The 265,464-nt window shown below is 46.2% G+C and overlaps 1 protein-coding gene and 2 long non-coding RNA genes across 5 annotated transcripts; 2 read left to right on the plus strand and 1 right to left on the minus strand.

Annotated features, from left to right (window-relative positions):
* Positions 1–53,685: 53,685 nt before the first annotated feature.
* LOC142295183 (uncharacterized) lies at positions 53,686–54,586 on the minus strand. The gene is made up of 3 exons (XR_012751391.1): positions 53,982–54,586; positions 53,817–53,899; positions 53,686–53,742 (listed from the first exon to the last, which is right to left on the minus strand). It is a non-coding gene; the product is annotated as an uncharacterized LOC142295183 (long non-coding RNA).
* Positions 54,587–59,617: 5,031 nt separating this feature from the next.
* LOC142295184 (uncharacterized) lies at positions 59,618–60,518 on the plus strand. The gene is made up of 3 exons (XR_012751392.1): positions 59,618–60,222; positions 60,305–60,387; positions 60,462–60,518. It is a non-coding gene; the product is annotated as an uncharacterized LOC142295184 (long non-coding RNA).
* Positions 60,519–97,274: 36,756 nt separating this feature from the next.
* Positions 97,275–211,610, plus strand: SLC2A12 (solute carrier family 2 member 12). 3 transcript variants are annotated; one of them, XR_012751627.1, is made up of 7 exons: positions 97,275–97,546; positions 177,059–178,384; positions 181,757–181,879; positions 185,365–185,497; positions 199,346–199,450; positions 199,612–202,015; positions 207,803–211,610. XR_012751627.1 is itself a non-coding variant. In XM_075339863.1 (6 exons), exons 1-5 carry the CDS (start codon positions 97,459–97,461, stop codon positions 199,428–199,430), a joined length of 1,755 nt encoding a protein of 584 aa, XP_075195978.1. In that variant the 5' UTR covers positions 97,275–97,458; the 3' UTR covers positions 199,431–199,450; positions 207,803–211,610. The 3 variants fall into 3 exon arrangements, 1 of the variants encoding a protein (XP_075195978.1); XM_075339863.1 differs by lacking the exon at positions 199,612–202,015; XR_012751626.1 differs by having other exon boundaries at positions 97,277–97,546; positions 199,346–202,015.
* The last annotated feature ends 53,854 nt before the right edge of the window (positions 211,611–265,464 follow it).

Genomic DNA, 265,464 nt, shown 5'->3' on the forward strand with positions numbered 1-265,464 from the left:
AGCAGACAGCAGATCACAGAGAGTAAAGGAGAGAGGTGTTCACTTGCTGCGCCAAAGAGATCACTCCAGCAGATGTTCAGATTAATGCCACTTTATTAATCATATGATATCATATGATTAATAAAGTGGCATTAATCTGAACATCTGCTGGAGTGATCTCTTTGGCGCAGCAAGTGAACACCTCTCTCCTTTACTCTCTGTGATTTGCTGTTGGAGGCAACACCATTTAGTTAGGGACCCAGAACCAACAGGGAGGCGGAATACTGCATGGAAGGGCAGCTTGTGCAGTGCCCTGTGATGACCTGATAGTCCAGGGGCGTCACATTCCCCCTTGGTTAAACGTAGCTCGTCCTCGAGCTACAGGACATCCAGAGATTTATTTATATAACTGTAAGAAAAAGGGAAACATTTTATTTACAAGATTTTCATCCCACATTAGGGAGGTACATTTCTTAAACGTTACATAACAGTCAGAGTTAGAATGCTACCGGTTATGTCAGTAGCGGAGGCTCAACCTACTCTGTTGCAGCCTCTTCCTGCGACAGTCCAGTCCCAATGTCCCGGATCCCATCAACCCTCCACAACCTGACCTACTGCATTCCTATCCGTGGGTCCATGACCAGGTTAAGGTCCCGGGTGTTGCAAAGACGACTCTGGTAGGCACAGGAGGTGCAACTATATACAATAACACAAGTCTGCGTTGGCCACAACCAGTCCCATGACCATGGTCCATGTTTACTACTAAAATATATATAAGCACACAGAGAAAGACAGAAGTCTTTAGATTTGCCTAAATATCCATACATCCCACGGTCAAAAAATGGCAATAAAAAGCTCTATAGTAAATATAGAAATTTATTAGACAACAAGTACATGGGATGTAAAAATTATCAACACATTACAAACAGGAATTTGACAAGGAAAGGTGAAAGAATCCCCATGTGGGGCCACATGCAGAACAATGTAACAATATAGCTCCCCGGTCAGAAAGGTGCTGAGTGGAAAAAACCAAGCATACATATGGAACAAAATAGCAGAAAGGTACTTTAGTAAATAGACTGAACAACGTTAGGTCCATGTGTACTGCTCTGTCTTCCCTAAAATATATATATGTAACCTAAGTCCATGCACCTTGTGCAAACATTATATCAGCTTTTCTCAATCTGGTAAAATTCTCGGTTGATTAAAACCCAGTATGATTATTCAGCATTTTCTTTGTTTATAAACACTACTATTTACTATCATGCAAGAAAAACAACAAATTATGAAAAATAATAAAGAAAAACACAGATTTTCTTTCTAACGTTGCTAACTTTAAATGGCCGGGTCCCGTAGCCATGCTTCCTTGCGGCTACGAACCACAGATGCCGGCACAAACTCTTCCTCCATCATTACTTGCTTAATTACATCTAGGGCATACCAGCTCCGCTCCCCACAAAACCGGGTATACGTGATCATATCCTCTGGCTCCAGATTCCGCCCAGGATGTCCCCTGGGGAGGTGCTGTGCCACATCCCGCCGGGACACAAACACCCCAGCCGTGAAGCCCGCTTCCCGGATGAACCCCCATCCCTGGTTGGGGTCAAAATGATCCACGAGGCCGCAGCACCGCGGCTCTTGGACTCGGGAAGCGTCATTTCCCACCTGGTCTTTCTCTTGGTGAGTGCGGGTAGCAATCTCCCATCGTCGCCGGTCTCGTGCTGTCATTTCTTGGTAAATCTTTTGCTGGTGTTGTTCCCAGTAGGGGGCATCAGCGTCCGGCCTCGCCTCCCTTGCTAATTAAAGAATGTACGTCTGGAACACCTATGGTGTGAACAAGGTGCAAGTCTCAAAAATATACAACTAAACAATAGGATAAAGAGTTGCACACCAGTCACAATGTATAGGGGAATAATGAAAAGCAGAACTGCTATGGGAATACTAGACTGAAACATACAATGGACTTTCTGAAAAAAGTGAAAAACCTGAAAATTGTATGTGCATAACTGCTATGAATAATAGGAATGAGAGATGTTTAGCCATTGTATTGATCAATGCAAAGGAGCTCCAAAACAAAACGCCAAGGTAATCTCTATTTTTGGGGTCCCTAACCTATGTGTAACCTCACCTGCAGTTAAAAACTTGCTCTGTATGGGAAGCAAAGGACCAAGCTATATATGTGAAATAAGACACATGGCTATGGGTGGGGCAGGGTTCTCAGACAGAAAATGCATACTAATTAAAGAATGTACATCTGGAACACCAATGGTGTGAACAAGGTGCAAGACTCAAAAATATACAACTAAACAATAGGATAAAGAATTGCACACCTGTCACAATGTATAGGGGAATAATGAAAAGCAGAACTGCTATGGAAATACTAGACTGAAAAATGCAATACCCCTCCCTTGCTGGCATGGGTTTTAGCTGTACTCCTGCGGCCTCAACAGCCGCTGGGATGCCGCGCGGTGGCGGAACCAGTAGCTTCTCAGGGCTACTTCATGGAGAAGAACCGACTGCTCCACAGCTGGGGGTGCAGAGTCCGGGTGCTCCATTTCTAGGTACGGGCCCGGTGATGCGGCCGGGTCTGGTCGGGACGATGTCTGAGTGACTGCTGTCGTGACATGATCGGGTGATGGGGCCGGGAGCTCCGCAGCTGTTTTTTCATAGATTGGGGCTGAAGGTTCCGCTGCCGGGGTTGGAATGGGCAGCTCGGCATCCACCGAGCACGGGGGTGGTGGTGGTAAGGTGGTTGCGGTAGCCAGGGCAGACCGGATCCCACAGCCGCATCGACCGAATTAGTGGAATCAACTGGGACTGGGTATCCGCTTATCCGCTCCTCATGTGGGATTTCGATCTCACGGGCTCGCACCGCCACTGCCAGGCTCCTCATCTCTTCCCTTCAGTCGTCCAGTATGAAGAGGAACTGCATCCGCATCCTCCTGCAGAGCTGCTCCATTTCTTGTTCGATCCAGGGCACGGTCCCGGGAGCAGCACGCTCCGGTGACCAGTCTCGCGCAGCCGCCATCTTTCCTCTGCAGGGTCCAGGAACGTTATCACAGAGTCCTGGCATCCCTGCTTCTCTTCCGCTGCTACATGCCATCATGCCTCCTCAATCCGGTTCCGGGCTGACTCTCAGGACAAAGAGCAGGGCTTCGGCTTTGCGTGATTTTGGTCGAGAAGACGGCGTTTTGGTGCCAAAAGATGGCGGAAGATGGCAGAAATGGCGAGAAACAGGGCTCTGTACTTGCGGTTTGGATTTTTAAGGCAAACGCATCACCCAGGTAAGTTGGTCCTGCTCGTATCCTGTTCATGATGCCAGGAATTTGAGGTGTGCAGCCCCTGTGGAAGCAGCCGAGCTGCTCGGATCCGGGTTCGCTGTGGCTCGAGGGTCTCCGGACCTGGGGGTCGTGCGGCCACTCAAATATAAGGGGAATATTTACAGGGGAATTGGTATGTAGTTTGTGACGCCACCCATGGTGTACGGTAATTTGGGGAGTACTGCCGCTGTCGTTGGGAGTACGCGGGGTGATGAAGTGGGGCAGCAAGGTGTTGTAACCCTCCACGGGTAGAGGGGGTGCCCCGGGACTCGGTGAGCGGTGCCATGGGGTGCAGGGGTCACTCTCGTACTCACTCAGTTCATAAGCAGACACTGACAACCGGGTAAACCAAGTCCGCTGCCACTGAGGAGAGCTCGTCTGGGTCCCATCCCCAATGGTGCTGCCTGGTGATCCGTGACCTGCCTCCTGGCACTTAGTTTGACTTCAACTTGATGGCCCGGTAACATGGAACTAGCCAGCCCCGCTCCCTACTTTGGCTAAGTATGGGAGCAGGCTCTCAGGGCTCACTCTTGGGATTTTCTGGACCGTTTTGGATTTGGAAAGTCCTATCCCCCTTGTTGGACTAATGCCCCGATTCTGGAGCGGGTGGGAACAGATCATAAAGGCTCCGTTCTCCTCAGGTGGATTGTCGGGTTGCCTGAAGCTACTCCCCGACCTAGGGTCCGTGTACCCCATCGTGCCTTCGGTCCCGGACCGGTGATAGTGCTAGGCTGCCGGCTGTCCTCCTCGACAGTTCCAGGCCCCTTGCCACAATCCCCTCCGACCGGCGGTCTGACTCCTCCAGGCCTAGACCACCGTCTGCAACCTAGACAGTTCCTTCAGGAGTCACCACTCCCAACTTCCTCTCCTTCCACTCTCAGACTCAACTCCTCACTGACTGACTGCACTCCTCATCTCCCCTCCCTTACCCCCGAGGTGGGCGACTCTATTCCACTCAAGCTGTCCACCGGTGTGTCTGGTGGGTGTGGTGCAGGGTGTATCTAGGGTTTGATTTGCTGTTGAAGGCAACACTATTTAGTTAGGGACCCAGAACCAACAGGGAGGCGGAATACTGCACGGAAGGGCAGCCTGTGCAGTACCCTGTGATGACCTGATAGTCCAGGGGCGTCACATGAGCAGCTTTAAAAATGTGCGATCTGTGGATGTTTCTGATATAAAGCAAATTAGTAAGTATCTTGATTTTTTAATTTCTGGAACACTGAGCAAGAACTTTTTGCAAGTGATCAACCCTCTTAACAAACCCAATGACTGCTTTAGCAGCTGAAGAATTATTAACTCTGTGTTTTCAAAACGCATCTAGAACAAAGGGTCATCCCTTCTAAAATGTGTACAGCACTTTAACCCTATTTTCCTTTGCGTCACTATATCGGACTATGATCAGCAAGTAACTGTTAAAATAAAGCATTGTCATTATGTTTACTTCACACAGCTCAAATATTCGAAGACATAGCTTTTCTTTGGCTGTGTCGCTCACTGTTCTGTGTATGTTAATGAGTACTACCAGATGGATGGTTGTGTAACTTAGTGCTGTTCATTGCCAGCATACATTCACATCTTATTTGTGCTTCTAGGCCTGGAGTCATGTGCATGCTAATATTGCAGGAATAGACTTGTCTACTTTAAATGCTGTGTTCTCTTCTTTCTAAAGACTGCTATTAATCATATTTTTTAAAAGGTGAAGAATGGTCAAACAATTGCAGGACACCCCTTCGGAAATTACATTTTCTAGAGTTTTAATGTACAAACATATAGTCAACATTGTAAGAAAACTTCTACAAGTTTCAGGCTTTTCTAGTTTATACATTTATGTCATATTGATTTTTCATGAGTTGAACGTCTGTTTCTTTTATGCTTCAACTACTAAGACCAACAGTTAAAAGAATGGAAACCCCATTTCCCCTCACAGAATGGCCAAACGTGTTGTTACTATTAGATGAGCGAATGTTTCAAATTCGAGTTCACCAACTTTGCCATATTTTCCCCAAAAATGAGATTTGGGTCAAATAAATTAGAACAAATTTTAATAGTTAAAAGATTTTAATTACCTGTAAAATTCACGTGGGGGATAGGACACAGAGAGAACCTAGCTGACCATAAGAGGTAACACTTGCCGGTGAGAAAGAGAGGATCCCACTGACCATAAGAGCTTATTGTCACGATTTCTCTGTGCAGAGCATCTTGCACATTAGAAGATGCTCTGCTGTGATTTCCTGAGGATGGCAGGTTGATTGACAGCATAGAATTCCATGCTGGTTCTGAGAAGTGATGATTACTTAGGTGTTCCATCTTCCTGGTAATTGCTCTGCTTCTTTAGTGAGCATACTCCCCCAGAACCTTGTCAGTCATATATTCTGATTCTGTACTTGTGCTGTTGGCATGTGTCTCTGTATGTGTTCTGATCTTTGTTTCTTGACCTTGGACCATTGTTTGACTCATTCTGCCGGCTTCTCATTCTTGTCGTGACCTCCTGGCTTTGGACCTCAGACCATTACCTGACCACATCTCAGTTTTCTCCCTGAATCTATTGCGTGCCCTCCTGGAATTCTGACCCTCGGATTGTGACCTGACTACGCTTCTGTGTACTCCTTGTGTCCACACGTGTCCTCCGGTTGCCTGACCCTGGCTTACCTGACTACTCTTCCGTCTGTACTATCTGTAAGTAGTGACTTGCATTACACTTACATTTTACAGGAAAGAGAGAAATGACCCCACTGACAATAAGAGCTTACAATTACAGGAGAGAGAGCATCCCGCTGATTATAAGAGATTACACTTTACAAGTGAGAGAGCAAGCACCCCACTGGCTATAAGAGATTACACCATACAAGACAGAACAAAACCAATAGAAAAGGTAGCTAAGGACAATACAATATAAAATATCAAATTTTTATTAAAGATAATAGTAAAAACAGTACATGCAAGGGTAAGTAATGAACAAAGTGCCGAGGCAACACAAGACTCAGCAAATGGATTTGCAAGCAGAAAATCAATAGATCACATAGGGATACAGGTATATGTTACATTCTAAATAACTGTCCCCATCATGGGTATAGCAGTCATTTAGATGGATGTGATCTACAGGCAGATCATATAATATAATTAACTGTTCGCATATTACTAAAAAGCATAAACACAGGCAGAAAAAAACAAGGAGAAATACCAAGGAAATCCCATCATAGGGGTAGATTACCTGTCGCCATTAGCCACTGCTGAGCCACACCAACACGTGTTTCGGCCGTAGCCTTCGTCAGGGAGGTGTGGTAACAGGTAGCAGGATGGGGAGGGTATTTATGGTGATATACACCAATGAGAAGACATCCAGAATATAGATTCATGGCACACACTGCAGGGAGGACAAACAGCCAGCTGATAATCTGGATCGCGTCATCCGGGGGGCGGGGGCGGTGACGCAAGCGGCCGAGAACACATGAAAATCACATGATCTCAGCCGGTCACGTGACCGGGCCCGAACCCGGAAGTGGATAGTAATACAAAATTATGCATATAAAATGTAAAATACTGGCATGTACTTGAGAGAGTGAAAGAATACCTGTGATATAAAACTTACTGCAAAAGATTATAAGTGAATATATGAAAAAGTATATGTGTATGTATGAATATCTAAGAAGTATGTGTATGTGTACACATATATATTTGTATTTTACAGAAAAAATTGATACCAAGAGGTCTTCGCATTCAGATCTTTCCAGCGTTTCCTGTTAGAGATCAGAATTTTATTAAACAGTGGGAGGATGCCTGTACTGAGACATCTCTGAAATTTATAGAACTATTGATTGGTCTCAATAAGGAAAGTCTTAGTGCCATTGAGAAGACCAATGATGAACAGATTGGTGTTCTCACTGGCATGGCTACTGTCACACAAGTCAATAATATTAATCAACAAATGGAAACTAATATGGATATGTGGGTAAAACAAATCCAAGAGAATCAGTCTAAGAAACTACAGAGGGATCTATTGGATCTCCAGAACAACAGGGTATATCGTTGGCACAAAAAGCCCATGAATCCCGCATCTAGGGAGAGATCAATATCTGTGTCATCAATTTCATCTGGAGCCCAATCGGATGCCTCAATCCACACTATGACAACTCGGTCTAACAATGGCACCAAAAGGAAGTGGCACAATAAACAACAACCCTTCAAGGTGGCCAATCCTGAAAATACTACTGACAATCTTAAGGTAATTAACCTTTCTGACCATATGTTGTCCCCCTCAGATGTTTCTGTTCTATCTAAGGGACTTACGTTTGCCCCCTGTAATAAATTTGATTTGTTCACAGCGGTCAAGGACCTAAATATATTTGCCCGATCCCTGATTTGTAAAAAATGGTTTCACAATGCCGAGACGAGAGAATTATTTCCAACTTCCCAAGAGATGGCAGCTGTTAGAGTGTTGGAGGAATTGGCTGAGGAACACAATTCAGGTAGTCTAGGTAAGATCCCTGACTCTATCCGACCCAGATCCACTAAGTTTCCGCCCCTGTCTGTCTGTCCAGCTGTTGACATTTTTGTTAAATCTGTAACCAATGAATTGAGGAAAATCCCTAATACCATCTATAGGGATAACCTCACCTCTTTGGAGAGACAAAGCCTTGATAAACTTAAAAAACTTCCCGATGTAATTATTAAGCCGGCAGACAAGGGCGTAAACATAGTGATCTGGCCACGATCAATGTATGAAGCTGAAGTCTATAAAAAAAAACTGAGAGACTCAGCTTGTTATAAAAAACTTACATACAATCCATTATTATCTTTTAGAAAATCTTTGGATGTATTATTTAATGAAGCAATGGAAGATGGGATTATTGATAAAAAATTGATTCAGGCCCTGACTGTTACTGATCCGGTGGTCCCCACATTGTATTTACTGCCAAAAGTACATAAAAATGCTGAGACTCCACCTGGAAGACCAATAGTCTCGGGCATTGGTGGATTCACGGATAAAGTAAGTAAATATATTGACTGTCAACTCAAGCCCATGGTTGAGAGCCTCCCTTCATATCTTAAAGATACGTCTGATTTTTTGAGGAAAATTGATGGCCTGTACATCGAGGAGGGGATGTTGTTGGTAACCTGCGATGTGGAGGCATTGTATACGAGTATTCGTCATGAAGAGAGTATACATGCCTCCACAATGTTTCTTCAAATAAGTGATCTGGATTTTGGACAGTCACAATTCATTATTGGTCTGTTGAGATTTGTTTTATATCACAATTTTTTACGTTTAACGGTTCCCTTTTCCTACAGCTCCAGGGAACCGCGATGGGCGCGGCTTGTGCGCCCAGCTATGCCAACCTTTTCCTGGGGCTGTGGGAGAGAGACCTTTTTTCAGATGAGTCACGGGTGTCAATGGAGGGTGTCATTTTTTGGACACGCTTCATTGACGACATTTTTTTTATTTGGAAAGGCACTGAGCATGAGCTCAAACAATTTTTTGAATGCCTGAATAATAATAATTTGAATTTACGTTTGACTTATAAATTAGATTTTTACACAATTGATTTTTTGGATGTATGTATAACTCGTGACTCATCTAATCTTCTTCAGACCAATGTATATCGGAAAAAGACTGCGGTAAATTCATTTCTCCATGCTAATTCTTCGCACCCTCCTCAAATGTTCCGTGGAATACCGACTGGCCAATTCCTCCGTATCAAACGTATCTGTTAAACTGAACATTATTTTGAAATTCAAGCTGCAGAATAGAAGAGGAGGTTCTCTAATCGGGGATATAGTGGGAAGTCAGTCAATATGGCCTATGAAAGGGCAAGGACATCTAAAAGGCAGGAATTACTCTATGGGAACCATAGGCATCAAGAAACTGAACAGGTCAGATTTGTCACTAAATACCACTCCCACTGGGCAAAAATGAGGCAATGTTTTGAGAAAGTTTGGCCTCTATTACTTACAGACTCTGTAATAAAACAATACATTGAACCAACTGTAAGTATTACAGCAAGACGAGGACGGAATATTAACGATTGGTTAGTTTCTAGCCATTATCAATCAATTCCAAAGAATTATTTCTCAGTTACATCTCTTCCCAAATGGGGATGTAAGCCATGCGGCAAGTGTGTAGCCTGTCCGAATGTGGGTGTGGCCACTGATTTTGTTAACTCTGATGCCACTAAGACATTTGTGATCACTCACAGTATCACCTGTACAACACGTGCTGTCACTTACTATGCGACTTGCCCGTGTCCTTTAATTTATGTTGGTTTAACCAGCAGAGAAATGAAGGTGAGAGTTCGTGAACATGTCCGCGACATCAGACTTGCAAAAACTGAGACTAATCTGAGCCTATTGAAATCAATCCCGAGACACTTCAAGGAGCATCACAATTGTGATGAATCCCTTTTGAGGGTTATAGATATCGATCATATTATCTCTAATATTCGCGGTGGAAACGTGATGAGAAGACTGGCACAACAGGAGTGCAAGTGGATCTGGACCCTTGATACGGTTCACCCAAAGGGACTCAATGAGAACCTTTGTTTTGCCCCTTTCCTCAACACGTAATTCATTCCTGACATATGATTCCTCCTGTGCACATGCGCTAATGTTAGGTACTGAATCTAACCGTCTGCATTTTTATATATTTTATCTGTTCTCACCACATCAATTGAGTTGTGATTGTGATGGGATTTTTTACTTTGTTGTTTGTATTGTATTTTAATTTTTTCTTTTTTATTTAGTTCATATGCCTGGGTCATTGTGTACATCTTTGCAGAAGAGAAAATAAGAATTATTAACCTCATAACGACGGCCGTACGACTTAAAGCGGCGGCAAAACAGGGTACTTATTCTGTTCCGCCGCTTTAAAGCGGCGGCCCGAAAAAACCCTCTAGCGCCCCCCAGCGACCGAAAATCTCGGGGGTTTCAGCTACCGGGGGTAGCTGAGACCCCCCAGATTATGAATCGGGGTGTTTTTTATGCACCCCGTTAATGTGATCGCCGGTATACACCGTATACCGGCGACAACATGAAAAAAAAAAAATGGCTGGTAAAATTGATTTATTTCTCATCTGACGTGATCAAACATGTCAGATGAGAAATAAATGTTAGCCCTTAGTGCCCCCAAGGCCCCCGGTACCGGAGAAAGCCATCCAACCCCCCCCCCCCGGAAAATCCAAGATGGCGCCGACGCGCGCTGAAAACTCCCGCCGGCGCCGGCTCTGCAGTCATTTCCCTCCGATCTGAAATGATCAAACATTTCAGATCGGAGGGAAATGTCCTCCCCCTGATCACTCCTCCGGTCCACCGGAGCTGTCTGGTCACCGGAGCCCCCTCCGGTTCTCCAGACCTTGCAAGATGGCGCCGACGCGCGCTGAAAACTGCCGCCGCCGGTGCATTCATTTCCCTCCGATCTGAAATGATCAAACATTTCAGATCGGAGGGAAATGTCCTCCCCCTGACCTCTCCTCCGGTACACCGGAGCTCTTTGGACCCTGGAGCCCCCTCCGGTTCTTCAGAGCCCCCCTCCGGAGCGTGCAAGATGGCGCCGGCGCGCTGAAAACTGCTGCCGCCGGCTCTGCATTCATTTCCCTCCGATCTGAAATGATCAAACATTTCAGATCGGAGGGAAATGCCCCCCCCTGACCTCTCCTCCGGTACACCGGAGCTCTCTGGTCCCCCGGAGCCCCCTCCGGGGGACCAGAGAGAGGGATCTGGAGAACCGGAGTTCTCACCACCGTTCCCAGTCTCTCTCCCACCCGATCTGGGATCCCCCGTTCCCCCAATCCCCCAATCCCCTCCCCTGTACCTCAATAAAAAAAATCACCGGTCCCTCGGTCCCCCGCGGCCCCCCTTCTTCTCTTCTCCGGGAAAATGGCGGGCGCATGCGCAGTGTGCTTGCCATAATCTGCCTCCTGCACCCGGCAACAAAAAAAAAAATTCTGATTGGCTGTTTAGATTTGAATACTGTGATAGATCCTATCACAGTAGTCAAAATGCCAATATTTGATAAATATGGCAGCATTTAGGTCTGCCTTTCTCCTCTCTCCCTTGTAGTTTATCTGGGAGAGAAGAGAGAGAGACTACGTGCTGCCATATAGAGAGAAAAAGTTATCAATTCACAAAGATCATCATAAATCTATTCCCAATTTTTCTGATCACCCCCCTGTGATCATCCCCCCTCCATCATTCCGTCATCCCTCGCTGCGTCATTCCCCTAAATATTTTTTTTGATAATCTTTATAAAAAAATTTAGGGTTTATATAAAAAAAAAAAAAAAAAAATACTAGTGTTAGGTTTAGGTTTATTTTTTGTTAGCCAGGGATAAAAACAAAAACCATGGCCCGCAGGATGTTTACGGCAGAGCAAGCGTACTCGCTGCTTGCCTCCGGCAGTTCTGGGTCAGAGACCGAATCGGCCTCAGAAAGAGATTTTTCGGATAGCGGTGACGATTCGGCTTCCTCCACGGGGTCCCACACCCCGCCAGTCGCCACTGCTGAAGAGTCAGGGGCAGGACCTAGTTCTGCAGTCCCCCATGCTCTCTGGTACCCCAACCCGTCCTTTACCCCACAAATTCCCCCTTTCATAGGAGACCCTGGCATAAAAATAATTGTCACCAATTTTGCCCCACTGGATTTTTTCCAAATTTTTGTTAACCAACAAGTACTTGAGCTTATCACCCACCACACCAACTTGTACGCCCGCCAATATATTGCCCAAAAGCCAACATCTGTCCATTCCCGTTCCTGGATCCCCACAAGTGTCCCGGAAATCAAAAAATTTTTAGGCATTACCCTCAACATGGGTATAGTGAAAAAACCCAGTATCCGCTCCTACTGGGCAACCAAATCTGTCCACGCCACCCCTGTATTTGCAGCCATAATGCCCAGAACCCGATATGAGACCCTATTGCGATTCCTCCATTTTAGTGATAATTCCCAAGTCCCCCCAAGAACTGACCCCAATTATGACCGCCTTAATAAATTGAAACCCCTAATATCCCTCCTGAAAGAGTCCTTCCTAACTTCCTACAGCCCAGAGGAGAATGTTTCGGTTGACGAGTCCCTAATGAGCTATAAGGGCCGTCTCTCATTCCGTCAGTTTATTCCCTCCAAAAGAGCCAAGTATGGCATAAAATTATATAAAGTGTGCGAAAGCACCAGCGGGTACACATGTAACTTTATCATTTATGAGGGTAGGGACCGCCAAATAAGCCCACCCAACTGTCCCCAGACAATTGGCGTCCCAGGAAAAATTGTCTGGGAGCTAATGTCCCCATTTCTTGGTAAAGGTTACCATGTGTACACCGACAACTACTACACTAGTATCCCCCTATACCAATCCCTCCATGCTGCAAATACAGGGGCCTGTGGGACAATAAGGAAAAACCGTGTTGGTTTGCCGGCACAGTTAGTGTCCAGACGTGTAGAGAAGGGGGCGTCATTCGCACTGGCAAGTGACAAATTGCTTGCCGTAAAGTGGAATGACCGCAAGGACGTCTACATGCTCACCACCCTGCATGAGGACACCACTGTGTCGGTCAGAGAGAGGGGAGCCACCAGGGACAAACAGAAACCCTTCTGTGTGACCCAATACAACAGGTTTATGGGTGGCGTGGACCTGTCTGACCAGGTGCTCCAACCATACCTGGTAAAGCGGAAAACGAGGGCCTGGTACAAAAAGGTAGCAATCTACCTGATACAGATTGCTACCTACAACAGTTTTGTACTGTTTAAAAAATCACAAGGGGCCCTCACATTTCTGCAGTACCAGGAAAAAATTATTGAGTCCCTCATGTTTGACTCAGCGGCACCAGAGGCAGCCTTCGAGTCAGAGAATGCCCGGAGACTAACGGAACGGCATTTTATGCATCTCGTGCCTCCTACTCCCACCCAAAACCGTCCTAAAAAAAGGTGCCGGGTATGTCGCAAGCAGGGTAGGAGAAGCGACTCAAGATATTATTGTCCCATGTGCCCTTCCCAGCCAGGACTTTGTGTTACCCCCTGCTTCGAGATCTACCACACATCCCACAATTATTAGACGTCATACACTATTCCCAAATTGTGTGGTAGGGTTTTTCTTTCACGTTTATATTTTCTGTGTAGTGAGCCCCTGTGTTACTTGTCAAATAAAATTTACTATTTTCATCAGTAAAACACATTTTACCCCATTTCACAAATAATTCCAGGACTTGATCACTCACATACCGAAGTGTTATGCAGACAAATTCTCGTCATATGCCCACGTCTGCGTACTCCAGAATGTGGACCCCGCAAATGTTCTTGAAACATCTGATCATCTGACAAATAATTCCAAGATTTGATCACTCACAAAGTGTTAGCACCAGTCATCTTAGTCTGACTGCTATTACAACTATGTCTTGGTGATACGGGCATGATAATTTTATTGGAGGATCTGAAGCTGTTCTGTAATTTTACACCTTGGGCTTTACTGCATGGTTCTTGCCGAACCTCCTGCACTGGACAATACTTTTATAACCCTGTGGGGGATTGGTTGTTTTGTGCATATAGCGGTTCCGACCTTGGCAGGTAGGAGCCTGTTATGGTGTACCACGTCGGCTGGCACAATTGTCCCTCATATAGGGATTGATGGTGCTAAACAGACGTTGTACGACCAGTCTCTGAAAAATTAACGTGTCCTTCTAGCCCTCCTGGTGTTCCTTCATCTCTGGAACAAGCACAAGTCTGCCATATAATTGGCGGTATTTTCCTCCACATTTTGCCCTTCACTCCAAGATAAAATGTACAAAAAATCCATTTATGTGGGTTTTCAGTTGTTCTGATAACACATAGGCTCTGCAAATCAAATAATCCAAAATTTGAAAAGTGCACCTTCCCTTCCAAGTCCTGCCGTTTGCCCAAACAGACGTTTTTGACTACATGTTGGGTATCGCTGGACTCGTAAGAAAGTGGGTAACAAAATGAGGGGTCCACGTTTTGGTGTTACATCTTGTAAAAGTGGAAAATTTGGTGCTAAAGCATCACTTTTGTGAAAAAGAAGAACATTTTCAATATGACAACCTATTGTTATAAAATTCTGTGAAGTACCTGTGGGTTCAAAATTCACACTATACCCCTAGATAACATCCTTGAGGGGTATAGATTCCAGAATGGGGTCAGTTGTGGGGGAGCTCTACTGTTTAGCCACTTTAGGGGGTCTCCAAACACAACATGGCGTGCGCTAATGATTCCTGCCAATTTTGCAGTCAAATGGCGCTCCTTTCATTCCGCACCCTGCCGTGTACCCAGACAGTTGATTTCCGCCACATATGATGTATCGGCGAACTCAGGAGAAATTGCACAATACATTTTATGGTGTTTTTTTTCCTTTTACCCTTGTGAAAAAAAAGCTACATGGTTGAAGTAACAATTTTGTGTTAAAATTTAATTTTTTTATTTTCATGGCTCAACGCTATAAAATTCTGTGAAGCACCTGGGGGTTCAGGGTACTCACCAAACATCTAAATAAATTCCTTGAGGGGTCTAGTTTCCAAAATGGGGTCAGTTGTGGGGGGTTTCTGCTGTTTAGGTACCTTAGGGGCCCTACAAATGCAACATGGTGCCCACAATCTATTTCAGCCAAATTTGCTTTCCAAACTTCAAATATTGCTCCTTGTGTTCCCAGCCCTCCCATTTGCCCAAACAGAGGTTTCTGTCCACATATGGGGTATCACCGCGCTCATAAGAAAGTGGGTAATAAACGCTGGGGTCCAATTTTTGGAATTACCTCTTGAAAAAGTAAGAAAATTAATGCTAAAGCAACATTTTTGAGAAAAAAATGAAAATTTTCAATATGACAACGTAACGTTATCAAAATCTGTGAAGTACCTGTGGGTCCAAAATGCTCACTATACCCCTAGATAGAAGCCTTGAGGGGTCTAGTTTCCAGAATGGCATCACTTGTGAGGGGTTTCTGCTGTTTAGGTACCTTAGCGGACATGTAAATGCAACATGGTGCCCACAATCTATTTCAGCCAAATTTGCTTTCCAAACTTCAAATATTGCTCCTTGTGTTCCCAGCCCTTCCATTTGCCCAAACAGAGGTTTCTGACCACATATGGGGTATCACCGCGCTCATAAGAAAGTGGGTAATAAACGTTGGGGTCCAATTTTTGGAATTACCTCTTGAAAAAGTAAGAAAATTAATGCTAAAGCAACATTTTTGAGAAAAAAATGAAAATTTTCAATATGACAACGTGACGTTATCAAAATCTGTGAAGTACCTGTGGGTCAAAAATGCTCACTATACCCCTAGATAGAAGCCTTGAGGGGTCTAGTTTCCAGAATGGCGTCACTTGTGAGGGGTTTCTGCTGTTTAGGTACCTTAGCGGACATGTAAATGCAACATGGTGCCCACAATCTATTTCAGCCAAATTTGCTTTCCAAACTTCAAATATTGCTCCTTGTGTTCCCAGCCCTCCCATTTGTCCAAACAGAGGTTTCTGACCACTTATGGGATATCACCGCGCTCATAAAAAAGTGGGTAACAAGTTTTGGGGTCCATTTTGTTGTGTTATTTCTTCTAAAATTGATTACATTTGGGGTAAAGCAACATTTTTAGGTAAAATTTTATTTTTTGCTTTTTTCATTCCACATTGCTTTAGTTCCTGTGAAGCACCTAAAGGGTTAATAAACTCCTTGAATGTGGTTTTGAGTACTTTGAGGGGTGCAGTTTTTAGAATGGTGTCACTTTTGGGTATTTTCTGTCATCTAGGCCTCTCAAAATCACTTCAAATGTGATGTGGTCCCTAAAAAAATGGTTTTGTAAATTTTGATGTAAAAATGAGAAATTGCTCATAAACTTTGAACCCTTCTAACTTCCTAACAAAAAATTTTTTTTTTTCCAAACTTGTGCTGATGTAAAGTAGACAAGTGGGAAATGTTATTTATTAACTATTTTGTGTCACAGAACTCTCTGGTTTAACGGAAAAAAAATTCAAAAGTTGAAAATTTCAAAATTTTCAAAAATTTTGCCAAAATTCATATTTTTTCACAAATAAAATCAAAAAATTTTGTCCTAAATTTGGTACTAACATGAAGTCCAATATGTGACGAAAAAACAATCTCAGAATCACCGGGATCCGTTGAAGCGTTCTAGAGTTATAACCTCATGAAGTGACACTGGTCAGAATTGCAAAATTTGGTCTGGTCATTAAGGTGAAAATTAGCCCCGTCACTAAAGGGTTAAAGCTGTCCTTACTACCTGCTTCTTCAGACATTTCTTTTTGGAAGAATTCATTTTTACATATTTATATGCATGTACTTTTCACAGTGTACTTTGTTCATATTGTCACTGTAATTTTCACTATTTGTGTATTTTTGCACATGATTACATTGTCTTATCATATATTATCTATGGAAGTATGTTGTGCTTTCAAATATTTTTTAGATATTTTCTATTTGTATATTTTTTCATTTTTTATGGGCATGTTGCAATATATGTGCATGTCATCTGTATTTCTATTGTTATCACATATACACACATACACTATCATATACACTCATACACATGTGGTATGTGTGTGAACATGAGTATACACACGCGCACACTCCACTCTATATGAGTGATACATTATATGTGCACTCATGTGTTTTATAACTTCTTATTTTTCTTTCACATTTATATGATGTACATCACTATATATATATTCACATATGCCTTGTTGGCATAGATGTGTGTGTACACATACACATACTTCTTAGATATTCATACATACACATATACTTTTTCATATATTCACTTATAATCTTTTGCAGTAAGTTTTATATCACAGGTATTCTTTCACTCGCTCAAGTACATGCCAGTATTTTACATTTTATATGCATAATTTTGTATTACTATCCACTTCCGGGTTCGGGCCCGGTCATGTGACTGCCCATGGCCATGTGACTATCCAGTGGCATTCTGGGCATTTTCGTCATCAGCCCCGCCCCCTAGAACGTCCTTCTATTTCCTCTACTCTCTTTATTGTTTTCACATTTTACAATTTACAAACAACTGCTCTGGGATGTGCACGCACGGGGGTGGATGCGGCTACCTGTTTTTTCGGCTCGCTGTCTACTTCCGGGTTCGGGCCCGGTCACGTGACCGGCTGAGATCATGTGGTTTTCATGTGTTCTCGGCCGCTTGCGTCACCGGCCCCGCCCCCCGGATGACGCGATCCAGATTATCAGCTGGCTGTTTGTCCTCCCTGCTGTGTGTGCCATGTATCTATATCCTGGATGTCTTCTCATTGGTGTATATCACCATAAATACCCTCCCCATCCTGCTACCTGTTACCACACCTCCCTGACGAAGGCTACGGCCGAAACACGTGTTGGTGTGGCTCAGCAGTGGCTAATGGCGACAGGTAATCTACCCCTATGATGGGATTTCCTTGGTATTTCTCCTTGTTTTTTTCTGCCTGTGTTTATGCTTTTTAGTGATATGCGAACAGTTAATTATATTATATGATCTGCCTGTAGATCACATCCATCTAAATGACTGCTATACCCATGATGGGGACAGTTATTTAGAATGTAACATATACCTGTATCCCTATGTGATCTATTGATTTTCTGTTTGCAAATCCATTTGCTGAGTCTTGTGGTGTCTCGGCACTTTGTTCATTACTTACCCTTGCATGTACTGTTTTTACTATTATCTTTAATAAAAATTAGATATTTTATATTGTATTGTCCTTGGCTACCTATTCTATTGCTTTTGTTCTGGCGTAGTAGCCTGACTCCATTTTGGAGATTACTTATTCATTATTTATTAATTTTCTTTGTTTATTTGCATATATCTCCTTGTGGTGACACATTTTGGTATTCATTTTGCTTTCTGTGTTTACAGATTCTGTGGTCTGCCCTAAAATGGACTACAGATCCCGGGAATCAACCTGGAATGACCACCTTAGTATCAGTAATGATTGTGATATTACTCATGCAGACGGATCTAGCAATACTATTGAAATTCAGACAAACCTCAAGACGCTCATGCACAGGAGGACAAAATTATGGTGGAATGGGGGATTTTTGAAAAATTATTTACAGAAAAAATTGATACCAAGAGGTCTTCGCATTCAGATCTTTCCAGCGTTTCCTGTTACAGATCAGAATTTTATTAAACAGTGGGAGGATGCCTGTACTGAGACATCTCTGAAATTTATAGAACTATTGATTGGTCTCAATATGGAAAGTCTTAGTGACATTGAGAAGACCAATGATGAACAGATTGGTGTTCTCACTGGCACGGCTACTGTCACACAAGTCAATAATTTTAATCAACAAATGGAAACTAATATGGATATGTGGGTAAAACAAATCCAAGAGAATCAGTCTAAGAAACTGCAGAGGGATCTATTGGATCTCCAGAACAACAGGGTATATCGTTGGCACAAAAAGCCCATGAATCCCGAATCTAGGGAGAGATCAATATCTGTGTCATCAATTTCATCTGGAGCCCAATTGGATGCCTCAATCCACACTATGACAACTCGGTCTAACAATGGCACCAAAAGGAAGTGGCACAATAAACAACAACCCTTCAAGGTGGCCAATCCTGAAAATACTACTGACAGTCTTAAGTTAATTAACCTTTCTGACCATATGTTGTCCCCCTCAGATGTTTCTGTTCTATCTAAGGGACTTATGTTTGCCCCCTGTAATAAATTTGATTTGTTCACAGCGGTCAAGGACCTAAATATATTTGCCCGATCCCTGATTTGTAAAAAATGGTTTCACAATGCCGAGACGAGAGAATTATTTCCAACTTCCCAAGAGATGGCAGCTGTTAGAGTGTTGGAGGAATTGGCTGAGGAACACAATTCAGGTAGTCTAGGTAAGATCCCTGACTCTATCCGACCCAGATCCACTAAGTTTCCGCCTCTGTCTGTCCAGCTGTTGACATTTTTGTTAAATCTGTAACCAATGAATTGAGGAAAATCCCAAATACCATATATAGGGATAACCTCACCTCTTTGGAGAGACAAAGCCTTAATAAACTTAAAAAACTTCCCGATGTAATTATTAAGCCGGCAGACAAGGGCAGAAACATAGTGATCTGGCCACGATCAATGTATGAAGCTGAGGTCTATAAACAACTGAGAGACTCAGCTTGTTATAAAAAACTTACATACAATCCATTATTATCTTTTAGAAAATATTTGGATGTATTATTTAATGAAGCAATAGAAGATGGGATTATTGATAAAAAATTGATTCAGGCCCTGACTGTTACTGATCCGGTGGTCCCCACATTGTATTTACTGCCAAAAGTACATAAAAATGCTAAGACTCCACCTGGAAGACCAATAGTCTCGGGCATTGGTGGATTCACGGATAAAGTAAGTAAATATATTGACTGTCAACTCAAGCCCATGGTTGAGAGCCTCCCTTCATATCTTAAAGATACGTCTGATTTTTTGAGGAAAATTGATGGCCTGTACATTGAGGAGGGGATGTTGATGGTAACCTGCGATGTGGGGGCATTGTATACGAGTATTCGTCATGAAGAGGGTATACATGCCTCCACAATTTTTCTTCAAATGAGTGATCTGGATTTTGGACAGTCACAATTCATTATTGGTCTGTTGAGATTTGTTTTATATCACAATTTTTTTACGTTTAACGGTTCCTTTTTCCTACAGCTCCAGGGTTTGCGTGCCCAGCTATGCCAACCTTTTCCTGGGGCTGTGGGAGAGAGACCTTTTTTCAGATGAGTCACGGGTGTCAATGGAGCGTGTCATTTTTTGGACACGCTCATTAACGACATCTTTTTTATTTGGAAAGGCACTGAGCATGAGCTCAAACAATTTTTTGAATGCCTGAATAATAATAATTTGAATTTACGTTTGACTTATAAATTTGATTTTTACACAATTGATTTTTTGGATGTATGTATAACTCGTGACTCATCTAATCTTCTTCAGACCAATGTATATCGGAAAAAGACTGCGGTAAATTCATTTCTCCATGCTAAGTCTTCGCACCCTCCTCAAATGTTCCGTGGAATACCGACTGGCCAATTCCTCCGTATCAAATGTATCTGTTCAACTGAACATGATTTTGAAATTCAAGCTGCAGAATTGAAGAGGAGGTTCTCTAATCGGGGATATAGTGGGAAGTCAGTCAATATGGCCTATTAAAGGGCAAGGACATCTAAAAGGCAGGAATTACTCTATGGGAACCATAGGCGTCAAGAAACTGAACGGGTCAGATTTGTCACTAAATACCACTCCCACTGGGCAAAAATGAGGCAATGTTTTGAGAAATTTTGGCCTCTATTACTTACAGACTCTGTAATAAAACAATACATTGAACCAACTGTAAGTATTACAGCAAGACGAGGACGGAATATTAACGATTGGTTAGTTTCTAGCCATTATCAATCAATTCCAAAGAATTATTTCTCAGTTACATCTCTTCCCAAATGGGGATGTAAGCCATGCGGCAAGTGTGTAGCCTGTCCGAATGTGGGTGTGGCCACTGATTTTGTTAACTCTGATGCCACTAAGACATTTGTGATCACTCACAGTATCACCTGTACAACACGTGCTGTCACTTACTATGCGACTTGCCCGTGTCCTTTAATTTATGTTGGTTTAACCAGCAGAGAAATGAAGGTGAGAGTTCGTGAACATGTCCGCGACATCAGACTTGCAAAAACTGAGACTAATCTGAGCCTATTGAAATCAATCCCGAGACACTTCAAGGAGCATCACAATTGTGATGAATCCCTTTTGAGAGTTATAGATATCGATCATATTATCTCTAATATTCGCGGTGGAAACGTGATGAGAAGACTGGCACAACAGGAGTGCAAGTGGATCTGGACCCTTGATACGGTTCACCCAAAGGGACTCAATGAGAACCTTTGTTTTGCCCCTTTCCTCAACACGTAATTCATTCCTGACATATGATTCCTCCTGTGCACATGCGCTAATGTTAGGTACTGAATCTAACCGTCTGCATTTTTATATATTTTATCTGTTCTCACCACATCAATTGAGTTGTGATTGTGATGGGATTTTTTACTTTGTTGTTTGTATTGTATTTTAATTTTTTCTTTTTTATTTAGTTCATATGCCTGGGTCATTGTGTACATCTTTGCAGAAGAGAAAATAAGAATTATTAAAGCTGTCCTTACTACCTGCTTCTTCAGACATTTCTTTTTGGAAGAATTCATTTTTACATATTTATATGCATGTACTTTTCACAGTGTACTTTGTTCATATTGTCACTGTAATTTTCACTATTTGTGTATTTTTGCACATGATTACATTGTCTTATCATATATTATCTATGGAAGTATGTTGTGCTTTCAAATATTTTTTAGATATTTTCTATTTGTATATTTTTTCATTTTTTATGGGCATGTTGCAATATACGTGCATGTCATCTGTATTTCTATTGTTATCACATATACACAAATACACTATCATATACACTCATACACATGTGGTATGTGTGTGAACATGAGTATACACACGCGCACACTCCACTCTATATGAGTGATACATTATATGTGCACTCATGTGTTTTATAACTTCTTATTTTTCTTTCACATTTATATGATGTACATCACTATATATATATTCACATATGCCTTGTTGGCATAGATGTGTGTGTACACATACACATACTTCTTAGATATTCATACATACACATATACTTTTTCATATATTCACTTATAATCTTTTGCAGTAAGTTTTATATCACAGGTATTCTTTCACTCGCTCAAGTACATGCCAGTATTTTACATTTTATATGCATAATTTTGTATTACTATCCACTTCCGGGTTCGGGCCCGGTCATGTGACTGCCCATGGCCATGTGACTATCCAGTGGCATTCTGGGCATTTTCGTCATCAGCCCCGCCCCCTAGAACGTCCTTCTATTTCCTCTACTCTCTTTATTGTTTTCACATTTTACAATTTACAAACAACTGCTCTGGGATGTGCACGCACGGGGGTGGATGCGGCTACCTGTTTTTTCGGCTCGCTGTCTACTTCCGGGTTCGGGCCCGGTCACGTGACCGGCCGAGATTATGTGGTTTTCATGTGTTCTCGGCCGCTTGCGTCACCGGCCCCGCCCCCCGGATGACGGGATCCAGATTATCAGCTGGCTGTTTGTCCTCCCTGCAGTGTGTGCCATGTATCTTTTTCCTGGATGTCTTCTCATTGGTGTATATCACCATAAATACCCTCCCCATCCTGCTACCTGTTACCACTCCTCCCTGACGAAGGCTACGGCCGAAACACGTGTTGGTGTGGCTCAGCAGTGGCTAATGGCGACAGGTAATCTACCCCTATGATGGGATTTCCTTGGTATTTCTCCTTGTTTTTTTCTGCCTGTGTTTATGCTTTTTAGTGATATGCGAACAGTTAATTATATTATATGATCTGCCTGTAGATCACATCCATCTAAATGACTGCTATACCCATGATGGGGACAGTTATTTAGAATGTAACATATACCTGTATCCCTATGTGATCTATTGATTTTCTGTTTGCAAATCCATTTGCTGAGTCTTGTGGTGCCTCGGCACTTTGTTCATTACTTACCCTTGCATGTACTGTTTTTACTATTATCTTTAATAAAAATTTGATATTTTATATTGTATTGTCCTTGGCTACCTTTTCTATTGGTTTTGTTCTGGCGTAGTAGCCTGACTCCATTTTGGAGATTACTTATTCATTATTTATTAATTTTCTTTGTTTATTTGCATATATCTCCTTGTGGCGACACATTTTGGTATTCACCAGACAAGACAGAGAGAAACCTGCTAACAAGAGCTTACACTCCCCAGAAGAAAAAGGAACCTACTGATCATAAGAAATTATATTTTATAGAAGAGAGAAAGAAAACCCCGGCAACCATAAGAGCTTACACTCTACAGGAGAGAGAGGACACTGCTGATCATAATACACTCTACAGGAGAAAGAAGAACCCACTAAAAATAGAGCTTCCAATCTGCAGACGACAGAATTAACTCTAGACCAAAAATAGACCCTCTAAAACAATTACTTTATTAATCATGGTTAAAAATCAGTATTATAAAAAGAAAAACTATGTAGTATAGTAACAATCGTAGTTAACTATGATTGTTACTATACTACATAGATTTTCTTTTAATAATACAGATTTTTAAAATTGATTAATAAAGTAATTGTTTTAGAGGGTGTATTTTTGGGCTTAAGAGTTAAATTTTTCCTCTACATTCATATTCTTTTTGGTCTTGTAGAAGACAGACTTACACAGTGACATGGAGATGGAAAACGACTCTGCTGTACAAACCGTGCTCCACCGGGAACCACTGATTTCTGATCACCCAGGTGCTGACCACCACTGTATTAGGCATGATAGTATGTAAGATGGCATAGCTGCATTATGGGGAGCCCTTGCAGCAATGTAAAATGACATTAGGTCACTCTCTGATGCTCTAGTCTTGTGGGAAATTTTTTATTTTTGCAAATTTAATATTGAAATATTCGAATTCGTGTGAAACCATGAATTTGAGAAAATTTGACTCAAACTCTATCCTCAACAAATCAGTTTGCTCATCTCTAGTTACTATATATTAATATCTATAATTCTGTAACTACCATATACTAAAGAGAGAAGTGACCATGCACATGGAACCAGAAACCAAACTGTTGCCAATCTGTAAGGTTAAGCGGGCTTTACACGCTGCGACATCGCTAGCCGATGCTAGCGATGGCGAGAGTAATAGCACCCGCCCCTATCGTTATGCCGATATGTGAAGATCGCTGCCGTAGCGAACATTATTGCTACGGCAGTGTCACGCATACTTACCTGTATAGCGATGTCACTGTGACCGGCGAACCGCCTCCTTTCTAAGGAAGCGGTTCGCTTGTCGTCACAGCGACGTCACTAAGCGGCCGCCCAATCAAAGCAGAGGGGCGGAGATGAGCGGGACGAAAATCCCGCCAACCTTCTTCCTTGCTCATTGCTGGCGTGTGGCAGGTAAGGAGAGGTTCCTAGTTCCTGCAGCTTCACACGTAGCGATGTGTGCTGCCGCAGGGACGAGGATCAACTTCGCCCCAGCAACAGCAGCAATAATTGGGAATGGACCCCCATGTCAACGAGGAGCGATTTTGGACGTTTTTGCAACGATCCAAAATCGCTCCTAGGAGTCACACACAACGAGATCTCTACAGCGGCTGTATGTGCGTCACAAAATCCGTGACCCCAACGAGATCGCTGTAGCGATCTCGTAGCATGTAAAGCCACCCTTAGACCACTAACAACTGACAACTCAATATATTGTAAATGTGTCACAGGAAAAAATAACTGGTTTACCTTCTAATAGCTCTGCCAACTTCATTTTACTATAGCCTGAGTTTATGTCTTAAAGTTTAACTTTTTTTCTGTAAAACTATAGTGTACTCTCTGCTAAATTGTCACCACTGGGTGCAGCTCAGCAGAGTTAAATACTCAACAAGTCTTAATTTTAAAACAATTCAGAGAATGTTTGAAAGAGCAAAGAACTGTAATCGGATTTGACTTTGACTTTTAGCAAGACTGAAAAATGCCTAAACTGTGAAGTCTTTTTTACCTCTTGGAAGAGAGTCCTTCTAAGTTCAAATTGGCAAAGCTCATATATTTTTAATATGTTGTAGGGATTTACACTCTCAGGTAGGCATTAGGTAGTGTTCACACAGGCAGACATGTGAAATTTTATTGCTATCATAAAAACTCCAAGAGATTCAAAACAAAGCATCCTCTTCAGGGCACAAAGTAACACAGTCCTTCAGCGGACACAAATCAGTCAGTGCAAGCTAACCTGAAAAGATTACAGTCCTTTTTAGTCAATCAAGGCAAAGCAATAACAGTAATGTGCCCAATCGTGTCCTCATCCTGTAGTAATGTACCCCATCCTTGTCCTCTGTAGTAATATTGAAGGGGTGGCACGGGGCAGTTGAATTCGCGGGTGGGGACGAATCCCGGCTACTGAGCAGCCCTACAGAAGCAGCTCCGGCCACCTCCACAGTGAAAGAGTATATTTGCTGGTACTTGTGGTGTCTGGAACTCACTTGTGGGCAGAGACCTCTGCTGTTTAAATCTTCCAGACCATTCCTAGGCTGCCAGTAGCAGCTGGTTACCATTCTTCAGTTTCAGTAGACATCACACAGAATTCAGTGGAAACTAAACACATCTCTTCAACTAGAACTTTACTCAGCATTTCCATTTCAACGTCTTTCAGTAACATTGTTGATGGTACGGTGTACATTTATATTGTTCCTGCTTTACACATGGACTACTCCTACTTCTTCTGAGGATTTCCTTGTACAATCTCTCTCTCCTGCTTCAGACCCCTTGTCTCTCCCACCTGGTGACTCCTGGTCTCACTTTCCCTGTGGAAAAGGGGGCTTTCAGGTGCTCTCCTAACACAAACCCTGAGCTTAAAGGGGGCTTTACACGCTACGACATCGCTAGTGCGAACTCGTTGGGGTCACGGAATTGGTGACGCACATCCGGCCGCATTAGCGATGCCGTTGCGTGTGACACCGATGAGCGATTTTGCATCGTTGCAAAAACGTGCAAAATCGCTCATCGGTGACATGGGGGTCCATTCTCAAAAATCGTTACTGCAGCAGTAACGAGGTTGTTCCTCGTTCCTGCGGCAGCACACATCGCTCCGTGTGACACCGCAGGAACGAGAAAGCTCTCCTTACCTGCCTCCCGGCCGCTATCCGGAAGGAAGGAGGTGGGCGGGATGTTACATCTGCTGCTATTGGGAGGCCGCTCAGTGACATCGCTGTGACGCCGCACAGCGACGTCGCCGGGCAGGTAAGTATGTGTGACGGGTCTAGGCAATGTTGTGCGGCACGGACAGCGATTTGCCCGTGTCGCGCAACAGATGGGGGCGGGTACCCACACTAGCGATATCGGGACCGATATCGCAGTGTGTAAAGCCCGCTTTAGGCTCTGAAACTTCAGAATTCTGTGCACCTGGAATTTTCTGGGTCCAACCTGCCAGAAGCGGGCACGCCTGGCCTAGCAGGCCAAGTTCCTACATAAGCTCTTCACTCTGCCCTCACATTTACTGACTTTTTAAGATGGCTGCTGCTTGCACCCACATTAACTATTAATCATCCTATCAAATATCCATAATACAATAACCCACTACAAGGTGACGACATTACCTTATAAAACATCCTAGGACCTTCATAACACACTCCCATAGGGACTCTGTCACAATAAAATTTACATTATTTGCACATACACATATATAATGCAAACCATGGTGTTTGTTAGAAAGCACTGACCATAGGTCACCCTTTTACAATGTGCCCATCCTTGTCCTCTGTAGTAATGTGCCCATCTTGTCACCCTTGTGGTAATGTGTCCATTCTTGTGCCCATCCTTGTCCACTTCTTTTAGGAATGCCCCATCCTGTAGTAATGTCCCCTATTTATGCCAGATTATCCCTTTTTCACATACAAACATAAAAAAAAGATTCTTCTCACCTCTCCTCTGTCCCCTCGTTGTCCTCTTTCCTGCTTCTTGTAACCCGTAGGCCGCATGATGATCGCAGCCTTATGCCAGGGGCCGAAGCTATCTGCGTTTTAGTTCAGATGATAAATTTCCGCCATTGATCAGAGGCCAGCAGGTGACGTCGGTGCTGATGTCATGAACCACGTTCATAGCAACTTTGACCCTATTCTTTTTTTTTTTCCATTTTTGCAGCATAAGGACTTCCTTTCTGCCTTGAACAGCCTATTCAATGGTTTTTCAGTGAGTTGTGAATTGTGAGGATATGAAGGGCATGACCTGTGATTCTTCACAAATTTAAAGTTGCTAGAGACATGACCAGAGAGGAAAAACAGAGGGAGCACATTGCATGCTCCATACAAAACAAGTAATTGCACATAGTGTGTTTGTTCAATTGCACATTAATTTAATACTAATGTACAGGACCTATTTTTTTTTCTTTTTTTGTAGTAAATCTTGAGGTGTGTGGACTCATCCAGGGCTCTGCACTCTTATCCACCCATCTTTCCCAGACAAGGTTCTACTTGAGAGCTATGCATGGTTCAGCTGATCGCTATATGGCAAATGGAAAAGTAGGACTAAAGTGATTGGGACCATCCATATTTGGGTACATTGTGACGTGCTTGGATGGATTTAAAACTTTTTGATCAAAAAGTGTTAACCAAGTTACCTTTTACAGCAATAGTGGAGTGCATGCATGTGTATGCATATATCTGTATATTGGCCACATTTCCCCCCCCCCCGCTACATTAATTTAATGTTAAAAGTGCGAGGGCTCTATTTTTATTTTTTTGTAGCACAAAGAGTTGCGGACTGCTTTGTACAGCTAAGTCAATCGCTCTGCAATGAGCCCTGAATTGTGAGATCATGAAGGACTTGGCCTGTGATCCTTCACATGTTTAAAGTTGCTAGAGATATCCATAGAGAGGAAAAGCAGGGAGAGCAGGTTGCATGCTTCACACAGAACAAGTAATTATCAGCTTGTGTGACTTTAGCCACAGGGGATATAGCTGGACATTCTTGAGTGCTAGGTAAAATTATAATAAATGAGTACATTATATGGCAATGGCTTCCCTACAATTCTCTGATCCAGCCAGTGCCAGTGTAGCGCCCAGGGAAGGGGGTATATCCCGGGCAGAGTATACCGTTAGGGATGTCACCTTGGTGGCCATTGCCCGGTTCCGTGCCCTGGGCCCCTTTTACAAGGAGGGATATTTACAGAGGAAAATAGAGTTAATGTCATGTGACGCCACCTGCGGGTTGCGGTTAAGGATAGAGAACCGCTGCTGCTAAATGTGGGTACTCCCAGAGCTGGTGGTGATTGCAGCAATGGTGTTAGGCCTTCTGCAAGTAGGGCCGTGCCTGGGAGATAATAAAGGGGCAATAACGGAGACCACACCAGGATGTCTTTAACAGTCTCTACTGACTCAGGGCCTTGGATTACTGATTCAGGTCCCAGGAGTATCAGTGCCAATGTAGTGACCCAGGTTGCTCTGTCCCCGGCACTCTCTGTTGGTTGGGTCCCCATAGCGTGGAGCGTTTGGGGGCCCCGACTGTCCTTTCTGGGGTACAGCCTTCTTCTCCGGAACGGCAGGCAGTGCGAACCCTGTGGTGAGGTAAGTGTACGAACCCCGATCCTAGTTTACTGCTGATGCCCCCGGATTATTTGGTTCGGTGAAGTCCGTGAAGGTGTACTCAGGTATTTATCAAGCCGTGTAGAACTGGTGCCTGATCTAGGGCCATGTGCCCTGTGCGTGCTCCGGTCCCAGCGGTATCTCCAGTACCCGACCTGGCGACCTCTCTCCTGTGCCCCCGGGTCACCGCTGCACGGACCCATCTCAGGCACGTCCGCACACCTCTCCTGTGTGCTCACTCTCTCCACTTCTCACTGACTGCTGACCCCTCCCACCAGGCTGGCTAAACCCAGGGACTCGTTCCTTTCCATGGCGACCATCTCCTTACATGGTTAACCCTCTATGCCCGCTGTGGAGTGGAGAACTAGGATTTTGGTTGTGCTTTGGTGGTATCGGCATTGGTATTCCAGGTCCCAGGGGGTAGATCCTGCATCCCCTAGAGGATGCAGTTCCCTGTAGTGCCCTGAGTGCCTCAGGGGCGCTACACCAGCACATGTAACATTAGTGTCAGGATAACATATACTGGTTGAAGAAGGCAGAATGTTAGGAAGGAATGGACAATGATTTATGATTTATGTCTGTGGATTGGCCAGGCATCGAGAGTGAGAGTGTGTGTGAGCTGGGGGACAGATATAGCTTAGCCTCTTGGGAAATGTAGTCTACATGCATAGAGATAGAGTTGGAAAGAAGTTTAGGATGTAAGCAATACAATAACAAATCACAAGGAATATAGGGGGCTGAAAGATGGCAAAAAAAAATAAATGTAAGAGGGGGGTTTCCATACACATTACAGGAAAAATCAGATCATTTTTATGGCCCCCGAAAACCTAATTCAAGTTAGCAATACGCATGAAATAGCTGTTTGCCGAATGCCCGTTCAGCTGACAGCTATCTCTGCCTAGTCAAAGACAGACATGCTGCGTCAAGCCTTCTTGTTTTCTATTTCAAAGAACTGTTGTCAAAGTCCTCCACCGTAAACAAAAGGTGTAGCTTGTGAAATTCAACAGACCAGTTCCTTCTTCCCATGACTAGAAATGAGCGGACCCGTGCAAGTTCGGGTTCAGCTGGACTTTAGATAAAGTGCTGTTGTGGACCCTAACCTCATTGGACGTCACTTATAGGGCAGCTCGGCTCTCTCCGTCCACATACAGCCAGCCATAAACAGCGCACTACGAGGAAGGAGTATAGGGTTTTTTATTTAGTTAGTTTTTTGTATACCCTATATCCGATAACACTGATTTTACCCCCAGTGAGAGCCATTCACATGCTACAAGTGGCTCACACTGGGCCGAGCACCGAACATACCCGACCACAGCGATGTTCGCTTGAGTGGTTAGCACACGTAAAGCACCAGAACTCTGAATTCTGAACTCGAAGACTGAATTTTTTTGTAAAGTCTGTCTTTATAGTTCGGGTCCGCTCATCTCCACCTCTGACATCATCTTTTGTGGAGGATTGTGCCTGAACGTCCCTATACAGATCAGATAGTTGGTCAATCCCACCGAAAATTGGCAAATTTGACAAAAGAATAGAACTCTTGCAATTTTCAGTTTAGCACTGTAGCTATTTTACGCTCATTCTTCATGTACTTTCAAGAAGAGTTTCATTATCATCCCTTGCAGTATTACTATCATCGATAGTACTTCTATACACAGCTGATAACCGATAATCCACCAATCATAATAGGTTATTTTACACCTCCCCATTCTCCCTCTCACAATAACCTTTGCAAGCGCTCATTAAAGGAAATCTGTCAACAGATTTTTGCTATTTAATCTGAGAACAGAATGATGTACGGGCACAAATCCTGATTCCAGGGATGTCACTTTTTAGACTATGTGCCGTAGTTTAAATACAATCAGTGTTTTATCAAAAGGAGATTATCACTGCCGCTCCTTTTAAGTGCTTCAGTACAAAATATAGGATAGGAGTCAACATTTTTCTGCTATCGTATGATCGCTATTCCTGAAACAACATGAAGCCTCAGTCTAGAAAAGTTCTAGCGACCTGTGCGAAAATTGTGATAATTCAAATTTTTTTTACTATAGATTAGGAACAGAAAAAAAACATTACCAAAAATAAAAAAGCTGTACATTTAACTGATTTATGTTCTCTGATTAAACATTTTTTTACTGAGAAGTTACACCAGAAGGGGGCAGTGTCATAAAGAAAAGGTCTATAAATGCTCCATTGAAGAATATCTCAATGCTTATAGCCTACTGAGCTCTTATACTGTAGATAAACAGTTATTATAATATGTAGCACCTCACGCAGAGGCAATGTAATGTAAAGAATGATTTAAAAAATAGAATACACATAAGTAAGATAAAAAAAATGTTCGTACTTTGCACTGCAAAGTTATCAAATCAGAATGATGTCATATTCTCCTTTTGTTCTTGACATACAGTGCCTTGAAAAAGGATTCATACCCAGTAAACTTTTTCACCTTTTAACACGTTACACCCACAATCTTTAATGTACTTTATATGATATACCAACACAAAGTATCAAGTATTTGTGACAAGTAAAGGAAATGATTCATGGTTTTCTAAATATTTAAAAAATATAAATTTGAAAAATTGTGATGTGCATTTGTATTGAGGCACCAGTAGTTTGATACCCCTAAATTACCAATTACCTCTGGATTCACTCAATTTGTAAATGTAGCCCACCTGTATGTAATTTATTCTCAGTATAACCACAGCTGTTCTATGAAGGCCTCAAAGGTATATTTAAGCACATTTGGGATTAAACAGCATCATAAAAACAAAGGAACACATCAGACAGGTCAGGGATAAAGTTGTTGGGAAGTTTAAAGCAGGGTTAGCTTATAAAAAAAAATAGACCAAGTTCTAAAAATCTGACGGAGCACTGTTTAATCAATCATCCAAAAAAGGAAGGAATATGGTACAACTGAAAATCTATCAAGACCTGGTCCTCTACCTAAACTGAAATCCCAAACAAGGAAATTACAGAAACCGAGAAGAGCTAGGGTTACTCTGGACTTGCTGCAGAGATCCACAGCTGATGTAAAAGAATCTGCCCACATGACAACTATTAGTCATATACTCTACAAATCTGGTCTTTATGGAAGAGTGACAGGAAGAAAGCCATTTTTTAAAGGAAGCCTTTGGAAGTAATGTTTGCAGTTTCTAAAAAAAAAAAAAAAACAAACAGTTAGAGGGCACAGCTAGCATGTGGAATAAGCTGCTTTGCTCAGATGAGACCAAAGTAGAGTGTTTTGGGCTAAATGCAAAACTCCTGAAAACACCATCCCCACCATCAAACATAGAGGTGGCAGCATCATGCTTTAGAGATGCATTTCTTCAGCAGTGACAGGGAAGCTGGTTAACCTTGATGGGAAGATGGATGGAGCTAAATACAGGAGGATCCTGGAGGAAAACCTGTTAGAGGCTGAAAAAGACTTGCGACTGGGTCATAAGTTCACCTTTTAGCAGGACAACAAACAAAAAACATAAACATACTGCCAGAGCTACAATGGGATTATTTAGATCAAAGTATATTCATGTCTTTGGCCCTGTCACAGTCCAGACCTAAAACCCATTGAGAATCTGTGCCAAAACTTGAAAATTGCTGTTCACAGACTCCTCCATCCACTCTCACTGAGTGATACCTATTGTGCAAATAGAATAGGTAAACGTTACAGCCTCTAGATGTGCAAAGCTGGTAGAGATATACCCCCACAGACTTGCAGCAGTACCTGTAGTGAACATAGGTAATCATAATCCTACAATGTATTGACTCGGGGAGGGGGTGCTGAATACAAATGCACGTCACAATTTCCAGATTTATATTTTTAAAGTATTTAGAAAACCATGGATCATTTCCTTTACACTTCACAAACACTTGTTACTTAGTGTTGATATATCACATAAAATCCGAGTAAAATACATGTGTGTGGTTGTGTGAGGAAAGAGTTAACTAAACTTGAGTAGATAGTCAAGCACGCAATTTCCAAGAAGTACAAACCGACTCTTCTACGCTCTCGATGCTGGACAAGAGCCAAGGACAAATGAATTATTGAAACCATGAACTATGCTTCGCCAAGAAACGAAACTTATGCTTCGCTGAGAAACGAAACTTACACTTCGCCGAGAAACGAAACTTGCACTTATGCACACAACACAGCTACACCCCTATTAGCTTGATAAAAATCTGTATGTGTAATAAACTTCAGTTCAGAGCGCACACTCTTGCCTTATGTGCAGATACCAGTCTTAGGCGGGCTTTGCACACTACGACATCGCAGGTGCGATGTCGTTGGGGTCAAATTGAAAATGACGCACTTCCGGCATCGCATGCGACATCGTAGTGTGTAAAGGCTCGATGATACGATTAACGAGCGCAAAAGCGTCGTAATCGTATCATCGGTGCAGCGTCGGCGTAATCCATGATTACGCTGACGCGACAGTCCGATGTTGTTCCTCGCTCCTGCGGCAGGACACATCGCTGTGTGTGAAGCCGCAGGAGCGAGGAACTTCTCCTACCGGTGTCACTGCGGCTTCCGTAGGATATGCGGAAGGAAGGAGATGGGCGGGATGTTTACATCCCACTCATCTCCGCCCCTCCGCTCCGATTGGCCGCCTGGCGTGTGACGTCGCTATGACGCCGCACGACACGCCCCCTTAACAAGGAGGCGGGTCGCCGGCCAGAGCGACGGTCGCAGGACAGGTGAGTCCATGTGAAGCTGCCGTAGCGATAATGTTCGCTACGGCAGCTATCACAAGGAAATCGCTGCTGCGACGGGGGCGGGTGCTATCGCGCTCGGCATCGCAGCATCGGCCTGCGATGTCGCAGCGTGCAAAGTACCCCTTAGTCTGTATCTCATTAAGGTTGAGAGAAGCGGAGGGGGTGACCGGGACCCTCTACACATTCGGTCATCACTGGCAACAGTTGTGACCTATTCAGGGGTCAACCTAACATTTCTGGTCCCCAAACAGGGACCTGCATATACTCCAGGATTCAGTGGACCGTCTTGCCATCCTGAGGACGGGGGAACCAGACGTGGGGACCAGAAACACCTGGCCAGGTAAGAGTGGAAATCTTTTCTGCTCTTTTGCTCCCCATCTCTGTCCTCCTCTTTCCTCACCGCTGCAAGAGGGACACTGTGAGTAAAAACTGGGTAATTGGCGGGTCACTACTGAACTCTGAAAGAAAGAACTCTTGCCAGTAGATGCTTTTCAGTGCTTTTGTCCTTGTTGGCTGTCATAGATCAGAGAAGTCGGTAACAACTGGTTCCTCCAGGCTAAAACTGTATCCCAGGGCCAGGCCGGACACCTTTGGGTTCCAGAGCGAGCGCAGTGGGAGCAGTGCCAGTGCTAAAACCACCTCGGGACGAACCAGATAACCAACTTCATAGGCCCTCACGTGAGTGAGTGTTGCTAAGGGAATAGTGTGTCTGTTCTGTCTTTTGGAGTGATGTTCACCATCCTGGTGTTAAGTGGGATAGCCTTGTTTGCCGTTTTTATTGGATATAGAATATATCTCCACCATAAGAAGGGTACCCCAGGACCATTCTCCATACTCAGCCCCCTCTGAACAAAGTTAGGACCCCACCTTAAGTAGGAATACAGAAAAATGAGTCAGCCTCTGGGTACTTCCAAGATAGGTGATTTTAGTCCAAGGGATGTTTAAGGGTCTAAAAGCTGAAGAAAATAGACGGAGAATGAGTCAAGGAACATCAAAGGACAGAGTTGGATGCACCCTGCCGCATCTCATTACGTGCTACCATGGGAAAAGCATAGCTAGTCAGTCCAGGGAGGTTTTTAAAACATTTGGATTGAAGGAGGAAGGACCACCTGGACCTCAACAAATGGGACAAGATAAGAGCTACCAGACCAGGAGTAATAGCAGATAAATCATGGACCGAAGTGGTCAGAATTCTTTCTGACATGGCAAAAACAGCCCACAATCAAACAATCAAAGTTGGATATACCATGAAGAATCAAAAACATGGGAAGAAACTGAAAAAAAGCTAATAAGGATCTTGAGCCTCCCCCGTACCCGTCGACTACTCATATAATGACCCCACAAACAGCAGGACCCCAGGGATGGACCTGCATCAATTGTGGCCAACAAAACTCGGATTGGAGGGAAACATGCCTGGCCTGTGGAGCCCCACATTATAAGCAAGCCACAGCGCCAGCGCCTCTTTATCCCGTAATGGAAAGAAGAGCCCTTATAACACCACCTGTTGACCCAGGAAACCCAAATGCTCCCAGAGATCCAGTTATCCATGCGTATGATGTATATGTACCCTGGACTCCTGCCCAACAGATGGCTTTCCTGCAAAATACCCCTGACCCAACTCGAAACACCGTCAGTTTTTCACATTGCTTGGACCAAATACAGGTCTCTTACCGGAGCACTTGGTTGGACATGGAGGGTTTATGTAGAGTCAAATGTCTCCTGAAATGTATGCCAAACTAACTGCCCACCTGGCAGGGAATGTTCCGGCCAATACCCGGATTGTGGCATCCGGCCAAGATTTCATGACAAGACTCAATCTTTTCTGCGCCCAGGAGCAAAGGAATAAGGGCACAATGGGACCAGTGCACCAAGGTCCTGTAGAAAATGTCAGTTCATTTTACTATAGATTGATGCAGTCATTCGCAGATGAAGGACTGGACTTACAAGCGGGTGCGATACGTCGCCTCATGGTAAGATCTTTCATGGATGGAATACATGCACCTCTGGCAGATAGGTTGAAAGCGTGCTGTCATGAATGGAGAAACATGGAGGACATAGATCTTCTAGTCAATAAAGCATGTGGTTTAGAAACCGACGCAAAGGATAAGAGGACCAAGAAAGTTGTCATAGCGGCAGTAGATGGTCAGCCAGAAGTCACAAGAAGAAAGGGACCGACCTGCTACTATTGTGGGATAAAAGGACACGTGATTAGAGACTGTAGAAAGAAAAAGAGGGATATTCAAAACCAACCTGAGAGTCAGGAAAAAAAGACTGCCTGACTTGGGGCAGCACAGGATAGGGATGCCAGAGGTCCATTTATACATGTCCCCCTTCAAATTGGCAACAAGGAAATAAGGGCTCTGGTGGACTCGGGAGCCTCACGCTCCGTACTGCCCAGGGACCTGGTCCTGAAGACTCCATCTGGCCCGAGACTACTATAGTCTTCGGTTTTGATGGACAAGCCCAGTTAATCTCAATAACACATCCATTAAAGGTGAAACTGGGACCACACATATTCGTGTCCAAATTTTTAGTGTCCCCACGACAGTCTACAGCCCTAATGGGAGCAGATGTACTATCAAGATTACAAGCTAAGATTGTCTATAACGAAGATGGTTCCTCTGTCCTGCGAATTCCAGAAGATATTCCAGAAGACGTCCTGTGCACCATTCAGATGATCGAAGATTGACTAGAAATTAATGCCACACAGGAAGCAAACACGGACCCAATACTTCTCCAAGTTCCTGCGAAACTCTGGCCCACATCGAAAACTGTCCTCGGCACACTACCCGTGCCCCCCATAAAAGTATCAGTCAAACCTGGAATTACACGACCACAGTTAAGACCTCTTAACGCTCAACAGGAAGCCGCCCTGGATCATCAAATAAAAGAACTAGTGAAGTCGGGAGCTCTCAGAACTACTAAGTCTCCATACAATACTTTGCTATTTCCTGTCAAGAAGAAACAGGTGAAGAAAGGTGACTCAGTTACGTACCGCATGGTACACGATTTAAGGGCAGTAAACTCAATACTGGAGCCCCTCACTCCAGTTAATCCCAACCCACATACTCTACTCACACAGGTACCGGCTACTTCTACCCATTACATGGTCATAGATCTTGCCAACGCTTTTTTTTCGGTACCATTGGATACAGCATGTCAAGACCTCTTTGCATTCACACATAAACAAAACCAATACATGTGGACAAGGCTGCCACAAGGGATGCAGCATTCCCCTACTCTATATACTCAGGCTATGAGTAGTGTCCTTCAAGGCTGGCAGCCCCCTGACTACTGTGTTTTTCTCCAGTACGTGGATGACCTACTACTTTGCTGTCCAAGCGAAGAAGAATGTAAAAAGGCTTCAATAAGTCTTCTAATCTTCCTAGCAGAATCAGAATGCAAAACGAGTAAGGACAAGTAACAATTCTGCAAGACAAAGGTCACTTTTCTGGGTCATTGTCTCTCTGCAGGACAAAAACATCTCAGCCCGGACAGAGAAGAAGTAATCAGGAAAGCAAGCATCACTGGGAACCTCAAACAACTCAGAGGATTTGTCTGCAGACAATGGATTCCCAATGCGTCATTACTCATGCAACCATTATATGATTGCACCAAGAATGTTCCATTCGTCCTTACAGAAGAAGCTCAACAAAGCTTCCAAAAGCTCAAAAAACTAGTGATTGATGCTCCTGCTTTGGCACTACCAAATTACGATCTCAACTTTTACCTATTCGTAGTAGAACTTCAAGGATTTTCCGTAGGAGTACTCACCCAGAAGACAGAAAAACATCATATAATCAGGTACTACTCCTCTCAACTCAACACCGTCACCAGAGCAGCACCAACCTGTGTCCATGCAATCACAGCAGTTTCAAACATACTACAGAAAGCATCCGAAATCTCACTCGATTTCCCGATGACCATCCTTACCAGCCATGATATCTATGCTGTTCTCAACCAAGTGCAGCTGAAACACCTCTCCATGGCAAGACAAGTCAGACTTCAATGTGCTCTGTTACTACCCCCAAACATCTCATTCGCTCGAGTTACCAGTCTAAACCTTGCTTATCTTCTGATCTTCACCAGTTTCACCAGTTTAGAAGGGGGGACAGAGGAAGAGAGGGACAAACGTAACAACGCACCATTTGACCATGATTGTCAAGCACTCATTCTACATGAGGCGAAGCCCCTGCACAATATTCAAACAACACCACTTGCAAATCCAGACTTTGAACTTTTTGTGCATGGCAGTAGATATGCCGACGAAACAGGCAAATTTCACACCGGATTTGCGGTAGTAACCCTACATGAAGTCATAACCAGGCAACCACTACCTCTGCACATATCTGCCCAAGAAGCAGAACTTCTCGCCCTTATCTGGGCAATTGAGTTTCTGAAAGAACGAACAGTGAACATCTACACGGACTCAGCCTATGCACACGGCATTGTGCACGATTTTGGCACTATCTGGCAAACTAGAGGATTCCTAACAGTGGCAGGAAATCCCATCAGGCATGAAGCCTCAGTAAAAAAACTAATGGAAGTAGCCTTGAAATCAAAGCAGTTGGCAATCATAAAGGTTGCTGCCCCCACCAAGGCCAAAACACCCGAGGCTAGGGGAAATCACTTGGCCGACCAAACAGCAAAACAAGCAGCCTTACTCCCTTTGAAGGTGACGGAAACAGTGTCAATGATGGAGGAAAAAACACAGAACCTCTCTGAGACACAGGAAAATACCTCTGAGGAAGAAAAGGCCAGATGGCGGGCCAAGGGGGCACAAAAAGTGGAGGGGATTTGGCGCCTAAACGGACTTTCCGTCCTGCCACGCATTTGGTTCCCTGCCATTTTCCAAATACTCCACTACCCTACGCACGGTAGCACAAATTCAATCATGAACCAGATGCAATTTCATTGGGTAGCCCCGGGTTCAGGCAATACGCCTCCCAGAGAATAAAAGCTTGTCACATCTGTCAACAGCATAATCCAGGCCAACTAGCAAAAACCCCGCAAAGACACATGCTAAAGACGTTTGCCCCATTCCAAAGAGTACAAATAGACTATATCCAACTGCCAAGAAATGGAATCTACGAATTTGTACTTGTCTGTGTAGACCTCTTCTCAGGATGGCCAGAGGCCTACCCTGTCAGCTCAGCTACGGCCAAAATCACAGCAAAGAAATTGGTCTGTGAGCTGGTACCCCGGTTTGGACTCCCCAAAGTCATAGAGTCAGACAAAGGTACCCATTTTACTGGACAAAGTTTCAAAAATACCTGTTCCCTGTTAGGCATTCAGTCAGCCTTACACACACCTTACCACCCACAGTCATCAGGAAAAGTGGAAAGGTTAAATGGAACTCTAAAGCGCAAACTAGCCAAAGCAGTGGAGGAGACTGGTAGACCTTGGACAGAATGTCTCCCCATAGCTCTTTACTGTATAAGGACCACCCCGCATGGAAAGCACAGGCTCTCACCATTCGAAATACTTTTTGGAGGTGCACCCAGATTAGGATGCTACTTCCCGCAGGAATTACAACTGCAGTGTGATAGCCTAACATCTTATGTTATCTCCCTGCAGCAGAAACTAACTGAAACCCACCAAAGGGTCTATTCTTCTCTACCCGATCCTGATACCGTTCCAGGAACCCACTCCCTAAAACCTGGTGACCAGGTCTACCTGAAGAAGCACGTGAGAAAGACCCTCTAGCATCGATTCGAAGGACCTTTGACTGTCCAGCTGACCACACCGACCTCCATTAAATTAGAGGGAAGATCAACATGGGTCCACGCCAGTCACTGCAAGAAGGCATAATACTGCTGATAAGTATTTCTATGTGTACCTCCTTTCTTTCAATGTTCAACCCCGCAAACTGGTTTAAGGGAAGAGGAGGATGGTTAATGGGGATACTGCCATCAGTATTCCAAGTGCTACTCTGTTTATTAGTGGCCTATGTAGTGTATAAATTGTTAATGGCTCTGTTCTCCTGCTGCGGGATTAATAAACTATCATTTAATGTGTGCAGCAAAATGTTAGAAATGTTTTACCAGTCCGTAGTGGCAAGTGCCATCCTTTCAAAACCATATACTGGGGAAGTAGTGTCATGGTGTTTGATTCTAATAAACTCAATAAACTTATCAAGACGTAACTCTTGGTGGTGGGCCACCATCTTGACACTTTTGAGGAGGTAGTAGAGAAAAGAATTCAGAAGAAGTATATGGTATTATGAACAATAATGCACATTTATAATATGAACTGTTCATGAGACAGAGGAGTACCTTCAGCAACCGTCCAATCCTACTAAGCTATAAGAAGGAAAGATACAGAAAATCCCTTGTACTGACTTAAATAGGAATGTATAACAATTACTTAAAGGGAATCTGTCAGCAGGGTTTTGCTATGTAAACTGAGGACAGCATGCTGAAAGACTAAAAAAACAACAAAAAGCAACTGTGCTTCTCTTAGCAGTGTGTAATTGTTTGCATAAACTAAAGGGTTTATTACCATACTAGAAGGTGGCCCGATTCTACGCATCGGGTATTCTAGAATTTACGTATTGTGTAGTTAATGTATGATTTTTGTTATATATATATAGATGTTGTTGTCTGTAGTTACCAAGTGTTTGTGTAGGCGCTGTACATATTCTGGGTGTTGTCTGGGTGTGGCGGGGGGTGAGAGCGGTGTTGTTTGTGTGTTGCGTGTGTTGCGTTATTTGTGGAGCGCTGTGTGTCTGCAGCGTTGTGTGTGTGTGTTGCGCGGTTTGTGTGGGTGTGGAGTGCGTGTGTGTGTTTTGGGGGGAGGTATGTTTTGTGCAATGTGTGTGTTGTGCGGCATGTGCGTATATTTGTGCCGCGGTGTTTGTGTGTTGGGTGTTGTGTGTGTGCGGCGTTGTCTGTGTGTGTGGATGTCTGTGTAGGGCAGTGTTTGTGGTTCCCAGTGTGTGTGTGGTGTGTTATGCAGTGTGTGTGTGGCAGTGTGTGTGTGTGTGTTTTGGGGGGAGGTGTGCACCCCCATCGTGCTCCATCCCCCATGCTGCGCACCCCCCATCGTGCTCCATCCCCCATGCTGCGCACCCCCCATCGTGCTCCATCCCTACTCCCCATTGTGCTCCATCCCCCATGCTGTGTACTCCCCATCGTGCTCCATCCCCCATGCTGCTCACTCCCCATCGTGCTCCATCCCCCATGCTGCGCACTCCCAAACGTGCTCCATCCCCCATGCTGCGCACTCCCCATCGTGCTCCATCACCCATGCTGCGCACTCCCCATCATGCTCCATCCCCCATGCTGCACACTCCCCATCGTGCTCCATGCCCAATGCTGCGCACCCCCATCGTGCTCCATCCCCCATGCTGCGCACCCCCATCGTGCTCCATCTCCCATGCTGCACACTCCCCATCGTGCTCCATCCCCCATGCTGCGCACGATGCCCCCATCGTGCTCCATCCCCCATGCTGCGCACTCCCCATCGTGCTCCATCTCCCATGCTGCGCACTCCCCATCGTGCTCCATCCCCCATGCTGCGCACTCCCCATCGTGCTCCATCTCCCATGCTGCGCACTCCCCATCATGCTCCATCCCCCATGCTGCGCACCCCCCATTGTGCTCCATCCCCACTCCCCATTGTGCTCCATCCCCCATGCTGCGTACTCCCCATCGTGCTCCATCCCCCATTCTGCGCACTCCCCATCGTGCTCCATCCCCCATGCTGCGCACTCCCCATCGTGCTCCATCTCCCATGCTGCGCACTCCCCATCGTGCTCCATCCCCCATGCTGCGCACTCCCCATCGTGCTCCATCACCCATGCTGCGCACTCCCCATCGTGCTCCATCCCCCATGCTGCACACTCCCCATCGTGCTCCATGCCCCATGCTGCGCACCCCCCATCGTGCTCCATCCCCCATGCTGCGCACCCCCCATCGTGCTCCATCCCCCATGCTGTGCACTCCCCATCGTGCTCCATCTCCCATGCTGCGCACTCCCCATCGTCCTCCATCCCCCATGCTGCGCACTCCCCATCGTGCTCCACAGTCACACATCAGACAGTATACACGCACACATCTGATCACATACACTCACACACACATCCCACTTCTCCCTGTGCCCACCGGTGGGCGGTCCCAGCAGCTGTGCTGCACGTCGTGCTCCTCTGCCGACACTCACAGATCCGATCGCATACACACACACACACTGACACATCAGAACACACTCACACACATCCGATCGCATACACTCACACACATACACACACACACTCACACATCAGAACACACTCACACACATCCGATCGCATACACTCACACACACACACTGAAGATATCGCACATACGCGCTAACACAATCACAACATCTGGAGATACCACATGCTTCCGGCCATGTGATCCTCCGGCAGGTCACTGGAAGGTCACTGCACAGTATCACCGCCGAGAAGCAAGCAATATCACGGGATGTTGTGACTATGTGAATGCGATCTGATGTGTGTGTGAGGTGTGTGTGTGAGAGTGAATGTGATCTGATGTGTGTGTGTGTCTGTTCTCACCTGTGAGTCGGGTCTCTGTATCGGTTCGGGGAATGCGTGCGTGAGGGGGCGGGGCGTGGCTGAGTTGCCAATGCCTGCAGGGGGCCGGGGCGAGAGGCCAATCCGTGTGGGGGCGGAGCCTGGGCGAGTGGCCAATCCGTGCGGGGGGAGGAGCCGAGGCGAGGCGAACGGCCAATCTGTGAGGCGGGGCGGAGCCGAGGCGAGACGAGTGGCCAGCGGGGGGGGGCGGAGCCGAGGCGAGGCAAACGGCCAATCCGTGCGGGGGGGCGGAGCCGAGGCGAGGCGAGTGGCCAATCCGCTGTTTGTTACTGTAAGGACACAATTTTGGAGCAAGACAGACAGACAGACAGACAGAATAAAGGTGGTGTCACACACAGCGACAACGACGTCGCTGCTACGTCACCATTTTCTGTGACGTTGCAGCGACGTCCCGTCGCTGTCGCTGTGTGTGACATCCAGCAACGAGCTGGCCCCTGCTGTGAGGTCGCCGCTCGTTGCTGAATGTCCAGCTTCATTTTTTGGTCGTCGCTCTCCCGCTGTGACGCACACATCGCTGTGTGTGACAGCGAGAGAGCGATGAAATGAAGCGAGCAGGGAGCAGGAGCCGGCATCTGGCAGCTGCGGTAAGCTGTAACCAAGGTAAACATCGGGTAACCAAGGTGGTTACCCGATATTTACCTTAGTTACCAGCCTCCGCCGCTCTCGCTGCCAGCGCCGGCTCCTGCTCTGTGCACATTTAGCTGCAGTACACATCGTGTAATTAACCCGATGTGTACTGTAGCTAGGAGAGCAGGGAGCCAGCGCTAAGCAGTGTGCGCGGCTCCATGCTCTCTGCACTGTGACATGTAGCTGCAGTACACATCGGGTTAATTAACCCGATGTGTACTGTAGCTGGGAGAGCAAGGAGCCAGCGCTCAGTGTGCGCAGCTCCCTGCTCTCTGCACATGTTGCAGCACTGTCGTTATGATCGCTGCTTCGGCTGCTGTGTTTGACAGCTAAGCAGCTGTGGCGCCCCTGACCTGGTCAGGCACCACTGAGTACTGCACCCATGCTGGAGACAGTACAAAACAGGTAATCCAGAAGGCTGACCGAGGTGTGACTACACAGGCGCATAGTGATCAGGTCTCACACATTTACCTTTGAGAGGACCCCTGGGGATCCCAGGAGGGGGCGAAGCCTCCATCTCCACTCGAGGGGTGTGGTAGAGAGCCTGGTTGCTAGGTGACGTAGGCAAGAACAGGAGAGGAGGGAAGAGTGAGCCGAAGACAGTTGAGTGGTGAAGTTCAGGGAGGGCAGAAGCAGACCCTGTAGCTCTACACAATTCTGACAACGTACGCGCAGTGACTACCGACGGGGGAGAACGGTCACCTGGTAGTGCTGCCTGAAATCCACACACGGCAAAAGAGAGAGAGCAACGGAGTGGAAAGTAAGGAGACTGTCAGGGAGATACCAGGCCCAAACGGGTAACAGGTCCCAGTGCAGGGATAGATCCACCTGTCCTTTGCCAAACCTGCATGAGGGGGCACTTTACACCCCCAAGACAACACCACAGAGTCCGCAGCCACGTAGCAAAGTGAGGGCCCATAGCTCACAGGAGGCAAGCAGCCGGAGTGACCTGGTCCAGGCTACAAGCAAACGGGCCAAAAAGAAGGGGAGAGAGGCACCAGCAACTTCCCTGGGCGACCCCAGCAGGGCTTCAAGCAGGGGTTACCCCAAAACACAACGGGCTAAGGAAGGCGAGTTGGTAGCCACCCTCATAAGTCAGCCTGAAGGACACCTGGTTCCAGCCTGGTTCATCCCAGCTACGCCCGGGTTACTCACCCTGCCACCATCAGTGAGTAAAATCCCTGAAAGACATCCTGCTTGTGCGTGTGAGTCATTCTGCGACTTGTAGTTCCACACACCTACACGGGACCCTGGGGCATGCCTCACTCTCAGGAGGCTATTACAACTGACTGCACCTACTATCAGCCCCAGGCACCCCTAACCTGCAGTGGCGGTCCCCACTGACCGCAATTCTGAGAGTGGCGTCACGACAATCAAAATAGAGGATTTCCTACCTGTGACAAGATCCAGCCGCGTGGAGTCCCTGAAGGTAATGCACCTCTGCACCGACACCGAACCTCGGGGCCCCACACTTCTGGCGTCACGAACAGGATAAGGACTAGACCTGTTCAGACAGGTGACCATGTGCCTGGGCGGTCCGCTTGGAAAATTGGAAGCGCCGCCATATTGCCACCATGAAAAGCGCGCTGAAAAACAACAGCAGCCCGCGCTGGGAGAAGTTACCGCCCACGAAGAGGTGTGGCTACCCAGAGATCCCCTGAAGGGTCCTGGCCTCGCGAGTGATGAGAGCGGAGGCGTTCAGAGACGTCGGGAAAGAAAGGGAGCCAGAAGCCTGCTACTAGAAGAAGGAGACGCAGAGGAAATGGCGTCTGAACGCAGAGACCCAGAGCCAGGCTCCGCTGCCTGGTGGTCTCGGGAACTTGCCCAGTTTTGCGACCAACTGGAGGCCAGGGTCGTATGGCAGATCAGCGAGGGACGCACGGAGCTCCTGGAGATGGCTGCAGCGGTTCAGGCCTATGAGAGGGGAACCGCACGACGAGTGCCAGACCGAGCGGCGACGACTCAGACCCCGATGATGTTACCGATGGGTGAGTCCTGTGTTGCCCCTGTCAGCGCGAGTGCCCCGACCCCTGCTGCCATGCCCGCGGTCCCTGAAGAGGCGCCCGGCGCGGCGACGCTGAATCAGGCCGCAGCCACGCCAGGTGCGGCCCGCCGAGCCCAGGCCGCCGCAACGATGCCCAGCCCGGCCCGCAAAGATCCGGCTGCCACCGCGACCCTCCTCCACGCCGCAGGTGCGACCCGCCAAGACCAGGCCGCAGAAGCGCCCAGCCCGGCCCGCACAGATCCCATCGCAGCTGCGACGCCAATCCAGGCCGCAGAAGCGCCCAGCCCGGCCCGCACAGATCCCATCGCAGCTGCGACGCCAATCCAGGCCGCCGCAGCGATGCCCTGCTCGGCCCGCCAAGACCAGGCCGCTGCCACGCCAGGCTCGGCCCGCCAAGACCAGGCCGCTGCCACGCCAGGCTCGGCCCGCCAAGACCAGGCCGCTGCCACGCCAGGCTCAGCCCGCCAAGACCAGGCCGCTGCCACGCCAGGCTCGGCCCGCCAAGACCAGGCCGCTGCCACGCCAGGCTCGGCCCACCAAGACAAGACTGTACAATTATTTACCCCGGCCTGCCAGGTCAGAGCAGACACCGCTCCCCAGCCCAAGGAAGTCCCTGCTAGGAAGTCCCTGCTGGGGGAGGACCCCGAATACTGGAGGCTGAAGGCTGAGCTAGAGGCCCACTTCCCAAAGGAGATGGTGGACCGGTATCTGCTCCCTCCGCATACTCACAGGAAGACTCCTGCAACATTCATGCCAAAGGGTCCCCCGCCCTGGCCTGCTGATGAAAATCCATCCCTAGCGCTGCCACAAGAGGAGTGCCCAGAAGAACTAAGGGGGAGGGGAGGCCAGGAAGCTGAGAAGCTGACCCCAGAGCCATCAGCAGTGGATGCAGCACCAGTCCAAGAGCCAGAGATGCTGCCGTACTCCCGCTGGGATGAAGAGGGCCCGACATCCTCCGCTGAGGAAGATTTGTCCAGATACATCACCTGGGAGCCTGCAAGCGGGGAGATAGCAGCCAGGCCGGACCCAGCCCGCAGGACACGGCGCCGCAGCAGAACAAGGGATCCACCTGCACAGCAGTCTCCCGAGAAGAAGGACGAGGTCACGGCCAGAGTCTTGGAGGAAAAGCGGTCCCTGAGAAGGGCCAAATAGCAGGTCAGAGGCCCACTTTGTCGAGGAGTTGTAGAAGACTTCAATCTAAGGTCTGGATATGGCTTTATAGTAGCCCCTGGTGTAAAAGAGGGCATCTTTGTGAACAGAAGGGATGTTAGAGCACATTTACCTAGAGGACATCCAGGAAGAAACCTACAGATAGGAGACTCAGTAGAATTCACAAAGCACCAAGGAGAACGCGGATGGTACGCACTAGATGTCACACCCTGCCCCAGAAATCCCTACAGCAAACCTGCTATCTCAACAACAGGAGATGAAGATACAGAAAAAGAAATAGACGACAGAAACCTAGAAAATGTCAGGTGCCAAAGCCCAATAGGCAAAAGCCCTGGTGGAATGGAGTAGATAAAAGTAAAGAAAACTACAGCAGTTTGAAAAGTTTTGCAACGTTCAAGTTTAAGCACGTGCCCACATGAACTTGTGTGAGAAACCCTTTTGCACTCTAACCCATGAACCTTAAGGCTATGAACTGGCTATAGCCACAAACTCTCGCAGTGTTTATAGTTACCCCAGAGGTACAACCACTACCAGGGAGCACGCCTGTTTATGGGGCCTGGCTCTCCACCACAAAGAGGGTACCTGGTCAGCACCAACTGTGGAGGCCGCCTCTGCATCCTGCCAGAAGAGGCTGAAGGCGCGGCTCCACCAGGCCAGGTATACCCTGAAACCACCAGACCATGAAAGCCGCCTTTACATCCTGCCAGAAGTGGCTGAAGGCGCGGACAACGGGAGAGGCAGATGGGAAGAAAGGTCTGGGGAAGCTGATGGCCCAGACCTGGTTACCAAAAGAAACCGGTGACCTGCCGCCTGAGAGGGTTTAGGGTGGGTTAACGGACTTGTGGGTGGAGGGTGGTGATGTATGGTACCTGATGGTTTTAAAACGTTTTACCATGTTTTACTGTTTTACTCATTTTAAAATGTTGTCTTGCAGCCCGAGGACGTGCTGGTGATAACTAAGGGGGAATGTGGCGCCCCTGACCTGGTCAGGCACCACTGAGTACTGCACCCATGCTGGGGACAGTACAAAACAGGTAATCCAGAAGGCTGACCGAGGTGTGACTACACAGGCGCATAGTGATCAGGTCTCACACATTTACCTTTGAGAGGACCCCTGGGGATCCCAGGAGGGGGCGAAGCCTCCATCTACACTCGAGGGGTGTGGTAGAGAGCCTGGTTGCTAGGTGACGTAGGCAAGAACAGGAGAGGAGGGAAGAGTGAGCCGAAGACAGTTGAGTGGTGAAGTTCAGGGAGGGCAGAAGCAGACCCTGTAGCTCTACACAATTCTGACAACGTACGCGCAGTGACTACCGACGGGGGAGAACGGTCACCTGGTAGTGCTGCCTGAAATCCACACACGGCAAAAGAGAGAGAGCAACGGAGTGGAAAGTAAGGAGACTGTCAGGGAGATACCAGGCCCAAACGGGTAACAGGTCCCAGTGCAGGGATAGATCCACCTGTCCTTTGCCAAACCTGCATGAGGGGGCACTTTACACCCCCAAGACAACACCACAGAGTCCGCAGCCACGTAGCAAAGTGAGGGCCCATAGCTCACAGGAGGCAAGCAGCCGGAGTGACCTGGTCCAGGCTACAAGCAAACGGGCCAAAAAGAAGGGGAGAGAGGCACCAGCAACTTCCCTGGGCGACCCCAGCAGGGCTTCAAGCAGGGGTTACCCCAAAACACAACGGGCTAAGGAAGGCGAGTTGGTAGCCACCCTCATAAGTCAGCCTGAAGGACACCTGGTTCCAGCCTGGTTCATCCCAGCTACGCCCGGGTTACTCACCCTGCCACCATCAGTGAGTAAAATCCCTGAAAGACATCCTGCTTGTGCGTGTGAGTCATTCTGCGACTTGTAGTTCCACACACCTACACGGGACCCTGGGGCATGCCTCACTCTCAGGAGGCTATTACAACTGACTGCACCTACTATCAGCCCCAGGCACCCCTAACCTGCAGTGGCGGTCCCCACTGACCGCAATTCTGAGAGTGGCGTCACGACAATCAAAATAGAGGATTTCCTACCTGTGACAAGATCCAGCCGCGTGGAGTCCCTGAAGGTAATGCACCGCTGCACCGACACCGAACCTCGGGGCCCCACAAAGCGATCATAACAGCGACTTACAAGGTCGCTGCTACGTCACAGAAAATGGTGACGTAACAGCGACGTCGTTGTCGCTGTCGTTTAGTGTGACCCCAGCTTAAGGCAATTATATATATAGATGATTACCATTACAGGACTATAAACTCACTTGCACAGCAGTCCAACCCACCCCCTGTTGTGATTGACACCTCACTGTCAATGCACAATCTCCATTGAGAGCCTGGTGTGGGAGGTGACAGCTCTGATGTATTCCTGAATCTAAATTATTTGACTGATTCAGAACGGCTGCACCCAGTAATCAATGTGATACACCACTGGATTCAGATTCTCCTTGCCTACATTATGATGCTTAAAAATAAAATATGGCACTCTCGGGATTAGGTGCACAGACAGGGTCCCAGTCCTTAGTATAAATATATAAGAAATGAGGCCCTCAACAAGGCATATATGCAAGATGATAGGTGCTTTTATTATGAAAATCCAAACATACTTGTACAAAATAGGGATGTTTCGGTCAATGGTAGACCTTTATCAAACAAGCATTACAAAAAAAACTAATACAAATAATATATATATGAAAATATGTGACAACAAAAAAATAACAAAACCGAACATAGCAATAAGCAATAATAGCATACAATGTATAAAGACAATTACAAGCATTAGGGAAGACCACAGTCTGTAGTAACCATATATCCATATATATATCAATATAAGAGTAATCTAGCCTTCTGTACACACCTCCATACCAGCTATTCTGGTAAAAGCTTATAAATACTTTTATTTTTTCTTATGACAGGGCTTCCCTGTGCAGTCTTATCATATCTTTGCAACTATATTACTCATACCTGCTCAGATCAGCATCTTTTGAGATTATGAACATCCAGACTAGATTCCATCCGTGTTACTGCATGTCTACATACCTGCTTTATGTATTATTCTAGTTTTATGAGCTCTTATATTGATATGTATGGATATATAGTCACTACAGACTGTGGTGTTCCCTAATGCTTGTAAACTTCTATATACATTGTATGCTATTATTGTTTATTGTTAGGCCATGAGTGTACGTGCGTAGCATCATACCCAGAGGTCATCTTTTTAAAGTAGTCATATGAGTGCTGCCAACATTGCTACAGAGGTTACAGGGGTGGGTGATCCAGCTGTCTGTGCAAAGACCATCCATCACACACTGCAACACATTGGCCTGCATGACTGTTGTTTCAGAAGGAAGCCTCTTCTAAAGATGATGCACAAGAAAGTCAGCAAACAGTTTGCTGAAGATAAGCAGACTAAGGACATGTATTAAGGTCCAGTCACACTAAGCAACTTACCAGCGATCCCAACAACGATAGGGATCGCTGGTAAGTTGCTAGGAGGTTGCTGGTGAGATGTCACACTGCGACGCTCCAGCGATCCCACTAGCAACCTGACCTGGCAGGGATCGCTGGAGCGTCGCTACACGAGTTGCTGGTGAGCTCACCAGCAACCAGTGACCAGCCCCCAACGCCGCGTGGAAGATGTTGCGCTTGGTAACTAAGGTAAATATCGGGTAACCAACCCGATATTTACCTTGGTTACCAGCGCACGGAGCTACACGTGCAGAGAGCAGGGAGCAGCGCACACTGAGCGCTGGCTCCCTGCTCTCCTAGTTACAGCACACATTGAGTTAATTACCCGATGTGTGCTGCAGCTAAATGTGCACAGAGCAGGGAGCAGCGCACAATGCTTAGCGCTGGCTCCCTGCTCTCCTAGCTACAGCACACATCGGGTTAATTAACCCGATGTGTCCTGCAGCTACATGTGCACAGAGCAGGAGCTGGCACTGACAGTGAGAGCGACGGAGGCTGGTAACAAAGGTAAATATCGGGTAACCAAGGACAGGGCTTCTTGGTTACCCGATGTTTACTGTGGTTACCAGCCTCCGCAGAAGCCGGCTCCTGCTGCCTGCACATTTAGTTGTTGCTGTCTCGCTGTCACACACAGCGATGTGCGCTTCACAGCGGGACAGCAACAACTAAAAAATGGCCCAGGACATTCAGCAACAACCAGCGACCTCACAGCAGGGGCCAGGTTGTTGCTGGATGTCACACACAGCAACATCGCTAGCAACGTCACAAAAGTTGTTCGTTAGCAGCGATGTTGCTAGCGATGTTGCTTAGTGTGACGGGGCCTTTACTGTAACCATGGACTGTGGTCTAGTGAGACCAAGATAAAGTTATTTGGTTCAGATGTTGTCAAACATGTGTTGTGGCAAAACGTTGAGGAGTACAAAGACAAGGTTGTCCTGCCTACAGTCGAGCATGGTGGTGGGAGGGTCATGGTTTGAGGTTGCATAAATCCTGTCAGCTGTGGGGGGCTACAGTTGATTGAGGAACCAGGCATGCCAACATATACTGTGACATACTGAAGCAGAGCATGATGCCTCCCTTTGTATATCTACATGACGACGACGCCAAACACACCTCCAACTCCACCACTGCCTTACTAAAGAAACTGAGGGTAAAGGTGCTGGACTGGCCAAGCATGCCTCCAGACCTAAACCCTATTGAACATCTGCAGGGAATCCTCAATCGGAAGGTGGAGGAGCTCAAGGTGTTTAACATCCACCAGCTCCGTTATGCCATCATGGTGGAAGCAAGAGAATCCAGTAGCTCCTGTGAAGCTCTAGTGACCTTCATGCACAAGAGAGTTAAGGCACTGCTGGAAAATAATGTTGGACACAAAAAATATTCACAGTTTGGGCACTATGTGGCCATTTTTACTTTGGGGTGTACTCATTTTTGTTGCCAGCAGTTTAGACATTAATGGTTGTATGTTGAGTTATTTAGATGGTCACTAAATTTACACTGTTATACAAGCTGTACACTGACTACATTACATTGTATCAAAGTGTCATATCTTCAGTGTTGTCCAATGAAAAGATATAATAAAATCTTTACAAAAATGTGAGGGGTGTACTCACTTTTTGTGACATACGGTGGATGAAAATTGGCTGAAAATTTACTAATAAATTGTTCACGTTTTTTGGATGAATCTCAGATAATTTGTCATAAGCTTGTTTGTAGTCATCCTTATATATAGAAAAAAAGTTCTTCTCATGTCACAGTCATTGATTTTTTGTTTAAATCAGATCCATTAAGACTACTTTCACACATCCGGTTTGAGCACTGCGGCTCAATCCGGCTGTGAAAACTATGCAACGGATGCGGCGAAAACACCGCATCCTTTGCATACGTTTTTACATGCGGCCCGTCCGGGTTTTTCCGGTTGCGGCACGCTACTGAGCATGCGCAGTGGAAAAAAATGCATGCGGCGAGCGGATGCGGTTTTTTCCGCATCGCGCGGCTTTCGGCCTCCATAGGTATGTATTGAAAAATGCGCCGCAGTGGCCGGATGCGGCGCGATGCGGTGGTTTTTGCCGGAGCAAAAAACGTTGCAGGGAACGTTCGATCCGGCCGCGGCATCGGCTAAATCTGCCGCATGTGGCAAAAACCGGACCGAACGCAAGCCCCTGCGGCACAATACGGCACTAATGTAAGTGTATGCAAAAAAAAACCGCAGCCGGCGTTACAAAAGCTGGTTGCGGTTTTTCTGCAGAACGCCGTATTGTGCCGCAGAGCAAAAATCTGGATGTGTGAAAGTAGCCTAAATAGATCAAAATCCTATTATTTTGTCATCCATATAATTGATCTGATTTTTGTTACAATTGACACCTGTTGCCAATTGTCATCCAGAAATTGAACTCTGAATGTGCATGCTACAAAACTGTGCAGGAAAAAAAAAAACAAAAAGTCTGTGCGCTGAAGCCCTTAGTATTTTGTAGGAGAGGTTCTGATTAGCAAAGATAAAATACGCAAAAAGCTTGGGCAGGCTTGAATTTACAGAATGCAAATTAAAAATTCTGTGACATTCTGCTCACTATAGATATATTCACCCTGACCATAGTAATCTGATGGATCTGTCACGCTCAGTATGATTCATCATGACCTTTTCCTATCTCTACTGATAACAATTGGTCTGTAAAGTAGCCTCTCTTGTCCTGGATAGAATACCAAGGCACTCTATAATACTTTAGCCATCAAAAGCAATGGAGACATAATGGAAATTTACCAATGAATATGTGAATGAACAACTGTTCAGATAAAAAAAAAAACAAAACAAAACAGGAGCTTATTAGCCCAAAGTAGCAGGTTCAACATTTCGGTTCTGAAGTGTGAACCTTTCTCAAGCGATAAACTACTATATATATATATATATATATATATATATATATATATATATATATATATAGTTTATCTCAAAACTTGAGATCAAAATTAGAGAACAATACAGTTTCCTAAATGTTAAGGTCATTGTGCAGTCCTATGTGATTATATAATAATATGCAGTATTTTAAGCTTATTTCATAAATTGAGTTTATTCTAAAGCACATACTTAAAATGTAAATAAGATTAATGAAAAAGAACACAGAATACACTTTCAGATACCTGCAAGTTATTGATGTTAATCTGGCACTTGGTGCTAATTTCCTTATCTGTCAAATTCTCTGGAACTGGCAGCCTAAGGGTACCTTCACACTTAGCGATGCAGCAGCGATCCGACCAGCGATCTGACCTGGTCAGGATCGCTGCTGCATCGCTACATGGTCGCTGGTGAGCTGTCAAACAGGCAGATCTCACCAGCGACCAGTGAACAGCCCCCAGGCAGTAGCGACGTGCAAGCGACGCTGCGCTTGCACGGAGCCGCCGTCTGGAAGCTGCGGAGACTGGTAACTAAGGTAAACATCGGGTATGGTTACCCGATGTTTACATTAGTTACCAGCGCACACTGCTTAGCGCTGGCTCCTTGCTCTCCTAGCTGCTGTACACATCGGGTTAATTAACCCGATGTGTACAGCAGCTACATGTGCAGAGAGCCGGAGCCGGCAGCACAGGCAGCGTGAGAGCTGCAGAGGCTGGTAACTAAGGTAAATATCGGGTAACCACCTTGGTTACCCGATGTTTATCTTGGTTACAAGCTTACCTCAGCTGTCAGACGCCGGCTCCTGCTCCCTGCTCGCTTCATTTGTCGCTCTCTCGCTGTCACACACAGCGATCTGTGTGTCACAGTGGGAGAGCGCCTTTGAAGAAAACGAACCAGGGCTGTGTGTAACGAGCAGCGATCTCGCAGCAGGGGCCAGATCGCTGCTCAGTCAAGAAGGGTAATCCCGGCACACAGCATATGAAAAAATGGTAAGTCCAGGTATGGTATGCTTGAACAAAATTTCTTTATTTTTCAACAATTATTGTACTGCCCGCCCAACGTTTTGGCTCACGCAGGAGCCTTCATCAGGGGTCAAGAGCAATAAGAAAAAGAGATATGGTATACAAAGAAAAACAAACAGAAACAGTGTTTACAAAATGCATCATAACATTACATCAAACAAGTAACAAGGTAAGTAACCTATTGGGGACTATGCAAAAGAGGGGGAAACCATTGTCGTAGTGTGAGGGGTAACCTAAAGGGATCTAACCGCTAGAAAAGGAGAAATCCTATGAGTATGAAGGGTGAAAGGAGGAAGAGAACAATGCAAGGAAAAAAGAGATATAGTGAGAAGGAGAGGGAAACAGGGAAAAGAGCGAAGCTGAAAAGTATGCAATAGTCAAGAAGTAAAGGAAAAAAAGGGAAACATACCCGTGAAAATGGTTATAATGGTTATAATGAAGAATCATGTAGGTACAGCAGGACCTATGAGCAAGAGGAAAATATAAGGAAAAAAAGGGGGAGGAAAAAAAGGGAGATGCATAAGATGTCACCAAGTGTAACTAAGGTGGTAAAAGTAGTAGGACCATGTTTGACTTACTTAGTAAAGTCAGCAGATGGATTAGTCCAACAGGAGGAATTGGTTGCTACCGATAAGGTAGGCAAGGAAAACCCTGATATGAGGACATATAATTAGTATAGGTGGAGAAAGAGTTAAAGGGACAACAGGAAAAAAAGGGGGAAGGGGGGGGGGGAAAACAAGAGGGGGTTGTATATAACGATACATACCAAAAAGGGAGGGTGAGGTAGGCATATAATGAGAAGGGGCTCACACTGTAGTATAGGATATAAGGTGAATGCTGTCAAAGGAGAACAGTATCAGTAAAAAGTGTAAATAATGAGTAAAGTAGAATATAGGGAAGGGGATACATACCAAAGGGACATAGTCATATGTGTGCTGCGATTATCAATCATATGCAATATGACAAATGGATGGGCAATATGACATCCGTGATACTAGGGAAAGAAAAGGAGATCATGACTATCAAGGTATGTAAAAGGCAAAAAAGGAGGAGGCAAGGAAAGGATAAGAACATACCTAGGGGCCTCTGGATAAGGGTGAGAGCACCAAGAAAAGGCCTGTAAAGTATCAGGGAGTAAAGTAAGTCACATGAAAAAAGAAACCGAAGTAGAGCAAAGTAAAGCATCATAGCAAAAAGGTCTTACCTAGAGTGGCATGGTAGTGTAATAACTACGTGGTGGGAGCCCAGGGACTGTGTAGGAAGTGAGCCTCTATATACAGGCACTTGAATCTCCATTGGTGGAGTGTGAGTCACCGCTATCAGGTGTGGAGGGGAGTCCTGAGTGCGTGCAAGACACGCAGCCGACGCCCACCAGTGGGCGGGGTAAAGGCGGTCGGTGCGTGCTGATGCCCCCATACAGGAGTAGCAGTGTGGATGTGTAGGCGTGTGCGTGACGCGCGGCCCCCGCCACGCCCACCGTGGGCGGGACATCGGCGGGCGGCTCGCGCCAGGCACACACGGAGAGGAGGTGACAGGAGGGCGTACGCGTGACGCGCGGCGGCCGCCACGCCCCTGTGGGCGGGGTATAGGCGGGGGACGCGTGCCAGGCAAACGCCCACACTGTGTGATGAGTCAGGAGTGATGACGCGCTGATGACGTGCAAGCGCATGCGCGTTGCACAATACCCAATCCATGCTCCAGTATATGGAGCGTGGATGGGCGGCGTGGAACGGGCGCATGCGCCGTGCGATGGGATAAGTGATGACAGCGTTATCCGAAGTAACTCTTTGTGGTTGAGAGATCCTAGGTGAGACAGATAGACAGCTGTGGAGCATGCTGGAGCGAAGACGGCCAGAGTGCATGCTATAAGACTTGTGGAGGGTGTTCTAGGATATCTAAAAAAGAAGGGATAAAATATGCAATTAAAACCCAAAAGTAAAGTCACATACATGGGATTACATAAGTGATAAGATAAATAAGTGCTAACATCTTTATCTCAAATGACATTATGAACTAGTGAAATATAAACTAATGAGATATGAAGCACATGATAATAGTACCAAAACATGATACAGTATGTCATGGAGGAGACAATCGATACACATAACAGGAAAATGTGATAATATAAAATGTAAAATACAGAGCTGTAGAGGATATAAGGACAAGCGAATACCGTAACATCAAGGATAGGTATCATGGATACGTAAAGGACTCCTATAGAACCTCATAAAACAATGAAAAATAGAAATATTAGCAGACAATTTCATATTCCCTGTTGAAGCCCCATGGGCTCCAGGGTTTTGAGTGTGTGGATCCAGAAGGCTTCTCGTAGTTTAAGCCTCTGGATCCGGCTGCCACCTCTGCGAATGGGGGGGACATGTTCGATCACCTGATACCGCAACTGGGCTATGAATGGTTATGTGAAATAAAATGAAAGGGGATAGGTAGTAAGGTTTGTTTACAGCGAATTGTGGATTTATGCTTGCTTATTCGGTCTCGGATATGTTGGGTCGTCTCCCCAACATATCCGAGACCGCAGGGGCACTTGATGAGATAAACGACATACGAAGAGTCGCATGTAAAAAGACCCTTAATGGGAAATTGCTGACCGGTATGAGGATGGGTGAAAGTATGCCCCTTAGTCACATTAGAGCATTGTGTACAGCCTAGACAGGGAAAGGTTCCATTCCTCTGTGTGGTCAGAGTGGGCTGAAGGTGAAGGGGTTTAGAGGAACCGATGTCGGCTCTTACCAAATGGTCTCTTAGATTTTTAGATTTCTTATGACAGAAGAGTGGAGGATGACAGAATTCCGAAATAGATGGATATGACCGGGAGAGTAAAGGCCAGTGTTGGCGAATAATATTGCGAATGGGTATCTTGAAAGGATGATATGTTGACACAAAAGGAATCCTCGTGGGCATAGGGATTCTAGGAATGTTAGCGGTAGGTAACACCTTATGGTGGGATATATGCGGTGGATAACCCCGTTCCTGAAATTTCAGGCTCATGTCAACATGACGAGTATTTCTAGTCTCCGGGTCGGATACAATGCGAGCGATCCTATGGTGTTGAGAAAGGGGTAGGGAATTCTTCATGTGTTTGGGATGACTGCTAGTGTAGTGTAAGAGGCTATTGCGGTCAGTGGGCTTGGTGTATAAGTCAGTAAGTATGTGACCATCTCTGTCCAGTGTTACAGTGGTGTCCAGGAAATTGATGGATCTGGGGTCATGATGTAATGTAAAGGTGAGGGTAGGGATACATCCATTCAGAGAGTCAAAAAATGCAAGAAGTTCAGGGAGCTCACCGTGCCAGATGACAAATACGTCGTCTATATAGCGTTTCCAAGTCAGTACGTGAGACTGGAATAATGGAGAGTTATAAACATGGCGATCCTCGAACCAAGCCATAAAAATGTTGGCATAGGGGGGTGCCACATTCGACCCCATCGCAGTACCTTTCCGCTGGATGTAGTATTGGTCGCCAAATAGAAAAAAATTGTGTTCCAATACAATGCGTAGGAGGTCTTGGCAAAAAGTATGTTGCTGCTCAGAAAAAGGGCTGTATCGTTCGAGGAACCAGTTAACTGCCTCTATACCTAGGTGGTGATCAATACTGGTATAGAGGCTGTTAACGTCCATAGTCACTAGTAGGCAATCGGTGGGTAATGTCCCGAGGGTATGCACATGAGATAAAAATTCTGTGGTGTCCCTGAGATATGAGGTGATGGAAGGAACTAGAGGGGACAGAATTTTGTCAAGGGTGATGGCCAGAGGGGAAAGGATGGAATCGGTGGATGCAACAATGGGTCGTCCAGGGGGGCGGGTCAAATTCTTGTGGATCTTGGGTAAGATATAAAAGACTGGTGTAATGGGGTTAGTCTTATGGAGATACTCAGCTAGCTTTTTGTCTATAGTGCCGATCTGAAGATGATAGTCGACTATGTTAGTGATGATGCTACATATGTTAGAAGTGGGATCTCGTGAAATCGGAGCGTAAGTATTGGTATCACTAAGCTGGCGAGTAATCTCAGAGAGATAGTAGGTTTTATCCAAGACCACTATGGCCCCGCCCTTATCCGCAGGTTTGACAATAATATGTGGATTATTCTTGAGACTAGAAATTGCACGTGTCTCATCAGGTGTGCAGTTGTGTTTAAGGCGAAATGTGCCTCTATGTATACTGTCCACGAGATGATTGATATCGTTAGAAACCAAAGAAATATATGTCTCCACTGGATGATGATTTTTGGGTGGAGAAAAAGTACTGGGAATACGTAGACCCAAACCCTTCAAATGAAATGTGTCTGAGGACACAGGACTGCTAGTGTCCATGGAACTAGGTTGTAGATTATCAAAATGCACCTTGAGACGGAGGTTCCTGAAGAATCTCCTAGTCTCTTGGTCTAAGGTAAAGGAATCGAAGGGTGGAGTGGGACAGAACGATAAGCCCTTCTGGAGGACTGATGACTCGGTGGGGGACAGGGTGTATGAAGAAATGTTGAAGACCAAATTGGTCTTACCTGTGAGCGTGTCGTCACTGTTCTTGGGACGAATTCCCTTGCTCCGCCGCGTTTTCCTTTTTGCGGTCGTCGCTGACCTAAAAAAAGAGAAGAGTGAGCTTGATTTTGCTCGCTGTCCGAGCTGTTGGACGAGGTGTAATGTCCAGGGTAGGGTGAGCGTCTTGGATAGGTGGATGAACGCCATGTGTACACTTGGTTCTTAGCGTAATCTTGTTGGTCTCGCTGGAATTTCTCTCGTTTGCGTATTTGCAGGTTTTTACGAAATTCGAGAATCGTGGATTCGGTTTTAGTTTTGATGGACGAAAACTCTGTGGATGAAAGGGTGTTCTGTAATTGTTGCTCAATGGAGGTAATGTTGGCACCAATGTCCGTAATCTCCTTCTCCAAGAATTCTATGGTTAGTAATATAAGGTCCATGGAGCATTTGTTTAGAATGCTCTCATATTTATCGCAGTAAGAGGTATTGTCCGAAAAAAGGGTCGGTCGTAGGGGGATGCGAAGTCCACGCGGAATCCTCTTCGCCCTATGATACTCTGCTAGAGTGATATAATGCAGTTCCAAGGCGGTGTGTCGGCGTAACTCCTTCTCGTAATCCTTGTTTCGAATCTCCTCAGTTGGAGTCATAAGAAATTGATTGGATACATGCACTTTAGATAGTATAGCGGAAGTATCATCGTCATTATATGAGAACGTAGAAAACGACATATCCAGAAAAGTAATGGAAAAGCAGGAGCAACAACCAAAAATCGATAATAGCAATGAAGAATAAGTTGTGCTCACTGCAATGACCTGGTGCTCGGGAAAAAAATAAGTCAATCAAGAAGGGTAATCCCGGCACACAGCATATGAAAAAATGGTAAGTCCAGGTATGGTATGCTTGAACAAAATTTCTTTATTTTTCAACAATTATTGTACTGCCCGCCCAACGTTTTGGCTCACGCAGGAGCCTTCATCAGGGGTCAAGAGCAATAAGAAAAAGAGATATGGTATACAAAGAAAAACAAACAGAAACAGTGTTTACAAAATGCATCATAACATTACATCAAACAAGTAACAAGGTAAGTAACCTATTGGGGACTATGCAAAAGAGGGGGAAACCATTGTCGTAGTGTGAGGGGTAACCTAAAGGGATCTAACCGCTAGAAAAGGAGAAATCCTATGAGTATGAAGGGTGAAAGGAGGAAGAGAACAATGCAAGGAAAAAAGAGATATAGTGAGAAGGAGAGGGAAACAGGGAAAAGAGCGAAGCTGAAAAGTATGCAATAGTCAAGAAGTAAAGGAAAAAAAGGGAAACATACCCGTGAAAATGGTTATAATGGTTATAATGAAGAATCATGTAGGTACAGCAGGACCTATGAGCAAGAGGAAAATATAAGGAAAAAAAGGGGGAGGAAAAAAAGGGAGATGCATAAGATGTCACCAAGTGTAACTAAGGTGGTAAAAGTAGTAGGACCATGTTTGACTTACTTAGTAAAGTCAGCAGATGGATTAGTCCAACAGGAGGAATTGGTTGCTACCGATAAGGTAGGCAAGGAAAACCCTGATATGAGGACATATAATTAGTATAGGTGGAGAAAGAGTTAAAGGGACAACAGGAAAAAAAGGGTGAAGGGGGGGGGGGGAAATTTCTATTTTTCATTGTTTTATGAGGTTCTATAGGAGTCCTTTACGTATCCATGATACCTATCCTTGATGTTACGGTATTCGCTTGTCCTTATATCCTCTACAGCTCTGTATTTTACATTTTATATTATCACATTTTCCTGTTATGTGTATCGATTGTCTCCTCCATGACATACTGTATCATGTTTTGGTACTATTATCATGTGCTTCATATCTCATTAGTTTATATTTCACTAGTTCATAATGTCATTTGAGATAAAGATGTTAGCACTTATTTATCTTATCACTTATGTAATCCCATGTATGTGACTTTACTTTTGGGTTTTAATTGCATATTTTATCCCTTCTTTTTTAGATATCCTAGAACACCCTCCACAAGTCTTATAGCATGCACTCTGGCCGTCTTCGCTCCAGCATGCTCCACAGCTGTCTATCTGTCTCACCTAGGATCTCTCAACCACAAAGAGTTACTTCGGATAACGCTGTCATCACTTATCCCATCGCACGGCGCATGCGCCCGTTCCACGCCGCCCATCCACGCTCCATATACTGGAGCATGGATTGGGTATTGTGCAACGCGCATGCGCTTGCACGTCATCAGCGCGTCATCACTCCTGACTCATCACACAGTGTGGGCGTTTGCCTGGCACGCGTCCCCCGCCTATACCCCGCCCACAGGGGCGTGGCGGCCGCCGCGCGTCACGCGTACGCCCTCCTGTCACCTCCTCTCCGTGTGTGCCTGGCGCGAGCCGCCCGCCGATGTCCCGCCCACGGTGGGCGTGGCGGGGGCCGCGCGTCACGCACACGCCTACACATCCACACTGCTACTCCTGTATGGGGGCATCAGCACGCACCGACCGCCTTTACCCCGCCCACTGGTGGGCGTCGGCTGCGTGTCTTGCACGCACTCAGGACTCCCCTCCACACCTGATAGCGGTGACTCACACTCCACCAATGGAGATTCAAGTGCCTGTATATAGAGGCTCACTTCCTACACAGTCCCTGGGCTCCCACCACGTAGTTATTACACTACCATGCCACTCTAGGTAAGACCTTTTTGCTATGATGCTTTACTTTGCTCTACTTCGGTTTCTTTTTTCATGTGACTTACTTTACTCCCTGATACTTTACAGGCCTTTTCTTGGTGCTCTCACCCTTATCCAGAGGCCCCTAGGTATGTTCTTATCCTTTCCTTGCCTCCTCCTTTTTTGCCTTTTACATACCTTGATAGTCATGATCTCCTTTTCTTTCCCTAGTATCACGGATGTCATATTGCCCATCCATTTGTCATATTGCATATGATTGATAATCGCAGCACACATATGACTATGTCCCTTTGGTATGTATCCCCTTCCCTATATTCTACTTTACTCATTATTTACACTTTTTACTGATACTGTTCTCCTTTGACAGCATTCACCTTATATCCTATACTACAGTGTGAGCCCCTTCTCATTATATGCCTACCTCACCCTCCCTTTTTGGTATGTATCGTTATATACAACCCCCTCTTGTTTTCCCCCCCCCCCTTTCCCCTTTTTTTCCTGTTGTCCCTTTAACTCTTTCTCCACCTATACTAATTATATGTCCTCATATCAGGGTTTTCCTTGCCTACCTTATCGGTAGCAACCAATTCCTCCTGTTGGACTAATCCATCTGCTGACTTTACTAAGTAAGTCAAACATGGTCCTACTACTTTTACCACCTTAGTTACACTTGGTGACATCTTATGCATCTCCCTTTTTTTTTCCTCCCCCTTTTTTTCCTTATATTTTCCTCTTGCTCATAGGTCCTGCTGTACCTACATGATTCTTCATTATAACCATTATAACCATTTTCACGGGTATGTTTCCCTTTTTTTCCTTTACTTCTTGACTATTGCATACTTTTCAGCTTCGCTCTTTTCCCTGTTTCCCTCTCCTTCTCACTATATCTCTTTTTTCCTTGCATTGTTCTCTTCCTCCTTTCACCCTTCATACTCATAGGATTTCTCCTTTTCTAGCGGTTAGATCCCTTTAGGTTACCCCTCACACTACGACAATGGTTTCCCCCTCTTTTGCATAGTCCCCAATAGGTTACTTACCTTGTTACTTGTTTGATGTAATGTTATGATGCATTTTGTAAACACTGTTTCTGTTTGTTTTTCTTTGTATACCATATCTCTTTTTCTTATTGCTCTTGACCCCTGATGAAGGCTCCTGCGTGAGCCAAAACGTTGGGCGGGCAGTACAATAATTGTTGAAAAATAAAGAAATTTTGTTCAAGCATACCATACCTGGACTTACCATTTTTTCATATGCTGTGTGCCGGGATTACCCTTCTTGATTGACTTATTTTTTTCCCGAGCACCAGGTCATTGCAGTGAGCACAACTTATTCTTCATTGCTAGATCGCTGCTCAGTGTCACACACAGCGAGATCGCTAATGAGGTCACTGCTGCGTCACAAAAAGCGTGACTCAGCAGCGATCTCGGCAGTGAGCTCGCTGTGTGTGAAGCACCCCTAACTTTCCAGTTTGCTGTGACTGTAAAAATAGTGTGCCATTCCAAAGTGACTGAAACCCTCCGGCAGCAGGTTGTCCACAAGGCCAAAGGGGTGACCCCCATCAGCCATAGCAAGATAAGTTGGTTTTTCTAAGTCTGTAATTTTGAGAATATTCCATCTTTACTACATCACAAAATCTTTCAAGTCCCCCAAGTAGGCTGGTCGCCCTCGAAAGACAAATGCAAGGGAGGACAGTATAATGTGGAGAATCTCCACTGATAATCGTTGCAACACTGCAGCTGGAATTGCTTGGCAGTTCTGGCAGTTCAGCACTGAACAGGGTAAGGATCTGTCTTGTGATACAGTGTCACGCTGTTTAAGAGCATTTGGACTGAAAGCCCACTCTGCAAGGACCAAAGCTCTCATTAGCAGAAAGAATCAAAAGGCTAAATTCAACTTTGGTGAGGAGCATGTTGTGTGGGCAGAGAAGAAGTGTCCACAGTTCATTTTAGTGATGAAAGCAAGTTTAATTTATTTGGGTCTGATGAGAAACATTATGTTTATCAACAAACTGGGTAAAGACTGGACCCAAGTGTGTTAAAGGGAATCTGTCAGGTGCAATATGCACCCAAAACCATGAGTAGGTCTAGGCGCATATTGCTAATACCTGCCTAACCGTCCCTGTATACACTAGCATAGATGAAGGGATCTTTAGAAAAAGTATTTCTAAAGATCTTTTATCTTATGATACTGAGTGCAGGGACTAGTCCCAAGGGTGTTATATCCCCTGACTAGTTCACCCTCTTAGCATGTCAGCACACCCACAGTTGCGTACTAACATGTTATTCAATTCAGTATCACCAGCGGTGACGCGCGTACTTGTGTTCGCTGTGACGGCTCTTCTGAATGTTCGGCACTTCCAGTCATACACAGTAGACCTCTCTGAAGCCAGGACGCGTACACCTGACATCATACTGCACACGACCGGAAGTGCCGGGTATTCAGAAGAGCAGTAACAGCGAACCTAGGTACGCGCATCGCCGCTGGTGATGCTGAATTGAATAGCATGTTAGTATGCCCCTGTGGGTGTGCTGACATGCTAAGAGAGCGGACTAGTCAGGGAATGTAACGCCCTTGGGACTAGTCCATGCACTCATTAGCATAGATAAAAGATCTTCAGAAAAATGTTTTCTAACAATCCCTTTATCTATGCTAGTGTATACATGGACGGTTAGGCAGGTATTAGCAATATGCACTCAGAACTGCTCGTGGTTCAGGGTGTATAATACACTTGACAGGTTCCTTTTAAGAAGACAGTGACATGTGGTGGAGGAAGTGTCATGGTTTGGGGAATGTTTTATGAAGCAGGAGTTGGACCTCTCATACAGCTGCATGGCAGAGTGAATGCAAGTGTGTATCAGGACCTTCTTCGTCAACACATGGTTCCTTACTTGTGTTCATCACTCAAGCAGTCAGCAAGTTTCATGGCCCCTGTCACACAGCAAAATGGGTAAAGCAGTTCATTGAAACAGAAAACATTGAAATAATGAAATGGCAGCCAGAGTCCAATAGAAAACCTCCAGAAAATCCTTGGTGACAAAGTTATGGCCAAGAAACCCACAATAGCCAAAGGACATAAAAAAAATGGAATTTTTGTAAAACACTGTCCTAGTGGCATGGTGTACCCCTGACAAAAAATCTTCAAATGCTGATCAATGTAGATTACATTGTTTATAAAAAAAAAGAAAGTGATCATACATTGTTCTCTAATTTTGACCTGTAGTGTATATATTATAGACAGCCAGTGAAACAAGTATCAAACATGTCACCAATGTTCTAAGTGAATACTGTGTATTTCTAAAGGTGCAATTAAGATTAATTTCTCAGCAGATGTCGGTAACAACCCATCCAATATACACAAACAAGGAAATCAAACCATATATGTCCATAACTTTAACAATATGACATAATGAGAAATGAAACAGGGAAACAGTATTGAACATCCTTACTGAAATTTGTTTAGTACTTCATACAAGATGCCTCCTGTATGTCAAAACTAGTCACATGCATTGCTAAAGATTTTGGCCATTTTCCACACAAGCACTCTTCAAATCCTGAAGGTTCCGGGGCCTCCTTCTATGAACTCAGACCTTTAGTTCCTTCCATAAATTTGCTATTGGATTCAGATGAGGTGATTGGCTGGGCCATTCTAGTAGCTTTATTTTCTTACTTTGAAACCAATTGAGAGTTTCCTTGGCTGTGTGTTTGGGATCATTGTCTTGCTGAAATGTCAACCCTTGTTTCATCTTCACCATCCTGTACAGTAGAGGTCAGCAGATTTTTATCAAGAATGTCTCGGTACATTTGACCATTCATCCTTCCTTCAATTATATGAAGTTTGCCGGTGCTCTTTGCAATATTTCACAGGCTTGTCTAAATGTTGTTGAGCAAACTTTAAACACCATTAACCCTCAACTGGTGAGGTGGGGTTTGCCACACCCCAGGGAAATTTTGCTCAGCAGGCATTCATTGGAAAATGCTGGTATGAATTATCAATTTATTACATTTTCCGATGCTTGTGGGTGTCAAAAATAAATTATACTTATGTGTAATCAATCGCCAATAAGAAAACAATTAAAACAAACGTGATCTTTGCATTTCCGGTAAAAATTAGAGATTTCTAAACACTAGGGTATAGGAAGCCCCACATCACCAGTTGTGTGACAAAAATCCCACCTCACCAGTTGAGGGTTAAACGTGAATATTGTTTAGCAATGGAATCTTGCATGGTGATCATGCATACAGGCCATGGAGGCTGAATGCATTACTTATTGTTTTCTTTGAAATAATTGTACCTGCTTATTCCAGGTATTTCTGTCAGTCTCCATAGGTTGTCTTTGGCTCTTGGACAACTCTTCTTATAATTAATTTTACTTCTCTGTCTGAAATCTTGCGGGGATCACCAGTACATGGATGGTTTATGGCGAAATTATGTCCCTCCCACTTCTGGATTATGTCCTCACGAGTGCATACTCAAACCTTCAGTTGGTTAGAAATTCATCTATATCCAATGTCATTAGTATGTTTCCGACAATGTGCTGGCAATCGTCTTGAGAAAGCTCACTGGTTTTACCCATCATGTTATGTTTTTTGTGTGGCTCCATGGTAATGAAACACCTTTTTATAGGCCACCAGTAGAGTTGAGCGCGGTTCGTGGTTCGAGGTTCTCCAGTTCTAGGCTCGAGTGATTTTGGGGCCTGTTCTAGATCGAACTAGAACTCGAGCTTTTTGCAAAAGCTCGATAGTTCTAGAAACGTTCGAGAACGGTTCTAGCAGCAAAAAAACAGCTAATTCCTAGCTGGCTTTCCGCTGTAATAGTGTAAGTCACTCTGTGAATCACACTATTATGACATTTCAGTGTATAGTGTGCGGGAACAGCGCCTTCAGATCACTGCTGTTTCTATAATGGCGATCGCCATTTTTTTTTTTCCTTGTCTTCCTTCCCTAAGCGCGCGCGTGTAGTGGGGCAGGCCAGCATGTCAGCCAATCCCAGACACACACACAGCTAAGTGGACTTTTAGCCAGAGAAGCAACGGCATGTGTGATAGGATGTCCATGTCACATGTCCCTGAATTATAAAACCGGACATTTTCCTCCAGGACGCCATTATCTCTTCTGCGTCTTTGGTGTCAGACATCACTGTCGCAGCTCCGTCCTCCTGAGTCCTATCGCCGATACAGCTGTATGCGCTCCATACACAGCGTTAGACAGCATAGGGATAGCCCTTTCTATCAGTCCTTTTAAGGGCTGAAACCGGTAGGGTCAGAGCCATAGGTGACAGGTCCTGAAAACAGAGACAGCGTCTGTGTAGCCAAGGTCAGGGATTTCGTCGCTGCATTTCCCCATTAGGAGGGAATAGGAAGGCAGGCTTCCATTCCTCTACCCAGAGCCCCACAATCCTGGCACTGTACCCTCCTGTCCTCTGCACACTCCAACTCTTTTTAACTAAGCCATTATGCTAGCAAACAGTCAGTGTACCTAGTGGCATCCTAAACGTGGCTATTGGACTTTTGTGTAGTCACAGTAGTGCAAAGATATTTGCAGCACGTCTGCCTGCATTGCACACTCCACCTTTTTTTAACTAAGCCATTATACTAGCAAACAGTCAGTGTACCTAGTGGCATCCTAAACGTGGCTATTGTACTTTTGTCTAGTCACACTATTGCAAAGATATTTGCATCACGTCTGCCTGCATTGCACACTCCAACTCTTTTTAACTAAGCCATTATACTAGCAAACAGTCAGTGTACCTAGTGGCATCCTAAACGTGGCTATTGGACTTTTGTCTATTCACACTATTGTAAAGATATTTGCAGCACGTCTGTCTGCATTGCACACTCCAACTCATTATAACTAAGCCATTACACTAGCAAACAGTCAGTGTACCTAGTGGCATCCTAAACGTGGCTATTGGACTTTTGTCTAGTCACACTAGTGGAAAGATATTTGCAGCATGTCTGCCTGCATTGCACACTCCAACTCTTTTTAACTAAGCCATTATACTAGCAAACAGTCAGTGTACCTAGTGGCATCCTAAACGTGGCTATTGGACTTTTGTGTAGTCACAGTAGTGCAAAGATATTTGCAGCACGTCTGCCTGCATTGCACACTCCACCTTTTTTTAACTAAGCCATTATACTAGCAAACAGTCAGTGTACCTAGTGGCATCCTAAACGTGGCTATTGTACTTTTGTCTATTCACACTATTGTAAAGATATTTGCAGCACGTCTGCCTGCATTGCACACTCCAACTTTTTTTAACTAAGCCATTATACTAGCAAACAGTCAGTGTACCTAGTGGCATCCTAAACGTGGCTATTGTACTTTTGTCTATTCACACTATTGTAAAGATATTTGCAGCACGTCTGTCTGCATTGCACACTCCAACTCATTATAACTAAGCCATTACACTAGCAAACAGTCAGTGTACCTAGTGGCATCCTAAACGTGGCTATTGGACTTTTGTCTAGTCACACTAGTGGAAAGATATTTGCAGCATGTCTGCCTGCATTGCACACTCCAACTCTTTTTAACTAAGCCATTATACTAGCAAACAGTCAGTGTACCTAGTGGCATCCTAAACGTGGCTATTGGACTTTTGTGTAGTCACAGTAGTGCAAAGATATTTGCAGCACGTCTGCCTGCATTGCACACTCCACCTTTTTTTAACTAAGCCATTATACTAGCAAACAGTCAGTGTACCTAGTGGCATCCTAAACGTGGCTATTGTACTTTTGTCTAGTCACACTATTGCAAAGATATTTGCATCACGTCTGCCTGCATTGCACACTCCAACTCTTTTTAACTAAGCCATTATACTAGCAAACAGTCAGTGTACCTAGTGGCATCCTAAACGTGGCTATTGTACTTTTGTCTATTCACACTATTGTAAAGATATTTGCAGCACGTCTGCCTGCATTGCACACTCCAACTTTTTTTAACTAAGCCATTATACTAGCAAACAGTCAGTGTACCTAGTGGCATCCTAAACGTGGCTATTGTACTTTTGTCTATTCACACTATTGTAAAGATATTTGCAGCACGTCTGTCTGCATTGCACACTCCAACTCATTATAACTAAGCCATTACACTAGCAAACAGTCAGTGTACCTAGTGGCATCCTAAACGTGGCTATTGGACTTTTGTCTAGTCACACTAGTGGAAAGATATTTGCAGCACGTCTGCCTGCATTGCACACTCCACCTATTTTTAACTAAGCCATTATACTAGCAAACAGTCAGTGTACCTAGTGGCATCCTAAACATGGCTATTGGACTTTTGTGTAGTCACAGTAGTGCAAAGATATTTGCAGCACGTCTGCCTGCATTGCACACTCCACCTTTTTTTAACTAAGCCATTATACTAGCAAACAGTCAGTGTACCTAGTGGCATCCTAAACGTGGCTATTGTACTTTTGTCTATTCACACTATTGTAAAGATATTTGCAGCACGTCTGCCTGCATTGCACACTCCACCTTTTTTTAACTAAGCCATTATACTAGCAAACAGTCAGTGTACCTAGTGGCATCCTAAACGTGGCTATTGGACTTTTGTGTAGTCACAGTAGTGCAAAGATATTTGCAGCACGTCTGCCTGCATTGCACACTCCACCTTTTTTTAACTAAGCCATTATACTAGCAAACAGTCAGTGTACCTAGTGGCATCCTAAACGTGGCTATTGTACTTTTGTCTATTCACACTATTGTAAAGATATTTGCAGCACGTCTGCCTGCATTGCACACTCCAACTTTTTTTAACTAAGCCATTATACTAGCAAACAGTCAGTGTACCTAGTGGCATCCTAAACGTGGCTATTGTACTTTTGTCTATTCACACTATTGCAAAGATATTTGCATCACGTCTGCCTGCATTGCACACTCCAACTCTTTTTAACTAAGCCATTATACTAGCAAACAGTCAGTGTACCTAGTGGCATCCTAAACGTGGCTATTGTACTTTTGTCTATTCACACTATTGTAAAGATATTTGCAGCACGTCTGCCTGCATTGCACACTCCAACTTTTTTTAACTAAGCCATTATACTAGCAAACAGTCAGTGTACCTAGTGGCATCCTAAACGTGGCTATTGTACTTTTGTCTATTCACACTATTGTAAAGATATTTGCAGCACGTCTGCCTGCATTGCACACTCCAACTTTTTTTAACTAAGCCATTATACTAGCAAACAGTCAGTGTACCTAGTGGCATCCTAAACGTGGCTATTGGACTTTTGTGTAGTCACAGTAGTGCAAAGATATTTGCAGCACGTCTGCCTGCATTGCACACTCCACCTTTTTTTAACTAAGCCATTATACTAGCAAACAGTCAGTGTACCTGGTGGCATCCTAAACGTGGCTATTGGACTTTTGTGTAGTCACAGTAGTGCAAAGAAATTTGCAGCACGTCTGCCTGCATTGCACACTCCACCTTTTTTTAACTAAGCCATTATACTAGCAAACAGTCAGTGTACCTAGTGGCATCCTAAACGTGGCTATTGTACTTTTGTCTATTCACACTATTGTAAAGATATTTGCAGCACGTCTGCCTGCATTGCACACTCCACCTTTTTTTAACTAAGCCATTATACTAGCAAACAGTCAGTGTACCTAGTGGCATCCTAAACGTGGCTATTGGACTTTTGTGTAGTCACAGTAGTGCAAAGATATTTGCAGCACGTCTGCCTGCATTGCACACTCCACCTTTTTTTAACTAAGCCATTATACTAGCAAACAGTCAGTGTACCTAGTGGCATCCTAAACCTGGCTATTGTACTTTTGTCTATTCACACTATTGTAAAGATATTTGCAGCACGTCTCCCTGCATTGCACACTCCAACTTTTTTTAACTAAGACATTATACTAGCAAACAGTCAGTGTACCTAGTGGCATCCTAAACGTGGCTATTGTACTTTTGTCTATTCACACTATTGTAAAGATATTTGCAGCACGTCTGCCTGCATTGCACACTCCAACTTTTCTTAACTAAGCCATTATACTAGCAAACAGTCAGTGTACCTAGTGGCATCCTAAACGTGGCTATTGTACTTTTGTCTAGTCACACTAGTGCAAATCTATGTGCAGCACCTCTGCATGACACCCTCCTGCTCTGTTTTTAATAAGCTATAATGATAGCAAAAAATACTGCCATTTAGTGGCATCATAGAACTGGCTGTTGTATTCCATTATTGCCCCACTGGTGCCAAGCTATTTCTAGCACCTCTGCATGACACCCTCCTGCTCTGTTTTTAATAAGCTATAATGATAGCAAAAAATACTGCCATTTAGTGGCATCATAGAACTGGCTGTTGTATTCCATTAGTGCCCCACTGGTGCCAAGCTATTTCTAGCACCTCTGCATGACACCCTCCTGCTCTGTTTTTAATAAGCTATAATGATAGCAAAAAATACTGCCATTTAGTGGCATCATAGAACTGGCTGTTTTATTCCATTAGTGCCCCACTGGTGCCAAGCTCTTTCTAGCACCTCTGCATGACACCCTCCTGCTCTGTTTTTAATAAGCTATAATGATAGCACAAAATACTGCCATTTAGTGGCATCATAGAACTGGCTGTTGTATTCCATTAGTGCCCCACTGGTGACAAACTATTTCTAGCACCTCTACATGACACCCTCATGCACATTTTGCTACGCTAATGTTATAGCAAACTCATGGAATTCATTGCTGCATTTGATAATTCGGAGGGATAGAAAGTGATGCTTCCTTTAGCTTTTCCTTCTGTTCATAGACAGCATCTCCAAGAGCAATTTCCCCTCCACGTCTAAGTGTGGAGAGGCAGCTACTGCGCATGCGTGTGCCGATTTACCCCAGCTGCAGCCTAATTACAGTGTTTCGCCTAGTGAGTATGCTCAGCCTGACTGTGCTATTCCTGACGCTAAGTCTTCATTTCGGGATACAGCGCATGCTCCCACACTAAGTGTGAAAACCCTCTTTGCACAGGTGCTTGCATTACGTGCCGGGTCTAAGTCCTGTTTTGTGCCTAGACACCATGCTAAAGCTGATAGTCTTTTTTCAGAGACTGTATTTCATGCTACTGAGAATGCTCAGGCACTTACTGCATCAGAGACTAGGTCCGGTAATGAACTCTTTGGCCCTGCCCCTGATGTGGGGGGGCACATATAGAACACAGGGCATCAGGTGTCCTCCCAAATGGCTTGCAGAGGGCCACCCCTATGACTTGTCACCGCATTATTGATGGTCAGACGATGACTGGTGAGGTGTTTGGGTCATGGCAGCCATGAGGTCATCATTGAAGTTGCGTTTCCAAATAGGACGCTAGTTATGTCACTCATGACGTGTCACTCTACTTTTGTCTCCAGGAGGTGCATTGTGGTTCACTCTGGTTTGGGGCGGACCCAGGTTATAAAAGGGGCTGGAGCCAACAAGGAGGTGCGCAGTCTTCTATTATGCTCCGAAAGAGCACACCTCCATGTGTTGAACCCATTGCGGCTTTAGGCCAGAGGTAGGCAAGGATAGGGTGTCGATGCAGGCCACCACCACAGTTGGTAACGCAGAACGGTTAAGACCAGCTCCTGTCCTACCAGTCCTGCTTGTGCAGCCCAGTGGCATTAACAGGCCTGCTGCTGCTGATGCGCCTGCTGTCCACAGGTGTGCCCCTACGCACACGGTCAGCGTACTCAATGGCCCCTGTGTTGTTAACAGGGAGTTCCTGGGCTGGGTGGGCATGTGGACCCTGTGACGCTAACAGGGCTCACAGTCTCCAGATCCGAATGGCGTCTAACTCGGTTCAGGCTACTATTAGTTTCATAGCCACACAGATCTGTATCCTCCACCAAACCTTCTAGTTGCCAACCTCTCCTTTTCCAACTGGGAGCACGGTGGACACTGACTGCTGATGGGGATATATACCTTTCTCTTTCTTTTCTTATTAATTTTCGTTATATAGCGGTAACATAGTATATACCATTTTATCCAAATCTGCCAGTCCCACTGTAACAGATGGTGTTTCTTCAGCAAATGTTACTGTTGCTTAACCACCAAATCCACGGACCAAAACTTTTTTCCCCTTTCCAACACACCTGTTCCCCTTTCCACCAGCATCTGTCCTTTTTCAACTCATTTTGGTATATGACCAAAAGTGCAACTGTGCAGGGACACCGTACTCAACGCCATCTCAGCACAGCAGCCAGCCCTCGGTCCCTCAGATGTGGACAAGTAAAAGACCATTTCCTCCTATCCATGACAAAGCGTTGAGATTCACTCTGTGCAGCACTGGTGTTTAGTGGAAAAGTAGATCTAAGATTGCGTACCACATTCTGCAGATACTCCTGTATACGTGCGTCCATTTCTATGGCAGGAATTATTTTGCCAAATTTTGTCTTGTACCGGGGATCTAACAGTGTGGCAACCCAGTATTCTGGATTACTTTGAATTCGTGCAATCCGAGGGTCATGTTGTAGGTAGTGCAGCAAGAAGCCGCTCATGTGTCTTGTGCATCCAGGAGGACCAAGTCCTTGGTGTGTTGGTGGCAGAGAGGTGAGAATCGTGCCTCCTTCCTCTGCCCTCTCCCCACAACCTCGCACAACCGAAATGTGAGCAAGCTCTCACTCATCTGCTGAGTCTTCCATGCCCATCGCCAGTTCGTCCTCCATTTCTTCATGGGCTCCTGCACCTTCCTCAACACTTTTTGCTGATACTATGCGCCCTTGTTAATCCCTCTCCCTCACCATGACTGCCGCATAGGTGCCGCTGACCATCTGGACCTCGTAGATCTTGTTATCCCTTCCGCATATGACTCCTCCTGTACTTCCTCCCCTTCCTCTTGTCCCAACACCTGACTCCGAATAATAATTACAGTGTGCTCCATCATGTAGATGACCAGAATTGTCACGCTGAGAATGACATTGCCAGTGCTAAACATCTTCGTCGACATTTCAAAACTGTGTAGCAGGGTGCATAGGTCCTTGATCTGACACCACTCCAGCAGCGTGATCTGCACCACCTCTGGATCAAGTTATCCCAGGCTATATGTCATAACGTATTGCAGCAGGGTTCGGCGGTGCTGCCACAAACGCTGCAACATGTGCAGATTCAAATTCCTGCGTGTGGGCACATCGCATTTCAGGCGTTTAACCACCAGACCCTAAGACTTCCGGAGTGATGAAAGTTGTTGAGCTGCTGTGTGCGCACGATGGAAGTGAGCACATAGCGAGCGTGCACACTGCACAAGGCCATGTAGGCCGTGATGGTGTTTTAAAAATTGCTGGAGAATTAGGTTCAACACGTGAGCCATACAAGGCACGTGTGTCACATTGCCCTGACGATGGCCTGCAGCCAGGTTTGCATCATTGCCGCACACGGCTATTAAGTCACCAACGGAGTCCGCTCCGTCAATTTGTACTCCGGTCGCCAGGTGACAACGTGTTCCTTTCATGAATAGTGCTGATGATGGGAGAGGAGTCGATGCCAGCGGCGCAGGTGGACGCAGGTTATGCTCACCCACTGGGCTGCATTACCTTGACAGATCCAGAATCTCTGGCTGAATGTAGCTGGTAGGTATCTCACAGATGAAATACCATTATTCAGCTACAACCAATGGGAAGACACCACACCCTTTTTTATGCCCATCCTGTCTGCAGACCACTGCCAGACATAGCTCTGCTTTTACCCCCAGTTCAGTTTTATGATTTTGTGTGCTTGTTACCTGACTACTTTTCCTGCTTGCTGTTTATGTACCTTGTTGGCCGATCCGCATTTCACCTCTGCTTGTTTTCTGATTAAGTCCTGGCCGTCCCATTCTGTTCCTGTTCCTCAATTAATGTTTTGACCCTGCCTGACTACTATTCTCTGGAACTGCAGCCTTCCACAGGTATTAATCACCTTGGGCGCTGTGCAATTCCTAATCCCTGTATAGGGGTTAAAGGGTTTAAGGGTTCTAGGGGTCCTGCTTGGTGAGTGGCTTACCTCTAGCCTATCATTAACAGCCCATCTGAGTGTGTGGATCAAGGAAGGCGTTACACCGTGCTCTCTGCAGAAGGCCATGTGGGCCAGGATAGTGCTTTAAAAATTGCTGGACAACCAGGTTCAACACGTGAACCACACAAGGCATGTGTGTCACATTGTCACAGCGAAGGCCCGCACCCATGTTTGCATCATTGTCGCACCCGGCCTTCCCTGGCTGCTGGTTGAGTGGAGACAACCATTGATGAAACTCGGTATCCAGAGCTAACCGTCCACAACTTCTCAGCGGTGTGACTCACATTTCCCATACATTTCAAAGTAAAACTTTGACCGCCTGATGGCATTGAGCTCTGCTGCCAGCATAGTAAGGAGGTGTGTGGTAGTCCTTGTGCGCAGTTATAAGGAAGGGTGGCCTGACCACACAGGGTTTGCGCCAAGGTGGAGGACCCACACGAGGTTGAAGAGGCAGAAGCAGTGTATTAACTTCTACATACAGAAGAAGGATTGAAACAACTCGTGGGGACGGCAAGACTTGTACAGCAGACCCTTCTCCATCTCTCACCATAGTTTGCCAGTGCCCAGTCAGTGACATGTAATGACCCTGTCTATGCTTACTGGTCCAAGTATCTGTGTTGAAATGCACCCTGTCGCACACAGAGTTTCTCAAGGAAGTGGTGATGTTGTGTGCGACATGCTGGTGTAGCGCGGGCATGCTTTTCTTGGAGAAGCAGTGGTGATTGGGCATCTGGTACTGGGGCACAGCGACAGACATAAGGTCTCTAAAATCCTGTGTGTCCACTAGGCGGAAAGGCAGCATTTCGGTAGCCAACAGCTTACAAAGGGATAGAGTCAACCTCTTAGCTTTGTCATGGGTCGCAGGAAGTGGCCTTTTATTTGACCACATCTGAGGGACAGAGATCTGGCTGCTGTGTGTAGACGGTGTTGAGTAGGGTGTCCCTGGAAAAATGCAGGTTTGTGAGGAAAGTGCAGGCGGAGACATGATGTTGCCTTCATCCAACGTTGGTGCTATCGATGTCTGAGAGAGCTGTACACACTCACTTGTTTCCCCTTCCAAAACAACTGACGACCTACCAAGCAAACTGCCTGTTGCGGTTACAGTGGTGGAAGTTGTGGGTGGAAAAACAGGTGTGACAGCTGTCCCCACAGTCCTAGAAGATGACGAGCGCGCGGATGCACTGGAAGGGGCAGGCGGTGGATGGTTCCCTCCGCTAGGCCGCATTGCAGCACGGTGAGCTTCCCACCGGGCCATATGATATTTATTCATGTGACGATTCATGGAAGAAGTTGTCAAACTGCTGAGGTTTTGACCTCTACTAAGAGAACCATGACAAATTTTACAGATCACATAATTTGGGCGATCTTTTTCTATGTCAAAAAAGGACCAGGCTAGGCAAGGCTTAGAGGCCATGCGACCTGTTGATCCACCCCGAATAATGCTCAGAGGCAGAGTGGTGGCTGAGGATGCAGTTGTAGACGTGCTACCAGTGCTCCGACTGTGTCCAGGAAGGCGCAAGGTAACTTCGTCATCGGTTGCATCCTCCTCAACCGCCTCTGTTGACCTCTTCGAGTGTCTGACTGTGGGTTGACAGTAGGTGGGATCTAGAACTTCATCATCAATTGTTGTGTTTGCACTCCCCTCCCCCTCAGACCGAGCCTCTTCTTGCCCTGACCGAATATTTAAGTTGTCATCCCAATCGGGTATCTGCGTCTCATCTTCATCAGTATGTTCCTCATTTTCTATAACCACAGGTGTTGGAAAGGCAGCATTTTGGTAGCCAACAGTTTGCAGATGCTGAAAGTCAACCTCCAAGCCATGTCATGCCCTTCTAAAAGCATGTAAAACACAGCGAGGGGACTCCAACCACAGTCTCCCTCGTTTCCACTAACTGGGCCACACACCCCACTTGACTGGCATCGGTTGAGCCCCCTTTTGAAAAAGAAAAAGATGCTTTGCATGAAGCACTCTCAAAAATACGCGTGCCTTTCCCGTCCCCTGGCTGACCCAGGGGAAGAAAAGTCCTCTGAGAGCCATGACTTGTTCATCTTGGTTCTTTTAGAGACACAGCGAGGGGACTCCAACCACAGTCTCCCTCGTTGCCACTAACTGGGCCACACACCCCCCACTTGCCTGGCATCGGTTGAGCCCCCTTTTGAAAAAGAAAAAGATGCTTTGCATGAAGCACTCTCAAAACTACGCGTGCCTTTCCCGTCCCCTGGCTGACCCAGGGGAAGAAAAGTCCTCTGAGAGCCATGACTTGTTCATCTTGGTTCTTTTAGAGACACAGCGAGGGGACTCCAACCACAGTCTCCCTCGTTTCCACTAACTGGGCCACACACCCCACTTGACTGCCATCGGTTGAGCCCCCTTTTGAAAAAGAAAAAGATGCTTTGCATGAAGCACTCTCAAAAATACGCGTGCCTTTCCCGTCCCCTCGCTGACCCAGGGGAAGAAAAGTCCTCTGAGAGCCATGATTTGTTCATTTTGGTTCTTTTAGAAACACAGCGAGGGGACTCCAACCACAGTCTCCCTCGTTGCCACTAATTGGGCCACACACACCCCTCTTGACTGACATCAGTTGATGCCCCTTTTCAAAATGAAAAAGATGCTTTGCATGAAGCACTCTCAAAAATACGCGTGCCTTTCCTGTCCCCTGGCTGACCCAGGGGAAGAAAAGTCCTCTGAGAGCCATGACTTGTTCATCTTGGTTCTTTTAGAGACACAGCGAGGGGACTCCAACCACAGTCTCCCTCGTTTCCACTAACTGGGCCACACACCCCACTTGACTGGCATCGGTTGAGCCCCCTTTTGAAAAAGAAAAAGATGCTTTGCATGAAGCACTCTCAAAAATACGCGTGCCTTTCCCGTCCCCTGGCTGACCCAGGGGAAGAAAAGTCCTCTGAGAGCCATGACTTGTTCATCTTGGTTCTTTTAGAGACACAGCGAGGAGACTCCAACCACAGTCTCCCTCGTTTCCACTAACTGGGCCACACACCCCACTTGACTGCCATCGGTTGAGCCCCCTTTTGAAAAAGAAAAAGATGCTTTGCATGAAGCACTCTCAAAAATACGCGTGCCTTTCCCGTCCCCTGGCTGACCCAGGGGAAGAAAAGTCCTCTGAGAGCCATGATTTGTTCATTTTGGTTCTTTTAGAAACACAGCGAGGGGACTCCAACCACAGTCTCCCTCGTTGCCACTAATTGGGCCACACACCCCTCTTGACTGACATCAGTTGATGCCCCTTTTCAAAATGAAAAAGATGCTTTGCATGAAGCACTCTCAAAAATACGCGTGCCTTTCCTGTCCCCTGGCTGACCCAGGGGAAGAAAAGTCCTCTGAGAGCCATGACTTGTTCATCTTGGTTCTTTTAGAGACACAGCGAGGGGACTCCAACCACAGTCTCCCTCGTTTCCACTAACTGGGCCACACACCCCACTTGACTGGCATCGGTTGAGCCCCCTTTTGAAAAAGAAAAAGATGCTTTGCATGAAGCACTCTCAAAAATACGTGTGCCTTTCCCGTCCCCTGGCTGACCCAGGGGAAGAAAAGTCCTCTGAGAGCCATGACTTGTTCATCTTGGTTCTTTTAGAGACACAGCGAGGGGACTCCAACCACAGTCTCCCTCGTTGCCACTAACTGGGCCACACACACCCCACTTGCCTGGCATCGGTTGAGCCCCCTTTTGAAAAAGAAAAAGATGCTTTGCATGAAGCACTCTCAAAAATACGCGTGCCTTTCCCGTCCCCTGGCTGACCCAGGGGAAGAAAAGTCCTCTGAGAGCCATGTCCACATTGTCAGTGGACAGACACGTGTGCTTATCTGCCAACAGACCCCCAGCAGCACTGAAGACAGGTTCCGAGAGAACGCTGGCTGCAGGACATGACAAGATCCCCAAGGCGTACGTGGCGAGCTCAGGCAATTTATCCAGATTGGAAGCCTAAAATGAGCAGGGCTCAAGTTGCACAATAATGGAATCGATGTTTCCTTGCATATACTCATATCTGTGTGTCCTCCTCTTTTTCCTTGTCCAGCTGTTTTGTTTTCGCATGAGTATATGTCCTTGTCACTTTCCCATGTGTTGTGAGTTGTTTGTCACCTTTTGGACACCTTTGAGTGTGTTTTCTAGGTGTTTTTCTGTGTTTGTGATTGCCTGCCATTGTTTCCTATGCAGTTCGAGTTCGGTTCGTCGAACGTTCGACGAGCCGAACGTGAACGGGACCTCCGTTCGGCGAACCGATTTCGAGCCGAACCGGGACCGGTTCGCTCATCTCTAGCCACCAGTATAACCAGCTGATATTATTTTTCAGTAAGTGGCACTATTGCTTTGTAATTACTGATCAGTTCAGCTGTTGTCATGACATGACTTTCCATGTTTTTTGCACCTTTCTTTCTTCATGTGTTCAATACTTTGTCCCTGTGTCTTTTCTCACTATTATACACAACTGAATTCAAAGAAATGTATGGGTTAATCTCTAAGCCTGTACGGTTTAGATGGATTGTTACTAACATTTGGTGAGAAATTCATGTCTATAGCACCTTTAGAACTATATTTACTTTAAAAAATTGGTGACATATTCAATATAATATATATTGTAGTTTACTAATATATTTTTAATAAAAAGGGGTAAATATGTCACATGAGACCAAGGGCCAGCATTGGTGGGGGGGTAAGCTGGGCAATTACGCAGGACCCCATTCCTTGACAGGGCCCCCAGCAGTAGCAGAGCAGAGGGACCCATCCAGCTCGACTGGTACTTTCAACTATATTGGCATGCACAGCATTTCAATACAGTGATATTCTGCAGTAGAGCTAATAGTTATGCAATTCTATAAGCCCTAGGTTGCATCACGCGTATGAGATCAGTGTCTTGGCACAGGTGTTGTGATTATGTCACTGTGTCGTTCCACTTGCGCTCATATGCTGACTGTGCTAGCGGATTCAGGGATAGATGACTATACAGTGTTTTTTTAATTGTATAAAGGCCGCTTTACACGCAACGACATCGCTAACGAGATGTCGTTGGAGGTCACGGAATTCGTGACGCATATCCGTTCTCGTTAGCGACGTCGTTGCGTGTGACACGTACGAGCAACCGCTAACGTTCAAAAATACTCACCTTATTGATGATCATTGACACACTGTATATTTCCCAAATATCGTTGCTGTTGCAGGACGCTGGTTGTTTGTCGTTCCTGCGGCAGCACACATCGCTATGTGTGACACCGCAGGAACGAGGAACCTCACCTTACCTGCGGCCGCCCGCAATGAGGAAGGAAGGAGGTGGGCGGGATGTTCGTCCCGCTCATCTCCGCCCCTCCGCTTCTATTGGGCGGCCGCTTAGTGATGTCGCTGTGACGCCGAACGAACCGCCCCCTTAGAAAGGAGGTGGTTCACCGGTCACAGCAACGTCGCTAGGCAGGTAAGCAGTGTGACGGGTCCAAGCAATGTGGTGCGCCACGGGCAGCGATTTGCCCGTGACGCACAACCGACGGGGGCGGGTACGCTCACTAGCGATCTTGCTAGCGAGATCGCAGCGTGTAAAGTGCCCTTCAGTCAGTACTTGTGGAGCAATGTAGATACATATTGCTGCATCTAGTGCACTGAAAGAACACTCTACTGTATATAGGAACTGTAAACATATAATATGTGCATATACCCTACAGCAAGTAAATAAGTAAATAGTAATAATACATGTAATTAACATATAGTACTTAGTTAACCCCATTTTTATTTAAAAAAAAGCATGAAAGCCATCCCACCACAAGGTGTACCAATTGCGACATTCCTAATCTGTCTACTATTAAAAGATTAAAAGGTTTTACTAGATCTGGTCTAGATAAGCGGGCAATAGGCACATTGTAAGGATTAAAGGTACCGTCACACTAAGCAACATCGCTAGCAACATTGCTGCTGAGGCACAACTTGCTAGCGATGTTGCTTAGTGTGACATCCAGCAACAACCTGGCCCCTGCTGTGAGGTCGTTGGTTGTTGCTGAATGTCCTGGACCATTTTTTAGTTGTTGCTCTCCCGCTGTGAAGCACACATCGCTGTGTGTGACAGCGACAGAGCAACAACTAAATGTGCAGGCAGCAGGAGCCGGCTTCTGCGGACGCTGGTAACCATGGTAAACATCGTGTAACCAAGAAGCCCTTCCCTTGGTTACCCGATATTTACCTTCGTTACCAGCATCCGCCGCTCTCAGCTGTCAGTGCCGGCTCCCTGCTCTCTGCACACGTAGCCAGAGTACACATCGGGTAATTAACCCAATGTGTACTGTGGCTAGGAGTGCAGGGAACAGGGAGTCGGCACTGGCAGTGTGAGAGCGGCGGACGCTGGTAACGAAGGTAAATATCGGGTAACCAAGGTAAGGGCTTCTTGGTTACCCAATGTTTACCGTGGTTACCAGCGTCTGCAGAAGCCAGCTCCCTGCTGCCTGCAGACGTAGCAGAGTACACATCGGGTAATTAACACGATGTGTACTGTGGCTAGGTGTGCAGGGAGCCAGTGCTAAGCGGTGTGCGCTGGTAACCAAGGTAAAAATCGGGTCGCTCCAGCGATCCCTGCCAGGTCAGGTTGCTGGTGGGATCACTGGAGCGTCGCTTAGTGTGACATCTCACCAGCGACCTCCTAGCAACTTACCAGCGATCCCTATCAGGTTGTATCGTTGTTGGGATCGCTGGTAAGTTGTTTAGTGTGACTGGGCCTTAAGAAGGCTGCAGTCACATAGATTGATAGCAGTTTTTTACCATATCCATATCACCCCCTCTCATAGTGTAATCGCAAGCTGGCAGTGGTTTGCCATTGAAGCAAGGCTCCCACTGAAGGTCACCGTGATCACCGTCATGGTACTTAGATAAACCCCAGGCTATATATGCAATCATTAGGGTAAGTTCACACACTGTGTTTTTTTGACGCTGCATTTTTGTGCGTTTTTTGCGGCAAAAAAATGCACAAACGCACCAGCGGCAAAAAACGTGTGCGTTTTTACCGCGTTTTGGTGCATTTTTTGCTGCATTTTGCTGTGTTTTTGCTCGCTGCGTTTTTATGCGTTTTTTATCAGTGAACAATGTCATTAAAGATTGTTTAAAAAAAAAAAAAAAAAAAAGGTCTGATGTCATTTCCTTCTTCAATATGTTCTTCATTCTTTCATTCTCCACTAGTGTATGCAGGAGAGCAGACAGCAGCTGCAGAACTGCAAGGCTCAGCATCCTCCAACCAGGACTGTATGCAGGAGTTTTTTGCCCCCCAAAAAATGACGTGGGCTTCGCCACATTTTTGTATGCTAGCCAGATATAGCAGGCAGGTACGGGCTGCCCCCAACCCCCAGCTGCCTATTTGTACCCGCCTGGGAATCAAAAATATAGGGAAGCCCTTTTTTTTTAAATTATTTCATGAATTTCATAAAATAATAAAATTTAAAAAAATGACGTGGGCTTCGCCCAATTTTTTTGTCCACCAAGGTACAGCTAGGCAGCTGGAGATTGGAATCCGCAGCGCAGGGGCAGGGTACCCAATTTTTCTGGGAACCCCTGCTGTGAATTGCAGTCTGCAGCCACCCCAGAAAATGGCACTTTCATAGAAGCGCTATCTTATGGCACTGTATCCAACTCTTCTAGCTGCCCTGGTGACGGGTGGCTTGCTGGGTAATAATGGGGTTAGGGCTAGCTGTATATTATCAACTGGCCCTAAGCCCGAAATTCATGGTGTCACGCCAATATTAGACATGGCCACCATGAATTTCTAGTACAGATAAAAAAAAACACAACACACAGAAAAATATTTTTATTAGAAATAAAACACAACACAATTAATGACTCCATCTTTTTTGAAATAAAGAACTCCCCTCCGCCGCAGTAATCCTAGATCAAGGGTCCCGCGCCATCCAATCCAGATCCAATATCATCTGATCGGTGCAAGGCATACCAATCAGATGATGTGTCAGGTTCAAGGATGTGAATCACATCATACATCAGCTGATTGTATAAAAGCCGTTTATACAATCAGCTGATGCATCAGGTGCAAAAAGAAAAAAAAAATACACACGCCTGTGCTAACTCCCTTCTGATCACTGCAGGAGCTGCCGGTAGTCAGTGAAGCGGTCTCCTGATGGCTTCAGCTGATAGTTTAAGCCGGCGTCACCACAAGCCTTACGATCAGCTCATGCGTCAGGTGCCGCATCAGGTGACCGCATCATGTGATCACCACCAGGTCCTGCAGCTATCGGAAGCCTGCACACAGCCGGAGCGTTGGTATCGGGAAGAGGAGCTAGAAGCTGACATGGCACCGGGAGTCTGCAGACAGGTGAGTATGACATTTTTTTTTCTACTGTTCACTTTTGCTTTCGCAGCTGCTTCCAACTCCCGTCCAACATGACGCCGCACGGGAGCGGACATGGCGCCGGACGAAAGGTGGAAGCAGCAGTGGTGGTATCGGGAGGATTCACGCTTCTGTGTTTACCAAGAGAAGGAATCCTCTTCCTGTACATGTCACTTTACTACCCACCCCTTGTGTTTATAGCTGCATTTTTAGTCATAGAAACGCACTAAAACGCAGCTATATTTGCAATTTGCGTTTTTCATTGCGTTCTTGAACATCTCATTGAATTCAACGGGTGGAAAACGCAGTGAAAAACGCAAAAATATTTGACATGCTGCGTTTTTGTGGGCACCACATAAACGCAGCTAAACAAAAATGTTGTGTGCAGACAGCAAAAATAAAAACTCATAGACTTTGCTGGGGAAGCAAAGTCATGCAGTTTTCTGAGCAAAAACGCACCCGAAAAACGTGCAAAAACGCTGCGAAAAACGCACTGTGTGAACTTACTCTTATTTCTACTTTATGCCACAATGCTACAGTGCAAGTGTCATACCTTGTTCCTAGGATGTAGTAAAGAAAAAAAGCATATTTGTTGATGCTGTGTCAGGTAGTCTGGTGTATAAAAATATATCATTGTTTAACCCATAGAATAAATGCTGTATGGAAAAAAAAATCAAAACTCCCAAAATTGCTGTTTTTTGGTCACCACAATTATCCCAAATACATGTAATAAAAGGCAATCAGATTGTCATATGTGTTCCCAAAATGGCACAAATAGCAAATACAGCTTATCACACAAAAATATCAGCCCTCAGAAAGCTTCAGCCCACAGAATGCTTCAGCCCTCAGATAGCTTCAGCCCTCAGATAGCTTCAGCCCTCAGATAGCTTCAGCCCTCAGATAGCTTCAGCCCTCAGAAAGCTTCAGCCCTCAAGTAGCTTCAGCCCTCAGAAAGCTTCAGCCCTCAGAAAGCTTCAGCCCTCAAGTAGCTTCAGCCCTCAGATAGCTTCAGCCCTCAGAAAGCTTCAGCCCTCAAGTAGCTTCAGCCCTCAGAAAGCTTCAGCCCTCAGAAAGCTTCAGCCCTCAAGTAGCTTCAGCCCTCAGATAGCTTCAGCCCTCAGAAAGCTTCAGCCCTCAAGTAGCTTCAGCCCTCAGAAAGCTTCAGCCCTCAGAAAGCTTCAGCCCTCAGATAGCTTCAGCCCTCAGAAAGCTTCAGCCCTCAGAAAGCTTCAGCCCTCAAGTAGCTTCAGCCCTCAAGTAGCTTCAGCCCTCAAGTAGCTTCAGCCCTCAAGTAGCTTCAGCCTTCAGAAAGCTTCAGCCCTCAGAAAGCTTCAGCCCTCAGAAAGCTTCAGCCCTCAGAAAGCTTCAGCCCTCAGATAGCTTCATGGACAGAAAATTAAAAACTGTATGTCTCAGAAAATGGCAAAAACAATTTATTTTTTTATTTTCTTTGCAAAGTTCAGATTTTACAGCTAAAAGATAAAATGCAAACTGAATGCCATAAAAATGAACAGCTGCAAACCAATGAGAGAATTGCATTTGTTTCATCAATTCACCTCACTTGGGATTTTTTTTTCTGCTTTTCTCTAAATTATTAGAAACAAAAGAGGAACAATGGAGTTTTAAAGGTGCAAAATTTAAAATGCAATTTTATTATGACTCATTTTTAAAAGAATTACATGATTAAGTGCAAATTTGCATGACACGACATATTATTAATTTAGAGAAGTAAATATACAAAGATGGCAAAGAAGAAGCATGGTGGCTGGGCATGAAGTGGTAACTGGAAATACACCCTTTCCTGGCACAACTTAAATGACAGAATCCCCAAACCTGGAAGCACAATGGTGTTAAACACTAGGAAGGGGTTTTGGAAGCAGCAGGATTATTACCTAAGGTGCCAGTACACACAGCATGCCGGTGGAAGGAGAGCTCCGCGTGGAGGACCCGACGTACATTTTGCAAAGGATTATGGTCGCTTATTCATGTGTAAAGGCCGCTTTACACACTGCGATATCGGTCCCGACATCGCTAGAGTGAGTACCCGCCCCCATCTGTTGTGCGACACTGGCAAATCGCTGCCCGTGCCGCACAACATCGCCCAGACCCCTCACACATACCTGCCTGGCGACGTTGCTGTGACCGGCGAAACGCCTCCTTTCTAAGGGGCGGTCCATGCGGCGTCACAGCGATGTCACTAAGCGGACGCCTAATAGAAGCGGAGGGGCGGAGATGAGCGGTACGTAACATCCCGCCCACCTCCTTCCTTCCGCATAGCGGCCGGGAGGCAGGTAAGGAGAGCTTCATCGTTCCTGCGGTGTCACACGGAGTGATGTGTGCTGCCGCAGGAACGAGGAACAACCTCGTTACTGCTGCAGTAACGATTTTTGAGAATGGACCCCCATGTCACCGATGAGCAATTTTGCACGTTTTTGCAACGATGCAAAATCGCTCATTGGTGTCACACGCAACAGCATCGCTAATGCGGCCGGATGTGCGTCACCAATTCCGTGACCCCAACGAGTTCGCATTAGCGATATCGTAGCGTGTAAAGCCCCCTTAAGTCAAGCGGACAAAAGACCAGATTAACGGACAGCTTTATCCTCTCATTTCAGGCAGTCAGTGTGGGGGAGGAGCAGGGCTACAGAAGTTCAGTCTCAATACAAACGCTTCTTGTAGCGCTCTCAAATTCAAATGAGCTTTATAGGCAGAACCATATACACAATAACATTGCCAAAGTAACTGTAGTCATCTTACTCTGCTAAATTGCCCCTCCCCCCACACTGACTGCTGGAGATGAAAGCTGTTAGTTAGTGATGAGCAAACCTGCGGATATTCAGGTTTGCCAAACCAGCACGTACTAAAAAAAAAATTGGGTTCGGCAGACGAACATGCATTTTTTTTTTACTAAGAGATGCAGATTTGGTGCTGAAATTTACACACCAAATTCCTGCACCAAGACTGCATCTCCTGGCAAAAAAATGCGTTCAAACGCGTTTTTTTTGCCAGGAGATGAAGATTTGGTGCAATAATTTTTTTGTATAAATTCCAGGACCAAATTTTGATGTTTTGGTGCTGTTTCATAGGAGTTTTCTGCCAGGAGATGCAAAATTGGTGCAGAATTCTTGTGCAGACATTTCAGTACCAATTTTGCATCTCCTAGTAGAACATTTCACCTAAACTGCCTTTGTTTGCCAGATGTAGATTTGGTGCTGAAATTTATACACCAAATTCCTACATCAAATTTGCAACTTCTGGTAAAAAAAATGCAGAGAAATCTTGGGAGATGCAAACTTGGTGCTGCAGTAGACGAGATACAGTCTCAATTAGTTCACCTGAGGTGAGGTCACTGAGTTCAATGAGATCACGTGAGGTGCGTTTACCTGCAATCACAGGTATGGTACCGTGGGAACCTCCAGCAGGGACCGTAGATAAACTGATGTCATTTCTCACAGCTGCAGTGACACAGTGTCTACCTGAAGCGGGTGGTCACGTTTTCTAATATGCCCGTGAGTTGCGACTTCAATATGTAGCAGAGCCAGGAGCTTCGTGGAATGTCGTGGTGTGGATTACTTCGGACCTGGGTGTTTTGGGGTTAATTGGAGAAAAAGGGTGTTTTTTGTTTTTTTTAAGTAAATGATTTTTCCTTGTGTTTTGTGTTTAGTTCTCTTGATTTTCAGGGTTAGTAATAGGGGGATCCCAAACCCATTACTAATCCAGGATTAGTGGCAGCTGTGATTTTTGACAAATCACAGCTGTCATTAATTCCTTATGTTACACCGAATGCCACCACACCAGGGCAATTGAGATAATCTGGGTAAAGTGCCTGAATTGTCACAGATAATAGATGAGAATACCAGACCCAAGCGGTCACCTTTATCTTGGCTAGGTATAAAAATTGAGGGCATAGCACATTTTTTTAAATTGATACACAGCCAAGATAACGCACACAGCTGGGGGCTGTAGCCTGTAGCTATATGCTTTATCTGCACTAGGTATCACGATATGGGGGACCCTACACCATTTTTTAAATCTATTTATTTATTTTTACATCACTGTAGGGACGCAGACAGTGTGTGTGATTCCAACCAATCACAGACGCTGTCACATAGAGTGGGGGCACGGTGTGATTGCAGCCAATCATAGACGCCGTTAGGCGGGGGAAGCAGTGAATATATATGATAGCTAATAATTAGACCCAAAAGTAGCATTATAGCCATGGAGACTGTCGGTAACTATAACTGTCCTGCTTTATTACTTTTTTTTTTTTTGATAATCGATTATTATCAAGGTGGCCGAACCCGAACAGTAACATGGACTTCCCTATTAAGTCCGTGTTCAGGGTCTGTGCACGGTCCCCGATATTTACAGTTTGGGTTCATTCATCCCTACTGTGAATTACACTTAGGTCTGCTGTGCTTCTGCAGTGAGGAAAGCAGACTATATCATTACAGTAGAGGCCCTGAACAGTTTGCATGAAATGAAAAAATAAAAATGCAAAAATGTTTTATTCTGCTATACAGCCACTATTTCATTGTGTGTCCATTTCAGCATAAAGCCTGCTTTACACGGGACGACCAATCGTGCGATTTCACGATCGATCATACCCGCCCCCGTCATTTGTGCATCACGGGCAATTGATTGCCTGTGGCGCACAAAGTCGTAAACCCCCCGTCAAACGTACTTAACTCCCGTGCGACGTCGCTGAAGGCGGCGAACATCCACTTCCTGAAGTTGGAGGGACGTTCGGCATCACAGCGACGTCACACGGCGGCCGGCCAATAGAGGCGGAGGGGAGGAGATGAGCGGGATGTAAACATTCCGCCCACCTCCTTCCTTCCATATAGCCGGTGGGAGCCGCGGGACGCAGGTAAGCAATGTTCATCGTTCCCGTGGTGTCACACGGAGCAACGTGTGCTGCCACGGGAACAACCGGCGCCATGTTTCATAAACGATTTTATGACACCTAGCGATGAGTAGAGTTGAGCGCGGTTCGTGGTTCGAGGTTCTCCAGTTCTAGGCTCGAGTGATTTTGGGGGCTGTTCTAGATCGATTTAGAACTCGAGCTTTTTGCAAAAGCTCGATAGTTCTAGATACGTTCGAGAACGGTTCTAGCAGCAAAAAAACCAGCTAATTCATAGCTGGCTTTCCGCTGTAATAGTGTAAGTCACTCTGTGACTCACACTATTATGACATTTCAGTGTATAGTGTGCGGGAACAGCGCATTCAGATCACTGCTGTTTGGATAATGGCGATCGCCATTTTTTTTTTTTTCCTTGTCTTCCTTCCCTAAGCGCGCGCGTGTAGTGGGGAGGGCCAGCATGTCAGCCAATCCCAGACACACACACAGCTAAGTGGACTTTTAGCCAGAGAAGCAACGGCATGTGTGATAGGATGTCCATGTCACATGTCCCTGCATTATAAAAACGGACATTTTCCTCCAGCACGCCATTATCTGCCTTCTGCGTCCTTGGTGTCAGACATCACTGGCGCAGCTCCTATCGCCGATACAGCTGTATTACGCTCCATACACAGCGCTGTACAGCATAGGGATAGCACTTTCTATCAGTCCTTTTAAGGGCTCATACCGGAAGGGTCAGAGCCATAGGTGACAGGTCCTGAAAAGAGAGTTTAACAGCTACACAAGATGACAGCGTCTGTGTAGCCAAGGTCAGGGATTTCCTCGCTGCATTTCCCCATTAGGAGGGATAAAAAGGCAGGCTTCCTTTCCTCTACCCAGAGACCCACAACCCTGCCACTGTACCCTCCTGCCCTTTGCACACTCAAACTCATTGTTACTAAGCCATTTTACTAGCAAACACTGAGTGAACTTAGTGGCATCCTTAACGTGGCTGTTGGACTGCTGTATTGCCCCAGTAGTGCACAGATATTTGCAGCACGTCTGCCTGCATTGCACACTCAAACTCATTGTTACTAAGCCATTATACTAGCAAACACTGATTGAACCTAGTGGCATCCTAAAAGTGGCTGTTGGACTTCTGTATAGTCCCACTAGCGCAAAGATATTTGCAGCACCTCTGCCTGCATTGCACACTCAAACTCATTGTTACTAAGCCATTATACTAGCAAACACTGATTGAACCTAGTGGCATCCTAAACGTGGCTATTGGACTTCTGTATTGTCCCACTAGCGCAAAGATATTTGCAGCACGTCTGCCTGCATTGCACACTCAAACTCATTGTTACTAAGCCATTATACTAGCAAACACTGATTGAACCTAGTGGCATCCTAAAAGTGGCTGTTGGACTTCTGTATAGTCCCACTAGCGCAAAGATATTTGCAGCACCTCTGCCTGCATTGCACACTCAAACTCATTGTTACTAAGCCATTATACTAGCAAACACTGATTGAACCTAGTGGCATCCTAAACGTGGCTATTGGACTTCTGTATTGTCCCACTAGCGCAAAGATATTTGCAGCACGTCTGCCTGCATTGCACACTCAAACTCATTGTTACTAAGCCATTATACTAGCAAACACTGAGTGAACTTAGTGGCATACAAGAAGTGGCTGTTGTACGCCATTAGTGCCCCACTGGTGCAAATCTATGTGCAGCACCTGTGCAGGACACCCTCCTGCTCTGTTTTTAATAAGCTATATTGATAGCAAAAAATACTGCCATTTAGTGGCATCATAGAACTGGATGTTGTATTCCATTATTGTCCCACTGGTGCCAAGCTATTTCTAGCACCTGTGCAGGACACCCTCATGCACATTTTGCTACTCTAATTTTATAGCAAACTCATGGAATTCATTGCTGCATTTGATAATTCGGAGGGATAGAAAGTGAGGCTTCCTTTAGCTTTTCCTTCTGTTCATAGACAGCATCTCCAAGTCCACACCCGAAGAGCAATTTCTCCTCCACGTGTAAGTGTGGAGAGGCAGCTAGTGCACATGCGTGTGCCGATTTACCCCAGCTGCAGCCTAACTACAGTGTTTCGCCTAGTGAGTATGCTCAGCCTGACTGTGCCATTCCTGAGGCTAAGTCTTCATTTCGGGATACCTTGCATGCTCCCACACTTAGTGTGAAAAGCCTCTTTGCACAGGTACTTGCATTCCGTGCCGGGTCTAAGTCCTGTTTTGTGCCTAGACACCATGCTAAAGCTGATAGTCTTTTTTCAGAGACTCTATTTCATGCAACTGACCATGCTCAGGCACTTACTGCATCAGAAACTAGGTCCGGTAATGAACTCTTTGGCCCTGCCCCTGATGTGGGGGGGCCCATATAGACCACAGGGCATCAGGTGTCCTGACGATGTGGCCAGGCCACTCCCAAATGGCTTGCAGAGGCCCGCCCCTATGACTTGTCACCTCATTATTGATGGTCAGACGATGTCTGGTGAGGTGTTTGTGTCGTGGCAGCCATGAGGTCATTATTGAAGTTGCGGTTCCAAATAGGACGCTAGTTATGCCACTCATGACGTGACACTCTGCTTTTGTCTCCAGGAGGTGCATTGTGGTCCACCCTGGTTTGGGGCGGACCCAGGTTATAAAACGGGCTGGAGCCAACAAGGAGGTGCGCAGTCTTCTATTATGCTCCGAAAGAGCACAACTCTATGTGTTGAACCCATTGCGGCTTTAGGCCAGAGGTAGGCAGGGATAGGGCGTCGATGCAGGCCGCCACCACAGTTGGTAACGCAGAACGGTTAAGACCAGCTCCTGTCCTACCAGTCCTGCTTGTGCAGCCCAGTGGCATTAACAGACCTGCTGCTGCTGATGCGCCTGCTGTCCACAGGTGTGGCCCCAATGCACACGGTCAGCGTACTCAATGGCCCCTGTGATGTTAACAGGGAGTTCCTGGGCTGGGTGGGCGTGTGGACCCTGTGACGCTAACAGGGCTCCCAGTCTCCAGATCCGAGTGGCGTCTAACTCGGTTCAGGCAACTATTAGTTTCATAGCCACACAGATCTGTATCCTCCACCTAACCTTCCAGTTGCCAACCTCTCCTTTCCATCTGGGAGCACGGTGGACATTGACTGCTGATGGGGATATATACCTTTCTCTTTCTTTTCTTATTAATTTTCGTTATATAGCGGTAACATAGTATATACCACCTTATCCAAATCTGCCAGTCCCACCGTAACAGATGGTGTTTCTTCATCAAATGTTACTTTTGCTTAACCACCAAACCCACGGACAAAAACTTTTTTCCCCTTTCCAACACACCCGTTCCCCTTTCCACCAGCATTTGTCCTTTTTCAACTCATTTGGTATATGACCAAAAGTGCAACTCTGCAGGGACACCGTACTCAATGCCATCTCAGCACAGCAGCCAGCCCTCGGTCCCTCAGATGTGGACAAGTAAAAGACCATTTCCTCCTATCCATGACAAAGCGTTGAGATTCACTCTGTGCAGCACTGATGTTTAGTGGAAAAGCAGATCTAAGAATCCGTACCACCTTCTGCAGATACTCCTGTATACGTGCGTCCCTTTCTATGGCAGGAATTATTTCGCCAAATTTTGTCTTGTACTGGGGATCTAACAGTGTGGCAACCCAGTATTCAGGATTACTTCGAATTCGTACAATCCGAGGGTCATGTTGTAGGTAGTGCAGCAAGAAGGCACTCATGTGTCTTGTGCATCCAGGAGGACCAAGTCCTTGGTGTGTTGGTGGAAGAGAGGTGAGAATCGTGCCTCCTTCCTCTGCCCTCTCCCCCCAACCTCGCACAACCGAAATGTGAGCAAGCTCTCACTCATCTGCTGAGTCTTCCATGCCCATCGCCAGTTCGTCCTCCATTTCTTCATGGGCTCCTGCACCTTCCTCAACAATTTTTGCTGATACTATGCGCCCTTGTTAATCCCTATCCCCCACCATGACTGCCGCCTAGGTGCCGCTCAACGTATGGACCTTGTACATCTTATTATCCCTTCTGCATATGACTCCTCCTGTACTTCCTCCCCTTCCTCTTGGACCAACACCTGACTCCGAATAATGCTTACAGTGTGCTCCATCTTGTAGATGACCAGAATTGTCACACTGAGAATGGCATCGCTAGTGCTAAACATCTTCGTCGACATTTGTAAACTGTGTACAAGGGTGCATAGGTCCTTGATCTGACACCACTCCAGCAGTGTGATCTGCACCACCTCTGGATCAAGTTAGCCCAGGGTATACGTCATACCGTATTTCAGCAGGGCTCTGCGGTGCTGCCACAGACGCTGCAACATGTGCAGATTCCAATTCCTGCGTGTCGGAACATCGCATTTCCGGCGTTTAACCGCCAGACCCTAAGACTTCAGGAGCGATGAAAGTTGTTGAGCTGCTAGGTGCGAAGGATGAAAGTGAGCACATAGCAGCGTGCCCGCTGCACAAGGCCATGTAGGCCGGGATGGTATTTTAAAAATTGCTGGAGAATCAGATTCAACACGTGAGCCATACAAGGCACGTGTGTCACATGAAAACCAGAAAATACTCTCTAAAACATCACTTTTATTAATACTGTTAAAATACTAAAATAGTACTGAATTCTGGAATAATATCCAGAAGTAAGAATATCAACAAGTCGTGCTTAGTGATAACTAGAATAGGTCTTGAGGGGGGACAGGGGACAGGGGGTGTACACCGCCTACTATATTGAATTATAATGTTGATAATTATGAGGATAGGGTAGTGGGTCTAGTAGTCCCTGATGTTCTTCCCTACCTAACCACGGAGGTCAAAAACACCTTAATTTTCTGGGTGCCCCCCGTTCCTCGGCGGCTAGCCCTATCTGCCCCTGAACCTGCTCCTGACCTTAACCCACCACCAAGTGAATTGTGCAGCGGTGCATAACAGTCATGTGTCATAGATCATGTCCAATTACGAAATTGAACCCAAATCTCATATACAATGAAAGATTCCAAATCACAGTTTTACAAATTACCTATGTGGCTACAAACTGGGATGATACATGAAATTTAAGGGTCTAGGCAGGGATGATGGACGTATGGTCCTAGTATTTATCCTGCCAGGACTAACTTGATCCCAGCCCAATCTCATATGCAAATGAAAGATTTCAATCACAGTTTTACAAATTACCTATATGGCTACAAAACTGGGATGATACATGAAATTAAGGGTCTAGGAAAAAGATGATAGACCTGTGGTCCCAGCCCAATCTCATATGCAAATGAAAGATTTCAATCACAGTTTTACAAATTACCTATATGGCTACAAAACTGGGATGATACATGAAATTAAGGGTCTAGGGAAAAGATGATGGACCTGTGGTCCTAGTACTTATCCTCCCCGGACTAACTTGATCCCGACGCGTTTCCCCCCAAACGTCTTGGGGTTCATCAGGGGATATAGATATATCAAAATATCTCTAGTCTGTTAAGGCCATCAATCTATAATAAAGAGATTATCATTCCTCAAGATATATACATGCATGACACATTAATTATTACATGACCCATGTTGAATTGCACATACCTCCTCATTGTTTATATTCTCCATAAAACCAGGGTCCTGTATGGTCCTTAAGTAGGTCCAGTTAGAATGCCGTACCCCCCCAATAGGTGCTGGATTTTCAAATGAAAACGTCCCTTCCAACGGTACCAGGAAGGCTCTCTAAAGCAGTAGGTGTCTGTAATGCTCTCCCAGTAGGTGACGGTGATGTCCCTTTTCCTTGCACCTTTGTTTCTGTGTTGGTAGCGATGGATTCCCACCGGTAACCCACTCCCCGGCTTCAAGCTGGACCGGAGGAGCTCTACTCTTTGCCCGCAGGCGCTGGCCCTGAGAGACTGGTGCCTTGGTGGTGGCGGTGTCTCTCCTACTCTGGTTGGGCTGTTGCCTTCAATCGGGACTTGGTTGTTGGGGGATCTACGTCCCCTTCACTGACGGATTTGGCAAATTATGGCGACTCCTAGCTTTGCCAGGGTCCGAGAGGCCCCTGCCCTGGTGCTGACTGTCCTTCGGAACACTGCACCAGACCGCCGGGCCACTACCCGTCCGCGGTCCTTCCAGGAACTTCCAAACGGTCCCCCTCCAGACAGTCACCGCCGTTGCTGACCTTGCTGACCTGTCCTGCACACAGCTGGACTACTTCAGGCTTTCTTTCTGTCACCACTCTTGCTTTCCTCCTTTACCACTTTACTTCTTTCTACTTTCACTTCCTTAACTCCTCTTAGATGTTTACTCAAGCCCTGCCTGGGCTAATCTGCCTGGTTTCTCCCGCCTCCAGAGCTGTGAACTCCTCGGTGGGCGGAGCCAACCGCCTGGCCCACCCCCTGGTGTGAATCATCAGCCTCTGGAGGAAGGCAACAAGGATTTTTGGTTAGCTGTGGTGTTCCTAACTGGGATGTAGGGTGTGGTGGTGTGTGACCTGTGTCCCCTGGCTTGCCCAGGGCGACACACCAGCGGCGCAGGTGGACGCAGGTTATGGTCACCCACTGGGTTGCGTTACCTTGACAGATACAGAACTACAGGCTGAATGTAGGTGGTGGGTATCTCACAGATGATGTACCATCATTCAGCTACAACCAATGGGAAGACACCACACCCTTTTTTAGGCCCCTCCTGTCTGCAGACCACTGCCAGACAAAGCTATGAACCTTTTGTTACTGTTACCCCCAGTTCAGTTTTATGAGTTTGTGTGCTTGTTACCTGACTACTTTTCCTGCTTGCTGTTTATGTACCTCGTTGGCCGATCCGCATTTCACCTCTGCTTGTTTTCTGATTAAGTCCTGGCCATCCCATTCTGTTCCTCTTCCTCAATTAATGTTTTTGACCCTGCATGACTACTATTCTCTGGAACTGCAGCCTTCCACAGGTATTGATCAACTTGGGCCCTGTGTAATTCCAAATCACTGTATAGGGGTTAAAGGGTTTCAGGGTTCTGGGTGTCCAGCTTGGTGAGTGGCTTGCCTCTAGCCTATCCTTTACAGCCTATCTGAGTGTGTCGATCCAGGCAGGCATTACACCGTGCCCTGGTCAGAAGGCCATGTAGGCCGGGATAGTGTTTTAAAAATTGCTGGACAACCAGGTTCAACACGTGAGCCATACAAGGCACGTGTTCCACATTGCCCTGAAGAAGGGTCGCAGACTGGTTTGCATCATTGTCGCACCCGACCTTCCCTGGCTGCTGGTTGAGTGGAGACAACCATTGATGAAACTCGGTCTCACTCTCCAGAGCTAACCGTCCACAATTCCTCAACGGTGTCTCACATTTCCCCTACATTTCAAAGTAAACATTTGACCGCCTGATGGCCTTGAGCTGTGCTGCCAGCATAGTAAGGAGGTGTGTGGGATTCCTTGGGCGCAGTTACAAGGAAGGGTGGACTGACCACACAGGGTTTGGGCCGAGATGGAGGACCCACACGTGGTTGAGGAGGCAGAAGCAGTGGAGGAACTTGTACATACAGAGGAAGGATTGACACACAAGTCGTGGGGACGGCAAGACTTGTACAGCAAACCCTTCTCCATCTCTCACCATAGTTACCCAGTGCCCAGTCAGCAACATGTAACTCCCCTGTCCATGCTTACTGGTCCAAGTATCTGTGGTGAAATGCACCCTGTCACACACAGAGTTTCTCAAGGAATCGGTGAGGTTGTGTGCGACCTACTGTGGTAGCGCGGGCACGCCTTTCTTGGAGAAGGAGTGACGACTGGCCATCGGCTCTTGGGGCACTGCAATGGGCATAAGGTCTCGAAAATCCTCGGTCTCAAAAGGGTGTAAAGGCAGCCTTTCTGTTGCCAACAAGTTGCAGATGTTGAAACTCAACCTCTTAGGCATGTCATGCCCTTCGAAAATCATGTAAAACACAGCGAGGGGACTCCAACCACAGTCTCCCTCGTTGCCACTAATTGGGCCACACACACCCCACTTGACTGGCATCAGTTGACCCCCCTTTTGAAAAAGAAAAAGATGCTTTGCATGAAGCACTCTCAAAAATACGCGTGCCTTTCCCATCCCCTGGCTGACCCAGGGGAAGACAAGTCCTCTCAGAGCCATGACTTGTTCATCTTGGTTCTTTTAGAAACACAGCGAGGGGACTCCAACCACAGTCTCCCTCGTTGCCACTAATTGGGCCACACACACCCCACTTGACTGCCATCAGTTGATGCCCCTTTTGAAAAAGAAAAAGATGCTTTGCATGAAGCACTCTCAAAAATACGCGTGCCTTTCCCGTCCCCTGGATGACCCAGGGGAAGACAAGTCCACTGAGAGCCATGACTTGTTCATCTTGGTTCTTTTAGAAACACAGCGAGGGGACTCCAACCACAGTCTCCCTCGTTGCCACTAATTGGGCCACACACACGCCACTTGACTGGCATCACTTGATCCCCCTTTTCAAAATGAAACAGATGCTTTGCATGAAGCACTCTCAAAAATACGCGTGCCTTTCGCCTCCCCTGGCTGACCCAGGGGAAGAAAAGTCCTCTGAGAGCCATGTCCACATTGTCAGTGGACAGACGCGTGTGCTTATCTGCCAGCAGACCCCCAGCAGCACTGAAGACAGGTTCCGAGAGAACGCTGGCTGCAGGACACGACAAGATCCCCAAGGCGTACGTGGCAAGCTCAGGCAATTTATCCAGATTGGAAGCCTAAAATGAGCAGGGCTCAAGTTGCACAATAATGGCATCGACGTTTCCTTGCATATACTCATTTATCTGTGTGTCCTCCTCTTTTACCTTGTCCAGCTCTTTTGTTTTCGCATGAGTATATGTCCTTGTCACTTTCCCATGTGTTTGTGTTGTGTTGTTTGTCACCTTTTGGACACCTTTGAGGGTGTTTTCTAGGTGTTTTTCTGTGTTTGTGAATGCCTGCCATTGTTTCCTATGCGGTTCGAGTTTGATTCGTCGAACGTTCGACGAACCGAACTCGAACGGGAGCTCCGTTCGACGAACCGACCTCGAGCCGAACCGGGACCGGTTCGCTCATCTCTAACGATGAGTACACAACTCACGATTTGTGAGCAATACTGCGTCGCTAGGAGGTGTCACACAGGCCGACGTTGCAAGCGATGTCGGATGTGCGTCACAAAATCCGTGACCCCAACGATCTATCGCACGATAGATCGTCTCGTGTAAAGCAGGCATAAGTTTGATGAAAGGTCTTCTTTAAAGGGAATCTGTCACCGCTTCTGGGCATACAAGTTATAGATTTCTAACAATAGTCTTACCTTTATGTGTCATATCAGATGCCATGTTGTGGATAAATCATCTTTTATCATTTTATGTAAATGAGCTCTTCCAGGCTATGGGGGGATGCTGCCTGGAGAATACCTCTGCCACAACATGGCATCTGATATGAGACATATAGGTAAGGCTTTTTTTAGCATTATCACGCAGCATAACCTGTATACCCATATTAACAGTTTAAAAAGGTCAAAGTAGTAACAGATTTGCAGCACCCTGCACCCCAGTGGTCTGCAGGATCCTAAGGCTTTCTGGAACGCCCTCTGCCGACAACCCACACCTCACACACAGGTAGGGGCACATTCCCTGAGAACTGAGCATAGCATATAGAAGGTTAACAGTGGGCAGATGTGAGACTAAATCCCTTAGTTGTTAGCCTGAGGAAGGGGCGTGGTTAGTGGAAAGCAACAGGGGTTGCTAGGCAGTGGAGGCAGAGGAAAAATGACAGTTGAAGGGGTGACAGTTGAAAGGAGTCAGTGAGTGAGAAAGGTGTAAGGATTGTGAGGAGACCCCAAAGGGCAACTAGGAGGTAGTAGCCTGAGGGTAGACAGAAGATCCCAGGTACTACACATGACGGGGTACTGGACCCCAGAGTAGATGACAGCTCCAGGCGGTCTGCTGATCCAGCCGTGTGTGGTGACTTCCAGGGTACCACACCACCCATAGGCTCAGGGAGACAGCCTCATATATAGGACCCGGGAGAGGGCACAGAGAAGTAGCCTACCCCACAAGGGACCGCGAGGCCTGTCATACTGGGCCTGGAAAAACAAAGGAGCTGAGCGCCGCAGGTCACCAACAGCTTCAGGCAAGGGGACCATCAGCTCTCCATGTGCACGGAGGGCTCAACTGGGTCTCAAGTCAGCACTGGGACAAAGGAAAGTCGGTTGACCAGCTGTAACAAATTGCACTTGCAACATCCAGTAAATACCGGTTAATCTGGAAGAACTGTGTCGTGTCTATTACTGGCGCCCCACAAGGTGCAGCACACCAACATGGGACTTAAGCCCCTACTGGCGGAGGGCGCAAACACATTTGCTGCTATACCATCTGTCCCTAAAACCACAGCAGTGGTGGGACATCTTATTACCGCAACCCACCAGTGACGTCATGAGTTACATACAAAATAACCGTGTTACCGAGCGCCCCCAGGTCACGGAACCAGGCACGGCCACCTGTGACGGTGATCCCCATTATCCACCACCCGGAAACGAGTATCCCAAGGGCCTGGGGCGTGGCAGCTCTCTACAGATTCCCTTTAAACTTTAAATAAGCAAAATATAGAAAGAATTTTGGTAATCCCTAAACCTTAAGGTTGTTGTCTACCAGCCGTCCTGGGTACTGCACAAGAAGAGACGATGGTGGCAGACGGGAAGTCGGCCTGGACAGTGCATTTCTGAAGGTATTTCTCTTGATTGTATTAGTGATATATTAGTGATATTCTAGATAGACGGAGGAGAGGACCATTTAAAGAGACTTTTTTTTTTAAGGAAAATGTATCAAAGTCTTTTAAAACCCACGGAAACTTTTTTCATTATGCTGTAAATTCTTGAAGGAGTCAAGTTTCAGGTTTTGATATTAGGTAAGCTTTAAATCCTGTAATGAAGCACATACGGCGACATTAATCACAACAAGAATGCAAATGAAGGGAGCAGAAATGCTCCATGTTTCAGGCTGTTGTTGTGTCAGGCACAGAACAATATGCGGCCGCACAAGGCCCCTCCCTGAGCCTACCATAGGCTGCTAAGAATAGTTACAGTCTGTGTCACTGAAGGGCAAAGTATTTTGAAATAGAAACAAAGTTGTTCGCACCAGCACTTTAAAACCTGCAGCCCCTATGAAGCCATGCTGGGCAAGGTAAACTCAGTGTCTGCTGCAGCTGGGAAGAAAACAGCATCTTTCCCATATTGATACATGCACCCTGAGAGAAAGTCCCACACACCAGGAAAATGCTTCCCGAGAGCACCACCGAGGATCTCATACTCCAGCAGCCGAGCGGCGCAGTTGACAGGCACCAGCCAGTTCCGAGACAAACAGGTAATGACATCCTGCCTGACAATGGAGAGACACATTGTGCTTCTCTTTCATTTCTCCCAATTTTTCTTCTCACCGGGCCTGCCTTTTTATCTTCTATTCATTTTGCTAATATGGTTCATCAGTGACCAAATAACTCTAAAATACAGCTGATGCGAAGATTTGAATTTTGGTTTCACAATATGTATAAAGTGATCTATTTGCTTTCTGACCATTTTTCACCATCTTTGCTCTCTTCTCTTCACAACATGGTTTATTTGTTTTGGGGGGTTTTTGAGTGTTTTTATCCATTTATACTAGAATCTATACTTCAACCCATCCTCCCTAGCACATAAAAGTGTCATGATTAAGGGCGTTTTGCCAGAAACTAGTTGACCTCGCTGGTATCCCGGCATTTATGTCTATATTGCACTTCTAAAGAAAATTAAAATGTATCCATTGCTTGGAGCTGGAATATATATTTTTCATTTACACATAAAAGGTGTCCGCATGAGGTTGCTATCATCATTAGGTGCAGTTATTTTGGTATGCCGGCAATCTTCTTCTTCATATGAATCACATCTCAAATTTCTTAAAATTTTTGTCTAATTCCAATCACAATTCTAAGTTCTGAAAGGTAAATTTTTCATGTACCTGGTATATAAGAAAACTATGTGTGAAAGGCTATACAGTGGCACATCAAGTCCATGTTACTCAATGTGGTACAACATTATGAAGCTATTGCTGGCGGGATATAACATTCGATGAAGCTTATAGAGGTTCAGTTTGTTGGTATTTATATTTTATTTTTCTTGCTTACCATATATACCGCTATTAATTTCCACAGACACTATCATCACTGTCTCCATTGGGTACCCAACCTATTTTCCCTATCAGTATGTCTTCACAATGTGGGAGGAACGGTGAGCACCAGGGGAGACCCCCGCAGACGCGTGGAGAACATAACTCTATGAACCCACAGTAGGACCCTCACAGAAGTATGGGTGCTGTAATTCAGCTTATCAATACTGCCAAATACAACCATGCACATAAGTCCATGAGCTGAGAAATGGGAATAGTTTTTGGAACTATAACAGCTTTGGCTGCCACTATGGCACCCTAGTTATTTTTTTCCCTTTATGAATTTTTATGAATTTTTGGACCTACCTTGCCACTAATAGCAAATTAAAAGTATTGGTGATCACCGTGTTTCCTTCAAGTTATATTCTCATAGTTCTTCATCATAAGGAGCCCATACAATATCTAACCTAACGGTAAAATAGGGTTCTCTCACGAAACTGTTGAGCTGGTCACACGGTGTAAGGCAGTGTGCGCACGTTGCTTTTTGTCATGCGTTTCCACAGCGTTTTGAACTGCAGCATTTTAATGCAAAATTGCATGCGTTTTGATTTCCAGGCAATGTCTATGGAACATAGGGCTTTCTTGTGCGCACGATGCATTTACAAACGCAGCGTTTTAGTTGCAGAAAATTTGTCAAAATCCCTGAGTTTGAAGAAGCAACATGTCAATTGTTTTTGCCATTTTGGCAGCGTTTTAATAACATTGAAATCAATAAGAAATGTCTAAACACATATTTTTCAAGAAAGAATGCGTTTCTCTTGCTTTTTACTAGCGATCTGCATGTGTTTTTGACATAAAAAACGCAGGTCTTTCGGTCTCTCTCTGTCGGTCGGTCTGTCTCTCTCTTTGTCTCTGTCTCTATCTCTCTCTCTGTCCATGTCGGTCTCTCCCTCCCACCCCCTCTCTCATACTCACCGATCCACGATCAACGGCGCAGCGCTGCACGGCGTTCACACTGTGGCGGCTTCTCCTTTTTTGAAAATGCCCGCCGTTCATTAATCCATCACGTATTCCCTGCTTTCTCTGCCCACTGGCGCCTATGATTGGTTGCAGTCAGATACTCCCCCACGCTGAGTGACAGCTGTCTCACTGCAACCAATCACAGCCGCCGGTGGGCGTGTCTATATCGAGCAGTTAAAAAAATATATAATTAATTTAAAAAAATGACGTGCGGTCCCCCCAATTTGGATACCAGCCAGGGTAAAGCCACACGGCTGAAGGCTGGTATTCTCAGGATGGGGAGCTCCATGTTATGAGGAGACCCCCAGCCTAACAATATGTTAGGGCCAGGTGGACGGGCAGACCCAGGAGGTGGATCCACTGGGCCGAACACCTTCCTGAAGGCAAGGAGTCCGGTAGCCGGAGCACTACAGGTAGCAGGATAGTCCGTGCAAAATAGTGGAATGTAGAAGTCCCTGGGACCACGGAGTCACTGATGGTAGTCCGGGTGACGGAGCTCAGGTTCGGAGGCCAAGATGTTGTCAGGCAGAGTCCGGAACCGGTGGAGCGAGAGGACGGGTCACCACAGGGATCAGAGATGGTACGGACTGACGGGATGGCAGATAGTCAGTGTTCGGGGTTCGGGAATCGGCAGGACCGGATGGCGAAGCAGGAGCGGCTCTAGAAGAGAGAGAGGTGAGTATATCACAGAGACACAAGGAGACCTGACTCCTAGCTTAGGAAACACGAAGAACAGGCCCCGCCCACTTGGACATTAAACCCCTTTATACCCTGTACCTGTGTGTTCAATATCCTGTCAGTGGACACGGCTCACTGCAGTCACTCAGGGGATTTGCGATCACAGATAAGTCCTTCACGTGTGACCGCAAATCAGGCTGCCACACAGAGAGAGCCGCGCGATGTCAGTGAATTCGGGTGAGGCTCTGACGTCACTGCTGCGGACTCCTGTGTCCTGGCACTGACCTCGGAGGTTCATCTGAGTTCATGACAGCACACAGACAGAGCCGCGGGATGACAATGAAGTCGGGTGCAGTTCATCCAAGTTCATTCTCATCGCCCGACTCTGTCTGTGTCTGCTGTCAGCGGGCGTGTAGCAAAGCTGAATTGCCGAGGGAACGCACTGACAAACATGCATTCAAAACGCATGTAAAATGCTTCCAAAATACATGCGTTTTAGATGCATTCTTTTTGTCAACGTCACGTCTGCCAGACGTTGGTCAGGACGCAACGTGCGCACACAGCCTAAAAAATGCTATAGAATGGAATAAAATGGGGGTTTTTTTGTTTTTTTTGTAATTTTGTCTCTGCATTGTGGAGATATTAGCAATCAAAGTATTGGCACCTAATGAGTTAACTACACTTACTTACAAGTGGGTGTTATCAGGTAGCAACTCACACAGTGAGAAAAAGTACACGCCCTAAGTGAAAAGTATCTAATAACACCCACTTGGACTAAGGCCATGTGCGCACTGGAAAGTGACTTTTTCTCAAGGAAAATCCAGTCCCTCTTAGGCCTTTTTCACACATCCGTGAAAAACCACGCACGTTTTTCACGGACATGTCAGAGGTGCGTTTTGCCTTCCGTGACCCGTGTTTATGAGCTACGTGTGTTCTCCGTGTGTTATCCGTGATAACACACAGAGAACGGGAACTTTCTGCTCACCTGTCCCTGGCGTTGCTGTCCGTGGTGCTGATCTTCGGTCTCCGGTCCTGCCGACTCCCCGCTGCTGCTGCTTATGGCCGCAGTGAAGTAAATATTCAATTAGCATAATGAGCGGCGGTCAGCAGCAAGTGACAGCAGCGGCAGAGACAGAAGGGCTGGAGAAGGTGAGTAATGTTTTTTTTCCCTCACAGACACATGTCTTCTCTCCGGTGCGTGTCACACGGAACACATCCGTGTGGTCCGTGTGTGTTCCGTGTGACACGTTTGCGTTCCGTGTGATACCTGTGACACCGGAGAGAAAACAGACATGTCAGCGTGAGAAACACACGGACACACGTAAGTACGGAATGGACACACGTTCCGTTCGCAGATACTTACGTGTGTCTGACACCATAGGAATACCTAGGTTTACGTGTGCCCGTGTCTCCGGTACGTTAGAAAACTGCCAAACACGTACCTGAGGCACGTGCGTGTGAAGGGGGCTTTAAAGAATCTTGCACCTGCGGTAAAAAAACACACCAAAATCTCAATGAAATCCACATGCTGTTTTGCCGCGATTTGGTGCAGATTTGCAGCGGATTTGCCGCGGTTTTTCCGCAGGTTAGTCCCTGTGTATTTTTACCATTATCTATGGCAAAAAACGCAGGTACATGCGGAAAATAAGTGACATGCACATTAATTCCGCAGCAAAAAATCCGCGGGTAAATCTGCAGGTATAAAAAAATGCAGTGTGCGCACAGCATTTTTTATACCCATAGGTTTTGCTGTGGAATGACTGCAGAAACGTTAGACACATTTTCTGCAGCAAATCCGTGACAATTCCGCGGTAAAATCCGCGGTAAATCCGCAGTGTGCGCACATAGCCTTAAAGGGGTTTACTCATGAAAAAAAAGTTGATTTTAATCAGTAGATCTAATAATAATAATTTCCACAATTGGATGTGTTTAAAATAATGTCCCTATGCTGAGATAATCTTATATGTATGTCCCTGCTGTGTACTGTGTAATGGCTGTGTCTGACCTACAGGGACATGATCTGATCATACCACATCCCCTAGGCCGGGGAGAACGCAAAAGAGAGTGTACAAAAAGCGCAGCATGGGATCAGACCTGGTTCTTTTTGTGAGGTAAAACATTAACCGTCCTGTGTTTTTTTTTTTATAAAAAAATGTTTTACCTCACAGAAAGAAAATATGATCAAATGTTGTAATGTTTGTTTACTTTTTACTTCCATCCCAAGCCCAGGAGCTGTGGTATCCTCAGACCATGTTCCTGTACAATCAGACACGGCAATTTCACAGTACAAAGCAGAGACACAAATATTAGATTATCTCAGCACAGGAGCATTTTTTTTAAACATCTCATTGTGGAAATGTTTATTATTCCAAGATCTGTGGATTACAATGAACTTTGTTAGTGGCACAACCCCTTTAAATAAACTAATTTCATTAGATGCTAAATACTTTGCTAATGTGAGGGAGGATAAACTGAAAACAAGCAAAAATGTTTTATTCAGCTCTACATCGTTTGTCCAGCTCAACAAGAAAAATGTGGTCAAAGGTCCTAAATATGCACCTGTAAGCTCTTTCATCAATGTGCATAGGAAAGAATATCTGCCTAATACAGGGTGCATGTCACAAGGTTCACAACGGTACAGTATAGAGAAGTAATGGAATCAAAAGCACAGTGCTATGTCACACAATGCTGATGATTACATCAGCCAGAGAGTGGGCTTATATAACGCCAGGATTTTCCACGCGGGATTCCACATAATGACTTTCAGCTATCCCAACACATGGCCTAGCACAGGCATCCAAAGGGATAGCATAAGGACAATAAGGCTATATTCGCACGCTGCAGTTTTTTATGCACAAAAACTGCAATCAAAACTGCACCTTGTAACAGAGCCTGGAAATGTAAAAAATACCCACTTGTAATGATGGTGAGTTTTTGCTGGGATTTTGCCACAATTTTGCCGCAGTTTTGTTAATTTTTTTTAAAGGAGAAACAAAATAGGATAGGATAGAATAATGGCTAGATAGCTAGAATAGATAGAAAAAAAATTGAACATATAGAATAGATACAAAGAAAGAACATAGTATAGATATATACTATACTTATATAGATAAGAAAGAAAAGATAGTATAGATAGAAATTACAGAATAGCTCGATAGAGGGATAGCTAGCTAGGACAGCTATTTTTTTTTAAATTTGGTAAAAAAATGACTTGTGGTCCCCCCGTTTTTCATATCCAGTACAGGAACAGCAGTAGCTGCAGGCTGCAACCCTCAGCTGTCTGCTCTAACTTGTCTGGTTATAAAAAATAGAATGGATCCCACGCTTTTTTTTTTAATTATTTGATTTTTTAATTTTTTTTTTTAAAATGACATTTTCTAAAACCATCCAAGGTCCAGCAGACAACTGGGGGCTGATATTATTGGGTTGGGTGGGCCATTGTTATTTGGCCCTTTCCAGGCTAACAATGGCAGCCCACAGCTGCCACAGAAGTGGCACATCCATAAGATCCGCCAATTCTGGTGCTGAACCCGGCTGTTTCCATTACCCCAGATATGAGGCTTTATCTTGGCTGGGTATCAAAATTGGGGGATCCACACGCCATTTTTTTAAAATTATTTATTTTACTGTACGATATAGACCCGCCCATCGGCATCTGTGATTGGTTGCAGTCAGCTGTCACTCAGTGTGGGGGTGCGACTGACTGCAACCAATCACAGACGCCGGTGGGCGGGGGAAGCAGTGAATATGTATGAGCCTAATGAGCTGCCCGGGAAGAAGAATGAGAGGCCACCGTGGCCAGGGGAACATTGTGACAGCCGCGCCTGTGATCAGTGAGTTTGAAGCGCTTGGAGAGAGAGAGAGAATGAATTTATCCTGGAACAATGTGGGTGCCCTGCATTTTTTTGTGACAAAAACGCAAGTAAAACACATGCAAAATGCACAAATTTGGTAGCATGCGTTTTTAGTTGTGTTTTTCATCCCCTTATTGATTTCAATGGGTGACAAAACGTGACAAAAAGGCAAGAAGAATGAACATGCTGCTTCTTTTTTGTCAAACAGTTTTGACAAATAAACGGCAAACGAAGAAACTGCAATGTGTGCACAGCAAATCTGACTTCTCATACACTTTGCTGAGAAGTTAGAACTTGGTGACAACAAAACTGCAACAAAAATGCGACTAAACCGTGACTAAAAATGCAGCATGCGCATGTAGCCTAATGCTGAGTTAACACATTCAGTATTTGGTGAGGTTTTTACCTCAGTATTTGTAAGACAAAACCATGAGTGGAACAATCTGAGAAAATATATAATAGAAACACAAGCACCACTTCCGTATTATTACCCAATCCTGGCGGTGGCTACAAATACTGAGGTAAAACTCAACGTGCTTATCTGGCCAGGTCTGTGCACGTGTTGCATCTTTAGATCCCTGAAATCTCATGCACACATTACTTACTTTTTTCTTGCAGATTTGCAACAGTTTAGCATGTCAACTCTTTCAGCAATTTTGTTGTAGATTTAAAGGGGTTTTCCCATCTCCAAGATTTTATCCCAATATTTAGTATACGGATATTTGTCACCCAGGGAATAGGGTACTCGGTTCCAAGCAGTGTATAACTGGGGAATGTCACTTTGGTGGCCGTTGCCCAGTCCCGTGCCCTGGGTACTTTTTAATGGGGAGTATTTACAGGGGAAATTAAAGTAATTGGTGTGATGCCACCTGCAGGTTGCGGTTAAGATGGTGGAACCGCCGCTGCTGAGTTGATTATCAGCCAGAACTGGTGTCAATGGCAGCTGTGATGGTAGGCCCTCCACAGGTAGAGCTGAGCCTGGGAGATGTATGATGGAGTAATAAGGAAGGCCACACCATGGGTTGTAGTTAAAAGTCTCCACTCCCTCTGGGCCCTTGGACAGCTGGTTCAGGTTCCTGTATTTCCAGTGCCAGTTGATGACTCGGTTGCTCTGTCCCTGGCACTCTCAGTGTGGCTGGGTCCCCATCGCGTGGAGCATTTGGTGCCCGACTGTCCCTTTGTGGTTCCAGCCTGCTTGTCCGTAAGGCAGTCAGTGTGGACCCTGTAGGGCTAGTCTGTGTCCCAAACTCTGATCCTTGCTTTACTGCTGGTGCCCCCGGATTTGTGGGTCAGTGAGGTCCGTGAAGGTCCCCTCACTGTGCAGGTATTTGCCAGGCATCTGAAACTGTCGCCAGACCTAGGGCCCTGTGCCCCGTGCGTGCTCTGGTCCTAGCGGTACTCTGGTGTACCCACCCTGGCGACCATTCTCCTGTGCCCCCGGACCACCATTACATGACCCAGCTCTAGGCATGTCTTTCCACTTTCACTTCCTACTCAGACTGTCTGCTGTCCCCTCCCACCAGGTTGTCTAGTCCCTCTGGTCTGGCTCCGCCCTCTAGGTGGTCATCCCCTTGCGTCCGACTAGCCAATTTCCCCTGGTGTGGAGTGGTAACTGGGATTTTGGTGTGTCTAAGTGTTGCTGGCAATGGTGTTCCAGGTCCCAGGGGGTAGGCCCTGCATCCCCGTGAGGATGCAGTTCCTAGTAGTGCCTGAGTAGCTCAGGGGCACTACAGATACCTAAGCTGCAATGCCCCGCACATGAGGTAAGAGACATGACTATATCAGGAGAACTATACTATATTTCTAATTGGAGGTATTTGCTAATTTTATTATTATTATTATTATTATTATTATTATTACACCTACTACATATTGGGATAGGACACTACCTTACTGCTATTCTATTTTTTTTCTAGTTCAGGTCTGATAACGATTAGTTTGAGAATCCCAGTGCATGCAGGGATACTCAAACAAAGTGTCATCAGGGGACAGAGGCTGTAGCAGTGGCTGCAGCCTCTGTCCCCTCCTTCAAGCAAAGTGTCATTTTGACCCTCATTTCAGGGGCCGGTCTGTTCCTCTGTGTCCCTCCCTGCTCTGTATTATCTGTCCCACCATGCACTCACTGTGCACTGTGCAATCAGCACAATGCACAGCGTTCGCTCTGTTATCAGCTCATATCTGTAATGATCCGCTGGTAACAGAGTGGTGTCTATAACCGGCATGCAGGAGAATAGCACCACACTGCTGGTGATGTCACTGTTCTCCTGAATGTCAGGTATAGACAGTGCTCTGTTACTGGCTGATCATTATAGATCTGAGCTGATAACAGAGCAGGAGCTTTGCACTGTGCAAGGGGGTACAGCCATAGCAGGGATAGCATGGAGGGACACATAAGGGACACACCAGCCCCTGAACTGAGCATCATGATGACGCTTAATTTCAGGGAGGGGAGAGAGGCTACAGACTCTGCACTCTGTAGACAGTTTGTTTGAGAATCTAGTGCCTGTTGGGATCCTCAAACGATTCGTCATCAGAAAAGATATAAAAAAATAGAATAGTAATTAGATAGAGTAGTTAGGGAACTGTAGGGCATTTTTAATACCAGTATATTAGAAAGTAGCTTAGATTATAGCATCAAATAGATAGGGATTTATATCACATTTCCTTTTGCCTTTGCACTACCACTTTAATTAGCGGCGGCAATGTGCAGCAAAAACACATGTAAAAAACACAACAACAACACAGAAAAACTATGATTATTACACATAACATTTTTCCTGCCAACATATCAGGATTTGCAACAGAATATTCCACTTCAAATCCTGAACATGTGCCGATACAATTGATAGGGCAGTGCTGGACCTTTAAGGCCCTGTCACACACAGAGATAAATCTGTGGCTGATCTGTGGCTGATCTGTGGCTGATCTGTGGCTGATCTGTGGCTGATCTGTGGCTGATCTGTGGCTGATCTGTGGCTGATCTGTGGCTGATCTGTGGCTGATCTGTGGCTGATCTGTGGCTGATCTGTGGCTGCAGTGAAATTGTGGACAATCAGTGCCAGGTTTGTGGCTGTGTACAAATGGAACAATATGTCCATGATTTCACTGCAACCACAGATCTGCCAAAGATTTATCTCTGTGTGTGACAGGGCCTTTAGAGTCTATGAGACTGAGAATTAATTGATCCATGATACAATGCAGTACAGCACCTTAATAACATAATTTTTTTTTCATTCTTGAAACACTACAAAAAAGTGGGCAGTTTAAGGCTATGTGCCCACAGGACAACATACCCGCAGATTTTCTAGATTTTCTAGATTTGCCAGATAAATCTGCAGGTTACCGCAAGTACAGACACTACCCATGTTATCCTATGGGATTTGGGGAGTGCTGTATCAATGCTGCGTTGTGTGTGGCTGCGGAAAATGCTGTGGCTTTTCAGCAGCCGCACGTAACTGCATGTAAATTATTCATGCGGAAATATCTGCGGATGTCCCGCCTTTCACTATGGGTGGGATAGATAGAGGGTGGGAATTCCGCAGGTATTTCCGCACTTGTCCCGCAAGGTTACAGCAACAAAAATGCTCGAATCCCACAGCAATGGATAGCTGCGAATTCCGGGGAGCAGCTGCGGGAAACCTGTGGACAAACCTGCGGCAAAATCCGCGAGTACATTGTCCTGTGGGCACATAGCCTAAAGCGGGCTTTACACACTGCGATATCGGTCCCGATATTGCTAGTATGGGTACCCGCCCCCATCTGTTGCGCGACACGGGCAAATCGCTGCCCGTGCTGCACAACATCGCCCAGACCCGTCACACGTACTTACCTGCCCGGCGACGTCGCTGTGACCGGCGAACTGCCTCCTTTCTAAGGGGGCTGTCCGTGCGGTGTCACAGCGACGTCACTGAGCGGCCGCCCAATAGCAGCGGAGGGGCAGAGCTGAGTGGGACGTAACATCCCGCCCACCTCCTTCCTTCCGCATAGCGGCCGGGAGGCAGGTAAGGAGAGCTTCCTCGTTCCTGCGGTGTCACACGGAGCGATGTGTGCTGCCGCAGGAACGAGGAACAACCTCGTTACTGCTGCAGTAATGATTTTTGAGAATGGACCCCCATGTCACCGATGAGCGATTTTGCAAGTTTTTGCAACGATGCAAAATCGCTCATCGGTGTCACACGCAACGGCATCGCTAACGCGGCCGGATGTGCGTCACCAATTCCGTGACCCCAACGAGTTTGCATTAGCGATGTCGTAGCGTGTAAAGCCCCCTTAAGTCCTTTAAGACCTGATTTTCTTAGAGCACAATATTGACACCAAGGCTTGCAACGTCAGAGATGGACAACCATAAGCATTAGCAGTACATACTTATATTTCTTTTGAAAACTTTTTTGCTAAAAGTTTTTTTTAATAAAAAAAAAGAACAATCTTAGTGCATTGCAATACATTAAACCAACGATCAAACTAATAAACGGTAATGACCCATATAGGGTCTAAGTAAACAGTAAAAAAAAGTTACAAAACATTGTAAAAATATTTTTTAAAAATCGGGAAATAAAGAACAAAAAAATGAAGAAAATATTATACCAATAAATATGTATATTTATGTGAAAACAAAAATGAACAACAAAAGTACAAATATTATCACCACATTCGGAACAACCCGAACTATAAAATGTAATTATTTTTTCTTCACTTCCCAATAGAGATGAGTGAACCCAAGGTTCGGTGTTTGTACCAAACACAGACTTTAATAAAAAACGGAGTTCGGGGCTTTACATATGCAAACCACTCACGCTAGCATCACTGCGCTTGACCCAGTGTGAGCCGCTTGCAGTGTTTGAATGGTTCTCTCTGGGCGTAACAAAAGTGTCATTGAATGTAGTGTGTACAAATAAAAATTGGAAAAACCTCGCCCTCCCTCCCTCAGAAGTGATCTGTTTATGGCTGGCTGCATTTGGGCAGAGACCCGAACTGCTCAATTAGTGACTTCCATTGGGGTTTAGGTCAAGTCCAAGTCCCAAACCGAACTTTATCTAAAGTCTGGATGAACACTGCAAAACAAACTTCTACAGGTCCGCTCATCTCTACTGCCCAATAGTATGAAATTTTGCTTCACACCTGAGGTGTCAATATGCTCACTGCAGCCCTAGATGAATTTATTGAGAAGTGTAGTTTGTAAAATGGAGTCACTTGTAGGGATTTTTCCTATTCTGGCACCTTAGGTGCTAGGCCGATATGACATGGCACCCCCAAACCATTCCAGCAAATTCTGAAGTACAATGTGGTGCTCCTTCCTTTCTGAGCTTTTCACTGTAACTCAAAAGTAGGTTTTGACCACATATTGAGAATTGGCGCACTCAGGTAAAATTGTTTATCAAATTGTATTGTTTATTTTCTCCTATTACTCTTTTTGAAAATTGAAACTTTTGGGCCAAAGCAACATTTTAATTGAAAAAATGGTAATTTTTATTGTCACAGCCCAATATTATATAATTTCATAAATCATTTGAAAATTAATATTGCTCACTACACCACAAGATGAATTCCTTGTGAGGTCTAGTTTCCAGAATTGGTTCACTTTGGCTCAATTCTGTTTTGGCATTTCAGGGGATCGTCAAATGTGACATGACATCCACAATCTATTCCAGACAAAACAGCACTCCTCCCCTTCCTTCTGTTATTGTTGTGAAAATAAAAACAATTTAAGGCTAAAACAACAAGTTTGTGGGAAAATTTTGATTTTTAATTTTCACGGCTCAACATTATAAAATTCTGTGTAGCACCTGGAGGTTCAAGCTGCTCACCAAACATCTAGACAAATTCCTTGAGGAGTTTAGTCTCCAAAATGAGGTCACTTGTGCGGGAGCTCCATTGTTTAGGCACATCAGGACTCTCCAAATGCAACATGGCATCCACTAACATTTCCAAATAATTACTAGCTCCAAAATTGAAATAGCACTCCTTCCCTTCTGAGCCGTGTCGTTCACCCACAGAATAGATTTCCATCACATAAGGTTTATTTCTGTAATCAGGAGAAATTTCACAACAAACTGGTTGATTTCCTTATGTTGAAATGAAAAAAAAAATGGGGTTAAGCAACATTTTTGTGGTAAAAATGTATTTTTTTATTTTCACAGCTCAACATTATAAAAGTCTGTGAAGCACCTGTGGGTTCAAGGTGCTTAGCACACATCTAGATAAATTTGTCGTTAAAAAGGTGGCGACCTATCGGGGATTTCCACAGGTTAGGCACATTAGGGGCTCTCCAATCATGACATGGCGTCTGCTATTGATTCCAGACAATTTTGCGTTTCAAAAGTCAGTTAATGCTGCCTCCCTTCCGAGCCATTTCGTACACCCAAACAGTAGTTTTCTACCACATATGGGGTATCAGCATACTCAGGATAAATTGCACAATGAAACGTATGGTGAATTTTCTTCTCTTATCCATGTCAAAATGAAATATTTGGTGCTAAAACAAGTTTGTGGGAAAAATTAAAATTTTTTAATTTTTGCTGCTCAACATTATAAAACTCTGTGAAGCATCTGGGGGTGCAAGGTGCTCACATAATATCTAGTTAAATTCATTGAGGGTCGAGTTTCCAAAATGGGGTCAGTTGTGGGAGTTTTCCTCTGTTAGGCACATCAGAGGCTCCACAAACACGACATGGCATCCACTATCAATTCTAACCAATTTTGCTCTTCAAAAGTCAAATGATGTTCCTTCCCTTCCGAGCTGTGCCATGCAGCCAACAGTAGTTTTCCATTACATATAGGGTATCGGAGTATAAAAGCAAAAAACAGCAAAGCTTACCAACTCCTGCTATGAGACAAAATCGGAGGATGCTGGTTCCTGCTAGCGAGCACAGCAATAAGCAGAAAAAATATAGAAAAAGAACATCCAGCACTGCCATCCGATAATATAAAATAACGATTCTTTATTCAGTGTACAATAAAAAAAATAAGATTAAAAGGATTGATGAAAAAGCACACTGAATCTGATGAGTCTCTAGTTCAACCAATCTTAATCATAGCATAGAGAACATGAAATGACAAATCATACTTAATAAAAAGAGACCAATCATCATAAAGACTACAATAGACCAATGCAAAACTAACACACAAACGAAATTACAGTACTGTAATGTAGAATCCAAACATCTATATATAACGCGATCAAATTTAAAAAATAAATCAATACTTTTAATAAATGTAAAATTAATCATTTTTTAATTTCATGCCATGCAGAAATTTCATGCTTAAGGTAAGTATTCAGTAAGCTTCCCCCGTGTGTAAATACTTTTGCCAGTTTCCCCCTCTAGGTGGAGATTTTACTTTTTCAATGCCATAAAATGGAAAATTAGCTGTATTACCATTATGACATGTTACAAAATGCTTGGCTGCTCCTGAGTACGGGCTGTTTCTATTGTTCATATTACTGAGGTGCTCAACTATCCGTGTCTTTAGTTTTCTAATAGTGCAGCCAATGTAGCGTACGTAGCACTCACTACATTCTATGCGGCATACCACATGGTGCGTGTCACAATTGATAGACACGGCAGTGTTGCAAGTCGCACCACAGGGCAATGCAAAAGAATCTTTTTTGTTAACTGTGAAGACACACATATTGAAGGCACTGCCCGCATACTTAAGAAAAACCTTCTGTGTCAGCCAGTTTGACTTGTGCTTATGCTCAATGAATAAGCTAGTAGAAAGCATGTTGCCTAAGGAGCAACCTCGTCTGGTAACATAGCGACAACCATCACACAAAATGTGCCTGAGGATCTCGTCATGATTAATATCAGGTATGTACTTAGAAATTGTGCATTTAATTTGATAACACTGGAGGCTATATGGAGTAGAGAATGTGACTGGATGTACTTTAGTATTCTCCAATTCCTATTCTACAGATGTTCCTCTTTAGATCTCATATTAATCCTTGTGATGGCTAAAGTAATTGGTGCTTTACTGTACCCTCTGTTTAGAAGTTTAGTACCAATGACAGCTCTCTCTCATTTTTGAATTAGTGATTGTTAAGGCAGATACGTTTAGCGCGGACAAGTTCTCATAGCGGACAGATCTAATTGTATGTCGGAGATGACAACTAGACGCTAACAAAGTGGTGTTGCCAGAGGGTTTTTTTCTATTTAAAGTAATGTGAATTTTTAACAAAAATAGATAAATACTACCACGCTACTGTCCCGTCCCGCCCCGCGCTCGGCCGCAGCCGAGCCACTCGGGTCCGAGCTCGTTTGGTGGATGGCTCGAGTGCCTCCGGACCCAGGGGTCACGTCGCTCTGCAAGGGGGTTGCTGGTGATCTCGATAGGGGTGGTTAAGTAGGTGTACGGCAGGAGCCGTGTTTGAGTTTGTGACGCCACTCACGGTACGTGGTGAAGGTGTAGACACCACCACTGCAGTTACGGGGGCACCCGAGGGAGATGGTCGTGCAGCAAGATGTTAAGCCCTCCGTGGGCAGGGATGGTGGCCCCGGGACCCGCTTGGGGAGAGTAGTGGCTGGGCGGTGCAGGGCGGCGCGTGGCCGGATGGCACTGTTGTACTCACGATTACTGACACACACAAGTCTCTGATGAACAAAGTTGGTGGTGGTCGGTGCCCGCAGCCGGCTGCGTCTTGTCCCCCACCTGGGTTGCTGGTCTTGGCCTTTTTCCTGCACTTTGTTATGTTTGTGTAGACTGCCTGTGCCTCAGCAGCTGGAGTCCACTCCCCTGCTCTGTATGTGTCGGTGGAGTCCGTTTGCCTGCAGGCACTGGCCCGTGGGATCTCTTTGCCTGTGCGGTGGCTTTCCATCCCCCTCAGTGGGCTTTTGCCTTCTGTCGGAACTTGGGATGGGAAAGGACCTAAGGTCCAGAACTCAATCAGTGAATTCGATGTGGTCCAGTGGTTTCTGGGCCTCGTTCTGGGTCTGAGTACCCCCCTGGTGCTCTGGTTTCCAGTCGGTTCCCCGATTTGGTACCGGTGGGCCACTACCCTGTCCCGGTCCCTTATGGTTCCACCTGGCCGTCTTCCCGACTCCTGCAGGCCAGGCCACCGCCTGCCTCCTAGCCAAGGTGTGCGGGCTACGACCCTCACACTTGTCAGTTTCCGCTGCAGACCTGTCACCACAGGCCTGCTGCGCTTCTCTCCCTTTCACTTCCAAAACTCAACTTCAACTTCACTAATCTGACTTGTACTTCCTGCCTCAGGCCCTCTGGACCCCTCGGTGGGTGTGGCCAACGACCTGGCTCCGCCCCCTGGTGTGTCCATCAAGCCTTGACGGAGGTGACTAGGTTTTAAAAGGTTGGCTGCTGTTACCTTTTTAGGGGGACAGGTGTTAGGGGGCCTATCTGTGACTACCTGGCTAGTCTAGGGCATCACACTACCTTATTGGGAGAGGGTTTAGGTGGATCTAGATATGTTGTGAGTGCACAGGGAAAGAAGGGTCAGAAATATATTTAAAAAAATTTTAATGTATTTTATTTAGGATAAAATATAAATAAATTTAAAAAACAGAAGGCATTGTCAAGATTCAGGTATCCGGGCACAGATGGCAATGAAGGGTGGTAGGTATATGGCTGGATCTGTATCGAGCCTAAAAATAACTGTGTTAATTGACACTGAAGAAATGGTTTTAACTAGCTCACCTGTATAGGAACACCTCCTAATTGACACTAGTTGTGGTGGAATGGGGTAACTAACAGACTAAAAAACTGAAAATACCTAACTCCTGCAGATAGAAAGGGTGTCAGCTCGAGGGGGATGGTGGAGAGGGAGATGGCTCTCCGCACCAGTGTAAGATAATAGACACCTAAAATATAAAGTGTAAACTAGTTGGTCTCCCCATAAGGTAGCGCGGTAGTATTTATCTATTTTTGTTAGTGTTTTTTTTTACTAAGGACAGGGGATATGCGGACCCTGTCCACTCCCAGCGACTTCCTATCAACAACCCTTCCCTCCAGCTGTTGTTCAAGAGTACTTCCTATTACACAACCAGAGGGGTGCTATTTTAAATTCCCTTTCAACGGTACATTCATACTTCTTTGTCGTAGTACACCTGCCTGGCCTGTCTGTTTCTCGAGCGCTAGTGTCCAAGTCATTTATTAATGTGAATTGTTCTCAAACCAACATCACCATGCAAAGACAAATCCAAAAAGCAGATGTATGTGGAGGGAGTGCAAGACTGAAATCAAAAATTATAATTATCAGAATTCCAATAAAATATAAACTGAGGCATGACCGACATGGCACCAGACCAAACAATAAGCAGACATACATCGACATACCGGCCATACCAGATCAGATTTTCAGAAAAGGATTATTACAATAAATATGTCATTTTCCTCCCAACACGCCATATAAAGAATAGGCAAAGAGGGTGAGACTTTGGAGGGCACCCTCAACATGTAAAAAAAAGTTGAATTAAACTAGACAAAATTATCACTAAAATGATATTGCATAGTAGTCTCAATAAACTTCTTCAAATTAGAGGAGTATGAGCTTTTTTTTAACATTTTTCATAATTTGTACTGTATATTATACAAATGTTTTTGTATTCTGTGATTTTCATAATTCCCCAACATTTCCTTCTTAGTGTTGTAATTTCAGTGTTGAGGAATGTTTAGTTTCATGCATGAACCTACCTAGCAATGTAGCATTTTCACAAGCTGTTTGCCTAGCTCCTGGCATTTAATGCTTAGTTGTCCTTTTTTGGCAGGTGAAAATAAATAAATTAACCAAAAATCAGAAAATAAATAATTATACTAAATTAAAATGTGCTGGTCTGTAGTGACACACCTGTATAAGTTGTCAAATTAGAGACAAGTACATGCCACACTGATGAGAGAGACAAGTAACATACCATAACAAAAAATGTGGGACCAGATGTCAGCACCGCCACTGGCACTGCTGGCAACAACTGTCTCATCAGTAGTAGTACCACATGCAAGTCACCGTTGTCCTACTTTGCCTCTGTCAAGCATAATAATGGGGAATAAGGGGAGGCTGTAAGGGTATACATATCATATCACTCGTCTCAGTCACAGGAAGATGATGTTACCTCTGACAGTGACATAATCAGCTTAGTGTTCAGTCCACATTTTCTGCCACCATAATACTTAATATTGTATAAACCAGAATTTCTGTTCCATCAATGATATCTGTACCTGTTCTGCCTCCTGGTCCCCTAGCCCACAGCACCCCAAGGTCTATTGAAGATACTTTACCAGAACAATTTTTTCAGTTGATTTATTGGAAGAAATGAACAGTTAGCTTTTGTACTTGAATGACCTAAAGCCAGAAAAAACAAAAAAGGTTCAAATTCCTAGGTGTGTTGCTGGCTCTTTGAGCCATGGTGGTTAAGGCACTGGCATTGGTAGTAGCAAACTGAGCCAGAGCAAATATCTTTATGGGAATCAGGTGGGGGGATATGGAATGAGCTCAAGTCATTTTCCACACAAAAGGTAACTGTCAGCAGAGTAGAGGATAATGATGCTGGTGATGATAATGATGATTTTTTTGGAGGACCAGACCTGGGATCCAAGCAGGAGTGCTGAGGAGGGAATGTGTGGCGCCCCTGACCTGGTCAGGCACCACTGAGTACTGCACCCATGCTGGGGACAGTACAATACAGGTAATCCAGAAGGCTGACAGGGGTGTGGAACACAGGCGCATAGTGATCAGGTCTCACACATGTACCCATGAGAGGACCCCTGGGGATCCCAGGAGGGGGCAAAGCCTTGACCTTCACTGGAATAGTGGAGGGGGCCAAAAGCCTCCATCTCCTCTCAAGGGGTGTGGTAAGAGAGTCTGGTTGCTAGGTGGCGTAGGCAAGAACAGGAGAGGAGGAGCAGTGAGTCAGTTAGAGCAGAACTCCATAGGGCTCAGTGAGGAGCAGACCTGTGGGGCTGTTGCTGTCTAACAGCGCCCGCGCAGTGGCTACAGACGGGGGAGAACGGTCAACTAGGAGTGCTGCCTGAAAGCCAGCTTCAGCTAGAGAGTGCACGGAGTGGGAAGTAAGGAGACTGCTAGAGAGCACCAGGCCCAACCGGGCGGCAGATCCCGAAGCAAAGATAGATCCAGCTTTCTTCTGCTAAACCTGCCGGTGTGGGGCTCTCAAAGCCCACACCACATCACCACAAAAGCCGCAGCCACGTAACCGCAGTTAGGGCCCATAGGTCATAGGAGGCAAGAGGCTGGAGTGGCCTGGTCCGGGGAACAAGCACACGGCAAACAACAAGGGGAGAGAGGCTGCAGCATCTTCCCTGGGTGACCCCCATAGGGACTCAAAGTCGGGGTCACCCCAAACCACCAAGGGCTAAGGAAGGCGAGTCAGTAGTCACCCTCATAAAGTCAGCCTGAAGGATACCTGGTTCCCACCTGGTTCATCTCAGCTACGCTCGGGTTACTCACCCTGCCACCTAAAGTGAGTAAAAACCCTGAAAGACATCCTGCCTGTGTGGTCATTCTGCGACTTGTGGTACTACAAACCTACACAGGGCCCTGGGGCTTGCCTCACTCTCAGGAGGCTACTACATCTAACTGCACACACCATCAGCCCCAGGCGACCCTCAACCTGCAGTGGCGGTCCCTACTGGCCGCAATACTGAGAGTGGCGTCACGATCAAAACAGAAGATTTCCTACCAGTGACGGAGATCCAGCTACGTGGAGTCCCTGAAGGTATGCACCGACACAACACCTGTGGGGCTTCACATCTGGCGTCACGAACAGGATAAGGACTAGACCTGTTCAGACAGGTGACCATGTGCCTAGGCGGTCCGCTTGAAAAATTGGAAGCGCCGCCATATTGCCACCATGAAAAGCGCGCTGAAAAACAACGGCAGCCCGCGCTGGAAGAAGTTACCGCCCACGAAGAGGTGTGGCTACCCAGAGATCCCCTGCAGAGTTCTGACCTTGCCGGCTGTGAGAGCGGAAGCGTCGAGAGACGGCGGAGCAGAAGAGAAGCCAGCAGCTTGCTAGAGAAAATGGAGTCCAGACACGGATACCCAGAACCAGGCACTGCTGCCTGGTGGTGCCGGGAGCTTGCTATTTTCTGCGACCAGCTGGAGGCCAGGATTGTGCGACAGCTCAGGGAAGAACGCACGGAGCTCCTGGAGATGGCTGCGGCGGTGCGGACCTATGAGGAGAGAGCCGCGCGGAGCCTGCCGGATCGAACGGCGACGACGATTCAGACCCCGATGGGTGAGTCCGGTGTTGCCCCGGCTAGAACAAGAGCCCCGACCCTAGCTGCTACGACCGCGGTCCCAGAGGAGGCGCCCGGTGCGGCGATGCTGAGTGAGGCCGCAGCCACGCTAGGTGCGGCCCGCCAAGCCCAGGCCGCTGCAGCGATGCCCCGCCTGTCCCGCCGGGCTCCGACCACCACGGCAGTGCTCATCCGTGCTGCAGGTGTGACGCTGACCCAGGCTGCCACCCTGCTGAACCCGGTCCGCCAAGACCCCAACGCAGCAGCGACGCTCGTCCGCGCCGCAAGTGATATGCTGAACCAGGCCGCAGCCCCGCCGGGTGCGGCCCGCCAAGCTCCGATCACTGCCGCGACGCCCGACTCAGCCTGCACGGACCCCATCGAGGCTGCGACACCAAGTGAGACCGCGGCTGCAGTGTCCAGTCCGGCCCGCCAGGAACCGGCCGCGACAGAAACGCCAATCCAGGCCGCCGCCATACAGGGCGCGGCCCGCCAAGACCAGGCCGCCGCCAGGCCAGGCGCGGCCCGCCAAGAAGAGAAGACTACCTCATCATTTTCCCCGGCCTGCAAGGCCAGAGCAGACACCGCTCCCCAGTCCACAGAGGTCCCTGCTAGGAAGACCCTGATAGGAGAGGACCCCGAATACTGGAAGCTGAAGGCTGATCTGGAGGCCCAGTTCCCGCAAGAGATGGTGGATCGGTACCTGCTCCCTCCGTATACCCCCAAGGAGATTCAGACAACTCCTGCAGCTGCGCCAGAGAGTCTACCGCCCAGACCAGCTGAAGAAAGCCCATCCCCAGCACTGCCACCAAAGGAGTGCAGCGAAGAACTAAGGGGGAGAGGAGACCATGAAGCAGAAGGGCTGACTCCGACGCCAACCGCAGCAGACCCCTACCCAGAGCCGGAGATGCTGCCTTATTCCCGCTGGGAGGAGGAAGACTTGACACCGTCAGCAGATGAAGATCAACCTAAAGACCTCACCTGGAAGCCTGCAAGCATGAACCCAGCCCGCAAGACACGGCGCAGCAGAACACAGGTTGCTCCAACACCGCAGTCTCCAGAGCAGAGGGAAGTCACGGTCAGAGACCTGGAGGAGAAAAGGTGCCTAAGAAGGTCCAAAGCCCAGGCTAGAGGACCCCTTTACAGAGGAATAGTAGAAGACTTCAACCTGAAAAGCGGATACGGCTTCATTGTAGTAAAAGGAATAAAAGAGGGCATATTTGTAAATCGGAGAGATGTTCAAGCCCACCTGCCCAGAGGACATTCAGGCAGAAATTTGAAGATTGGGGACTTAGTACAGTTCACCTTGCATCAAGGCGAAAGAGGCTGGTATGCGCTAGATGTAGCACCATGTCCTAAAGAAGAAGAAAGGAAAGACAGCGATAAAGAAAGAAAAGACAAAGAACCTACTGACGAGACTTCCACAGATGAAGAAAGAGGTCAAGGAAGCAACAGGTGCCGCAGCCCTACAGGCCCAAGCCCTGGTGAAGAGGAGTCTGCATAAGTTTAAGTAAAGTACAGCAAGTTTTGACCAGTTTGGAAAGTTTGTTTTGCAACGTTTTAAAGTTCAAGAATGTGCCCACAAAAACTATTGTGAGAAATAAACCTTAAGGCTATGAACTGGCTATAGCCACAAACTCTCGCAGTGTAAATAGTTACACCAGAGGGCACCACCGCCACCAGAGTCAGCCTGTTTAGGGGCTTGGCTCGTCTGCAACCAGGAGGAGCCCGTCCGTATATAGGGCCTTGGCTCACCTGCGACCAGAGAGCATGCCTGTTTATGGGGCCTGGCTCTCCACCACAAAGAGGGTACCTGGTCAGCACCAACTGTGGAGGCCGCCTCTGCATCCTGCCAGAAGAGGCTGAAGGCGCGGATCCACCAGGCCAGGTATACCTTGAAACCACCAGCCCATGTAGGCCGCCTCTACATCCTGCCAGAAGTGGCTGAAGCCGCGGCCAACGTGAAAGGGTTTTGGGTGGGTTAACGGACTTGTGGGTGGAGGGTGGTGATGTATGGTACCTGGTGCTTTTAAAAATGTTTTACATGTTTTAATGTTTTATGCATTTTAAAATGTTGTCTTGCAGCCCGAGGACGTGCTGGTGATAACTAAGGGGGAATGTGGCGCCCCTGACCTGGTCAGGCACCACTGAGTACTGCACCCATGCTGGGGACAGTACAATACAGGTAATCCAGAAGGCTGACAGGGGTGTGGAACACAGGCGCATAGTGATCAGGTCTCACACATGTACCCATGAGAGGACCCCTGGGGATCCCAGGAGGGGGCAAAGCCTTGACCTTCACTGGAATAGTGGAGGGGGCCAAAAGCCTCCATCTCCTCTCAAGGGGTGTGGTAAGAGAGTCTGGTTGCTAGGTGGCGTAGGCAAGAACAGGAGAGGAGGAGCAGTGAGTCAGTTAGAGCAGAACTCCATAGGGCTCAGTGAGGAGCAGACCTGTGGGGCTGTTGCTGTCTAACAGCGCCCGCGCAGTGGCTACAGACGGGGGAGAACGGTCAACTAGGAGTGCTGCCTGAAAGCCAGCTTCAGCTAGAGAGTGCACGGAGTGGGAAGTAAGGAGACTGCTAGAGAGCACCAGGCCCAACCGGGCGGCAGATCCCGAAGCAAAGATAGATCCAGCTTTCTTCTGCTAAACCTGCCGGTGTGGGGCTCTCAAAGCCCACACCACATCACCACAAAAGCCGCAGCCACGTAACCGCAGTTAGGGCCCATAGGTCATAGGAGGCAAGAGGCTGGAGTGGCCTGGTCCGGGGAACAAGCACACGGCAAACAACAAGGGGAGAGAGGCTGCAGCATCTTCCCTGGGTGACCCCCATAGGGACTCAAAGTCGGGGTCACCCCAAACCACCAAGGGCTAAGGAAGGCGAGTCAGTAGTCACCCTCATAAAGTCAGCCTGAAGGATACCTGGTTCCCACCTGGTTCATCTCAGCTACGCTCGGGTTACTCACCCTGCCACCTGAAGTGAGTAAAAACCCTGAAAGACATCCTGCCTGTGTGGTCATTCTGCGACTTGTGGTACTACAAACCTACACAGGGCCCTGGGGCTTGCCTCACTCTCAGGAGGCTACTACATCTAACTGCACACACCATCAGCCCCAGGCGACCCTCAACCTGCAGTGGCGGTCCCTACTGGCCGCAATACTGAGAGTGGCGTCACGATCAAAACAGAAGATTTCCTACCAGTGACGGAGATCCAGCTACGTGGAGTCCCTGAAGGTATGCACCGACACAACACCTGTGGGGCTTCACAAATGATTCTAGAGGAAGAGGATGTTCACCCTGGTGATACAGAATGGAGGTGACTAGCAGCAGAATTATAGTCTTGGTTGGCTCTGGAGCATGTGATACTGCACGTGCTGATGGTGGAGGAAGTTGAACAGCCTGAAAGTCCTGAAAGTTGTATGTGCAGCCATGTCATGTGTGAAAGTTATTTTGAACATTGCTGCTACACGATTCTTTGCCACTCAGCAGGATCTCCATCAACACTCAATCAACATCATCAGTTCATTTGATAAAAGGAAGCAGACCACCAATCGGAGCAAGCCTCAAATTATCCTGCTACCCATTCTCCTCACAGTCGTCTATCTGTCAGCCCGACTGCATCTTTAAGTACTACGTTGATGTCATCATTACCAATACTGGTTTTTCATCAATGTTGCTTGTCTTACTCTGAAAAAGCCTCATCCTCTTTTTCCGTCACACCATCAAATATCTGTCCTTGAATGCATGTCAGGGAAATAGGTGAACATTCATCTGCTTGTGTGCCAATTAAAACCATCCCACCAAGTTTTAGCTAGCTCTTGCGAAATTGTGGTATGAATTCAGCAACATGAGTTTCAAATCTCACGGGGTAAATGTTTGAGATGCCGTAATGCACCACAGCAATTGGGACAAGTGGTAAAGCCTCCATGACTGTGAGCTACATTTGTTTCCACCACCAGGTGGCAGTTATCTGTCTACTGCTATACTGCCTCAACATGCTACTAAACATGACCCCATCTTCACAGCATTGATTCTACACACCGACTTCATTATTTTTGTTCATGAAACCTACAGTATACAGTCATGGCCAAAAGTTTTGAGAATGACACCAAAATTATATTTTCACATGATCTGTTGCCCTCTGGTTTTTAATTGTGTTTGTCTGATGTTTACATCACATACAGAAATATAATTGCAATCATATTATGAGTACCAAAAGGTTATATTGACAGTTAGAATGAGTTAATGCAGCAAGTCAATATTTGCAGTGTTGACCCTTCTTTTTCAGGACCTCTGCAATTCTCCCTGGCATGCTCTCAATCAACTTCTGGATCAAATCCTGACTGATAGCTGTCCATTCTTGCATAAGCAATGCTTGCATTTTGCCAGAATTTGTTGTTTTTTGTTTGTCCACCCGTCTCTTGATGATTGCCCACAAGTTCTCAATGGGATTAAGATCTGGGGAGTTTCCAGGCCATGGACACAAAATCTCTATGTTTTGTTCCATGAGCCATTTAGTGATCACCTTTGCTTTATGGCAAGGTGCTCCATCATGCTGGAAAATGCATTGTTGGGCGCCAAACTGCTCTTGGACAGTTGGGAGAAGTTGCTCTTGGAGGACATTCTGGTACCATTCTTTATTCATGGCTGTGTTTTTAGGCAAGACTGTGAGTGAGCCGATTCCCTTGGCTGAGAAGCAACCCCACACATGAATCGTTTCAGGATGCTTAACAGTTGGCATGAGACAAGACTGGTGGTAGCGCTCACCTCTTCTTCTCCTAATAAGCTGTTTTCCAGATGTCCCAAACAATCGAAAAGGGGATTCATCTGAGAAAATGACTTTATCCCAGTCCTCAGCAGTCCACTCCCTGTACCTTTTGCAGAATATCAGTTGGTCCCTGATGTTTTTTCTGGAGAGAAGTGGCTCCTTTGCTGCCCTCCTTGAAACCAGGCCTTGCTCAAGCAGTCTCCACCTCAGAGTGTGTGCAGAAGCACTCACACCAGCCTGCTGCCATTGCTGAGCTAGCTCGGCACTGCTGGTAGTCCGATCCCGCAGCTGAAACAGTTTTAAGATACGGTCCTGGCGTTTACTGGTCCTTCTTGGGCGCCCTGGAGCCTTTTTGGCAACAATGGAAGCTTTCTCCTTGAAGTTCTTGATGATGCGATAGATTGTTGACTGAGGTGCAATCTTTGTAGCTGCGATACTCTTCCCTTTTAGGTTATTTTTGTGCAGAGCAATGATGGCTGCACGTGTTTATTTAGAGATAACCATGGTTAACTGAAGAGAAACAATGATACCAAGCACCAGCCTCCTTTTAAAGTGTCCAGTGGTGTCATTCTTACTTAATCATGACTGATTGATCGCCAGCCCTGTCCTCATCAACACCCACACCTGTGTTAATGGAACAATCACTAAAACAATGTTAGCTGCTCCTTTTAAGGCAGGAATGCAATGATGTTGAAATGTGTTTTGGGGGTTAAAGTTCATTTTCTTAGCCAATATTGACTTTGCAAGTAATTGCTGTTAAGCTGATCACTCTTTATGACATTCTGGAGTATTGGGAACTGTTATAATAATACATTTTATTTACATAGGGCCAACGCAGCACTTTACAATTAAGTGGGGACATGTACAGAGCAATAAAAACAAAACAAAGTAACAAATAGTTCAACAGTTACAGATGGAATGAGGGCCTTGCTCACAAGTTTACAATCTATAAGGAAACGGGGGACACGATAGGTAGAAGGGGCTTGTCATGTATGGTTCAGCCATCATTATAATAAATAAGGGTTGTGCATGGAAGATGAGGAGAGAGATGAAATGTAGGGAGCAGATTGAGATTACCATTCAGCAGGACGAAACAGTGGAGAGTTAGGTTAGTGACTTGAGGTGATAGGTCTGTTTAAAGATATGTGATTTTAGAGCATGTTTGTAGACATTGGGCTAGATATTAGTTGGATCATTTGAGGTAGTGCATTCCAGAACACTGGTGCAGCAAGAAAGAAGTTTTCAAGATAGAGTTGCAAGGTTTAGAATATGAAGGATGTGAGTCTGAGATCAATTACAGAATGGAGAGTATGGGTATGCTGATAGATAGAGATGAGGGAGAATATATAGGGTGGTGCAGAACTGTAAAGAGTTTTGTGGGTGAGATAAGTTTGTATTGTATCCTGTAGTGGATGGGTATCCAGTGTCACTGGCACAAGGTAGAGGCATTGGTGAAGTGGTTTGACAAAAATATTACCCTGGCTGCCGCATTGAGGATAGATTGCTGAGGAGAAAGTTTGGTTAGAGGGAGACCAATCAGTACACAGTTGAAGTAGTCCAGATGAGAATGAATAAGAGTGACAGTAAGTGTCTTTGCAGTTTCAAAGGTGAGAAAAGGTCGGATTCTGGAGATATTTATAGTGAACGACAATGACTGGAATATTCTGACTGCCTTATAGCTGGCGAAAGTAACCTATGCAGAATGCATGGCACATCGTGAATTTAATTATGCAACATTTAAACATTTTAACTAAACTGGATTGTGACTTACTTTGAGATCTGTCATTGGCAACTGATAAGAGAAACGTGTTGCCTACCGATGCCCTTCGAAGAGGCAACAGAATTTGTAAGGAGGGATCACTGTGGCATCAACCATGTCATGCCCCTAATATTAATTATAATATTTAGAGGAAGCAAGCAACTTGTATACGTTCATTGTTGCCTTGTGACTGTTGGGAAAAGTCAAGGTCCATGTTACATGTAGCAGGATTTGGAGGAGTAAGAGAAAGAATAATAACAGCAGGTGAATGTGGAGGGGAACATTGAGTTAGCACAACTAATGTGGGCGTCACACGGTACGATCTATCGTGCAATCACACGAGCGATCGTACCCGCCCCCGTCGTTTGTGCGTCACGGGCAAATTGATGCCCTTCTCGCAAAAAGTCGTTAAACTATCGTCACGCGCACTTACCTGCTGAGCGACCTCGCTGTGGGCGGCGAACATCCTCTTCCTGAAGGGGGAGGGACGTTCGGCGTCACAGCGACGTCATACAGCGGCCGCCCAATAGAAGCGGAGGGGCGGAGATGAACGGGACGTAAACATCCCGCCCACCTCCTTCCTTCCGCATAGCCGGCAGGACGCTGTGTTCATCGTTCCCGGGGTGTCACATGGAGCGATGTGTGCTGCCCCGGGTACGATGAACAACCGGCACCATTAAAATTAAAAGATTTTTTTAAATTAAACGACGAGTACACGACTCATGATTTGTGAACGAGTCAGCGTCGCTCGGAGGTGTCACACGAGACGACGTCGCAAGCGATGCCAGATGTGCATCACGAAAACCATGACCCCGAAGATGCATCGCGCGATAGCTCATCTCGTGTGATGCCCGCATTAGGGACAAGGCTGACAGTCAAAGTGAAAATGATGACAACAGCTATTCTGATCACGACGACCAAACATCACATGGGTGGGCAGAAATTGAACTACTGTGGCCCTCAGTCATGCTGGGGAGCAAGGCAAATTGTATGTTGGAATACTTGTGGAATGTGTTTCATTACCATCAAGTAAATTAATGACTATTGGATAGCCACACTTTTATCTCCTTGCTATAAAAACAGAATGGGGAAATTTTTATCTGGCTTCCAAAAGTGAGTCCAAGTAAGCATATTAGTAGGATAAGATGTGTTCCCTGCTCATTAAAACTGTTGCAGAAAGGACTTGTCATGATCTCATTGCAGGATAGCAAGGGACAGGGGGCTCCTATGCTGTCCCTCACACTAGGGGACCTTAGGCTATTCCTAACCTCAGGATTATCCCTAATGGTGGGGATGCCTGAGTCCTGTGCCTGGCTATTCTTCTGACCAGATCTAATCTGTTACCCCCCCCCCAGGGAAAAAAGGGGCAGGAGTGTGATAGCTACACGGATTAAGACAGGGGAAAACCAAAACTCAGATAAACTGCAACCTCTGAGGAACAAACAGTAAGAGACTAAGGAGAAAAGCAAGAGCAGGAAGGTAGCAACAAAAAAACAACAAGCGTTAACACTACAACCGCTCACAGCAATAATGCACATCAATGACCAGTAGGTCTGGATCATAACATCTCACCAAACCAGTAAAGGTAAACTATAGCTGGCATTAATGAAATAGTCCAACCAGCATATATAGGAGGAGAGCGAACCTGATTGGCTCCTCCACAGCATGTGATCAAAGAGACCAACAAGCAGCCCGGCAGAGGCTAAACGGTGCTTTACACGCTGCAACATTGCTAGCGATTGCTAGCAATGTCGCGAGCGATAGCACCCGCCCCCATCGTTGGTCCGATATGTGGTGATCGCTGCCATAGCGAACATTATCGCTACGGCAGCGTCACATGCACATACCTGTTCTGCGACATCGCTGGAGACACTGATCAATCCCTCCTTCAAGGGGGAGGTGCGTTCGGCGTCACAGCGACGTCACAAAACGGCCGTCCAATAGAAGAGGAGGGGAGGAGATGAGCGGCCGGAACATGCCGCCCACCTCCTTCCTTTTTCCATTGCCGGCGGACGCAGGTAAGGAGATGTTCGTCGTTCCTGTGGTGTCACACATAGCGATGTGTGATGCCACAGGAACGATAAACAACCAGCGGCACGCACCACCAACGATATGAAAAGGAGCGACGTGCCAACGATCAACGTTTTTTGCGTTTTTTGCGATCGTTGATCGTCGCTCTTAGATGTCCCACGCTGCGATGTCGCTAACAACGCCGGATGTGTGTCACTAACGACGTGACCCCGACGATATATTGTTAGCGATGTCGCAGCGTGTAAAGCACCCTTATCTCTTGCTAACCTTCCTAAGCCTGTGGGCAGACTCCCGTTTCTCCTTGCACTGATCACAGACTTCAGAGAAGTTAGCAGTCAGAATGCCAGAATATGTAGTTTCCACAGATCCTGACACCACCATAACAGTTGGTGATACCTGCAAACATCTCCTTGTAACAAGACCTTTTCTGACTCTCCAGAGAACCCTTTCTGCTCTCTCCAGAGCAAATGCTCCTTGTGCTAGCATTAGGTCCACAACTAGCAGCTGAGGCAGCAGCAACTACACTATATATATTTGGCATGATGGACCAGATGATTTATCTGCTGGTGCACCGACTTTATACACTTCAACAAACAGGCACACCAATTGAAGCGTCAGTTTCATTTTTACCTAGAACGTGTCCTTTCTCTGTCAGGTACCCTGAGCTCCAATCCCATGGATTTTTGGTTCAGCAGATTGGACCAGTGGCAAGAACTGGCCCAATTTGCTAAGAGCGTACTATCATATCTGGCCTCCTACAGGATACTGTCAGGGAGGGTATTCAGCATATTTGGTGACTTTCTTACACCAAAGCAGACATTGCAAGCATGGAAAACCTTATATTTTTCAAAATGAATATGGCATAGGTCAGTATCAATTTTTACTCCCCTATATCTGATGCCAATGAGTAGATTGGCTGTATCATGTGCCTGCCTGCCTGTTTGTTGTCCTCTACAGTGTTCTGCTACCACTGCCAGTGTGGCGCCCCTGACCTGGTCAGGCACCACTGAGTACTGCACCCATGCTGGGGACAGTACAATACAGGTAATCCAGAAGGCTGACCGAGGTGTGACTACACAGGCACATAGTGATCAGGTCTCACACATGTACCTTTGAGAGGACCCCTGGGGATCCCAGGAGGGGGAAAAGCCTTCACCTCCACTGGAATAGTGGAGGGGGCCAAAAGCCTCCATCTCCTCTCAAGGGGTGTGGTAGAGAGCCTGGTTGCTAGGTGGCGTAGGCAGGCACAAGGGGAAAAGAGAAGGAGGAGTAAACAGTCTGAAGCAGAGGGTGGAGGAGTGAGGAGCATGGAAGTGGAGCTCAGACAGGAGCAGCGGTGAAGGTCCCAGGAGTGAGCCGGCTCAGTGCAGAGTCCAGGGAGCTCGAGTGAGGAGCAGATCCCGTGGGCTGCTGTAGTCTGACAGCGTCCGCGCAGTGGCTACCGACGGGGGAGAACGGTCACCTAGGAGGGCTACCCGAAACCCATCTCCAGCTAGAGAGAGAGCACAGAGTGGGAAGTAAGGAGACTGCTAGGGAGAACCAGGCCCAAACGGGCGGCAGATCCCGGAGCGGGGATAGATCCACCTTTCCCTGCTAAACCTGCCGGTGTAGGGCCCTCAAAGCCCACACCACAACAACTAAAAGCCGCAGCCACGTAGCCACAGTTAGGGCCCACAGTTCACAGGAGGCCAGCAGCTGGAGTGATCTGGCCCAGGCAACAAGCAAACGGCAAACGAAGGGGAGAGAGGCTTCAGCAACTTCCCTGGGTGACCCCCATAGGGACTAAAAGTCGGGGTTACCCCAAACCACCAAGGGCTAAGGAAGGCGAGTTGGTAGTCACCATCAGAAGTCAGCCTGAAGGATACCTGGTTCCAGCCTGGTTCATCCCAGCTACGCCCGGGTTACTCACCCTGCCATCTGAAGTGAGTAAAACCCCTGAAAGACATTCTGCGTGTGTGGAGTTATTCTGCGCCTTGTGGTACTACGCACCTACACAGGGCCCTGGGGCTTGCCTCACTCTCAGGAGGCTATTCCAACTAACTGCACTCACCATCAGCCCCAGGCGTCCCAAAACCTGCAGTGGCGGTCCCCACTGACCGCAATTCTGAGAGTGGCGTCACGACAAGAAGAAGATCTCCTACCTGTGACAAGATCCAGCCGAGTGGAGTCCCTGAAGGTAATGCACCGACACAACACCTGTGGGGCTTCACATCTGGCGTCACGAACAGGATAAGGACTAGACCTGTTCAGACAGGTGACCATGTGCCTGGGCGGTCCGCTTGAAAAATTGGAAGCGCCGCCATATTGCCACCATGAAAAGCGCGCTGAAAAAACAACAGCAGCCCGCGCTGGGAGAAGTTACCGCCCACAAAGAGGTGTGGCTACCCAGAGATCCCCTGCAGAGTTCTGACCTCGCTTGTGAAGAGAGCGGAAGCGTCCAGAGACGGCGGAACGGAAAAGAAGCCAGCAGCTTGCTGTTAGAGAGAATGGCGTCTGAATGCAGAGACCCAGAGCCAGGCTCCGCTGCCTGGTGGTGTCGGGAGCTCGCCGAGTTCTGCGATCAACTGGAGGCCAGGGTCGGAAGGCTGATTAGAGAGGGACGGACGGAGTTTCTGTGGATGACCGCGGCGGTTCAGGCCTATGAAGGGAGAGCCGCGCGCCGAGTGCCAGATCGGGCGATGACGACTCAGACCCCGATGCTGCTACCGATGGGTGAGTCCAGTGTTACCCCTGCCAGCCCGGATGCCCCGACCCCTGCTGCCACGCCCGCGGTCCCTGAAGAGGCGCCCGGCGCGGCGACGCTGAGCCAGGCCGCAACCACGCCAGGTGCGGCCCGCCAAGCCCCGGCCGCCGCAGCGATGCCCTGCTCGGCCCACCAAGACCCGGTCCCTGCAGCAATGCTCTGCCCGGCCCGTAAAGAACCGACTGCCACCGCGACCCTCATCCGCGCTGCAGGTGTGACGCTGACCCAGGCCGCCGCCATGCTAGGCCCGGCCCGCCGAGACCCCACCGCAGCAGCAATGCTCGTCCGCGCCGCAAGTGAGGTGCTGAACCAGGCCGCAGCCACGTCCGGTGCGGCCCGCCAAGCTCCGATCGCTGCAGCGACGCCCAGCCCAGCCTGCACAGATCCCATCGCAGCTGCGACGCCGATCCAGGCCGCCGCCATACAGGGCGCGGCCCGCCAAGACCAGGTCGCCGCCATACAGGGCGCGGCCCGCCAAGACCAGGCCGCCGCCATGCCAGGCGCGGCCCGCCAAGATAAGATTGCATCACCATTTACCCCGGCCTGCAAGGCCAGAGCAGACACCGCTCCCCAGTCCAAGGAGGTCCCTGCTAGGAAGCCCACGCTGGGGGAGGACCCTGCATACTGGCAGCTGAAGGCTGACATGGAGGCCAAGTTCCCACAGGAGATGGTGGATCAGTACATGCTCCCTCCGCACACCCCCAAGAGGATTCCGGCAACCCCTGCAGCAACCACGCCAAAGAGTTCCCCGTCTGGGTCTGCTGAAGAAAGCCCATCCCCAGCACTGCCACCGAAGGAGTGCTCAGAAGAACTAAGGGGGAGAGGAGGCCAGGAGGCTGAGGAGCTGACCTCGGAGATACCAGCAGTGGATCCATGCCCAGAGCCAGAGATGTTGCCATATTCCCGCTGGGATGAAGAAGACCTGACACCGTCTGCTGAAGAAGATTTGCCTAAAAGCCTTACCTGGGAGCTTGTAAGCTGTACCTCGCAGAATCCAGCCCGCAAGACACGGCGCCGTAGCAGAACCCAGTTTTCCCCTGCACCGCCATCCCCAGAGCAGAGAGAAGTCACGGCCAGAGACCTAGAAGAAAAACGGTTCCTGAGAAGAGCCAAAGCACAGGTCAGAGGACCCCTTTGTCGAGGAGTAGTAGAAGATTTCAGCCTAAAATCAGGATACGGCTTCATAGTAGCACCTGGTATGAAAGAAGGCATTTTTGTCAACAGAAGAGACGTAAGAGCCCATTTGCCCAGAGGACATCCTGGAAGAAACCTAAGGATGGGAGACATAGTGCAATTTACAATGCATCAAGGAGAAAGAGGCTGGTATGCACTCGATGTAACACCATGTCCTAAAGAAAAAGAAACAGACACGGAAGAAGAAAGGAAAGACAGAGATAGAGAAAGAACAGACAAAGAACCCACTGATGAGACTACCACAGACGAAGAAAGAGAACGAGAAACCAACAGGTGCCGCAGCCCTACAGGCCCAAGCCCTGGTGAGGAGGAATCTGCATAAAGTAAAGTACACCAAGTTACTGTTTGACCAGTTTGAAGTTTTGCAACGTTTTCAAGTTTAAGCAATGTGCCCACATAAACTAATGTGAGAAATGAACCTTAAGGCTATGAACTGGCTATAGCCACAAACTCTCGCAGTGTAAATAGTTACACCAGAGGCACCACCACCAGAGCCAGCCTGTTTAGGGGCTTGGCTCGTCTGCAACCAGGGAGCACGTCCGTATATAGGGCCTTGGCTCACCTGCAACCAGAGAGCATGCCTGTTTATGGGGCCTGGCTCTCCACCACAAAGAGGGTACCTGGTCAGCACCAACTGTGGAGGCCGCCTCTGCATCCTGCCAGAAGAGGCTGAAGGCGCGGATCCACCAGGCCAGGTATACCCTGAAGACCACCAGACCATGAAAGCCGCCTCTACATCCTGCCAGAAGTGGCTGAAGGCGCGGCCAACGGGAGAGGCAGATTGGAGGAAAGGTCTGGGGAAGTGGATGGCCCAGACCTGGTTACCAAAAGAAACCGGTGACCTGCCTCCTGAAAGGGTTTAGGGTGGGTTAACGGACTTGTGGGTGGAGGGTGGTGATGTATGGTACCTGGTGGTTTTAAAAATGTTTTACCATGTTTTACTGTTTTATGCATTTTAAAATGTTGTCTTGCAGCCCGAGGACGTGCTGGTGATAACTAAGGGGGAATGTGGCGCCCCTGACCTGGTCAGGCACCACTGAGTACTGCACCCATGCTGGGGACAGTACAATACAGGTAATCCAGAAGGCTGACCGAGGTGTGACTACACAGGCGCATAGTGATCAGGTCTCACACATGTACCTTTGAGAGGACCCCTGGGGATCCCAGGAGGGGGAAAAGCCTTCACCTCCACTGGAATAGTGGAGGGGGCCAAAAGCCTCCATCTCCTCTCAAGGGGTGTGGTAGAGAGCCTGGTTGCTAGGTGGCGTAGGCAGGCACAAGGGGAAAAGAGAAGGAGGAGTAAACAGTCTGAAGCAGAGGGTGGAGGAGTGAGGAGCATGGAAGTGGAGCTCAGACAGGAGCAGCGGTGAAGGTCCCAGGAGTGAGCCGGCTCAGTGCAGAGTCCAGGGAGCTCGAGTGAGGAGCAGATCCCGTGGGCTGCTGTAGTCTGACAGCGTCCGCGCAGTGGCTACCGACGGGGGAGAACGGTCACCTAGGAGGGCTACCCGAAACCCATCTCCAGCTAGAGAGAGAGCACAGAGTGGGAAGTAAGGAGACTGCTAGGGAGAACCAGGCCCAAACGGGCGGCAGATCCCGGAGCGGGGATAGATCCACCTTTCCCTGCTAAACCTGCCGGTGTGGGGCCCTCAAAGCCCACACCACAACAACTAAAAGCCGCAGCCACGTAGCCACAGTTAGGGCCCACAGTTCACAGGAGGCCAGCAGCTGGAGTGATCTGGCCCAGGCAACAAGCAAACGGCAAACGAAGGGGAGAGAGGCTTCAGCAACTTCCCTGGGTGACCCCCATAGGGACTAAAAGTCGGGGTTACCCCAAACCACCAAGGGCTAAGGAAGGCGAGTTGGTAGTCACCATCAGAAGTCAGCCTGAAGGATACCTGGTTCCAGCCTGGTTCATCCCAGCTACGCCCGGGTTACTCACCCTGCCATCTGAAGTGAGTAAAACCCCTGAAAGACATTCTGCGTGTGTGGAGTTATTCTGCGCCTTGTGGTACTACGCACCTACACAGGGCCCTGGGGCTTGCCTCACTCTCAGGAGGCTATTCCAACTAACTGCACTCACCATCAGCCCCAGGCGTCCCTCAACCTGCAGTGGCGGTCCCCACTGACCGCAATTCTGAGAGTGGCGTCACGACAAGAAGAAGATCTCCTACCTGTGACAAGATCCAGCCGAGTGGAGTCCCTGAAGGTAATGCACCGACACAACACCTGTGGGGCTTCACACCAGCATTGTTGATCCTACATTGCCTAACATTTTCTTGCCTGTCCCACTGTATTTTTTTACTGTGCGACTGCAACTGCACAAGCATGCCAGATATGCATCGCCTGGCTGCCTAATATGTTTTAAACTGCTATAGTGTACTGCTACCACTGGATTTTGTTGCTAGTCGTACAATGCCATACATCTCCTTGCATGATGTGTGATATGCTACCAATTCCCTTGTCATCGCTGCTAAATGCCCACATATATTTCCAGGGATGTGCTAGTCCAGTGTGTTGTATAGCTATGCTATAGTGCTGCTGAGAAGCATATCCCCTTCAAGGTGCACAAATACTTTCAAAACAGTACACCTGTTTCTGCTCCCTAAATAAAGCAACATTTTTGGAAGGCTTGTGAAAAATCGATCTCTCTTTCATTTAGGAAATAGCAAAGCTCTTGATACTCCCCAAATGGAGATATATTTCACCACCCCTTTTGGAAAAGCCACGGCCTCTTATATTTGCCCCACCTGTGTATAAACACCAGCAAGGCAGGCATCTGTTCCCAAAAAGGGATCATTTTTGGATCATCTTTACAATGTAAGAAACCTAAAAAGTCTGTCAGTGTAGTATGTTGTTATATATACCACAGGTTACTATCTGTTTTCCCCTCGCTAGATATGTTGAGATCATATGTACATTTCTAAGGCAGCGTTTGCATTGAAGAACTTGAAATGGTTTCAAAACAGTCCGATGGAAACCTCAGAGTGTTACATACCTCTTTTCCAGGCAATTAGAGGCTTTGCAGTAGTGAGATTTGTGGTGAATCAGCTTCAGAACTCATTTTTTGGCAAACTTTGTTAAATTTCATTTGAAATGATTTGATCATCTCCAGTATATACCGATAACTATGAGCTTTTTCTCACATAGGAATCCAGTGCAGACGAGTACTAAAGCTATCTTTATATTGCCTAAGGCATATTTCACACTTCAAATGTCTTTTCTTCTGTGTATTTATGCGTGTGTTTGTAGCAAAGGGACTCTTTTAAGGATCATAATGGTGATGACCACAATGCATACAGCTGCTGAAAAACGGACAGAGATGCTAGCCCCAGTGACGTCTTCTTCCAACCATTGGTGCCCATGCTGCAGGCTCTGCACCACAAAAAGGTTAAGCAAGTAGAGATGAATTTATCTACAAAGTAATTTGACAGCACTATGGTGGACGGTACGCTAGGTTAGAGATGTTGCCCACAAGGAAGTAGAGGACTAGTAAGCACATCTAGCATCATTCTGGGACTGAACATCAAAGCAGAGACGATATGTATCCAGAACTAATAGTTTACACTAGTTACATGCAGTGTAGGGAAAGGTATGTGTGCCACAAATCAACACATTTCATGATCGAAATAGGGATTGGTACTTGTAGTGCCTGTTAAAGAGTTGCCAGTGAAGCATGTAAATAGGTATTGCTACATATTCCTGCCTGATTAACTCTTCTTTTGCAAACTGCTTAAGGTCTCTCAAATGGGAAGGCTACCTTCTCCGAACTGTAATTTTAAGATCTCTCCACAAGTGTTCGGTGGGATTTAAATCCAGACTCATTGCTGGCCACTTCAAAACTCTCCAGTGCTTTGTTTCCATCCATTTCTGGGAGTTTCCTGGGATCATTGTCCTGCCGGAAGACCCACGATCTAGGACACAAACCCAGCTTTCTGACACTGAAACTACAGTACATTGCAACCCAAAATAATTTTGTATTCTTCGGAGTTCATGATGTCTTGTACACAGTCAAAGCACCCAGTGCCAAAGGCAGCAAAACAATCTCAAAACAACTTTGAACCTCTACCATATTTGACTGTAGGTAATGTGTTCTTTTCTTTGTAGGCCTCATTCCATTTTTGGTAAACAGTAGAATGATGTGCTTTACCAAAACGCTCTATCTTGGTCTCATCTGGCCACAGAATGCTTTCCCTAAAGGAGTTTGGCTTACTCATGTATGTTTTGGCAAACTGTAGTTTAGCTTTTTTATGTCTCTGTGTCAACAGTGGGAACCTCCTGAGTCATGCCATAGCATTTCATTTCATTCAAATGTCGATAGTTCACTCTGACACTGATGCACCCTGAGCCTGCAGGACATCTTGAATTTCTTTGGAACTTGTTTGGGGCTGCTTTCCTACCATCCAAACTATTGTGCAAACCTTTCATTAATTTTTCTCTGTCATCCACGTCCAGAGAGGTTAGCTACAGTGCCATGGATTGTAAATATCTTGATTATGTTGAGCACCATGGACACATGAGAAACAAGATCTCTGGAGATGGACTTATAACTTTGAGATTGGTGATATGTTTCAACAATTTTGGTTCTCAGGTCCTCAGACAGTTCTCTGCTCCTCTTTCTGTTCTCCATGCTTAGTGTGGCATACACAGACAGACAATACAAAGATTGAGTAAACTTTTCCCTTTTAATCTGTTTTCAGGTGTGATTTCTATATTTCCCACACCTGTTACTTGCCACAGAGAAGTTTGAATAGCATCAGATGCTTAAAACAAAGTTGTTCACCCATAATTTTGGAAAGGTGTAAATATTTTTGTCCAGCCCAATTTTGGGGTTTTGTGTGAACATATGCCCAATTTGCCATTTTTTCCTTTTTATTTTTGTGTTGTTCTAATACATTATGAGGCATCAACCAGCTGTATTACAAAGGGCCAGTATGTTTTGCAGAAACGTGGGTGCTCTGCAATGTGAAGTTGGCTGGGACCTGTGGTTCCACAGGATTGCATTACATGCAGAGCCATGGAAGGGTGTGTGATGCTGATGACTCGCCCACCCCAGGGCTATGGGACACCCGGTGCAGGGCCGGACTAGTCCGGGGATCGTCAGTGGTGGCTGGGCCCGACTCCGTACCCTGGTGGGGTCAATTAATATGGCTGGTAACTTGGGGGTGATTAAAGCTTATATTTGTCGTGACGCCACCTGTGGTTTGTGGCTATTAAGCCGCCGCTGCTGTATGAGGCCTCCGGGGTGATGGAACGGCAGCAATGGTGGTACTGCTCCCCTCAGGTGGAGCGGTGCCCCGGGGCAACAGTTGGTGCTTTTAAGTGCCTATGCAGTTGCGGTGTAAGTGCAGGCGGAATAACGGAGACAACACCAGGGGGTGCAATTTCAAGATGTTTACTCACTGGTCCTGGGCTGCAGCACACTGGTGCCTTCAGACTACTGGAACCCACTGTCAGGGACCTCCGCCGATCCTGGGTAAATCCTGGAGTGAAAGCCGGTGCACCCCTCTATGTGTTCCTTTTCTGAGCCGTCTCCTTAAGCCTTGCCCTTGTTGGCTGAACCTGGCTCGGCCTCCACTACAGCCTCCGGGCCAAGGGCTCGCCTGTCGGTTATTTACCCCCTTTCCAAAGGTTCTGCTGTGGGCTGTGGCCCGGGGAGCTTGCAGCTTTCCCTGGGCCTGGGTTTTTACTGTTGGAGATGATTTTTCCTCCTCCGGTTTCTAGGGAACGTCCCCTGTATGCAGCTTGATCCCTCCACCGATGTTCCTGTGGAACAGGCCACGAGCCTAAAAGCTATCTGTGGCCCTGGAATCCCTTCTTTTCTCTGCTTGGTGTCACCTGGACCCTCTGAGTCCCAGGGTCTTCACCAGGAAGCGTCACTTTTTTCTCTTGCTCCTGGCTGACTAGCGCACTACTCTTCTTTCTCTTCTGCCTCCTGCAGACTGTCTGTCTCCTCTGCCTCCCGCAGACTTCTTACTTCTCCTTCCTCTCTCTCAAAACTCTGACTAAACTTGACCTTCCTTGTCTACTCTACACTCGGCTGGCTCCTCCCACCCACCCAGTTGCTAAGCTACCACCCTACGGGAGCAGGGATGGGTCTTACGGCCCCTCCCAGCATGCAGCATGGGAGGGTTGCTGCCACTGTCCCTGGTCCCTGTGTGTACCTAACAATGGGTGTAGTGTGAATTTGCCTGAGGACCGGCGTTCACTCCTTTCCTTACCCAGGATGGGACATCACATCTCTGGCTGGGGTGCAATGTCTCTGTGGTGACAGAAGCCTCAGGGGCGCCACACTGATTATACACTCCTTATCACCTGTGGGTGTGGCTCCAGGGGTTAAAGCAATCCTGTCTCTGAACCTGGATGGAGTGTGTCTGGGGCAGTCTAGAGAGACTGGTGCTAGACTTCCAGTATATGTGCTGGAGACGGGGAGAGCAGAAGCAGGGTGTTTTGCTCTGCTCAGGAGACCTTCTCCTGAAGGAAGGGGCTTTTAGGTCTATGTGCAAAGCCTGGCTGGAGCCAGGGGAACTTGGTAAGGACACTAGCCGCCTTCAGAAGAAGGTAACCCGGATTGGACTTTGAGGATAAAGCCAAGTACTGACAAGGGTCAGTGACACATGTGAGGAAGTCCAAGAGTGTGTGGACTGTATACTATATGTTGGACTTTTAGGATAAAGCCAAGTACTGACAAGGGTCAGTGACACATGTGAGGAAGTCCAAGGGTGTGTGGACTTTATGTTATGGGTTGGACTTTGAGGATAATGCCAAGGCATAGCATCTTTCTGTTATGTGACCTAGTATGGCTTATTTGAGCTGTTAATAAACCAAATGGTCTGTTAAAGAGACAAATTGTTCCAGTGTGCGTTAATCCCGATACCTGACGTGTGGCCCCCATACACTCGGGGCCCACATCGTTACAACATACAAAGGAAATAAACATACTGAATGTATAAGAAAACATGAGTAATTGCAATCATTTTCCTGGAGAAATACCGGTACTTCATTTTCTGGAATTATTTCAAGGGTGCCAATAATGTTAGCCATGAGAGTATACATATCCAACACTTTCCCTCTACACCAACATAAGCTGCTGGCCTATAATACACCAGTCAAATGTATAGGTATTGCAGTGCAGGGAGTCACTGGAAGACTGTGTGGCACCCCTGACCTGGTCAGGCACCACTGAGTACTGCACCCATGCTGGGGGCAGTACAACACAGGTAATCCAGAAGGCTGACTGGGGTGTGGTTATACAGGTGCATAGTAACCAGGTCTCCCACATTGACCTTTGAAGGGACCCCTGGGGAATCCAGGAGGGGATGTGGCCTCCATCTCCACTCAAGGGGTGTGGTAGAGAGGCTGGTTGCTAAGTTGCGTATCCAGGCACAGAGGGGAGGAAGTGTGATCCAGTCAGTCAGTGAAGCTCAGGGAGAGCAGTCGCAAGGAGGAAACCTGGAGGCTGTCACTAGTCAGACACCGCAGGTGCAGTGGTTGCTGGCAGGGGAGAACGGTCACCTGGTAGTGCCGCCCGAAATCCACCTAAGGCCGGAGTGCAGAGAGGTGGCTGCGTAAGGGGACTGCCAGGCGAGGACCAGGCCCGCACGGGGTTACAGGTCCCCAGAGCAGGGGCCCATTCAGTTGGCCTGTTCAATCTGCAGGTAAGGGTACTTCATACCCTCCACGAAAACACCACAGAGTCCGCAGCCACGTAGCAATGAGAGGGCCCATAGATCACAAGAGGCAAGCAGCCGGAGTGACCTGGTCCAGACTACAAGAAAATGGGCCGAAAAAGGAGAGAACAGGCAGAAGCAATTTCCCTGGGTGACCCCATAGGACTACAAGTCTGGGTCACCACAAAAACAAGAGGGCTAGGAAGGCGAGTCAGCAGCCACCCCCCTAAGTCAGCCTGAAGGAGCCTGGTTCCCCTCTTGGAACATCACAGCATCGTCCAGGTTACTCACCCCTGCCACCTGAAGTGAGTAAAAACCCTGAAAGACATTCCTGCTGTGCGTGTGAGTTCTTCTGCGACCTGTGGTGCCACACCCCTACACCGGGCCCTGGGGCCAGCCTCACTCTCGGGAGGCCACCACATCTAATTGCACCCACCATCAGCCCCAGGTGTCCCTTAAACTGCAGTGGTGGTTGCCCTGACTGCAATACCGAGAGTGGCGTCATGAATCCCATAGAAGTCAACTTACCTGTGACCAGAAGGACACAGGACACGCCGTCCCCGAAGACCCTGAGACGACCTACAGGTAACGGGGCCACGGGGTGGCACAACTCTGGCGTCACGAACAGGATAAGGACTAGACCTGTTAAGACAGGTGACCATGTGCCTTGGCGTTGCGTTTAAAAAGTTTGAAGCGCCGCCATATTGCCACCATGAATAATGTGTTTTAAAAAACAACAGCAGCCCGCGCTGGAAGAAGTGACCACCCACGAAGAGGTGTGGCTACCCAGAGAACCCCTGCAGCGTTCTGACCTCGTGAGCGATGGTGGTGGATGTGACCTTACCCGTCGAAGATGTTCAAGGCTGGTGGAAGAGGAAGGACAAGTCACGAGTCTGCTGCAGGAAGTGAAGGTGGAAGGTTGTGCAGAGAAAGAAGAGTGGATGGCGTCTGCACACAGCGATCCAGAGCCAGGCTCCGCTGCCTGGTGGGACTGGTAGCTTGCCCAGTCCTGCGACCGGCTGGAGGCCAGGATCGTGCGGCAGATCAGGGAAGGACGCACTGAGCTCCGGGAGATGGCTACAGCGGTTCAGGCCTATAGAGGTGGACCGCGCGACAAGTGCCACACCGGGCGGCGACCACTCAGACCCCGATGATGCTACCGATGGGTGAGTCCTGTGTTGCCCCTGCCCGCACGAAGGCACCGATCCCTGCTGTGATGCCAGTGGTGCGCCACGCCCTTGAAGATCCCTGCCGCGACCCCGGAGGCTACGCCCGCCACGGCCCACACGGTGAAGCCCACGGTCCCTGCAGAGACGCCTGGTGCAGCGACGCCCAGCCCATCAAGACCAGGCCGCAGCAGCAACGCCCAGCCCAGCCCACCAAGACCCGGCCACAGCAGCGATGCCCAGCCCATCAAGACCAAACCGCAGCAGCGATTCCCAGCCTGGCCCGCCAAGACCAAGCCACAGCAGCGACGCCCAGCCCGGTCCACCAAGACCAGGCCGCCGCCACGCCAGGCACGGCCCGCCAAGACCAGGCTGCAGCCACGCCAGGCTCGGGCCGCCAAGACCAGGCCGCAAGGCCATCTACCCCAGCCTGCAAGGCAGAAATAGTCATCACACCTCAGCCACCGCTCAGGAAATCAGGTTGTACGTCCCCGCCGGGAGAAGACCCAGTTTTCCTGAAGCTGAAAGAGGAGCTGAGTGCCCCCTACCCCAAGGAACTGGTGGACTGGTACATCGTCCCCAGGCAGTTACCCGGACATGGAGTGATCCCAGCAGCTACCTTGGCTAAGATGAGCCCACCACCCTGGCCCTCCGATGAATGTCCATCCACAGCTCTGCTGCCGGAGGAGTGCTCAAGAGCACTAAGAGGGGGCAGAGGCCTGGAGGCTGAGGAGTCGACCCCCGAACCGACAGAGGAGGATGCAGCACCTTGTGTGGTTGAGGGGGGCCCGGAGCCAGAAATGCTACCTTACTCCCGCTGGGATGAGGAGAGCCCGACGTCCCCCGCTGAGGATGAAGCGTTAGCCGTCACAATACCCAGAATGTATGTAGCTTGGGAACCTGCAGTCAAGAAGAACCCAATGAGCAGAGCACGATGCCGCAGCAGTGCAAAGTTATTTCCTGCACAGCAGTCCCCAGATAAGAAGGAAGATGTTACAACCCGGGACTTAGAAGAAAAGCAGACACTAAGAAAAGCCCGCCACCAGGAAAGAGGTCCCCTTTTCCGCGGAGTGGTTGAAGAGTTTAGCCTAAAATCTGGATACGGGTTTATTGTTGCGCCTGGAGTCAAAGAAGGAATATTTGTTAGTAGGAGGGATCTAAGAGCCCACTTGCCAAGAGAACATCCTGGAAGAGATCTGCACATGGGAGACCTGGTGGAATTCACCAAGCATCAAGGAGAGCGTGGGTGGTATGCGGTAGATGTCACACCATGCCCCAGGAATTCCTACATCAGTTCAACAGTCCATACCCAACCCCCAAAGCAAGTAAACCAAGATAAAGAAACAGAAAAGAACAGAAACAGATAAAGAAGACAAAGACAAAGAACAAGATGAAGACACGACTACAGATGATGACGAGCACAGAGAGATTGTCCAGTGCCAAAGCCCTACAGGCCAAAGCCCTGGTAAAGAGTCCATGTAAAGAGAAGTAAAGAAAGTTCTAAGTTTTGAAGTTTTCGCAACGTTGAAGAAAAAGTTCAAGAGATGTGCCCACATAAACTGATGTGAGAACCCTTTAAGTATACTTGCACCTGGTTTGTGCACTTTTACGGACCATTAGGCTATGAACTGGCTATAGCCACAAACTCTCGCAGTGTATGATAAGTTTAGGGGCCTGGCTCGTCTGCGACCAGAGAGAACGCCTGTTTATGGGGCTTAGCTCTCCACCACAAAGCGGTTACCCTGTCTGTGTCGACTGTGGATGCCACCTCTACATTCCTGCCAGAAGAGGCCAAAGACGCGGCACCACAAGAGAGGGTTACCCGGTAACAATACCGACCAAGAAAGCCGCCTCTACATCCTGCCAGAAGAGGCCGAAGATGCAGCTCGATGGGAAGTGGCTTGCCTTCAACCACCAGCCCCAGGAGAGGAATATTGGAGGAAAGGTCTGGGGAAACAGATGGCCCAGACCTGGTTGCTAAAAAGACCGGTGACCTGCCTCCTGAGAGGGTTTTGGGTGGGTAATGGATTTATGAGTGGAGGGTGGTGAACAATGGTACCTGGTGTGGTTTTACAGTGTTTTTATGATGCTTTTACATGTTTTACTGTTTTATGCATTTAAAATGTTTGTCCTACAGCCCGAGGACGTGCTGTTGATAACTAAGGGGGAATGTGGCGCCCCTGACCTGGTCAAGCACCACTGAGTACTGCACCCATGCTGGGGGCAGTACAACACAGGTAATCCAGAAGGCTGTCTGGGGTGTGGTTACACAGGCGCATAGTAACCAGGTCTCCCCCATTGACCTTTGAAGGGACCCCTGGGGAATCCAGGAGGGGGCGTGGCCTCCATCTCCACTCAAGGGGTGTGGTAGAGAGGCTGGTTGCTAAGTTGCATAGGCAGGCACAGAGGGGAGGAAGTAGTGAGCCAGTCACTCAGTGAAGCTCAGGGAGAGCAGTCGCAAGGAGGAAACCTGGAGGCTGTCACTAGTCAGACACCGCAGGTGCAGTGGTTGCTGGCAGGGGAGAACGGTCACCTGGTAGTGCTGCCCGAAATCCACCTAAGGCCGGAGTGCAGAGAGGTGGCTGACTACGGGGACTGCCAGGCGAGGACCAGGCCCGCACGGGGTTACATGTCCCCAGAGCAGGGGCCCATTCAGTTGGCCTGCTCAACCTGCAGGTGGGGGTACTTCATACCCTCCACGAAAACACCACAGAGTCCGCAACCACGTAGCAATGAGAGGGCCCATATTTCACAAGAGGCAAGCAGCTGGAGTGACCTGGTCCAGGCTACAAGCAAACGGGCCGAAAAAGGAGAGAACAGGCAGAAGCAATTTCCCTGGGTGACCACAAAAACAAGAGGGCTAGGAAGGAAAGTCAGCAGCCACCCCCTAAGTCAGCCTGAAGGAGCCTGGTTCCCCTCTTGGAACATCACAGCATCGTCCGGGTTACTCACCCCTGCCACCTGAAGTGAGTAAAAACCCTGAAAGACATTCTTGCTGTGCGTGTGAGTTCTTCTGCGACCTGTGGTGCCACACACCTACACCAGGCCCTGGGACTAGCCTCACTTTCGGGAGGCCACCACATCTAACTGCACCCACCATCAGCCACAAGTGTCCCTTAAACTGCAGTGGCGGTCGCCCTGACCGCAATACCGAGAGTGGTGTCACGAATCCCATAGAAGTCAACTTACCTGTGACCAGAAGGACCCAGGACGCACCATCCCCAAAGACCCTGAGACGACCTGCAGGTAACAGGGAAGAAAGACAGAAGAACTTGTTCTAGTTCTAGTTCTTGTTCTAGTGTCACTGCGTTGAGAAAGACGTGATGGTGTCTCCACGGTGTTGGATGTTGATCTCCCTTAGGTCAACCATCCTTACCTATGTAGTCTGCTACTAGGCATTGCTCCCACTAGCCAGTTTCCTACTCTACACTGATGAGGGGCAAATACCCCGAAACAGCTGTCTGTGTATGGATACCATGTTTGGCATAGGCGGTCTCCTTGACTGGAGGCTGCCCTTCCCGTGGTTGTTCCTTCCCGGTGAAAGACCTGGCTAGTTTCCTGCCAGCGTTGAGAAACATGTGATGGTGTCTCCGCGGCATTCTTGTTTTGCATATTTTCCCAGGGGGCCTTGTTCTAGTGTCACTGCGTTGAGAAACACGTGATGGTGTCTCTGCGGTGTTGGATGTTGATCTCCCCGAGGTCAACCATCCTTACCTAGGAAGGTAAGACGAGACTGGGAAGATGGAGATCAGGGAAAAGAGGACGGGATAGCGGGCAGGATCAGAACAGACTTACAAGAACCGGAAGCGCACACTGCAGAGCAGGAACTATAACTGGCAGCGTACCGAGGTAAACAGTTCCAAGATAAGGCAGCATGACCCCAGGAATGAGGCACAACAGAATAGGCTGCTCCCACCAAAACCAACTCTGGAAAATGCAGACAGCAGGAAAATAAACACACACAATGGCTCAGCGCAAGCAGCATCATACGTGAATCATGACACTGCCATTGTGCTGTCAGTGTGAGCCCTGCTTACTCTGTACGATGTACCACAAGAACAATGATGTTCAGATCTGCTCAAAAGTTCCTTTTTCCTGTCGAACGAGCATTTCGTTTATTCATCTGGTGAGCTGCAGCCTGTTAAAATTGAAAGATTATTATTAAATGAGCATTCTTAAGAAAGCTAATTCAAAATATCATAAATGCAGCTTTGGTAGGTAATGATTGTGAAACTAATCTTAGTTGTTATCATACAGGTGAAAGTTTTCTTACATCTGTAAATCAAGTCTGTTCCTACTTTTGAAAGAAAGATTGCTTTTTTTATCCACCTTATACAGTAAAATAAGCAATAGCAATCTGATCTTTCTCTGTTATTGCTGCTTTTACTGTATGCATGTACTGTATGTATGCATGTACTGTATTTTTCATGCAGATTTGGCACAGCGTTTTTATGTGTTAATTAGTGTCGGGAAAACTGGGATTCTGCACTGAAAAAGAATTATGTATTTACGTTCATTTGTTTATGGTTCCCCAAAACAGTCTACAAAGAAAATATATTTTCTTCCTTTAGTAAACAAAGTGAGAGCTAAGCATAAAGATAGCCTCACTGCCTGGGCCTCCGCTATGCAATAGCTCCAACCACTGTAAGGGGTACTTTGCACACTGCGACATCGCAAGCCGATGCTGCGATGATGAGCGCGATAGTCCCCGCTCTCGTCGCAGCAGCGATATCTTGTGATTGCTGGCGTAGCGAACATTATCGCTACGCCAGCTTCACATGCACTCACCTGCCCTGCGCTGTCGCTCTGGCCGGCGATCCGCCTCCTTCCTAAGGGGCGGGTCGTGCGGCCTCACAGCGACGTCACACGGCAGACGGCCAATAGTAGCGGAGGGGCGGAGATGAGCAGGATGTAAACATCCCGCCCACCTCCTTCCTTCCGCATTGCAGCCGGGACGCAGGTAGGAGATGTTCCTCGCTCCTGCGGCTTCACACACTCTCACACATCACTGTGTGTTGCCGCAGGAACGAGGAACTACATCGTACCTGTTGCTGCACCGGCATTATGGAAATGTCAAACCCTACACCGATGATACGATAACGACGCTTTTGCGCTCGTTAATCGTATCAAAAAGGATTTGCACATTATGATATCGACTGCGATGCCGGATGTGCATCACTTTCAATTTGACTCCACCGACATCGCACCTGTGATGTCGTAGTGTACAAAGCCCCCCTAAGGGTATATTCTGATAATAATATTGTAAAGTAACACTATTCAGGCAAATGTAGAAGGTGAGGATCATAATACACTGTGTGCAGACTTATTAGGCAAATGAGTATTTTGTTCACATGATACTTTTTATACATGTTGTCCTACTCCAAGCTGTATAGGCTTGAGAGCCAACTACCAATTAATTAAATCAGGTGATGTGTGTCTCTGTAATGAGGAGGGGTGTGGTATAATGACATCAACACCCTATATCAGGTGTTGTTAATTATTAGGCAACTTCCTTTCCTTTGGCAAAATGGGTCAGAAGAGAGATTTGACGGGCTCTGAAATGTCCAAAATTGTGAGCTGTCTTGCAGGGGGATGCAGCAGTCTTGAAATTGCCAAACTTTTGAAGCGTGATCACCGAACAAATAGTCAACAGGGTCGCAAGAAGCGTGTTGGGCAAAAAAGGCACAAAATAACTGCCCATGAATTGAGGAAATTCAAGCGTGAAGCTGCCATTTGCCACCAGTTTGGCCATATTGCAGAGATGCAACATTACTGGAGTATCAAAAAGCACAAGGTGTGCCATACTCAGGGACATGGCCAAGGTAAGGAAGGCTGAAAAACGACTTCCTTTGAACAAGAAACATAAGATAAAACATCAAGACTGGGCCATGAAATATCTTAAGACTGATTTTTCAAAGGTTTTATGGACTGATGAAATGAGAGTGACTCTTGATAGGCCAGATGGATGGGCCAGAGGCTGTATCAGTAAAGGGCAGAGAGCTTCACTCCGACTCAGACGCCAGCAAGGTGGAGGTGGGGTACTGGTATGGGCTGGTATCATCAAGGATGAACTTGTGGGACCTTTTCGGGTTGAGGATGGAGTGAAGCTCAACTCCCAGACCTACTGCTAGTTTCTGGAAGACAACTTCTTCAATCAGTGGTACAAGAAAAAGTCGGTATCGTTCAAGAAAAACATGATTTTCATTCAGGACAATGCTCCATCACATGCATCCAGCTACTCTACAACGTGGCTGGCCAGTAAAGGTCTAAAAGATGAAAAAAATAATGACATGGCCCCCTTGTTCACCTGATCTGAACCCCATAGACAACCTGTGGTCTCATAAAATGTAAAATCTACAGGGAGGGAAAATAGTACACCTCTTGGAACAGTGTCTGGGAGGCTGTGGTGGCTGCTGCATGCACTGTTGATCATAAACAGATCAAGCAACTGACAGAATCTATGGATGGTAGGCTGCTGAGTGTCATCAAAAAGAAAGGTGGCTATATTGGTCACTAATTTTTTGGGGATTTGTTTTTGCATGTCAGAAATGTTTATTTCTAAATTTTGTGCAGTTATATTGGTTTACCTTGTGAAAATAAACAAGTGAGATGAGAATATATTTGGTTTCTATTAAGTTGACTAATAATTATGCACAGTAATAGTTACCTGCACAAACAGATATCCTCCTAAGATAGCCAAATCTAAAAAAAAAACCACTCCAACTTCCAAAAATATTAAGCTTTGATATTTGAGTTTTTGGGTTGATTGAGAACATAGTTGTTGATGAATAATAAAAAACCCCTCCAAAATACAACTTCCCTAATAATTCTGCACACGGTGTATAACTGTAGTGCATTCATTATTTTCTAAATGTAAACTAATAAGAAATCAGTCTAACAAATAAAGTAAATACCTTTTGCCTAATGCCAACATGCTAGGTTCTCTTGAGCAACAGTTTTCGGAATTGGGATTAAGTTATGTTACGAGAATTAGTAGTCATTACTGGTGTAAACATACAAACAGTGTTCTGTATTGAAACAAGTAAAATCAATTATTTAATTATTTATGTGCTCAACGGATTCAGGTCTGGGGAACGTGCGGGACAGTCCATACCTTCAATGCCTTCATCTTGCAGGAACTGCTGACACACTACAGCCACATGAGGTCTGGCATTGTCCTGCATTAGGAGAAACCCAGGGCCAACCGCACCAGCATATGGTCTCACAAGGGGTTTGAGGATCTCATCTTGGTACCTAATGGCAGTCAGGCTACCTCGGGCTGTGCGGCTCTCCAAAGAAATGCCACCCCACACCATTACTGACTCACTGCCAAACCGGTCATGCTGAAGGATGTTGCAGGCAGCAGGTCGCTCTCCACGGCATCTCCAGACTCTGTCACATCTGTCACATGTGCTCAGTATGAACCTGCTTTCATCTGTGAAGAGTACAGGGCGCCAGTGGCGAATTTGCCAATCCTGGTGTTCTGCGGCAAATGCCAAGCATCCTTCACAGTTTTGGGCAGTGAGCACAACCCCCATCTGTGGACGTCGGGCCCTCATGCCATCCTCATGGCGTCAGTTTCTAATCATTTGGGTCATTTTGCAGGGCTCTGGCAGTGCTCCTCCTGTTCCTCCTTGCACAAAGGCAGAGGTAGCGGTCCTGCTGCTGGTTTGTTGCCCTCCTACGGCCCCCTTCATGTCTCCTGGTGTACTGGCCTGTCTCCTGGTAGCGTCACCATCCTCTGGACACTACGATGACAGACACAGCAAACCTTTTTGCCACAGTTCGCATTGATGTGCCATCTTGGATGAGCTGCACTAACTGTGCCACTTGTGTGGGTTGTAGAGTCCGTCTCATGCTACCACGAGTGTGAGAGTACAACCAACATTCAAAAGTGACCAAAACATTAGCCAAAAAGCATTGGTACTGAGATATGGTCTGTGGTCTCGACCTGCAGAAACACTCCTTTATTGAGTGTGTTTTGATAATTGCTAATAATTTCCATCTGATGTCTATTTCATTTACACAATAGCATGTGAAATTGATTGTCAATCAGTGTTACTTCCTAAAAGGACAGTTTGATTTCACTGAAGTTTGATTAACTTGGAGTTATATTCCGTTGGTTAAGTGTTCCCTTTAATTTTCTGAGCAGTGTAGATAATGGACATTCACAACTGACTACAGCATGTCGTCCATGAAGCAAATTGAGGTGCCAGATTTCAAAATGGATGCTTAGTTATAGGGTTACTCATGATCTATCTAAATCATAAAGTCTAATATACATAGACAAATTAACAAATACATATATATATATATATATATATTTATATATATGCATATATGCATGTAACAAATACATATATACACAAATAACTGACATATACATACATGCACGCATACATTCCATGCTGTTTGCTTTAACAATTCTAAAGGCTATATATATAGCATATATATACATATATATACATATATGTATGTAACAAATACATACATACACAAATAACTGACATATACTGTACATACATGCACATATACATTCCATGTTGTTTGCTTTAACAATTCTAAAGGCTTTTTATCAAACCATCCAAAAATTATCATTTTTTATTGAGTAGGAACAGGCTAGCTGTTTTTAAAGTGAAGAAGCAGTGACTTGTCAACAAGCCGGTTGTTCTCTAATTATCTCTATTTTCCTAGCTTTTCCATGTTTATGCAACCTCAAGATAGTATGCTTCTCAGCTGCAGTATATTATAGGTATACAACACACTTGACAAGCTCAGGAGATGTGTCTAGGAGTCTGTCAACTGTGGCAAGTGGCAGAAGCTGCATGATAGAAAAATAAGATGAGACAGGCAAGGCGCAAGGCAATGTTTGGCCAGCAAAGGCAACCCTGGCATCAGAACAGTATAGCATTGTAAAACACAGTGGGTAGACAAAAGAACAAAAGATCTGTGGCTCGCATGGGTGTGCAGTGGCAGTGGGAGCAGCAGAAGTTGCATATTAGAAAAATAATGGGACAGGCATGAAAGATGTCTGTCATTGTAGAGCTACTAAGGCCAGCGCTGGTCAGCAGCAGTACTACTGTAAAGATGACATGGTGGAAAGGAAGCAGAATAATTACTCTAGCTAATAATGTTGCCAGGGCCGGACTAACAATCTGGCATTTCTGGCAAATCCCAAAAGGACCAGTATCTGTGGTAAGCTGTTTGAAATGTCATTCCCACCACACTGTCGGTGTCACAGTTGTCCCACTGTTGTTTTCAGCAGCCGGCACGCAAAACAGCATCAGCTTGCCTTGTGCACACAATTGTGCTGCACTGCTGAAGTCACTGCTTCTGTGATAGACAGACGGAAGTGGGTGGTCTTTCATCCAGATCATGATCTGCCGTGGTGTAATAAAGAGGCGAAGCTGGAGCAACACAGAACTGCACACCATGCAGTCCCCTGACCCTGCATCTTCATTACGCCATTGCAGCTCATGATCTTCAAAGAAAACCGCCCACTTCCTCCTGTCTAGTGGCATGGTAGGGCCAAGCTGAAAGCATTACCTAAGTGCACAGAGAACTAAAGTTTTACTTTTTAGAGGCAAGCATTTTTTTTAACGACCTTCAGCTCGATCTTGAGCCATGGCGACTTGATAGATGAAACCTGTGCAAGCAGATCTATCTTATTCCAGCTGAGATAGGTCCACCCGGGTCTTCACCGTTTTCTTAATTGTACAAGCCATCAGGTAGCTGGTCTTTCTCTTCAATTTGTTCCTTCTATTCTTCTGACCATGATGTCCTTTAGTGATTTCTCTCTTTGTATGATGTGTCCAAAGTAGGCAAATTGCAGCTTTGTGACACGTCTGGCTTGATTGGTTCCAAAATTGATTTGTTTGTTCTTTTTGCCATCCATGGTATTGATAACATCCTTCTCCAGCACCACATTTTGAGGGCATTGATTCTTCTTCTGTCTTTTCTTTTTATCGTCCAGGTTTCACAATAGAGGTGGGTCCCCAGCAGCTTCTTCCCATTCGCTCCCATTGAATGACAGTTATCCTCCTGTGTGAATGTACAGGAAGAAACCTGTCAGTCATTGGCACTGCAGAGGTACACCAGAATCAAATCATCGCAATCTTTTTTCTATACATATGTGTAATTTGATTTTCAAAGCTATAAAATCCTAAAATAGCTTTTGCTCGCCCTTTTACCTTTTATAGTCTCTATGATAGACCCCCTGATTGGCTGTGCTAAAACCATGTGTGATAGCTGTAAGGCATTCTGGAGAAGCCAATGTGTCGCCCTGGGCAAGCCAGGGGACACAGGTAACAACACACACGCACCCCACATTCCCTGCAGGTACACCAGCTAACCCACAAATCCTTGTTGCCTTCCTCCAGAGGCTGATGATTCACACCAGGGGGTGGAGCCAGGCGGTTGGTGTCCGCCCACCAAGTAGTTCACAGCTCTGGAGGCAGGAAGTTCCAGGTTGTTGAGTTTGGGAGGAGAAAGGAGTAGGAGGTGAACAGAGGGTAGCTCAGGAGGGAGCTAGAGTGAAATGAAACAGCAGTGAGAGTGACAGAAAGCCTGAAGTTGGTCTGTGGCTGTGTGCCCAGACGGAGTCAGCAAGGTCAGCAAACAGTGGTGAAGGTCTGCAGTGGGACTGTATGGAGGTTGCTGGAAGGACCACGGAGGCTGTGTGTATCCGGGGGACTGGAGCAGTATACAAAGGGCAGTCAGCACCAAGACAGGGGCTTTTCGGATCCCGGCAAGGCTTGGAGTCGCTGTAAATTGCTAAATCCGTTAGTGAAGGGGACGCAGATCTCCCAACAAGCAAGTCCTGATTGACGGCAAAGGTCCAACCACAACGGGGAAACACCGCCACCGCCAAGGCACCAGTTTCCCAGGGCCGGCGCCTGCGGGCAAAGTGCGGAGCTCCTCTGGCACAGATTGTAGTCGGGGAGCGGGTAACCGGTGGGAATCCACCGCTACCAAACAGACATTTCAAAGGTGCAGGGAAGAGACCGTCACCGCTAACTGCAGGGAACCGCAGCACCGTGAACCGTCCGAGGGACCCGTCCAACCAGCCGTTTGTTTACCGAGAACTGTGTCGTGTTTACTGGCTGAGTGAGTACCTCAGTGCCGCAAGGCACAGCGCTGCCCCTGCGCCCCTGCACCCCACTGGGCCCCGGGATCAGCAACCCCTACCCACGGAGGGACAACACAACAACTGGCTGCTCCGCTTTACCATCCCCGGGATCCCCATATAGAGCAGCGGTGGTGTACACTCAATCACCACAACCGTGGGTGGCGTCACGGACAATAAACAATCTCCCCAACCAAATTCCCCTTTTCACTCACGGGCGAGGAGTGCCGCTCGAGAAACCCCCGGGATCCAGCCTACAGCTCGAGCCACCACTGAGCAGCGGCCGCCGGACCCGAGCAGAAGGGGTGAGCGTAGTGCGCTGACACCCTCCTCCCCGCCCGCGACAACTTGGCGTCATGAGCAGGATCTTACCGCTCTGCCGTCTGGTAGAGGTGCGCCTTGTTACCGCCGGAGGTGTCCAGCAGAAAAATTTCAGAAGCCGCCATCTTTGGCGCGAAAAGTTCCCACTCGAGCGTCTTCTCGAGCAGTAGAGGCGCAAAGGCCAAAACACCGCCCCGAGAGAGGAGGGGCCGGAAAGAGCTAAGGGGGACGCGATGGCGGCTGGACGCATGTAGCTGCAGCTATAAAAGCAGGGACGCCAGAACTCTGCAAACATACCGTTCCTGGAAGAGAAAGCCATCATGTGGATGCCGTCCCGCGACACCGTAGCCCCCGCGCCTGGAACCGCAGCGTGGGTGGAAATCCGAACCGCGCAGCTCTACCAAAGGCTGCAGGTCAAGATGCAGCTCCTTATGGAGGAGTGGGAGGCCGACATGGCGGATGTTATAGCCACCGTGCGGAGACGCGAGGAGGAGGCGGAGAAAGGGAGGGTGAGTGACCCACGTCCCGATGCCCTTGAAGGGCCGGTCATCGCGGCTGTGGGGCCCGGTCCAAGCCCTCTCCCCCCGCTGCCTCCCTCGCCACCCGTCCCGGAGGCCGTGACCCCGCCACTAGGCCTGCTACCACCGCAACCGGTAGCAGTACCCAGCGTCCCCGCCCAGGCGGGCCGACCTGTAGCCGGAGCCCGCGGCACACCGGAGGTGTTACCGTGGAAGATCCCGAAGGTTGAACCGGAGGCATCCCCTGAGAAGTTCCCCGAGCCGGAGCCGATGACCCGCTCCGCGCCGAAGGCCCAGCAGCGGAAAACCCCTATGCCCATCCCCCACACCTCGGCTGAGGTAGCGCCGGGTTGTTGCTGCAAGGCAGCGCCCAAGGCCAAGACACCGCGGGACATGCCGCCCAGATTCCTGACAGTGGGCAACGTCCAGGATGTCCCGCGGGGCCCGACCCATGCGCCGGCGCTGGCGGCAGTGCCGTATTGGGATAGGGAGCCGGTACCGCTGGGCTTGGAGATCGCCGAGAGGGAGCGGAAGAAGGCTGAGCTGGTGGCCCGAGCTATCCGAGAAAAAGAAAATCTCCGCCAGGCCACGTTCCGTGTCCGGGGCCCGTTGTACGAGGGGCAGGTGAGGCGGTTTGATGTCCGCCGGGGCTACGGGTTCATCTACGAGCCGGGCCTGGAGGCCGAAGTGTTTGTAGCCCGGCGGGATGTGAATGCCCACCTGCCTGAGGAGCATCCCGGCCGCAACCTAATGCCGGGAGACCTTGTTCGGTACACCCGACACTGCGGAGAGAGGGGGTGGTTTGCCCTGGATGTGAAGCTGCGGGGCAGCCAGGAGAGCAGAGTGAGTCCTGCACCCCCTCCCTCGGATGAAGCTGAAGGCCTGGAGTAGGGCAGCGGAGCACCGTTGTCCAGTCCCCGTTGGGACCACCACTTTGTTTGTTGTTTAAAGTTTTGAAGAATGATAAGGAAATGATTACCGAACAGTAACCAGATTTGCTTTGTGATTTGCAACCGGCTGGAGCCGGCACCGTTGTCCCCGTGGGGACCGTTAAAAGTTGTTTTGCATGGAGGACTATCCATGGACAAGCCCGTGAATTTGCAGGGCAACCACAAACGTTAAGTGGCTTGTAAATATGTTGTTTACCGTTACCGTTTTCCGCCATGCCGCCTCCGGAGAGGCAGGTTGGAGGGAGGGCCCTGAGCAGAGCAGGCTAGGGCCCAGCCACCAAAGGAACCGGTGACTACCCTCTGGAGGGGAAGGACAGATCCCGCTCGGGTAACTTGTGCTGGACTGTGGGTCAAGGGGTGCTGCCTGGGCTTTAGGGGCAGCATCAGGGCCAGGTTGCTTGGGTGGGAGAGAGCGGAAACCGTAACCGTAAACCGTTTGCAACGTTAAAAAGAAATGTGCCTCCCGTCTTGGGAAGAGTTATTATTAAAAATGTACATAATTTACCGTTTATGATGTTATACCTTTTTACATTTACAGAAAACAAAAGGAAAATAAAACCGGTGTTGGACGGGCAGCCCGAGGACGGTCTGCGTTTTGCTAAGGGGGAATGTGTCGCCCTGGGCAAGCCAGGGGACACAGGTAACAACACACACGCACCCCACATTCCCTGCAGGTACACCAGCTAACCCACAAATCCTTGTTGCCTTCCTCCAGAGGCTGATGATTCACACCAGGGGGTGGAGCCAGGCGGTTGGTGTCCGCCCACCAAGGAGTTCACAGCTCTGGAGGCAGGAAGTTCCAGGTTGTTGAGTTTGGGAGGAGAAAGGAGTAGGAGGTGAACAGAGTGTAGCTCAGGAGGGAGCTAGAGTGAAGTGAAACAGCAGTGAAAGTGACAGAAAGCCTGAAGTTGGTCTGTGGCTGTGTGCCCAGACGGAGTCAGCAAGGTCAGCAGACAGTGGTGAAGGTCTGCAGTGGGACTGTATGGAGGTTGCTGGAAGGACCACGGAGGCTGTGTGTCTCCGGGGGTCTGGAGCAGTATACAAAGGGCAGTCAGCACCAAGGCAGGGGGTTTTCGGATCCCGGCAAGGCTTGGAGTCGCTGTAAATTGCTAAATCCGTTAGTGAAGGGGACGCAGATCTCCCAACAAGCAAGTCCTGATTGACGGCAAAGGTCCAACCACAACGGGGAAACACCGCCACCGCCAAGGCACCAGTTTCCCAGGGCCGGCGCCTGCGGGCAAAGTGCGGAGCTCCTCCGGCACAGATTGTAGTCGGGGAGCGGGTAACCGGTGGGAATCCACCGCTACCAAACAGACATTTCAAAGGTGCAGGGAAGAGACCGTCACCGCTAACTGCAGGAAACCGCAGCACCGTGAACCGTCCGAGGGACCCGTCCAACCAGCCGTTTGTTTACCGAGAACTGTGTCGTGTTTACTGGCTGAGTGAGTACCTCAGTGCCGCAAGGCACAGCGCTGCCCCTGCGCCCCTGCACCCCACTGGGCCCCGGGATCAGCAACCCCTACCCACGGAGGGACAACACAACAACTGGCTGCTCCGCCTCACCATCCCCGGGATCCCCATATAGAGCAGCGGTGGTGTACACTCAATCACCACAACCGTGGGTGGCGTCACGGACAATAAACAATCTCCCCAACCAAATTCCCCTTTTCACTCACGGGCGAGGAGTGCCGCTCGAGAAACCCCCGGGATCCGGCCTACAGCTCGAGCCACCACTGAGCAGCGGCCGCCGGACCCGAGCAGAAGGGGTGAGCGTAGTGCGCTGACACCCTCCTCCCCGCCCGCGACACCATCATTGTGGTGCACGATGTTATGAGCCTGATCTCAGACTGATGCAATCTTCAGCTCTATGTGAAGCAGCGCCAGGATTTTTTTTTGCGACTCCCGTGAATCAAATCGCAAATTGTTAGAATTTACCAGGATTAAAGAATTTCTGGAAATTCAACTCAAAGTCAATTTACAGAAGTTCAATCCGCTCATCGCTAGCCTTATTTTAGATTTTTGTCTGTTCATCATAATTTTGTGCATACAATTAGCCATTCTACTCAAACCTGACCAAGAGAATGAGTGAGGGGTTCAAGATGAGACCTTTGTAAAGGTGGTGTAACACACAGCGACAACGACGTCGCTGCTATGTCACCATTTTCTGTGACGTGGCAGCGACGTCCCGTCACTGTCGCTGTGTGTAACATCCAGCAACGAGCTGGCCCCTGCTGTGAGGTCGCCGCTCATATCTGAATGTCCTGCTTCATTTTTTGCTCGTCGCTCTCCCGCTGTGAAGCACACATCGCTGTGTGTGACAGCGAGAGAGCGATGAACTGAAGCAAGCAGGGAGCAGGAGCCGGCGTCTGGCAGCTGCGGTAAGCTTTAACCACGGTAAACATCGGGTAACCAAGAAGCCCTTTTCTTGGTTACCTGATATTTACATTAGTTACTAGCACCGCCGCTCTCATGCTGCCAGTGCTGGCTCCCTGCTCCATGCACTCCTAGCCAGGGTACACATTGGGTTAATTACCTGATGTGTACTCCAGCTACGTGAGCAGGGAGCCGGCACTGGCAGCGTGAGAGCACACCGCTTAGCGCTGGCTCCCTGCTCTCCTAGCCAGGGTATACATCGGGTTAATTACCCGATGTGTACTCTGGCTCCGGCTACGTGTGCAGGGAGCCAGCACTAAGCGGTGTGCTCTCACGCTGCCAGTGCCGGCTCCCTGCTCACGTAGCTGGAGTACACATCGGGTAATTAACCCGATGTGCACCCTGGCTAGGGGAGCAGGGAGCCAGCGCTAAGCGTGTGCGCTGGTAACCAAGGTAAATATCGGGTAATGGTTACCCGATATTTACCTTAGTTACCAAGTGCAGCATGGCTTCCACAGTGACGCGTGTCGTTATGATCGCTGCTGCGTCTGCTGTGTTTGACAGCTAAGCAGCGATCATAACAGCAACTTACTAGGTCGCTGTTGCGTTACAGAAAATGGTGACGTAACAACGACATCGTTGTCGCTGTCGCTATGTGTGAACCCAGCTTAACATCTCAACTAGATAATGTCATGGTCAGATCCCAGGAGAGACAATGCTGCACTGAATATGTTTGGTCAGATTTAAATGGGAAATTCATATATTCGGACAGCAAATTACTTTGCTTTCTAAGAGGAGCTTGATTATCATGTTTTTACTTACTATCAATAAAAGCCACATCCTGGAAAATGTTAAGATGTTCCTGGAAAATATTAAGACGTTCCATTCCTGACGTAATCTCTGCAGGGACGTTATATCAGCTTCACACTAGAATGCTAAACAGAGCTAAAATATGGAATGCAAGAAATAAATGGGAAATATTCACGTACATGTATCGATTACTAAGTTTCAAGTGTTGAAACCAAAAAGCTTAGTTAAACAAATGACGGGCCATTATAAAGCCTGCCTGGTAAATTCAAACAAATTTCTGCCAGTCAAATTCCATCAGAAATGTATGCCAGTTCTTCACCGGATTAACATTTCTGGCAGAGGTGGCCAGAAGTTGTAAGATACTAATTTATTAACTGGTGTGAGCCTCGTTCTGAATTAGGAGCATCTTACTCCACTAGTGCCTTCATTAAGGCTGGCATTCTGCATGCAAAACCATCATTTCTTGAATAAGTCCAAAATTGAATGTATCATCAAAAAAACATTTTTTGAAGAGGTGACAAATTGTAAAGTATTATTCTTATAATTTGTTAAAAAATATGTGAAAGATTTGACATATTAATTTTATAATTTGTTAAAAAAATATACAATATATTACAAAAGTGAATATTGTATTATGTATATTTTCATGGGACAACACTGAAGGTATGACACTTTGATACAATGTAAAGTAGTCAGTGCACAGCTTGTATAACAGTGTATATTTGGTGCCCTCTACACCCAACACAGCCATTAATGTCTAAACTGCTGGCAACAAAAGTGAGTACACCCCTAAGTGAAAATGGCCAAATTGTGCTCAAAGTGTTAATGTTTTGTGTTACCACCATTATTTTCAAGCACTGCCTTAACTTTTTTGGGCAAAAACACCTTTCCCATTATTAGATTTATGCTTTCTGATAATCATGTACGTATATAAGTATGGATGTACCCTGGGTGTGCCATAAGTATGGATACACCCCGATAAAAAAAGAGTAAAGTTGAATTCAAAATGGCGGCTTTGCAGATGGCCGCCATGGGCGTCACCCGGCCTCAAATGTTTTGGCCCTCCCATGTACTAATATGCCACAAATGATAAGGTGATATCAGCAACCACTTCTGTTTTATCAGGGTGTATCCATACTTATGGCCCACCCTGTAGATCGCAGCTGTAGTCAAATAAAGATACTATATACTGTGATCTGCAATCAATACAGGTTTTGATGCCTATAATTTCCCTTGACGTATTACAAACTACAAATACAGTACCACTTTTGTGGCTGATACACTTGCAACCCTTACATTTCTTGAAGCAACATTTCAAAGACCCCTTTTCATTCTGTGCTCTGAGTAATTTTTTAAGCTTTTTAAGTCGACTAGAAACAAGTAGTCACTTTTAATTAGCAGCTATTCTATAGGTTACTCTGGGATTTAGATACTTGGCTTAGTGGACTGCATCATATACAGTTGAAACCAGAAGTTTACATACACTATCTAAAAAGACACATCTGCATGTTTTTCACACTATCTGACTTGAAATCAGAATAAACCTTTCCCATTTTAAGTCAATTAGGAACCAAAATTATTTATATTTGTCAAATGCCAGAATAATGAGAGAGAGAGAGAGAGAGAGAATGTGTTAAGGCATTTTTATTACTTTCTGTAAAGTCAAATGTTTACCTACAGTAATGCTGGCGTCACACAATACGATATATCGGGCGATATGTCGTCGGGGTCACGTCGCTAGTGACGCACATTCGGCATCTTCAGAGATATTGTAGTGTGTGACACCTCCAAACGACTGTGAACGAGCAAAAATACTCACCTTATCGTTGCTTGTTGACAAGTCGTTCATTTTCAAAATGTCGGTCATCCTTGTGTGCTCCGGTTGTTCATCGTTCCCGTGGCAGCACACGTCGCTCCATGTAACACCTCAAGAACAACGAACACAGCTTACCTGTGTCCCGCCGGCAATGCGGAAGGAAGGAGGTGGGCGGGATGTTACGTCTCGCTCATCTCCGCCCTTCCGCTTCTATTGGCCGGCTGCCGTGTGACGACGCTGTGACGCCGAACTTCCCTTCCCCTTCAGGAAGTGGATGTTCGCCACCCACAGTGACGTCGCCCGGGAGGTAAATATGTGTGACGGGGGTTTAACAACTTTGTGCGCCACGGGCAACTAATTGCTCGTGACGCACAAACAACAAGGGCGGGTACGATCGCTCGTGTGATCGCACATTAGATCGTCCCGTGTGACGCCGGCATTAGAGTACTATGCCTTTAAACAATATAAGACAGCCCATATGATCATGTTATGTCTTTGGAAGCTTCTGAGCTTGTCTTATTGACAACATCTGAGTTAGTTAGAGACAAACCTGTGGATGTATTGTAATGCACACCTGAAACACATTGCTTCTTTGTGTAGTATCATGGGAAAGTCAAAAGAAATCAGCCAAGATCTCAGGAGAATTGTGAACTTGCACAGTCTGGTTCATCCTTGGGTGCAATTTTCAAATACCTGAAGGTGCCTCATTCATCTGTACAAACAACTATATGAAAGTACAAACAAGATGGGAATGTCCAGCTATCATACCGGTCAGGAAGGAGATGGGTTCTGCGTACAAGAGATGAACATGCTTTTCTCTCTCTTTCCCTCTCTCCCACTCTCCCTTCCTCTCTCTCTCCCACTTACCCTCTCTTTCTCTGTCTCTCACCCACTCCCCCTATCACCACCAAAATCATATTAACTGACACATAAGCTTTCTCATTCTAACAATGTCCTTTGTTGCTTATAGCAACCAATCAGAGCACCTATTAATGACCCGTAGCAAAATAGAAGCAGAGCTGTGATTGGTTGCTATAGTCCACCTGATAAATATCCAGGCTGTCAAAACAGCCAATATATTACCTCCCACATCCAAACAGTAAGTAGCGGGTTTTTTTTGGTGAATAACTGTAAAGCGCGGGGGCACAATTGCCCCTCAACGCACAGTTTATGATGTTTCCTGAGTCAAATGAGTCCAAGAGGAGCAGTAACATATAGGAAAAAACAAGACCTAAAATATAACGTTTAATAAATATGCATAAAATAAGCGAGAGCTTACACAGGTGAGTAAAAAAGTAACAATAGCACTCAGCAGGTGATGGTGCTACACACAGGGCATATATCAAAACCCAAGTCAGAACACCCTTGGTGAAGAGTCACACTAGGTAACAACCTTCAAAACGGCTGAACAGCCTCCTAAAATTTACCCAAAGGATGATAGACAAAAATAAAGACACATACCTCCTTAATGCCCAAATGTGAGGGCCATAATGGAGAGCAATAGTGTCCAAAATATGCTTCTTATCGTGGATCAAGAAATCGTGGTATCACTAAATCCCCAAAGGGGAACGATCTTACCCGATCCTGAAGAGATGGTAGGGCAACTGTAGAAGATTATTCAAGGCTTCCAGGGGAGCTGTCAACCAGCTCATCAAATCCCACAGAAATGCCACGAAATGAGGAAAAACTCCATATATATATCAAAAACACTCACTCCCAACGCGTTCCATGGGAATCAATCATCAGGGGAGTATGGGTGAAGAACCCTAGGTACCGCTCAATTGTATCAGATAGTGCAGTAATATCATGCCCAAGATACTAAAAACAAAACAAATATACAATATTAGCCCAAATCAGCATACTAGAAAGGCCTATCTAGATGCCCCATAGAAAAGTAACTCACCGCACAAAGCGTGTGTTATAGTGAACAAATTCAAAAGTGCCGCACTGGCGTCCCGGAAATGTGCTCCATTTATATCCCGGCGCATGCGCAATGGCACAGTAACCCTCAGTGACGTGCATTCCAGAATGCATTGGAACCGGAAGTGCACGTCACCCGGCGCCGCGTCTCACAAAGACAACGCAGCCCTATCCAGTGACATCACATCCTGGAAACCCGCTCACTCTGAAAGAAAAGAGCGCATTGCCAACGCAACAGATAGACGCTCTCACCGATTCAGAGCAGCGGATCAAAAGAAAAAAATATATACATATGCTGGCGAACAATCGCCGCATAGTGGGCACAAAAATGGAGCACATTTCCCGATGATTGATTCCCATGAAACGCGTTGGGAGTGAGTGTTTTTGATATATATATGGAGTTTTTCTCATTTCGTAGCATTTCTGTGGGATTTGATGAGCTGGTTGACAGCTCCCCTGGAAGCCTTGAATAATCTTCTACAGTCGCCCTACCATCTCTTCAGGATCGGGTAAATCATTCCCCTTTGGGGATTTAGTGATACCACGATTTCTTGATCCACGATAAGAAGCATATTTTGGACACTATTGCTCTCCATTATGGCCCTCACATTTGGGCATTAAGGAGGTATGTGTCTTTATTTTTGTCTATCATCCTTGGGGTAAATTTTAGGAGGCTGTTCAGCCGTTTTGAAGGTTGTTACCTAGTGTGACTCTTCACCAAGGGTGTTCTGACTTGGGTTTTGATATATGCCCTGTGTGTAGCACCATCACCCGCTGAGTGCTATTGTTACTTTTTTACTCACCTGTGTAAGCTCTCGCTTATTTTATGCATATTTATTAAACGTTATATTTTAGGTCTTGTTTTTTCCTATATGTTACTGCTCCTCTTGGATTCAGCTATCAATCATTATTGTTACTGTGGATCCCCAGGGCATTTTGCTAATTCCTGAGTCAAATGAGGTGTCTGTGCAAACGTTTATGATTGTAAATGCGACGGTGCGGATTCCTTTAGTGGACACACACGTACACATACATACACACACACACACATACACACAGCTTTATATATTAGGTTGATTTGATTTTACATTTTAATAAAAGGATTAAGAGCTAAATTTTAAATATTACTCCAATTGGATTTGACAGTGGATCATGGAAGACCTGAATATTACTAAAACTGGCCATGAAAATGTGATACAATGGGTATGTATAAAAATTAGCAGAAATTACTTTTACTTTACTTTAAGTTGCTTCAACTACTTGTTTTACAATTATATTACTTTGGCCATATCACTTTAGCAGTCAGTAATGAATTCAAGGATTCAGGATGTATAGTGTTAGGTTATCTAGACCTTTTTTTGCCCTTTCTACTTTACATCTCTTCAAACATAAGAAACATTGCACAAACATATTGTCAGATTTACCTTTACAAACATGGTTGAATTTCCAAGGACTTTAATTATCTGGGGACACTAGTGCTGATAAGTTAAGAATCTCAGTTTTCTCACCGTTTGTAAGGCTAGGTTCGCACACTGCGTCTTTTTGACGCTGCGTTTTTGGCCGCTAAAAACGCACAAAAACGCACCTGCGTCGAAAAAACGCATCAAAAAACGCATGCGTTTTTGCCGCGATTTGGTGCGTTTTTGGCTGCGTTTTGCTGCGTTTTTGATCTCTGCGTTTTGCTGTGTTTTTCCAATGCATTGCATGGGGGGAAAACGCAGAAAAACGCAGGAAAGAACTGACATGTCCATTTTTTTTTTTAACTCAAAAACGCAGGTAAAAAAAACAGATGTGTGCGGACAGCAAAAATGAAAACTCATAGACTTTGCTGGGGAAGCAAAGTCCTGCAGTTTTGAGGCCAAAAACGCACCCGAAAAACGCGCAAAACGCCGCGAAAATGCACTGTGCGCACATAGCCTTAAACAGAGAAGTGAAAAACCAGCAGCTTCAAGATCAAGGGAACTAACAACTTATAATCAGTCTAAGGATATCTGTCTTCATAGTGGTAATTCAGTAGTTATAGTATTATTATTATTATTAGGCCGGGGCCACACGGGGACTACTGCGATCCTCGGATGACACTCGGCTCACGCTGGCAGTACAGCAGGAGCCGAGTGTCATGCAAGTGTCCCTGCGACTGAGGTCCCATCATGCAATTGGACCAGAGCTGCAGGGGGCGGGCCGGCTCTGAGGAGGGGCAGGCCGACTCTGAGGAGGGTCGGGCCAGCGCTGAAGAGGCGAGGGCTGGCGCTGAGGAGGGGAGGGAGGGATTTATTTCCCGTTCTCCTCCGTTGCCGGATATTGCCATTCTTTCTCTGCACTCACATTACACTGGTGTAATAAGAGTGCAGTGCGATTTCTCTCTCGCCCCATAGACTTGAATGGATGCAAGAGAAACAAGGATAGCATTGCACCCACAGCATGCTGCAACTGTTTTCTCGGTCCAATTAGGGCTAAGAAAAGAATCGCTCATGGGTGCTGGCATATAGGTTAATATTGGTCCGAGTGGAATGCGATGTTTTATCGCATTCCACTCGCTCCGATTTTCATGCCGTGTGGCTTAGGCCTAATTATTACTATTTATTATTTTAGCGCCATTTATTCCATTGCACTTTACATGTGAAAAGGGGTATACATAGCATGGACAAGTACAATAATCATGAACAATACAAGACACAGACTAGTACAGAAGGAGTAGAGGACCCTACCCGCAAGGGTTTACAAGGAATGCGTGCAGATACACTAGGTGAGGGTAGAGATGGTCGTGCGGTGCCAGTAAAATGTAAGTAAAATTACAAAACAAAAGGGCTTTACAGATTACTGATGAACAGTGGAGGTGCAACTATCGTAGCCATTGAATGAACAAAACACTTCACTAATTACATAATTTAAGAGGTTCAAAAGAAAAGTATTCATGGCCTCAGATTTCCTAAAAGGGAAGGCAGAAATTCAGCAAACAATATGGAAACTGAGAAAATGGACTATATTCCTCGTGGCAGCCTCTGGCTTTCAGTCATTGTCAAATTAAAAAAGCACACAAAAACTCATAGTTCCACAGCATCTATAGAAGTACAATGGGCATAGGTTTTCATTAAGTTACATCCAGGTTGCTTGTACAGTTAATATCATGAGGGGTTTTTGTGCAAAAAAAATAACAGGAAGAATAGCAGAATTTACATGAGAACATCATCTAAGAGAAATGGGGACATAACCAAAATAACACATATATGGTACAAATTCAGAACACACAACTTTTATAGTCTATTGGTGATGACTGCGTGTTATATGTGAGCTGGTCATCCATTATCCAAGTATCTATACATAGTGAGGAAAATAAGTATTTGATATAGTGCCAATTTTAATGTTTTCCTACCTACAAAAAATGGAGACATCTGTAATTTTTATCGTAGGCACACTTCAACTGTGACAGACAGAATAAAAAATCCAGAAATCACATTGTATGTTTTTTAAAGAATTATTTTACATTTTATTGCATGAAATAAGTGTGTGATACAATAGAAAAACAGAACTTAATATTTGGTACAGAAACCTTTGTTTGCAGTTACAGAGGTCAGACAGTTCCTGCAGTTCTTGACCAAGTTTGCACACACTGCAGCTGGGATTTCAGCACATTCCTTCATACAGATCTTTTCCAGATCTTTCAGATTTCGGGGCTATTACTTGGCAACATCAAGTTTTAGCTCCCTCCAAAGATTTTCTATTGGGTTCAGATCTGGAGACTGGCTTGACCACTCCAGGATTTGAAATGATTCTTATAGAGCCACGCCTTAGTTGCCTTGGCAGTTTGTTTCAGGTCATTGTCATTCTGGAAGACCCAGCCACGACCCATCTTCAATGCTCTCACTGAGGGAAGGAGATTGTGGGCCAAAATCTCGCAATACATGACCCCATCCATCCTTTCTTCAATATGGTGCAGTCTTCCTGTCCCCTTTGCAGAAAAGCACCCCAAATTATGATGTTTCCCCCCCATGCTTCACGGTTCGGACAGTGTTCTTGGGGTTGTACTCATCCTTCTTCCTCCAAACATGACTAGTGGAGATGATCATTGCTGAACTTCAAATGGGCCTAGACATGTGTGAGCAGGGGGACATTGCATGCCCTGCAGGATTTTGATCCATTACTGCGTAGTGTGTTGCTAACTGTAATCTTTGAAACTGGCCTCAGCTCTCTTCAGGTCATTAACCAGGTCCTCCCATGTACTTCTGGGCTGATTCCTGACCTTTCTCAAAATTATCCTTAACCCATGAGGCGAGATCTTGCATGGAGCTCCAGATCGAGTAAGATTAAGGGGTACTTTGCACACTACGACATCGCAAGCTGATGCTTGCGATGCCGAGCACGATAGTCCCCGCCCCCATCGCAGCTGCGATCTCTTGTGATAGCTTCCGTAGCGAACATTATCGCTACGGCAGCTTCACATGGACTTACCTGCCCTGCGACATCGCTCTGGCCGGCGACCCGCCTCCTTCCTAAGGGGGCAGGTCGTGCGGCGTCACAGCGACGTCACATGGCAGGCGGCCAATAGAAGCAAAGGGGCGGAGCTGAGCGGGACGTAAACATCCCACCCACCTCCTTCCTTCCGCATAGCCGGCGTGAGCCGCAGGACGCAGGTAGGAGATGTTCCTCGCTCCTGCGGCTTCACACACAGCGATGTGTGCTGCCGCAGGAACGAGGAACAACATCGTAACATCGGTCCTTCCGAAATTATGGAAATTACCGACGCTACACCGATGATACGATTTTGACGCTTTTGCGCTCATTAATCGTATCAAAAACGATTTACACACTCCGATATCGACAGCGACGCCGGATGTGCGTCACTTTCTATTTGACCCCACCGACATCGCACCTGCGATGTCGTAGTGTGCAAAGTACCCCTAACAGTCATCCATTTTCTAATAATTGCTCCAGTTGTTGCCTTCTCACCAAGCTGCTTGCTTATTGTCCTGTAGGCCATCCAAGTCTTGTGCAGGACTACAATTTTGTCCTTGGGTCCTTAAGCTGGGTTTACACACTGCAACATCGCAAAGGACATCGCTGTAACGTCACCGGTTTGGTGACGCAATAGCGACCTCCCTAAGTCTCTGCTAAGTCTCTGGTGAGCGTTCAAACAGGCAAACCTGGCCAACAACTCAACAGCGATCCGGACCTGCAGAGCGACCTAGCTGGTTGTTGGGGACGTTGATAAGCAGCCTTTTGAAAGGGAAGTTGCTAACAAAGTCGCTGCAAAGTCTTTCACACACTGAAACTTTCCAGCGGTGCATGCTGCACAGCGGGAAACAAAGGACCTAGGAATGGTCCTGAACGATTTGTAAGGATTACAACTTCACAGCAGGGGCCGGGTCGCTGATAGGTTTCACACACTGCAACATCGCAAACAACATCGCTATTGCGTCACAAAACCGGTGACGTTACAGCGATGTCGTTTGAGATGTTGCAGTGTGTAAACCCAGCTTTAGACAGCTCTTTGGCATTTGTCACAGTGGAGAGGTTGGAGTGTGATTGATTGTGTGGACAGGTGTCTTTACATAGGTAATGGGTTCAAACAGGTGCAATTAATACAGGTAATGAGTGCAGAGTAGGAGAGTTTCGTACAGAACAAATAACAGGTCTGTGGGAGCCAGAATTCTTGCTGGTTGGTAGGTGATCAAATACTTATTTCATGCAATAAAATGCAAATAAATTAAAATCATACAATGTAATTTTCGAGATTTTTTCTTATTCTGTCTGTCACAGTTGAAGTGTACCTACAGTATAATAAAAATTACAGACTTCTCTAATCTTTGTAGATAGAAAAACTTGCAAAATCAGTAGTGTATCAAATACTTATTTTCCCCAGATTGAACAGCACCCCAGAATGTTACAGGCTTGCCTCAGCCATGGATTTACTTAAAAATTCCCAACACAACAAAAACACCACTTTTGTATCTTCTACTCATTACCTGCAACATTTTAGGTTGAAGGGACCCTTCATTTAGCCTGATGAAGTATGTTTTTGTTGGATCTCAAAATTTTCCAATAAATCTATGGTTGAGGCAAGCTGGTAAGACTCTGGTATGGTGGTCTACTTTACTCTACATTACAGAATAATAGACACCTGCAAAGTAGATAGGTTGGAAACAAATCTATGATAAAATAAAGCACATTCAGCAATGCCTGTTATCACTAATCTCTTGAAGCTAAATGCCCAGTAGGAAGTTAGACAATACAACATCCCATAGACATTATGTATGAAAGGAGCTATATACCCATAACATTAAGCTGGCTATATAAGTTAAGATTTTTAGCAAACAAAAGATAAAGATAATTGTCTTAAGAGATTTCCTTAAATTCTGAATCAAAGCAATCTAATCAGTCTCTTTTATGGCCTTGTAAAAGGTTTTACAAACATTTTCCAGTTACAAGCAACAACTCAACAGCTCAAGAGCACTTTTCTACCCTTTTCTTATGGTCCATTTAAGGTCCAGTCACACTAAACAACTTACCAGCGATCCCAACAACGATAGGGATCGCTGGTAAGTTGCTAGGAGGTTGCTGGTGAGATGTCACACTGCGACGCTCCAGCGATCCCACCAGCAACCTGACCTGGCAGGGATCGCTGGAGCGTCGCTACACGAGTTGCTGGTGAGCTCACCAGCAACAAGTGACCAGCCCCCAGCACCGCGTGGAAGATGCTGCGCTTGGTAACTAAGGTAAATATCGGGTAACCAACCCGCTATTTACCTTGGTTACCAGCGCACGCAGCTACACGTGCAGAGAGCAGGGAGCAGCGCACACTGAGCGCTGGCTCCCTGCTCTCCTAGTTACAGCACACATCGGGTTAATTACCCGATGTGTGCTGCAGCTAAATGTGCACAGAGCAGGGAGCTTAGCGCTGGCTCCCTGCTCTCCTAGCTACAGCACACATCGGGTTAATTAACCCGATGTGTCCTGCAGCTACATGTGCACAGAGCAGGAGCCGGCACTGACAGTGAGAGCGCTCCAGGGACAGGGCTTCTTGGTTACCCGATGTTTACTGTGGTTACCAGCCTCCGCAGAAGCCGGCTCCTGCTGCCTGCACATTCAGTTGTTGCTCTGTCGCTGTCACACACAGCGATCTGTGCTTCACAGCGGGACAGCAACAACTAAAAAATGGCCCAGGACATTCAGCAACAACCAACGATCTCACAGCAGGGGCCAGGTTGTTGCTGGACTTCACACACAGCGACATCACTAGCAACATCGCTGCTACGTCACAAAAGTTGTTCGTTAGCAGCGATGTTGCTAGCGATGTTGCTTAGTGTGACGGGGCCTTAGGCTGCATTCATACAATGCAGCCACAATTTTTTTTTTCCACAATTGTGTAAAAATATGTTGTTTTTCCATGAATTTCCAAACTTGTGCCAAAAACATTGTGATTATACCACGACTGTAACAGATTAACACAATGCCAACAAAACAGTCTTAGATGATGCATTTGTGAGAAGTACATGTGTGTTCAACCTGGAAAACCCCATCAATATTGTGTAATGTTTTGGCCTATGTATCTTGAGGAAGAAGAATAGAGGATAACCGTTAGCTAGATAGGGCTGATTGTGATGTGATTTTTCCTGAAGGAGACGCGTTGAAATAAATCAGTTTGATGGCCTATTGACTGTCTCCTCCTCATGATAGCATGGCAATCATCCCTATCTAGTTAACGGTTATCCTCTATTCTACATGGGGCTGCAGCAGCCATTATTTACAAGCGTCTATAGTTAGTTGTGACTTGCACAACTTTACAAGGTGAGCTTCCACAATTGATCACCCACCCCCAGTAATATCTGATAAGACCCGAATTTTGCACGGGCGGGCGGGACCAGGTGGAAGGAAACCTCCCACCTAGGGGTCTGGAGAGCCCAGGGTGGGAAAAACAGCAGATGAGTCTGGGAGTCAGAGAGTGGAGTTTGGAGTTAAGTGGAGAGAGGAGTGAAGGAGTCGAGCTCAGGCAGTCAAGGCCTGAAGTTCAAGATGACAGGTGTCAGGGTCGGAGCCCTGACACATTGGCTAGGTGGCAGACAGTGGTCAGTGCCAGCAGGAACCGGGAAGACGGCTCGGCAGATCCGAGGTGGACCGGGGCAGGGTTGTAGCCCGCCGGTACTGACACCGGAGAAACGACCTAGAAACCGTGCACAAAGGGGGTACTCGGACCTTGAAGTCAGGACCGGCACCGACGGCCTAGCTAATTAACCAATTGAGGGCAGAATTCCAGGTCCTGTCCCAACCTAAGTCCTGAAAAGTAGACAACCACCCACAGAGAGGAATAGGGCATCCTCCAGAGCCCGGTAGATCCCACGGGTCAGCGTCTGGGCAACGGGCACGGATCCCAACCAAAGGACTGGGAGCGGACTCCTGCGTTACACACCAGGAAGTCTACACAAGAAAACACAAAGTGTAGAGGAAAGGGGCATTGACCACCGGCCCGGGTGTGGGACCAGATACACCCGTCTGCGGCAGCCGGCCACCATCACCTTGGTTTACCAAAGGACTTGTGAGATTTATTCAACTGTGAGTAACATCCCCGGCTTGACCGGGTACGCCGGCCCCTGCCGTTATCATCCCCTGCACAGAGACATTGGGCCCGGGGCATCCATCCCTGCCCACAAAGGGGTTAACATCCAGCTGCCAGTTCATCACCCCTGGGAGCCCCACAGCAGCAGCGGTGGTGCTACATCTCACCACACACCGTGGGTGGCGTCACAGACAATTTTCAACAACCACCGTACAACTACGTTCCCCCTTTTTTATTTGAAGTGTCCACGTGACCCCCGGGTCCGGTAGAGTCCCTCGAGCCATACCGCAGATCCGGATCCGAGCAGCACGGCTGCTGGCCTGGGGGCGGCACATGCTGAAAAGACCACCTCCCCTACAGTGACTAATGGTGTTGGATTGGTGATGATCTAGGGCTGCTTTGCTTCCTCTAGCAATGAAAACCTGCTCTGTGTGGAGAACAGATGGATTTAATAAAGTATCAGTAAATCCTAGGAGAAAACATACTGTTTTTCCACAGGAACTTCCAATTAGACGAAGAACCCAAACATACCTCAAAATCCACCAAAGACTTGATTTTAGAAGAAGTCCTGGAAGATGCTGGGAATGGCCATCACAATCAAGTGAACTGAAACCCATAACTAACTTTGGTGGGATTTGAGAAGGAGGTTGCAGTTTGTAAACTGAAAAATATGAATGAATTGGACCTGGAGCTTATTGCCCATGAGAAAAAGGCTAAGAAAGCTGCCAGTAATTGGTCTCTGGCTATGCTTCATGTTTGCAGCAGGTTATAACAGTCAGAGGAGCTCAAGTAAGTACTAATTATGCTTGTCATGAAGAGGTTGATCAATTCTAAGATTGCTGCACTCATTAAAATCGGCATTGTGTTGAATTTGGAGAAACCACTTGTGTTATTAGTTGTGTTGAACTATTTCATTGTTCCTGTTTGATAAGTTTATTGCAAAAAGGAGAACATTTGAACAGTAGCACCAGGACACCGAATCCAAAGATTCAACCAGCTTCAGACTGGCCTTTGCAAGCTGTATTAGAAACAACTAACAAGCAAGTTCTCTTAGCCTAGAAGACCACACACTCAGGTGGATGGTAACTTAGGTAACAAGCCTTAAAATCCCTTTGTTCTTAAGAACGGAGAGGATTTTTAACAAATAAATTGCAAAGTCCCTTGTTTTTACAAATACTTTGCAATTTTGACCATTAATGGATATGACACAACTCCTTTAAACACAAGATCTTGGCTATGTAGAACAGACACTTTATACTTTATTGTGCTCAATTCTCCCTTTATTGTTCTGAACAATTATTATCCATATACTGTATGCAGTAGTGACTACACTTTAGTAACAGGGAAAGCAGGAATACACGTTTTGCTGACTGTTGATGGATTTTATATATCTAGCACAAACAAAGGCTCTCGACTGGACGCTACGTGAATGACATATTTACATTGTCAAAAAATAGAGAACTTTTAGGAGTCCGATGTGTAAGTCTGAGTTTTGACACCTATGAGTTGAAACCTAGGCAAATATATAAAATCATTTAATATTTTATTAATTAAAATCACAATGTTTAAATATAAACCGTAAGGTTATTTGTCAAATGATGAAGTGTTCTAAATCACTCATCAGCAGAATAGACATGATTGTCACAGTGCCACATACTGCAGCAAGAGTGGAACCTATAAGATCCGTATTCCCTATGTACTGTAAGTAGTGGGCGAGCACATTAGCCAATTAACAATAGTACATTACATATCCCTATAAAACATTTACTAATTCAATTAAAATTGTCCGGGTAGACAGATAAGTACCAAAAATAAGGGGGACACAATGTGAGGTGAGGTAGCCGTAAACCTTCTGAGGCTGGGGCAGTAGGGTAAGTGCCTATTAATATTGGATTATCATTTCCCTATTAATTCCCTGTTATAGCCCCTGCCTACCAACGGAGGGTATGACACCCTAGCTTATCTGGGCGCCTCCCTTCCACGTCGGCTATCCCTCACTCACCCCTGGATCACCCTACCAGCATAAAAAAAAACACCAAATACACACAATGGTGACAAATATTAATTATTCTGGAGTGGGGTTATTGTGTTTCTTATACAGAGACTACTTGCTAATGTTCATGCATAACAGTAAAAACCTGTCACCTTAAAAGATATAGCTCAGGTCCCAGTCCTCTGTTAATGTGACCAAATAATAATGCCTTTTCACAGCCCTTGATTGCTGTATACTTTAAACAGGGACAAAAAAAAAACCAAAAAAAAAACAAATGTGTCGCCCTGGATAAGCCAGGGGCCACAGAGAACAACATCACAACACACACCATACTCCCTGCAGGCACATCAAGGTCAGACACAAAACCCTTGTTGCCCTCCTCCAGGGGCTGATGTTCACACCAGGGGGTGGGTCAGGCAGTTGGTCCCGCCCACCGAGGAGTTCACAGTCCTGGAGGCGGGAAAAGAGCGGAGTTTAGTTGGAGAGGAGTTGAGGAGTGGACGGAGTCTAGCTTGGACAGTGAAAGTGGAAGGAGGGAAATGTAGAAAGAGAGCAAGCAAACTGACTGAGAGCATCCGGGTGTGTGCCCCGGGCGAGACAGCAAGGTTGGCAGACGGCGGTGACCGTCTGCAGGAGTGGCCTATTGGAGTCTACCGTAAGGACCGTGGACGGGTGGTGGCCCGGCGGTACCGGACCGGTACACAAAGAGAAGCCAGCACCAGTGGCAGGGGCCTTTCAGACCCCGGCAAGGCTAGGAGTCGCCGTGAAGTTGCCAAATCCATCAGTGAAGGGGACCTCCTGGGTTTCCAAACAACTAAGTCCCGATTGAAGGCAACAGTTCGACCGAGTGAGAGGGACACCGCCATCGCCAAGGCATCAGTTCCTCAGGGCCAGCGCCTGCGGGCAAAAAGGGGCTCCTCCGGCCCATATCCAAGTCGGGGAGCGGGTTACCGGTGGGAACCCATCGAAACCAACAACTATACTTAGGTGCAGGGAAAAGACAGTCACCGCTAACCTGCAGGGAACAACAACACCGCAGCCGTCCGAGGGACCCGTCCATCCAGCCGCTTGTTTTACCGTGAACTGTGTCATCATAATTGGGCTGAGTGAGTACCTCTGTGCCGTGCGGCACAGCGCTGCCCCTGCGACCCTGCACCTCATCAGGCCTTGCAACCCGCCTGCCATCCATCCCTACCCCATCACCGGGCCCCGGGACAACCAACTCCCCTACCCACAGAGGGGAGAATAACAACCAAAGCTGCTCCCTGTCACCGTCCCCGGGATCCCCATCCAGAGCAGCGGTGGTGTCACCAAAAATCACCACAACCGTGGGTGGCGTCACAAACAATATCCCCAAAACCAAACCACCCCCTTTTCACTCACGGGCGAGGAGCGCCGCTCGAGACCCCGGGATCCGGCCCACCACTCGAGCCACCACTGAGCAGCAGCAGCAGCGGCCGGACCCGAGCAGGGGGGTGAGTGCAGCGTTGCCATCCTCCTCCCCGCCCGCGACACAAACAAAGGTAAACATATATATACAATGCCCTGGCGTTGACTGGGTCCGTACTGTTAGTGACAGATAGCACATTAGCTCAAAATACTCCCCCTTAACTCCAGAAAAATATAATATACATCATAAAGCCAGATAAGCATATTAGTCATAATAGACCATAAAGAAGAATCACTTCCCTCGAGATGAGTGCTATAAGCACGGCCTTGACGCGTGTTCCCGCCCCTTTTCGGATCATCAGGATGCCCGGGGGACAATAAAGGCTACTTTACACACTGCGATATCGGTCCCGATATCGCTAGTGTGGGTACCCGCCCCCATCTGTTGCGCGACACGGGCAAATCGCTGCCCGTGTCGCACAACAGCCGTCACACATACTTACCTGTCCGGCGACGTCGCTGTGACGGGCGAACCGCCTCCTTTCTAAGGGGGCGGTCCGTGCGGCGTCACAGCGACGTCACTGAAGCGTCACTGAACCGCCGCCCAATAGCAGCGGAGGGGCGGAGATGAGCGGGACGTAACATCCCGCCCACCTCCTTCCTTCCGCATAGTGGCCGGGAGGCAGGTAAGGGAAGCTTCCTCGTTCCTGCGGCGTCACACGCAGCGATGTGTGCTGCCGCAGGAACGAGGAACAACTTCGTTACTGCTGTAGTAACGATTTTTGAGAATGGACCCCCGTGTCGCCGATTAGCGATTTTGCACGTTTTTGCAACGATGCAAAATCGCTTATCGGTGTCACACGCAACGGCATCGCTAATGCGGCCGGATGTGCGTCACAAATTCCGTGACCCCAACGACTCCGCATTAGCGATGTCGCAGCGTGTAAAGCCCGCTTAAGACAAGAGGAAGATTCAGGTGTCATTCTGTCTATTCCAAGATTATTGGCTTTGTGAACTTAGGCGAGCACATTAGCAATAAGATAATTGGGTTGTGCCCTGGTCTTTTCCACTTACCCACCTAATTAATAATTAATTTCCTTAGGGTTCACTCACATCTGCGTATAACAAATTGGTCCCATTCTCATCCAGAAAAGTGGGTGAGTGATATATGTTTGTTAATCCATACGTCATGCGAGTGTGGAATGTGTTCTCTCCTAGCATCCGTATGACATTGGTGTCCAATGCGATTTTTTTTCAGCAGCTGTTAATCCACAATCCTTTACAGACCATTTACAGTGTTTAATGCTAAAGAATGGTAATGTATCCATAAAAATTAGATGGCATATGGATAGTCCGTGTGATGCTTGATTTTTTTCATTGATTTGAATTTTAGCCAATATACAACGCCATACACAACATGCTGTGATTTTTTTTTCCTCAAGCCGATTACTACTGAGGAAAAGCTCGTAGATCAGCACTGACACATTGAATAACATCGGTGTGAGTGCAATCCGATTTTTTAGCACATTGCGCTCATAATATTTATAGATGTGAGCAAACCTTTAAAGGAATTACCTTGGGCTGCAAAATTGATGATGATCCATCCTTTTGATTCTGCGGAAACCAACTGTTTTCAACCTGAATCAAAAGATCAGTGGGGCTGCTGCACTGAAATAAGCAGCGTATTTCCTTCATTATTCATCAGGCTTAGCTCTGTACTTTTAGTAGTGACTGTGCCTGGTATTATAACCTAAAACAGTTTTCATTAAAGTTAATAATACTAGTTATCACCAGGCACAAACACTGTTATTAAAGTAAATGTGTAGTCTGAAAATTACTCTGTATGGGGCAGCCTTGCAGCTCTATATAATGCTTCCACAGACAGGCTTTGTGCTAACTACTCCATCTATCATGTCCCAGGGGAACCCTAAACTTCACCATTTGACCACTAAACAGAGAATTTGACTTAAGGCCGCTTTACACGCTATGACATCGCTCAAGCGATCTCGTTGGGGTCACGGAATTTGTGACGCACATCCAGCCGCTTTAGCGATGTCGTTGCGTGTGACACCTATGAGCGGTTTTGCATCGTTGCAAAAACGTGCAAAATCGCTAATCGGTGACATGCCCCCCTATTCCCAATTATCGTTGCTGCTGCGTGTACGATGTAGTTCATCGTTCCTGCGGCAGCACACATTGCTACGTGTGACACTGCAGGAACGAGGAACATCACCTTACCTGCGGCCGCCGGCAATGCGGAAGGAAGGAGGTGGGCGGGATGTTACGTCCCGCTCATCTCTGCCCCTCCGCTTCTATTGGGAGCCCGCTTAGTGACGTCGCTGTGACGCTGAACGAACCGCCCCTTAGAAAGGAGGTGGTTCGCCAGTCACAGCGACGTCGCTAGGCAGGTAAGTAGTGTGACGGGTCTGAGCGATGTTGTGCGCCACAGGCATCGATTTGCCCATGTCGCACAACCGATGGGGGCAGGTACGCACGCTAGCAATATCAGTAACGATATCGCAGCGTGTAAAACGGCCTTTATGCAGATGCCCTTGGTTGAGTTCAAGGAGTAGCTGCTTGCAAATGAAGCCATGTGAAGGCTATGTGCACACAATGTTTTTATGCATTTTGTGATGCGTTTTTGTGTGTAGTTTTGTCACAAAACTGGATGCCTATCTTTATGCCAGCAAAGTTAATGAGAATTCTGAAGAGTTGTGCGCATGTCAAATCTTTCTGCGTTTTTGCTAGCATTTTTCCAGCCCAAACGCATGAAAAACGTATGAAAAAGACCACATCAAAAACGCACCAAAAATGTGGCAACAATGCCACGCAAAAAACATTTTATTCTGCTAGGAGATGCAGATTTGATGCTGAATTTTCTGCAACCAAATCTGCAACGTGTGCTCATAGCTTAAGAAGCAAAAGCTTCAAACAGAAAAATAGTCAGAAAATGAGACTGCTTCTTAAACAGGAATCAACATTAGTACCACAGGGTCAGAGAACAGTGTGAACCAGGCAAAGCAGTGGAAGATATTAATTCAAGAGTTTATATATTTAGGAGCTCCATCTAGTGTGCATAACAGAAGTTAATACTAAACCAAAAACAGGAATAATGTCACACGGAGTTTTGCACAAACTTTGCCAATGTCATGTTCATGGCGACATTGGACACTGTTCAGATTGCGGATTCTGACACTCTGCTGATAATTTCTCTGGTGCCTGAGATCAACACAGGCAGACTCGGGCGTCAGCCTTCTGTGTGCTGATTCAGAGGCAGTTCATCTCTGCTCGTCACCTTGCTCCTTTAATCCCATGTTGTAGGGAGACCAATCACATTTGCTCCCCTCCTATTAATACTGTTGGAATCCTTCTGCCCATGCCAGCTATAGCTTAGTGTTGGTCTGTGAGGTGTGGTGTCCCAGACTCCCTTTGGTGAAAGTTGTGCTTAGTTATGTTTTTGCTTGGTGCTGTTGTGGAGTGTACCCCTGTTGTTTTGTACATTCTTTCTGTTCCTATTTTCCTCCTGAATCTCTTATTGTCTTATACTGTGTGTGCATTCTGTGTGACAAATGTTTTGTTTTTTCATTTTTGTTTCTTTATCTGTGGTTTCAACACACTCCTGTCCCATTCCTCCCTGGGGGGAGTGGGGATTAGATCAGGACTGGTCAGGAGCAGGCCAGGAAGGAGTCTCAGGCATCTCCACCAATAGGAGTATCCCTGAAAGTAGGGATAGCACAGAGTCCCCTAGATTAACGCACAGCTGAGGAGCCCCAGTTCCCCGCTATCTCAATCATCTTGGCAAATAAACTTCCAAGCTCCCTGCTTGCATGTCAACACAAGTCCAAGATAATTAAATAGGTCTATCACACTGTCGCCCTGTGTCACCCACAAGAAAGGAGCAGTGTTGCCTAGCAACCAAAGTGGAAACAGTTGGCAGCAGGTACTGATATGGATGTTACAATAATCTATTGTTTAAATCAGGTTATTGTATTAAATATACAGTATTTAAAAGAAACTTTTAACAATTTTTTTTCTCCCATATCACAATGATTAAAAATTTGAAATTTACAATTTTTACATGGGGCATTAGGGAATTTTAGACTCTAACTTTATGTTATTTCAAGAAAAGCACATGTACATTACCTGCCATGTACAGACTCTGACCCTATATTTCGTATTGAAGAATTCAATGAGCACATGAAAGGTTATTGTGCAAGAGCGGGAGCAGGGTCAGGTGTGATATCAACTATTGTTATTGGTGGATTCTGTGGCATCACCTGTGTGTAGAGGTGTTACCAGTTGTGATGAGCGTACCCAAACAGTAAAATTCGGGCTCTGTACTGGAAACTTAGTGTCTGTGCACGCACCCCGAACATGGACTTCTAAGGGAAATCCGTGTTACTGTTCGGGTTCAGCCACCTGGATAAAAATTAAAGTTACAAGGAAACAAAATAAAGGTTAAAACAGGAAAATATACTTACTGAGTCTTCCGCGCTGCTGTCACACTATTTCCGTGTCTGATCATTAGCTCTCATGCATATTCATTGCTTCTTCTGCCTACCCTCTGTGACAGCATTTGTGATTGGTTGCAGTCAGACTGCTGACGTCCCAGTGTCTGTGATTGGTTGTGGAGTGGAAAACTAAATAAATAAGTGAAAAAAATGATGTAGGGTCCCTCATATATATATATATTGATTCCCTAGCACAGATGGCTACAGTCGGCAGACCCCAGCTGTGTGCGTTATTTTGGCTGTGTATCAAAATACAATGGAATGCATCTTTTTTTAATTATTTTTCATAATAATTCTTTTTTTTACACTCCTGATCCAATCACTGATGCTGGCACACCAGCAATGTGACTGCAATCAATCACAGACGCTTTCACAGATGGTGGGTAGAGAAAGCAGTGAATATACATGAGAGCTTTCGGACCCGATGTAGTGTGATAGTCATGCCGGAGACTTGATATGCATAAGTCTCCTGCTTAATGGTACTGTCACACTAAGCGACGCTCCAGCGATCCCACCAGCAACCTGACCTGGCAGGGATCGCTGGAGCATCGCTACACGGGTTGTTAGTGAGCTGTCAGACACGCAGATCTCACCAGCAACCAGTGACCAGCCCCCAGCCAGCAGCGACGCGTGGAAGCGATGCTGCGCTTGGTAACTAAGGTAAATATCGGGTAACCAACCCGATATTTACCTTGGCTACCAGCGCACACCGCTTAGCGCTGGCTCCCTGCACTCCTAGCCAGAGTACACATCGGGTTAATTACCCAATGTGTAGTCTGGCTATGTGTGCAGGGAGCAGGGAGCCGGCACTGACAACGTGAGAGCGGCGGACGCTGGTAACAAAGGTAAATATCGGGTAACCAAGGAATGGGCTTCTTGGTTACCCGATATTTACATTGGTTACCAGCGTCCGCAGAAGCCGTCTCCCTGCTCACTGCACATTCAGTTGTTGCTCTCTCACTGTCACACACAGCGATGTGTGCTTCACAGTGGGAGAGCAACAACTAAAAAATGGTCCAGGACATTCAGCAACAACCGGCGACCTCACAGCAGGGGCCAGGTTGTTGCTGGATGTCACACACAGCAACATCGCTAGCAACATCGCTAGCGACATCGCTGTTGTGTCACAAAAGTCGTGCCTCAGCAGCGATGTTGCTAGCGATGTTGCTTAGTGAGACGTGGCCTTTACAGGCTACTAGCCCTTACTAACACCATTTTCTAACAGTTATGTTCGAGTTTCCATAGACTTATATGGGGTTTGGCGTACGGGTTCAAGTCTGGTCTAGAACTGGACTTTTTTTTTTAAGTCCAGCCTGGCCCACCGGACACGAACATCTGCGGGTTTGTCCATTCCAAGTTACAAGTGATTGTGTTCCTGATAATAAGTAAACTGCTGTAAACTCTTCCTGAAAGGACAGAAAATATAAGTGTATGATATGATGTTTTGATTGCTTTTTACACATTTATTGTGATATTGCAGTGACTCCCCAAAATTTTTTTTGGCTTTCTTGAATTTTTTTGTTTACAGTGTTTATTAATCAGGTTAATTTTTTTATATTTTGATAGATCAGACTTTTCTGAAACCGGCGATACCACATATGTGCATTTTTTTATTTTTATTATCTTTATTTTTAGGGGGTCAAAAGGTGGTGATATGAACTTTTATGTTTTTGGGGGTTTTTTTAAATTCACATTTTTAAAAACCTTTTTTATTTTTAACTCTTTTTAATATTTTTAATAAGCTGTGATTGTCTGATCACTTATGCTATATACAGCAATATTGTAGCATTGTTGTATATAGTTAAAATCACAGTCTCCTTTGAAGCTCGGCCACAGGTAGAGTTTCAAAGGAGCACTGCTATGACAGACACAGAGGTCTTCAGCAGACCCCCTGTTGTCATAGCAACCCATTTGTGGCCTGTGATCAAGTCATAGGCTTGCCAATGGGCGCTTAAAATTACATACCCCCATGTTGGCGTATTTGAAATCTCACTGTCAGAGGGATTGAATACGATAACAATCACCTGTAGAGATTGTTAGAGGCAGGTCCTGGCTGTAATACACAGTCATTACCTGCTTCTTAAGCCCACTGCATACACTTGCTTCCGACTTCGACTGTACTCGTACGGCGGATGTCATGAAAGAGTTAATGAATTAGGCCCTTCTTTATCCAATGCACTCTTCATCAAGACAGGTGTACAAAATGCTAATCTTGATGAATCGGGTCCAGAGTATATCAAAAGTTACAATAAGAATTCTGTAGTGAGAATTTTCAGTATCTCAATATTGTATATATGCCCTGTATATAATTACAGATTTTGTCATACCATGTAGTTAAAGTGCCATTACTGCATATAACTAAATTGTTTTTTGTTTTTTTTAGGATGTGGTTTTTTTATCATTCTGTCATCGGTAATAGCAGCTGTAAGTGGACTTCTTGTGGGCTACGAACTTGGAATTATTTCAGGAGCTCTTCTTCAGCTACACACCTTATTGGACCTCACATGTCAACAGCAGGAAATAGTAGTGAGTGCACTACTCATTGGAGCACTTTTTGCCTCCCTTGTTGGAGGATTTCTCATAGACTACTATGGCAGGAGAATCGCAATCATGGTGACGTCTTGTTTACTTGTTTTCGCTAATCTGCTATTGATTGCCGTTGCATCCTATGAAAGCCTCATTGCAGGTCGTATTGTCATTGGTATTTCCATATCCTTATCTGCCATTGCAACCTGTGTCTATATTGCAGAGATTGCTCCTCAGCATAAAAGAGGAATGCTGGTGTCTCTAAACGAGCTAATGATTGTTGTTGGCATTCTCCTGGCCTACATTTCTAACTATGTGTTTGCAACAGTTGCCAATGGTTGGCAATATATGTTTGGACTCATCATTCCTTTAGCTGCTTTACAAGCCATTTCTATGTATTTTCTCCCACCAAGCCCTCGTTTTCTGATCATGAAAGGAAATGATGGGGCTGCAGGAAAAGTTCTTCAAAAACTAAGAGCAACTTCACAAACCAATGAGGAACTTACGAGCATCAGGTCTTCTATTAAAGCTGAATACCAATATAATTTTTGGGACTTATTTTGTTCGAGGGACAACATGAGAGCTCGTTTGTTAATAGGATTAGCATTAAGTTTCTTTGTGCAAATTACTGGACAACCAAATATCTTGTTTTATGCCTCTACGGTGTTAAAGTCAGTGGGCTATGAAAGTAATGAAGCTGCTAGTCTTGCTTCTACAGGTATAGGAGTTGTTAAAGTAGTCAGTACAATTCCCGCAACATTCTTTGTGGATCGTGTAGGAAGTAAGACTTTTCTTTGTATTGGGTCAGCTGTCATGGCTGTATCACTTGTTACAATGGGAATCATAACTCTTAATATTGATGTTAATTTTAATACTATTTGTAAAATCAATTCTGAACTAAACCAGTCAGTGGAAGACTCCTATTTTTATAAACAAATAACTATATCCAAAAGTAATGATACTCTTTGGAACGAGTTCGATCAGTCACTATCATCTAAAACATCCTTGCTGAACGTTTCAAGAAGTGAGATCAAACTAGGATATTCGACTACTCTGATACCTCCAAGTTCCTCCGAAGAACCTCAAGTGACCCAAAAGAAGGAAGTTCCAGTATTTATGAAATGGTTGTATTTGGCCAGTCTTCTGTCTTATGTAGCAGCATTTTCCATAGGTTTAGGACCAAGTAAGTGTTTTGCTCCTTTTTTGGTAAGCACTATAGTTATAAATTAGAATACACCTAAGTTAGCTATAATCCATCTATACTTTCTGTTGCTCAAGAATGTCATTTCAGTATCCATAGACTGAGGTACACATGTAACCCACATTAATTTTGGTAAACTTTGGCGATGGTAAAGGTGTCATTAGAATTGAAGAAGAATGCATTTATCAAAATTTTGATTCAAGTTAAAAAAACTGGCTTTAAAGAAGCACTCTCGGTAAACATTTTATCCCCTAAATCTTTCTACAGGTGACTGTAATGTAGTATAGTTGTTTTAAAATACATACAGGCTGCCATCTTTCCCGATTTTCCTCTTCTGAATCATTTGACTGCAACTCTGGCTTGCCAGATAACACAGCAGTTTATATAACGCTGGGAACTAGGGAAAACGGTGACTAGTCAGAATTTTAAAACAACTACATTATATTGAAGAAACATATTCCTTATCATTGTAATGTCTAACTGGTTGTGTACCTGGAATGAAGACTATAAAAGTCCAGCTAATGTACATTATGCCCCCCACATTATGCCACCCCACCAGTGAACATGACCAGCGTGACAGTCCCCCTTGAAGACCTTGTCATGCCATTGCTCATCTGGTCTCCTGACCAATCTTCTGCTATCACTGCATCCAAGACAAAAGCAGGACTCATCGTTGAAGAAGATAGACATTCAGTCCAACTTCCATTGATACCTTGCACCAGCCTTGTAGCTAAATGTTATGCAAATGTCTTCTGATGGTGTGAGGTTGCATAATGTACAGAGGCTGGATCCCCCTAGTCTACTTGTTATGTTCAGTAGGTCATAGAACTAATGGTATAGCCATTTCATCAAAATGTCCCAGTAGCCATTTTTTAATGCAACAATCTCTGGCCCCATGTTGCTCATGCTACTGTGAGTATTCTGCGTGGACTACTATGCTACCATGGACTGCATCATCACCTGACTTGTCCACCATTAAGTACATATAGGATGTCATTAGTTAGAAATTGTAAAGGAAGCTGATTGCAGTGGATCTTGATGATGTGCTTTCAGCATAGCAGAACTTTCCTCAGACAACCCTTCAAAACCTCATTAATAGCATGTGGAGGCATGTTATGTCTGTGATTTGCAGCATGTGCTGCTTATACTCGATACTGAAGAAATTGAGATGTTTTTAAGTTTTTTATATTAATTCATCACTTTCACATAATTAACAATTGCATCAATCCTGTGAGATACATACTGTAACTTTTCGACTTTTCCACCTTGGTTTTGTGACTTCATTGTTGAGGAGTGTATTTGGGGATAAAAATGTTGGCAAGAGTGCTTCTTTAAGCACAATGTAAAGCATCAAAACTGTATACAAAAAGTGGTAAGACCTATTACCTATACTGTTGAGCGAGTAGTTAACTATACGTACACACTATGCTGTTAGCGAGTACTGTCCGCTACTGAAATATTCGTTACAAGTTGCGGGCACAGTGTAAGTCAATGGGAAATACTCTCTAAGTAGCAAATAACCTGAAAGCTGTACTATTCGCTAGTCACATGAAAAGTACAGCTTTTGGGTTATTCACTACTTAGCGAGTATTTCCCATTGACTTATATTATGCCCACTAGTCATGAGAAATATTCATGTAGCAGACAGTACGCGCTAACAGCATAGCGAGTACGAATAGTTAACTACTCACTCAACACTAATTACATACCTTTTCTCACACCCACAGTGTGCTGGGGTTTTTTGCATTTATCTATTAAGGATTACATTGAGCCACCCTTTACATGCTTCCATCCGTTTTGCTTCACAAACCATTACTTTGATATGATGATGAGATGCTCATAATGCAAAGTAACTCAAACGTAAATGTATTTTTAAAAATGGCCAACTCACACTTGTTTTTTAAACATTTCATATAACATGGTTTATGGTGTATAAAAAACAAATCAATATGAGTCACTAAAAAATGCGATTATCTGTATATTATCATACATTATAATTAGGGATGATCAAATACCGCAAATATTCGGCAACACCCATATTCGCCGAATAGGTCGCACTATTTGACGATTTGCGAATATTTGATATGCAATGTAAGTCTATGGGAAACCCAAATAGTTGCCGAATAGCAACTATTCGGGCTTCCCATAGACTTACATTGCGCATCGAATATTCGCCTAGCGGCGAACTATTCGTCAGATATTCGTGAAGCCGCATATTGCCGAATATTTGTGATATCAATAATCAATAAATCAATCAATAAATCAATATATTATAGTATATATACACACACACATATATATATATATATATATATATATATATATATATATATATATATATAGTAATATAATAGATCAATAAAGTGTATCGTATTGTATATTCGATCATCCCTAATTATAATCTTTACGAGAGCGAATGCACAGCAGTATACTATTTGGAAGATTGAGACAACTGACCAAAAAAGCATAACTGCTGCCAAAATCCTCCCCTTAAAAATAAAGTATATATAACATGGTTTTAAATAACAAAGAAGGAAAGTGCACAGCACCGCTTACCAGCAACGGAGGTGTAGCAGCAATCCCGACCACTTCAGTTCAGTATAGATTAAACTACATGGCTTCTTCGGGTGTGCTGAGTATATTCACACTGCTCTGTACTCACATTACAGCTTCACTGCATGTGTGGCTAGAGGAAATGAAGTTGCCATCCGTGGTGCTATTGCCAAGTAAAGCATTCGGGTTGAAGAAAAACAGAGATTGGCAGCACTCTGCGGTGACCAAAAACTTCTTTATTTTCTTATGCTGACAAGTGAGACAGACATGAGGGAGTGGAGGGAGTGGAGCACGAGCACGACGGTACCGTTTCGCACCTCTAGGGGTGCTTTCACGGGTCCATACATATGACGGGTCCATATATATGGACCCATATGGACCCATGAAAGCACCCCTAGAGGTGCGAAACGGTACCGTCGTCCTCGTGCTCCGCTCCCTCATGTCCGTCTCACTTGTCAGCATAAGAAAATAAACAAGTTTTTGGTCACCGCAGAGTGCTGCCAATCTCTGTTTTTCTTCAAAAAGTATATATAACACTTTTGTAAGTTAGTGGAAATAAGGTAACATTAAATTACTTACTAAAACTTTATCATAAATTAAAATATAACCTGTTTTTCATTGTGTAAATTAAAAAAGAACATATAAAAATATTGTAATCTAAACATTGGTAATGTCTAATGCTGACCTCCGGTAGTGTCTTTAGTTTTATTGGTGACTATTTCATGTTTTGGCTTTTGTCTACCCAACAATTTTTACGAATATCAGTCATTGAGTGAACATTTAAGCATTTCTGTGTTCCAGTGGCTTGGCTAGTACAGAGTGAAATCTTTCCTGCTGGGATAAAAGGTCGAGCGTTTGCAATAACAAGTAGCATGAACTGGGGCATGAATCTTCTCATCTCATTGACGTTTCTTACCCTAACTGGTGAGGATGATCTTTACAATTCTTTTGTACTTGATTTAACTACCACACACAAAAAAGCACCTAATCACATAGTTTTTGACATTTTCATAATTGTTGTTGTTTTTAATGCCTAATATTACCATAAGTAAAGCGAGCACTCCTTTGTAAGAGAGAACTTCCATATGAACGATTGGTTAAGCCTTCTTTTGAACAACAACTATCTATTTATCGGACCCTTCAGACAGTAAATTTGAGTTTATGTTTTGGAAGTGCACAAAATGAAAAAGTGTAAAAGTCGCCATACACATTAAAGTTGGCCAAGTTTGATGATTTCAGGGGGGATTGTCCTAACGACTAATGTGACAGCTGATGTTGAGGGTGTGAAAAAAACAGTTAATTTAGAAATAATCACCAATTTTAGAGCTGGCTAAGAGTAGCTTTCTCATTTTGCCCCATTAAAAATATGGTGAAATCAAGAGAGATCATTGTTGGCCATTACCTATCTCTTGTGTATGAGCACCTAAAGGATCTAAATTAATTTACCAATAAACAAATGTTGATAGCTAGAAACTTGGTCAAAGTATCTTTAAAATGACAGGTCTTCATTTGGAATGAAGGGAAACCTGAGTAGGCAGTGTGATGAATTTAGCAATGTTCTCCTGGAAAACCTTGGGTTCTGGCATTCATATGGATGTTACTTTGAAACATAGGAGTTAGTCAAACATTATTTCAGTATCTGGTAGACTTCTTCATGGCATTAGTTTTTTAAATGACAGTGGTCCTAACCCAGCAGGATAATACATCCTGCCACATTACAAAAAATGTTCAAGAATAGCTTGATGAACATAATAAAGAGTTCCACTTGGATGACATGTGAAAGCTATGGCCCATGTGACACTGTTCATGAGAGAGGACCGACAGGGGACAAATGTCATTGGGCACTAGGCCAAGAGGTCAGTGCAGGTCTTGTATTTTGTAATTCTCTAGCCTTGGTTCAAACACAATGGGTAAATGAGTCAAGGCTTTCAACCATTTTTTGTATTTAAAATTTTGTCTCACACCATTTTCGTGCAAGAATCTGCAAATTTTTGCAATTTTAGTCTGTCCTAGACATGTATTAAAGGTGGGCGTTGTTAGCTATGCAAATAAGGATTAAGGCATATCTATGACTTTCGAGTTTTTTAATTTGCAGTTTGTAGGGGGGGTTGTCATTCTCTGTCCAGTCCATCATTTTTATTTAGAGCTCATGAAAAGACCCCCTCTCAGCTCAAACTAAAAACGATGGATTCAACACAAAATTACATGTTTTAGTCAACGATATGTAACTGTCTTAAAATGTCACAAAATCCCTCCAGTAGAGTGGTGGTGTAAAAAATTGGAAATTCAGTTCCAGACATAAGTCTTACATGTAAAAGTGCAAAAAAAAAGTATCAAATATTATGTGACACTGAAAAATTTGGTGGAATTTAAACAAGACGGCCAGAAGCAAACTGACTTACTAATTTTCTAGAAGTCTATGGTTATGGTTATGGTTTCCCAACTAAGCCAGGAGATTTTAGGATATACAGTGGTCAGCATAGTACACTCACATTGAAAAATAAGATTTGAATCAATATCTCACTGAACACTGAAACATTTTCAACATTTTTCATTTTAACCTATACCTTGAATGTAAAGTTAATAATATCACTTTCCTTATAAAATCTTCAGTTTTACTCAAATTAGTTGATGCAAAAATGAATACACCCCACATAATTGGTGCTTACAGTGACACATGGTAGTGGCAGTGCCCATATGTCAGGCTGTATGAGGTGCAGGTCTCGGGGAGCTATATTTCTTTGATGGCATCATGAATTCACAGATACTTTGATTACTGCACTATATTATAAGTGAAGATGCCATCGCTCCGTGCCCTTGGTAGACATTATCTTTTCCAACATGACAATGATACAAAGTATACATCTGATGAAGTTCTGAAGTAGAACACAGTGAAAGTGATTCAGTGGCCAAATATAATGTCAAAAGAGGTTACTTACAACATCTTCTTTAGTGGAAAGGTTACTAATAGTAACCGGAGAGGCATGTCCAACCAAGGGATATTCTTGGAATAGTGGCACAACAAATATAGTAAAGGACAGCTCCTCTTGGGTGATTCAGTGAAGAAATATCTTTATATGCTATATATGGAATAAAGATATTTATTAACTGAATCACCAGGAGGAGCTGTCCTTTTCTATATTTATTTCAGTGGCCAAATATATCTCCAAATCGGAACACAACCAAAACAGCTAAGGGAAATTCTGAAGAGACAAGTTGAGCAACACTCTCCATCCAATATTTAAGCTTGAAAGAGGTCATCCTTGAAGAGTTGAAAAGATAGATTTTTACAATGTCGCAAACTTGTTCTCTCCACACCTAGAAGTGGTGCTGTCCTTAAAAATACTGGCGGCCATTAAAAACATCAGATGGTAGATTTTGTGTATTCATTTGAGCATTAACTAACTGGAGTAAAACTAAACATTTTGTAATGGAAGTTATAGTATTAAACTTGCTTTCATGTTATGGGATAAAAAAAATTTCTCTGAAACTCAGTCATGTCCAAATTTTGGAAATTGTTCTTGCGTTCAGTTATTGATTAAAATCTTAATTTTCAAGGGGGTGTACTCATTTATACTGAGCACTGTGCATACCACATCACCACATTCATTGCTCACACCCTTTGTAAAATATTCTTAATTCACTTTTCATTGTTTAATTCTGATGGTCATTGTGTCTAGTCATCGGCATGCATTTTACAGCTGATGAAATTAAAGGTGGGTCCTACTGTAAACACCCAAATGCACACAGTGTTATCTGTGCATGTTCACAAGAGCATGAGCCAATATCTGCCGGCAAAATGCAATTAGCTGATAAAGCTCTACGTTTACATGTAGCATTTATTGGCAGGATTCATGCAAACGTGACACAGCGGAATTAGCTGTCAGCCTGTAGTTTTGGATCAGCAACACCTGTCCATGGGAGTCTAGCTCAACTCTATTAAAAGGAGTTGATCACCTGTCAGGTGATTCAGTCTCAACAAACCATGGGCAGAATGAATCATAGACAGGCCTTTACGAAATATTTTCTATCTATTTGGATATAAATTAAAACAATAAGCACTCAGGTGGTTTTCATCCTCTTTTTTATTAGTTTTTAACTTTTGGATGACAAATGACTTTGGTTAATTAATAAAAAAGGTTCTAACAAATAATGCAGCTGGCCACATGACCAAATCACCACCCAGTCACCCAGGTAGACCAATTCCCACACGATTATGAAGCAAAATTGTTCGGCCATTGGGACACCGTCAATGGCCAGTGTTTCAGCTCCGCAGCCAGCTGTATCATGCCGTCTCACCCTAATCAATTGGTTTTTTTTTCTAAACAAGCATTATTAAAGATTAATCTACTCTAAACAGGATTGGCTGTACACTAATTTCTCATTTTTTTACTTTTTAATATCAACAGAGACCCTTGGCCTTCCATGGATGATTTTTAGTTATGCTGTAATGAGCATCGCGTCTTTACTCTTTGTTCTTATGTTTGTTCCAAATACAAAGGGAAGGGCGTTGGAAGAGATTTCACTGGAATTAGCAAACAGGTAAACATGTTTGTTACAAGATAATTATGATAATTTTGAAATGTAAAGGAATTCATGTTAAGTGAGTGTATACACAGAAAAGCTTTCATTTTTATCATCTGATCAGGGCCACAATTACATGCATTGCATTATTCTTTTTTGACATAATGATTTTGTGATATAAGGTACCTTACTTTTAAAAAAAACTGTATAAGGGAATATTTATATTTATTGGTGTGGCTAGTGATGAGCGAAACCTGGATATTCTGGTTTGCCAACCCCACAGGTACTAAAAAGAAATCGGGTTCGGCAGCCGAACTTGACCCTAAACTTAATCTCGGACAACCCCCATACAAGTCAATGGGGACGAGAAGTTCTGGGTTATAAAATGGCTGTAGTAGGCACTAGGGGGCTAGAAATGGAAGTTAAATGGTAGTAAGAGCAGAATAGTTATACATACTGTGTTTCCTGGAGGATCACTCGGTAGTCAAACTTTTTTTCGGGCCCACTAATTCAGGTTCCCCCGCCCAACCTCTGTGCCAGTGTCTGTGAATTGTTGCAGACTGCTATTCACACCCACCTGTGTCTGCATCTGTGATTGGTTGCAGTCAGTTTGCTCTATGGGAGTGTAAAAATAAATAATTAATTTAATAATGACATAGACTCCCTCCATATTTTAATAGCCAGTGCAGGTGAAACAACAGTTACAGGCTAAAGCCTCCACCTGTGAGTTTTACCATGACTGGATATCAAAATAGAGGGGGGAAAAGGCATAGGGTCTCCCCCATTTTTGATAACCATCTACGGTAAAGCAGACAGGTGGGGGCTGGTATTATCAAGATGGAAGGAGCCATGGATATTGGCCCCTTTAACTTAAAAATACCAGCCCATAGGTGCCCAGAATGGACACATCACATTGGATGTGCCAATCCTGGTGATTTACCTGGCTCATCCTGATTACCCTGGTGTGGGGTAAAGTGGTCCTGCTCATGTGTCTCCTAACCCGTTGTCTGAGTAAGTGTCCAACCCCGCCGTTTGCCCCGACCTCGTCTAGTCCGGCGTCTGGATCACTGCTTGCCGAGGATAAAAAAATCGCTAAAACTGTTGTCCCCTGTAAAGGTGTTATTGTTAGCGGTGTCCCGATGATGATTTTTATGTTGTTGGTATCTCTAGTTACCATGGTGTTTCCATTTGTACACTATATTATTCTTAAAGTCCAATCGGTCCATATAAAATTTCTTCTTTTTCCTAGTAATAATGTCAGAGTCATACTTATCTAAGGTGTCCTTAAGGGGTGCTTCACACATAGCGAGATCGCTACCGAAATCGCTGCTACGGCACGGTTTTGGTGACGCAACAGTGACCTCATTACTAGCGATCTCGCTGTGTGTGACACTTAGCAGCGATCTGGCCCCTGCTGCGAGATCGCTGCTCGTTACACACAGCCCTGGTTCGTTTTCTTCAAAGGCGCTCTCCCGCTGTGACACACAGATCGCTGTGTGTGACAGCGAGAGAGCGACGAAATGAAGCGAGCAGGGAGCAGGAGCCGGCATCTGGCAGCCTGCGGTAAGCTGTAACCAGGGTAAACATCGGGTAACCAAGGTGGTTACCCGATATTTACCTTAGTTACCAGCCTCCGCAGCTCTCACGCTGCCTGTGCTGCCGGCTCCGGCTCTCTGCACATGTAGCTGCAGTACACATCGGGTTAATTAACCCGATGTGTACTGTAGCTAGGAGAGCAAGGAGCCAGCGCTAAGCAGTGTGCGTGGCTCCCTGCTCTCTGCACATGTAGCTGCAGTACACATCGGGTTAATTAACCCGATGTGTACTGTAGCTAGGAGAGCAAGGAGCCAGCGCTAAGCAGTATGCGTGGCTCCCTGCTCTCTGCACATGTAGCTGCAGTACACATCGGGTTAATTAACCCGATGTGTACTGTAGCTAGGAGAGCAAGGAGCCAGCGCTAAGCAGTGTGCGCGGCTCCCTGCTCTCGCGGTTATGATCGCTGCTTCGGCTGCTGTGTTTGACAGCTAAGCAGCGATCATAACAGCGACTTACAAGGTCGCTGTTACGTCACAGAAAATGGTGACGTAACAGCGACCTCGTTGTCGCTGTCGCTTAGTGTGAACCAGCCCTAAGGGTCACTTGTAATGCATTGACCTGTTGTGCATTGTTATTTAGAGATAATTTGGTATCCATTTCTCTTATCTCTACTTTGGTGTTAGCCAGGAGATCTTGATCGTGTTGTAGTAGCATTTTAATTATAGTGCTAGAGCAACAAGAGAGACCACATTCCCATACATCACGGAATGCAGGGGAAGGCTCCCAGGCTCGAAATATAGACACTCGAAGACCATGAGGAATTATATTAGTCCACCACAACCAAAAACCCATTTTATGGCAAGCAATAAGACCGGATGTAAGTTTAGAAAAACCTGAATTTGTGGTGGTAGCTTCTGTACTCATAAACGCATTACTGTGCTGTGCCTGCAAAGTGGCCTCCCTGCTTTCCCAGTACATACTGTACCTGCTCCAGGCGATCGAACACCAGCATATTAAAAACAACAATCAATCAATAGCAACCCACTTAAGTAAGCGGTGTGCTAACCCAAGGGAAAGGGACCTCACACGGGAAAAGACAACCCACGGAGGGATCCAGCACAGCTATAGGCCAATTAAGAGATGGGGGGCACAAACATTGCTAAATAAACAAACTAAGGGGTGCTACACCATGCAGAGAAAAGTAATGTCGAAAGAAAAAGACTCTGCATATGGAAGATTTGCACACCATATAATTATAAATATTATTATTTATTATTATTATTTATTATAGCGCCATTTGTTCCATGGTAACAATACAAATATTCATAAACAATACAAGACACAGACAGGTACAGGAGAAGAGAGGTCCCTGCCCATGAGGGCTCACAGTCTACAAGGGATGGGTGAGGATACAGTAGGTGAGGGTAGAGATAGTCATGCGGAGCTATATCAGACTGAGGGTTACTGCAGGTTGTATGCATGTCTGAAGAAGTGGGTCTTCAGGTTCCTTTTGAAGCTTGTCAAGGTAGGCAACTTTATTGAATTTCTACAACAGAAATTTTTAAAACATTTGTAAAAATATCACAAAAAGATGAAACCCTGTGTAACTAATCAATCCTATACAGGAGAAGCTCAAGCAAAATGATATGCCAATAGTAGAGAAAAGCCCACAATAATGCAGTATAATTAGTAGCATGCAATGTTAAAATCAATAGAGCATAATGGAGTTAACATTATCCGCAAAATACTTTTATATATATTGCCATGTAAGCCATGCCACCATAACCAGAAAGGAAAAGGTGATCATAGCCAAATATGATGTAACATTATGATGTAAGTGTAAGATAATGCCAGTAAGCCAATACCAACCAGAGCAACAGTAAAATCAATCCAAAAATAGAGGGTAAACCTAAGCCATCTTAAAATACAGGCTCCTCCAGACGAATGTCTTACCAATACAGGGAATATACAGCATGGTATGGCGGATCAGATATAGTAGTCTACAGCAAGACCCCACTGCAAGGAGAAATTAGCTAGAACAGGAGTTTTGAGGTCAAACAAATGTAACTATAAAGGGCAAAAGACAACTATGATCTAGAGATAATGTATAGCCCAAATAAGGATCAGGGTAATCAGCAGGGAAGGACCTAACACGTGTGGCCATGCTCGGTGGCTTCGTCAGGGGTAAAATGATGGAGGACAAGGACATTTTTTAACTCCCCTTAATCAAAAGAGGAGTGCGTGCCGGTGCTCAATCAAATGTGGGGCAGACGAAAGAGACAGAAGTAGAGCAGCTCGACGGTAAGCCGACGGATAATGAGAACAATCCGTTCTGGGACTGTGCTTGTTAACCAAGTTACTCGTTCAGCAAAGCAAGATTTCCCATAGGAAAACATTGCAATGCAGACAATTCGTTCCACAACTTGTTAAATGTCCCATCCTGGTGCCCTATTGTGCCATTCCACACACGTACAAACACGTACAAACACACACAGATTATGCTCACCTTACCATCCGTTCCCTTGCCGGTCTCCTGGAACTTGCAGTTCGCCCATACAAGACGTGTATCGGGTAACCAAGGCGACCGATGCCGGATCTTCCGCATTCAGCGTGCTGACATCAAAGGCCGGAGCTGCTTGCCTCTGATTGGCCTGCGTGCTGCCTTTAGGTAGCGCCTGACAGGGGGAAGTTCCTCCCTCTTCGCGATGGTTACCGGATACACATCCTGTGGAGGGAGGACCTTCCCCTGTCAGCTGCTACTCAAAGGCAGCGCGCTGGCCAATCAGAGGCAAGCGGCTCCTGCCTTTGACGTCAGCGCACTGGGAGCTGAAGGTCCGGCATCGGTCGCCTTGGTTACCCGATACATACAAGTTCCAGGAAGCCGGCAAGGGAATGGAAGATAAGGTGAGCATAATATGTGTGTGTGCACGTGCGTGCGTGTTTGTTTGTGTGTGTTTGTGCGTTCTTCTGTGTGTTTGTGTGGACTGCAAGCGCGGGTTAGAGCGCGGTGGATGTATGGAACCGGAAGTGTGTGCGGTGAGTATTTTGCTCGTACAGCAAGGTTTTCTCGTAAACCGAATTACAAATTTACAGAAAGCCTTGTTCGTTAGGCGAAATACTCACTAACTGGGTTACTCGTTAAGCGAGGTTCCACTGTACGTGTCAGCACACCTGTTGCCATGGTTACTACACCACAAGTGATACAAAGGAGGCAGAGATGACATAGTGCTCGTAAGTCGGCAGGGGTGCAAGAATGTATAGAGGTTGCCATAGTGACAGTACAAAAAAATGCTTAAATAAATAAGCGATAGATCACCTTTTATTGCATTTTAATGCAATGTTGCGGCGACCCAAGAAAATGGAATTCTGGAGTTTTGATTTATTTATCATCATGCCCCTTACCAATCAAATTTATTTATTTTATATTTTGATAGATCGGACATTTCTGAAATCAGCAATACCAAATATGTGTATTTTTCTTTTCTTTTTAAATTGTTTTATTTCCAATAGAACAAAAGAAGAACAATTTGAACTTTTATTTAGTGGACTTGTCTTTGAAAGAGGTATATGCACATATAAATAGCTTGAGGGGTGAAATCCTGATGGCAAGTTTCCTTTAGGCCCCCTTCACACGCACGTGTCTCCGGTACGTGCTAGGTCCATTTCCGCATGTACCAGAGACACGGGCACACGTATACCCATTAAAATCAATGGGTTTATGTGCACGCACGTGTTCAGCCATTGGCCCGTGCCTCCGTGTGGAGCAGATGTGAGCCTGTTTGCTCCATACAGAGGCATGTCCGTTTTTCTTCGGCAGCACGGTTGTCACGTGGCCCGCACACGTACCACACGGATATAGTGTGGATGTGGTCCCACGTGACACGCGCCAGAGAAACACATGTGTCATTGTAAAAATAAAAAAAACACATACTCACCTCCACCAGCCCTGCAGTCTCTGCCGCGGCTGTCACCTGCATCCGACACCCATTGAATTTGAACAACATATCTTCTTCACTGGGGGCCGGAATTAGCATCAGCGGGGTGTGGCCTGTGCCGAACACTGTCATTCAGCACCACAGACAGCTCCGGAAGATTCAGGTAAGGCGGAACTATCCGTTCTCCGTGTGTTATTACGTATAACACACGGAGAACACGCATGTGCCACAAACACGGCACACGGGGAGCAAACCACTCCTTTAATACGTCCGTGAAAAAACGGTACTTTTTTTCACGTGCGTGTGAAGGGTGCCTTAAACACACACCTATTGAATGTAGATTGAAAAACATACATAAGTTTAGTTCTTTTTATCACTGCCTGTTTCTACAGTTCAATTCTATCTAATTGTTTTGTAACTTGTAGCTAACCATGTGGATAAATTGGCAATGATCTACAAACTTCCCACAGTTATAAATCACTTTGATATAATTACTGACAGTCAGGTAGATTTACAACACCCAGTGAGATTACTGCCTTATGTAAGTAAGTATATCAAAAGCAGATAATGCATGGCCTGCTCTTCATAAAAAAGTCTTCTGCATGGTAATAAACAGTCAACCACAGCTTCTATGTAAAAAATAATGATAATGATAATGTAATGATTATTATTATTATTATTATTATTACTATTATCACTATTATTACTATTTTTATTAAAATTGGCCAGGACATGTGAACTACATAAGTGTCATAGCTCATGCATGGCTCTGCTGCTGAGCCGATACATGCATCCTGTCTCTGCGATTTTAGGTCTCATGGGAGGGGCTTGTTCCATCCTTAGGTTGTGCCGCCATATCTTGATGCTGCTACCTCTGGGACGCCGCCAGTAATAGTTCCTGCTCTGTAGCGTGCGCAAATGGTTCCCGTGACTCTGACTCTGATCCGACTTGTCTCCCAGCTACCTCTTCCAGACCTATGTTCTCCCTGTACTGCTTGTCCTTCCTGTCCTTCTGACCCCGGTTCCGTCTTGTGTCTCCTTAGTCCTGTCTGTCTGACCACCAGTCCTGTCCCGTGTTTCCACCTCCTCTGTATGTACTTTGATCTCCCGGCTACTGACCTTGGTTACTATTTCCGACTTCAGCTTTGTTTTGCCCTTCTGCCTCTAATGTTACTTCCTGGCTTCCGACCCCTTGCGTCCACCTGGTAACGGCTTGCTTACTCACCAATACTGACGAGACATCCTGGTATTAGACTTTGGCTAGCTGACTATTCTTTTGTGTGCTCTATCACCGACTTGTGCATTTTATGCTTACTGCACCTTGGAGCTACCTCTCCAAGTTGCTTCAGTGTTCCCAACAATAAGTTATTTAAAGTGACTGGTTTATTTTTTGAAAAGAGATTATATGCGTTTCAATTACCAGGCAGTCTTCTGTCCAGAGTTCAAGATCAAAACTATTATTATTTTAGTGAGAAAACAGTAAATTTTATATTTTATTCAGTGGAATCCTTGGTATGCATATAAGTCCAATGGACGCTCTTATTCACTCACTGAGAGTCTTGCTTGCATGATTGTGCATGCGGAGATAGCTGTCAATCATTAATAAGACCGCCCACTGGACACATGCATACAAACACTTGGGAATTCAATGAATAAAATCCAAAATATTCCGAATATTTTTCAACAAACTTATAAATTCTGCTTGGCTTTTCATTCAATATATCATGCTGTCCACAGAATGGACTGCATACACCATGACAGGTTTCCTTTAACTCATTAAGGGCTGGGAAATGTTTTTGTTTTTTCACTTTTGTCTTCCTTACCTTTATCCAAGAGCTATAACTTTTTTATTTTCATGCTCACATAGCCATATGAGGGCTTGTTTGCAGGACAAATTGTACTTTTGAAAGACAACATTCATTCTACCATGTGATGCACTAAAGACAAGAAAATAATCCAAGTATTGTGAAATTGCAAAAACGAATGCAACTCTGCAACTGTTTTTTGTTTTGCTTTTATTGTGCAGAAAAAATAACCCCTACTAAAATTCCCCAGGTTGGTACAATTATGGCAATACAAAACTTACATATTTTTTTGTTGAAATAGTGAAAAACAATTAGCAATCAGTGCCAAAAAAAAAATCACCATTTTCCAAGACTCGCAACTTTTTCATTTTTTGGGTGATGGCTCGTTTTTGTGTTGTGAGTGCAGCGTTTTATTGAAACCTTGGAGTAGACGATATGTTTTGATTACTTCTTTTGGATAATAGCATAGCTGCAGCGACCCAAAAAACGAAATTCTGGCATTTTGATTTTGAGTTAATTAATTTGACATTTTGATAGACTGGAATTTTATAGATGTGGCAATGCCAAATATGTGTATTTTTGTTTTTATTATTTCTATTTGTATTGGGCAAAAGAGGGATGATTCAAATTTTTATGTCTTTTTTTAAGTTTGTTAATATTTTTTACATTTTTTTTCATTTTCTATTATAATTTTTTTGTATTCTTAATGCACTTGAGCCTGCAATCATATGATTGCTTATACTATATATTGCAATACACTATAATGCAGAACACAGTAAAAATCACAGTCTGCTATTAACGTCAGCCCCAGGCTGGGCTTCATAGTAGAATCGTCATGACAGGTATAGGGGTCTTCATGGCGCCTGTCCAATCTATTCATGGGCCTTAGGCCTGTGTAAAAACTGTAAATACGACTGTCAGAAATTGGAGCTGAATAGTTTATCATGATACTATTAATTTTATTTTATATATATATATATATATATATATATATATATATATATTTGAAAAAATAGAAAGAAATTAAAGGTCCTGTGAACCTGTGAAATAGTAATAACAAACACAATTCTGCCTTAGTTTTTGCAGTTTTATTTTTTATAAAATTCATTCTGCTAATGAATCCAATAGGATTTTCCAGGTCCGTATGATTATGGGGATATGCAACCTTTAAAGGTTTTTTTATCTCAGTGGTGTAAAAAAATGTGAACTTTTTGCTTTGTCGATAAAGCTGTGTGAGGTCTTGACTTTTGTACATTGAGTAGAAATTATTATTGATTCCACTATGTGGTATATATGACAATTTGATTGTTTTTTTAATGCATTTTAATTCTCATTTGCATTGAGAATTGCAGAAACTGAAAGACAGCAATTATGGTGTTACATTTTTTTAAATCCATTTCAGTGGTCACTATATGGGATAAATATGTTTACAATTTATTAGTTCAGGCAATTAGGCAGGCAGTAATGCCACATTTATTTTTTTTTCATTTTGCTATTTACGTATGGGGGGAAAGTGATTTAAAAATTTTTATACAGTGGTGTGAAAAATTGTTTCCCCTTCCTGATTACTTATTTTTTTGCATGTTTGTTACACCTAAATGTTTCAGATCACCAAACAAATTTAAATATTAGACAAAGACAACATAAAATGCAGTTTATAAGTGTAGGTCTTTATTTTTAAGGGAAAAAGAAATCCAAACCCACAGGGCACTGTGTGAAAGTGTGATTACACCCCCCCCCCCTCTTTTAAAACATAAATTAACTCTGGTTTATCACACCTTTGGGAACTGAGTTAAATTTCCTTAGCCACAGCCAGGCCTGATTACTGAATTACCTATTCAGATACCAAAGTATACTCAAGGTACCAGAGGTATGCTCATAAGGAGGTGTACCGCCCCTGCAGCAGTTGGACTGCTCGGATCCGGGATTGCTGTGGCTCGAGGGTCTCCGGACCCGGGGGCTCGCGGCCACTAGAAAATAAAAGGGGGTTATTTACAGGGGATTAGTTTTTGTGATGCCACCCGAGGTTCGCGGTAAGGGGAGTACCGCCGCTGCCGATGGTAGTACCCGGGGGAGATGGAGTGGGGCAGCTAGATGACGTTCCCTCCATGGGTAAGGGAGGCCCCGGGACTCTCTGGATGGTGGAGGTGTAGGGAAGCGTGGTGCAGGCCAGGTGGGCAGACTCAGGGTAGAGCAGCATACTCACTCAGGCCGTGTAGATGTTCGTGCGACCATTAAGCAGACTCTGACACAGGAGTAAACCAAGTCTCTGGGTGCCACTGCCACTCTGGGGAGCTCGTCCGGAAATCTGTCCCCGTTGGTATTGCTGGCGGTCTGGAACCTGCCTCCATGCACTTGTGTTTAAACATTTCTGAGTGACCTCTCGGCCTGAAGCTGTCTGGGTCCTGCTCCCTATGGTTAAATAGAGGAGCAGTGCTCTCGATGGCTGACACTTGGGATTTCAGTGGGCTGCATAAGCTGGAAAGCCCTATCCCCCTCCTTGTGTTGGTGCCTTCGATCTCTGAGCTCTTGGGGAAAGTTCATAAAGAGACTATCCTCCACAGGTTAATTATCCGGTTGCATGAAGCTACTCCCTGATCTAGGGTCCAGTACCCTGCCATGCTTGGTACCGGTCCAGTTATTAGAATTTCCAGTGCCAACCGTTCTCCAAAACTAAGTCTGGGCACCCTTCTACAATACCCTGCGACCGGGTCTCCGACTCCTCCGGTCCCAGACCACCGTCTGCGACCTAACCAAAGTTTCCCAGGGAGCTACAACTCCCTCAGCTTCTCACTCTCTGAGGGCTACTACTCAACTCACTATGTCCCTCCCACCAGTCTGCCTGAGGCCTAGGGTGGCCCTTTTCCAGCTAGACCACCCACTGATGTGCCTGACAGGGTGTGGTGTGAGTTGTGGCTAGGATTTGAATGCTGATGGAAGCAATACCAATAGTTAGGATCCCAGAAACATGGAGGATGAGTTCTGTACCGTAAGAAAAAGGAGTGCAGTTCCCGTGACACCCTGATTAGATCAGGGGCGTCACAGACAGACCAAAAACAAACAACCTCTAAAAACATTGATATTTTATTTGTATGTACTAAAATCCCCAGCAAACATACCACAAACAGAAAATAGTGGTGTGTAAATGCTACACAAGGGTAATTTGTGACAGATAGGCAGTGGGGGCCACAGGAAGTGACTTTATAGAACGGGAATTACTTGATATATTCAAGAGTGGCGAGGGCCTCACCCTAGCCTCAACCTGCCTGACAATGGAGGTTAAATCACCCTAGATTTTATGGTGACCCCATTCCTTGTCGGGCATCCCTGTTGCACCCTGAGCTATCACTGATAAATCACCCTCCATCAAACCTCAAAAAGTGCAGGTAAAAGACATAATACATGTACACCCATACAGGTACACTTTGTAAATTGCCATGAGATTAGTATGTATATGTTATGTAAACAATCAACATATTTACAAGTCAGGAAGATCATATAGAAATGAATACTGGTGAAAAAGAATAATGACCTTAGTGGGGACCTAGGTCACAGGTCAGCACTCAGGCCAGCTATCACAACCAGGTGTATTGACAGGTCAAGTTACAAAAATAAGTCCACCCAAGACCGTTTGCAAAAATCTTATAAGCATGGCCCCAAGAGAGATACTTATTGTGTAAGTGTGATCCCCACATGAATAGTCCAGGCCTTAGGTCCCCAATATATTCCTCAGTAACCTGACACGTTTTCATCCAGGCATTAGGGTTCATCAGGGGTCAAGGGACTGAAAAACGTCCCCCAATAAGGGGCACCTGTCCAGCAGTCTCCAATTAAAATAGAATGCCCGAGGATAATGATATGTCTAGTCCTTGTGAGGCATATCAGAGGATCCTGTCATCCTGCAGAAATATATAGGAAATCACTTAAATAGGACCTGCCTGACAAGGTGAAGTAGACCAAAAGATCCTCAAAAGCTAGCCATCTTGCCCCAATCCAAAGAAATTCAAGTGAGAAACAAAGTAATTGAGATCTATCAGTCTGAATTAGGTTATAAAGCCATTTCTAAAGCTTTGGGACTCCAGCAAACTACTGATACAGTCATTATCCACAAATGGCAAAAACATGGAACAGTGGTGAACCTTCCCAAGAGTGGCCAGCCGATCAAAATTACCCCAAGAACGCGGTCTCAAAAGACCCTACAACAACTTCCAAAGAACTGCAGGTCTCACTTGCCTCAGTTAAGCGCAGTGTTCATGACTCCAATATAAGACAGAGACTGGGCAAAAATGGCCTGCATGGCAGAGTTATGAGACGAGAACCACTGTTGAGCAAAAAGAACATAAAGTCTTGTCTCAGTTTTACTAGAAAACATCTTGATGATGCCCAAGACTTTTGGGAGCATACTCTGTGGACTGACAAACCAAAAGTTGAACTTTTTGGAAGCTGTATGTTCCTTTACATCTGGCGTAAAAGTAACATAGCATTTCAGAAAAGGAACATCATACCAAAAGTATAATATGGCGGTGTTAATGGGATGGTCTTGGGCTGTTTTCCTGCATCAGGACCTGGAAGACTTGCTGTGGTAAATGGAACATGTTATTGCTGCTAAGGCTGGCCCAACCAGTTATTACGTTTCAGTGACCCTGAAGGTTTGAATTTCTTTTTCCCTTAATAATAAAGACCTTTAATTATAAACTGCATTTTGTGTTTACTTGTGTTATCCTTGTCTATTATTTGTTCTACATAGATTTTGCTGTTAATGGTTGTAATGATGCACATGCAATGACAATTTAAGTGGCTGTACACTTCATCTTTGTTGTGTAGGGGACATGATTTATGGCACCTACTATAACCAACTGTATGTACTGAAGGTTCTCCTCTTGCACTTGTTAGTGTAGATTTCCTCACACACTTCAGAGCTAAGACTATGTGTTGAAACGCGTAGTTCAATGAGGTATATCCCCTTCTATTTTCTGCCAAACCGCTGTATTTTAACCCCTTCAGCCCCCGGGCACTTTCCGTTTTTGCGTTTTTGTTTTTTGCTCCCCTTCTTCTGAGAGGCGTAACATTTTTATTTTTCCATCAATCTTGCCATATGAGGGCTTGTTTTTTGCGGGACGAGTTGTACTTTTAAATGAAACCATAAGTTTTACCATATAGTGTACTGGAAAACGGCAAAAAAATTCCAAGTGCGGAAAAATTGCAAAAAAAGTGTGATCGTACAATAGTTTTTGGGATATTTTATTCACCATGTTCACTATATGGTAAAACTGAGGTATCTATGTGATGCCTCAGGTCAGTGCGAGTTTGTAGACACCAAACATGTATAGGTTTACTTGTATCTAAGGGGTTAAAAAAAATTCACAAGTTTGTCCAATAAAAGTGGCGCACGTTTTGCGCCATTTTCCAAAACACGTAGCGTTCTTATTTTTAAGGATCTATGCCTCAGTGATGGCTTATTTTTTGCGTCTCGAGCTGACGTTTATAATGGTACCATTTTTGCGCAGATGCTACGTTTTGATCGCCTGTTATTGCATTTTGCGTAAAACTTGCGGCGACCAAAAAACGTAATTTTGGCGTTTGGAATTTTTTTGCGACTACGCCGTTTACCAATCAGATTAATTGATTTTATATTTTGATAGATCGGGCATTTCTGAACGCGGCGATACCAAATATGTGTATATTTATTTATTTTTTAACCCTTTAATTTTCAATGGGGGGAATGGGGGGTGATTTGAACTTTTAGGTTTTTTTTTTTTTTTATTTTTTAAAACTTTTTTTTTTACTTTTTTTTTTATTTTACTAGTCCCCCTAGGGGGCTATAGCGATCAGCAATCCGATTGCTGATCGCTATCTGCTGATCACAGCAATACCGCTGTAATCAGCAGATTCAGTCACTTTGGTTTTCCCTCTGCTCTCGGCCGAGGGAAAATGAAAGTGAAACATCGTAGCAGCAGGCGTCATCACATGACCCTGTGCTACGATGGCAACCACCGATAGTCACGTGATAACACACGTGACTTCCGGTGGGGGCGGCGGTGAGTAACAAACATGGCCGCGCGCATTTAAATCTTGCTGCCAGACTTTGGCAGCAAGATTTAAGGGGTTAATGGCCGCGGGTGGAAGCGATTCCACCCGCGGCTAGCAGGCACACATGTCAGCTGTTGAAAACAGCTGATATGTGTGCCGATCCACGCCGCCTGCCCGCGGCAGGGGGCGGGGCTTAACGGGACACGATCCTGGACGGATAGATCCGTCCAAGGTCGTGAAGGGGTTAATGGAAATCTTCCAAAAAATCTTGGACTTTTTAACATACCCCGAGGATTGCGCTGGATTTTCTTTGATATACATTCCTTTAATTGAATCCAATAATTTCCTATATGGGTAATGCAAGTATTTTTTTTAGCTTAAACGTGATGTCAAAGAAAAAGCAAGTATAGAGTGAAAAATAATATAGTGCAATAACATTCCCACTGCTCTACATTATGTAAGTGGTAACCCGCTACGTCAAGCCATTTGCAGACTTCGACCTACAGCAATGAATGTATCACTGTCTTCATCACATGATTAACTATATAATTATTTTTCAGGAGTTACGTGTGCCATTCGTTTTGCTACAGAAGTAGAAGCAGACAGAAGTTGGTGCCAATGGAACTTTCTCAGAATACTACTTAGCGATCACATCTGAGCAATAAGTAAGAAGACGCCCCTGGTTTAGATTCTCGAAGAAGTTGCAATATTTGCTTTAATTTAACTATAAATATTGTTTCATTATTTACTTTTAGAAATTAAAATACCGCAACGAGTTCAAGAGTTATAAATTATATTGTTTATCATTTCTGTAAATACTTTGTAGGTCATTCTGGAAGACAAAATGAAATATTTCTGAGACTTTGCACTATGGCAAGTAATGACTAGCTTTGCCGAGATTGTTTCCCTTTTTCTGCTGTATAATCATTTGATATTGCTGATACGATTGCATAATGATCCACACGATTATTCCTAGTACTGTTCTCTACACAACATGCTGCTAGCACAATGAACGGTATTTAAATCAGAGTATATTACCTAATGATCCATTATTGTATGAACTACATATTGTAGTGTGATTGTCATCAAGAAGTATAAAACAACCTTTGATTTTTACAATAAAAAGACATCTTCAAAACGCTTTACATTTTATTACATTGGTCCACATGCTGATGGTTTAATTATATATCAATAAGGAAACCCCGAACAGATCATTATGGATCAGTTATATCATGATAACTGCTGGAGAAAAAAGTTTCATGCCGCTGTGCATAATACAACACCTTAAGAGCTTAGACCTTGTTATAATAACTGCCAAATATCTAAAAGAAATACTAATGAGCATGATATGTATAAAAAAATATAAACTAGTGGTTAAAAACAGATCCGAAAGGGGACACAATTCTATAACCGCATCATACATAGCAGGAAAGAGACTTGAGTAGATAAATTAGTGTGCCTTTGCACAAACATACAGTATGTACGAGTATGAGTAATGTAACTTAATAACAACAGAACCCAAAGTTGGTGTAATAATGAAATATATGCGAAATATGCATATACCCACAATACTTTCCTACTCGAATGCCACCAGCCCTGACGTGCGTTTTTGGTGAAACTTCATCTGGAGGTCACTACTTTAAATCTCATCTTTGAGGTAATCTCATTACCTAGGAAGTGACTCAAAGCCCAAATGGTATGTCTGTGTGCTTCCTCATTATTAGTGATGGGTGGTCAAGGGCTGTAAAAGTCCGGATCCGCGTGGTTTCAAAAGTATCCGGGTGTTAGGCCTGGGCCCAGAGTTCTCAGGGACCTCCGGCTAATGGTTTTGATCTGGCAACTCAAGAAACAAAATCATTAAAGGAAAAATAAAAATAAAGCAAGAGCGCTATACTTTCCGAGTCTCCAGCATGGCTGTAATTGCTTACAGGCTGCTTACTCTTCTTCTGGGGCCACTCGTTAGCCTCATACATATTCATTGCTTCCCCTGCCTACTAGCAGTCCTGGCGGCTATGATTGATTGGAGTCAGACAGCAATCCCAGACTGTGTGACAGCGTGTCTGATTGCTTGCAATCACAGACCCTGTCTGTGGGTCACTGTAAATTGGAGTTAGAATACATAAATGAAAAAAATGGCATAAAGTCCCTCCATATTATGATACCAACACAGATAAAGCATACGAATACAGGCTGCAGCCTCCAGCTATAGGCTTATCTCATGCTGTGTATCAAAATAAGAGGGACCGCATGCGACTTTTAAAAAAAAATAAAATTTAAATAAATAATTTTAAAAACTGGTGTGCAGTTCCCCCAATTTTGATACCCAGCCATGATAAAGCTCAACAGCTGGGGGCTGGTATTCTGCTTATTGGGCCCCCAGCCTAAAAATAGCAGTCTGCAGCCGCCCAGGATTGTCGCATCCATTAGATGCAACTATCACAGCACTTTACCTGGCTCTTCCCAATTGCCCTGGTGCGGTGGCAATTGGGGTAATAAGGGGTTTATAACAGCCCACTATTGCCACTAAGCCCTAGATTAGTAATGGGAATCATCTATGAGACCCCCCAATACTAATCTGTAAGTGAAAAGAAATAAACACAAACACCAAAAAAATCCTTTATTTCAAATGTGAGGAAAGAGTTAACCTTTTTCACTGGCTTAGAAAAATAATATAAATTCATTCTCCCTTGCAAGACCAAACCAGACTTATTTACGTAATAAACTATGAGACCAACCTCAAGGATGCAAAATGTTTTGACTTAGAGACGACTGAAAAACATCTTGTTATGGAAGAAGAAACGTCATAGACTGTTATGGGAGTATAAGTCATTATGTTAATTTCTTTTGCTGGGAATATGTAATCCACGCCTTAATGAATGTAGATTAATGAACATGTATGTTGCATAGTTACGCCCTAATCAACTTTGTATAACCTTGTAATGTAAACAAAATAATACACTTTCTATTCGGAGCCACACATCTCCAGTCTTATGTGTATAACAGCGTCTGCCTGTTTTCATTTGAGGCAAAGGGAGTAGCCGAGGTGGGGGTCACCGGTACCCTCTCTGCATTCGGATTTCGCTGGCAACAGCTGTGACCGTTAGGTCAATCTAACATTATCTGGTGCCCGAAAAGCAGGGACCCGTGTTTGTAATCCCAGGACGTAGTGAACTGTCTTGCCAAGCCGAGGGGGAGGTGACCAGACGTGGGGACCAGAAACACCTGGCCAGGTAAGAGTTGAACCTTATTTTTCTCTTTATGCTCCCCATCTCTGTTCAGTTCCCTCCTCAACGTGCAAGAGGTACACTGTGAGTAGATACTGGGTTATTGGCGGGTTTCTACTGAACTCTGAGAGAGCCTTGCCAGCAGATGTTTTCTGTGCCTTGTCTGTTTCTTTGCCCCTCTGTGCTTTATCTCTGTGTGTCTGCTCTCTTGCGGTTTGCTTCTGTGCTGTTGTCCTTGTTGGTTGTCATAGATCCCATACATCAGTGAGTGTTGAAAGGGAATAGTGTACCTGCTCTGTCCATGTGATGTTCACTGCCCTAGTGTTAGTGGGAATAGCCCTGTTTGCCATTGCTATCGGATATAGAGTGTACCTTTGGTACAAGAACGGTAACCCAGCGCCATTCAACATATTCAGCCCCCTCTGAACAGTTAGGACACCCCCTTTCAGTAGGAATACAGATCAAGAGTCAGTCTCTGGGTACTTCCAGGAAAGGTGGTTCTAGACATCACGTTAGGTAGGAATACAAATAAGGAGTTAGTCTCTGAGTACTTCCAGGATAGGTAGGTTTAGTCCAAAGGACGTTCAAGGGTCTAAAAGCTGAAGAAGATAGACGAAGAATGGGGCAAGGAATAGCAAAAGACAGAAGAGCTGGATGCACCCTGCAACATCTCATTACGTGTTATCATGGCAAAAGAACAGCCAGTCAGTCCAAGGAAGTCTTTAAGACATTTGGATTGAAGGGGAAAGATCAATTGGATCCCAACAAATGGGACACAATAAGAGCTACTAGAGCAGGAGTCATAGCAGATAAATCATGGACTAAACTGGTCAGAACTCTTTCTGACATTGCAAAAACAGCCCACAATCAAGGTTGGATATACCATGAAGAATCAGACACTTGGGAAGAAGCTGGGAAGAAGGATAATAAGGATCAGCAGCCTCCTCCGTACCTGTCCGCTACTCCTGGAACAACTCCAAAAATAGCAGGATCCCCGGAATGGACCTGCACAAACTGTGGCCAACAAAATCCGGACTGGAGTGAAAAGTACCTGGCCTGTGGAGCCCCACAGCACAAGCTACAAGCCACAGCACCAGTGCCTCTTTATCCCGTAGTGGAAAGAAGAGTCCTGATAAGACCACCTGTTAATCCACAAAACCCAGATGCTCCCAGAGATGCAGTTCCTCGTACGTATGATGACTACGTACCCTGGACTCCAGGCGAGCAGATGGCTTTCCTGCAAAATGCTCCAGACCCGACTAGAAACCCAGTCAGTTTTTCACGTTACCTGAACCAAATACAGGTCTCCTACAGAAGCACTTGGTTGGACATGGAAGTTTTGTGTAGAGTTAAAATGTCTCCCGAACTGTATGCCAAACTCACTGCCCCCCTGACAGGACATGTTCCGGACGATACCCGTAATGTGGAATCGGGCCAAGACTTCATGATAAGACTCAAGGCTGCTTTACACCAGACAATCTATCGTGCGATAGATCGTCGGGGTCACGGTTTTTGTGACGCACATCCGGCATCGCTGGCGATGCCGGCCTGTGTGACACCTCCTAGCGACGCAGTATCGCTCACAAATCGTGAGTCATGTACTGGTCGTTAGGTTCCATAATATTGTTTAATTTTGTTGTTCATCGTTTCCGTGGTAGCACATGCCGCTCCGTGTGACACCCCGAGAACGATGAACAGCAGCTCACCTGTCACGCGGCCGGTTATGTGAAGGAAGGAGGTGGGCGGGATGTTTACGTCCCGCTCATCTCCGTCCCTCTGCTTCCATTGGCCGGCGGCCGTGTGACGTCGCTGTGACGCCAAACGTCCCTCCCACTCCAGGAAGTGGACGTTCGCCGCCCACAGTGTGGTCGCATGAGAGGTAAGTACGTGTGACGGGGGTTACCGACTTTGTGCGACACGGGCAGCGATTTGCCCGTGCCGCAAAAAGGACGGGGGCGGGTACGATCGATTGTGAAATTGCACAATCGGTCATACCGTGTAAAGCAGCCTTCAATCTCTTCTGCGCCCAGGAGCAAAGAACTAAGGGCACAATGGGACCAGTGCACCAAGGTCCTGTGGAGAATGTCAGCTCATTTTACTACAGATTGATGCAGTCATTCGCAGATGAAGGGCTGGACATACAAGCAGCCGCAATATGTAGCCTGATGGTAAGATTCTTCATGGATGGAATACATGCACCTCTGGCAGAAAGATTGAAAGCGTGTTGCCCAGAATGGAGAAACATGGAAGACATAGATCTTCTAGTCAACAAAGCAAGTGGCTTAGAAACTGATGCAAAGGATAAAAGGAGCAACAAGAAAGTTGTCATAGCAGCAGTGGACGGTCAGCCAGAAGGTACAAGAAGGAAAGCACCGACCTGCTACTATTGTGGAATCAGAGGACATGTGATCAGAGACTGTAGAAAGAAGAAGAGGGACGCTCAAAACCAACCCAAGAATCAGGAGGAGAAGACTGCCTGACTTGCGGCAGCACGGGATAGGGATGCCAGAGGTCCATTTATACACGTCCCCCTTCACATTGGCAACAAGGAAATAAGAGCTTTGGTGGACTCAGGAGCCTCACGCTCCGTACTCCCCAGGAACCTGGTGCCTGAAGGATCCATCTCATCTGAAGCTACTGTAGTATCCGGATTTGATGGACAAGCCCAGATAATCCCAATAACACATCCACTGAAGGTGAAACTGGGACCACACATGTTCGTGTCTAAATTCTTAGTGTCCCCCCTGGGTGGAGATGCCCTAGTGGGAGCAGATCTACTATTAAGACTGCAAGCTCAGATTGTCTACAATGAAGATGGATCTGCTATCCTGCAAATTCCAGAAGATATCCCAGAAGAAGTCCTGTGCACCCTCCAGATGATCGAAGATCAACCAGAATCTGATGTTACACGTGAAGTAAACACGGATCAAATACTTTTACAAGTTCCTGCAAAACTCTGGTCCACATCAAAAACTGACCTCGCCACATTTCCCATGCCCCCTGTAAAAGTTTCAGTCAAACCTGAAATTGCACCACCGCAGCTGAGACAATATCCTCTCAATGCTCAACAGGAAGCTGCCCTGGATTACCAAATAAAAGAACTGCTGAAGTCGGGAGCCCTCAGAATTACCAAGTCTTCTTACAACACTCCGCTGTTTCCTGTTAAGAAGAGACAAGTAAAAAAAGGTGACCCAGTTACGTACCGGATGGTACACGATCTGAGGGCAGTGAACTCAATACTGGAGCCCTTCACCCCTGTTGCACCAAATCCACATACGCTGCTCACACAGGTGCCGGCTACACCCACCCATTACACAGTCATAGACCTTGCTAATGCTTTTTTCTCAGTACCACTGGACCCAGCATGCCAAGATTTCTTTGCATTCACGCACAAGCAAAATCAATATACATGGACACACCTGCCCCAAGGTATGCAACATTCTCCTACGCAATATACTCAGGCAATGAACAATGTGCTTCAGGGCTGGGAGCCCCCTGAACACTGTGTCCTTCTTCAGTACGTGGATGATTTACTACTGTGCTGCCCCAGTGAAGAAAAATGTAAAACGGCTTCAATAAGCCTTCTTACCTTTCTGGCAGAAGTAGGATGCAAAGCAAGCAGAGATAAATTGCAATTCTGCAAAACGAAGATCACTTTCCTGGGTCATTGCCTTTCTGCGGGACAAAAACACCTCAGCCCGGACAGACAAGAAGTTATCAGGAAAGCAAGCATTCCTAGGAATCTCAAACAGCTGAGAGGATTTTTAGGACTAATATCATTCTGCAGACAGTGGATTCCTAATGCATCGCTACTCATGCAACCGCTGTATGATTGCACAAAGAATGTTCCTTTCTCCCTTACAGAGGAAGCTCGACAAAACTTTCAAAAGCTCAAGGAACTAGTGATTGATGCACCTGCTCTGGCACTACCAAACTATGATCTCACCTTTAATCTGTTCGTAGCAGAGCTTCAAGGATTTGCCATAGGAGTACTCACCCAGAAGACGTACAAACATCACATAATCGGGTACTACTCCTCTCAACTTGACAACGTCACCAAAGCAGCACCAACCTGTGTCCGTGCTATTACAGCAGTTTCAAACATACTGCAGAAAGCATCTGAAATCTCACTCGATTTCCCGACTACCATCCTTACCAGCCATGACATCTATGCTGTTCTCAATCAAGTGCAGCTGAAACACCTCTCCATGGCAAGACAAGTCAGACTTCAGTGCACGCTGCTGCTACCCCCAAACATCTCATTTGCTCGAGTTACAAGTCTAAACCTTGCTGATCTGCTGATCTTCACAAGTTTAGAAGGGGGGACAGAAGAAGAGAGTGACAAACGTACCAGCGCACCATTTGACCATGATTATCAGGAACTCATTGAACATGAGGCAAAGCCCCTGCACAATATTCAGGCAACACCGCTTACAAATCCAGACTTTGAACTTCTTGTGGATGGTAGCAGATACGCTGATGAAGCAGGCAAGTTCCACACCGGATTTGCAGTAGTGACTCTATATGCAGTCTTAGCCAAACAACCGCTACCTCCACGCATATCTGCTCAAGAAGCAGAACTTCTTGCTCTCATCTGGGCAATTGAGTTTCTGGAAGAACGAACAGCGAACATCTACACGGACTCAGCCTATGCATACGGCATTGTGCACGATTTTGGCACTATCTGGCAGACTAGAGGATTCCTCACAGCAACAGGAAATCCCATCAGGCATGGAGCCTCAGTGAAGAAACTAATGGAAGTAGCCTTGATACCAAAGCAGCTAGTAATCATAAAGGTTGCTGCCCACACCAAGGCTCAAACATCCGAGGCAAGGGGAAATCGCTTGGCCGATCGAACAGCAAAACAAGCAGCCTTACTCCCTTTGAAGGAGACGGAAACAGTGTCAACGACGGAGGAAGAAATGCAGAACCTCTTTGAGACACAAGAAAATGCCCTTGAGGAAGAAAAGGCCGGATGGCGGGCCAAGGGGGGCAGAAAAGGTGGAGAGGATTTGGCGCCTAAACGGACTTTCCGTCCTGCCACGCAGTTGGTTCCCTGCCATTTTCCAAGTACTCCACTACCCCACACACGGTAGCACAAACTCAATCATGAACAAGATGCAACCTTATTGGGTAGCCCCCGGCTTCAGACAATATGCCTCCCAGAGAATAAAAGCTTGTCACATCTGTCAACAACACAATCCAGGCCAGCTAACTAAAACCCCGCAAAGACACATGCCAAAGACGTTTGCCCCATTTCAAAGAGTACAAATAGACTATATACAGTTGCCAAAACATGGCATCTACGAGTTTGTACTTGTCTGTGTAGACCTCTACTCAGGATGGCCAGAGGCCTACCCTGTAAGCTCAGCCACGGCCCGAATTACAGCAAAAAAATTGGCCTGTGAGCTGGTGCCTCGGTTTGGACTCCCTGAAGTCATAGAGTAAGACCGAGGTACTCAGTTCACTGGACAAGTTTTCCAGAACACCTGTGCCCTGTTAGGCATTCAGTCAGCCTTACACACGCCTTACCACCCACAGTCATCAGGGAAACTGGAAAGGTTAAATGGAACTCTAAAGCTCAAACTAGCCAAGGCAGTGGAGGAGACTGGTAGACCATGGACAGAATGTCTCCCCATAGCTCTTTACTCTATAAGGACTACCCCACAGGGAAAGCACAGGCTCTCACCCTTCGAAATACTCTTTGGTAGTGCACCCAGATTAGGATGCTACTTCCCGCAGGAGTTACACCTGCAATGTGATAGCCTAACGTCTTATGTTGTTTCTCTGCAGAAGAGACTAACTGAAACCCACCAAAGGGTCTACTCTTCTCTACCTGATCCTGATGCCGTTCCAGGAACCCACTCTCTAAAGCCTGGTGACTGGGTCTACCTAAAGAAGCACGTGAGAAAGACCCTTGAGCCACGATTCGAAGGGCCTTTGACTGTCCAGCTGACCACTCCAACCTCCATCAAACTTGAGCGGAGATCGACATGGGTCCATGCCAGCCACAGCAAGAAGGCCTAATACTGCTGATAAGTATTTCTATGTGTATTCCCTTTTTGGGGCCTTCTACACCACGGCAGAATTCATTTGAGACCCATCATGAAGTGTTAGCTGAAAAACTTGAGATCACAGACTGCTGGATATGTACACACGCACCTGTGACAGCCTCTTCTATGCCACACTTAGACATACCAGTCCCAATAAATGAAGTGTTCCAATGGGGAGGCTGTTACAATAGACTATGAGTCAATGACACCAAGTATCAAAAACTGTGGAACACTAGTGTGCCCATACCAATAGAAGGGTGGGTAGATTTCCCCTGGTGGCAAGGCAACCTTACTACTGGCCTTCCCGGAACCCAGCAATATTTAGCCTTTGAAGGAAGCAGCTGGGTACCTAGTAATTACACAAAAACACCTACTATGGGCAAGATTCTAAAAGAAGGAATCAAAATAAGTTTTGGGCGAACCTCTGACAGTACAGATGCATTTAAACCCTTGCTGTTAGAGAGACATTTGCATGATCATGGGTGGGTATACAATTCATTGTTTCCAGAAGGCACAAATGATACTTGTTACTCCCAATCCGGAAATTTATAGTGCAATGATTCTGACCCATATGTGCCTGGCCGAGAAACCTGTGGTGAACCATCCACAGGGTATTGTAGTTCCCTAGGCCAACTTCCCGGATGGTGTATGCTCAGAAACATATCGGCCTTTATAGATATAGTACATAGACTCATATTACAACATTCTGCCATCTGGGATTTCCCACCGCAAACCTACTGGGTTTGTGGTTACAATGCCTACAAATGGCTACCAGTCACAAATGGCCTGCACCTTGGCCCGTTTGACCCCTGCCACCTTCATTATCAATACCACTGATATACCGGCAGGGAAAATGCTTCTCCACCTACTGGTAAAGAGAGCAGCAGACAACAAAGACAGGCCTAGTGGCCGACCCCATGTGATTCAAATGAGTCATGTCAACAAATTTTTCAGTTCTCTTTTTATCTACCCCATGATAATGCAGATGTATGATAAGTTGGTGGACAGCACTGACTATCTTGATCAAATTTTTGAGGTTCTCCAAGCAGTAAATAGTACCATTGCCATACAGAGACAATTAATCATTGTAACCAACCAACATACTTTGGTACTGGATTACCTCACTGCAGCCCAAGGGGGATGTGCCAAGTAATAGGCCCCAGCTGTTGTCACTACATAGATCCAAAAGGAACCTTAAAAGCCCAAGCCAGTTTAACTGAGATACAAAAGCTGAGGAAAAAACATGATGAGGAGGTACTCAGAAGCTCAGATGCATAGTGGAGCAATACCTTCTCAATGTTCAACCCTGTAAACTGGTTTAAGGGAATAGGAGGATGGTTCATGGGGATACTGCAATCAGTGTTCCAAGTGTTACTCTGTTTACTAGTTGCTTATGTAGTGTTCAAGTTGCTAATGGCTTTGTTTTCCCGCTGCTTGAAGCAGATACAATGATTATTCAGCACCCGTATGAAATCACTAATATGCCTTTTTTCTCTTCTCTACTCTTTCCTCTAGAAATCACCTTGGCGTATCATGATGAGACTCCTATCGAGAGGCATGCAGGCAGTCCTCTGGGTGATGGATATGAGACGACACTCCCTGAGCAACCCGCGGCTCAGAAAGTATCTGGAGGCTAGCCTGCTCTCTCTATAGTCCACAGCTTCTCGATGGCCCCCTGTCCATCAATCACGCCAATAGGGGGGATTGTGAGGAAAGAGTTAACCTTTTTCACTGGCTTTGAAAAATAATAGAAATTCATTCTCCCTTGCAAGACCAAACCAGACTTATTTATGTAATAAACTATGAGACCAACCTCAAGGATGCAGAATGTTTTGACTTGGAGACAACTTAAAAACATCTTGTTATGGAAGAAGAAACGTCATAGACTGTTATGAGAGTATAAGTCATTATGTTAATTTCTTTTGCTGGGAATATGTAATCCACGTCTTAATGAATGTAGATTAATGAATATGTATGTTGCATAGTTACGCCCTAATCAACTATGTATAACCTTGTAATGTAAACAAAATAATACACTTTCTATTCAGAGCCACACATCTCCAGTCTTATGTGTATAACAGCGTCTGCCTGTTTTCATTTGAGGCAAAGGGAGTAGCCGAGGGGGGGGGGGTCACCGGTACCCTCTCTGCATTCGGACATCGCTGGCAACAGCTGTGACCGTTAGGTCAACCTAACACAAATAAAATACAAACCCCCCCCCCCAAAACACCCAGATTCACCATAATCCATATGACGTTCCATGATGGCTCCAGATCGACTCCATCTGATGTGACAGCGGGCAGCCACAGAAGATGACTGCACGCTGTGAGCTTCAGGCAGAGAATGAGCTGCAGCAATGAGTGGTGATGTCACTCAGGTTATTTGCGGTCACAACAGATATATAAATATATATATAAATATATATATATATATATATATATATATATATATATATACTGATGAAGAAAATGGTAACAATGTTTTGAAGTTTTATCTTTCAGGCTCCATACCTCACCATCCACTACAGCTTTGAGCATGAAACTGCCTTCATTTTATAGAAATTCATCTTGGCTATCTCACACATAAATTTGACTTGTAACTGTTTAGCATATGATTAGTTATGCAGATTCATCCTTATGTCACTGCATTGTTATTGTTTTGCTTGTGGTGGTACAAAACTCTTTTTCTTCCTGTATAATACAAACTGTGACGACATGGACTCTCTTGGGTTAAAGTTTCTTAAAATTCATCCAGACAGGATGATAGATTGTTTATAGATGGGGGATAAGTCCCTCATTTTTTTTACAAGACTCTTGTTGACTCATGTAATTGTGTTGGCCACTGAAAGCCAGACGTATTGTTTCTCCAGACTCTTCCAGTAATCATTGTATTGTAGTTGTGTATTGCTAATGTGATTACCTTAGTAGCCATTGTCGAGTCTGTGACTTGCAGACTTCATGTAGATATCTTCAGTCTTTCTATGCACATCATTTAAATGAACATTGTCCATGCAGCTTGAGATTTATCCAATGGGAGAGGCGATCTTGTCCAACCAATCGATGAGGACGCAGTGTATCCAAGTGGAAGGCTGTGGCTATAAAAGGGATTTCTTTAAGCCACCAGGTTGTTGTTGATGGATGCTGATGGATCCAGTCTAGGCTCTTAGGAGCTGACTAGAGGATCAGGATATCTTATGGCTTCAATCTAGGGACTCCGGTTCCGGTTGGAGACCATATCCAGAGCCTAGGGATTTCGACTCCGGCTGCCAGGATTGTATCATCATACCAGGACTACCTAAGGAGGACACTTGGGACAGTTCAGTCACCTGTTACAGACTTTGCAGACCTCAGCCAGCTTCCTAAATCTGGCGTTATTCCAGTCACAGTGGGTGCCCGCCGAAAGCGGGGTGCTGCTGGATTGGAGTAAGTAGCCCTGGAACCTGTGAGGCATGGACATTCTAAATCCTTGGTGAGCCAGCGGAAGGGTGAGACTCTGTTGCCTGTTACATTTGTGTGTTTTGCTGGTTATGTGTTATGTGCCGTTAATTGTTTGGGGATCCAATAAAGTCTAATTATTGTGATTCCCTCACCCTGTGTTGTCTGAGTAGTGTTACGCCCACGGTTAAGGAGGCCGGCGTTCAGTTGGGATGAGCCCTGAGCCACGCTGTCTTTCTAAAGGCGGCGGGTTTTAGTGGACGAGAGCACCCACTGAGCCCCGTGTCTCCACATAAACTGCAACCTATTCTCACTATTCTCACATTTCCTAATAGCTCATTGTGTTATTAAGTTGATTCCCAAGACAAAGGTCACTGCTTCCTCCAACTCATCAACATTGGTCTCTCAGCCAAGAAAATTACCAAACTACATCATGTAAGTGCCATGACAGGTGGAGGCAGAGTGGAGAGACCACAATCTTAGCTGCTTGAGGTCCAGTGTGAAGTTTCCACAATGAGTGATGGTTTGGGGAGCCATGTCATCTGCTGGTGTAGGTCTACTGTGTTTTATTAAGACCAAAGTCCGCGCAGTCGTCTACCAGGAAATTGTAGAGCATTTCATGCTTCCCTCTGCCAACAAGCTTTTTGGAGATGGAATTTTCATTTTCCAGCAGGACTTGGCACCTGTCCACACTGCCAAATGTACCAATACCTGGTTTAATAACCACATTATCACTGTGCTTGATTGGTCAGCAAACTTACCTGACCTAAACCTCATAGAGAATCTATGGGGTATTGTCAAGAGGAAGATGAGAGGCATCAGACTCAACAATGCAGATGAGCTGAAGGCTGCTATCAAAGCAACCTTCGCTTCCATAACATCTCAGCAGTGCCACAGGCTGATTGCCTCCATGCCACGCCGCACTGATGCAGTAATTCATGCAAAAGGGGGCCCCTGACCAATTATTGAGTGCATTTACTGTACATAGTTTTCAGTAGGCCAACATTTCTGAGCTTAAAATCAGTTTTTCAGTTGGTCTTATATAATATTCTTATTTTCTGAGATAATGACTTTTGGGTTTTCATTGACTGTAAAGGCTACTTTACACACTGCGATATCGGTCCCGATATCGCTAGTGTGGGTACCCGCCCCCATCTGTTGCGCGACACGGGCATATCGCTGCCCGTGCCGCACAACATCGCCCAGAGCCGTCACACATACTTACCTGTCCGGCGACGTCGCTGTGACCGGCGAACCGCCTCCTTTCTAAGGGGGCGGTCCGTGCGGCGTCACAGCGACGTCACTGAAACGTAACTGAACCGCCGCCCAATAGCAGCGGAGGGGGGGAGATGAGCGGGACGTAACATCCCGCCCACCTCCTTCCTTCCTCATAGCGGCCGGGAGGCAGGTAGGGAGAGCTTCCTCGCTCCTGCGGCGTCACACGCAGCGATGTGTGCTGCCGCAGGAACGAGGAACAACTTCGTTACTGCTGCAGTAACGATAATTGAGAATGGACCCCCGTGTCGCCAATTAGCGATTTTGCACGGTTTTTCAACGATGCAAAATCGCTTATCGGTGTCACACGCAACGGCATCGCTAATGCGGCCGGATGTGCGTCACAAAATCCGTGACCCCAACGACTCCGCATTAGCGATGTCGCAGCGTGTAAAGCCCGCTTAAGCCATAATCATCAACATTAACAGAGATAAACACTTGAAATAGATCAATCTGTGTGTAATGACTCTATAAAACACATGTGTTTCCCTTTTTGTACTGAATTACTGAAATAAATTAACTCTTTGATGATTTATTAATTGAGCTGCACTTGTATACCCAAGTGAGCTGACCAGTATGCACCAATATTGGGAACATGTAGAAGAGACCTGCAATCAGATTTAGGTTGAGACATATTTGAATCTGATTGAGAGCATGCCCAGAAGTGTTTAGGCAGTGTTGAAAGCCAAAGGTGAATTTACAAAATACTAACAAAATGAAAAAAAAAAATAAATTTAGATTTTTAGGGTCAGCACACATGCCAAGTAATACGGAGCGAGTGAAATGTGCTAAAAAATTGCATTCCACTCGGACCAATATTACTGTATGGGGTAGCTCCCATGCACATACGGCGAGTAATACGGAGCGAGTGGAATGTGATAAAGAACTGCATTCCACTCAGACCAATATTACTGTATGGGGTAGCTCCCATGCACACACGGCGAGTAATACGGAGCGAGTGGAATGTGATAAAAAACTACATTCCACTCAAACCAATATTACTGTATGGGGCAGCTCCCAGAAGCGATATTTTTTCAGCCTTAATCGAACTGAAAAAACAATTGCAGCATGATGTGGGTGCAATACGATCCTGTTTCACTCACACCCATTCCAGTCTAAGGGGGCGAGAGAAACATCGCATTGCACTACTGTTACACCAGTGTAATGCGAGTGCAGTGCGATTCTCGCATCAGCCGGCAATGGAGGTGACAGTCCCATGACACTCGCATGACACTCGGCTCCTGCTGTGCTGCGAGCGTGAGCAAAGTGTCATGCGAGGACTCACAGTAATCCCCATTTGGCCTCAGCCTTTGGAGCAAAAGAGTAACAATGCAATGACCTGACAAGAATCCGCATAACTAATGATATGCTAAATATTAGCAAGTCAAATTTATGTATGAGATAGCCAAAATCATTGTCTATAAAATAAAGGTAGTTTCCCATTTGAAGCTACAGTGGATGGTAAGATATGGAGACGGAAATTCAAAAGTTCAAAACATTGTTACCCTTTTGCGTGTCAGTGTATATTTGGCTTTCAGGTGAAACCTCAGGATAATCCTAAAATTCACTTTATCCTCTTCAAGTGAACCTAATCTGACCTTCTCTATACTTTTGAATGCACATGTCCAACTCTTCATGTTCATGTACATGTTTCAGTATGTTTTGCACAACACACTGTTCTCTAACAAGAAGCTTAATGACAAAATTTACAACAGATGTTTTATCCACAAATTACCCAATACATTTCAGGATTCAATTGGCATTGGTATTTAAGCGGAGCAAGGAAAAATAGAACAATGGCTCCAGAACCAGCAAATGAAAAGGTAAAATCTTTATTCCATATTCTTTAAAACAGCAACGTTATATTAAAAAAAGCAGCATCAGGAATGTACAGAACCTAACGCGTTTCAGACAGGAATAAAACCAAAAAACATCCTTAATTATGGGTCCTATGATTAAGGACGTTTTTTGTTTTTATTAATTCCTGTCCAAAACGCGTTAGGTTCTGTACATTCCTGATGCTCTGTTTTTGATTATAATGTTGCTGTTTTAAAGAATATGGAATAAAGATTTTACCTTTTAATTTGCTGGTGCTGGAGTCATTGTTCTATTTTTCCTTGCTCCGCTGCTATACCAGATCTGGCTGACTTGGAGGTTCTCGCACACCGCCCCTATAAACCTTGAGGCAACCACCTAGGTAAGTGGAAAATTTCACTTTTTTCTTATGCAATTCAGTGGTATTTAAGCATTCACTCTCACCATGCTGTTCACAACTTAAGATCATGAGACCAAGACAACACCTAACAATTGATCAATAGTTCATTGAGAGGTTTCAAGCAGGGTGTTCTCAGATGCAGGGGTACTGAGCTTAGAGTGTCACAGAGTGTCATCAGCAGGTTGCAAGAGAGATACAGAAAGACTGGATGAGTCACAAAAAGGCATAAAAGTGGAAGTCTTTTGGCCACATCCCCCCTGATGGCCACTTCATTGTGAACAACCGGATGATGAATGATAAATGCCACACAACACATTTAAGAGAGGTGAAAAGCACCCAAGTGTGAAGTCAGACCATTCAAAACCATTTATATCAGTGTGGTCTGCGAGCAAGATGACATGAAAGGGTCACTGGCGACACCACCAGGCACAGATGATGTCATTGTCTTGCTGAATGATGGACCAGTGGGCCTCATTGCTGTTCAGTTGTGAAATTCATATCATGCTGAACAGAAATAATGTCCGCCAATGACGTTGGAGACATCAAGGACAGTGTTGTGCATCAGCCACTGTTGTCACCAGATGAGCCTTTGGTTGTGGTGGTACAGTGTGGGCAGGTGTGTCTAGTCATCACAGAACTACAATACACTTTGTTAATGGTACAGTGATACACCCTTACTAGTTGAATAATTTCATTAATCCAGTCATTGTGCCTCTTAATGAACAACGCAAGACTAATTTCATCTTTATGGACAACAATGCTCCAACTCATTCAGGTTGCATCATTAGGGAATGACTGCTGAGAAAGGGGTACCTCAAATGGAGTAGACTGCACTTTCTCCAGACCTGAATCCCTTAGGAAAACCTATGGGATCATCTGAGTTGCTGTGTAGATGCTTGTAACTCTGTACCCCAGAATCTCAATGACCTGAGGGCTGCCATTCAAGAAGAGTGGGATGGCATACCTCAGCAGAAAATAACTTGATTGGTAAACAGTAATCCAATTTGGTGGTTTTCCTGAGAAAAAAGTGAAGATACATTTTGAAACGTGTAGAATTAAAACCACCCTTGTTAAACTAACTCAGCTCTTTGGATCTTCGTTTATTCAAAGCAGTGCAGACTTATTCCACAACTTTATTTCGATTCCTGTTATTAGATATGCCTTTGTGAGGAGAGGGGTATTGTTGGGATGGATAAAGCTAAATAAAATGTTGTTCTGTGCCTTGGCTGGAGATCATGGCAAGTGCCAGTGCAATGTGGCTTCGAAGCTAGTGACAAGAATTGCACCAGATTATCAAATCATGAATCCGGTTCCTGAAATGTCCAAATTCTTGAGTAAACGGGAGAGTGTGACCCCTAAATGTGCATGCAGTTTGTTTTAAGAGAACACCAAGCAAAGTGATAGTGTGCATTATGCCTTGTTGAGCAAGCTGAGCAAGTGTTAGAATCTAGTGCAACAACCCAAGTGAGAGGCTGCGCAACAGGCTTCAGAGCAACAGGCCAAGCAAGCCAAATGAGAGACCAGCTGGAGTTAGCGTGATTCTAAATGCTGCACTCTCTACCACAGAACAGTTAGTTCAGTGATGCAAATACATTTAAACCCAATTAGTAGCACTTTCTGTGTTACGGATAAAGATAAAGGCTTAGACAGTTTCCTAAGAGTATTTGAAAAAACCTGTAGAAAGAATAAGCTACCCAGTGAGAAATGGGCCTCCATTAGGGGATCCAAGAATGATCCATTTTTACCATTGAGGAGCTGATATTATAGTAAAATATTAATTCTTGCACAAGTATCATATGGAAGTGCGAGGTTGTGTTCTACTGGGAGTCAAGGATGCATGGATTGCAGATTTCTATGTTGTCAATCATACAACTCAGATGCGGAAACCTGCAGCCACCAGGTGAAAAGAATATAACCCGTTATAGGACACTCTTGCCCCCAGCATCTCCTGTGATATATATGGCACAGCCTCAGAGTCTTCTGTGATGTATTTATGCCTCCATCATCTCCTGATATATATGTACCCCAACATCCCCAGTCCTGTAATGTATATGGCATAGTCCCAGCATCTCCTGTGAGGTATATGCCACAGCATCTCCAGTGATGTATATAATGCAGCCCCAGCATCTCCTGTGATTTATGTACTGCTGCCCCAGCATCTCCTGTGATGTATATACTGCAGCCATCCATTAGATGTGACAAGCCTGGTGCTTTACTCGGCTCTTCCTATTTCCCTGGTGCAGTGGCAATAGGGGTTATAAGGGGTTATTAACATCCCACATCTACTACTAAGCCCTATCTTAGTGATGGCAGGCGTCTATAAGACACCCCCATCACTAATCTGTAACTAAAAGTAAACAAACACAGACACCAAAAAAATCCTTAGTTTGGAAGTAAATAAAAAAAACCCCGCTTTCATCCCTTTATTAACACCCCTGCAAGTCCGACGTAATCCACACGAGGTCCCATGGCGATTCCAGCTCTGCTACATCTCAGTCACAGAGAGCGGCCATACAGCATGACTGCCTGCTGTGATTGCAAACAGAGAATGAATGAGCTGCAATGAGCGATGACTGGTTGCAGGCAGACGCTGTCACACAGGCTGGGGGCATGTCTAACTGTAACCAATCACAGACGCCAGGCCAGATGGTGGGCAGGGAAAGCAGTGCATATGTGATGAGCAATGATGAGCAGCACAGGAAATGAAGAAGAGGACACAGGAGCAGTTTACAGCCGCGACGGAGCCTCGGTAAGTACCGTATTTTTCGGACTATAAGACGAACTGGACCATAAGACTCACCCTGGTTTTAGAGAAGGAAAATAGGAAAATAAAATTTTAAGCAAAAAATGTGGTCATGACACACTGTTATGGGGTGAGGATGGGCTACTGATACTATTATGGGGCTAATGTCCCCAAATTCTCTACTAAGGTACCCCATCCTGGTAATGATCCTCCTGCCTTATATATATATGTCCCTCATCATGGTATAGCCCCATCTTGCTATATACTGCCATCCTGGTATGTACTCCCATCCTGCTATATACCTCATCCTGGTATATGGCTGCATCATGCTATATACCCCATCCTGGCATATGGCCGCATCCTATCCTGCTATATATCCCATCCTGGCATATGGCCGCATCCTGCTATATACCCCTATCCTGGTATGTGCTCCCATCCTGCTATATACCCCCATCCTGCTATATGCACCATCATCCTGCTATATGCTATCATCCTGCAATATGCCATCATCCTGCTATATGCCATCATCCTGCTATATATGCCATCATCCTGCTCATATGCCATCATCCTGCTCATATACCATCATCCTGCTCATATGCCATCATCCTGCTCATATGCCATCATCCTGCTCATATGCCATAATCCTGCTATATGCCATCATCCTGTTCATATACCATCATCCTGCTATATGCCATCATCCTGCTATATGCCATCATCCTGCTCATATGCCATCATCCTGCTCATATACCATCATCCTGCTATATACCATCATCCTGCTATATGCCATCATCTTGCTCATATGCCATCATCCTGCTCATATACCCCGATCCTGCTCATATACCCCCATCCTGCTATATGTCCTGCATCCTGTGGCACACACAAAAAAAAAATAAATAAGCATTTACAGTTAGGTCCAGAAATATTTGGACAGTGACACAATTTTCGCGAGTTGGGCTCTGCATGCCACCACATTGGATTTGAAATGAAACCTCTACAACAGAATTCAAGTGCAGATTGTAATGTTTAATTTGAAGGTTTGAACAAAAATATCTGATAGAAATTGTAGGAATTGTACACATTTCTTTACAAACACTCCACATTTTAGGAGGTCAAAAGTAAATGGACAAATAAACCAAACCCCAAAAAAAAATTTTTAGTTTCAATATTTTGTTGCGAATCCTTTGGAGGCAATCACTGCCTTAAGTCTGGAACCCATGGACATCACCAAACGCTGGGTTTCTTCCTTCTTAATGCTTTGCCAGGCCTTTACAGCCGCAGCCTTCAGGTCTTGCTTGTTTGTGGGTCTTTCCGTCTTAAGTCTGGATTTGAGCAAGTGAAATGCATGCTCAATTGGGTTAAGATCTGGTGATTGACTTGGCCATTGCAGAATGTTCCACTTTTTTGCACTCATGAACTCCTGGGTAGCTTTGGCTGTATGCTTGGGGTCATTGTCCATCTGTACTATGAAGCGCCGTCCGATCAACTTTGCGGCATTTGGCTGAATCTGAGCTGAAAGTATATCCCGGTACACTTCAGAATTCATCCGGCTACTCTTGTCTGCTGTTATGTCATCAATAAACACAAGTGACCCAGTGCCATTGAAAGCCATGCATGCCCATGCCATCACGTTGCGTCCACCATGTTTTACAGAGGATGTGGTGTGCCTTGGATCATGTGCCGTTCCCTTTCTTCTCCAAACTTTTTTCTTCCCATCATTCTGGTACAGGTTGATCTTGGTCTCATCTGTCCATAGAATACTTTTCCAGAACTGAGCTGGCTTCATGAGGTGTTTTTCAGCAAATTTAACTCTGGCCTGTCTATTTTTGGAATTGATGAATGGTTTGCATCTAGATGTGAACCCTTTGTATTTACTTTCATGGAGTCTTCTCTTTACTGTTGACTTAGAGACAGATACACCTACTTCACTGAGAGTGTTCTGGACTTAAGTTGATGTTGTTAACAGTTCTTCTTCACCAAAGAAAGTATGCGGCGATCATCCACCACTGTTGTCATCCGTGGACGCCCAGGCCTTTTTGAGTTCCCAAGCTCACCACCAGTCAATTCCTGTTTTCTCAGAATGTACCCGACTGTTGATTTTGCTACTCCAAGCATGTCTGCTATCTCTCTGATGGATTTTTTCTTTTTGTTCAGCCTCAGGATGTTCTGCTTCACCTCATTTGAGAGTTCCTTAGACCGCATGTTGTCTGGTCACAGCAACAGCTTCCAAATGCAAAACCACACACCTGTAATCAACCCCAGACCTTTTAACTACTTCATTGATTACAGGTTAACGAGGGAGACGCCTTCAGAGTTAATTGCAGCCCTTAGAGTCCCATGTCCAATTACTTTTGGTCCCTTGAAAAAGAGGAGGCTATGCATTACAGAGCTATGATTCCTAAACCCTTTCTCCGATTTGGATGTGAAAACTCTCATATTGCAGCTGGGAGTGTGCACTTTCAGCCCATATTATATATATAATTGTATTTCTGAACATGTTTTTGTAAACAGCTAAAATAACAAAACTTGTGTCACTGTCCAAATATTTCTGGACCTAACTGTATATTCACCTTTCCTCGCTCCACGCAGCATTGCTCCTCCTCCCGTCTGTGTCGGCAGCGCTGTGTGGAGCCGGCCATGATCCCTGCAGCATCGCGATGTCCTCATGTCTGTGCCGGCGTGGCTGTGTGGACACGTGCGCACAGCGATGACGTCATCGCTGTGAGCACCACTAGTCTCCACACACAGTGTGGCCGGCAGACAGGACATCGCGATGCTACAGGGGAACGGTGAGTATACTGATTCACTGCCCCCCCGCTCTGATGATGATGTGCGGGGAGCAGTGAATACAGCCGCACATAATCAATCCGGGCTGTAGTTGCCAGGGGTGATCATGCGGGCTGGCTGTTTAGTATCGCGCACCCGCCGCCCATCATCCAGCTCACCTTTCAGCGCCGGCTTCAGCGCTGAGAGATGATGGGCAGGAGGATGGGTGTGCATATGTAATGAGCGGGCCTACGTGGTCACGGCAGGCGCTGCTACTGCCTGCTCGTGCCCCCGATGACCCGCTCTACCGCAGCACCCTCATTCCCCGCAGCCCTACATTTAGACCATAAGACGCAGCCCCCACTTTCCCCCAACATTTGGGGGAAAAAAAGTGCGTCTTATAGTCCGAAAAATACGGTATAAAGCGCTCCCTTCATTCTTATTTTCTGTTTATTTTTTTTTAATTTCTTCAGTGCTGGATCCGGATTAAACAGCTGGAATTTAAATCCGGGGCCCGGACTGTGGGTATCTTTTAAACTACGTGGATCCAGACTTTTATAGTCTGCATCTGCTTATCCCTACACCTAACACCATAGTCGCTCCAAAGAGAAGCCATTTCAGCCACCACATTAAGGGTGAGTTAATTGTTTCACCATATATGGCAGGGTAATTTTCAAGTTGATAATTTCATGCTGCCCTCGAATGATGGTAGAACTATCCAACTGGCCTTTAGTAGAAAACAAATTCACCACCACTGATCTAAAGATTTAAGCTCAGGAAAACGTTTGTCAAATCAATGTTTGGGGAAATCAACTTTGCTCTTGCTATGATGCAGGTTTACGTTGACTGGCAGGGAAGGGATGTCACCTGCATCTTCAAAAACATCTCCAGAATCTAACCTACTCACACTGCATCACACTATTGAATTAGAATTGTGATGTAGAGGAACTCTGTATGGTGCCATCATGTTTACTTGTGCTGCGGGCACATTGCCTTGTTTTTATGGGTGTGGGAGTATTTTGATGTACCTCAGTAATTTTGTGTGGCGGTTTTTTTGTAGACATATTTGCTAAATAAAATGAGTTGTATGATCTTTGACTATGGACTAATTTATTGATGTCTGGTAATCCAATGTATACTTTCAGGGAAAGGATGTCACCTGCATCTTAAAAACAACTCCAGAATCCAATCTTTTCTCATCTTTGAAACTGCAAAAATGTTTACTGTCACTCTTATTCACTTTCGTCTGGACTACTGCAACTATTTTCTTATTAGTGTCACGTTTCCACCAGGGCCTGCTCTTGCGACTTCAACTTCTCTCACCAGACACCACAGTATTCATCCAGTGGAGAGCACAGGCTCTACCCATCTACTAGGGTTCGTGTGGCTGGGACCTGCTGTGCATCTGTCTGACTTGGTTGTGTGCGCTTTCCAGCTGAAGTTCCCAGCCTCAGCCTATGGGAGAGCACCATATGTTTTTTAACTTTCAGCCTTTTGCTAGCCCCTGCCAGATATAGCCTTATTTTAGTCCTGTACTGACTGCTTTTTTGACGCCCTGGCCTATCAGGTCGTCACAGGACATTGTGCAATCTGTCCTTCTGCATGGTGTCCATCTCCTCCTTGGTTATGGGTCCCTGGCCTTTGGTGTTGCTAAGAACAAGCTAATCAAAATCCTAGAAACACTCTGCACCACACCCACCAGACACACCAATGGGTAGCCTGAAGGGGATAGGGCCGCCCACTTGGGGGGTTGGTAAGGGAGTGTCAGGAGTGTCAGGAGCAGTTCAGTTGTGTGTTGACTCTCAAGAGGAGAGGTAACATGTTAGTTGGAGGAGGTTAGGAGCTGGGCTCCTCAGTTACTAGGTGGCAGACGTTGGTCTGGGCCTGGTAGGAGCTGGAACCCCGGTCGCAGGGGATCGTGTCAAGGGGCACGGAACTGCTGAGCAGGGCAGCCGGCGGCCTTTATGCCATCTCCAGGAAGGAGCCAGGGCATGGTGGGGTACGTGGACCCTAGGTCGGGAAGTAGCTTCAAGCTTCCTGGTATTTTACCCCATGAGGGCGAAGACTTCACGATTTGTCCTCCACCTGCTCCAAACTCGGGGTACTAGCGCAACAAGGGGGATAGGATGTTCTCAATACATAGTCCAGAAAATCCCAAGCGTGAACCCTGAGAGCAAGCTCACTCCATTAGCCATACAAGTGAGCGGGACCCGACTAGTTCTATACTACAGGGGCCAACCAGTAAAGAAAGTGCCAAGGAAAAGGTCACAGGCTAACAAGCAACACCATCGGGCACGGGATCCCAGCGTACTCCCTCCCTGCTACAGCGGTGCTAATAATTACGGTTTACAAGTTGTCGGTGTCAGCGTTATTGGACTGAGTCAGTACGCAGTGACCCTTTCCTCGCCAACGGTGCTCCCCCCTCACGATCACCAAGCCCCGGGGCACTTCCCCTTACCTACAGAGGGTTTAAACACCTGGCTGCCATTCTATCGCCACCGGGCGCTCCCAACAGCAGCGGTGGTATTCCACCTTACCACACACCGTGGATGGCGTCACGAACTCTAACCAAAAAATCCCCTGTAAATACCCCCCTTTTATTTCTGGTGACCGCGCGACCCCTCCCGGGTCCGGAGACCCCTCGAGCCACCGTGGATCCAGATCCGAGCAGCAGCCCGGCTGTTGGCGCTAGGGCGGTACACTTCTCTGGTTCAGTCTCCTTGCTGCTCTTGTATAATTGTCCCCCGTTCTGACCTCGGCCTGATTTACTGACGATTCTCTTGAATGCTTTTTTTATCCTCTTTTGTGCCTTCTGGTTTTGACACTGCCTGGCCACTATTCCTCTCTGGACTGCAGTCTTTCCATAGGCAGCAATCTCCTGGACCCTGTAGTAAAATCCAAATCCCTGTATAGGGGTTAAAGGGTTTCAGGGTTTCTCGGGATCCTGCTCAATGGGCAGTTTGTGCCTAGTCTGTCCGAAATAGCCATTCTGTGCCTGTGGTCCCAGACAGCCGCCACATTATATCTGGCCCAAAAAGAAACACAGGCACAGAACAAAAAAATAAAAAATGGATCCTCTCCAATCAGTTGTGGATCAAATGCAATGCCTGTCCTATCTAATTCAAGGTCTTGTAGAGCAGATTCAATATCTTGCAACCACTCAGGCCCAAGCCCTTGTAGCACTTCCATTGTATTGTCCAGAGTCCAAAGTAATCTCCGATTGATTCCAAGGGAACAAGCCAAGTTTTGGCACCTATTGTGGAGAGTCTCGACGTCAGGGGTTTCACTGCCCAAGGCAACCACTACCATAGAAATGTCAGCACCTGGGTGGGCCCATGAATACCTAACTAGGTGCCCAGGTATTTCCTGCTGATCCTGCAAAATTAAAGTCACCTCTTTGTCTGTCTCATCTAGAAAAATCTATGCGACTGCTGGCCTGTTGATTGCAGATCTGCAGCTAATTAGATGCTACGGTAGTAAAGAATTATGGTTTGCCTTTGCTAAAGTTAAGCTTGCCTATAAGGATCTCCACCATTGATAATACACCTCTAATCCAAAGTGTGGTTAAGGGTGATTTCCCTGCTTCTTGGAGCTTTGCATTTTGAATTTGTGTCATTTTTTGTCATTGAAAACCTGTTGTTGGTGGTGGTCTTGGGCATGCCTTGGCTATGTAAACATAATCCGGTCATAGATTGGCACCAGGGTAATATTGTGTGCTGGAGCCCTGAGTGTCAGGAGAGATGCGTGTCCTTATCTGTGAACCTGTCTAAAGCCGAACCTTCCTTATCTTATATGTGCCGCCCCAGTGCCAGCAGCCGGGCCGCTGTTGCTCGGATCCGGATCCAAGGTGGCTCGAGGGGTCTCCGGACCTGGGGGTCGCACGGCCACTGGGGGGAAAGGGGGGGACTATGTACAGGGGGGTTTTTGGAAAGTTTGGGACGCCACCCACGGTGCGTGGTAATGTGAGGGACTACTGCTGCGGTTGGGGAGCCCGGTGACGATGGTGTGGCAGCCTAGTGTTTTACCCCCTCCGTGGGTAGGGGGTTTGTGTCCCGGGGCCCGTCGGACGGTTGGTGAATGGGTGCCGCTGGGGTAGGAACAACACACCTATTGCCAATCCACATCGTATATATAGCCTGGGTCTCAGCTTCCCATACACGGTAAGTTTTTTAACTGCATGAGAGGACACACACAAGCTAGGGACCCCAACGTAGAGAAATACTTTGGCGTAGTGTTGGGGCTCTATTGCATTGATCAATTCAGTAGCTAAATTTCTCTTTATTCATATATTCATGGCAGTAATGCAGGTTCCATTTTTCACATTTCATTCTTACATATAGCTATTGAATTTTTCATGTCAGTATTCACACAGCAGTTTCTGCTATTACATGTATTCCCCTTACATAGTCACTGGTGTGCATACCTTATCTCCCCATAGTGATGTTTTTTTAGGTTTTTGCACCCAGTTCAGACATAGAATGGAGTTCCAAACGTTATTTCTTATTTATTGGTTAATTAACCAGGCTGCTGGTTTCCGGTCTTGGCTTCAGGGTCCGAGTGCCCCCCTTTGTGCTCCAGTTTCCGGGTCGGTTCCCAGTGTCGGTACCGGCAGGCTACAACCCTGTCCCGGTCCACCTCGGTTCTGCTGAGCTGTCTTCCCGTCTCCTGCTGACGGAGACCACCGTCTGCCACCTAACCAAAGGCACCAGGGCTCCTACCCTGGAACCGTTCAACTTGAACCCTTCATGCTGGAGCTACACCTAGCTCCAGCCCACACTCCTCTCAACTTGAACTACCAACTAGACTAGACTCGACTGCTTGTTTTCCTTGTTTTTTGCTGTCTAGACCCCTGGGTGGGCGTGTCCAACCACCTGGTTCCGCCCACTGGTGTGTCTATCTTTCTCTAAGGGGGGGTGACTAGGGTTTCAGGTCGGCTGTGTGTTTCCTAAGTGAGGGAAGGTGTTGTGCAGGGGTCTATCTGTGGTACCTGGTTTTGTCAGGCGTCACATCAAGAAAGCTACCCACCTCTCCATCTGTAGTAGCCAATTTTTAACTGCAGCTAGTCCAGGCAATCTCTTGGGCATAGTATCAGTGTGTGATAGTCAGTGGCGTACCACTGCTGTCAAGAAAGCTACCCCACCTCTCCATTTGTAGTAGCCAATTTTTAACTGCAACAAACAGTTGCCAATTTGTTCACATACAAAATGAGTGGCAAAAGGCCAGATGCTGGTGGAAAGGGGAACAGGCGTGTTGGAAAGTGAAAAAAGTTTGTGTCCGTGGGGTAGGTGGTAAAGCAACAGTAACATATGCTGAAGAAAGACCATCTTCCAGCCAAAATAAGATGTCTACTTCTTTCCGTGGACAATCTGATATGATCCCTTTCTTACGGACACGACCATCGCTACCAAATGTAGATGAGGCACAAAAAGAGCAGGTGCTTGAATGGATTTCAAGTGCTCCATCAAGTGGTCTCACCTCCACTTCAACTTCATCAACATCCCAAATACTCTAGTCCTCTGAGGTGTCACCACAATCGCACTTGCTTCCTACCGGCTCTCAAGTCTCCACCCGCCCTGCTAAGTATGGGGTAACAGAGATGGTTGAGTCTGCAGAGCTGTTCAGTCACACCATAGCCTGGGAATCAGAGATCTGCTCCAAAGCTGCAGTGAGTCCAGACAAGGAAATGATCTGCACTGATGCCCAGAAGCTTTGTGAGTCAGATTCAGGCCCAGATGAAGAAGCTCTGAGCATAATGTAGACCCCCATTCCCAAACTGTAACTCCTCTTGGTGGAGACAATGAGGAACATGCTGATGACAATGGAAGGGAACAGGATCCGGCACAAATTCCTTGTTTAATAAAAAATCATCATATTCTTTATTCCAAAAGTCCCGTCCCCCCTCCCCCCCCCCTTTCCTTTTCCCTGTTTTTTTTTTGTTTTTTTTTTCAGATCCATATATAATGGTATGATCTCAACATTTAATGTTCAGGATCTATTTTTTACATAAGCAATCTATGATACTTTTATATTTTATATTATATCTAACTTATTTTTTGCAGCTATTCTCTGTTATCTGCCCTCCATTTACCACAGAATGTTATTGCACCTGTTTTCTTTATGCAATCAAGGTACCTCCGCCCCGACCTAGTTCCTACCTCTTGTATTAGTCTATATATTAGCAGCACTTAGATTAACATGGAATACTTATGATTAAGGACTCTTTTGTTTTTATACCTGTAGTTCGAAACGCATTAAGCATCTCCAAGTTATAATACGGTTTTTCAGTCTTCATGCGATTTTAAAACTTTTGGAATAAAGAATATGATTTTATCTTAAACAAGGAATTTGTGCCGGATCCTATTCCCTTCCATGTTGCTTATCTGCAGTTGGTTGGAACTTACCAGCGGATGCCGAGCACCCAGGATATCCAGCAGTCTGGGCAGCAGGTGAGCTGAAAAATCCTTTTTTCTCTATGATGACAATGAGACTCAGATACCTGATTAGAACGACAACTTGACTATTCGGTCAGGGCAGGAAGAGGTTGGCTCTGAGGACGAGGGGAGTGAGAACACACAGGGTGATGATGAGGTTGTAGATCCCACTTACTGTCAACCCAAAATCAGGCAGTCGATGAGGTCAGCAGAGAAGGTGGAGGATGATGCTAGTGACGACGAGGTTAAATTGCGCCTTCCTGGACAGAGACGGAGTACTAGAAGCATGTCAACAACTGCATCCTCATCCACAACTCTGCCTCTGAGCAGAAGTGATGGTGGCTCTGAAGGTTGCATGGGCTATAAGCCTTGCCTAGCCTTGACCTTTTTTAACATCGCAAAGGATCACCCATCTCATGTCATCTGTAAGATTTGTCACCAATGTCTAAGTAGAGGTCAAAAACTCACTAGTTTGAGTACTTCGTCCATGAACCGTCACATGGATATGAAGCATAAGTCGCAGTGGGAAGCTCACTGTTCTACAATGCGGCCTAGCGGGGCGGGCCAACAACCGTCTGCCCCATCAAGTGCATCAGCGTGCTCCTCTGTGACTGTGGGGACAGCAGTCACACATGCTTTTGGACGCAGACCTTCCACCTCTTTACCCACAACAGGCAGTGTGATTGGCAGGTCGTCAGTTGTTTTGGAAGTGGAAAAAGCTGCTGGTGTTGAGCTCTCTCAGACATCGAGAGCACCACCTTTGGATGAAGGCAACATTCTTTCTCCGCCTGCACCTTCCTCACCGACCAGCAGTTTGCCAGGGACACCCTACTCAACGCCGTCTCAGCACAGCAGCCAGCTCTCGGTCTCTCAAATGTGGACAAGTAAAAGACCATTTTCTCCTAGACATAATGACAAAGAAAAGAGGTTGACAACCAGCATCTGCAAGCTGTTGGCTACAGAAATGCTACCTTTCCGCCTGGTGGACACACAGGATTTTTGAGACCTTATGTCCGTCGCAGTGCCCCAGTACCAGATGCCCAGTCGCCACTACTTCTCCAAGAAAGGTGTGCCTGGGCTACACCAGCATGTCGCACACAACATCACCACTTCCTTGAGAAACTCTGTCTGTGACAGGGTGCATTTCACCACAGATAGTTGGACCAGTAAGCATGGACAGGGGCATTACATGTCGCTGACTGGGCACTAGGTAACTATGGTGAGAGATGGAGAAGGGTCTGCTGTACAAGTCTTGCTAGCCCCACGAGTTGTGCGTCAATCCTCTGTATGTAGAAGTTCCTCAACTGCTTCTGCCTCTTCCAGCTCATCTGGGTCCTCCACCTCCCCCCAAAGCCTGTCTCGTCAGGCCATCCGCATTGTAACTGCGCACAAGGAATCCCGCATACCTCCTTACTATGCTGGCAGCAGAGCTCAACGGCATCAGAAGGTCCTTACGTTGAAATGTCTGGGAAATGTGAGTCACTCAGCTGAGGAGTTGTGATCAGCTCTGGAGACTGAGTTTCATCAATGGTTGTCTCCACTCAACCTGCAGCCAGGGAAGGCCATGTGCAACAATGCTGCAAACCCGGGTGCGGCTCTTCGCCGGGGCAATGTGACACACGTGACTTGTATGGCTCACGTGTTGAATCTTGTTGTCCATCAATTTTTAAACCACTATCCTGGCCTAGATGGGCTTCTGCAGAGGGCATGGTCACTATGTGCTCACTTCCGCCCCACAGCTGAACGATTTGCATCGCTCCAGAAGTCTTTCGGCCTGCCGGTTCACCACCTGAAATGCGATGTGCCAACACGCTGGAAATCGACTTACCACATGTTGCAGCAACTGTGGCAGCACCGCCGAGCCCTGGTGCAATACATTATGACGTATAGCCTGGGCTAACGAGATCCAGGGGTGGGGCAGATCACGCTGCTGAAGTGGTCTCAGATCAAGGACCTATGCACCCTTCTGCACAGTTTCGACATGGTGATGAAGATGTTTAGCGCTGACGATGCCATTATCAGCATGACAATTCCAGTCATTTACATGCTGGAGCACACTCTAAACAGTATTCGTAGTCAGGTGGTTGGACAAGAGGAAGGGGAGGAAGTACAGGAGGAGTCATATGCGGAAGGGATACAAAGATCTACAAGGTCCAGACGGTCAGTAGCACCAAGCCGGCAGGCATGGGACGGTGGGGGAGAAGGATTAACAAGGGCGCATGGTAGCATCCAAACTGTTGAGGAAGGTGCAGGAGCCCAGGAAGAAATGGAGGACGAACTGGCGATGGGCATGGAATTCTCAACAGATGAGGGAGACCTTGATCACATTTCTGTTGTGTGAGTTTGGGGGGAGAGGGCAGAGGAATGAAGCATGATTCTCACCTCGCCACCACCAACACACCAAGGACTTGGTCCTCCTGGATGCGCAAGACACATGAGCGCCTTCTTGCTGCACTACCTACAACATGACCCTCGGATTGTCCGAATTAGAAGTAATGCTGACTACTGGGTTGCCACACTCTTAGATCCCCGGTACAAGTCAAAATTTGGTGAAATAATTCCTGCCATAGAAAGGGACACACGTATGCAGGAGTATCAGCAGAAGCTGTTACACAATATGAGATTGGCTTTTCCACTAAACACCAGTGGTGCACAGAGTGGTTCTCACAGTTTTAACTTGCCAACCATGGGACTGTCGAGTCATCATCACTCAAACCATACCAGCAACACCGTATTTGGTGGTAACAGCAATTTTATGGAATCGTTTCATGAATTTTTTAGACCATCCTTTGCAAGGCCACAAGACACAAGAAGTCTGACACATAGTCAAAGCCTGGAGAGGATGATACAGGAGTATCTCCAAGTGAATATCGATGCCATTACTGTGCGACTGGAGCCTTGCTCATTTTGGGCATCCAATCTGGAAAAATGGCCTGAGCTCGCCACTTACGCCTTGGAGATCTTGTCGTGTCCTGCAGCCAGCGTTCTCTCGGAACGTGTCTTCAGTGCTGCTGGGTGTGTGCTGACAGATAAGCGCACGCGTCTGTCCAGTGACAATGTGGACAGACTAATGTTCATCAAGATGAACAACTCATGGATCCGCAAGGACTTTTCTACACCTATGTCATCCTGGGGAGAGTAAAGGCTTGTGTATTTTTGATTGTGCTTCATGCAAATCAACATTTTAAGTTTGCAACTGTGGGACAATTGATACCACTTAAGTGGTGTCTGTGGCCAAATTTTTTGAAAAAATGGAGACTCTTGTTGCAGACCACTTGCTGTGTTTTACATGATTTTAGAAGGACATGACATGCCTATATCTGTGTCTTCTCCTGCTTTTACTCATCCAGCTGTTTTCTTTCAGCATACGTTTATATATTTGTCACTTTTCCATGTGTTTGTGGTGTCTTCTGAGTTGTTTGTCACCTTTTGGACACTTTAGAAGGTGTTTACTATGTGTTTCTATGTGTTTGTGTTTGGCTGCCATTGTTTTCAATGGGGTTTGACGGTGTTTGACGAACGTTCGTTGAACGTTCGACTAATACACCTGCCGTTCGACGAACCGAACCTAACTCGAACACTAGGGGGGTGGCTCATCTCTAGTCAGAATCTCAAAAATCATCTCCACACAGAGTTTATAATTATCCCATAAACTTGGTACCCAATTTCTTTCTCCCCAAAGATGCGATTTTTAATCTTTCTGGTCCGGAATGTCAGGCCTTGAAAGATTATATAGCAGTCTGCAAAAAGGGTTTATCAGGCCGTTAACGTCACCAGTAGATGCCGGGTTCTTTTTCATTGATAAAAAAGATGGTGGTCTCAGACCTTGTATTGACTATTGTGAACTTAACTCAATCACTGTATGTCGCACGCCCTACATGTACGTACTGTACTCCAAAAACTCTGAGATAATTCCTATTTGCTAAACTTGAAAAATGTGTTTTTTTTGCTGAGGAAGTTAATTTTCTGAGGTATATTTTGTCTGCAAAAAGCTTCCACATGGATCCCTCTAAGCTTCAACCCATTAAGGAGTGGGTGCAACTCATGTCCCTGAAAGCCCTGCAGCATTTTCTTGCGTTTGCAAATTATCATACATTTATAAAAAACAAATTTCCAAAATTGCTAAACCACTCATCGATTTGACTAAGAGCTGGGCAGATGTGTTTAATTGGAAGTCTTCTCTAAACTAAAGGCATGTTTTTCATCTGACCCAATATTGGTTTAGCCTGATCTTGAATATCTTTTTATTGTAGAGGTTGATGCCTCTGAAGTTGAAATGGGAGTGGTGCTATCGCAAGGTACTCTGTCTCTCACTCAACTTTACCCATGTGCCTTCTTTTTACAAAAATTTTCTTCTGCCAATAAGAACTATGACATTGGTAATTGTGAATGGTTGCCAATTAAATGGTCCTTCGAGGATTAGCGCCACTTCCTCGAAGGTGCCAAACATAAATTTATAGTTATCACAGACCACAAAAATCTGACTTATTTGGAATCAGCTAAGAGACTCAATCCTAGGCAAGCTATGTGGGTTTTGTTCTAGATTTGATTTTGTGGTGATGTTTCGACCTGGTACTAAGAACACAAAAGCTGATGCACTTTCCTGGAGTTTTTGTCCTTCTCAGTCTGATGACTCTGAACCAATTCCTATTTTAGCTGAAAATTCAAATTGTCTCTCCAGGACTGGAGACAAACTCTAGCGCAGCACCACTTATTGGAAGTAGCGATCCTAAAAGTTAAATGTGTATTTTTAACAACCCTTTACATATAACTTAGGATATATATGCCAGATCAGAATCCCAATTTGCAGACACGGTGTTTCGGGGTGCTTGCCCCTCGTCAGTGCAAAGTATGGGGTGTCTGATCTGGCTCATGAGAAAGCTATGTGGGGATCAGTTATTTTAGCTGAAGGCATTATTGTATCATCTGTTTTCTAGGATCTGGTAGAGGAGATCTGTAGTGTACAAGACCAAGCCCCCAATGCTACTCCTACCCATAAACTATTTGTCGTTCCCTAATTTCACCTACGTATTTTTCAGGAGTCTCATGATTCTGTGCTTACAGGTCACCCTGGTATAAGCAATACTATACAACTGGTAACCAGGAACGTTTGGTGGCCAACCATCTTTAAAGACCGTAAGGAATATGTGCTTGCTTGCGAAACTTGTCCCCAATTAGTCTCCCTCTTACCAAACTTTCTCCTCTCCAATCCATGCTGAATGCGGCAACTAGGCAAGTATTTCTGTCAACAAACTTGTGCCAGTTATTGCACTGGTTACCCCGTAGAAGCTAACCAGTAGCACACCCCTATACAGGGATTGTCTGGCACAGCCCCAGGGGGTCTAAATACAACTGCCAGGAACAAGTGGAGGTCAGCTCTTACGGACTGGAAAAGTCTCTTAATGTCCGGTGCTGGTATGGTCAGATGTGGCAGCACGGAGATGGTGACTCAGACGTGACAGCATAGAGGTGGTGGCTCAGACATGGCAGCATGGAGGGGATGGATCAGATGTGGCAGCACGGAGGTTGTGGCTCAGACGTGGCAGCACAGAGGTGGTGGCTCATACATGGCAGAACGGAGGTGGTCGTCAGGGGCGTGGCCGCGCGCACTTCCTATGGAAACTCACAGAAAGCCTACATATGGCCTGGAACCAAGAGGAGTCTGCAGCAGACCCCAAGGTAAGAAAGGAGCACGTGGAGCCGCCAGGAAGGTGAAGAGAGCGGCAACCCTGCCAAGGCCTAGGAGCCGGGCGTGTGGGTGTGCCGTACTGGGACTAGGACTGGGCACTAGAGCACCCCCCTTTATGTCTCCTCCTTTTTAGGACTCTGCTAAGGATAAGATGGGCATCAATATTCTCCTCTGGTTCCCAATACCTCTCCTCAGGACCGAACCCCTTCCAGTTTACCAGATAGTAGATTTTACCTGTGACCTCCTTCATTGCATGGATGTCTCTCACCTCATAGACATCTTCTTCACTGACTGGAAGCAGAGAAGTACCAGGATCCTTGTAAAAATGGCTCAGGATAACAGGCTTGAGTAGGGACTCATGGATCGAGCTTGGGATGTGTAGAGAAGATGGGGGCCTCAACTTGTACATCACCTTGTTGATCCACTGGAGCACATAAAATGGATTGATAAAGCAAAGACCCAACTTGAATGAAGGCATCTTAAGGCGGACGTATCTAGAGGAGTGCCATACCTTGTCTCCGGGCTCGAAGAAAGGCGCATATAGGTGTCTCTTGTCCATATGTCTCTTCATACAGATGGAAGACTGCTCCAGAGTGGACTTGGTCCCTGTCCAGATGTTGGAGAAGGTTTTCACGAGGGTATCTGCTGCCGAATTGCCGGAGGAACATGCCACAGGACATGGAACCTTGAGTTGCGACCCATAAACCACGAGGAACTGAGACTTAGCGGAGGAACTGCTTACATGATTATTGTAGGAGAACTCCACCCACGGAAGAATATTGACCCAGTTGCTGTGGTGTTCATCAATGAAATGGCAGAGGTAGTTCATCAAAACTTGATTGACGCATTCCACTTGACCATTGGACTGTGGGTAACAGGCAGAAGAGAAGTTCAAAGCAACATCCAGCATCTTGCAGACAGGTCTCCAAAACTGTGTCATGAACTGGACCCCTCTGTTGGACACGATGGGGAGGGGAAGGCTGTATAGCCAAAAAATATGCTGTATAAACTGTTCAGTGATAACAGGAGCCTAAGATAAACCGTGAAAGCGTGAAATGGACCATTTTGGAAAATCTGTCCGCCACGACCCAGATAATGGTACAGCCAGAGGACTTTAGCAGGTCGGTGATAAAGTCCATCCTGATGTGTTGCCACAGAGCAGACAGCACTGTTATGGTCGCGGGGCGGCGAGCGTACGGTTGTGGACCTGTACTGCCCCGGTGTTGGTCGGGCTGCTCACATCCGGGTTGGCGGACACTTTGATCCTTTAAAAAGGGGGTATTTACAGGGGAGAAGTTTGTGACGCCACCTGTGGGTTGCGGTAATGGGAGTACCGCCGCTGCTGTAAGGAGTACCGGGGCAGATGGAGTTAGCAGCCTAATGTTAGTCCCTCCACAGGTAGGGATGTCCCCTGGCTCAGGTGTGTTGGTGGTTGCTTGGGAGAGCAGGGTGCAGGGGAGTAGGCTACTCACTGTGGGTAGTCGTGGTGCAGGATGAGGATTACAAAGGAGACACACACGCTGCAAGTAAACCAAGTCCTCTGTGTGCCACAGTCACTGCGGGGAGCTCATCCAGGTATCCACTCCCACCGGTGTCACTTGATAGTCTGGAGCCTACCTCCATGCACAATTTAATTCTCTGTTTGTAGCCCTGTGGCTTGAAGCTGTTAGGGCCCCGCTCACTTTGTGAAGTGTAGCTGTGCTCTTGAGGGCTGGCACTTGGGACTTCAATGGGCTGCTTTTGGCTGGAAAACCCTGCCCCCTGCGTTGTGCTGATGCCCCCAATCTCTGAGCTCTGTGGGAAAGTCCCTGAAGGTCTCCTTCCTCTGCAGGTTAATTGCCAGGACGTTGAATCGGCTCCTGACCTAGGGTCCTGTACCCCGTCGTGCTCGGTACCGGTCAGTTTCTTTTGTGCTTGCTGGTGCCGACAGTTCTCCTAGACTATTTCCGTCACACCCCTTTCCAATGTCACTGCCACCGGTCCCCGACTTCTCTAGTCTCGGACCACCGTCTGCGACCCAACCTCGGTCTAGCTACCCGGAGCTCACTCTCCCCAGCTCCTCTCTCTTTGAGGACTATCACTACTCTCCTCCTACTATGCTACTCTTCTCTTCCCTCCCACCTGTCTGTCTGACCCCTAGGAGGGTGGCCCTTTTTCAGCTAGACCAACCCACTGGTGTGTCTGACAGGTCATGGTGTGAGGTGTGAATTGGGATTTGTGATGCTGTTGTTAGTGACACTGGTTTCTTAGGAACCTGGAACCATGGGGGGGTAGGCCCTGCACCCTGGGTAAGGATGCAGTACCCTGTGGCACCCTGATTTATTCAGGGGCGCCACAGACCCACTGTGCCATACACTGGACTCCCATAGAGGAGCTAACTAGTAACGATCCCCTATACAGGGATTGTCAGGTGCAGTCGCAGGGGGTGTAAATGCACGACTGCCTGGAACCAGTGGAGGTTGACTCTTAGGGCGGCTTTGCACGTTGCAACATTGCACGTGCGATGTCGATGGGGTCAAATCGAAAGTGACGCACATCCGGCGTCGCAGTCGATATCGCAACGTGCAAATCCTTTTTGATACGATGAACGAGCGCAAAAGCGTCGTTATCGTATCATCGCTGCAGCCTCCGACATTTCCATAATGCCGGTGCAGCGACAGGTGCGATATTGTTCCTCGCTCCTGCGGCAGCACACATCGCTGTGTATGAAGCCGCAGGAGCGAGGAACTTCACCTTACCTGCCGCCGGCTGCAATGAGAAGGACGGAGGTGGACGGGATGTTTACATCCTGCTCATCTCCGCCCCTCCGCTTCAATTGGCCGCCTGCCGTGTGACGTTACTGTGACGCCGCACGACCCGCCCCCTAAGGAAGGAGGCGGGTCGCCGGCCAGAGGGACGTCGCACGGCAGGTATGTGCGTGTAAAGCTTCCGTAGCGATAATAATCGCTACGGCAGCTTTCACTATATATCGAACTTGCGACGGGGGCGGGACTATCGCTGCAGCATCGGTAACACATTGTTACTGATGTCGCAGCGTGCAAAGCCCGCCTTACGGACTGGAAAAGTCTCTTAATGTCCGGTGGTGGTGGCTCAGACATGGCAGAATGGAGGTGGTGGATAATACGTGGCAGCACTGAGGTGGTGGCTCAGACGTGGCAGCACAGAGGTGGTGGCTCAGACATGACAAAACAGAGGTGGTGGCAGTTAGCCGGCTCTAGGACGAGACATAGGTTAGGAACACGAAACTGGCACTAGGACATAACAAGCAGAATTAGACACAGTAGCGTAATTAGACCTGAGAACTAGCAACTCGCTAACTAATAGGCAACATTGCTCAGGCACCTCCCTTAAGGAGAGCCAGACTTGAATACCTTTAGGATAAGAAAACAGTTCCAGGTATTGAGATGCAGGTCCTTTAAGAAAGGGGCGTGACCATTCGCGCACACTACGGGCACTCACAGAAGGATTGCGCTTGGCCTGGAAGCAGAAGTAGGCCGCGGCAAACCCTGGGGCAGGAAAGGAGCAAATGGAGCCACCGCCTAGGGGCGGGGGCTTGTGGAGGTGCCGCACTGAGGCCAGGACCGGGCGCTACACCCCTAGAAAGCCTTCAACTCTTCTGCACCACCCTACATCTCCTGCCTCATCTCTATCACCCTACCCGTGATATCTGTTATGCAACTGATCTAAGACTAATATCATCCATAATCTGAACCACCAACTTCCATCTCCAAGACGTCTCTGGTGCTGCCTCAGATCTCTGGAATGCACTGCTCTAGAAAATCTGATTAATATCTAGCCCCCACATTTTTAAGTATGCTTTAAAAACACAACTCTTTAGACAGGTCCATCAATTCATTTCACTAATCTAACTCTTCCATGTTCTCCCTTTCTAAATTTTACTCAGAATCTGATCCCTCATATTCATTTGTCAACACATCCTCCATGCACCCAATAGCACTTAGTAACTGTACATAGATACTGGCTAATGACTGGCTCATGCAGCTTTATTTAAAAACCCCTATTCATTATAATAATGGCTGGCCCATACACGAAAATCAGTTTTTACCCATTGTGTACCCCCCATTTCTTTGTTTAGACAAGGTCCCTCCAAGATAGGTGGGGTCTAGTATTATGAGGATGGGAGGTGCTATGGATATTGGCCTTTTCAGCTTAAAAATACCAGCTCTCAGCTGCCCAGAATTTTCATATCCATTAGATGCGACAATTTCGGGTTTTACCCTGCTCATCCTGATTGCACTGGTGCAGGGGCAATTGGTGTAATATTAGGGGTTAATGACAACTGTAATTTGTCAGGTGCCATCAAGCCCTAGATTAGTAATGGGAGGTATCTATGAGACCACCCCATATCTAATCCTGTAAGTGAAAAGAAATAAAACACAAACACCGAAAAAAAATCTATTATTTGAAATAAAATACACACTCTCTTTCACTCCCTTATTAACCCCCAAAACACCCATTGCAGATCCAACATAATTCATACAAAGTCCCATGACAATCCCAGCACTGCTACATCTGGAGCCGGCAAAGAGAGAAAACATGTCTGCTCTTTGCAGGCTCCAGGAATCACTGATAGCAGTGGGGGGACCACCTGAGAGAAGGTAACGTCATTCAGGTCACTGGAGGTCATATCCAGGCTCTCCCAAAGCTCTCATTGAATGTGCTGCTGGAATGTGAGATTGCAGGTCATTTATTAATTTCATAGCAAAATATTTAGTTGCGCACTCTTTGGAACAAATAATTGCAATCAATTGGTTCCTATAACCATCAACAAGCTTCTTACACCTCTCACCTGGAATTTTGAACCACTCTTCTTTTGCAAACTGATTCCGGTCTCTCATACTTGAAGGGTGTCTTCTCCCAACAGCAATTTTAAGATCTGTACACAGGTGTTCAATGGGATTAAGATCTGGACTCATTGCTGGCCAATTCAGGAATCTCCAGTACTTTGTTTCCATTCATAACTGTGTGCTTCTTAAAGTACTTTTAGGGTCATTTTTGCTGAAAGACCTATGAGCTAGAATGCAAACCAAGCTTTCTGATACTGGGCACTACATTGTGACCTAAAATCCTTTGGTCATCTTCACTGGACACAGTCAAGGCACCCAGTACCAGAGGCAGCAAAACAATCCCAAAATGTCTTTGAACCTCCACCATATTTGACTGTAGGTACTGTGTTCTTTTTTTTGTAGGCCTCATTCTGTTTTCGGTAAACAGTAGAATGATGTGCTTTACCAAAAAGCTCTATCTTCATCTCATCTGTCCCCAAAATGTTTTCCCAGGAGGATTTTGGCTTACTCACATACATTTTGGGAAACTGCATTCTAGATTTTGTATGTGTCTGTGTCAGTAGTGGGGTCTTTTTGTATCTTCTGGCATAATATTAAATTTTATTGAAATGTCGATGGATAGTTTGCGCCGACACTGATACACCCTGAGCCTGAAGGACAGCTTGATCTTCTTTGGATTTGATTGGGACTGCTTATCCACCATCTGGGCTATCCTACATTGCAACGTTTCATCAATTTTTCTCTTCTGCCCATGTCCAGGGAGATTAGCTACAGTGCCATGTGTTGTAAATTTCTTGATTATGTTGTACACAGTGGACAAAGGAACAGCAGAGTCTCTGGAGATGGACATGTTACCTTGAAATTGTTAATATATTGAGACTATTTTGGTTCTCAAGTCATCAGACAGATCTCTTCTCCTTTTTCTGTTCTCCATACTTAGTGAGGCACACAATGCAAAGATTGAGTCAACTTCTCCCTTTTTTATTTGGTTTCAAGTGTTATTTGCATATTGCCCATATATATTACTTGCCACCGGTGAGTTTGAACAAGTATCGCATGCATGCTTGAAACAATGTTGTTTAACCACAATTTTGGAAAGGCGTCAACAATTTTGTTCGGCCCATTGTTTGGGTTTTGTGTGAAAATATTTTCTCACTTTCTCACTCACACAAATAAACATGTATATGACAGAATGTAGAAACACAATAAGTCTTGGGAAGAAATACTTCATTTTCTGGCACAATTTCAAAGGTGCTAACACTTTCGGCCATGATTGTGTAAATGTACTGCATATATATATGATATAGTAGGTGCAAAGAACTCCAAAACAGCTTTATCCAAGGCAAATAAAGATAAATAATAGATAAAAAAAGGCAGCACTCCAAAAGTAACAAAAAGATTTCGACTTTATTAGCCCATGTGGCAACGTATCGTTTGTTAACCAGGGGTGTAACTACAATAGGTGCATGGGTTGTAATCGCACCAAGGCCCTGGAGCCTAAAGGGTGCTTTACACGCTGCAACATCGCTAACGATATATCGTCGGGGTCACGGTGTTTGACCGACATCCATCTTCGTTAGTGACATCGCAGCGTGTGACACCCAGAAGCAACGATCAACGATCGCAAAAACGTCAAAAATCGTTGATCGTTGACACGTCGCTCCTGTTCATAATATCATTGGTGCTGCAGGTACGATGTTGTTCGTCGTTTCTTTGGCATCACACATCGCTATGTGTGACACCGCAGGAACGACGAGCATCTCCTTACCTGCTTTACGGCAATGAGGAAGGAAGAAGATGGGCAGGATATTGCGCCCGCTCATCTCCACCCCTCCGCTTCTATTGGATGGCTTCCATGTGACGTCGCTGTGAAAGGAGGCGGTTCACCGGCCAGAGCCACGTCGCAGGGACGGTAAGTCCGTGTGACGGGTGTAAGCAATGTTGTGCGCCATGGGAAGCGGTTTGCCCAAGATGCACAACCGATGGGGGAGGGTACGCTCGCTAGCGAGATCCCAGTGTTTCAAGTGCCCTTAAGGCCATGTGCCCATGGGAGAAAGTAACTGCGGACTTTTCTGCAGGTATTTATGCAGGTTCACGCAGCAACCCCCTGGAATCCGCTGCTATCCATTGCTGCATGTAACGTTCAGTCCAGAGGTTGATCCACGGGACCGTGCACCAGACTCTCCCAGAGAGACAATCAGGAGCAAACCCCTATACAGGGACTGTCTGGTGGCCCCCCAGAGGGCCTAGATGCACTGCGGCAGGGACACAAGTGAGTTTGGGTTCCACGTCCTGCAGATGTCCGTATGGGATATGGCTACTCATCCAATGGTAGTCGTGGGAAGGACGGATGACTGGAACCGGGTACAGGTACCGAGTGGTAACAACAGACGGAGTCCGGGTTCAGCGAGGAGTGCAGGCTGATGTGGCCAGATGGGATCCAGAACCGGCGACAGGTACAGGCTGGCGGAAGATGACGGGATCCACAGCTGATAGTCACCGGGGCAACTCCTGGGAAACCGGCAGGCTGGACGCACTCAGGTTGGCAGTCGGATACTGACTGTGGGCAGAGACAGGGTTAAACTGGGTGCGAAGCACAAAGGGATCTGAACACCTAGCGGAAGAGGCAAACTACAAGAACACATTGAACAGGCACCGCCCACAAGAAAAAGGAAGTCTTATATACCCTATACATGTAATCAGCCACATCCTGTTTCAGCGACGCTGGCCCTTTAAGAAGAGGTGAGTGAGTGTGCCGCGCCCTAATGCGCATGCGCGAGGCCCGAGCACCAGAGACTAGTGCAGGACGCAGAGGAGAAGGAGGAGGAGATGCAAGGGAGCCAGAAGCAGAGTACGGGACCGCAGCGGGAGGCCGGGACCAAATGGCAGGGAGCACGGAGCACGCACAAGAGAGAGAGTGATAGCAGCAGCCACATTCAGAGCGCCCGGGAACCGGATCGGTGAGTGACAATCCCGGGAGCGTGACACTGTGGTATTTCTGTGAAATTGTTGCGGTAAACCTGCTGAAAAAGTGCAGATTTCGTGTGGAATTCCTGTGGAATTCCTGCCCTGTATCTCCATAGTGGAAAGGCAGGAATTCCGCAGATATTTCCGCATGAATAATGGACATGCAGTTATGTGCGACTGCGGGAATTCCGCAGCATTTTCTGCAGCTGCAAATAGCGCAGCATTGATACACCTCTCCCCAAATCCCATAGGATAACATGGGGAGTGTCTGTACTTGCGTAAACCCATGGATTTATCTGGACAATCTAGAAAATCTGCGGGTTTTCCGCAGAAAATTCTGCAGTTACTTTCTCCCGTGGACACAGGGCCTAAAAGGCCTCAAAAGTCCCTTTGGCCTATATGAAAAGGCTGAGGCTATGTGCCCACCTTGCTTTTTTATCAGCACACAAAAAAGCATGTTTTGGCAGCAAAAAAGCTGCTGAAAAAATGTCCGTTTTTTTCATGCGTTTTTTATTCTTTTTTATATGCATTTTTTCATGCTTTTTTCCTTGCTTCTTTTAAGGCTCTATGTGCCCGCAGTGCTTTTTTCAGCACAAAAAAGCATGTTTTGGCAGGAAAAAAAGCTGCTTGTTTATGCTTTTTTATGCTTTCATGCTTTTTTCATGCTTTCATACTTTTTTTTTCATACTTCTTTTCATTTTTTTTCATGCTTCTTTTTAAATGCTTCCTTTCATGCTTCTTTTTATCTATTGAGATAGGGAAAAAAAGCAGAAACAATTGACATGTTGCTTCTTTTTTCAGCAACAAACAAAGCAACTGAAAAAGAAGCAGTGTGTGCACAGCAAGTTAGGATTCTCATAGACATTTCTGGGATGCGTTTTCCTTGCTTTTATTCATTACAAAAAGCACGAAAAAAAGCCCTGGAAGGAAAAAGCATCCCAGCAAAGTCTATTAGAATCCTGACTTGCTGGGCAGTTAAAAATGTGAAGTGTATCATATATAATTAATAAAAAAAAAACAGTAAGTAAACTGCCCACGGCTTCTTTTTTCCTTGCAGTTTTTGTTGCTGAAAAAAAGAAGCAGCATGTCAATTGTTTCTGCTTTTTTCCTGCGTTTTCCCTATCCAGATAGGTAAGAAGCATGAAAAGAAGCATAAAAATATGCCTTTTTTATGCAGAAAAGAATCTGCTATGTGGGCACATTATAATTAAATAGGATGCATGACTCACCCATAAAAAACACGTTTTTGGGTACAAGTACCACTCCTGCCGTTCGTATCATTACAATGTGCATGTCTGCGCTGCTATCAGTTCATTGGGAATTACTGCAATGACCGCACCTATAGTTTTGCATTGCCAGGGGTCATCTGTAATGTTGGAGAGAATATCAATGACATTGCACCTGTGTACTAGCGCTTCTTTATCTGCGGGTGCTATATTAGAATAGAGAAGCATGCCATATAAAAGCAAGTCCTTATTTCATGAAATTAATTGCACATTTATTATGAAGAAATCCTCAGCACCAATGAGTCCTCAATGGATAAGCAGAGATAGACTGCCAGACTCTACATCGATTGTTAAGACAGCACATCATTGGTACATTCAAAGTATAGTCATAAATCTAATTTAACCCATTACTGGGGGAAAAAAATCACATACCACAGATTAGAGGTGAGAAATATAAAAACCTCCGGGCTTAAATATTCTCACCACACCTTTTACTGACATAAAAGCAAATGGAGAAATTGCACTTTACAAAACTATTTAAGGTGAGTATCAGGAATGTGCAACTCATGCAAAAATTCCCGTGGCCAATAAACTAAATATTTTGAAAACAACAATATGAAAACATTTATAGATTATTACATGTGTCATCTTCCTTGTAGTACATAAATCTAAAATGAAGAAAAAACATAAAATTAGTATATCATAGATATACATATTCCTTAATCTTATTACACTGTCTTCAGAAAAAAAAGATATATTTTAGGAGGCAATAGGCAAGCAACATAACTATATAATAGAGTGAATTTTGAACTCACATAACAACTGGTGTCTTTCACCCATGCTTCAAACATGACTCCATCACACCCATCCTCAAAAAGCCCTCCCTTGAACCAGCCTCTGTGTCTAGCTATCAACCCCCATATCACTTCTCCACTATACCTCACAACTGCTGGAACAGCATGTCCATCTTAAATAGTCCTCCCACCTCTACTCTTGCTCCCTGTTTGACCGCATAATTCCATTTAAACTGCCCTTGCTAAAGTCACCAATGACCTACCAACCGCCAAAGCCAAACAACACTACTCTGTCCCTCTCCTCCTAGACCTGTCTTCGGCCTTTGAGACTGTAGATCATTCCCTGTTGCTACAGATTCTCTCATCTCTTGGTGTCACAGACTTGGCCCTTGACCAGACTTTCAGTGTCCTTCTTATCTCACACTACCTCCTCATTTTGCCCCCTATCTGTCGGTGTCCCCCAGGGTTCAGTTCTTGGACACCTGCTGTTCTCCATCTATATCTTCAGCCTGGAACAGCTCATAGAGTCCCACGGCTTTTAGTATCATCTTTATGCTGACGATATGCAGATCTACCTGTCTGGCCCTGATATCAGCTCTTTACTAACCAAAATCCCACAATGTCTGTCTGCTTTTTCGTCTTTCTTTTCTGCTCGAGTTCTAAAACTGAACATGGAAAAAACAGAATTCATCATCTTTCAACCACTTCACTCTACAACTCCACCTAACCTTTCCATCAAAGTCAATGGCTGCTCACTCTCCCCAGTCCTGCGTGCTCGCTGCCTGGGGGTAACCCTTGACTCTGCTCTCTCCTTCAAGCCACATATCCAAGCCCTTTCCACAGCCTGCCAACTCCAACTCAAAAATATTTCCCGGATTTGTATATTCTTTGACCAAGATTCTGGAAAAACACTAGTGCATGCCCTCATTATCTCTCACCTGGCCTACTGTAACCTCCTGCTCTGTGGCCTACCTTCTAACACTGTTAGATTCCTCTAATCTATACTAATTCTGCTGCCTGACTACCTGTTCCCTTGCTATTCCCCGACCTCTCCTCTCTACCAATCTTTTCACTGGCTTCCCATTGCCCAAAGACTAAAAACACTAACCATGACATACAAAGCCATCCACAACCTCTCTCCTCCATACATCTGTGACCTAGTCTCCCAGTGCTTACCTATACGCAACTGTGACGCCCCTGGACTATCAGGTCGTCACAGGGTACTGCACAAACTGCCCTTCCGTGCAGTATTCCAAGTCCCTCATGGTTCTGGGTCCCTATCTAAATAGTGTTGCCTCCAACAGCAAATCAAATCCTAGATACACCCTGCACCACATCCACCAGACACACCAGTGGACGGCTTGAGTGGAATAGAGTCGCCCACCTGGAGGGTCAGGAAGGGGAGGTGAGGAGTATAGTCAGTGGAGAGTGTAGTCAGAAAGTAAGAGTGAGAGGAGGTCGGAAGCGGTGGCTCCTAGAGAAGCTGTCTAGGTTACAGATGGTGGTCTGGGCCTAGAGGAGTCGGACCCCCGGTCGCAGGGGATTGTGGCAAGGTGGACCTGTTGAGGATGACAGCCGGCAGCCTAGTACTATCACCGGTCCGGGACTGAAGGCACGATGGGGTACACAGACCCTAGGTTGGGGAGTAGCTTCAGACAACCCGACAATTCCCCTGAGGAGAACAGAGCCTTTATGATCTGTTCCCACTCGCTCCAGAATTGGGGCACTAGCCCAACGAGGGGGATAGAACTTTCCAAATCCAAAACAGTCCAGAAAATCCCAAGCGTGAGCCCTGAGAGCAAGCTCCCACACTTAGCAACAGTGGGGAGCGGGGCCCGGCAAGTTCCATACTACTGGGCCACCACGTTGAAGTTAAACTTAGTGCCAGAAGGCAGGTCACAGATCACCAGGCAACAGTATAGGGGACGGGACCCGGACGAGCTCCCCTCAGCGGCAGCGGCACCCAGGGAGTTGGTTTACCCAGCTGTCAGCGTCTGCTAATTGACTGAGTAAGTACAAGAGTGATCCCTGTGTCGCGGACGGAGGAGGGGACGCTGCGCTCTCCCACTGCTCGGGTCCGGCCGCTGCTGCTGCGGCTGCTGCTGCTCGGTGGTGGCTCGAGCAGTGGGCCGGATCTCGGGGACTCGAGCGGCGCTCCTCGCCCGTGAGTGAAAAGGGGGTTGATTGTTGGGATTTATTGTCCGTGGCGCCACCAACGGTTGTGGTGATAATGGTGACACCACCGCTGCTCTGGACGGGGATCCCGGGAGCGGTGACAGGGAGCAGCTTTGTTGTTAGTTCTCCCCTCCGTGGGTAGGGGGTTGGTTGTCCCGGGGCCCGGTGATGGGGTAGGGATGGATGGCAGGCGGGTTACGGGGCCTGGTGAGGTGCAGGGTCGCAGTGGCAGCGCTGTGCCGCACGGCACGGTGGTACTCACTCAGCCCAATGATGAAGACACAGTTCTCGGTAAAACACTCGGCTGGATGGACGGGTCCCACAGACGGCTGCGGTGTTGTTTCTCCCGGCAGGTTGATGGTGACTGCCTTTCCCTGCACCTATGTACGGTTGATGGTTCCGATGGGTTCCCACCGGTAACCCGCTCCCCAGCTTGGATATGGGCTGGAGGAGCCCCTTCTTGCCCGCAGGCTCTGGCCCTGAGAAACGGTTGCCTTGGCGGTGGCGGTGTCTCCCTCTTCTGGTTGGACTGTTGCCTTCTGTCAGGACTTGACTGTTTGGAAACCCCGGAGGTCCCCTTCACTAACGGATTCGGCAAATTCACGGCGACTCCTAGCCTTGCCGGGGTCCGTAAGCCCCTGCCAGATGGTGCTGGCTTCTCTTTGTGTACCGGTCCGGTACCGCCGGGCCACCGCCCGTCCACGGTCCTTACAGTAACTCTGATAGGCCACTCCTGCAGACGGTCACCACCGTCTGCCAACCTTGCTGTCCCGCCCGGGCCACACACCCGGGCGCTGTCAGTTAGTTGCTTCACTACCACTTCTCCTTCCTCTCACTTTCACCTCCAAAACTAATCTGTCTGGTTTTCCCGCCTCCAGGACTGTGAACTCCTCGGTGGGCGGGACCAACCGCCTGGCCCACCCCATGGTGTGAACATCAGCCCATAGAGGAAGGCAACAAGGGTTTTGTGTTCTGACTTCGGTGTGCCTACCGGGAGTGTGGGGTGTGTTGGTGTTGTTCTCTGTGGCCCCTGGCTTGTCCAGGGTGCCACACCTGCATCCCACGGCACCCCACACCAAGTCTTGGGGCATCCCCCCTACCCGTGGAGGGCTATGACACCTTGCTGCCCCACTTCATCACACCGGGTACTCCCAACGGCAGCGGCGGTACTCCCCAAATTACCGTACACCACGGGTGGCATCACGAACTATTTATCCATTCCTTTGTAAATACCCCCTTTCATTTGAGTTGCGCACGACCCTGGGTCCGGAGACCCTCGAGCCACAGTGAACCCGGATCCGAGCAGCTCAGCTGCTTCCACAGGGGAGGCACACAACTGCTGATCTTCAGAAGATCTCCTTCTCTACTCCCCTGTTATCTTCACTTCCCACAATTGCATGCAAGATTTCTCCTGTGCTCCCCCATACTCTGGAACTCTCTACCCCAAAACATGAGACTGCCGCCTACCATGGAAACCTTCAAAAGGAACCTGAACACCCACCTCTTCCGACAAGCCTACAACTTGCAGTGACCCTCAGTCCACCATAGCATCGCATAACCCACTCTACCATCACCTAATGTACCCTCAGTACCTTCCTTGTAGACTGTGAGGCCTCAAGGGCAGGGTTCTCTCTCCTCTTGTACCAATCTGCGCCTTGAAATGTTCACGATTATTGTACTTGTCTACGTATGCCCCTTTTCCACATGTAAAAGCGCCATGGAATAAATGGCACTATAATAATAATAATAATAATAATAATAACTCAACATTAAGACAATTAGGTTTAAGAGTATTTAATTTAAAAATCCACATATACATATGAAAACACCAAAAATATAGCTTTTTCAAGATGGCACACAAAACAGGAAAAGAAGTGGTCAAAAGGTCATGTATATAAATAAATAAAAAATATATCACTTGTCCTCCTTGTCTTGCAAAAAAAACAAGCCCTTATACCACTGTCATTTATTAAGTTCTGGACAACCAATTTTAGAATTTTTGGAGCGCGTTTCTCCATAACCATAAGCTGGGCACTTTGTATTGGGCATATTTGCAATTTTCACTCTTGAACATCCATTACGCACTAATTTCTGGAAAATGGCGGTGTAGACAAAATAGTCACTGAATTAAAAAAAAATAAAAACCCCTAAAAGTTCAAATCACCCCCCATTCGGCCCATTAAAAATTAAAGGGTTAAAAAATAAAAAATATACACCCATTTGGTATCGCCGTGTTCAGAAACGCCCGGTCTATCAAAATATAAAATCAATTATTCCGATCGGTAAACAGCATAGCGGCAAAAAAATTACAAACGCCAAAATTACGTTTTTTGGTCACTGCAAATTTTACGCAAAATGCAATAGCAGGCGATCAAAATTTAGCATCTACGCAAAAATGGTACCGTAAAAAACATCAGCTCGAGACGCAAAAAATAAGCCATCAATGACCCATAGATCCCAAAAAATGAGAACGCTACAGTTCATGGAATATGGCGCAAAAAGTGCACCACTTTTTTTTATAAACTTGTGATTTTTTTTTAACTCCTTAGATAAAAGTAAACCTATCCATGTTTGGTGTCCACAAACTCAGAGCAACTACAGGCATCATAAAAATACATCAGTTTTATCATATAGTGAACATGGTGAATAAAATATCCCAAAAACTATTGTGCTTTTTTTGCAGTTTTTCCGCACTTGGAAATTTTTTGGCTGCTTTCCAGTACACTATATGGTAAAACTTATGGTTTCATTTAAAAGTACAGCTCATCCCGCATATACTAAGCCCTTATATGGCAAGATTGACAGAAAAATAAAAAGGTTACGGCTCTCGGAAGAAGGGGAGCAAAAAAACAAAAACGGAAAAAAAGGAAAATTGCCCGGGGGTGAAGGGGTTAAACTGGAGTTTGAGTGCAGATTTTAGGCCATGTGCACACGTTGAGTATTTAGGCCGGTTTCCCACATCTGTCATTTCGTCGCTTTGCCGGATCCGTCACACTCCATTACAGTGCAATACAGTACAGTAGCATCGCGGCAAACTCCGGTCATATTATTATGATTATTATTATTGTTATTATTGGCGCTTTACATGTGAAAGGGGTATACATAATAGGGACAAGTACAATAACCATAAACAATACAAGACACAGACAGGTATGACAGAACATGACTGGAGCTTGCTGCGATGCCATTGTACTATATTGCACTGTACTGGAGTGTGACGGATCCGACAAAGTGGTGAAATGCCGGATGTGTGAAATCGGCTTTAGTGAGTTTTTTTACCTCAGTATTTGTAAGACAAAACCAGGAGTTAAACAAAAGTGTATTGGAAACACATCTGAATATTTTACCCACTCCTGGTTTTGACTTACAAATGCTGTGATAAAAAAAGTCACCAAATACTCAACATGTGCACAATGCCTTAGGAGTGAGTGAAGCATCAGGGTGGGGATGTCACTCTCTACTCCATCCCACATCTTATCTACCTCAGGTGGGCAGAAGCATGATAGATTAGAAGTGTAGCGCCCCTGAGTACATCAGGGTGCCACAGGGTACTTCATCCTTACCCAGGGTGCAGGGCCTACCCCCCATGGTTCCAGGTTCCTAAGAAATCGGTGTCACTACCTTCAGCACCACAAATCCCAATCAACACCTCACAGACACACCAGTGGGTTGGTCTAGCTGGAAAAGGGCGACCCACCTAGGGGTCAGGCAGACTGGTGGGAGGGAGGAAGTGGGTGAGTAGTGAGAGCCATCAAAGAGAGAGGATCTGGAGTGTTAGCTCCCGGGGAGCTAGACCAAGGTTGGGTCGCAGACAGTGGTCCGGGACCAGAGGAGTCGGGGACCAGTAGCAGTGACATTGGAAAAGGGTGCAACGGACATAGTCTAGGAGGACTGTCGGCACGAGGAAGCCAAAAAGAACTGACCGGTACCGAGCATGGCAGGATTCAACGTCCTGGCAATTAACCTGCAGAGGAAGGAGACCTTCAGGGACCTTGCCACAGAGCTCAGAGATTGAGGGCATCATCATAACGTGGGGGACAGGGTTTTCCAGCCAAAAAGCAGCCCACTGAAGTCCTAAGTGCCAGCCCTCAAGAGCACAGCTACACTACACATAGTGAGCGGGGTCCTAACAGCTTCAAGCCACGGGGCCACAAACAGACAACTAAATTGTGCACGGAGGTAGGCTCCGGACTACCAAGTGGCCACCGTGGGAGCGGATACCTGGATGGGCTCCCCGCAGTGACTGTGGCACACAGAGAATTTGGTTTACTTGCAGTGTGTGTGTCTTCTTTATAATCCTTATCCAGCACCACGACTACCCACAGTGAGTACCCTGGTCCCCTGCACCCTGCTCTCCCAAACAACCACCAAAACCCCTGAGACCGGGGCCATCCCTACCTGTGGAGGGACTAACATCAGGCTGCTTAACTCCATCTGCCCCGGTACTCCTTACAGCAGCGGCGGTACTCCAATTACCGCAACCCACAGGTGGCGTCACAAAGTTCTCCCCTGTAAATACCCCCTTTCCATGGATCAAAATGTCTGCCAACCCGGGTCCGGGCCCCTCGAGCCACCACGATCCCGGATCCAAGCAGCCCGACCAACACCGGGGTGGTACTGAAGCAGAGAGCAGTGTGCACTGTGTCTGCTGCACTGAATGGAAGCTCAGCTTGGACATCATAAATGGTCTGAAGAGATCATTGATCTGAAACTGCAAGGTTTGGTGAGAAACTTTGATTTATGCACAAGTAAAGTCTGATCTCAAGGATGTTTCTGTTCTGTTTTTGCTTTAAGGGCTCATTCAGACGCCTATGCACACACAGGTCCAATCTCAGACCATAATGCGGACTGTCGTTGGGTCCTAGAAATATAAGAAACTGTCACGCTCCATTCGGGAGACCTGCGCCAGTCCATGAATTGCAGTCTGAGATCGGACCGGTGTGCACAGACCTCTGAACGAGTCCTTAATGTTTACTCAGAATGTTCATAATAAATCCTGCAAATTTAGGTCCAGTTCATCATTGCTGTTTCTTCACTTTTCTGGAATAATTTGCTCATTTTCAGTTGTTTAAATATTTGTGCTTTTATTTTTATTTTTTTTTACTTTCCCTCAACAAAAAAATAAAATAATTTTAGATCTTGTGTCATATTCGTGAACCGTGTGTGTCATTTTAAAAATTTGGTACATAAAATGGCGTAGAATACCACAAGATGACGATTTAAGATAACCTGGCTTCAATAAATGGCAAATGATGAATTGGGTCCTTGGACTTTTACTGCCAGCATATGCCTATTTTGTTTGCCAATCTGGAGCGTCCTATTCACAATATTTATTCTGCAGAAATAGTAAACGAGTAAAAAAATATAAAATATAGTATACTGTATATATTCTATGTGAATATGTCCCTATTCCCATCCCTGTTTACTCTGACAATCACAATACCCTGAGTGACCCTATAACAATAATGGTTCTTAAGTGCCTTCTTAACATTTAATAATATCTCCTAAATCCTCCCATGTGCAGATTCCCTATACACAGTATGACACCTCTACACCTCCCCTATACACAGTATGATATTCCCATAGCTCCCCCAAAACAATGGTCTACACACTATATAATGGCCTACACACTGATTAATGGTCCCCACAGTAGCCCTTACATTGTATAATGGCTTCAATAGCAGCCTCCCACACTGTATGAGGGTCCTCATAGTATGACAGCCCCCTACATTAGTTCCCTCCCTGCATAATGACCCTTACATTAGCTCCCACACTGTAGAAGAACCCCCCACACTAGAGGCATGACTAGAGTCCTATGAACCCTCGTGGAAGATTTGGATCTGCCCCCCCCCATTTCCACTCCCCTGCATATCTGCATGTTGATGTCAGATGTTCGGGCCCTTGTAGCTTTCTAAATCCTATAAAGACATGTGTTGTTCCCCTTCCCTTTTTATTATGTTGCAATATCCTCCATCCTGCTATATACGTTTTCCATCTTGGTATATAGTTCTCAATGCTAGGCGCATCCTGGTATATATGTTCTCATCCTAGGCCCATCCTGGTTTATACTGTATGTCCCCATACTGGTATAGGTGTACAACCCCTGGCAAAAATTATGGACTCACCTGGCTCTGAGGATGTTCATTCAGTTGTTCACTTTTGTTTAAAAAAAAGCAGATCACAGACATGGCACCAAACTAAAGTCATTTCAAATAGCAACTTTCTGGCTTTAAGAAACACTAAAAAAAAATCATGAAAATATAATGTACTAGCCAGTAACAGTTACTTTTCAAGACCAAACAGGCGAAAAAATTATGGAGACACTCAATTCTGAGGTAAAAATGGAATCACCCTGTAAATTTTCATTCCCAAAACTAATGTGGCACCCCTGAGGCTCTGGTCGTCACAGGGTACTGCACCTCAATTAAGGTGCGGTATCCATCTCAAGTAAGGACATAGTTAATAACCGGTGTTCCATATTCACACTTTACATACAGCTTACGAACCTTCACACAGTGTGGGATGGCTCAGGGTAGGCAGGGGAGTGGCCAACACGATGCATGGGACTTCCCTGGTCACTGAAGCCAGCCACCTGGGGGGTGAGTTCCACTTGGGGGTAGAAGTAGGTGCAACACACTCACATACAGACAGACAAGTCGGGACCATAATTCTGACAAGACACTTCTGGAACTCTTGGACTTTACTAGGCCCGGGGCTTGGAGCGGGAGCTTAGCCCGGGTACCTAACTGCTGAGAGGGACATCCTAGGAAAAGGACACTTGCTCTCTCTCTTCAAACACCGGTGGTGGCCCCTTACTTGCTTTGGATTGACCGAGCCCATGACGGCAGAGACCAGCACCTGGGTGCAGCTTTAAATCAGTGAGTAAAAGAACCTGAAACCGCAGTTGCCAACTCAGACTGATTAGCAATGCCATCGCCCCACGCACCGGCGCTCCCAGGGGACTGCCATTTCCCCATCATGCACCCGGGGCCCGCTCCTCCTGTGGAGAGAGAGACACCATCCCGGCTGCCATAACACCTGCTCCGGTGAGGAATTCTGCAGCGGCGGCTACTCCCTGGCTGCATACCACAGGTGGCATCACAACAAACTTTCCCCAAACACCCTGCTTTCCCCACCATTTACTGCACTCTTTGGGGCAACGGGCAAGGCCACCCATGACATCACCTGACCTGACCCAAAACGGCCCGGCAAGGAGCAGGTTAACTACTTGCCCCGTGGGGCTCTGCACTAACACATGCATCAAATAAGATCTGCACGTTAGTCTGCATCTAAAAAGGAGTGATCACACCTTGGAGAACATTTGCACCAAGTGGACTGACATGAATTGTGGCTCCAACATGAGAGATGTCAACTGAAACAAAGGAGAGGATTATCAAACTCTTAAAAGAGTGTAGATCATCACGCAATGTTGCAAAAGATGCTGGTTGTTCACAATCAGCTGTGTCTAAAATTTGGACCAAAAACAAACAACATGGGAAGGCTGTTAAAGGCAAACATATTGGTAGACCAAGGAAGACATCAAAGCATCAAGATAGGAAACTTAAAGCAATATGTTTCCAAAACAGGAAATGCACAACAAAACAAATGAGGAACGAATGGGAGGAAACTGGAGTCGATGTCTGTGACCAAACTGTAAGAAACCGCCTAAAGGAAATGGGATTTACATACAGAAAAGCTAAACAAAAGCCTCCATTAACTCCTAAACAGAAATAAACAAGGTTACAATGGGCTAAGGAAAAGAAATCGTAGACTGTGGATGACTGGATAAAAGTCATATTCAGTGATGAATCTGCATTGGGCAAGGTGATGTTGCTGGAACTTTTGTTTGGTGTCGTTCCAATGAGATTTATAAAAATGACTGCCTGAAGAGAGCATGTAAATTTCCACAGTCACTGATGATTTGGGGCTGCATGTTAGGTAAAGGCACTGGGGAGATATCTGGCTGTCATTATAGCTTCAATAAATGCCCAAGTTTACATTGAAATTTTGGACACTTTTCTTATCCCATCAATTGAAAGGATGTTTGGGGATGATGAAATCATTTATCAAGATGTTAAGCAAAGGGAGAAAAAAGGAACAGCACTCACCGGTAATTGCTGTGAAGTATTCAGGTTTATTTCATGGTCGGAGGATACATGCTTCGGCGTTACAGGGAGGGAATGAGGATGGTTAGCACAAAAAGACTACGGCCGTAGTCTTTTTGTGCTAACCATCCTCATTCCCTCCCTGTAACGCCGAAGCATGTATCCTCCGACCATGAAATAAACCTGAATACTTCACAGCAATTACCGGTGAGTGCTGTTCCTTTTTTCTCCCTTTGCTTAATGTCTCATGCTCTGATGCTTTTGGAACAAGCACCCCGTAGCTGCATTCAGTATAGTCCGACCTGGAAGTTTTCTCTTGTCACAGCAGAGATCAATAGCACCGCGTGTGCTTTCTGCAACTAGCCGCTGGTTGTTTGATGTGGACAGTCCTCAGTGGAAGTAGTGCCCCGCAAATCCTTCTTGTTATTACTTCATTTATCAAGATGATAATGGATCCTGCCATAGAGCAAAAACTGTGCAAACATTCCTTGAAAAAAGAGACATAAGGTCAATGTCATGGCCTGCAAATAGTCCAGATCTCAATCCAAATGAAAATCTTTGGTGGAAGTTGAAGAAAATGGTCCATGACAAAGCTCCAACCTGCAAAGCTGATCTGGCAACAGCAATCAAATGTTTGTCACTCATTAAGTCCATGCCTCAGAGACTGCAAGCTGTTATAAAAGCCAGAGGTGGTGCAACAAAATACTAGTGATGTATTCGAGTGTTTTTTTGTTTGATTGTTTTTCAAGATGCCATAATTTTTTCCTCAGAATGGAGTGATTCCATAATTTTCCCAGTTTGGTCTTGAAAAGTAAACGTTACTGGCTAGCACATTATTTTTTCATGATTTTTTTTAGTGTTTCTTAAAGCCAGAAAGTTTTGTGCCATGTCTGTGATCTGCTTTTTATTTTTAAACAAAAGTAAACAACTGAATGAATATCCTCAGAGCCAGGTGAGTCCATAATTTTTGCCAGAGGTTTTACATGTCCCTCAACCTGGGCCAAATCCTGGTATATATATCCCTCATACTGCAATAATAAAAAAAAATCATAATACTCACCTAAACCATGTCATTGCGCACACAAGACATCAGAGTCCCGGCACTTGGCGGTGACATCACCGCACAGGGACTCTAATAACATGCGCAGTCATCAGTGGCAGTCCAGGGATATAGTCTCTCAGCACTGAAGCAGAGGTTTAAAATATCATTGTGCTGTGCACGTCAATATAGTTAACTGTAGTGTAGTTCCGGGTGGGCCCCCAATAAGCACGGGGCACTAGGGATGAGCGAGTAGTGAAATACTCGGACTCGCTATACTAGCAGCGTATACTTGGGTACTCGTTACGAGTAGCGAGTCCAATGCAAGTCAATGGGAAATGTGAGTAATTGTCTGCTGGACCCTACAAAGTGGTCTGGTGGCTGAGTAAAAGGATTAAATGGATGCATGATTGTTTAAAAGCCAGGCTGTAAAAATCTGCTGGCTTTTTTTAAGCAATCAGCTGATGCATGCTTCCCGCCCGGGTCCTTCGCTCCCTGGTGCTGTGCTCCCCGCTGCCAGGTCGTTTGTTCCCCGTCCGGTCCTAGTTTAGGATCGGGCGGTGGAGGCTGCAGGGGAGTGAAGAACCCAGGCAGCGGGGAGGGAGAAGCACCAGGCGGGGAGCGAGGCAGCGGGGAGGGAAGCATCGGATGGGAAAGCCGTCGGTAAAGTCTCTCTCTCTCTCTGCCTGTCGGTCTCTCTCTCTCTGTCAGTCTGTCTCTCCCTCTCACCCCCTCTCTCGTACTCACCGATCACGGGCACGGCTGTCACTCAGCATGGGAACGCATCTGACTGCAACCAATCATTGGCATCGGTGGGTGGGGGAAGCAGGGAATACGAGATGGAATAATGAGCGGCCGGCATTTTCAAAAGCAGGAGAAGCCGCCGGAGCAGTGTGACAGCCGTGCAGTGCCATGCCCGTGATCGATGAGTATGAGAGAGGGGGTGAGAGAGACCGACCGACAGAGAGAGAGAGATACCGACAGAGAGACCAAAAGAGAGAGAGACTGACCGACCGACAGAGAGAGAAAGACTTTACCAACGGCTTTCCCATCCGATGCTTCCCTCCCCGCTGCCTCTCTCCCTCGCCTGGTGTTCCCTCCCCGCTGTCCGGTGCTTCGCTCCCCCGCAGCCTTCGCCGCTCGATCCTTAGTTAGGACCGTGTGGGGAGCGCAGCACCAGGGAGTGGGGAGCGCAGCACCAGTGAGGGAAGGACCCAGGCGGGGTGCATGCATCAGCTGATTGCTTAAAAAAGTAGGTGGCTTTTTACTGCCCGGCTTTTAAACAATCAGGCATTCATTTCAGCCTTTTACTCAGCCCCCAGACCGCTTTGTAGGGTCCAGCAAACAATTACTCATATTTCCCATTGACTTACATTGGACTCGCTACTCCTAACGAGTAATTACAAGGTTAATCGCGGAGTAACGAGTAGCCCGAATATTGTACTACTCGGCGAGTACCGAGTAGTAATGAGTATACTCGCTCATCCCTACAGGACACCCTTTGCCCCTCCCCCCTGGTAGCTATGCTACTGCATCACAGGTTTTGAATATGAAGGACTGGAGAAAACGGGTTTATTGCCGCTCTGAAAACCACGAGCATGTATAAGTCAAAATATTCTCTTTATTTAGATCATTCCTACGCGTTTCTGAGGCTCATCTGCCTCCTTCCTCAGGGAAAAAGATTTTTTTTTTTGTTTTTCCCTGAGGAAGGAGGCAGATGAGCCTCAGAAACGCGAAGGAATGATCTAAATAAAGAGAATATTTTGACTTATACATGCTCGTGGTTTTCAGCGCGGCAATGAAGGGAATTTTGTTACTTACCGTAAATTCCTTTTCTTCTAGCTCTTATTGGGAGACCCAGACGATTGGGTGTATAGCACTGCCTCCGGAGGCCACACAAAGCAATTACACTAAAAAGTGTAAGGCCCCTCCCCTTCTGGCTATACACCCCCAGTGGGATCACTGGCTCACCAGTTTTAGTGCAAAAGCAAGAAGGAGGAAAGCCAATAACTGGTTTAAACAAATTCACTCCGAGTAACTTCGGAGAACTGAAAACCGTTCAACATGAACAACATGTGTACCCGCAAACAAACCAACAATCCCGAAGGACAACAGGGCGGGTGCTGGGTCTCCCAATAAGAGCTAGAAGAAAAGGAATTTACGGTAAGTAACAAAATTCCCTTCTTCTTCGGCGCTCTATTGGGAGACCCAGACGATTGGGACGTCCAAAAGCTGTCCCTGGGTGGGTAAAGAAATACCTCATGTTAGAGCTGCAAGACAGCCCTCCCCTACGGGGAGGCAACTGCCGCCTGCAGGACTCTTCTACCTAGGCTGGCGTCCGCTGAAGCATAGGTATGCACCTGATAATGTTTGGTGAAAGTGTGCAGACTCGACCAGGTAGCTGCCTGGCACACCTGTTGAGCCGTAGCCTGGTGTCGCAATGCCCAGGACGCACCCACGGCTCTGGTAGAATGGGCCTTCAGCCCTGATGGAACCTGAAGCCCCGCAGAACGGTAGGCTTCAAGAATTGGTTCTTTGATCCATCGAGCCAGGGTGGCCTTAGAAGCCTGCGACCCTTTGCGCTGACCAGCGACAAGGACAAAGAGTGCATCCGAACGGCGCAGGGGCGCTGTGCGGGAAATGTAGATTCTGAGTGCTCTCACCAGATCTAACAAATGTAAATCCTTCTCATACCGATGAACTGCATGAGGACAAAACGAAGGCAAAAAAATATCCTGATTAAGATGAAAAGAGGATACCACCTTCGGGAGAAACTCCTGAATGGGGCGCAGCACTACCTTGTCCTGGTGGAAGACCAGGAAGGGAGCCTTGGAAGACAACGCTGCTAGCTCAGACACTCTCCGAAGAGATGTGATCGCTACCAGAAAAGCCACTTTCTGTGATAGTCTAGAAAGTGAAACCTCCTTCAGAGGCTCGAAGGGCGGCTTCTGGAGGGCAACTAGTACCCTGTTCAGATCCCATGGATCTAACGGCCGCTTGTACGGGGGAACGATATGGCAAACCCCCTGTAGGAACGTGCGCACCTTAGAAAGTCGTGCTAGACGCTTCTGAAAAAAGACGGATAGCGCCGAGACCTGTCCTTTAAGGGAGCCGAGCGACAAACCCTTTTCTAACCCCGATTGCAGGAAAGAAAGAAGGGTAGGTAATGCAAATGGCCAGGGAGACACTCCCTGAGCAGAGCACCAGGATAAGAATATCCTCCACGTTCTGTGGTAGATCTTAGCAGACGTGGGCTTTCTAGCCTGTCTCATGGTGGCAACGACCCCTTGGGATAAGCCTGAAGACGCTAGGATCCAGGACTCAATGGCCACGCAGTCAGGTTGAGGGCCGCAGAATTCCGATGGAAAAACGGCCCTTGGGACAGTAAGTCTGGTCGGTCTGGAAGTGCCCACGGTTGGCCGACCGTGAGATGCCACAGATCCGGATACCACGCCCTCCTTGGCCAGTCTGGAGCGACGAGTATGACGCGGCTGCAGTCGGATCTGATCTTGCGTAGCACTCTGGGCAAGAGTGCCAGAGGTGGAAACACATAAGGGAGCCGGAACTGCGACCAATCTTGCACTAGGGCGTCTGCTGCTAGAGCTCTTTGATCGCGAGACCGTGCCATGAATGTTGGGACCTTGTTGTTGTGCCGGGACGCCATTAGGTCGACGTCCGGCCTTCCCCATCGGCGACAGATTTCCTGAAACACGTCCGGGTGAAGGGACCATTCCCCTGCGTCCATGCCCTGGCGACTGAGGAAGTCTGCTTCCCAGTTTTCTACGCCGGGGATGTGAACTGCGGATATGGTGGAGGCCGTGGCTTCCACCCACATCATAATGCGCCGGACCTCCTGGAAGGCTTGCCGGCTGCGAGTCCCTCCTTGGTGATTGATGTATGCCACCGCTGTGGAGTTGTCCGATTGAATTCGGATCTGCTTCCCTTCCAGCCACTGCTGGAAGGCCAGTAGGGCAAGATACACTGCCCTGATCTCCAGAACATTGATCTGAAGGGTGGACTCCTGCTGAGTCCACGTACCCTGAGCCCTGTGGTGGAGAAAAACTGCTCCCCACCCTGACAGACTCGCGTCTGTCGTGACCACCGCCCAGGACGGTGGTAGGAAGGATCTTCCCTGTGATAATGAGGTGGACAGGAGCCACCACTGCAGAGAGTCCTTGGCCGTCTGGGAAAGGGAGACTTTCCTGTCCAGGGATGTCGACTTCCCGTCCCATTGGCGGAGAATGTCCCATTGAAGTGGACGCAGATGAAACTGCGCAAACGGAACCGCCTCTATTGCCGCCACCATCTTCCCGAGGAAGTGCATGAGGCGTCTTAAGGAGTGCGACTGACTTTGAAGGAGAGCCTGCACCCCTGTCTGTAGTGACCGCTGCTTGCTCAGCGGAAGCTTCACTATCGCTGAGAGAGTATGAAACTCCATGCCAAGATACGTTAGTGATTGGGTCGGTGACAGATTTGACTTTGGGAAGTTGATGATCCACCCGAACGCCTGGAGAGTCTCCAGTGCAAAATTCAGGCTGAGTTGGCATGCCTCCTGAGAGGGTGCCTTGACCAGTAGATCGTCCAAGTAAGGGATCACAGAGTGTCCGTGAGAGTGCAAGACTGCTACCACTGCTGCCATGATCTTGGTGAACACCCGGGGGGCTGTCGCCAGACCAAATGGCAGAGCCACGAACTGAAGATGTTCGTCTCCTATCACGAAGCGTAGAAAGCGTTGGTGCTCTGTAGCAATCGGCACGTGGAGATAAGCATCTTTGATGTCTATTGATGCTAGGAAATCTCCTTGGGACATTGAGGCAATGACTGAGCGGAGGGATTCCATCCGGAACCGCCTGGCGTTCACATGCTTGTTGAGCAGTTTTAGGTCCAGAACAGGACGGAAGGAGCCGTCCTTTTTTGGAACCACAAAGAGATTGGAGTAAAATCCTCGCCCCCTTTCCAGAGGGGGGACAGGGATCACGACTCCTTCTGCTCTTAGAGAGTCCACCGCCTGCAGCAGGGCATCTGCTCGGTTGGGGTGTGGGGAGGTTCTGAAGAACCGAAGTGGAGGCCGAGAACTGAACTCGATTCTGTACCCGCGAGACAAAATGTCTGTTACCCACCGGTCTTTGACCTGTGACAGCCAAATGTCGCAAAAGCGGGAGAGCCTGCCACCGACCGAGGATGCGGAGGGCGGAGGCCGAAAGTCATGAGGTAGCCGCCTTGGAAGCGGTTCCTCCATTTGCTTTCCTGGGGCGTGAGTGAGCCCGCCAGGAATCTGAGCTCCCTTGTCCTTTCTGAGTCCCTTTGGACGAGGAGAATTGGGGCTTGCCCGAGCCTCGAAAGGACCGAAACCTCGACTGCCACTTTTTCTGTTGAGGTTTACTTGCTCTGGGCTGTGGCAAGGAAGAGTCCTTGCCCTTGGACTGTTTTATGATTTCAGCCAATGGCTCACCAAACAGTCTGTCTCTAGATAATGGCAAGCTGGTTAAACATTTTTTGGAACCAGCATCTGCTTTCCAGTCCTTTAACCATAAGGCTCTGCGCAAAACCACAGAATTGGCGGCCGCCATAGAGGTACGGCTCGTAGATTCTAGGACAGCATTGATAGCATAGGTCGCAAACGCAGACATTTGCGAAGTTAGGGACGCCACCTGCGGTACTGCTGGATGCATGATAGCATCCACCTGTGCCAGACCAGCTGAAATAGCTTGGAGTGCCCACACGGCCGCGAATGCTGGAGCAAACGACGCGCCGATAGCTTCATAGACAGATTTCAACCAAAGGTCCATCTGTCTGTCGTTGGCATCTTTAAGTGAAGCGCCATCCTCTACTGCGACTATGGATCTAGCCGCAAGCTTGGAAATTGGTGGATCCACCTTTGGGCACTGGGTCCAGCGTTTGGCTACTTCAGAGGGAAAAGGATAACGGGTATCCTTAGAACGTTTAGAGAAACGCTTGTCTGGATGAGCGTCGTGCTTCTGGATTGATTCTCTGAAGTCAGAGTGGTCCAAAAAAGCACTTAATTTACGCTTGGGATACAGGAAATGGAACTTCTCCTGCTGTGCAGCTGCCTCCTCTGCAGAAGGGGCTGGGGGAGAAATATCCAACAGTCTATTAATGGCCGATATAAGGTCATTAACCATGGCATCACCATCAGGGGCATCCAGATTGAGAGGGGCCTCAGGATTAGAATCCTGATCCCCGTCCTCAGTCTCATCACAGAGAGATTCTTCTCGCTGAGACCCTGAGCAGTGTGATGACGTGGAGGGTCTTTCCCAGCGAGCTCGCTTAGGCTGCCTGGGACTGTCATCTGAGTCAGAGACTTCAGCTTGTGATGCCTGAGACCCCCTTGAAGTACGGATTATTCCAACTGAGGGGGACCAGAGAGCATAGCCACGGCAGTGTCCATGGTCTGAGGAACTGGCCTGGCCTGCAAGGTCTCCAGGATTTTTGTCATGGCCTCAGACATCTTATCAGCAAACACTGCAAAGTCTGTCCCCGTCACCGGGGCAGGGTTCACAGGCGTCGCTGCCTGGGCTACCACCACAATAGGCTCTGGCTGACGAAGTGCCACTGGGACTGAACATTGCACACAATGTGAATCATTGGAGCCTGCCGGTAGATCAGCCCCACATGCAGTACAAACAGTGCACACAGCCCGTGCCTTGGCAGCCTTGCGTTTTGCGGATGACATGTTGCTGCCTCCTCAGAGCAGTACAGGGTGTCCAGCCAAGAAGCGACCTACAGTGCAACTATATATATATATATATGGTACCAAGAAAAAAGTACACTAATATGTCACTGAGGCACTAGAGGGGCCAGCACTACTGTGCAGCTTACCGCCCGCTTAGGAGCGGTGTGTGGTCGCCAGAAATCCCTCTAGTCTGGGTCTCCCAGAGCCTGCTGCCTCTCCCCAGCCAGATCGCATGTGTAATGGCTGCCGGCGTCCTTGTGGAGAGGGGGGGCGGGCCCTGGGCGTACACCGACGAAGAGCGGGAAGTCTGCTTCCCCTTGTGCCTAGTGAGAGGGCTGGAGCATGTAAATAAAGCTCCAGCCCTCGGCGCTGTGATTGAGCAGCGTCTCTCCCCTACCCTGATTGACAGGGTGGGGGGCGGGAACGAAGCGGCGCTAGGCCGCAGAAGCCGGGGGCTAAAGTTAGAAGCGCCGCCGCCGTAAAAGCGCGGTCGGCGCAAAGCCCCCGGCGCACCATAAGTCGCAGCTGCGCCGCCGCTCCAGGAGCGGTCGGCGCAGTAGTTCCCAATACACAACGTCACCCAGCAAAGCTGCAGTGACCTAACCCCCAGCGTACATCGCCACTATCCCCGGCGCACTACAACGCTCAGCAGGCCCTGAGAGTGTCCGTGCCTGCCGGGGACACAGAGTACCTGAAAGTTGCAGGGCCTTGTCCCTGAACGGCACTCCCGCTCCCAATCCAGCAGGTTCTATGGGTCTGTGGATGGAGCCCGGCCCCAGGGCTTGGGGGCCGGCAAGATCCCACTTCCACAGAGCCCTAAGGGGATGTGGAAGGAAAACAGCATGTGGGCTCCAGCCTCCGTACCAGCAATAGGTACCTCAACCTTACAAGCACCAACCGCGGGTGAGAAGGGAGCATGCTGGGGGCCCCATATGGGCCCTCTTTTCTTCCATCCGATAGAGCCAGCAGCTACTGCTGACTACAAACAGTGGAGCTATGCGTGGATGTCTGACCTCCTTCGCACAAAGCAGAAAACTGGTGAGCCAGTGATCCCACTGGGGGTGTATAGCCAGAAGGGGAGGGGCCTTACACTTTTTAGTGTAATAGCTTTGTGTGGCCTCCGGAGGCAGTGCTATACACCCAATCGTCTGGGTCTCCCAATAGAGCGCCGAAGAAAAACCCGTTTTCTCCAGTCCTTCATATTCAAAATCTGCTCTATAACGGGGCCGCTGCAGAACCACCCAAGCGCTCATCCATGCTAATAAAGGGGTTGTGACTGGCACAACCCGGCCAGGTGAGTGCACTGTTTTTATCCTCTTTCACTCTGTAAACCGGGTAAAACCCTATTGTGCCTTTCTTGTCTCCCCCATTACAGCACTGCATCACAGGGATACTGTGACGCTGATGGGGAGGTGACGGCTATGTTGGTGAAGAAAGGAGGCTGCACTATCTTCTGGGCAGCATCAGCCCCATAGCCTGGAAGAGCTCATTTGAATAAAGTGATAAAAGATGATTTATCCACAACAAGGCATCTGATACCAGACACACAGGTATGACTTTTTTCATCAGTCTATAACCTGTATGGCCATAGTAATTAAGTTACTAAGTTTCTAAGGTTAGTTAGGTCAAATGTGGTAACAGATTCCCTTTAAGGCCCTGTGCCCACGCGATTTTGACGCGTATTTTCAGAAATCTGCAGCAAAATCTGCATGTCCATTGTGAAGCCAGCAAAGTCTATGAGAATTCAGAAGTGCTGTGCCCACATTGAGTATTTTTCCCTTAAGCTATGTGCCCATGCTGTGGAAAATGCGCGGAATTTGCCACGGATTTTTAGCGGAAATTCCGCTGATTTTTCAACAATCTGCAGCACAGCTACTCCCCAGCCATTTCTATGGTATTTGGGAACTGCTGTGCCCACGCTGCGTTTTTTTCCGCAGCGGAAATAATGCGGATTTCCCTGCGGGAAAATCAGCAGCATGGGAATTATTCCTGCGGACTTCTCCGCAGGGTCCCATATACTTACCTGCCTTGATAGAAGACAACGATGTCACTTTCTCTGTCCGTTGCACAGCAGCGCGGTGGATCCAGGTACAGGAAGGAAGAGGTAGGTGGGGCCTACACGAGGTCTGGTCATGTGACAGTCGGAGCAAGTGCAGGCCCAACCACCTTCTCCAGCACAGTGCACCAGACGCTGACAGAGTGACCCGGCCGCCGGAAAGCGAGGTGCTGCGTGATGGAGGTAAGTATGAACGCCCCGATCACTGCAGCACTTGTTCTGCATTGAGGATGCAGTGCCGAAGCCATGGTACTGTATTCTCAATGCAGGACACCACAGCATATCCGCACGACATTCCGCTGTACATCCGCAGCATGGAAACAGACAGAAGTTGTGCTGCGGATTTCTGGGAGCTCCTGCGGATATAACCGCAGGACACTGTCCCCGTGGGCACATAGCCTTACGTATTTGGTGCAGATTTCATTTTTTTCTGCACAAAATCTGCACCAAATACGCAAGGGAAAAATAAGCAATGTGGGCTCAACACTTCTGAATTCTCATAGACTTTGCTGGCTTCATAATGGACATGCAGATTTTGCTGCAGATTTCTGAAAATACGCATCAAAACTACACAGCGTTGGCCTAATAGCGTATTTACAGAAATGTTCTATGTTATGAGACAAGCTTGAAAAATTATATTGTAGTTTAAGGCATTAACTTACAGATACCTCTTCAGACAAGTAGGACAAGTGATTAGCAACACTAAAATGTCCCATTCTTCGCAAGCTTCTGCTGTTCTCTGTGCAGTGTACACCGCTACTGCCCTCTGCTGGGGAGAAAAGGGTAGTTTACATAACACTAAAAAGGTTACCTCCTGCTACTAAGTGAGCAAGAAGCGCTGACTGTTGGAAAAGTCACACAGTTGAACACCTACATTTTTAGTCTAACTATAGAACATACAAAGCAGAGTAGTCAGTGGGTTTCACCATTGCAGTGGCTGTCATCTATGGCAGAAATAGGCCATAGAGCAGATCTAGAGATCTCAGCAGACTGTCCATGCTGTGCGTCAAAGGGGCTGATGAAACCCATTCTCTTACATTTTACTGTACTTGATAGTCGAGCTGATATTTGGGAACAAATACGCAATGTGGCAACCAGCAAGAACAAGATTTGCAGAAAGTTACAGCTTTCTGCCTATGCACAGGGTAAGCAGAAAAGCTGTCAGTCAGGTATTGCAGAGGGGCTGGGCTGAACATCACAAGCTGGGCTGTTTCTTCTCGGACCTGTATTAACCTGGTGACAGATTCCCTTTAAAGGGGTTGTCCACCTTTGCAAACAATGTTATCCTCTCTACTTTTAGAGAATCTGTGTCCAAGTCAATGGCCTGTTTTTGTTATTGTATTACTCCTGTTTCCCGGAGTATCCCCCCATTATTTTTACTTGTAAAGATATGGGCCTTGTTATTTAGCACTATGTTTTTTTATGGCCTTTTGAAGGGGGTGTTTCTCAGAGGATTCTCTGTAGGCATCTGCAGGGTGCTCTGCATTATTACCCTGTGAGCCGCACCCCCTTATAAAGACCATTACTTACTACTAAAATAAATAAAGAATAAAGTCAAATAAGATTACAAACTCCCCATCAAACAGTCATAACAGGCTCACTGACAGATTCTCAGTTAACTCATTCTGCAGCCAGCAGTAGTGCAAAACAGGAGCTATAGGAGGCAAAAAGTACACAATTTTTAAAAGGAATCTGTCACCGGGTTTTCGCTACCCCATCCGAGAGCAGCATAATGTAGGGGCAGAGACCCTGATTCCAGAGATTATCTACTGCATGCTGTCATTTTGATAAAATCAGTGTTTTTTTCGGCTTCAAATCTAGTAATTCTCTAAATATTGAGCTCTGTATATCTTTGATCCCACCACTGATTGGTAGATTTCTACCCATGTGCAGTGTACACAGCTGCCAATCCGTGGTGGGACGGGGTATTACAGAGATCATGAATATGCTTAAAGGGGTATTCCCATCTCCAAGCGCCTATCCCAATAAATAGTAGGTGTAATAATAATATTAGCAAATACTTCCAATTAGAAATGTAGTATAACCATGTCTCTTACCTCATGTGCAGGGCATTGCAGCTTAGGTATCCATGGTTATGATCACGCATATAGGGATAGTTAGTTGCTTGTGGTCGTAACCATGAACACCTAAGCTGCAATGTCCTGCACATGAGGTAAGAAACATGGCAATATCATGAGAACTATATTACATTTCTAATTGGAGGTATTTGCTATTATTTATTACTACAACATTTTGGGATAAAAAATGGGCCTAATCCTTTAACTACAGAATATTTACTAGTCCTCTAGTGATGATATTCTGTTAATCAGTTATTTTTATCAAAACTTCAATAAGCAGCCTAGTTTGTGAATTGGGGTGTCTGTCCCTACTAGAGTTGAGCGGACTGTCAATAATCCGGGTCCGGTGGATCACCAAAGAAGTCCGGATCCAATAACCGGCCCCATATATGGGAGGGGAGGGGAGGGGAAGTGTGGGGACGGGAGGGGAGGGGAGGGGAGGGGAAGTGAGGGGACGGGAGGGGAAGTGAGGGGAGGGGAAGTGAGGGGACGGGAGGGGAAGTGAGGGGACGGGAGGGGACGGGACAGAGAGAGAGGAAAAAAAAAACGGATCCGGATCGGACTCGGATCTGCCGCTCAAACCGCGCGGATCCGGATTTTGCCGATCCGGGTCCGCTCAACACTAGTCCCTACATTATGCTGCTCTCGGATTAGGTGGCAAAACCTGCTGAAAGATTCCCTTTAATAAAACCCGATTGCAAAAAAGTTCTTTAGCCCCCAAAATGCATGTATTTTAGTAAAAAGAAAAATTATCCTCAAAAGGTGGACGATTGCTGTAAAGTGAATGCATTGGCATAAAATGACCAAACTGTAAAATCAATTTTTCGGTAAAAAAATAAATACTTTTCTTTTAACTCTTTCATGGCCGATGACTTACCTATACAGTCCTAGGTTGTATCTTATTCCTTGC

This window comes from Anomaloglossus baeobatrachus, chromosome 3 (genome assembly GCF_048569485.1).
Source record: "Anomaloglossus baeobatrachus isolate aAnoBae1 chromosome 3, aAnoBae1.hap1, whole genome shotgun sequence".
Lineage (NCBI taxonomy): Eukaryota > Metazoa > Chordata > Amphibia > Anura > Aromobatidae > Anomaloglossus > Anomaloglossus baeobatrachus.

What these genes read in the sequence shown, in the direction of transcription:
- SLC2A12 (XM_075339863.1), top strand. Translation starts at nt 97,459, where the DNA reads ATGCTTCCCGAGAGCACCACCGAGGATCTCATACTCCAGCAGCCGAGC. An exon ending in GACGTTTCTTACCCTAACTG is followed by an intron (nt 181,880 to 185,364) that starts GTGAGGATGATC and finishes TAATATCAACAG; the next exon opens with AGACCCTTGGCCTTCCATGG. An exon ending in TCACTGGAATTAGCAAACAG is followed by an intron (nt 185,498 to 199,345) that starts GTAAACATGTTT and finishes ATTATTTTTCAG; the next exon opens with GAGTTACGTGTGCCATTCGT.